Genomic DNA, 251,249 nt, shown 5'->3' with positions numbered 1-251,249 from the left:
CCATGTTTGACGTTGGCTTGTCTTAGGTTCTTTCGCTGACAAGGAAGCTTGTTCATGTCTCGTTCTTTTGTGCCTTCATCTGCTGAGACGACCCAATACCTAGCGTGCTTTCATGCACAAAACAAGCTTTTGGTTGCACATGGAACAGAATTAGCTTCAATCATTGCACACAGTTCGTGGTTTATATGAGTAATTAAAGAATGATGTGATGGAAGATGCATTGTCTAGCTTCATCAATATCTCTAACTATACATGAAACGAGAGAACACAAAAGTACATGGAAAGATTATTGAAAGCAGAGTGGTTTCTTGCTGTGTAATTGCCAATAAACGACTCCAAGACCATTTTGTTATGGTGCATCGAGGAAAATGAATGTACCTTTATTTTGTGACAAGTTAATACAATTTAGGCAATATATAATATAAAGATGGGATTCGATGCACATCGAAGGCCAAGACTTTTATCAATTAAGCTAAACCCCTCTTATTTTAAGTAATGTTATTCTTTCTAAAGTAGATAAGATATTTACCTTTTCAACCATAATTTAAGTTCATAGAGATTCGAAGGGGAATGACAAAAGGATCAACCTTTGACTTATAAACCAGTCACTCAAGTTTGCTATACATAAGGAAGAAAAGAAATGACGGTTTGTAGTATTCGAGAAAAAGAACGTTTCCATCTAAAAGGTTTATGATTTTGATCATCATATCATATATATATGTCATTATAGTCCTTGAATAGCCAACCTAATGGCTTTATAACTTTGGTCACGATTCCATGCATCTATATGACAAAATTCATCTAAATAGTTAGTTATAATTCTCAACCAGATTATGTTACAACTATATCAACCTTAATTACTTTAAGGAGCGTTTTGACCAACATGGGTCAACTCTTCCCTTCCCATAATACTAACGTGACACCAACGCCGCGTTAGCATACGCCAACTTAGCACATAGGGCACGTTGAGGCCTCGTGCATCCACAGTCCAGTGCCATGCGACATAAATAGAGTTATCTAACGCCTACATGGGAAATTTAGGACCTGAGTTATAAATATTGCTATTAATGCGAAAATTAACCATTATTCATTAAAATTCGACCAGTGAAGGGGTTTTTTTCTTTATTTATTTATCACAATTAACCATATTATGTTTTGTTTGAACCAGAAACAAGTGGAGGTCGTATCAATTCACAAGTGGGTGTATCGTAATCTATAATTTACTGTATGTAAAACATTCATAAAAACCCAATTGGAATTTAATTTCTGTAAGGGAAACAAAGGTCATATGGTCAAAACATCTTTGCTTTCCGAACAAAATCTAGATATTTGTTTTAACATCGACGTCAAGTGGAACAGTCAACAAGGCATATGCTTACTTCTTGTTTATGCGGGTATGGATCCGTAACCTTATCGGATGGTCCTCAGAGGGGTAAATTTAGGGTTTTCCGGTGCTTAAAAGCCTACCCAAAAATTAACGACACCGGGCCCAGTTAAGCAATCACAGAATCTCCGTGCCTTCCAAAACTGCTCCTTCCAACTAAGAATGTTTGGTTTCCATATGAGATTTGACTTCACAGACTGACGGTAAAGCTGGTCTGGGGATTTAACCACTTATCGTGTGATGAGTTGCCGATTATAAGAACCATCTTAACCCTTCTTCCAGACATGAATTAACAACCTAACCAGCTTCGTACACACCTTTCTCATTCTGCCTCACATTCCCTACCAAAGTTTCGTCTGATGGATTAATGGTGTTCCTGCATCATCATTGGGGGCCAAGGTTAATTAGATGTGTGCTTTGCGATAACTTTCTTCGTCATTAGTTAACTGCCTCATTTCAGAAGTTGCCGGTTAACATGGGTCAAGGGTGGGGTTTCTGAGTTGGTATGATGAGTGGATCATGTCATGGTTTTAACCGCGAAGTCGTGCTCGTTCGCCCGCCGATAGAGAAGAGCTGAGGCTTCTACCCTGTTCAACAGACATTTGTATTAGTCCACAAACTACTTTGAGAAGAAAACGATCATAATAGCTACGAGAGCTTGCAATAGGGCACAAGTCAACTCTGGTTGCTCAATGTTGCCAGGTTACCGGAAGCATATGTTAAAATGAAATTTCTGAAAGAGGCATTTCTCACCAGCCAGGATGAACAACAAATCTTCCGGTGGATAGAGCCCAATTCACCTGAGATCCATAAACCAATGAGAAACTGGATGTAACATCTAAAACACAATCTCTTTCTCATGTCATTATATCTTGGGTTAGACAGGCAAAGTTCCTGAGCGCGGGAAAGAGGTTAGATAAATTAGATACCTTGTCGGTTCCAAGAGAATTGGCAACGACATGAGTAACCTGTTCATCAATCTGGTTAGTGCAGATTGCACCAAACTGCTCCGCTGTCTGCCACAGTGGGTGCAGATGTGGATTTGCTTCCCCAACTGGGAAGACCCGGCTGAAAACTATACGACAGCCAGCAAGAATCTTCCGTTGCTCGGCTGCAAGTATATTTCTAACATCAACATCTTTTAGGGAGTGATGTGAGAAGAAATTTTGGTGAATTCGTTCGATGACCTGGTCAAAAAAGAAAGCAAGGTATTATAATGAGGAAACCGAGAGAACTAAATCTTTCAACACTCAAATGCTGGGAAGTGCTTACTGCCAATGAAGAAGCCAGAGTCCCATCCTCTGGCCTCTCATCATGATCAATTTCGAGAAGTGAAGGCCCAAGAAGTCCAAATTGGCGTCTACTACTGGGGAAGTAAGTATATCTGCAATGAAAATATGAAATTACGACATTAACATCAGGTTCAATTTTTAACCTTAACATGCTAATAAGTTAATAAAGAGGACTGTCAATACCTCTCGACGACAATCAAGTTGAGTTTGTTAAGCGGCCAGACCCTCAGAGAGTCATCAATAATCACCACAGCAGATTCCATACCCAGAACCCCATCTAGATCCTTGCTTTTGGGAACCCTTTCATCGCCATCAACAGTATCAGCATCATCACCCCTTGAGATGACACGCCCAGAAAACAAAGTCCCAGTTGGATCAAGAACTTTTGCCATCTCAGTAGCGTACAACTTGTTTCCCATGGTATATAGATGTAGTTCGTAGAGCTTGCTAGCCTACAAGAATCCAATGAATTTACTTCAAAATATAAACAGTTGAAACCACAGCTAAAATCTAGGGAACATTAGTAGCAAATTTCTTTTCATTAAAAGTAAACCTTATCCAAAAAATTCCAGATGCCTGGCCTCAATTTTGTCCACATTCCCATGTGATGGAAGCAGAAAAGATGTCGTTGTGGCTTCTCCCTGTCTTGCTCTTCTTTTCTTCTCAAAATCTCTTCATGAACTGGATCTACTTCTACAAACTAAAGAGATGCTGTCCATTTCAGCAAGCCACTATGTATATGCACCTACTCAGTTTGTGCAGAAACCAAGATTTGAAATTTTATATTTTACCTTAGCTGAATTAAGTAGAGTGTGGTCCAAATCAAGAACAAGACAAAGCTTCCTAGCGGCAAACATTTTATTCTGTTCTGCAATCCTTCTCGCTCTCTCTTTTTGGATAGCTGCTCTTTGTTCGTCATTATACCCATCAAGGAAATGATCTACATCTCCCCAAGAGTTAACTGATTGAGAAACACCTTTTGCAGTTGCTTCAGAAACCAGAGTCTTCGAATCATTCAACTCTGCTGACGCAGGCCTTACATTCACCTGATTAGCTTTACTTGGAATATATTGAGAAACTGCTTGGGAAGTGGCAGCCAATTGGGAACTAGACACAATATTACCAAGATTCTTGGTTAACTGCCGAGACATATTGGGTTGGGGAACAAATTGAGTAGCCAAAACACTGGCCTGTGCCTGCTCTCCTGGTTCTCTGGCAGTTGAATGTCCCATGCTGCTCTGAGGACCAGGGATAGCCTCATTTATTTTGTTCTGTTCAGATACAATGACGTTTTTCATCTGAACCATATTGTTATGGAGAGCACGGCGAGGATCACGAGGTTTCATGCGAATCCTTCCAACATCGTTTTGAGAGCTCTGTAAACATATACAAAAAAGTAATCATGGATGGTTATTCAGAAAGCAAAATCAAAGGATGAAACCACAATTGCATGCAAAAGACAATGCAAGCAAAATCTAAGAAGGCATGAAGCTTTAGACATTATCAATATTCAATAGACTACCAAGGTATCCAAAATATTCTATCACATGGCAGAAATCAAGATTCTCAGTCCTTAGATCAATTAAGTTGTATAATGAGAGTCCTTGGGAAACTACTGCATGCAGCATGTTAAGTCTTCAGAGTGGCTATCAGTAGGAACAGATTAAAAGACAGTAAAAGGGAAAAGATCAATCAAATATAGCAACTATTAACAAAAGTCTGGAGCATGTGACAGAACAGATGATTAAATCCTAAGCCTCACCACGGAAGCTGACTGAGAAGGAATCTGAGACATTCCTAGATGATTCTGTCCAACTTCTTGGGACTTAAGTGGAGTAGAATTTACTGAAGAAACTGCTCCAGGTAATCCATTAACTTTTGAAACATTTGTCACATCACTTGTTGAAGCAGTAACTATCTGATGATTCTCTGCTGCTAATCTGTGTTGTTCCATTTGAAGTAGCTGCACAAATATTGTTGGATTTACAGCCTTCAGCAAGGGAGGCAAAGAAAGAGTATTTGGAAGATTACCCGAAGGATTCGGTATAAGTCCATTCAACATGCTGAAATTCATATTAGAATCAGATTTTTTACCAGAACCAACTTCTCCACTTCCTGGTTTTCTAACCTCGACCTGAAAATTTTCATTTATTTGATTCCTGTCACTTGGTTGGGGGATACTGCTGTCTTCTAGCCACCCACCTCTCCCTGATGTCATCTGCATATCTCTGGAGCCCGTAAAACCATTTTTCTGCCTTTTCATTTTATGGTCCCCAGTTACAGGATCATCAACTGATTTGTGCTTCCTAGCATTCATAGTTCCTCCCACAAGCCTGTTATCAAGGGCATTAGAGTCGATACCCTTATCTCCCACTGAAGGGCCTCTGACTTCATTATTCATGAGCTTAAGCCTTGGATCTCTGCGCTTCAATGTAGGTTTTGCAGATGATTTTGATCCAGAGCCAACCTGTCCAACCAGCTTGACAGGATATGGTTGATTTCCAGCTGAGCTATTTGAACAGGCTGCAGTGCTACTAGACTTTACGGCCTGATTTTGAATCGTGCAAGCAGTTTCGGCATTACTAACAACAGAAGAACTGGATGCTTCTTCATGGGAATCATCATCTTTGTCACCCTCCTCTGAGGGAGTTGGGCTTGGAAGTCGATTAATTGACAGAAAGGAAGTACTGCCATATCTCTGTTGGTAGCATGAGACAGCCTTGAGGGCATCAGTTACATATGGATGTAATGTGGCCTCTTCAGCTTCTTCATTTTTGGCAGTTCTTGGCTGAGAAGATACAACTGGCAGCATTCCAAGACCAATGGGCTTTGGGATAGAAAATTGTGGCAAGTTCTCTCGAGTAGGTGAAGGAAGACTGTCTGCGTCATAATCTGCATGAAGATCCAACAATGGACTAAACTCCAATCTATTTCTAGAGGGTGTGGGGAACTCCAAATTGGGCAAATTAACTGTTTTTGAAGCCCTACATGGCGTCTCCAAACAAACCAAACCATCACCATGCTGTTCTTTCTCTTTATCATGATCCTCCTCAAACACTAATGAGTTCACCAGGGTGTCGATCTGTCGAAGCAGAAGAATGACTCAAGATTTAACTGAACTCCATCAACAATGACTTTAACTAAAATATATGGAATTATTTACAGACCTCTCTCACTTGTTCAGGAGTTAACAGGGTATAATACTGGTTCTTTATGTGAATCAGCAACCTACACCAGATTCGACAGAGTTAAATTTAGTTAATGACATCCAGCGGTCACGATTGACAGGAGAACATATAAGAGATCTAACCTCAACAGCAATTGCTTATTCTGCTCCTTCTGTATTGCAAAAGAATCAAGCGCCTGCCACAGAAATACCAGTATCAGATTATATTTCAACAACTAGAATTATAACAACTACTCAAGAATTGAAAACAAAGTTTTTTTTGTTTTTCTTACAGAATAAGTTGTTTGGATCCCCATGACAGCCTGTTGAACAACAGCATGCAGCACGGTATCTGAACTCTCTATCCCTGTAAACATCGGCTTCAAGTCTTCAAAAGATTTACGCAGACGTGCACATACACCTTCAAAGGATCTACATGAGACAAAATTAACATCAAAATGGGTTTTCCCATCACCCAAAAGCTTAAAAGATTCACTGATACGTATGCAACACAATGTTGCATCCATCTTTTAGATGCAAATTTTAAGTTTTGTTTTTAATTTCTGATGCTTTTTACTGCAAAATTTATTTCACTGGTGTCACATTATAGTTCTTTCTTCTTGAAGGTTCTTCAAATTCTCGAACTTACGCCTCAGCCTCTTCCATGGTTATCATCTCTAGCTCTTCCAGAATTAAGCTCACACGCCGATCAAAATCATCGAAGCCTTGTGACTCTTCCCCATCTGATTCCTTCTTTTCTGGCTCGTTCTCATGTTTATCTGAAGAAACATCAGTCGCTTCATCAACCATCATCGGTTCTGACCCAAAGTCGACCTCCCCTTCCTCCAATTCCCCTTCCTCCTTCTCCATTGCACTGTCATCCTCCTGACTGCTATCCTCTATAATCACATCACAAGCTTCCTCCTTTTCCGGCTTAACTCCGGAGTCATTCTTCACGGCGAGATCACCGGCTCTCGTCGGCGTTAAATCCAGACCCAGAGGCTTGTTCCGCACGGCCTGAGCCCACGCAAAGCTATAGAGACTGGGGCCATAGTTCTTGGACATGGGGTAACCCATGAAGACACTGGATCTTCCGGCCCTGGCTTCCTGCTTGAAATCCTCGGCCGAGATCTCCTCCAGCGACTGCGACGAGTCGCCGTCGGACGTCTCCCCATCCGCGGCACGACCTCCGCGGGGGCAATCCGTCGCCATTCGCGCTAGGGTTTCCTTCTCGCTTGGGTTCAAGAAGAATCGATTGGTACCGGAGACGCGCATAAGGCAGGCGGCCCTGGACTCCCACGGCGTCACGGTAGTTCCTCTGGACTACGGATCCGTCGATCGCACTGCTCCTAGGGTTAAAATTCTCGACCGATGTTTTCTAGGTTTCGATTCCGCGGTGCGAGGCCGCCGTTTCAGGCGGATCCGAGCTCGTTCTGAAGCGCTCGGAGAGGATAATCGATCAAGAGGGCGATCGATCCACGGATATTTCGGCCCTTCGGGTGAGATCCGCGAGAAGACCGCGGCGATAGAGCTCGCGAGGGGAGGCAGAGAAGCGGGAGCTGCGACCCGTCGGCGGAAAGGGAAGATTAGGGAAACGACGAAAGGACGCGAGCGGAGGCGATCTAATTTTAAAACCGACATATTTCAATCTGAACCGTACACGTCACGGCTCACCACACCTCTCCACGCCGCGTTGGTTTCCTCGTGGACCTCTCCTTCTCTTTGACTATTATTAACGAGATTGTTTTTCCACCCGCCAGTGCGTCGCCCGTCCACTTACCTCGTCAGGAAGACTGGCCTGCTCGGTGGGTCCGACAGGCGGCTAACCGAAAACACGTTCTCCGAAGAAAAAATATTTTTAAAATTAAATTTTATTTTATTTGAAGACGAATTCTGTTTGAGATCAGAGATGGATTTTATTGCTTACGCACTCAACGGCCAGTGGCGGCGTGGCTGATGAAAAATAAAATAGAAAATTATACTATTGGAAAAAAAAATATATCATTTATGTTTTATTATACAAAGTGACTATCAAAATTTTCTCCTCCAATTTATAATATTATAATTCAACAAACAATTTATTCTAAGAAAATATTAAGTTATGACAAAACTTTTTCTTCCGCTACTTTAATTTTTCTTCTTATTCTTCTCAAACTTGTATTGGAGTATCTTAAGTTTACATTTAGTTTCTCATTTAAAAACATTTGATTCGACTAATATAAGGATTTCAAGGTGACAAGTATAAAAAAAGTTTGTGTCATTCTTAGAACAAACATAAGTGACACCCTCCTTAGGTTTGCTAGTGATATATGTCCTTCATTTTTTTTATTAAAATCTAATATAAATTTTTCACAAATCATATCACATTTCTAATATTTATATTTAGGTCGTTATATTATAAATAGATCCTTACATAATTTTTAAAAAATGAGAAGTGTTACAATTATAAATGGATAAAACACATGTTTATTGATTTTAACTAGGAACACAAGAATGGAGCTCTTGATAAAATGATATTTTTTTAAGATAACAATAAAGAAATGAGATGGTAATATGAAGATTATCGATTAGTCTATAACAAATCTGCATATCTGAGAATTATGGAGTCATATTATAAAAGAAAACCCATCACTCATCCATAAGGAAGAAAAACTAAATTGATGTTTCATCATAATCTTCTAGTCCTTTATCAAGTACTAAGAGCAAAAGAATAATTAAGAAACACTATGCATTTATATCAAGTCTAATCAAATAAATTATGGTTTATATTTATAGATAAAATATGCTCTAAATTTGTCTTACCAAACAATCTTTCTTTTAGTGCTTGTGTAAACTGGACAGTTGTTTTTATCTTTTTTTTTCTACTTACTTTTTTATTTTTTTTCTCATAACTAATTTTAAATATAAAATTAGAAATATTATAGTTCACATGCTAACTTATGAAAAACAGAGATCTTAAACGTAACTTTAGGGTATAGGATTATTACTAGAAATCATTTACCAATGACAACTATTACAATTTATCATGTATCCATGTGGTGATGGATAGAATCAATTAGATTCATCTCGACACTCTATCGATCCGACTATAGAATGTCAAATGAATGGATGAATTTGATCATGCCCTATTGCCTCGTCTCGCTCTCATAATCGGGTTTAGAATTTTACCTATAAGATAAATAATAAAATATAGATAAAAATTCTTCATGTTTATTCTCTTTAATGATAGTTACTGTCATTTTAAGAGAGAAGAAGTTTTTTTTTATCGAAGGAGGACGAGATGAAAACCCTCTTTGGCATGCATTATTATTTTTGTAGTTTAAAAGATAATAACCTCAATCGTGGAAGAATGAAAAAATTAAATATCTTTATGAGATATAAGAAAAAGAGCATTCATATGTCAAGATAGTTGTGACTAATGCACTACAAGAATAAAAAAAGAACCCTATTAAAAAAATATTATTGAGAAAAATAAATTAGGATAAGATTAGTATGATCTTTTCAATATTTTGATACTATGTTATCATGATTCTAAATCATAAAAATTATGATAATATATTATCATAATTCTATCGATAATGAAGATCATAATCTTAACATATATATATATATATATATATATATATATATATATATATATATATATATATATATATATATATATATATATATACTCATTATCAATAAAATTTTAGTTAGTGGTATCAGAGCACAGTAGAAAATTTTAATAACCATAAAATAGAAGAGTTTCAAGATGCTCAGTGAATTATGAGAAGTATGGAGATAACCAATCGCTAGTAATATATGAACTATTATGCTGCATTAATGTTTTGAAACCCACTATCGTAGATAGCCTATCTGGAACCTATGCCCACAAGGGTATACAACATACAAATCTATTCGGTTATTTCAATGTCCATCTCAAGTAATATATAATTAGAATTATTTAAAATTTATATTTAAAAGTGAATTAGTCTTATTATCGTGATCTCATGATTTGATTCATATTGTATAAATCTATAGACATCATAAAATATATAACATGTGACATAAAATGAGAAAATATCAATAATAATAAGTAAAAAAATTACATAACGTGTCATATGTGTCATCACTCATGTGATTGGCTTGCAGAGTACCTATGACTAGCATTTAAACTAAATAAATATTTTATTATTTTTATAAAAGAATCTTAAAATTTTATTTTTGAGGCTTCTACTATTAACCAAGCTTTAAAAATTTTAGAATAATGAGCAACAATATATGAAGAATATAATAATTTATTATGGAATGGTACATGTGATTAAGTCTCATCCCATCAGCGTTAAAACCTTATAGGGTGCAATTGGGTTTTTCGCATCAAACAAAATCATGATGGATCCATTAATAAGTATAAAGTAAATTATTATAAAGGGATTCCATCAACGTCTAAACTTTAAGTACCATGATATATTTAGTCTAGTTATGATACCAACAATAATTCATATTATTTTATGTCTTGCTTTGTCTAACAAGGAGATACTTCGAAAGTTAAAAGTGAATAATACATTTTTTTTATAGTCATATTTTTTATAATATATTTATGTGGCAATCTCTAGGTCTTATTGATTATAATCTTCCTCAATATATTTGTAAGTTATGTATAGCTCTTTATGGTCTCAAGTAATCTTGGTATCATCAACTTCGAATACATTTAATCTAAGTTAGATTTCATAATTCTTAATTTGATAATTCGTTATTCATTTATTCTCAATTATTCATCAACTTCGAATACATAATCATTTTTGTTTTCTAGTTTATGTGGATGACTTAATTATTACTATAATAAACCAATAATAAATAATTAATTTATTCAATAGCTTGAAAATAAGTTTTCTATCAAAGATTTTAGGTCACTCAATTATTTTTGTTGGCGTTCAAGTAATCCACATCACAAATGATCTATTTCATTCTCAACATAAGTATATTTATGACCTTCTTGATAGCACCAAAATGTTTAAAGCCAATACTTTTTGCTAAGCCAACCTCTACAAGTGTTTTTCTTATCCTATTTGATAATGCTAATCTCAACGAAGCTACTGATTATCGTCTAATTGTTGGCGGTCTATAGTTTTGGCATTTACTCGTTTAAATATTGCATATGTTATGAATAAATTATCTCAATTTATGTACAAGTCTATTTTCAATCATCGAACGATTGTTAAATATCTTCTTTAGTATTTAAAGGGCAGATCATGACTTATTTCTCCGAAAGTATACTTCTCTATTGCTTCATATATTTTTAAATATCGATTAGGCATGTAATAAGGATGACGAGATATCTACTAGTACTTATATTATATTTATGGATCACAATGCAATCTTTTGGAGTTCCAAGAAACAATGCTTTGTTGTAAGATTTTTTAAGGAGACTGAATATCGAGTGAATGTTTCTACGACTACTAGATGTTGTTGGATTCAATTATTGCTATATAAATTATTTGTCAGAATATCTGATCCTCCGTCTATATATTATGATAATATCGGGACAATATATCAATGTGCTAATCTTGTATTTCACTCTCAAATAAAGCACATAGCTATCAAATTTCATTTTGTTCGTGGCAAAGTTTAAAATGGTGAGCTACATATCTCTCATGCCTTATCTTCTGATGCTCTTACCAAATCTTCGTCTTGCCAACAGTTCCTTCAACTTCGGTCTAAGATCGATATCTCCGATGGAAGCACCGTTTTACGAGAGCATATTACAAAATATATTATTAAAAATAAATTATAATAAGATTATAATGATTCTATTAGTATTTTAATTCTATATCATCATGATTTTAAATCATAAAAATAATAATAATAAATTATCATGATTAATCATGATCTCAACATAATTTTCTAGCTATAAAATAATTTAAAGGATACTTTATATTTAATAATAATATTATTATTATTTTTTGTATATATAAATTCATACTTATTATCAATAAAAAATTAATTAATCATTTCTTCTCGATCCCCACATATTTCTTCCTAGCATATTCCATATAAACTTACAGCTAACGTGACGAGTTTGCAATTCGTTAACGATCACTAGCAGCTGATCGATGTGATTTTATCGTGGCTGTGAGTGATACAGCCACGTACATGGGTTTCCGAGGTACCGTGATGGATCGGCCGTGGTCTTGAGGCGGTGACATCGCCACGAGACGACGCACGGTGGCCTGCTCCAAGCCCAATCCACAGGGCCCATCGGTTTACAGGTCCCGTTCCAGTTCGGATCAAACCCTTTCGGGCCATGCAAGTCGTCAGGGGATTTTAGCTTCTCATGTCTTCTCCTATTTGGAGTGCCGTGTCATGTACGATCTACTTCTCACTCGAGCAGTCTGAAGATGTTACCATCAACGCACATGAACTGCTTGTCTCAATGCGTATAAGAACAAGGATGGTGCTCCGGCTTACTTGCTCCTCCATGAACGCACATTTCTGATATCCTGTTCACGGATTCGGTCGTTCCTTCCTTCCTTGTCGACAGCAACAGCAGCGATCAGAGTTTGGACCACTGGCAGCGCTGCTGTGCAGGTGGCCGGTGCAGCTATGTTCCGCAGAGAGACCATGTACAGCGACAGCCTTCCCTTCGTCACATCCAACTATAGGTCGGCAGTTGAAGACTTGAAGTGACCTGCAGAATTCAATCAGTTTGGGACAGACAAACTGCGGATTGTTCATCTATAATGCACTTTGCCGACCATTCAACGCTCGAATCTAAATAGTGGAATCGTTCAATGTCTCATGAGCAGTCCCGACTCCTCATCACTCCAAACCCATCCTCAGATGGACGTACGATTTGACATCTTAACCTCTCTGCTGTGTGGTCTTCGGCTCCTGGTACTGTTCCGGAGTGTGAAGGCATTCAAGGCCTGTCTCTTTTGGTCACAGAAGCTTTCAGCAGTGGGGATGGGCAATTGCCAGACTCTCGGCCAGCAGACGACATGACATGCACGAGTGCATTATTCCATGGTTAGAACACGTCTTCTTCTATATGCATTATTTAGCGTCACTGTGATTGTACATCGTCAACCTATGGATTCACCGTCATTTCATATGATGGCAGAAGTCACAACTCTGCATCGCAGGCAAATATTGGACTCACAAGCACACACAGCGCACAGATGGAAGGACAAATCAAGAACATGGACATGTGGGGGATGGGTGGCCCATGCGGTCCACTGGACCACACATGCCCGCGCGAAGACATCATCGAACATTTAATGCAATTGTCATCTTCCTCCTCCAGACAGCGCCACACTCCCCACCATGCCGCTTTGCTCCACCTCGGCCGTTTGGTTTTCCGGACCCATCGAGCGCTGCCGAACCCCGGTCAGGCACCGCCCCGTGTCGGCCGGGCCCAAGCCGCGGAGATGACCAACTCCCACTGGCTTATCCGTCGGTCTCCAGGAACAGCAGAACCATTGAATTCGTCAAGTGTTCTACACCCCAGAGAGATGGGAGAATTATTACTCACGGAGTTATTAGTGCAGGCAATGCGGATAAGTTGATGGATTCGAAAGAAAGAGGCACTTCCTATTCTGAGATCTTTGATTTTGATGGATGAATCATACAAAGTTCTCTGACAGTGAAACGAATCATGCTCCAGCAGCGGGAGATAACCATGCCGCGACAAAGTTCCATGGTCATTGAGGTTGGTTCTTCGGGCCAAGTAGTAAGCCCTGTACTACTGTTTGATTGGTCAAAGGATCCTTGCAGCGTTCCATTAAAGTAGTCTTTCAGCTGGAGATGGGAAAGAAAATTTCTTCGGCGATGATTTGGCTTTTTCTCTAGTATAGCCTCCTTCGCAGGCTTCACTCTGCAGCATGACACAAAGGACGAAAAGTCCCTCCATTGATGGCTCCGACCACGAAAGCAGGTCATGTGCAGCGTAAGAGAGGCCACCGCATAGTTCCATTGATCTCAAACTGCTCCATCTTTGTAGAGCGTGCAGTTGGCTCAGACCTTAGAACAGTAGAAAGATTTCTTCTTTTCCTTCAAAAAATACATGTCGTACCCTCAAATCAGTCGCAGGAAATTACAACACAGATTCTGTCGGGATATAAAGCACTAATTTGTGGCGTATAAATCTCAAGTCAGTCTGAGTAGTGTTTATGATGCTATCTTTTCTGTTTCCAAAGATTTCACCTGAAGATGCTTTTAGTTGTTTGGTGAGAGAATTCACATGGATATTGACAGTCCAACCAAGATTGCCGCAAAAGCTACTAATTCGAGTAAAAGGAGCATATTTACAATGGTGAAAGATTCATGCAGCGAGTCATCTCTCTCTCTCTCTCTCTCTCTCTCTCTCTCTCTCTCTCTCTCTCGCCCTGCGCGACACTGTAAAATTGCAGACTGCTGCAAAACACAGTTCCTACTATTTTGCTACCAACATGAAAGGCCAGCAGTAAGGATCCATTGGAGATATGGTCTTTATTTTTGTCGCTCCTTCTTTGTCTCCCTACCTTAACCCTTTCTTCCGATGCAGCAACGAAGAAGCAGCCATTGGCCACAGCATGCAGTCTCTATCATCTGTGCACACACTGGTAATGCGCGACAGAACTGAGAAGACAAGAACGCTATGGACATAACATTTCAGCCTCATCTATGTACATGCGGAGGTAATACATGAACGCGCTTAGAGGTGGACTACAACCCGATCGACATAACATATCAGAATTATGACAGAGGTGTACTGGTTTTACAAATAGTATCACGGGTTTCTTCTTCCTCTACCGGAAGGAGGAACAAGTGTTGACATCCTCTGCTTGGCTGAGGAACCCTCGCCTTTGCTCGCCCACATTCATCATAAAACTGCTACCATTCTGAAAAGGATGTTCTTGAGTTAGTAAACGGGGACAAGAGTTCTGTTTTCATCTGTTGTTGGAAACCATGAATGAGCTTTGTGATGGAAAGATCAAACCTCAGGAAAGGAAGTGGTCCCTTGGCCCTGCAGGAAGGGATGAGCAGAGTGCCCCATCATATGGTAATTACTCGTACCATCCTCCAAAGCTACGGACCGAAGGTGATTGGTTTGGCCAACATATGACGCTTGCAGTGGGGTGCTTCTCATTACTCTCTGAAAATTCGAGTGTATAGATAGAGTGTATAGATAATGAGTGTATAGATAAGAGTTGATCCTTAGCCTACCTCTGCTTCGTTCATGTAATCATCGGAGTTAGCATCAAAATATAGCATGGGGCTGAGAGAAGCAAGCTTCATGGAGAGAAACTGGAGACAGGTGATCAGACTGGGTCAGAGCGCGTTGTACAAAGAAGATATCAACTCATCGCCTTTTGCTTACCTCAACTTGGTTTTGCAAGGATTGAACATAGTTAATTATCTCATCCAGCATCAGTGCCTTTCCGGTAACCTACTCGGTAGAATCATCAGCAGATCAGAGAACAGTGTGATTCCATGAAATGGGAGAAAAGAGAGATGGAGCTTCATAATTCACACCTTCTCACAGCCAGGAACGAGGCTCTGCAGCACCTTCATCCTCTCACTGATCTTCTCCCTTCTGACCTGAAAACCACACGCCACAGATGAAGAGATCATGACGATTGCAAGAGGAAGAAAGGATGCTTTTGGAGTTGCGTGCGTACTCTTTCCGCAAGACTGTGGCTATCTGTCGCTTCACCTCTCCTTGCTCTGACATGAATACACCCTGCAGGAATCTCCTCACGGGGCTTTGGAGTCTTCATGTCGTCGTCGGCTTTAAGATTCTTGTCGTTTGATTCCCTCAGTCCACCGTGAGGACGCCTGTGTTTGCTGATGTTGCCTTCCTTTGTACGTCAAAATACAAAGAAAACCCAGCTCAGGACACAATTCGTGGGAGCAAAAGCCCATTAATGGAAGCTTATAATGGATGATTTGATGATGGTACTACCTTGGGTCGACCAGCGATGAAGCTAGTCTGATCTTTAGCAATCTTTCTCTTCTTTTCACCAGAGACTTGTTGTTTTGGGGCTTTCTCATCATTGGGTTCGGCCACCATTGGCGTGTGGCTAATTTGGTCGACAACAGAAGGGGGCGGTAAGACAGCAATGTCAACAGAGTCGCTGCTATCCAAGTTTCTAGCGTCAGCTCCTGGGAGCTGTGGGTTGTCGTCAGATGAGTAGCAGTGGAGGAAGCAAGAGGAAGCATTGGTCACGTCTCCCACTTGCTGTGGGAGGAAGGAGTTCTCAGTGGGCATGCATGGAAGATAGGCACAATCGATAAGGGATGGGTGATGCTCAAAGTATGAGAACGCCATTAGTTTGGTAGAGCTGTGGAATGATATCAATATATGGATTAGAAGAAGAAGAAGAAGAAGAAGAAGAAGGAAACAGAATGAAGCAAGGTCGATCTATGCGAGAGAGAGAGAGAGAGAGAGAGAGAGAGAGAGAGAGAGATGTGAGCATTGAGTCCTTATAAAGGCGAACGGGTGGTGGGTGGAGGGAGGAGGATGGCCCATTATTGACACTCGAGAGAGACTGATGCCCATGACAGGCAATTTTCTAAGACCAAGTTGATAACTGTTGACCCTTGGCTTGGCTGGATTGTGACCAAAACTCTTAATTGACTTGTCTTGTAGGTGTTTTATTTTCAATCTGAATTCCTACATAATGGAAGACAAATAAATAATGTGCTAATTTGATATGTAATGCTAAATAATAATCTGAGCTATTCATAAAAAACAATGTCCAAAACAGTGTCTTATACTTGCAAATGAAAGTGCTTAGCTAGATCAAATATGCTCTATAGTTGCATGCTGACACAACACTTACCTAAGCTTCCTTCATGTCTTCAATCACCACTTGTTTTTGCGCTGCTAGAATTCCCCAGTTATCCAAATACAGATACTTTAATAGGAAGGATCTATAGATATTTGGATTCTTTTATGAGACTGGATATGCTAATCTGCTGCACATCATGGAGGGCAAAAAATCAACTCTGATATATCAAATACCACTGATGTGACAAGCAACATCAAAATTTTCTCAAACATAATTAACTCATTTATCATGATGCCCAGAATCAGACAGACTGAGCCTTCGACTAAAAGTTTTCTTTTGTATTCAATGAATGAAAGCACATGAAGGCAAAATCCAGTGGTATTTCTTGTACATAAGAGTTTTGGAGATCTGTGGACTGTAATCCATCTTTGAATTCCACCAACTTCCTTACAGTACATTGAAGCGAATCTATAGCTAATATTACTACAACATCACATAAAGAATTAACATGATAGTGACTGCATCAAACAAAAGCAATGCTTGGAACTTGCTACACTCACTGTACATGACATATTAGAGAATCAAATCGTTGAGAAATATTTTTTTTCCCAAGAACAGCCTAAGTAGATCCACTTCAAAGAGCATACATAGGACAAGATAAGGTTGATGCAGCCCATGATGTCCCTCGTATCATGATTTCCGGTGAATCAACAACTGAGCCTTTTACTACAGGTTTTTCTTCTGTTCTGCAACTTTAGGTGATTCTGCAGGGAAGTACTTGATGCCCACAAGGTCACCAACTTTGCTGATCACCTGGAGTTGTGTAATAAGGAATGAGTATAAGATCAAAGAAATTGGATCATCTGAAGCAAAACAGAATGTATGAAATTAACTTACCTCCAAACCTTTTACCAGGTCTTCTCTGGAGTGTGAAGCAGATATGCAGATGCGAGCTCTTGCAAGAAGCAGTGGTGTTGCAGGAAATGCAACAGTCACAACCGCAACCTACAGTGTTGGCAGCAATAATTGTCATTTTTTGGTATTCACCAGTTGAAAGGAAAATAAAGGCATCTTATAACGGATGCCATGAGAACGAGCAACAAAGTCAGAATATGGATGAACATGGTCAAAAAGAAAAATGAAGACACATGTGTACACACATCAAAGTGCTATCTCATTTGTAAAGAACACACAAGTGTCTATAGGATAATTCCTCGTAGAAAATAATGGGCACTAAACATTAAAATTGCAGTTTTTGCCTACAAAACCACCTAGGTGTTCATATGAACATCTATTTGTGTAATCAACCGATGTATCTACTCTGAAGAACTCCATGTGTTCTCATATCATTGCTGAAAATATAGCATGAAAAATAATGCAAGAATACAAGCTCAACACGTCTACAACTCAATGAAGACAAAAGCATATACTGGACTTCAAAAAGTTGTATATATAATATCAATCATAATAGTAAAATTGTCAACAAATGGCATGACACTTACATTCTGTCTAAGACATTCCCTTGAGAAGGCTGGGATCTTTGCTGGGTTGTAGAGCATTATTGGCATAACTGGAGAATCATTATCACCAAGAACCTCAAATCCCATTTTCTGAAGTTCTGACCTGAAGAAGTTGCTATTTTCACGGATGCGTGCAAGTTTCTGAGCCCCTGGTACAACCATACCAATCACAAATAAAAACTTCTGTACTTCGATATACATCAAAGAAGACATCTTTAACTAACTAAAAATTGTTGGTTGCATCACAAATGTTCCATTAAGTACCTCTATTCGAACCATCTTCCCCAAGGATAACCTTAATTGCAGAGATAACTTGTTGCACAGCAGGTGGTGACATGGATGTGGCATACAGATGTGCAGGACAAGTGTACTTAAGAAATTGGATGATTTCCTGAATAAGACATAAGAAGGTTTAGGAAGTATATCCTAAATTGGCCCTACTTCATAAGTGATTTTGTGAAATTTGGTACAACAAGAATAGGACCTTTGATGCTGCAATGTAGCCTCCACAAGATCCAAATGATTTTGTAAATGTTCCCATCATGATGTCCACATCAGCTGTATCTACTCCTAGGAGCTCACAGACCCCTCTGCCTGATTTTCCAACAGCGCCGATGCTGTGGGCTTCATCCAAATATGTGTAGGCCTGTTTTCATATAAAAAGAAGTGCACATTATTATTATTTTAATTATTATCCATCAAGAAGCTTCTTTCTCATATCTGATTCTCCCGGATGCATGTGAATTAAAGATCAGAAATTAAGATTTGAAATGTAAGTCATCAAACCTTATACTTTTTGCAGACTGCTATGATTTCAGGAAGCTTGCAAAGTTCTCCTTCCATGCTGTAGATACCCTCAACAATGACAATTATCTTTTTCCAAGGTCTATGAGTCCGAGGTTGTCCCTCAGCTATCTGCTCTCTCAGAACCTCTTCCAAATGCGAGGGGCCTAGACAACATCAAAATGTAAGTTAAAAGCAAGGAAGAATGTGGACAATACAGCATCTGACAGCTTAAAACTTACTGTTGTGCTGGAAAACACGTACTGCTGCACCAGATCCTCGGGCACCATTGACAATAGAGTTATGGTTCAAAGAATCACTAATGATCAATCCTCCCTGAAAATGACCATGATTAGAGTTAGTCCATCAACAAAAGCTGCATGAATCTCATGATTGCAAGTGCAAAGCTTTAAGGTCTAGTGCCTTTAAGAACTTAAACATACCTTCCCAATTAGAGCAGGGATAATTGCAGAGTTTGTCACATAACCCATGCCAAAAAGTAGAGCAGCTGGTTTTCCCACAAACCTTGCAACCAGTTCCTCCAGCTCAGTGTGCAGGTTTGTAGTCCCTGAAACAAGACAAAGCATAATCACATTAATCCAAACTCATCAATATCTACTTTTCTAATTGACATGGCATGCAAAAGATTCATACCGCCATCAACACGAACACTGCAGGTACTGGGTGAATATTTCTTCAGAGAATCAATAACATGAGGTGTACAGTATTCATCAGCTGCTGCAAATCCAAGGTAGTTGTATGATCCCAGATTCAGGCACTTTGTAGTATTTGAGGTCCGGCTGCATTAAGTAACAGGAACAAATAAACCTCAACACATTCCAATTGCAATCACAAAATATATTCCGGAGACTAGAAAATAGGAATGATTTGAAAGTTTGCTCATCTATATTTTTCTCGAGAAGGATTTACAGTTCCCAAATCCTTGGGAGAAAATAAATGCCACATATTTCAGATAAGATGCCTTGTACACCTTTACTTTCTATATAACAAAAACTCATATTCTGACAGAAAGTCCCTATTAAAAATACTTACTGCAGTGTCTTGTTATTGTCATTAGAGTAACGGTCAACTACATCAAACCAAGCATCTGGTGCACTCGCAATTGGTCGGCTAAAACAGTCCTGCCAAATTAGAATGCTATCAATACATTGTTCAAAACGAGCAGCTTAACAACAGAATCCATTGGTAAGACCTACTGATTAAAGGATGTGCATGACCATTTCATCTGCAGCAGATCTAACTTTCTCTGATGTCACTAATAGAAGGAAATTGAATATCCAAATTCACCTATATTCTCTCACTTAAAAGTCTAAGACTATGTTCAAACCAAGAATGAAATTAATATAAATAGTAACAAGCAGTTGGTGCAGGATAATACTCGCACCTTGGTCTTGAAAATTTGTAATGAGATCGATTGATGAAAACAATAGTTACTTTAAAAGATTAGATATCATAAATCAACATTTTAAAAGTTGTTAGACAAGATAGGCTTTATTGTAGCCAACTACATAGAGTTATTTCCTTCACAAACAACGTAATTAAGTTAAACATAGATCTTATCGTATTAAATCTAGTTTAGAAAACAAGTAAACTACATCAGGTGTTCTCTTTCTGTCCTATAATTAAATTAAAAAATCAATAGTGAAACAATCATTAGCATTAAGTTTACAACGCCAATTTCATTACGAGTGCAGCTCATGGCAATTTTTTACAAATGCAGACCCTTTCTATCAGCATTTCTTGAATGGAAAACACTTGTGTTGAGATATTCATACTGTGAATGTTTCCCTCTCCCAGTTTTATATTATGATGAAATCAAGTGAACAAATCTATTTTATCGGGACATCCAATGAATCATTTAGCGTCGGAATGTCTCATATCAGCGATTCAGAGAGGCAAGACCAATCAGATCAAGACGATACAGAAATTTGAAAGAAAAGCCGGGTACAGAATGAAGGAAAGGACAAACCTGAATCCTGAGATAAAGCCGGCGGGTGTAGAAATCTTCTAGCCCCAAGCAGATAGGCGCATAGCCCTGTCGCAAATAAAAGACGAAATTGAATCCTCGATCAGAACCCAAATAATTCAACGTATGCTCAAAGAAATAGGTTGGGGATGGACCTTGAGGTCCTTGGACTTGGATTTGGACCAATCGATGAGCCTCCGAAAGAAATCCCTCATCTGCCCGAAGGCGAAGAGGAGACCATAGCTGAAGAGCGTGGTGAGCGCGGTCAGGTACGGCAACCTCACCATCGTTTCGCGGCGGGTGTTCGGCTACCAATCCGGCAATGAATCAAGGGAGAGCGAGAATCGAGGGCGAGAGGAAGGCAATGTGGGGGGACGAGGAGAGCGAGGAGGAGGTTGGCGTTTAAATGGACCGAACGGTCATCGTTGGCGTCGTCGAGAAGAGTGGAAGAGAAGACTTCGACTGGAGGGCGGTATGTCGACCGGTTGAACGACGAAAGCTCCTCGACTCAGTTCTCACCTCTCTCTCTCTCTCTCTCTTCTAATTTCACTTTATCGAATATTAAATAATTGGATATCGTATATTACACAATAATATTTATATAATGTTATTTATACTAATTAATCGTATTAAACAGCGAGGTCGAAGAACCTTTCCTCGTTTGATTGCAATAATAAAACATGAGCTCTACATAATTGAATTAGTGTTGCTGAATTCAACAAGTGAATCCATCAGTCAAATACGACGTTGTTGCGTGACCTCTTCGCTACGGCCGAGCTCAGCATCACCCCACCCCATTGACTACGGCAGCGAAGGAGAGACAAGACCTATTCTGGTATGATAAACTCATCGCTATTCATGAGGGTATAATAAATCCTCATTATTGCCAAGGGTTTCTTGACTTCCGATTCTTTTCATATTGTTAGATCGAATAAATAAAAATATAATTTTAATTTTTTTTTATTTCTAATAAATTTATTGATAAAAAAATAATTTTAACATCTCACATGTTAAAAAAAAATATAAGAAATATTAAAATTATCTTTTTGTTCGTCACTTTTGCGTCCATGCGTCCATGTAATACAATACGATTTCACTTTCAGAATAATAAGGATCTCAATATAATTTTTTTAAAGTATAAAGATTATAATATTAATAGAATCTAAGTATAAAAAATAATATGTAATTAGCTCAACTTTACAAATAATTTCTAAAGTTTACTTACTTTAGAAATCCTACACATTTATTTTGTCAACGATTTATATGGTAAGAGAGACGAATAGTTGCGCGCATTGATAAGAAATTTCATGAAATATGTTTGAAGATTGATTGAATAAAAATCCTAATTAGCTTTCCTTTGCAGCTCTATCGAATGATTTTTTTCTCAAAAAAAAAAAAAAAAAAAGGTCAACCTTGACAAAGCCGACAAAGCAGGTCAGGTTCTGAGTTCCAATCATGCAAGAACTGGTCTTGGCCAATCAATTCAATCAAGTCCTTTGGGGACTATATTTTCTCCCTCAAATGCCTGTAAAATATTGATTTTGTAGATGGGTTAGATTAGTAAATTTAAAAGACATAAATGCCATGTTTATTTTGTTCTTTAATTAAGAGCCTAATATGGTTTTGGCAAGTAGGAAGACCCCTAAAATATTCGATTGGTTCAGTCGCAATATAATGGACTCTGGAATTGATCGTATTAGAGACGGGCAATACTTCATAGCGTCTCTTTGCAAGTAAAATAATTGGCATCATTCGAGAATTTTCTTTTGTTGGTAATTCATTCATATAAAACATTTAAGATGCTTTTAAACATATTTTGGAATGAATTTTTATGAATTAATACTAACAATAATAATTAAAAAAAGTTTATCGAAATGATTGTTATAATTTAAAATTTGAAAAATGAATACGAATTATTTTTTAATATATTTATGAGCATCATCTATACCTCCTATTTACTCGGAGATAATTTGAATAGCTTAGTTACCTACACTTTGATTCCACAACAATCCGGCTAAACCCAATTAGACATGCTGTTGTTGTTGCCGCCTTTCGAAAGGAGGAGGAGGAGGCCCACAAGGTCATAAAGTCTCTTTTGACTCCGATCACATCGGCAAAAGGAAATTTCCAAAAGCTAAAGCCTGCATCGCAGTCATCTCGTGCAAAGATGGTGACCGAGATTTGCTTCTTCGCCCTTCCATGCCATTGCTCGTTTCGAGTTGAGATCAACATATGCTGTTAACGTTAGTTGATGAGTCAACTCATCTGATATCTCTTTTCGTATATTTAAATCACTAATCCAAAATAATTCTAACTTAAATTAATAATTTGAGCTGATACATTAATTACTATTATTCTTCCTAACCATAAGCTCTCAAAATAATCTCATCTCCATACTCCATCGTGGCATTGGAGCTTCTCAGATGTACCGACTTGAACTGCTTGTATGTATATATATATATATATATATATATATATATATATATATATATATATATATATATATATATATATTAATTATCACATCGTGCACTATTACAGTTCATGCTCGCAGGCCAATCCATATAATTATATTAAACATACTGGACCTCGTACCTCACCTGCACTGAAGAACTTATAATACCAACCAGAATAACAATAACAGTTGGTTTGAATCATCGACGTATTTTGTTCATGGTTACTGCATTCGAAAGACTCGATGAGAAACAAATACAAGCTTCAAGCATAGTTAAGCTATGCTTGAATAATCACTGTAAACAGTGAATGATAATTATGACCGATTCAACTTCGTATATGGGTATGAAGTGATATTTCCATCCGGTGCACATCTATCTTATCGACTGAGACCCGACCCAGAAATGGCGTCGCAGCATTATCCATTCAGCTGGCCATGCCGTAGGGTGGCCCCACCATCACCCACTAGTTGGGTGCAGGGATGGGTAACGACTGTCACGTTATGGCTGTTTTATAATTGCCCCATAATGGCCAAGCAAATCACACCGGAAGCGAACGTACCCGTCGCCCGCTCCCGTCTCCCTAAACGACAAGACGCGTGCGGAGGGGCCCACCGTGACCCATCAGCAGCCGTCCATCAGACTCCATCTGATGCCCGCCACTTGTCCACGTGACCGTTCCATCAAATTAGTGGGGAATTATTGGAAGGGACAGCAGAGAGAGCGGGGCGTCAATCCCAACCCGTCACCCTGATGCCTTGTCCACCGTCCGATCAACCGTGATATCACGCGATCCACCGGATCGAGGACGTCCGTTCTGCTGCGCTCCCCCCGAAATATTCGTTTCTCAAAATAATATAAAAAACAATAAATATTTATTTTTTCCTGTCACACCTAATCATTAAAAATCTAATGATTTCGTTACTAATTAAAGCGCCGGTCCGATGGCAGACACCGTAATTACGCCAACGATAAGGTCATTTGTGGACCTCGGGAGACGGTATTCTTCGTTTCCTGCTCTCCTTGTCCGCAAGCGACGGACAAAGACCAGCGGCACGAAGTTAACGGTCCATATCACTCCACGCGAACCGGCAAATTTATATCAACCGTCGGATTAAAGCACCGGGTCAGAATAACTAAACCGGAGTCTCAACTCCGGTTAGTGAAGCGTGGAAGCGAGAGAGCGAGAGAGAGAGAGAGAGAGAATAAGAAGCAAATACATTAGAAGCGGAGGCCCTCCTTGTCCTTTAGATCTCAGGCTAGGGCTTATATCTTGTGCACTTGTTTGGATTGATCGCTGGGTGGTGTTGTTGAAGGGTTTGTTCTTTGTGGTTTGTCTGATTTTTCTTTCCTTTTTGGACTTCTTTTTTATCCATGCGGTATGAGTGAGTTTCTTCCCCTAAATCTTCTCCTCGTTGATCCGATATGATCTGAGCGAGTTTTGATCCTTGGTCCATCGATTTATTCCGGAAAAGAGAGGTTTTTAGCATTTCCGAGGTGGATCTAAACCTGATTCCGGGTCAAATTGAAGAAGGGGAATGGTAGATGAAATATGGGATCTTTTCTGACTCTGTTACTTCTGTTCTGGATAGTTGCGGGTGGAGTTTATCGACATCCCTGATCGAGTTCTTGCTCTTCTGCTTGTTGTAAGCCGAGGGGGAAAGGGCGAGTGAGGAAAGATCTAGTTAGTTGTAGTCTTCAGCCATGACTTACTTCCCGGAGGAGGTGGTGGAGCACATCTTCGACTTCCTCGGCTCGCACCGGGACCGGAACGCGGTGTCGACGGTGTGCAAGGCTTGGTATCACGTGGAGCGGCTCAGCCGCCGGAATGTGTTCGTCGGCAACTGCTATGCCATCCGGCCTGAGCGAGTGATGGCGAGGTTCCCCGGGATGAAGTCGCTCAGTGTCAAGGGGAAGCCCCATTTCGCCGATTATAACCTGGTTCCTTATGACTGGGGTGGCTTTGCTCTCCCCTGGATCAAGGCCGCGGTGCGCCGCTGCCCGGGCCTCGAGGACCTGCGGCTGAAGAGAATGGTGGTTACCGATGATGACCTTGATCTCCTTGCGCGCTCCTTCCCCAACTTCAGATCACTTGTTCTCGTCAGCTGCGAGGGATTTAGCACTGATGGGCTCGCTGCGATTGCCACTTATTGCAGGTGAGCTGCCTATCTGTTATTACTTCGTTTCAGCGGAATGTATGGTTAATAAGTGTATCTTAAGGGTGTACGCGCATTTGTTTTCTCGGATTGTCTGCAATTAGTTGTTGTAGTTGAAGGTTATATCTTTTCTGCATGTACATCTCTCTCCGTTTATCATTAGGTATTGGAAGTCCAATCAATCTGTAGCATTTTTTCCTCAAGCAGGATATGCTATAGCTAAATTTTCTTTTTACTGTTCTGCTAAAAAAAATTAATCTTTGCTCCGTGGAGAGATTAATAAGGATTCATGGGTTGGCTCTGTGAGCATACAGATTGATTATAAGTTGCTTTTCTTCCCTATGTGTCTTGAATAAGTATTAGCAGCGTTTTGTAAGGATGAGATGACTTGATGAATTTAAAGGTGCTCACCTGACAATGTGGTAGGCTTAAATTCTTGTAATTATAAAGTAACATTAGCTTTTCCACTTTTCTAAAGAGTACGATTACTGGTTATAACATTTCTCTTGTTTGTTTTCCTCTGGTTGCTGCTTATTAGAGGTCTTAGGGAGCTGGATTTACAAGAAAATGAAGTGGAAGATCATGGGCGCCAATGGCTCAGTTGCTTTCATGAATCCTGTACTTCTCTGGTGTCCCTGAACTTTGCTTGCCTCAAAGGGGAGGTCAATGCAGGCGTTTTAGAGAGGCTCGTGGCTAGGTGCCCAAACCTCAGGAGCTTAAAGCTTAATCGTGCAGTATCTGTGGAGTCACTAAATGAGATTGTTGCTCGGGCTCCTTACTTAGTGGACCTTGGAACTGGTTCTTTCGCAGTTGACCACCATACCGATGCTTATCAAAGGCTGATGAATTCCTTTTCCAAATGCAAGTCATTGAGTAGCTTGTCAGGGTTCTGGGAAGCTTCTCCTCACTGCCTTGATGCAGTCTATCCAGTCTGCATCAATCTGACTGTTCTAAACATGAGCTATGCTCCTGCAATTCAGGCCGATGACCTTATCAAGCTGATTTCCCTTTGTTTTAAACTTCAAAAACTTTGGGTGAGATTTTGTTGATTCGTTTCTGAGATCATATAAGTTTCTCTGTATCATACGTTAACTAACTGTGGGCTGATTGTTTCACAGGTGTTGGATTGCATTGGGGATAAAGGATTAGCAGTTGTCGCCTCCACTTGTAAAGAACTGCAGGAATTGAGGGTATTTCCATCTGATATCTATGGTGCTGGAGCTACTTCTGTGACCGAGGAAGGTTTGGTTGCCATATCTTCAGGATGCCCCAAGCTTAATTCATTGCTTTACTTTTGCTATCAAATGACAAATGCTGCGCTTATAACTGTTGCAAAGAATTGTCCACATTTCACACGGTTCAGATTGTGTATCCTTGATCCTTGGAAACCAGACCCTGTCACTAATCAGCCACTTGATGAAGGTTTTGGGGCAATTGTGCGTTCGTGTAAAAACCTCAGGAGATTGTCACTATCAGGTCTTTTGACGGACCAGGTTTTCCTATATATTGGCCTATATGCAAAGTGTCTCGAGATGCTGTCCATAGCATTTGCTGGTGATAGTGATAAGGGGATGGTTTGCATTCTCAAAGGATGCAAAAATCTAAGGAAACTTGAAATAAGGGATTGTCCATTTGGTGATATCGCACTCCTGAATGATGTGGCAAAGTATGAGACAATGCGATCCCTTTGGATGTCGTCCTGCGACGTTACCCTGGGAGGTTGCAAGGCTCTTGCAGCAAAGATGCCAAGGCTTAATGTGGAGATCATAAATGAAAGCGAGGGAACTGATAAGCTTGAGGAAAATATTAGCGATCTCCACAAAGTGGAGAAGATGTACGTTTATCGGACTGTTGCTGGGCCAAGGAATGATGCACCAGATTTTGTTTGGACACTGTAGAATTGGCCAAGACATCTGTATTATTGTTAGTTTCCGGCGGTAATGTTCTTAAGTTCTTCCGATGTTTTATTTGCTTTAATGTTGTGGAAGTGGCACTATGCAATATCTGTTTAGGTTGGTTTTTTTAGATTGAAGCTAAGGAAGCCAAACGGAATTCCCGGGTTTGTAGCCTTTGATCTTGTGTAATTTTTCTAGGGGCTTGTGGTCCTTAATGGTAGTAGCAAAAGATTACTAGACATCATCATATGTCTTTTTATTCGACTTGCTTCCACTTTACAGTTTTAAAGTGAACACATCTTTTGAAAGTTTTCATGAGTTTAAAGAGTGAAGCATCTGCAAATTTGCTTCAATCATAATGTAAGTCTCATTCCTTGCTCTGATGTCTTGCCTGTACAATATCCAGTATACTCGGCATGACGAAAATGAGATGCTGGTTGATCCAACTAATAATCATATGGTTTAACTGTGCAGATTGTAAGTATGTAAATTTATTTATTTGAAGCTGGTACTATATTATGTGATGTCTTGACTCCAAAATCCAAGTTGATGGCCCCTTCACTCTCATTCGATCCATACAACTACTTTGTCATCAGATGTAACATTTCTTGATCCAAAACCATCAGCCCCACAAAGTCGATTACTAAAGAGAAGGAACTTTGTGGATTGTTCATCTCTGCTTTTGTTGCTTCCAACTCCCACCATGGAATGCCACACGTGCAGATTCAAACATGGGCAACTCTCTTTTTTCTTTGGTCTCTTGACATGGCTTTATTTTCTCGACACTGATAAGGTACAGATGGAGGGAGAGTGGGAGAAGAAGAGCATTGGTGGTGTTGGTGCAGTGATGAGATTGTGTCCCATTAAACTCATCATCGTCTTTCTTGTGTTTGGTCATATGGCCTTTTTCTTTTCGTCACTGTGGTTCGCAGAGGACGACCAGCTTTTCTGACCATTTGCATCTGCTTTTGGTCTCCCCGCTGTAGAATCCGCTGAATTCTTCCCTTGTGATCGTCTCTTTTTCGTCGTCACATGACAGTCCAGCCTGACTCGAACCAAAAAACATAGATAGGGGAGACTGAAATGAACTCTGTTCCTGCTTTCGTATCTTAAATAAATAACATTTTCTATTCTTAAAGTATCCAATTTATTAAATGCTTCTCAAGTGTTTTACAGCTTTTCTCTCGGCAGGAAATGTTCCATCACCTGCCAAATCAATCCAGCTGAATTAGTCACGAAATTGTTGCCCAGCCATGTACCACTCAATAGAAATTATTAAGGAAATTCCAGGAGCTCTCTCTCTCTCTCTCTCTCTCTCTCTCTCTTGTACACACACAATAACTACAAATGTCTTCAAGATCGTTTCATCAGAAAATGAAGATTATGGACTCTATTGTCTAAACTAGAGAATCAAACTGATTAAAATATAATAAGAAATGGGAACAAATTTGGCCTGTTGGGTATCTGTCATCTTCCTGGGAAGGACAAATACATAATAGGAACTTGTTGGTTGGAATGTAAGGCCAAAGGATACAGTATCGCAACAATTTTGGTCACTTCTATTTGCTCCCAAGTTCCATGAATACATCGCTGGCTGGCATCAAAGGACAGCGAAAGGGAGGAGTTAAAGAAGTCTTAGATTGCATCATTTCGCTATGGCTCCTTTACAGCAACAATACAGCTCAGATTGGTAGCGGTTGGATTGGACTCGTGGCATCTACAGTGACGACAGTGGTTTCAGCAAACGGCTACTGCTGCTGCTGCTCCTGTTGCTGCACCCCGTATCTTATCACAACCTGTCTTTGGCTGTGGCCTCGGACGCGTCATGTCTCACCACGCAAATAGATGGATTGTGGCTGGCAAATGTTGTCGGAACTGACGATACTGACTCTTCTCTCTCTCTCTCTCTCTCTCCCTGCAGAGATTCCCGTTTGCCAGAGGACGAAAGGTTCCTTTGTCTGAAGCAGTTAACTCCTTCGTCTACCCACCTTATTCCCTTCTCAGTCCCCAGAAGGCAAAAGAATTCTACTATCTTAAGCTTCTTATGCACAGTTGGGGTTTGGCTTTGGTGTTGTAGAATCCAAAGCATATGTTTACTGCGTCATGAGAAAGACAAGTAATGGTCGATAGAAAATACAACGGGGAACAAAGCCAATGATCTCCGAAATGACCCTTACAAAAGTACCGTTCCGTTACAGAACAGAGGAAAGGATACAAGTAGATCTCCACGCGCGTCCATATCCCAAAGGCCCGCAACTGCCATGGATGACGAAAGATCCAATTCCGGCGTGGTCCTCTCGTACCCATTCGGAGTGTCCATCGCGTGATCTGCGTTCTTGGTGCTTTGAGATGCACGCGTGGACGTGATTTGAGATTGGAGCTCGGCGTGGGCGACGTGGGGAGTGAGGCAGGACCAGGGAAAACAAGCACACCTCATCGCTTCAGAGTCCACTACGCTTTTGTTCCCCGCGTCCAGGTTGGCGTGGAGCCTGAACCAAACATGGATGAAGAGGAAGAAGACGAAGAAGACGAGAGAGTCCCACACGGAGTGCGTGATTGCGGTACTGAGCCACTGATAACAACGATGACATTCTAAAGAGAACTCTTAATGAATTCAATTGATTGATCCCTCCTGTTTGTGGACTGATGTCATCTCTATGATTCACATCTGCGTGTAGTTCGGAAAGAAAGGGTACAAAGATTGCAACTTGCATGTTCATAAAAACGCGATCTTTGACACTGGATCAGCTCAGGAGGAGCCGTTGTTGCCGAGGTGGAAGAGGCGGCCACCGCAGCTCGGGCAGACATGGGCGCGCTTAGGGACCATGAAGTACGTGAAGCAGGCTCTGCAGCCGGCGGCGACAAGGACGTGGCCGCCGCCGCCGCCGCTGCCAACGTCATCGACGGACGCGGAGGTCTCCGTGGAGGAGGCGGAGGAAAGGCTGGAAGAGCCGGGGGTGTCTCCGCTGGCATCGTAGCTGGAGCCGGTGGTTTCTCCGCTGGCGTCGTAGCTGGAGCCGCTGTCCTCATCATCCGAGGCCTCGCCTTCGTCGGAATAGGATGAGGCGATCGTGGAGTTTCGCGGGTCCTCCGTGGTTCTGATGCCGGTCTCCCAGTTGATGTAGTAGACTTCCCCTGTCTGTAACAGTGGGAACAGGAGACATCAGTACGAGGCGACAACAAAGATCGAATTTTTGTGAGAAAATTTGATAAGAAATGCATCACTTGGAACGATCGAAATATTTGTCGACAGAACATATAACAAGATTCTCGGGAACCAAAGAAAGATGAAAAGCTTGAAAAGCTGACGGGACAAAGGAGACATGGGAAGCCGATGAATCTGAACATGTTTTCGTGCTTGTCATGTATAAGCAACAAAAGGCCTTTTTTTTTTTTTTCTTTTCTTTTCAGTTCTTTACAATCATGTTCCTTTGGTTGTGCTCATCCTTGACAAGCAAATCAACAAAAGAATGAGCTGAGAAGGAGCAATTCCTTTCTACTACTAATCATCACAGTCTTTTTGCAGCAGAAAACCATAAGAACAGAATTGGTGCATTTGCGGTCAACGTTGGAAAAGGTTGCGGATGCAAGAGTGGCATTTACTACAAGAAAACCAGACGAGAAACATCAAGGAAGGATTTCGACGAGGGAATCGACATCTTAATGAGCATTAATGGCCAAATGATTGGGTAAACAGGGAGAGGAGTGGAGGAGGAGGCAGAGAACGCACCCTCATGTCGAGGTACTGCTCCCAGTTGTGCGGGAGGGCGGTCCCCGAGTTCAACTCCACCGTGACTCCCGCGATCTCGTCGCTGTCCTCGACGAGATGGCGCCGCTGCTGCTGCCGCCGTGGCAGCGGCGGCGGCTTTGGCTCCCTCCGGCCTCTTCTCAGAGAGCAGTTCCGGAGAGAAGCGGTGATCATGTCGATGTTGGGCCGCGTCATCGCCGAATGCAATGCCCGAAACCAAACCAAAGCAAGTTCAGAGAGCAGAGAGGAGGGAAGAGCTCCTCCGGTCTAAAGACGAGCCATCTGGTTGATTTCTAGTCAAGTAATATATATATGTATATATATAAATAGAAGCGGCGGGGGGTAGAAACACGATACGAACTCATTTTTAACGCCATCTTTAGATCTCCTCTTGAGTTTAACTTGGATTCTTTTACTTGAAGCTTTACATCAGGTCACGAAGACCACACACAAGAATCTTTTTTGGATCCTTTGTCTGCAACTGATGCATTGAACCATATTTCGAAGCTCAATGACTTACGCAGAACTGTGATTCCTCACGAATCATCCCTGAAATCTAATCTGCTTTCCTACACATATACAAGCAACAGATTGGAAATTATGCAGAGCTATGATTCATGGATTTCCTTTTTCTACCCGCTATAACCATTTCATTACTGCAACAACAAGACCAAATTCACAGACGAAATCGACCATTATATTTCCTAGTGATCCTACGACTTGGACAGATCAAAATTTGATGGGATGGAAAACCCTCAACCTATAGTCTCAAAAGCATTCTCAAGAACAGACCAACCAGCTGCCACCAGGAGATCTAATCACCATCTCTTCTTCTTGCTTGACTTGCAGCACTTCACTTTGATGGGCTGGCAATCACACGAGTATGGCCAGTGATCCATATTTGGTTAAAAAGCTTCTCTGCATTAAAATCTTAATTTTCAAAGCAAATTGGATCAAAGATACAAACTTTAAGTACAGAAATACAAAGAGCGGATTAAAAGCAGAAGACTAACACCTTTGCCTGAGCGTGTATTCCAGCAGTAATGGATCAGATAATGCGTCAGAAATCATGTAATTGGATGTTAGAAGTTGCAGCAAATAGTTATGTCACAAAATAGACTGACAAATGATCTGAAGCAGATAACTCACTCATTAAAGTGGTAGAATTGGCGTAGAATAAGCATCCTAGATCAGATAATTAAGAAATTTGTCCCAGAATATTCAGCTAGAGAAGGAGGCAATAAAAGAATGCCAACATGTAGGTGATAAGTGTCTCAAATAGGCATCCAAATGAATACCAAACTTGGCACATTTTTATGGTTCTGATGGATCACCAAAATTGACAGATACCACAGGCTCAAAATAATGCATCTCAAATGTATAGTACCACTTAAAAGTATTAAGGCAAGAACAAACCTGTAGATCAGCTGATGCCTTTCACTTTAGATTCCAAGACGAATGTGTGAGAAGCAGTTGTGAAGATAAATGAGTAGTGAAACCACTGAAGACACAAAAAACCATATATAAAGATAAAATCAAACGAAAGAAGCAAATACATTTTGCATGTATTTGATGTGATCAGACCTATTCTGAGACCAACAATCATCAGTAAGGCTCACATCATACACAATCCTGAATTGTTGCCAGTTGCACTTTTAAGGAATCAGGCTACAATAGTCAGCCAATTCAAAGCTTACATGAATTGGCTAAAGAATCAGTCATAGAACTGAAACACCTCAAAGAAGCATACTTCACATGACTACATATACATACATACGCAATACAGCATGACTGCATCCCTAGTGCAAGAGAACAAACTCGAATCACGAAAAGAAATCTCATATGCAGAAAAAGAAGGAGAACGTGAGTCGATGCCCATCATAAAGAATACGAGATTCTAACGTAGAAACACTGCATTTCCCCTGTCCATAGTGAAAGAGAACAGAGGCCATTAATGAGGATGCTAAGGATCCATGAAGAACAATGGAAAATTTCCAAGTGAAGAATACCTGGGAAGCAAATGAAAATGTGTAAACATCTGACATCAAGAGAACAATGATGTGGGCAAAGTGATAACTCTCAGTTCCAATTGCCAGAGAACAATGCATGAACATAGACAAATTGATTGAGATGACCAGTTGATACCAGTGGCCTGGTACCTGATTCTAAGATATGTCTTTCCACCAGTTAAGATAAGGATTCCATTCCAGGACTGTAAAGTCAACCATAAGCTTCTTCTTGGCACTAACACCTCATGGAACATAGAAAGAGTAAGCAGCCTAGCATGAAGGAAAAGAGCCACTTAGATTAGCCAAGGAGACTGCCTATAAACCACACAAAGGTTTTGATTGCAGCACTGAAGACCATGGAGAGATCATAGGCAAGTCATCCTTGGCTACCCAAGTCAGGATCTTATCTTCATGTAAGGCCACTCTTCCACCTACTGCTTCAAGGATTGGCATACCCTCTCAATGGTTGTGCGCCTATTTATAATGCAGGAGGAGAGAGAAGGGACTGGATGCAGCCCGCCACATAAATTTGTCACTACCTCATCGCCTGATCCATGAGTCATTATCTCTGAGACCTACTGATGGCCTACTCTCAGAATTTATCCATGCAGAATATATTCTCCTGATTTCTTGGGACCAATATAGATGGATGTTAGTTCCAATACAGTTCACACACTCTTAGTTTCTTCCTAATAGCACTCTTAGTGGTTCTCCTCGTTGCGTTAATGCAAAATCTTAACTTCTGAGCAATTCTAATTATCACATGCTTTGACCTCTTGCATCGAACAGTAAGCGTCATGATCTTGCACAAAGTAGAATAATATATTCCGAGCCTTTTAGCAGCCTACTTGTTTTCTGATTGGTGAGGCACAAGTGGTGGAAAGAATTGACGAACTTTAATTCCTTTTCATGCTTTCAGTATATTGTTCCGATACAAATAAAGTCAATGCTATCCACCACTCTTTAAAGCATTTTGTTCTCTCCCAATTGGTTGACCCTTAGGATCCAGTAAGGTCAAGGCTTTCAGGTGATGGCAATTCAAACTTGGCTATATGCCAAGCTTCTTCGACAAAAAAGTTCTCCAGTCACACACATACATATCCTCTGCATTGGCAGCCCTACTTATGGAAGCTATTGGAAGGCTTAGGTGCCATGAACTTGTGGTCAAGGCAATTGCAGAAAAGATGGGGAATGTCATTCATGTCTGTGTCTGGCTGCTAATGAATCAGATGCATTATTGGATCCTATCAGTGCCCTTTCCTGTATCTATCAAAACGTTGCATCAGTTTCAGTACATTGCAGCATTGGATAAACTCGACAATATATATATATATATATATATATATATATATATATATACACACGCAAAAGAAATAATTCTCTAGCATATTAGATGTCGAAAACTTGCACTGTTTTGAGGGACATGGAGGGCAGAGCTCAGAGACTCTGAACTTATCTTTAAAGAATCATGGACAAGAAATGGTGGACCACTGGCAGAATATTTTTGGGTACCACATGTTTGATCTGCTCGTGAAGGAGTTCAAAAAAATTTGAGGTCCATCTCATATCAACAATTAATTTGCAGGTAAAGATTATTCGATCGCCAAGTACTTGGTTGTTGAATCAAGTGCAGGTTTTTAGTATATGATCTAACAGTGGAATCCAACCTTTTCAAGAGCTTACCGAGCACAGAAGCTTCAGTTCATGTTTCTGCAATCAATGAACCATGTGAAATGCGAGCAAAACAAGATTGCAGACTCTCTCTCCTCCAAAGCAGCACTGGGAGACGTTGCTGATGATGTTTGACTTGGGAATTTCCCAACTGTTGTCGTGTACAAAGAAAGATTGTCATTCACCCAGAAAATAAAGGAAAAGTAGAAATCTTCCATAGATGTGGGAAGAAAATGGTTGAAAATATCAAATCTGCTAATTTTACTGCTATTCCAATTGTTCAAGACTTGGATTAAATAGTTAGTTCTCGTGATGATGATGATGATGATGATTTCTAGATGTACAGATTGTTGGATCAAATATATGCAAACAAACTAAAAAAAGAATTTTACTGTGTTCTGTATTAGGAAAGATATTATTGAAAAAAATAAATCATAATAATATTATCATAATTCTCAATATTTTGATATTGTATTATCATAATTCTATTGGTAATAAAGATCACAATCTCTAGTGAATTATTTTATATTTTTATTATTGATTAAAAAATTATATAATTATCATATTTTATAATATCTCTTTATGTATATAAATTCATACTCATTATGAATAAAATTTAATAATCTATCAAATAATCAATTATTTTTGTTTTATGCTTCACTTTATTTAAAACCTCTATCGATATTTTAATTACCAGTTCGATACATATCTTTACAATCTAATTTTATTCATACATATAAATAATATTTAGTTATTTTTATTATATGATCAAGAACATTAGAACGATTGGACCGGTTCAAGCGAACCCGACCGGCTGGCGGACCGGCAGAGACCGGTCCACTGGCGCCAATCTCTCTCTCGTCTTCGCGGCAATAAAAGTCTTCCAAGTACTACTATTTGTTGTAATTTATTCTTCGAATTGCCGACTTGGTTGCTGCTCCTCCGCCGTCGCCATGTGAGCCCCTCTCGAAAACCGCGAAGGATCTCAATGTCGAACCCCCGAGACCGAGAGAGATCTCCTCCTCCCTCCGCTCGCATCACCCGGAAGCTTCTTCCTCTGCTTTCGCTCGTCAGCATCTCCTTGCCCCCTTCTTTCATGTTTGCACTGTGGATTTTGATCGGTTAGCTTGGGGTTTTGGTGGTTCCTCCAATGGCCGCCAGGAACCTGAAAAATCTCATCTTTTGATGAACCTCTGGTGTTTCCCCTGCTTTTCTGCGCTTGCGAAGCTTCCTTTAACGCTGCTACTTCACTTTTTGAATCGTGGCAACTGTAAGAATCTCATGTTTTGATAAGTTTCTTGTGTTTTAGCGTTTTCTTGTGCTATGTCTTTCTTGTTCCGTCCCTCTGCTTCAAATTTCACTTTAGTTTTTTCTAACCCTTAGACAGAGCGCCTGCAACTGAAAAGATTGAATCTTTTTCGTTATTCTATATGCAATGCCTGTTATAATTTTCGTCTTTCTTTCAGCAACTACAAGAATCGCATATATCTGGATTTTAGTGTTGCGTCCCATCCTTTTATGTTCACTTATTTTGAAAGATGGTTTCTAAACACAATTCCAAGTCGTTCTTAATCCATGGTCAATTTCTCACGGTTATCTTCAAAATTCTTGACATTTCTGTATTTTCACTCGATTCTGTTTTCATTGAGCTTATTGTTTCTGTTGTTTCTTGATGGTATGCCTATGCCAGGATGTTTGGGATAAGACACTGTCCAACATTCGAGAAGAATGGGTTGCACTTCGTCTATTCCGAAAAGGTATCCTATGGGAAGGAAGAAGAAAAAGCACATCAGCATCCATGAGGTTGCGGTATTTGTCCCAGCGGTCCGGGTTCCTGTGGCTGTGGATATCATTCGCCCTCTTAGAGGATTGGTACCTCATGATCTTCTTGACAAGCTGTCTGCGCTTCGGGGTCGAATAGTGTTGCTGACTGAAGAGAATTGTACACGATCTTAATCTTATCTTCTCAACAACTTTGTATCCGGATTTTAGATCCATGCGTTCTAACTTAAACTATTATTAGATCTTTCATCAGTACCTACTGTTTCAGAACTCCAGCGAGCCCTCGAAGAATACCTACGGGTCCTTCTTGGTATGTTGAAACCAGGTATGAACCTCTTATTGATTCATTATTTTCTTCTTTTTTAACCTGATAGGCGGTCTGACTAAATAAATGATTACCTTGTAGAACACCGGCTTGAGGCATCAGTAGAATTTAAGTGGAAAAGCCTTGGAGATGATGGTCATGTATGATTCTATTCTGGTGAATTTATTGATCTGGTATGTTTCATCTAATTTCTTGAAGTAAAAAGGTTGAAATTTCTCTTAGGAAACTTGTCTTGCGAGTGCTTGGTATGAAGTGCTGTCAGTCGTTCATATGATGGCAATTCTTTCATTACTGGAGGCGAACCTAATGCTCGTGCCTAAGGATAGTCTAGATTCATGTGAAAGGAAAGTATCAGAAGGTTTGTCTTTTGTTTTATAATATTGGAGGATAACATCAAAACACAATCTTGATTCCTGCATAGAATTTGTTGGTAGCTAATTATAAATATGAAACCTGGGCTCTGGAAGATATTGATTCCTGATCATCATTTGCTCAACAGATTCAAAGAGGGTTGCTATTGATTTGTTACTCAAGGCTTCAGGATGCTTGGAGTACTGTGTTCACCAGATACTGGTGCATTTACCGATGCAGATAAGGTAACAGCCAAAGTTTGCATGACATTTTTCCCGTGCCATCACATGATAGCAAATTACCAAATCAAAGTATCATGGAACCTGAAATTATGGTTTACATGATTTGTTACTCGAGGCACTTGGGCCCCTTAGACTATAAACTATGGCATCATTTATATGGGTTGAGTGGGTGTAGGTGCACCTAAGATTTTGTTTATTTTTTGAGCTATAGGATCCCAGATGTTGGTTATTTCATGTTTCATTTGCTACTATTTCATGATGTAGCCACACTCTTTTGGTTGTTACCTCACTCTGACTTCAGCATGTTATTCTAGGAAAAGTCTGCCAAACGACTTGCAAGATGGAATATTGGAGTCTATCTCTTCTCAAGCATTGGCCCAGGTGGCTTAATTTCACTAACTATTCAAATGTATTGTTGGTAGATAATACTAGAATAACTGATGATTTTGCATGGTAAACATATTATTATACTTTTCTATTTGGACATTTTTACTTCATATTGTGTTAAAACAAGATATTTATTTAGATAACGCAACAGATTACTTAGATCAAGGATTGTCATGTTGGTCAGCATGGGTAGCATGTGCTTTGCCAGAAAGGTGATGGCACATGGTGTGACCATGCTGAGACGTATGACTAATACAATTTCTGTCCTAACTTGTTTTTGTCTTGATAAGATTCCTTCAATCAGAACTTAAATTTTGAACAAGAACTAGTTATGTCCTAAAGGACCTAAAACTTATGAGATAAAGTCAACAATTTGAAGAAACTTTTGTTCAATTGGATTGCAGAGTGGTATCAAACTACATAAGAATCATCATAAAATATGCCAGATTATCTTTAATTTCAATTAGAATTCCTTTTAGTGTGTGTTTCATGTTTCTCTGACATGTCTAACCTCTTTTTTCATCTCAAAAAGTCCTGGAAAAGAATTTCTGATATTGCTGTCTAAGTAGTCTAGAAAGGTAAAAAAAACATATTTGAGACTAACAGTTAACAAGGCAACTCTTTTTTAAACAAAAAGGCTAATAACTTTGTGCATTTAAATGTGAAATACCTTTCTTTATGTTTTGTAAGGCTTTCTAATACTTCATCGAGTGTATAGATCATGTTATATTCTGTATTATTGTCAAATGCAGGGTGTTGAAATGCAGCTGGGGTTGGCGATCGAGTCTGAAAAGGCTACTTTGTCTGTAAAGAGGAGGTTGGCCTGTGAGGAGGTCAGCTATTTTTCCGAGGTCAGTGACTTGGAGCAAAATCAGTGCTAAGCGTTGCCAGTATTGTAACAGAAATTTACTTCACTATATCACAATACCTTTAACAGCAACTAAGGGCATCAAATGTATTTTTGAACAAGGTTTATATCATTATATTTTATACCTATGGTGTTATTTTTTATTCAAAAGTTTTTTGTAGTTTGTGCACTTGAGATACTTCTTATCTTCTTGGATAATTTTCATTTCTCATTTTTAGAAGTTACACCACTTGAACTTGGACATTGGAGAAAGTGCAACTTCAATTTCCGATTGACTCCCTAAGCTTTCTTCTCCTGTTGTTTCCTCTCTTTTCTCCTCCTTCACTAGTGATGATTTGATCGGTCTGGCTGAGCCGGATGCGTATCTTTTATGAACACCCATGTTGCAGGTGCATATGCTGACCGAATCATAATGACACAGGTTTATTATTGATTATTTAAGGTCTAAATTCTGTCTTAGACTGGTTTTGATCCTGTCGGACAGGTACACTATTGTTATATTGGATGCTATACCAACATGTACTGCTCAATATCATTAAAATAATAATAATAATAAATACAGACTACTATTGAGCGATATGATTAGTATATATCAGTCAGGCTGGTATTTGAAACATCGGTCCATTTAACCTTGGATTATAGTTTGGCATCCTCTCTTCTGGTTATCATTGACATATTTTGCTAGTGTCCAAAAATTAATTTGGTAATGGTGTTTATACACACTGTTCAGAGGTAATTGGTATTTTTCATGCCTACACCATTTATAGGTTAAATCTAAATCGAATTTTGGCATCCAACAGTATTTCCAAATTTTTCTTGATTGATTTGTGTGTTTGAGATTCTACATCTTACTTATATTTATGGGCCATACATGAGATGCATGGATATATTCTTTACATGATACATATGAGGGTTTTGCCTTGTATATATAGGGCAATGACCTCCTCGAGTCTCATGGTCAGAGCAAATTGGGTATTTGCTTCCTGGCTCTCTTTTCTTCACTCTATGATCTTTTCACCTGCTATTTCATCCATGTATGGACTTCTGTTCAAAATTGGTTAAGCCTTTGGCTTGGACCATTGATTCATTATCTGACTTGTGTAATTCTAGAGCTTGTCTATATGTTTGTGCTTTTCTATGCGGCTTAAATTGTTTTGAATCAAAGTTTCATCCGTTCTTTTTTATTGACTACTTTTCCTTTCGTTGATCAGGCTCACAACTGGTTGTCAGGGTGTGACACCAGCGATGCATATGGGAAGAAACTTCTCCTGTACATTAAGTGGAAATACCTGGAGGCTAAGGTACTGGAAACTTAGTTCTTCTCCTGCCAGAGTTGTCATGTTTATCACTAAACAAGCTTGCATGTATTAACCTTGCATTGTTTAATCAGGCAGCAGCATATTATTACCATGGCCTTATCGTCGACAAGGGCAGTGAACTGAGCAATCATGTCAGTGCAGTTTGCTGCCTGTTTGCAGCTGATGAACTCCTCATTGCTAGCAAGAGAGCCAGCTTAAGCTTTTGCCTGGCAGCCCCTGTTACCAGGTGTTTTTCTTTTTTCTTGTGTGTTTATCTCAATTTTGATTTTTGCTTTAATAAGATGTGAGATTCTTTGCTGTTCTTTTTTTCTCTTTGCAGGGTTCCTCCTACATGGGGTGTCATGAAGCACTTACACAAGAAAATTCCTGAAGTGGTGTCCAAGAAATCACAGATGTACGGATATCTTTTTGAGCAAGATAAGAACGAGTATGAAACTTCTAATTAACCTTGAATTATAGATATAGTTCATTTTCACTCTTTCTCTTCAAAGTTGCAATTTGTTATTTCTTTCCAAAGTTCAGTGGATATATATACACACACACACATACATACATACATGATTTATCTTTCCTGATTGAAAGGACTGCATATTGGTCAAACCGATTTGCTTCTAGTATCATATACACATTTGAACTTATTCAACTTTTCTTCATGCTTTTCATTGGAAAAAATTAGGTATCACCTATTTTTATTGTTTGATTACTAAACCATGGTATCATAAACTGGATAAGTTGTGTTTGTAATTTATGTACCAGTCAGCAGAAACTGCTCTTAGGGGTAGGTAGTGTGAATCACATACCATGTCAAGTTATATTACTATCCATTGTTAATCTCACCTAAAGGATTCTGTGAAGTGATATTTTGGAAACTTAGGACCAAAACCTTTTGCCACCTTCCATGATGCTTTGCCTTTTCACTATTCAGAGGTCTATTGGGTTTTGCCATAGTTATACCTTTAACAGTGTCCACAAATCATACGAACCACATGAAAATTAATCGTGTAAGAGTTATCATCTTCATTGACGCCCGTCTGATGTCCAAATAGTTTCCAAGAAGAGAGACCGAAGAGGATGACAACAAAAAGGCGATTAACGTCTCAGCACCTTCCTGAGACAACATAGTGTGCCATGTCTGAAAACAATGAACTAAAACTTGTTCTCCCTACTTTGGTTTCTTTTCTTTCCTATTGCAATCACAGTTCCTTTTTATTTTTTGTTCTTGGAACAGGGCTTTTCAAGCCTTGCCAGATCTTCCAGAGTTTCCCCTGTCCTTGAGGCCTGACGACTACGAGTTGCCAGAGATTGATGCAGCATGGAACAGTCAGAATTGCCAACCTCAGATTCAAACTCTCAAGGCTCATCTCAAAGATGATGAGGAAGATGTGGGTTCACATTGAACTGTAGCTTTCTTGTCCGTCAAGACTTTTGGCAAATTGCATTTTGATCGATGACCTTTATCTTGTATTTATTTATCGTTAGCACAGTACAGATACCCGCAAGACTGTGATGATATCATTGATGAATTCGCAGCTGACAATGTTTGCATTCTAACTTTGTACAGTTTACCATTCGATGGTAGAAGCTGCTTTGAAGTCATTCTCCAACCCATCCAATCTTGATTTATATCGACAGTTCATCCCACTTGATTTTGCATATCTATCAGATATATAAAGACATATCTCTATCAGATATAAAGTAAATTTGCACTTGATTAAAGCTATAGATTTTGCATATCTATCAGATACAGACACATGTTTTTGCAGATAATAGTTTCACAATTTTCTGCTTGGAACACATAGTAAAGATGTTTTTGAACTCAGAAGGAATAATGAATGATCCACCAAGTTAATTTTCCATGACATATATTTTATAAAGCGAAAAACTATTGGTTCCAGTAAAACATCTCAAAATAGTTGTTTTACCATTCCACATAACCTCTGAATCCAACTCCTGCAACGATTAAAATTCAAAAACTTAAAAGTTCAATAACTATAGAAATCATCACGGAACAGACCTCCTACTAAACACAATATAGAAGACAAAGATGCCTATAAAAATTTTTGTTTCATGTAAAAATTATCTAGTGACAGACGAATGAAGTGCTCTCTGTATTTGAATGTGACTACAAGTCGAGAAGAAGCCGATGTGGATCTTCAACCACATCTTTGATACGTTGCAGGAAGAATACGGCTTATCAGCCATCGATTAGTCGATGATCATAAGACAGCTATGTACATCAGGGGACAATGTTACCATCAACCACCATTGGACGGGACACTATGGAGTGCATGCCTAAGATGGCAGACTGCAAAAAAAATGTAGACATATTAGGTTAAATTATAGAACACACAAAGAACTATTCATCTAAATTAGGCTAATTACTTGTGGGGGTTGATTATCTGTGTACTCAGAAGACTCCCATAAACTCCACCATTTCATCTATTGATATTGTCTATTGTTTCCTTCCTTGCGAGGTTATTGATCTCATTTTGTATTTCTGTAAAATTTAACCTATCAGCATTCCGGATAACTCAAACCATAAGTCTCTGCGAAAAATTAAAAATTTGAATAGCCAATACATGCCGAAAACAACAAGGTGAAAGCCACAAATTTGGCACATAGATTTATATACATGCCGAAGTAACAATTTAACCACAAACCACATCAACAAACCTTCTGTGTGCCAACAGCTATACTAATGTCAATGTAGTCTCTATATACAATATCATCCCTGTCGATGACTGAATCGATGATTGGCTGGTTCTGGAGTCCAGAGACAGTGACCTGCCAACATAAAGAGATGATAAAAAATAAAGAATCAAGTCATCAATGAAAAGGTATCTTTTTTATTGCTCGTCACATGACAGACCTTAACGAAACCTGACATGAGACCCAACTTCATGCCATGCTTTTCTGCAAAAGCATCTTTATATTCAGACCGAAGCTTCATCAGATTTGTCCCGCGATATATATTGCACAACATGATTGCCACAACGCAGAAAGAAATATGTGAAAAATACTATGATAAACTTCAGCAGAGACAGCGACCTAGTCTATAAGACCATTGTCAATGCAGGTACATCACACTTAACCAACTCAACAATAAAATTGAACCAAATTGGTGCATTTGGTTTGATCTAGCTCATAATTCGGATTTTTTTTTCAAATGAGTTGGTTTGGTTTTTTTAATTTAAAATATATTAATGTAAACAAATATATAGGCCATATATGCATGTCAAATTTTTCCAGCATATTTGACAGATAAACATAGTATATAATGAGAAGATTATAATATGTTCAGTTCCATCTATAAATTACCTTAGAAAAATGCACAACCCCAAATCAAGTTTCCATAGGTTTACTCCAACAAAGCAAACAAATTGTTTCAACAATCTGATCTCATCATGTTCAGATCACAATAACCTGATAAACATGTGCATAAGGGGCTTCAACGAATTAGTATGCAACACTTACATGTCAACTTCATTGAATGTTGTTAACGTTGCAATGAGTTCTGAGAATCCTTCAAACATGTGGTCACCCTTTTTCTAAGCCTTGGCATTGGAACCTGCAAGGAAATGAAATTGAATAGGCAGAAGCAGTAGTTGGACAACAATTCAAGAAACTATCCATTGTCTTAACCAGACATAAATCTGTTATCAAGACCTAAATATGATGAGCAAAACAAAGAGCCTTACTCATCTTTCCCTTTCCTTGGGGAGTTAGTTGAGGTTCTGAAGGTGAGGATTTGGGGAGTACAGCAGAGGATACTTTAAGCACTTGTTTGTCAATCTTCTCTGCTGTAGGACCTGGTCGTGGAGAATCTGCAGGAGGAGATGGTTGTCGAGCATCTTGACCACTTTATCATCTGATGAGGCAACATGTGTCGCCAGGGGAAGACTTAGATATCACAGCAACCTTGGTTCCTTGTGTGACAGTATCACCTTCCTTGGCTATAAACTGTAAATGGAAAAGATCACCATATTTGCATCACTTATGAAAACCAAGAATCAACTATATAAGAGAAATTTATTTGAAGCCAAAGTAAGATGAACTCTAACCTTTTGGATAATCCCAGCTTCAGGACTATTTACATCAATGGTCACCTGAAACAAAGATCCAAAGGTGCTGAGAACAGCTCCAAGTGACCTATCACTATAAAATCATGGACTAATACCTTATCAGTCTCAATCTGAGCAATTGGTTCATCAGCTTCAACCCTATCACCGGACTCTGAATGTAAAAAGAAAAGCACATTCCACATATTTGTGAGAAATAGCCCCTAAAAGCTTCAGGTAGGAGCAATCAGATATCACCAAACAAATAAATATGCTTCTTCAACCTAGCTTTTTGAACTTAACAAGTCTCTTCAGTGAATGGTGAGCTTATAACGTTTGTGCATACAGGCATACACCTGCAAAAGCATGCACCACTATGCTTATATGCATCCAGTGAGAGCAGAGAAACGACATGCTTTTTAAGAAGGTTGCTAAAGTTCAATCGTTGATAGATTCACCCATGAACGGAACGACAGCATCAACCAAGTTGCCTGAAGAGAAAATTTTCAAATAAAAAAGTTCTCACTGCCAAATAAATCACAGCAGCAGATATTTATCTAACCCTTGCAAGATCAGGCAAAGACAAGAATTAACTGCAAATGCATACCATTCTCAGAAGAAAATGACCTACTCCACATTTGATAAGGAGAGGCCCTGGGGAGTAACCTTATAAATTTCCTGCAATTTTCACGCAAATAAGCAATCGAACACAGGATAAGCACTTGAGCTTTCAAGGTTTTCTTATCCATAACAACCACATACAAATTGAAATGACACAATGTGAGATCGATGCGACTGCTTTAACAAAGTGTAATCATGATATATGGAAATCACCTGGAAGCGTATGATGGCTACGGTGGTGGACATGTCCACAGCTTCTTGCAACGAGTAGAGCCTGCAAGGCCGTACAAACTACCAAATTTAACAGCAATTTTATGATGATTAATCGAAAGGGCATATAATGTACGATAATGATAAAGAAGAACGTCACTCGCAGCCCGAACTCAGAAGCTTTGCATGTATGAGCACACTGAATCAGGAAAACCCAAAGAGAAACTTGAACAATATCGTCGTCTCTCGTCGCCACCTATTGTCCTCTCTCCCACTACGGCGGGCACGGATTCAATTAAATTCATTTACATTAAACATAGCAATATAAAAGACAAAAAAGATTTCATCTTTGCGCCTGATAAACGTCCAATTGCATCAATCTTTGTCGAAAACCACAAAAATCACATTGCTTGTTTGGAGCAACGAGATAGAAATAGATGGCAAGCAGAGGCAAAACGAGAGATGGAAGAACTCATCGGGTTAGGAGCTTACGGCGGCGGCATGGCCGGCGTATCAGAAAGAGATGGAGGATTAGCGAGAACACCACTTCGACGGCTTCCTTCCTTTTTTTCTCTCTCCTTCCCTCGTTCGGCGGGCTTCTGCACGTGTTATTCACGTGACATAGTGGCTCCACCTCTCTGAGAACTGGACCTTCGCCCAGGTGGGCGCTCAGTCAGGTGCCCATTATTGAGGCCGTCATGGTCCCACCGGTGGTCCAGCGTTTGCTAACACGGGTTGTCCAGTAAAATGTCGGGTAAACAATTCGAGTGTTACAGACGAGTATAAAGACTATTATACAATTTGCCAAGAATCATTTTTACTTGGCCCACATGACATGGCCAATAAAACGTCGGGTAAGGGACGGAGTAGCGTAAGATGGATAGCAAAGATTCCCAATTTGCAAAGAATCAGTTGCACTGGCCCACAAGGTTCAGCCAGTAAAACGTCGGGTAATAAATTCGAGTAGGGTAGATGGGTAGTATTTTTGCTCGTGCATTAATACCTTCTCATTAATAGTTTGTGACAATGATCATTTAATTAGCCCATTTTTATTGATTGAAACAATTAATTAAAAGTTCATATTGTTTAAGTTTTTCTTTAACTTAGTTATTTTGTATATATTTTTCTTGTACATTGTGGACATTCATTATCAAATAGCTGATAAGTATTTCTCTTTAGCATATTATAGAACCCTGATATGATATTTTGAATAATTACAAAATTATATTTGGCTGTGGTAAAAAAAGAAGTTCTAAATGCATCCATGTTAGATTTAGATGTTGAATTATAGTTGATCCAAGTCATTTTCAAAGTCAGTCTCAATTCAATTTCAGACGAGATGTGATTTGTTTTATTTTGAATATCGATGATATTTTTGATAAAATATTTATCTAATACTTAAAGTTAATTTAGGGTTCAAAGGATTTGGAAGGAATTTACAGAAAATTCCTTGTGTATAGAATGCACTTAGATCATTACTGTTATAATCGTTGATAGTTATGAAAAATAGTTACACGTTGCATTCAAGTTTTTAATTATCATCACAATATCATATCAAATTGAGATATAATTAATAGTAGATAAGATTTTTTCAATTATACGAAGAAATCCTCTGTTTTGTTGAGAGAAATCCTTCATCCTAATCTGTATAAATAGGAGAGGGACATGTTAATGTATTCAAGCTTCAAGATTCTTCAATTAAGCTTCCTCAATAATTTTTTACATCCCTTGTCTCTCTAACCCTTGCCCGCTCCTTCCCTCTTCTCCTCCGGGTGTTGCCTGCATCAATCAGGTTTCTCCACCAAATCGCTACAGCTTCCTCCTCGTGCAACTTTCTCTTCTATTATAGCATCGCTGCAGCTACCTTCTCTGTTGCAGCTACCTCCTCTACTGCACCTTCCTTCTCTGTTGTAGTTATCTCCTCTATTATACTTTTATTGTAGTTTTCTCCTCTACTATAGTATCGCTGCATCTTCCTCCTTTGATGTAGCATCACTATAATATCGTAAACTGTTTACTTTGCATCGATCCAAGATTGGTATCCTTGACAAGAGCACCATCTTGCAGGGGCATGATAGCAGATAAGCTTTCTCCAACTATATGAAGAAATCTCTGGAAATCCTCTATTCTGTTGAGAGAAATCCTCCCTTCTAATTTGTATAAATAGGAGAGGACATGTTAATGCATTCAAGCTTCAAGCTTCTTCTTTAATAATTTTTCTTATCTTCTATCCTTTCCACCAAGGTTCGTTGTATCATACCGTATCGGCATTTCGACCCGGGCTCGATACGGTATGGTACCGGTGTACTGGGCGATACATCAAGGCGTACCGAGCAGTACACCCTGGCGTATCGAACAATTTTATATTTTTTTCATAATGTAACAGTGCTACAGTATAGTACTGTAGCACTATGGCAGTGTCACAGCATAGTACCGTAGCACTGTAGCAATACCGGGTGATCCACGTATCGGTAACCTGTCGGATCGGTACGTACCACCTGGTACGGGCGGTACGCTTCGATATGGCAGACCTTACTTTCCACGATAATAACGGTTTATTCGACTTAGTCATAACGTCGAAGTATCAATCAAGATATCGACCCTATGTCATCTACGTGGTGATATCGGACTATCAATCAAATGTCATATCATCATTTTTCATATCGCAAACCAAATCAAAGTTCAACTTATCATAGTAACAACTACAATTTATTTTTTTGTTCTCTTTAAATTATTCCCGTGTTGTTTATAGTGATTTACCTTTGTTTCTTTCTTCAGCTGGCGAAGAAGGTAAGGAAAAGAAATCGCATACTTGGTCATGAACAGACTAGCACCAATTTAATCTCACTAAGAAGCTCTCTGTCTTATTTCTTGGATTACATGGGAGGAGGAGCACGTCTTTCACAATTGCTTGTACGCATGCTGGGTGACCACACCATTAGCTCTTCCTTGGTCAAACCACCGTGCCTTCCACCCTGAACCTGAGGATGAACACATGCAGCGTGATGATGTCTGCGTTCCTTGTTCAGCTCAAATTCCCCTCCCCCCCAACCCATCAGGTGGTGGCTGGTCAAAGAATCTGGAAGCTCAAACAAAGAAGACAGCAATCCCACGCCGCACTCCTGTCTGATGTTCTAATGGGTTGACTTCCGGCAGGATCCGACCCGTTAATGCCCATCATAGTGCATTCTGAATCGGGTTCTTGCCTTACCGGATCACCCAGGGCTAATAATTAATACAGGAAAGGAAAGGGACAGAGAGGATGAGAGGGGGACAAGAGAGCTTTCGTTGAATTGGGGGACGGCAAAAAGAAACACATGCTGTGTCGTGAACGACCGAACTCCCAAAGGTTTAGTTGGATGTTGATCCCAAAGCCACACTCACAAGAAACCCCGGCCGGCTGGCTTCGTGGCAATCACGTAAGCCATTATTTATGCACCTTACGGTAGTTTTTAGATCCCTCCGTGTTCTTATTTAGCTCACCTTTCTTGTTTCTTTTATGTTGTTGGCTGCCTCCTTGTTCTTATCTGCTATCCTCCCACCATGTGAGCTTGACACACTGATATGAGCCTTAAAAAAAGGGTGATATAAGCTTGTAAGTCATCTATATATTTAGATATGCCATGCCTGCTGCAATCGTGGTTAGGGTATCATGTCAGTGTGGTTGCAGATCAGCTTTCATCATGTTCTAACACATTATTAAGCTCATCATCTTTCCTGTGTCCTTGGTAACAATTTTAGAGTGCAGCAGCAGTTTCTAGTCTACACCTGCAAACTTGGAATTCAGATCGATCATGGGTCTCATTCTGATGTGATCTCCACTTCAAAGCAAACCCCTGAGCTAATATTATTGGCCAAGGAGGGGGGGGGGACCCCCATGCCTTTGACTGGCCTCTTAGCTCAGACCCTCTTTTCTCAGTAGCATCTCATCTCTTTGGCACACCAAATGCATTCATGCCCTCCTCTTTAAGAATTGTTCAGCTTTTGTTCCTGTCTTTTGGCAGCATTGGATCCTCTTTTGTGCATGTAAAAGCATGGGTCTCTCGATGGCACAAGCCACCCGGGCTCAAAAGCAAGATGCAACCTGTCTCTTCATTGTTCTAGCAAAGAGGACAGACACATTGGGACTAGCCGAAGCATGTGATTTCATTAAGATCGAACATTCGTTGCACATTAACTACTGGTTCAGCTGCTCCATGAAGCTCTCTCGCGTCTAAGTTGTTGAAGATGAACGCTTACAAGAGATGAAGAAGAAGAGTAGTAGAATTCCCAGAGTTCAGCTCAAAGGTTATTTGGACTTTGGCTTCCGAGAGAGGAAAAAAGGAGGCGGCTCTAAGTTTTGATACACTGATACAGAGGGTTTCTAGGCAGGCCTGTTCACTACGGAAGTGATGTGCCGGAACTGGTTTCCTCTCCACTGCTGCTTCCGTAGGAGAGCTCGGTGACGCAGCTCGTCTCAGATATGGAGGATGCAGAATGGCTCCGATCTCTATCTCGCTGCCCCATGAAGTCGATGAAACCAACTCCATGATTCGTGCCTCCGTCGTCGGTCTCCGCCTCCATCTTGGTAGCTCGTTTCTTCTTAAAGATGCGACAGAGAACCCAGTCTCCGCTTGGGACGGCCACACAACTCTGCATGATCACAAGCATTATGGAGTTCAGCAAAGATTCCACACTGATGAAGCCAATTTGCGAAAGAGGCTTGTGATTACATTCTCTGTAACTCACAGTGAAGTGATCTCAAAGCAGAGCAAAATCAACAACAGTTTGGAGCTTACTTGAGATGAGTTCTTTCTCTGGGGGAAGATGCAGGCTGTGGTGTCAGGGCCGGTGAGGCGGTACTCATGCATGATCCAATCCGTCTTGGTACCGGTTGGGGGCTTCCCCTGATAGAACACCAAAACCTTCTTCATCCCGACCACCTGGCTGCACCGAGACGACGTGATCTGCTTGTCCTTCCCCGTGGCCTTCCAGTACCCGGATCTCGCCGCCCGGTTCGATCGGCTCCCCTTCGTGTACTTTGCCTCCCGTAGATTGAAGAAGTATCTCTCCTCTTCGCACCCACCTGAGCATTGCCATCATCACTAGTGTCACTTCATCGGCACTCCAAAGCATGATATGGTTGGGGTTTTCGGAAGTTACACAGGGGAAGTAGTAGTAGTAGTAGCAGTAGTAGTAGTAGTAGTAGCAGTAACCTGGCAAATCCCATGGATCGAAGTTTGAGAGATTGATGTCAGGGATGATGGAGGCAGGCAATGGGCATGAGAAGACCTTCGTCCTGAGGTACTGCACCACCAGCTCCTCATCAGTGGGGTGGAACCTGAACCCAGGGGGGAGCCTCAGCACTCCATGCCTGGCGACAACACTCGGCTTCGTATCCATATGAAACACGGACCAGGAAGCAGAGGAAAACAGCAACGACGACGACGACAACAAGGAGGCCTCTAATTTCTCGAGCTAGAGACTACAGCCGCGGGTCCAAAACGGGTGGAATCAAAAGGAGCTAACGATCCATGGTTTTCTGCTTCTGTAGCGAGAAAGAGAGAGGAAAGAGGAGGGGGGAAAGAGAAGGGCGGGGAGGGGCCAAGGAACCGGGGCGGGGAGGGGAAGGGGCGTGGGTCGAAGGTGAGGGAGGAAGCTGGGGCGGTGGCAGGTCTTTTATAGCAAAGGTTGCGGCCACAACGCGACGACTTGTGTAGCGTGAACCGGACTCAAACCTTTGACGCATTTTATACCCATATACACACGTCTGGTGACGGCGATTCACACATCTGAGAATTTACCAGCACACATCGATGCATGAATTTTATAATGCTCTGATGATGATGTCCAGATTTTTATGTTTAGAATATTACTACGTTGATGATCGAATCCACTTATTGGACATTCAAATTTGGATTTCTTATCCTATAATATAAATTTATTTATCGATACGTATTCAAATAAAAAAGTCCTTTTTGTGCTGGGATTTTTCTTTTTTTCTTTTTAGAATTATCCGATTTAAAAGAAAAAAATAATAATAATTCTGTACGCAAATTTGGATCAGTGGTTGCATCGATTATATCTTGTCGAGAGGAGACACCGATGTCCGGCCTCACTCGTCGCATGACGTGATTGATCGTGAGAGAGCCGTGCGAGATATGGAACCTGAGAAAGTTGGACGCAAACTTATCTATCTATGTATTTATTATATATTCCAGAAGGTCGATTTTTCTTACAAATAAATATTCTTTGGGTATTTTACGTGACTCTTATTTTTTGTTTTCAAATACTATATCTAATTTGAAAAATATTTGAACTGTTCCTCAATTTTTATTTTTTTTTTACATATTGCAGTGTTTTGATCCAAAAACAAAAAAAATATACTTAAAAGCAAATAATTTTTCAAATTATTTTGAAAAAATAATAGTTTGCTATAGTGTTTAATATGTATTATAATATACTAGAAATAATTTTGATATATTATAATATTATTTAATATGCAACATCACTCAAATAAAAATAAAAAGTTAATTTGCTATGGTGTTTTGGCTATCATAATAAAAAAATTACTATAAATAATCTAAATAGACTCTTAACATTAACAAATCTAAATCTAAAATATGATATCTGGATGCATATACTTCTGAAACATCCTTACCCAATGATTGGAAGTACGTAGATACTCATCCTAAGGAGCTACTTCTAGGAGATATATCTAAGGGGGTTCAAACACTTTCTTCTCTTAAAAATATTTGTGCCAACACCGCTTTTCTCTCTCAAATTGAACTTAAATATATTGAAGAAGTCATAAAAGATGATTCATGGATTATCGCAATGCAATATAAGTTAAATTAATTTGAGAGAAATGAGGTGTGGAAGCTTGTTCCTAGGTCAAATGACCATTTAGTTATTGGTACTAAATTGGTCTTTAGAAACAAGCAAGATGAATATGGTATCGTAGCTAGAAACAAGGCTAGATTAGTAGTCAAATGTTTTAACCAAGAATAAGGTATCGATTACAAAAATACATTCACTTCTGTGGCTAGATTAGAAGTCATAAGGATGCTTTTTGTTTATGCTAATAATAATAATTTTAAGTTGTTTCAAATAGACGTTAAAAACGCTTTTCTTTAACTATGAATATTTTCTAAAAAAATCACCTGTTTTGTTTTATGATTTGTTAAAATGGTAAAGTCCAACATGTAATTTATTTATGGAAAAAGAAAAATGGAGGGTAAACGGTGACTCAAATTGCAATCGATGAGAGCCTTCTGATCAATTAATCCATGATCGATGCCTTCTGATCATTTATCACCATCAATTAATCGATTAATTATTACGAATTTAAATATATTTAGGCTAAATTAAGAATAAAGGGTAAGGGAATAAATAATGCAGTTCTCCTCCTTTTTGGTGGGTCCCATTCCACTAATCGATCTAACGGACATCTGTCAATAAACCTTACGATCTGCGAGTCAAAGTCGTCTCGTGCTTGCGTCACGCTTACGATCTAACGGGGTGAATAAACCTTTGGGATGACCTGTTATGACGGAACTACCCTCAGGTCCGGAGCGCCAATCATTCCCGTCCATCGTCGGAGATCAGACGTGATTTCGAATCACGAAGCAAAATTAGTTGGGAAAGAGGGCCTACTTGCGTCCAAAACCACCGACAAAGAAAGGAGCAAAATGACAAATTTGCCACCTAACGTGAAAGGATGCTTTCCATTTATTCTGATCGACCAATCGATGGGCTTAGTAGGATTCTTTAGCGAAAAGAAGAAGTAATTGCCTTCAAAGATCAACAATTCTGTGAAGCCAATTAATTCCAAGCAAAAAGCTGTGGCAATGCAATGCCGCAGCGCATGCGTGTATGGAGGAAACTACGGCATTGACATTGCATGGCTTTGGCTGCTGCCGTAGGGCGAAGGCAACCTTTTCATTTGCCCCGAGAGAGAGAGAGAGAGAGAGAGAGAGAGGAGAGCGAGGGAGGATGAAAAGGAGGCAGAGGAGACATGTAATGTCCCACTTGCGATGTGGAAACATGGAAGAAAAAGTGCTGCTGGAGATGTGCTCCCCTTAGCCAAAATGCGGCTGGTTTTTCCTTTTCCTTTGCCAATGATACGATACCATCTACTTCCCCAGTCTTTTTCTCTCTTTCACATCTCCTTTTTCTGGTGTTGTTTTCTTCTCATCAGATGGTATCCGATTTATCATCATGATCTGTTTCTGGTCAAGGGCGTTTGCGTGCGGGGATCGAAGAGGGCTCGAGGGAGGGAGCGAAAGAGAGGGCGTCAAAAAGGTAATACTTTTGTGGTTTGGAATATGCCGTCCTTTTCTGTGTCATCTTTCTTCTTCTGCTTGGCCCTGGCCTTGCTTTGTGTGTTTCCTATGCCACTCATCGGTTGGAATTGAAGCGAGGGAGAGAAGGTAGCCATGTGTGGTGGAATGTCCGTTAGCTACCCCAAGCTCATCTATTGAGGGTGGTATCGGGTGGTGGTGGGTTGCACATGGTGGGACAAAGGACCACAAGGTCTTTACAAGGTAAAATAGGGTTCGCACAACTCCATTGGTGATGAGCATTCGTGATTCAGAAACCCTCCTTGTTCTTGTTACTTGTACTTCACAAAGAAACCAGTACCTAATGCTTCCTTTTTCTCAAATTGAAGCAATCAAGTAAAATTAGCTCTTGTGGGGCATTTCTTGGGTTCCAAGGAGTCAAATCTGGGCTTCCCTACATATATGAACTTAGGATTAGGTTAGGGAAACTAAACCTGAGGTGGTGCATAAATTGCATGGATTACTAGTGTTTACTGAGAAGAACAAGCTATTTAAAGATCACTAGAGACCATGAATTGTTTACAGGTGCAACATATTTACTGATGGCTTCTTGCTTTATAATCCTAAATAGTATCAGAGTCTCCGATTTCTCCCAAAACAGGGTGAACAAAATAAATAAATCTTTTTTTTTCATTACATGCTTCCATCTTGATTAAATCTTAAAACGGAATATGGAGGAACTTAAACTACTGGATTCCAAAAGCATGCTAATTTCATAGATATGTGGTTTACGTATGCCAATAAGTTAAGGTATCATGGACATCATCTGTCAGCAAGCATGTAGTTGAATCAATTAGAATGATGTGGGCATTTGTTGTATCAGCCAAGCAATCTAAAATAAATCTTTTTTTTTCATTACATGCTTCCATCTTGATTAAATCTTAAAATGGAATATGGAGGAACTTAAACTACTGGATTCCAAAAGCATGCTAATTTCATAGATATGTGGTTTACGTATGCTAATAAGTTAAGGTATCATGGACATCATCTGTCAGCAAGCATGTAGTTGAATCAATTAGAATGATGTGGGCATTTGTTGTATCAGCCAAGCAATCTGAGATAGCAGATCTTCCATTGTCGGAAGAGGTTGATACTCCCTGTATCAACTAGAGACTGTCTGCTACCTTAAGTCTTTATCGTTTCATGGTTCTGAGTCTCAACTTTAATGGCTTTCACTTTCTTGATTACTCCTTTGGGGAGGCATCCAAGATGACTTGTGGTTATCGGATTGGGATTCTGATTTCTATGGAAATGTGACGTTGGATGTCGGGGTTATCCTTTAGTTAGGAACATAAGTTGAATCCTTCTCTTCCACGATATAAGACAGAAATAAAATTGGGAATAGTGAGGGAAGATAGAAAGAATTTATGATGCTGATTGGTGTTGCAAGTTACAGGACATGTCTCTCGTGTCTGCTCTCCTCCAAAGCTTGACTAATTTCATCCACAAATCACATCATGTCCCTATATTCTGCTGATAATATTTCTGAATTGCATGATGCTTTTAAGGATAAGTTTCATCGAACAAGATAGGCAATCATTTTAAGCAGGCAAGCATCTACGGAATAACTTAAAACTTGATTTATATTTGATGTTGTGCTTCTAGTTTTCTTCAGTGTTTCATGTTAAACAACACCAGTGTTAGGCCCTTGTGTCTTGACTCATGAAGGAAAGGTACACTCAGAGAATCACAAAAGCGATCCTAAAAACACTGAGATGACTTCAACTGGAATCAAGGTGGATGGACACGAAAGAGCTACTTAAAGATTGTGGATAAGCATATAGGATCATTCTGGAAAGCTAGTAGTATTCTCAGGCCAATCATAGCATACATTTTTTTCTCTTATTAATCAAAGGGTATCAAAATATGTTCTCTTTTTCTCCAACTTTGGTCGCTTCCTGCAACAAGTATTATGCATCGGTGGTGCCACCAATCCGAGTGACAAGTAACAGTAACATTCTTCCCGCAACAAATATTAACAAGACTTTGATCGCTTCCTGCAACAAATATCATGAATCGGTGGTGCCACCGATCCGAGTTTTGTTTACTAAATTGTCAACATATTGATAGCCTCATACAGGAAAAGAATTCGGAAAAACAACATCCTTTATGGGTGAAACAACAGCTGAATATTTGAACTGCTTTCTCATCCAGGCTAGATATTGGGACAATTCGTTGAAATACAGTTAGCACAATCATTTTTCATTATGGCTATTTTTTCCATTTATAGTTCCATGTTAACATTTAATGAACTTCTATTTATACTTCTCAGCTAATTTATTTGCTACTCTGCTTTAATTATGCTTCCTGTCACAAAATGAGGAAAAGGATTAGTTGTGACTGAAAACATGATCAGCAATCTAGGTTATCAATTATCATGATGTTCATTCGACAGTCTCTGCAGGCAAAATCTTAATTCATTTTCTAAAGTTTACTACTATATATTATATGGCCACTTGAGCATTTATCTTTCGCCCAAGCTTGCAGATAATTTCTTTTTATAATCATATGGTATCAACATCCTCATTTTTTTTCCTTCTCGTGGTTAAAAGGTTGACAAACAAATGGTGGATCCAACCATGGAACCTTTCATAAGGCACAAGACAGAGAAGTAAAGCAGATATCTCAAGTCTTCCTACCAAGACCTTGGTGTTCAAAAGCTGCAAGTGCTTGCTTGTTTGACAAAACAAAGCGGCTATGTCAATGGATTTGCCGGTGCTCCTGGATCTATTACCACCGTTCCCCATGATCTAAGCAGCACATGGATACAAGTTTAATTAATATGCATATATCTCTCTCTCTCATGTGAGGCCATAAAAAAACATTAAGGTTGCTTGCTCAGGAGGATCAGCAGCATCAGTGATCCATCTGTGTTGATGGATCTCATCATTCAATCCACATCTATGTTGATAGATGAAGAGTCGATGATATGAAAACAAGCTGCTTTGAACTGTCAATCCATGCCAAACAACACTTATAAATGGTTTGAACCAGCCATTTTGGCAGGTGAAGTGTCTGACCTCTGCTTGAGTCTTCTAAGCCAATCCAAGAGTGAATGTACATGGATTTTATACACTTAAATCAAAGCTAAAAACTATTAGATCCTCCATACGAACCCATATACATATACCAAACTTGTTTCTCGGAAAGAGGCAAAACACTTACCGCTATATTTCATGTTTTGGAACACTTAACGTATTCTGAGTTTTAGCTTTGCCTTTGGTATTTTCACTAAATGAACGTTTTACCATTGATGATAAGGAAAATAAAAACATTTGATTGTTATTCCAATATTCGATGGTGAATGTTGTTTGGGATATATACGTACAACCTTGTGGGATATATATATATATATATATATATATATACATATATATACTAACGAAAAGGAAGATTGTTTGATTGATGAACACTCTCATCCCAAGGAAATCGAAGAAAGAGTGAGAGCCCATATCAAATTAGTGTACAGCGATTACCCCTGAAGGGGAACATCGAAAAAAATTCTACATAATCTCGTACACGAAGACGACAGTAAGTGTCATTGTTGTACCAGTTGAGGTATGAGCCTCAACAGAAACGAAAGCTCATGCTGGGAAAACTTGGGCCTCGAAGCCTCCTTCACCTTTGCCTCGACCGCATCTTCTGCGTCCGGGCTGATGAACTCCGAAACAGCCTCAGTGATATCTTGGACCAAGTCCACGATCACGCCGTTGATCCCCATGAGGTGCTGCATGTAGACTGCCTCGGGAACGTTGCTGCAAACGCAGAGAAAAAGTCATCGATCAACACCAACAAAGCAGAACGGTAGATACTGTAGCTAAAGGAACTGAGTGCAGGTAATGGCGTACTTCAGTTGTCCGTATGTTAGGAGGGCAAGTTTGGAATCTTTGATTATGGCTATAGCTGTTGGATTCATAAAGATGGCTTTGACTTCGGACACTAATCCCTGCAAGCCGTATGCCAAGCAGAGCTTGATTCCCTCATCCAAGGAGTTTCTCCTTGCATCCCCGTAGATCTGCGTTCCTCCATTGGTGAGGAAGAACACCTGTGCCAACGACAGCCAAGAAATCAGATTGGAGCCCGTACGCCTTACACTCTCTTCTTCGTTAGCTGAGATCAAAGCCGCTTACAGGGTAGTCATTTTGGAGTTTGCGAATTAGTCGTGCGGCGTCGGGCTGGAAGGACGAGAAGATGATTGACCTCTCGTTGGCGAACTCGTAGACAACCTGCAGAACGAAGGAAAGAGGAATTAGTAACACCGATCACGAAATGCAACAGGGACGTGTAACCCTTGGAAGATGAGGTGGTGGTGCATCGTACTCGCAAGGTCGCTCGAAGCGATCGAGTGAGCTCTTCTTCTTCGTAGACGACATCGTCGACGAACTTTAGCTCGATGTTGAAGCCGACACGGGGATCGACACCTTGGAATGCTTCTTGCAGCGTGCAAAACGAGTCATCTGCTTTGACGGCCCAGTTCAGGATTCGCCCGTCTTTTGCCTTCCTCAGCAATGGTTTCCCCACCTGTAATCCAGTCAACAGCAAAAAATAATGAGCATTGATTCTAACTATCGCCCGAATGAAAAGACGCAGCCTTGATAGTGATTACCTTTGTATGATGATCTCTTTGGGGGCCGTAGGAACGGAACTCCTCCAAGGAAAGATGGGTGACAAGCTTCTCGGAAATCTTTCCCTGTGATAAAGAAACAATGAGAGATGAACATTACATTGAGCAATTTGATTGCCACCGTAGAGATTACGTACAAATGGAGATTTAAGAGACTTACATCTTCGTCTTCGGTGAGTATGAGATCGTCATGGAAGATGATGGGGCAGCCATCTTTGGTGACCTACAGGAATTGATTGCATCGAGGGTAAACTCTTGTGAGAATTCTTGCTCAACCATTCATAAAGGAAAAGTCATCATCATCCTAGCCCAAGAGTAAGATGCAAGAACCAGTCGGTGGGGTCAATCATCGAGGGGGTCGAGGATGATGTTGACTTCAGCGGCTAAATTTTGGTGCTCATCGGAGGATGTAAAAAGAAAAATAATTAAAAAAAGAAAAAAAGATAATCCATCTACACCAAAACACGAAACAAGGGGGAATCAAACGGCTCGTAGGATGCCACGACACACGAAAAAGAAAACGATTCTTTTCCGTCACCGCCTCCGGTTTCGACGCCAAAATCACGTGAAAACCATCCGCCCAAAACCGCGGCACCTAATCGGGCAAGGAAACAAACGCGGCGTTCTCGGACGCCGCGTCCTCCCCCCGCCACTCCGACGCGGATCGCCGCGGACGGAGACTGTGGACAGCCAGAAACCCAATGGTTGCTGTTTTCTTGAGTAACGACCGAAAAGAGAGCCGTGAAGTGGCCGGAAAAGGTAACATTAACGGCATTAGCGTCGGTGTAAGAATTGAATATACCTGGACGTCGAACTCAACGAAGTCGATGGGGAAGCGTGCGGCCTCGTTGAAGGAGCGGAGCGAGTTCTCCTTAACCTCCCTCAGCCGCGGGTCCGGCGACGCCAGCGCGTTCATCCCCTTCCCTCGGTGCCCGATCACCACCAGCCTCTCCGCCTTGTTCACCCATCCCGCCCCTGCTCCGGTAGATCACCGATCAACATTCAAGCTTCCACTTAAAAAATAGAGGTAGGGATGGAGGGAGAAGGAAGGGACATCCAATACCTTTGTGGAGACGGGAGGAGGTGGAGAGGGCGACGACGGGGGCCTCCGGCAGCTGGTCGAGCGAGGGGACGTCAGAGACGTGCACGGCCTTGAGCGCCATGGAGATCCGATGGGACTAGGAGGGATTCAGAATTGAGGGCTTTGGGAGCGGAGATCGAGTCGAGACGAGACGAGGGGCGGAGGCCGAACGGGGATGGGATTTAAAACACGACGGGGGAGTTCGAGTCGGGGTGGGAATATTCGCGGAATTCCGTATTCACAGGATAATGCCTTGGGATATCCCACATCGGGCCTCCCACGACGGAATCTTTTGCTCAATTTTTATATGATTACTATTATTTCTTTTAAGTGGGAGAGCATATACCGTCGCTTATGCCGTCACGGACGAAACGGAGAACGCGTGCGGACCGTTCGGGGGAGGCATCGGAATATGCCGGGGAGATATTCCCATCGCGTTCTGACGCGTAACTCTCGTGTCCTCCGACGAATCCTAATCCATCCGTCTTATTTAGCGATAAAGACGAAACAAAGCAGAGAAATCGTCAGCCGACACGTCAAACCAACATAAGGAAAAGCTAATGTTCTAAATAAAAGAGACCAAATCCTCCGACCCGCTTTCCCACCCTATTCGCGATTGGAGAGGCAAAGGGATCACTCACCATGTTACACGCTCCATTGTCAGGTAAGACGTCCTATTAGTAGATCGCCTAAAGTTGCGTCGGGTTCCAATAATTAAACTTGGATTACTGATGCGATTAAGCAATTATTAGTTTAATTTTCCTCAACAGTTTAGTGGGATCCAGCTGCACTTAATTAAGTATAGCGATAAGCATGACACCTCAACGATTAATGTGCCATTGAAAGCCCACAGACGCGGACGAGGGGATCGACCTTTCTCTCCTTTTCCTTGTTCCATGAGGTGGTGGAGAAGCCTCGAGAACGAGGCCACACGAGACTACACAAATCGACAGATCGCAGCACGTCAGAATGACGCGGACCAACTTGTAGAAAGACGCAAAGACGTTGAGCTTCGACGGTGACGGAATACGCTCGTAATTGTGATCCGAATTGACCCGGTCGGCGTCAGCTGTTCCTATATCAGGATCTCCCCGGTCAAATTAATCCGCCGTATTAGGGTCCATTCCGGTCGATCAGGGTCAACTTAGGTTGGCGAGACCAAGTTAGCTAAACTGTTAGACACGCAGCATATGCCGAGGAAGAAAAGGAGAAGGTTGAAGATGAAGGGAATCCAGTGAAGCTCTGTCTTCGGCTGGCATGGTAAAACTATGACAAAGAAAGCATCGGGTTCGCTGAGCACCATTGAAGGACAAAGCAAAAGTTTGCTTGACGCAGATTACGTGAATCGAATGTAATAGGATCCCTCAAACGAATATGAAAAGAAGCTGCTTAGTAGCTTCTCTCATCCGCTGGCTGGTGAGACAGTGCAGCTGATGATTCCTTAAGATATTAACTTCATTCAATCAAAACTTGGCATCCAAGTAACTGAGAAGGTGTCGGTCATCATCCAAGACAGCACCGGGTAGGAGATTTTAGTTCATTGCATGAACACTTGTAGTTTCCTGTTTGGAAGAAAGGGAAAGGTCACTTGTATGGTCCTTCAAAACCTATTCTTGAGGAACTCTACCATATCTGTTCTTTTTTGGTTGGGTCACAAGTTGTAGAGGAGGAGGAGGTGGTGAGACATCCACCACTGTTTCTCTTGTATTGTCCTGACTACTGGAGAGAAAGGAAGTGACGCATCTGATCTTTCTTTATGTATTAATCCCTAAAATACTTTTAACCATGTTAAAGCTAATAATACTACACTCATTAAATCCTCACAATCCAACATAAGTTTTCAGAACTTAATTGTATTACGTGTGTGATGCACAAAGAAACCAATTAATGTTGCTCGTCAACTATAGATCTTAAATTAGAGCTAATATTGTGCAGTCAGTATTCGATTGTAGTATTGTGATTAGCATTAATCATACATGTCATTGGCAAACACAGATCAGAACACATGCAAGAAGCTCAAATGTTCACTGAACATGCTATGCTTTCATGCATACCACAAGAAGACATTTCATGGTTAGGAAAGATTGCAAAGCTCCAAATTCTCAACAATCTGTGACAACAAACAATGGCCAAGGTGTAAACAAAGATGTAAGCCTTGCACAAGACCAGTGTCATGATATTGAATGTTACATTCATCTTGTCCAATATATTAATGCATATTTCAGCTTATAGCAAGTTGATATTCTTGTAGGAATGAGTGTCTTGCTTGTATGAGAAATTGTGTGGCAAAAACAGATCATTCTGGACAATAACATGGGGTGCAGCAAGGATTGTGAGGGGCCTGTGACCCAAATCAAGATGGTCTTAGCTCATTCAGAATGGTCTCTTTAAGATCCATGTTTCCGGCTAGCTTTCAGATTCAACAAACTAAAGCATCAGAAGTAATGAAGCTGAGAGAGAGAGAGAGAGAGAGAGAGAGAGAGAGAGAGAGAAGAGAACAAAAAGGAACAAGTCTGTGTTCTTGTCTCCTTCTTACCCTTTTGTAACGGCACAGAGCAACACTTGGAAAGCATGAAAGCCGTCCGCCTATGTGTGCTAACGCCATAAGCGAGCTATTGGTCACCAATGAACTCCCCCTGAAACAAGAGAACAAAAGCAAAAAGGAGAAAGACCAAAAAACAGAGTCTAAAATAAATTATTAATCTTGAATATATGTGCAATCCTTACGATAATACATTTGGAGATAGATAGGCTTTCAGGTGTATCCAGTGGAGTTTTACATGGTGTATACGACAGAAAAATTAGAGCTGGTTAACTGAAAAGGAAATCAACATTATTCAATTCAAAAGAGAGGAAAACTGGGGGAAGAAAAGATGGTGGAAGTCGCAAGTCATGGAGGAGGAAAGTAGGGTTTTGTGGAGTGTGCACACGAAGCAAATGAAGGCACCACCCCAATCATGGCTTATGCCCATTCGTTGTAACGTAAATAGAAGCTTCAGCATGCCAACATGAAGCCCATCTGAGTTCATATCTATGTATCTTTCATGATTCAGAGTACCATACAACAATTATTTACATGTTTCATGTAGAATAAGCTAATCAAGCCTCCCTACTCCCCCTTTAAAATGGGACCTTCCTCACTCCTCAGAGCCCCAAGCATCCAACCTCACACCTACTTCAGCCATCACCACTCCCGCATGACCTCGGAGGTCGGCGAGCCCCCTCGTGACCCTCGCTGAGCACTTGGAGGAGGAAGATTCTACTTCCTTTAAGTGCTCGACGCAAACTGTTCTCTGAGGAGGTGGGAGAGATGGCCGGGCTTTCCTTGGACCACCCTTGGGCATTCACCATTGGCATCCTTGGTACATCAACACTGAAACCTCTCTTTCTCCTCCTGCATGAGTCTGCAATGAACTTCAAGGTTCACCACCTGCACTGAGGTGGAGGACTTTTGAGGTCCAAGGAAGATGGTGCACTTTGTTGTCACTATCAAATCCTTTCTGAAACATCATTGTCCATGCATGATATTACACTGCTCGAGTCTTGGAAATCAATGTCTCTAATTCTTCATTCTCTCCGATGAGATTTCTAACGCAGCTTCTCATCCTGATCCTGTCCCAACAGGTAACATCATCTCACTCATGGTGTTTCTTGCGCCACTGTAAGCTCTCTCTCATTAATATTTCTTTCCTTCACAACTTCTTTGATCGTTCAAGCTTTCCAGTGACTGTGCTACTCTACTATCTGATGAACTCAAAACCGCAGGCCAACATTCTATAGAATGTACACAAGGAAATCCACTGAAGGGTTCCAATCGGTGCCATATGTCGTTGCTCTGTTCAGCTGCATGTTATGGTTCTGCTACGCATTCCTCAAGACCGACGCATATCTTTTGATCACCATCAACTCGATCGGGTGCGCTATCGAGACAGTATACATAGTCATATACTTGACGTATGCACCGAAGGTGGCAAAGGTGCACAAAATGTAGCTCACGTCCAAGTTTTCTTGACCATTGCTTGCAAGAGTATATATTATACGTCTAGAGTCTATCTCTCGATATGTTTGCATTCGGATTGCAGATATTTACCGCAAAACTGGTTCTGCTTGTGAACGTGGGGATGTTTGGGTTGATTCTTCTTCTCACGCTGCTGCTAGCAGAGGGCTCCAAAAGAGTTGGGGCATTTGGATGGATCTGCGTGAGCTTCTCCGTGAGCGTCTTTGTGGCTCCCCTGAGTGTCATTGTGAGCACAACATAATCTCGATAAAAAGTATCACGGTGAATACAACTTGTAGACTCTATACATGATTTGATTCGTGCAGAGGCTTGTGATGCGAACAAAGAGCGTCGAGTTCATGCCCGTCTCGCTGTCTTTCTTCCTCACGTTGAGCGCCATCGTCTGGTTCGCGTACGGTTTACTGACCAAAGACATTTACGTTGGGGTAATCACTTAGACACTCACTTGTATGTATTGGCTTTGTCATCTCAGTCTTTCTGCAGAACGAAGTCACTCATGTTGTCCTTTTTCCTATCTCGTTGCTGAATCAGCTGCCGAATGTCGTGGGATTCATCTTTGGGATCCTTCAAATGGTGCTCTACGTAGCTTACAGGGACAAGAACAGGGTCGCCATCGAGCACAAGCTGCCCGAGCACATCATATCGATCGCGAAGCTTAGTGCTGAGAAGGCCTCCGAGATCTATCCCATCGACTCTGCCACACCGGTAGTCGATGATCAAGACACGGTGCAAGAACAGGGCGGTGCAGAAGAGGCCAAGGGAGGCATGGCAGCTCCTCAAAGGGAGAATGAGGCGAACAGTGTTGAGGTCTGACTGCCCATTAATTGTTGGATGGATGGATGGATGGAAGGGAATGAACGGAGCTACGTTTGAAGAAGAGCCACACAAATGTTCGCTTGTTCTCTCTGTCATCTCTTTCGGTTACTTGACTTTGGTCTATTGCGAATTAATGAGGTGTTGTTGCATTGGCTTCTCTACCGTCATGTTTTAGTTGCGAGACTTTTGTTTGGTTGCAGATTGTGAGGTGGGCGCAGGTGAGTTGGATATGTAGGTTTATAACGTGTAACCATGATTCTATAACATGATGAATTAATTGGTCACTCATAAATAAAGAGGAGCCAAACATGAATGATTCTGTAATATGCGCAATATATGAATGGCCAAACAGTAGTATATGAAGTCACAAGGAAAGCAAGAGAAACACAACACTGCTCCCGTCTAATTTAGCTGCCGGACTGCAAAGCTGAAGGATCTGTCATATAAATATTTTACTTCAATTACTATTCTGATGCTACATGACTCTATTTTTTAGTTATCCCATAGTCATGGTTTCAAGTATCGGTCCGCACCGAATTAATTAATACTTGATATAGTGAATATTTTCGATTAATCAAGACTCGACGCATGCGAATAATATTATTGATACCAAACCCATCACATCAACATGAAAATAATATTATTGATTCATAATATATTTTCATTGTCACTCTAATATATTTTCATCAAGCACACTAATTTTACGGTGTGTCGTAAGGGGCGTATAGTTCTCGAGCACAATAATATCGAAAACTAGATCAACGATACCGATCAAGATATAACCATAAGTTCAATAGCACTCAATACACTAATTATTGTTTTTGTTTATCGATAAAATCAACATCAGAATAAAACTGAGAAACCAATTCCATGGCACTTGACTTTCTTGAAGAAAGCAGCATCAGAATAAAGCCACTAGGAAGGTGGGCACAAGAAACAGACATATCAAAAGGCTAGCAGAAAAACCATGGCGTAAATCAAAAGGTCTTCTTATACTATAATAGATTGTTGACTCAACATAAAAGGACATGGGCATGCAATTGTTCTTTGTCCATAATGGTCCATGGTCAAAGCTTAGGTTGCTTTCCTACTCCAAAGGCATCTTAAACAGGAAAAAAGCCTTCCTAGTAGAAGCCAAAAGATACACTTAGATATGAAAGCACTTGTATCAACTTTGGTGATACTGAACGATATAAAAGATTGGTACATCTCCAAGGCCATATGAGCCAAATAAAGGTCAATCAATGTACCTCAATCGTTTCTACTTCACATTTGGTGAGGAATATACGAAGTTGTACCACAATTACGCACATTTTTTTGTTTTCGTATACGCATCTAATTAATTTCCTGTATTTGTTTGTAGTGTATATAATAAACATTGTTGAGAAACTAAATTGTGTGAATAATTTCGAGGAACAATAATTGGAGAACGTAACTACAGAGAGGCAAAGAGAAAAAGGAGGGAGCCCCGAGATTGGACGTTGGGCCACACACAATCTTGTGGAGATTCGCGCCATGGGATCGCGCGTGCGCCGGGGCGGCCGAGCTGGCGGCATCGGGTAGCGTGGAGGCACGCCATTGGCCTAACACTCCGACAAGGATGTCCCAAAAGAACCGCTTCGTACCGGAGGAGGAAGTTGGCGGGCGTTGTTTGTCCCCCTCACCCAACTCTCTCTCTCTCTCTGCACCTGCGATGGACTGAAGGTTATGACCGTCTATGACTGAACTCGAAGGACTATGCCTCCATGTGAATGCAAATGCAGCCCACCTCTGCGACCCATTTGAATCTTCTCTTCTCTTCTCTTCTCTTCTTTGTTTATTACTTGTTTGTTGTCGGTGTGTGTGGTAGTTTGGAGAAGTAAAGAGGTGGAGGATTCCTCATTCTGCCATTTCCAACCTTCAAATTATCTGATATATATATATATATATCTTTAATCAATGAAGAACTCAAAATTATTTTCTCTGTCAACAGTACACAGTGTTGCATTGTCCCACTTCAATCAATGCAGACTAGGTAGGACATATATACAACAACAGAAAAGAGAAAAGAAGATCAAACACAGAACTTGAGAGTAACATCAAAAGAAAACAAACCCAACTTCTTTTTTTTTTTTTTTGGATTTTTACTTGTTGAGATCTTTCTATACATATGATCAACATCATCATCATCATCAAACAAAGTGACACTCGTTTCTTCATCACTACCATGCATCTCAAACCCCACATAACTCCCACCAACCCTCGGAAAACCCAAAGGAAGAAAAAAAGAAAAAAGGAAGAACATTAGAAAAGAAGACATGCATCCCACAAATCCCATGCATATTCATCTTGCACCCAAAATGGAGGACCTTAAAAAAACCAACCTCCCCTCTCCTCTCTCTCTCTCTCTCTCTCTCTCTCTCTCTCTCTCTTCTCTTTCACTCTCTTTGTTAAGTAACCATTAGATAGAAAAACGCACATTGCTTATAAAAGTTGGTGTTCTGCAGCTGACATTATAACAGGAACATCTCACTATTAATGTTGTTATACTGTTTTGAGGTTTCGGATGTAGCTGGTCTCAGAGCCAGAGGGCGCCGGCTTCCTTGAGGAGGGGGACGAGCGTGCCGTTGATGTGGGCGGCCATAACCCGGTCCATGGCCCCCACGAGCTTCCCGCCTATGAACACCACGGGCACGGCGGCTCCGCCCGCCGCCCCGCCGCCGAGGAGGCGGGAGAGGGCGCGCTCCATCTCCTTGCCGCGCGGGTCTTCGTCCAGCTCCACCACCGTCGGGCTCACCCCCATGCCGCAGAAGAGACGCTTCACGGCGTGGCACATGCAGCACGTGCTGACGCTGAAGATCACCACCGCGCTCTCCGCCGCCAGCCGCTCCACCCGCTCTAGCGCGTCCATTGTCGCCCCCCTCGCTGCCGCCGCTGCCACGTACCCCCACGCCTCTGCCGCTGCCGCCGCCGCCTGGTAGTGCATCCTTGTTCTTCCACCCAGGTTAAGCCTCGGCCGAAGCTGAAGCCCTCTCTACGGAGTGTTTGAGGAAGCAGAATAGCTCAAAGGGGACGAAGAGGAGAGACGGACGGGAGAGCTGCTGCTTGTGGAGAGTTTGGGAAAAGAAGGCGGGTATTTATAGGAAGAAAAGAGGGGCATTTTGAGACCAAAAGATAATAGTAACGAAGGGGTAGAACGGGATGTTTGGGGGAAAACCTGTGAATAAGCTCCTGCAGAAGGGAAAAGTTTCGGAAGGTGTCTATGTTTAATTGCTGCTTCAACTTCCATTGCTTATGTCATTCATTCCTGTTGTAAGTTCATTCCATGTGAGGTTACGTAGGCAAGTGAGTTGATTCTTTACTTGTTTCAGATATGGTCAACCATGTTAAGAAGCATTCAATGCAGTATTTCTCAGAAATCATTCTTTTGGAAGCCAAAAAAGAAATATAAAAGAAAGGAAGGGAGAAAAGAAAAAAAAGAACATTACAGCAATATTTTTACTGGAATTGCAATAAAACTTTTGTGCTGCACAAGTGTATGAGTCTGAACTTTAGAGAACAAAACAGTACAAAAACATATATCAGCAAAGAAGAAAAAGAAGAAAAGAATAGAAAGACAGAAGAGGAGGGCAGGCTTTATCAGGCGGATATAGGCGTGTCTGGCAAATGCGGCTGTCATCGTCCTTGTTGTCGCGGTGGGGTCTGCGTCGTGACCCGACCCCACTTCAACTAATTCTGAACCACTTTGGAGAACAGAACTGCCCTAAGAGATGCCCGCATCATATAAATATATATATACATGTATATACATTCCTCCTCACTATTCTACATCACTTCTTTTCATTGTATTTGATCTCTTTTGGTTTTTTAGTTTCCTTCTTCCTTCTTTTGCCCTCCGATGTGCTTTATCCAGCGGGCATCTCTACTGAGAGATGGGACATGTTTTTATCCATTTTGGATCAGCTTTTGTTCCTCACTGCTTTTATCCACAAATCTTCGGTAGTTAATCCATGCAAAAGCCGCTTACGTGGCTGGCTACATAACGGCCGTTATTTCGGACAGTGCACCGTGGTTCTCATCCGACGAGCGAGGTCAATGGTCAAAGTGGCCCACCACCTGAACCCGGAAGGGCGGGCCCCGGGGTGAGATAAAAGGGGGGGGGGGGGGGAAAGGTGTAGTTGTGCGTCAGCACGTGGGAGGCAGGGAGATGATGGTGTCGGCAGGAAAACGGCACGTGGGAGCAGGGACGGGGCAGCCCGCCGCGAATATTAAAGCCCAGGCGGACGTGTAGAGAGTTTGATGAGGGGAGGGGCGAGACTCGGAACACGAAGCGAACAGATGGATAAAGAGACGACGGGGGAACAAAACAAAAAGCCATCCTTTGCGTGCGCACGTTTACCGCGGCCAACACCATTCTCTTCCTCATCCCTGAACTTTGTCCCTCCTCTCTGCCTCTCTCTCTCTCATCCGACCTCCTCCTCCCCTCCTTAGTTTTGATATGGAGGGAGCGTAAGAGAGAGAGAGAGGCGGTGATTGTGATCCCTAAGAAACCGTTCCCAGTGGATGTTGCATTGTGTGGTTGGGGATGAGGAGTTCAGAAAAAGTAAGCAGTAGCAGTCGCAGCAGCAGCGGAAGAGCTGACTTGGGTATGCGTACACAGAGACCAAGAAAGGAGGAACAAAAGAGCAGCCTACGCACGAGAATAAAGCAAAGAGGCGGAAACATATGTACCTTCCACAGTGGGCTTTTCCGAAGCATTCTACAGGTGGAATAGATGCAGCAGACATGTCTTCCTGTACGTCCCCCATTAAAGTAGAGATATGCAACTTCGAACGCATTACTCTGTGAAACAAAGAGAGAGGAAAAGGGTCGGTCTGCTTGAGAACCATAAAATTCTAGCTATTATTTTTCCTGCCAACACGAATCTATCAACTGTCATTTTTCTACTGAACTGATGAATCTTATTATCTCTTAGCCGGTTTGCGTGTGCAAAGACGTGCAGCAGGAAATTAACAACACATAACTAGTAGTATCTGAGCGAGTTCTTCAGATATAAAGATAGAATCTTGGGATGAAGATGTCCACAAGTAAACAAGTCAAAAACCGTATCTACTGACTGCATCCGTCTGCGAGAGTCGGTTGCTGGACACAGCTTTTGATGACCATTCAGGAGATAGAAGACAAGTATATGGAGTATCACAAAAAATCCGAGTCAAAGTGTAAACTTTTACTACAACTGAATGAGACTGTATGGGGTACAAATGGAGGAAGGAAAGAACAAAGTTGGTACCGTGTCAGATGTCTTTGTCTGGTGGTCTCCCTGTGTTAAGAAATGGCATGCACCAGCCAAAGCCCCTCCTTTCTTTAGCCATCCACTATTATTATTATTATTATTATTATTATTATTATTATTATTATTATTATTATTATTACCCATCCCACTGGGCATTCTTTCGGGGTTTGGCTTGCCGTTAACAAACGCAGGAGGAGAGCGGACATGACGGCATCTGCTTGAGGCTTACGTGATGCTGGTTGACTGCTGACCAGTCCTTCTCTCTCTCTCTGTCTCCTCCTCTTTCTCTCCTTTCCTAAACCTTGCTTAGCAATTTCTAAAGAGATAGTGAGTGGTGTGGGCGTGGCGAGGCAGCACATCCAACCTTTTTTGCTCATGTACATATGCGGGGACTCCTCATCCAAGCTTTTTCGATATGAATCCAGGATGGTGGCACCACCTGCACACTGCATGCCTAGCTATGTGTGGGGGGGGGATGCCATCAAAAGTGGTCATAGATTGTGGTCCGCTGCTTCAACCTTCTCAAACATCCAGCGGAGGCAAAAACTGTGCACCAGGTTGTGATCCTTGAGACTGTTGGGTGTAAAGGTGAAGAAAGCCACACCAGGTTGTTTGCCGGCATGTCTGCTCCCAAGAATCAACTCAGCGAGCCTTGTCATGAATCATCATGCCATTCCACGTCAGGTTTTCTACCTCTCGAATTACCATGCAATGTGTATTATTCATTTGTTTTCCTACTACTCCTTCTGCTCGGTTGCTTTACGTGTAAGTGTATGTGGTCCTCCAGTAAATGAAACGTCGCTCCCAAGTTATAATTATGGGAGTAGGAGACATGCTCGTGCAGCTGAGAAATGGGGCTTCATGCTGTAATCATGGGGCCATAATGAGGCCGGTGGTCAAATTAAGTGGGGGAAGGGGGTGGTGGTGGAAGGAGAACAGGGTTTGGGTTGGAGAGGATCCCACCCCATGATGCTGCCTGCTCTGCTCTGGTCCCATGCAAGCACGACACGATTGGATTAACCGGTGTGGTATTAATGAGCCAAGACACCAAGATTCATCACCACCATGGCCCACCGGGACTGGGTTCATAGCCTCAGGAGGTGGCCTTTTTGGTAGATTGAGGAGTGGCGTTGGGTAGATATCATCATGGGGTTGCAACACGGGGGAGTAGAAAGAGGAAGCAGCAGCTTCCAGCATCACCTCAACGAGATGCCACCCCAAGTTTTGGGTACAACAGCTTGATTTGGTCTCTCCCTTTCCATGACACAATCATTAAGATGTGTGCTGGTTTTGTTGAATTGAATGTGCACTATCTTTCACATTTCCATATGAACCACATATTTCCTCTTCACTTGACCTTTAAGGAGCTTTACCTCTTACTAGGCCTAATGGGCTGTCTTCCTTAGGCTTTGCTTCATTATCCAAGCCCGTCACAGCCCAAATCCATACCAATCCATATACATATGCATAAAACCTAAGCTTGGTCAATATATATATATATATATATATATATATATATATATATATATAATTGTTGAGGAGGTCATTATTATATAAAATAAAGTTTTGGAACTTAAAAAGATCTTAAGGAGGACAGGAGAAGCTGATTTAGGATACATGGTTATTGGTAACTATGCTTCGGATGACAATGATGATGAGGATGCAGAACAAAGCTTCTCGTTTATTCCATCACTTCTTGAACTTTGATATGGGAGTTTGGATCCTCACATCAACATAATTCATCCGTTTAAGATAAAATTATTCCATAAAATAAGTGTATTGCTGTAAATTTTTTATATCACAAGGAATTAGATAAATTATATTATTTTTTCACAATGGCTCGTTTTTTTTTAATATAAAATTATAAATTTATGTATATCCAAAACCTATATATTCCCTTATAAGTCATAATATTATATATTCTTTTGAATAGTAAATATGTTTATATCGTTGTCTAGCTATCTACTTGCTCGTATTATCATTGGTATATGTCGAGATAAAAAGTCAAACGTTATCTAATTCATGATCCAAGTTACAATGAAATAGGAGAACTCCTTCCATGACGATTGACAATGATTGAAGATGTAGATCCTAAAATGAAACTAAGTTACGACACAGCTTTACCTATAATAAAAGTTATATCAGATGCATTTATGATAAGAATTACTTTAAAAAAAATGAAAATACTTTTATTAATTTAAAAAAAATTATTTTTATTAAAATTAATATTTATTTTTGATAATAAATATTCGAAAAAAAAAATGATGTGGACTTTCTTCTCATGGGATCAAACTTCCACGAAATGCTTCTATCGGTGTCGTGGCTGGCTCCGCATTCTCGGGTGGGTCCCGCGTGAATAACAGCGTGCTCCGAGAGAGAGCTGATTCTGATACGGTCCGACACTTCTGGAAGATTCCTAATGGAAATATCTTTCCATCCTCTCTGACGCCTCCAGAAGGTACTGGAACATCTTTCCATCCTCTCTCCCGCCTCTAGAAGGAACTGGAACATTTTTCCCTGCCCTCACCCTCTCCCTTCTTCCAGAATTATCCCTTCCTTCTGCTATATATAACACGCATCTGTTTGATCCCAATCCACCACAAAATCGTAACCGACGTCGAACGAGTTCCTCTCAAAGCTTTCAACCAACACAGATAGGGAGAGATGGAGAGCCCCTTCTTCTACTCGCTCGATCCATGGAGCGCCGCTGGCCGCCGGCGCGGACAGAGAGACGTCGAGAGCCCCTTCTTCTACCCCGCCGATCCATGGAGCGCCGCTGGCCGCAACTACCCACACGGCCCTGCGACCGTGCCCACCTCGAATCCTCGCGTCGTCTCCATTCCCGTCCACTTTGTTAGGTCCGAGGAGGCCCCCGCCGTCACGAAGCCTTCCATGGCGCCGCCGTCTGAGGCGGTACGGTCGTCAGCGGCCGTCGCCATCCAGAGGTTCTTTAGGGGCCACATGGTGCGGAAGAACGTGAGCATCGTCTCTCAGGTCGCGATGAAGGTGGAGGAGATCGATCGGAGGGTTCGCACGGAGGCGGAGCGGCTGAGGGCGGACCCCAAGGAACGGCTGCGGATGGGCGAGATGCTAATGTCGCTGCTCCTCCGTCTGGACTCCGTCCGCGGGGTGAGGGAGTATCGGAAGAAGGCGATCCGGAGGGTGATCGCGGTCCAGGATTTCCTGGATTCGATCTCGTCCCAAATCCTAGAATCGTCGAATTCTCATTATTCGGAACCACTGATTCCGGCGGAGACGCATCAAGATAACCGTGATCCGGATGCCGACCTTGAAGAGGCAGAGGAGCCTCCTAAAGGAGGTAATTTCGATGGAGAGTCAGCCCTCGACGCCAACGCCGAAGAAGCCTCGACTCAAGAGTGCCAAGACCCGGATTTTGCTGCTGCCGATGAAGCTGCCTCTCAACAGAGCCAAGATCTAGGAGTTGTCATCGTCCAAGATGCCGAAGCACAAGATAGGGAACGGGTGTCTGATGCTTCTGATGAGGGATTTGAAACCTTAGATTTCATCGATGACCTCGAGAAAGAAGAAGCGAAGGATGAAGGCTTCGTGGTGATTCCGATGGATGAAGCTGAAGCTATCGACACTTCTCCGACAAAGGCCAACTCGGAGGCAAAATTCCAATGCGACGAGGCTGCCACGGGCAAAGCTGGCGTTTCTGATTCAACAGAGCAAGAAAGCAGGGAGACGACCGCTGTCCGCTCGGAGAATGCTCCGGAGGTCTCAACGGATATGGTTGACGCTTCAACCGGGGAGGCAGGATCGCACATGGCCGAGGACTCGATGCACGCAATGGCGGAACCCACAAAGGATTCAACGGACGCCTCGGGGACGGGGGAGGTGCTGAAGAAGGTGATGGCGGAGAGCGAGAGGCTGCAAGGGCTGGTGGCGGCGTTGTGCGAGCGGAGTGCGCAGCAGGTCAGTCTGATGGCAGGGCTGTTCGAGAGGGTCGAGCACTTGGAGCGGGCGATGCAGAGGATGGAGAAGAATAAGAAGAGACGTGCAAACCGCCCTCTTGCTTCCCCGATCGATAAGAAAGGAAGCCAAACGAAGCAGTGATTCCGTCGTTTCTTGGTTTGCAAATGCCATCTCTGCTTTGCTTTGGTTTTGTTTTGTTTTGTTTCTTTGGTTCGATAATGTGGTTTGTTCTGAAGCTTGTAAGAGAATAGATGAACAAAGAAGTCGAGGTTGCCTCCATGTCTTATTTACCTAGCGGGGAGAGTTTTTGATAACGTTATTAGAGAGAACGCTCCCTTCATCGAACCAAAGAAAAAGTCAATTACCAACCAGGGAGTATAAATCGAGATTTGCAGTATTCTATTAAATGCGAATCGAAATTGGTGTATTACAAATCCACAAGCCGAAAAACCAATTCCTTCTATCTTATAACAGATTTGAGTCTCGACCTTTAAGGCTTGACCTAAGCTCCGAACCGGAATTCACAGGGAGAAATGGTATGCCAAATCTCCCTCTCTCGTGTGAATCGTGGAGTTCTTGTCTCATTGAGTTCGCCTTTGAATTTGTTTTGCGCAATGGTTTTCTCTGATAGATTACTGTTTTCGTGGATTTTGGGATTAGTTGTGGAGTTTCGTGACCACGAATTGTTCCATCTGTTAGGCTCCTAAAAGAGGCAGAAGAGTGCCAGTCTTGGCGAAGAAGAAAGCGGTAATCTTTTTGTTATTGTCGAGAAAAAGTTATTCAGTTGGTCTGGGTGGTGATCTCTTTCTGCTGACTGCTGTGATGGTCTCTGGATGCCAGGAGAAGCGGCCGAAGCAGTTTGGGATAGGAGGTGCTTTGCCGCCGTAGAGGGACCTGCACCGGTTCCTGAAATGGCTGAAGGTTGCCGGATTCGGAGGAAGAGAAGAATCCTCAAGCAGCGGCATTAGGTCCCGCCGGCACTGAACCAGTTTACCAGAACTTTGGACAAGAATCTTGGTATGTACTATCTATTAATCTTTTCTCAGCTGTTGCTTCTAGCTGTTTTTAATTCGATTAGTAGATTTACGAAAGAGAAACAGCGATCTTGATTCGTTTCGTTGTTCACAATTTGATTTTTTTTTTTTTTTGCTTGAATTTTTGAAAGTTTATGAAGACAGTAGAAAATATCAGTTAGCCGAAATTTAGATGAATAGAGAATAAAAAGGTATTATTGTAACATGCTTAAGTAAAAGAAAGTTTAATTTCTAACCTACATGTGCCTCTCTTATACCCAATCTAACATGCTCGAGAAACAAATACATGGATTCTTTAACCAAGATACTCTCATGAAAAGTATTCTCAAACATGAACTGAGCTTCAAAACTCTTGTATTTGAGTTATTCATTTGCTAATTACAGTCATATAATGTAGGTTCTTATTTCCGTATAGATTGGATATCACAAATGATTCATTCCCCAAATTTGTCAAGTAAAATGTAAATGACTACACATACCTTTTAAGTACAAGGTAACTCTGTTTCACCATTCCATAATCATGCTAAGGGATAACCTTCTTGAGAAAATGTTCCAACCAAAGCCTGCTTGTTAAGCACCACAACTTGCCATCATGACCTGATATGCTATTCCTCATTTTATCAGTCATGTCTTCTTTTTATGTACTCTCATCAAGTATCTAATCTTTACTCAGTTTCTAATGACTTATCTTCCTGTGTGGTTATGGGCTTCGCCGCTTTCCTCCATTATCTGTTTTCAATTATAGTGTTTCAATTTTTTTTGGTGCAATACAACTTATATGCAATTACCTTATAAACTTATGGTGTGCTGCTGTTTGTTCAAGACTGTTTTGGTAAATGTTTTACATAATCTATGAAGAATTTGGCGTGTCGGAAGCCACTGTTGCATTATCTCTTTTTAAGTTGGCGAGCTAAAATGTGTTCCAAAGTGGCAATCGGAGATAAGATCTACATCCATTTAAATTTTGACCTCAAATAATAAAGAGTGCAACCAGATCTGTCACTACTACTGTGCCTTTATGATTCGAATATAATTATGAAAGAATATGTGGATTTCTTAGCTCAGTTTTCCTACTCATAAGGTTTGATGGTAGATCTTCTGTGACTGCAAAGGTGTTTTGATTTTGTTGTGTCAACTGGAATCATACATGTATTACCTGGTTTCCTCTCTGCATGTGTGGTAGCGTTACTGTTTAGTGTTTTTTACTTTCTCCTTGTGCGTGTATATTTCAATGCCCTGAACCAAAGTCTGCTGTTTGATTCAGGACTTAGAATGCTATAATTTACATTCCATCCATGAAGCTGAGTTTTAGGTGTATCTGCACCTACAAACCTGTTCAAGGTGCTTCTAAGTACCGAGCTGAAGACAAAGCTGCAAAGAAGGAAAAGCTTCTAAAGAGGGCACAAGCCTGTTGTTGTTAAGTACAGTCTCAATCATGTCACTTATCTCATAGAACAGGTTTTAAATCTTCACATTTGACTTCATATATCAAATGAATGAATCTGGATTTTTCTTTTTTTGCCAAATGCCTAAGAAGCATATACAGAAAAACATCACCACTCTCTTCTACTGTTGCAAGTATATACTTTTACACTTTCTATTTGTTGGCTAATAGAACAAGGCACAGTTGGTGGTGATTGTTCATGATGTGGATCCTATTGAGCTTGTAGGTGCCTTCTTCTGTACTGACACAATTGCTAAGCTTATTCTAGTATGCTGATATACATTTGCTGGCTGTACCGATTTGAATTTCTTCAGATTGATTGTGATTCCAAATTCTTACAGATCGTGCACAAGAAAACAACATCAGTCCTATGCTTGACCAGAGGATAAATTGGAGTTCAGCAAAATATTAGAAGCCATCAAGGTGAAGAGACAAAAGCTACAGTCATGCATAAATTTTTATCTTTAAGCTGTGAGCCTTAACCCCATTCCTTACCGACTCCACTTCTTCTTGCAGGCTAATTTCAATGATAAATTTGATGAGATCAGGAAGAAATAGCGTGGTGGGATAATGGGATCCAAATCCCAGGCCAAAACAAAGGCCAGGGAAAAGATGCATACCATCAGAGGATGAGTTAGATCTTCTCTCTGTGTTGTTAGTTGATGATAAATTAATTACCTTGAGCATATTTTTTGACTTCATTACGAACACTATTAAAAGGATTTTGTACTTGTTTTTAATTAAATGCATCTCTGATCAATTGATTGTAATCAATCCAATCATGAACTCAATTGGTGGACAAACAACAATCTTCGAATACAAATCCAACATTTAGCCCGCAAAGATCCTTACTCGTTAGCTAATTCACCCATCAACCGAATCCCATCCGTCCAGATTCGTTAATCACGACCGTCCCTTTGCCAACTATATCCCATTCCCCCCACCCTGTGTAGTCTCTCCGCCACTGGCAGACAAGCCACCCCCAACCCGCACGCGTCGTGAGAGACGAAAGTATGGCAGAAGGCAACGACAATGCCAACGGTTCAATGGCGCAGCAGCTCCTCTTCCAGCAGCACCGGCAACAGCTCTTCCTCATGCAGCAGCAGCAACTCCAGCAACAATTGCAACGTCAACAACAGCAGCAGCAGGCCGTCTCCCGCTTCCCCTCCAACATCCGATCCCTACACTTCCAGGCCCCTACGCCGCCGGCAGCGGCGCAGCCTTCCTCTTCACAACCATTGCCATCCTCCGTTCTCCACCATCCACCGCAGCCCCAGTCGGCGAGGCCTGCAGCGGTGGGCGTCGAAGTCGGGGTCGGGAGGCCCGGGAACCCCGTGGAGGTCGAGATGGCGCAGAAGGACGCCTTGATGGTCTGCAACCCCGACTTCAAATGCCCCTTCGCCTCCGTGGAGGATGCCGTGCTCAGGTATGCCCCACTTCTAGGGCTTTTCTTTTTTCGGTTGGATCTTAGATCTGTAGCTCCCTTGCGATCCTAGGGTTTTGTTGCCTCTTCCCTTTTTCTTCAAAAAAGAGAATTTTGGTGTTGGTAAAGAAAATAATTACGTTGGGGAAACTAGTGTCTGATCGATCGATAGGATAAAGGGAGGAGAGGACGAGAATCTGAGAGTGAACTCACAATGTATCCCCAGGTTTGTTCTTAACTAGCAGTACTATTTGCATCTTGTTCTGCGATAGGTAGGCAGATCAGAAGGAACAATGAAAGCCCGATTGCAAGACAAAAAAGTGCTGTATGTAGATATCTTTCCAAATTCGATAAAGAAAAAGGGATTTTTTTCTTGTACTAACCAACATAGACAATCTTTGGTACTACCACGTAGCTACTAGGAGCTTCAATTTTCTTTTCCTATATTCTACATTTCAGTTTTGCTAGTTTTCTTATTAGTTGCACCTTCAGATCAACAAACTTTGTTCTGTAACAGATATCATTCCTCTTCACATGAATTCTCTCAATAATTTCATCAAAATGGTCAACCGGTTCTAGGCTGCAAGTTCCATGAGGAAAAAGTGTGAAGAAAAACATAAAAATCTCCATGCTCATGATTTCATCGAGAGTAGCATAAGCCTTTGATGATCGATGCCCAAAAATATGCCTATGTATATGATGGTTAATAAGAATATATGTACTTAATAAGAGGCTACACAATAATATAAAAAAATGTTTTGGTTTCTTTCATTCCCTATTTCTTTTTCCAATCTTGTTGAGTAACTTATTTACGTTATCACATATATGTTGAAGAGGTGACATCATCCACATGTTCCTGTTATTCGAATGGATGGCTGGCGACTAAAATGATACTTTTTTCAGTACACTATACTATAACAAGAAGTTCTTTTTGATTTATGGAAAACGATTATATACCAATGCAGTTTAATTGTCTAAGGTCAAGTAGCATATTTAAACCTGAAGTGTTCCAGGCATCATGCTAGATGGCTCAGTGAACTGTTGACCACAGTCCAAGGTTTTAGGCAAAGGTGCACATGAATCTAGGTTCGCCTCCTCGACAAAGTTGTTTTCCCTTAGATTCATGAGACCATACTGCATGTTTGACAAATAGAAAAGTTTCTTATGTGATTGATTGCAAATGGTAAAACATTTTTCTTTTTGCAAATATAACTTCACCTTATGCTATGCCTATTTGGAATAAAGGCTTGCTGATTAAGTTCAATGTATTTAATCTAATGGTCACTCTTCATGGAGACAACTAAAGGATTTCATCATGAATTATGGACTTAAGGATTTAATGGTAAGATTGAAGTATAGTATTGAGAACTAGAGTGCATTTACGCTTGTTCCACTTCAACTTTGACATGACAAAATTGCTTTGTGCTTTAGTCAGTACAAAACCTTCACAAGTGAAAGAGGCTTCAGGGGAAAGTAAGCAATTCTGCCTTGCTGCTTTGTGAAATTTGTCCATAAATTTTGAGCTTGATCTTGATTTTGATAGAAATCACATTAGCATCATTCTAAACCGAGAATAAATTTGGTTGTTCCATCACCAGGTAGTTGGTCAAAGAATTCAGGATGATGATAGAAGAAAAAGATATGTTGTATCAATTATCTTGAGGCATTTCTGGTTTGTAAATATCTGCTTGGTAACGGGCAAGGGGCCTTGTACCTTACAGACAATGTACCAATAAACCATCAGCGATGTGATTGGTTATATTGGTCGATGTGGGATCTATACTATAGTCTCAACTGCTATATGGCACATAATGGTCTGTCCTAGAAGAGTTCCATTATCATTATATAAAACTATAATCCTTAACTAGAGGACGATCAAGAATTAGAATAACTATATATCGGAAAGTATACATGGCAAGACAAAAAGTTGATCAAGTAATTTATTGTGAATTAATTTCTCATCGTTGATGGTTGCATTACTATCTGCACAGGTTTACAGTGATTTTTTTTTGTACTTGGAAGTCTAGAAGGATTGCTTTGTGTTTGTAACTACTGTTAGAAAGATTTGGAATTCATTATGCTTGCATGTGACTTACATTCTTGCACTTTATTAGTTTCTCATTTTCAATCATACTTCTATTCAACTAATTTATTGTACTTTTTTTTATGGAGTGATTTATGGCATTCTGTCTAGAAAACTGCGTGACTGGATAAATTGGAACTTTCATGTCATGGAAAGTTCTTTTTAATGGTCTTCGCCATGAGCATGTCTTTAGCAGATCAGATCACTGTCTTACCCTGAAATGTGCTGTTATGACTTATTTATATTGCTTCAATACATAGTGTGGTTAAACTGACTTAAAATAATTAACTTTGCATAGCTGCAAGGAGTTCATTGTACCTGTGTGCTACTTGTCTCCTTGTCACATCTTCCTGTAGCTTTACTGCTTAGCTTTTTTGTCATTGTGGATCATTCCATGCAGTAGTGTATTGCTTATCATGTGGAAATCACAAAACTTAAGATTAATTGATTATGAAGACCATTAAAACTTAAAAGGGTTCATTTCATCATTTGCTTCTGACTTTTCAGGCTGCTGCCTTACCATGTGGTTTCCGATTATGAAGCTGAAGAAGATGACAGAATCCTCGATGGTGATACCCTTGGTCATATTATTTCACGACTCCAGCAATGGGACCAAAACATTCTCACAAAGATTGCAGAGTTCACGACTACATTTGAGAAACAAGTCCTTGCTTTCAACATATTGTCACGGAAGAGAGCACAAGGAGAATTCAGGTCAGAGGAGAGGCTTATGATAGAGCAGGCTTTAATGCAAGAAGAGAAGCAAGCTTTGCTGGAAATAAGAGCAGAAATGGAATCTAGAGAGAAGGCTGGTAGGGAAGCCGCAGAGGCCAAAATGCGGATGGCAATGGCTCAGGCTGAACATGCTCGAGCAGAGGCTCAGGTCCATGCAGAAATGTATGTTCGTGCCCCGATGAGGGCTAGTACTGCTACATGCCTCGGTGACGAGGGTTCTGGCCATGATATGGGGCAGGAACAGGGAGGTAACATGGACGAAATTCATGGGTGGGGAAGCGCTCAAAGAGAGGATGAAGAGCCATCACAGGATTTTTTGAATGATGAGAACGGAACTGAGAATGTAGACACCAGAGCACAAGGTGAATGGCGAGAAGCTGGTGAGCTGGACCTGAACTCCAGGTGATATAAGGTTAACGTTGGCTGCTCTTCTGTGGAGGAGATCCAAAACTCTTTCCAGCTTGCATTTAGTAGCTTATGCACAAAGTCGGTCGGTCACAAATTGTCAAATTTGACATGAGCAGATCTGTCATGTTGACAGAGATCTATTGCTGCATTTATTTAGAAAAAAGAAAAAGTTTCTTTTCAAAAGGAGAGTACACTCTATTGCTAGATCTAATTTGGCGACTATCAAAATGCAGCTGTGGATCAGATAAGTTGGAAGCCTGTTCATGATGTTAAGCAGCTTTTAATATCCTGAAGATTGGTTTTGGGCAGAATGATTCGAAGGCTTACATGGCTATACCTTTTAAGCATCTTTGTTCCTTAATAGAATGCTATGCTGCTGAAACTGAACACATTACTTTCTGGATGTCTTACTAGTAGGCAGGAAATACTTTGGACAATATCGCTGAAGAATTAAGTTGCTTTTGTAGACTGATTGTTGGTTACAAACACCATGGTTGAAACTATATTTCTGCTTGGCATTGACTTGGAGATTTCTTGGTACCATGCAGTTCTGAGGCAGAGTATCTGTACGTTATGAAGCATTGGATCTCTCGGAGACTCAGGTAAAATATCAAATTTTCGCCAAAATATTTGGATTTCTCTATACTAAGAGGATTCATAGCATTTAGTCCTTGTTGTTTCATATTCCAACTTTTGTTTCTCCTACTTCTTGCCTTATCGTCTTTCCTCTAATGCAAGAAGCATCAGAAGAAAATAGGGTTTCAGAGGCAACACCTGTAGACACAATTTTTTGAGCATCCCAGTTGGTCACTTTTATTTGTGGATAAGGAGACTTGTAGCTTCCTTAAAGTAAGTCATTATCCAATTCTGAAGTCCTTTTAAGATATTGACTTGCCATATGGTAACTCCTGCACACATAAGAGTAATATCATACATGCATCAATTACGTACAGCATCCACTTTGGTATTCTTTTGTTCATTATACTGATATTACAAGCAAATGGTTAGGTTGAATATAGCACCAGAATATATTCTTCTGCTAGATATTTCAGTATTAATAGTGACTCAACAAAAGCCTACTATTCCCTTTCTTCCAGAGCTTGGGCAGCACCATACCCTCCTGTACTCTGATTCCTTTTTTTTGCAAAAGGAATCCTAAATAAATCTCCAAAAAAAATTGTTCTTAATCCTTAAACCATTGACATAAATATAATTCATAACTCAAATTATGAAATGATTTTCTTGTCCATGCACCCCTTTTTGATGCAGAGGATAAGTGTCATCTGCCCTCCTCCAAAGCATCCTGGCTTGATGTGACCAGATTGGTTTACAAGTAGCTAAGTAACACTAGAATATGAATATCGACTACAAAGCACGCTACCCATCTCAGACAAACAATTGTCATCTTTTGTGATGGCCATATATATATGTATATATACTGTTGGCAATCTTAGCAGTGCTGAAAGGAAGGAAGAGCATGACAAGCAGTACTTATGAATGGAACCCTAATCCAAAGGGTACAAGGTGGCGGTAGGATCCTTCAAACTCGTAACATGTTGTGATTGGTATACAGATCGTCAGACTCTTGAAGCAGATACATAACACTTGCATACAGATCAGACTGGTATGTTCATACTGCAGGCTGCTTAAGAGTAGTTCAGGGTAGTTATTCACAGGGTTCATATTGCAGCCGTTGTCTTCTTTGCATCTTCGGCTACTGGCACGGCCGGAATCGCCCCATTGTCTCACCAGCAGTTCACTTGCAAGCTTGCAGGCGACATCCTGAAGGCCCTGTCCCATGCGTACCGGAACTTGACAGAGAGCGAGCTGGGGATGCCCTTCCCGTCGTTGACGAGGTAGCCGGTGCCCTCGCGCCGGAACAACTTGGGGTCGACCGTGGCGGAGCTGGCGAAGCCTTCCGACCGCAGGAACACGTTGGTGATGGTGCAGCGGCACAGGTTCTTCACCTCCACCTGGAACACCGGGTCGTAGCCGACCTTCCGCCCCGTGTTGGTCTGCTGCACCTGAACGCTCGACAGATCGCACCGCTGGCTCGCCACTGTCAAAGATCCCAACACACAGGACGAGAACAAGGATCACCTATGGGTCCTCAAAAAAGCAGCACCTCGAGATGGGAAGAGGGAGGGCACGTACCTGTCGCGAGGAGATGCAGGAAGAGTGCAGCGGAGAGGAGCTTCAGGACAGCCGCCATCGGAATTGCTTCGTTACAATTGGGTGGGGAGCCTTGTACCGGTCAGTATATATAGAAAGCGGTCGTTTTCCTTCGACTGTTGACAGATCACTTGTGCTTTCCACTGAGCTCCTGTAAAATTCGATATCTAATTACTGGGTGGGGAAATCCTTTTACTTTGCCTTCAGCAGTGGGAAGCAAAACAGTAGTGTTCTGCTTTAGTCACCACCATTCTGAGCCACAACTTTGTGGCATGTTAGGCTGTGGGTTCGCTTTTACCCTCTCCTGTATTAGGCTTCCTTCTCCTTCCTTAGGCTCCACGCCATGATCCAAAAACTAAGCAGGAGACCAAGTCAGTATCGACAACATGAAGAGACCGAGAGTAGGAGTTTCTATGGTCTTTCATCTTCACTTTCGGGTCCTCCTCTAACAATTCTAATTCTTCAGAACCTCTGTAGTCTTCCATGCTACGAAAGTCGCCTCATCTTTCAACACCTACTACTCTCCACTGAAACCAAACAGTAGATGGAGTTCGAAAGTTGACCTTGTGTCAGAATGTGGATCCCATGACAGGAGTTATATCTCATAGTGAAAGGAGAGATGAGGGTTCTAACGGTGTTGATCGGAGAAGACCCCAAACCAAGGAAACATGTTTGTGCAAACAATTTGAGCTTTCAGAAAGAAAAATAATGGTGTATAGATCGAGCTTGGGCAGGCTGATGTTGATGCCCACAGGAGGAAAGCAGAGAGAGAGAGAGATCAATCAGGGATGGTCACTGCATACTTAAAAGTCGGAAAAGCCACCGAAGAGGCCAATCCTTGCTGATGACCTAAAAGTCAAGAGATCCTATCAGATACTAAAAGCCGGGATTCATGATGATTCAGATGAGCTCCCGGAAACTTTATGCACCCCGCAGGAAGTCCCATGCACATTTTTATAATGCCAAGAACCATGAGACCTTATCAAATCGACAAGCCATGTGTCGATCTTAGATAATTCAAAGTCCCAAAAAATATCCCGTAGAATAAATCTTTCAAGTTTCCTTCCACCGATACAAAGGTTACTAGACGTCGTTCCGCATAATTAAACACGATAAATTGATCTCCTCAAATTAGCGATTTAAGTTCAACAGGCCTCCTCGAGGAAGAAAAAGAATTTTGATCACCAAGAAAACATCAAGATTAGATAATGAGGAAGAGTGACACATTGCATGTCTTTTGAAGAAAGTACACCTACTTCGAGTTAAAGCAGCGGAGTAGAATAGCGCCTACACCAGAATGAACTAAACTATGGGAAAGCAGACTTCTTTTGCATGCTGAATCGTTCCTAACTTCGCATGATGTAGTGAACTTTCTTAACCTGTGTTAAAGTAATGGCATAATGCAGAGGGACCTACTCAGAGTTCTCCATGCAGTGGCAACATCAGAGTGTGGAATACTGAGCCTTGCATCAAAACATACCACTCTTTGTCATCCCTTGAGGAGTTGATCAGACACATAAATGCAACTGAATCATGTCTTTTCTTCTCTTGAAGAATAGATTGTAAAGCTTAATCATATCATCAGGATCAAGGCATCATAAAGTTTAAGACAGCTAAAATCCCACTTGGAGCTTCGTGATTTGTACTGCAGTTGATTTGGGCTTTGTGGGTCCAAGTAAATGTGGGCCATGTAGCCCGGCCTGACCCACCCATTGACCGTAATATAGAAACTTGGATTTGGAATCTATTTACTGAAGCTCTAGTCATTACTCTGGGAAGAGTGAATCGTATGATTAATCTGTAGACCGACCCTTCACTGCTTTTATTATTTGGTTAGAGATTTCTTCCTGCTACTTCAAGACGAATCAACATAGAAGAAGCCACATGAATTGTAAGAGCAATGGACAGATTAAGCTTCAGTAAATCTACATTTGTACATGTTCTTTACAGACTGGGTGATGTGTATACTGTCGTCAGATCTTTCTACGAGCGGTGATCAGGAGTGGGATCTGACCAACCTGAAGCTCTGCAAGGAAGCTTTGAGGAGATTACCGAAGAGGAAGCTGGTGGCACCGGCAACCTCAGGAGGCTTCGGAGCGAGAAGAGGAGGACTCTGCTTCACCCTCACCACCATCTCCCCGAGCTGCCGACATATCGAATCGATCGTCTTGGCTTCCACAGGTTTGCCCGACATCTCCGAGAGGTAGAACGTATCCGATGCTTTCCCTCCCTGTGTCGAAATCTCTGCTCTTCTGATCGTCAAGCCATTCTCTCGGAAAACCCTCGTCACGTCTGAAAGCAGACCAGGTCTGTCTTCTGTCCTCAGCACCAGCTCCAACCCCTGGGTTCGACCGAACAATGGTACTTGAAATAGCGAGACGGAGATCATGAGCAGTTCGTAATGGCTGGGATCGAGTGATGGATACCTCTGTAGTTCGTCTCTCGATGGCTGCCTCGAGGCACTTGATCACGCGCTGTCGCTCCGCCTCAGAGTTTATGGGGCACCCATCGACATGTCTGATGTAGTATTCCTGAGGTCACAAGGCTACCGATGCTTAGCGTCCATCAAATGACAGGGAGAAAGCTCTGCAATGGTGCGATCCTGTCCTACCTGATAAGCTTCGTCGTCTCTCGTGTCAACCGTGCCATGAAACACGACGTACTGCATGTCCGTAAGCGTGCACACGGTGTCGAACAGAAGCTTCGGCCGGTCTCTTGACCTCAGAATGACCACAGAGTAATCCTTCTCGGCGCAGTCCATCACGGCAACCTGAGGCCTGGGCTTTTCGTCGCCGGCTCCCACAACCGTGCTCTCGTAGTCCCGGTCGCCGAACATCATCTGATGCAACCTCCTCTCGGTGTGGGTGCGATCCTTGGAGACCGTCATCCTACCCATCCTCGAATCGTTATCGCCTCGAAGAACATTGCAGAGGAGCTCCTTGATGGTGGAGAGCCGCTCAGGGTCCTCGACCGCTGCGCCGGTGGACTCCTCGGTAACGAGTACCACCGCTGCAACTCTGGTGTTGTGCGTCCATAGCTCAGCTTTGGCCACGCTACAGTTTCGGTTCGCTAGCACGGCACATATTTCCGATAGCAAGCCGGGCCTGTCGGTGCCGGTCATCTCGATGAAGGTGTGCTCCTTTGAGGGCACAATATCCACTGAATTCCCAATTCTAGGGAAGAAGCAAGCATCTGATCCGAGCGACTGTAGACATAATGTTGTATTAAGCACAACAAAGAAGATGAAAATGCCATGTTAATAGCTGGAATCCTAACAGTAAAAGCTTACATTTTGTATGCAGGAGATTATCTCTTTGTCTCGTACTTTATTCCCATTTCTATCAGTTACATTAAATACTGAAGCCGTACAAACAAAGATCAAACTCAGCATAGTTTCTTCTCAAAAGAGGATTAGTTTTCTGTGAGAGATTACCATCCATAAACCAACTTCCATCTGAAGAAATGTAAGCCTTTGTGATTATAAGGTCCAGATCAGTAAGGACTTGAATTACCTCTAGTAGAATCCCATGCTTTTTTATGCTATCCACCTTAAAGGAGAGAGAGAGAGAGAGAGCTTAAAGCTTTTGCAGATGTAACATGCGCAGCAGGATAATGGCTTTGTTGCATGAAAAGAGCTGGATACTTACTCTGATGACAGTAGCGTTATCACAAGCATCATTATCTATCACAACCCTGCACCCAAAACCATAAGATCAGATGTGACTTTGAGGAGGAGGAGGAGGAGTTCATCAGCACATCTAGTTTTTGAGGGGAAAAGACTGAGAAGAGACAAATGGGAAAAGAAGGAACATGATAAATCTAAATAGTATTATTAAAGCACCAGAAATATTGGAATTCCTCCTAATCATGAATCAGTAGATTGAACAGAACATCCTGGAAAAGAGAAAACCCAAATAGGTCCTGATTTCAAACAACCAAGATCCAACAAGTGATCTATGAATCATAACATGGATAGGAAAAAGAAGAAGAGGAAGACCAGAGTGACAAATCTGCTCGATGATTGTCAGATGCAAAAACTCTTATTCGATTACTACAATCTCAAAACACTCCAGAAAGTACTTGTCAACAAAACAAAGCATGCAAGCCAAAAGCCAGAACACGGAAGATCTTTAAGCTGCAGATCTCAGCTGAAGACAAGCACTTCAGAAGCGAAAACACAGTCAGGCGCCAATCCATGCAACACAGCAAATCCAAAGAAGAGATCATTCGAACAGAATAAGAAACAACAGGAAAACGCTGAATTCTGCTAGTCTCAGCTAAAATTGTGCTCCAAAGAACAAATCCAACCAAACTGGAAGAGGAAGAGGAAGTGGAAAAGAAAGAATCGATGCTGCAAGCTACCTTGGGGGGTTCATCCTCCTGATGAGCTTGGCATACTCATCATCGTCCACCTCCACCACTGAACAGCTCCCCATCCTCGCGGCAACACCCCCCCGTGTAGCAACGCCAAATAAGTAAACCAAGTCCAAGGAAACAGAGAGATTCCACCCTCGTCTACATCAAAGTAGAAAGTACACGCGAAGAAGAAAACAGAGGAGGAAACGGGAGGATGATGGAATAAGGAACGGAGAAGAGTGAGACCACCACCTATCTTGAATTAACGACCGTTCTTTACCCTATTTTTACCGACGTTTCATCTAGTGATTGGTTATTCTAGCTGTTTGGTGTAAGGAAGGGATCTCCGTCTACTCTGATATTTGCACCCTTTTATATGAGGAGAAAGTGGTGATGGAGAGGGGGAGGTGAGAGGAGAGGGCGGGATAAGGGGAAGATTGGGAGTTAGGGTATCAAGTCGCACGTTAATTGCTGAGTGGGCGTTCCCACGTGGGAGCCGGACCGGACCGGCTGCCGGTTTACCCCACCTGATGTTGGATTAATGACCTGCTTTGTTGCATTGGATTCCAAGCACAAATATATATATATATATATATATATATATATATATATATATATATATATATATATATATATATATATATATATGATAAAAATGGAGCACTTGATCTGATAACAGGAAATTTTAAGACATGATAAAAATTGGATCTCATTGGACTAATCTGATAATAAAATGAAAATCATACCTTAATCGATTTACGGAACACTTAGATATTTTTTTCTTTATCTATTATAAAATATATTTAAGTTTTTTATTTTATTAAATTTATGATTTTATCAGTTGATTTGTGGGTTCAACCAATGATCTAAGACTCTATCGGATATTAATAATTATGCCTTTGAGTGTTATTGAAATAAAATTATACTAAATAATTAATAATAATAATAATATTTTTATTATCGACTACTTTGATTAGACTATATAACTTAATTTCTAATAATTAACGTCTTTACAATCTATTTTTGAAATACTTTATACAATAATGATCACCTTGTAGACTAATTTTGTGATGTTTAGAAACATATATTTGTATGCAACTTCTTATAGATATTCATATAGCACGATAAATAATTTTTATTACACAATCTGATATTTTATGAAACTTTATTTTTAAGAATAACGAGAATGACTTTTTTTTTTTCTTATAAAATCTTGTTATGCCTTCGTATTATCATCATTATCATTGACATCATCGTCGTCGTAATCATAATTATCATTCAATCTTATTTTGAAGTAACAAAATGTGGTTGGGACCATTACCATCATTATCTCATCATCCATAGCTACACAAAAATATCAGGTGCGCATGGGTCCCAAAACATATCCACGTTGTTCTCGATGTGAGAAAAACTCATCTCTGTTGAGCAAATACTAGATGATCCTCCTCGTTTAAAACCACATACTCTAGCTAGGGAGGTATCCAATTATGTTATTTCAATTTGGACCAATGGTGGGGGATCTTATGTCCAAGGAATATCCATGCACAGGAGCTGTCATGGGACCAAACATTATGAGGGACTGAAATGTGGGATTGATTATACATTTAATGCACATGTTGGGTGGGAAGCCAATTAGGTCAAGTGGCCCAACTTTGTGGCTTCTTAATGCAGTTTAGGTGGGTAAGGAAGCAACAACACAAAGGAGGAGAGAAGACTTTTGCAAAGAAGATAAAGATTTATTAGCCTTGTATTTGTAGATGTGATAGTCTATTTGATCCATCTAAACATGAGCAATTATCGTTTTATTTTTCATGATATATGTCTTTGTTAATTTAATATCGACGATAATTTTGAGGAAGAATTTAAAGAATATCTTTAAGAGTAAATATTAACATTTGATACGATAAAGAAAGACTAATTTGAATAATCATGTACAAGTGTAAGATCGTAAGGATTTCACGATGGATGAATGCTTGCAACATAAATTGATTCTAATAATAATTTTAAAAATAAGTACTAAGGTTAGATTGATCCACCCATCAACAAAAAAAAAAAAAAAAACAACCCTCAATAAACAAAAAGAGAAAATATTTGATTTTCAAAGTTTTCTGGTCACTATGTGTAGTATATATACACTTCAATTCTTTTCACTTCTTTTTCCTAGTTCATCTCTACTGATTCATTTAGATAGACCAATAAATAAATAAATGAGCTTAAAGTCTCATGCCAATTTCAATAAAAATAAATCAATGAATAGGTCAACTGAGACCACTGATTTCCAAAGGCTATAGTCATGGCTACTCATGTGAGTTTTGTTCATTGATCTCCCTTCTCAAGATATCCAATATAAGCATCAGCTTATAGAATTACTTTGTCTCTGCAGTGAAAAAGGACCAGAGTCAAAGCTAAACCTTCACAGTGAGCTACTCAGATCAGCCAAATCTTGGAAGTTTGAGTTCTGTTCATTTGTTTTCTTGGGGTCAAAACATGAGGTTGTGTGGATGAACTGTTGCCCAATCAATGACTCTGGGTTTGTATGTATTCTTGCAGAATCAATTGCCCTTTTGTTGGGTTAAGCTGCCAAATCATACAAGACTTTGAGAGAAGTTGACAAAGAAGACAGTGCAAGGAAAGAAAGGAACATAAATCTTTTTCTTCAACAGTTGTTGCCTGCTTCCTTTGAATGTTTGTAGAGAAGAAAAATGGAGTTGGGGCTAAACCTGGATGATGAAGAAAAGGGATTGATTAGGAGTAAGAGAGGTCAGTGGTTAAGCCTAACTTGGAAGAAAAGGTTTTGATTAGTTCAAGGCAAAATAGGGTTGTTGGTGAACTAAACAGCAAAAGATTCACAATGATGAGCAACTATCTGCACCAATATCAGTACAAACATCAAGTAAAAAAAGTTCCTTTCTTTTCTTCTTGCTGGAATTAATTATCTTTGAATCTTTGGGTGATCGTTAGGCAAATGGAAGTTTTGGTCTTTTGACATGGAAGGAGGCCAAAGGTCATCATTATCCTATCATAATCCATCCCCAATTTTAGGAATAAGTCAAAGGGCACATACATGATTAAGCCATTGTTTAGAGGCCAAATATTTCATATTCCTATTGCATGACACAGCCAGTGGTGTCATGATCATCTAAAAAGAAAGGGGATTGACTTGGACAAAGCAAAGACCTTAGACTCATGAGACATAAGTGGACTCAATGATGGAGGAAGCAATCAACATGGAGAGGGGACAATGTCACCATGCAATGGAACAGCTAAAGACATTTTGTGACACAAAAATATGTGTAGATCCACATTTTGTGTAGAACATGACTAACTTTCTATGATGATATTTGTATTTACTTATAGCTTAACAAGTTAGAGCCTCAACAATCAATGTAAGTCGACTTGACCTAAATCATGAGCTACACTTATGTTCACAACATGCTTAGGATTTCCAATAACATTGATCATCATCTGATATGATTTAGATTCTTCATGTTATTTTTAGGGTATTTCTTCCTTTATAACCTGTAAACTGCTCTTTAAATGTTATTGGGCCACATTAGTGGGCTTATTTGGGTTTCACTTCTCTCTCTCTCTCTCTCTCTCTCTCTCTCTCTCTCTCTCTCTCTCTCCACCAAGTTGGTTCTAATTTAAGTGGTCATGGAAAGCTTTGGGCGCCCGACAGTGAGAAAATTGAGTTGTGAGGTCAACACGTACACGAGCGTACATAATGGTCTCTCTGCAGGATCGAGCCGAATCTATGGGGATGATCTCAGACTACAGGAAGTTTCAAGCAGACAGAGATTTAGGAGAGATTTCGGTGGAGTCGAGCCAAAATCTTAGGGATCCGATTCAGATTTCATCCAAGTATCTATCTGTCTGCCGACTCGGTCTTACCTGGCATTGTATCCGATTAGAGCATGGGTGGGTCGTGGTGGCTGTACGGTGTGGAAGCTTCTTACCCTACTAACATATATTGGCCAAATCTCGGCCCCACTACCTATGATTGAATCGGTCCCGGAGTATTATGATTCCAAGTGACACAGGATCCGTGGCAGCTGGTTGTGGGCTCACCAAATCTTAATGTCGGCCGACCCGATCTCCGTACGCCCACCCGGTTGCGGAGCCCAATAAATTCCCTCACCCACTCCGATGTGGTCATCGTATGAGCATCCTTGTCCTTATAACGGTTGCAACAGTTATGGCGGTTAACACGCATCGAGTCATAATGAGTTATTTGGTGTGCTCATGATAATATTATCGCACGGTGACCGGAAAAGCTTATGCGACTTCGCCCGAGCCGGCGGTTGGGAAATTAATGCTGGTGTTCGTACTTAATTGTCAGTGGGAGCAGCTCAGAGGCCGTCCTCGAATTGCACGAGATGAACTCCATTGTCCCTTCGGTGCCTTATCTACATCGAATGAGAAAACAAATAAATAGATCCCATTGTCCGTGGGACCCACACGCCAAGACGTCCGTACAGTCGCTCGCTCGCTCGCTCGCTAATAGAGCGCGTCGACAAAAATAATGACAGGAAAAGCTGAGCGACCATTTAGAGTTGGAAGATGTGTGATTACTTGAGAATAAATATAGTTAGCTTATGTTATGTATCGTTGATCCAAAACTTAGGAGGACGAGAGAGAAGAAAATCCTTGTTTATATATATATATATATATATATATATATATATATATATATATATATTCTTACATAGCATTCATTTTTTATTTTTTTATATAACTTTTTTGTATTTTTATGAAAAAATAAATTATTATTAAATTCCGTGCAAACTATTTTTTTATCTTGATTTATTCTCGCTTATTACCTTGCATTTCTCTTTTCCGCTCTTCTCCTTTTAAGGTTTTCTTGCTTATTTTCTCTTATCCATCCTGAGTGTATGTAGTCCTTCGACAAGAAACATAAGGGTGGCTACCAATAATGGGAATTAATCAACTCAAGAAAATAATCTTTGTACCTCTAACGTTGAACCCTTTTAGCTATGGTATAACTGCGTATGATTGTAGCTACATGCTTACGAGGGAACCGACAATGGCATCTCCTCTTTCATCTTCCTCCTCGGTCTTCTTAAGCTCTGTACTTGTCATGCTATCGTTGATCGTATATTGTCGATTGATTATTATCGTGCTCTCACCTTCCTCCTCCTTTATGACTATGATAGTCAAGACGGTCTTTATCACTTCATTCATTATCGTAGTATCTCACTTTGCATCCTCGATCATTATTTCCTACTCCAACCTTTATAATTATTATATCTTAACCATTATCATCGATCGATATGGGGTAGAGAGGAGTGTGATGGAATAGAGGTCAACGACAATAGATTGTTACCACGGGAATTAAAGAAACTGAGCAAGGTGAAAAAAAAAAAGGGGGTAAAATTTAAGATTTTTAAAAAAATTATATATTTTTCATTAGAGGGGGAGCAGCGGATCCAAGATGTGGCCGACAAGATCCCGGTGCAGCGGGGACACGCGGACACGCAACTGTATGGCTCGCACCGTCCGCCAACCGACCGGTCCCTTTCGGTGTCAGCTGTCCCCCACGCGTCCCTGCCCCGGTCCTCTCCTTCGGCATTTACACGTGTCGCCGCCTGGTCGGCCCATTTCACTGTTCCCGAGCCCGCTGCTCTCCACGGTTCTCAGGCAACGGGATCCGCTCCGTGGCGCGTGCCGGATTTCGGGGACCACCGTCTTAAACGCCTTGGACCGCCGCCCCCCAATTTATGCACGCCGTCATTGACTTTTCAAAGACCGGCTTCTTCATTCGGATATCGATATCGACTATGACATTAACGGGACTCGTTCTCAGTGTAAATAGTATTATGACACCTTAAAACTATTAGATTTACTTTTTGAACTTGCTTTACTTATGTTTTCGTAACATTTCGATCCTACAGCCATGAATCTGATTCGAAGACAAAGGTTTATGGTTCGGCATCTCGGTCTCCATCCTCCTTTTTCTCCTATCAACTTGATTTGCAACACATTTGTCCAGCAGCTGGAGACAGAGCTCCTCAGGACCGCATAAATTCAACGGAGATTTACGCTGCACTCGAGCTGCTTTCGGTAAAGCCGAGACAAAGCTTTCGAGGTTGAGACTTTGTGTCCGCTTCTTAGATTGTTTGATTAGCAACCAGTAAACTATCGGATCGAAAGTTCATGATTTTTCTACTTTATATATTTTTTTATTGAAGTGAATCCCAAGTTTGGTCAAGAGAGAGAGAGAGAGAGTGAGTGATGAGTAGGGAATGAATTGAATTGAAGTGAGGGACAAGAGTTGGATCTGATGTGGTGGAGGAGATGGGGACATGTGTTTTGTTCCATTAGACATGGCTATCTCAGCATCGGATCAGCGACCTGACCTCCATCATCATCCCCTCCTTGAATCCCTCACCTGTTTGTAGATTCACAGTATGCCAAAACACTACCGGAGAAGAACATTAATACAGTGCAGTAATAACGAAACGAATCGTAGTACATCTGCAGATGTCGATTGGAATGCAGTCAGAAGAGTAGCAGCAAGCAGCAAAACTATAAATGAAACAAATAATGCTGTTATACATTTCTCTGGTCCACCGATAAAAGACACCATAGAAAGATGTGAGCAAAGATTCCACGACAGTAATCCCATGACCTCGAACTTGCAAAGATTCTTATCGATCCAAACAATCATCACTTGTTCTCATGGTTTCTCGACTTCATCGTAAGTTTTTGGCTCCATTTTACTGCCTCTTTGCAAAGAGTTTGGGTGCCGTCACAAATCTGAAGCTGAAGACTACTGCAGATTAGGCTAATCTGGGTTGTGCCAAATGGTATTAAATGACCGATGACAACACTTCAGGGAAGAAAAAAAAAGGTTATCCTTCCTTGACTTCAGGGAGATTATCCAAATCTATCAGCATGTGCCGATGCGGCAAACGTGGAGCCATGAGGGAATATACTTGTGCAGATTCTATCATCTACTGCATGTGGTCAACAGTCACCGACCATAGATTCCAACAATTCAGTGAGACCATATGCTTTGTTTACACCTTGTCGGAATCCAAACCTTGTTCATCTCTTTTACAGCTTGACCTTTTCACAAACTTCACCTGTACTGGGTTAAGTTAAGCAGTCTCCTCCTGCCTGATGCCACAGATGCAGGGCTACTGCATCGGCACATGTGTAAGTGGTTGGACAGTGTGTTCACTGTCAATCCATGGCAGAGATCAAAGATAAAGAAATATGTCTCTGAAGATTCCAGCTATCCTTTGATTCTTATAGTATGCCAACAATCTTTGACCCACCTACTTCTTCCATATCCCTTTCAAATCCGTGTCCATTTCAAGTTCCCTGTCGATTTGGTTCGTGGAAAATTGATTGAAGCATATACTAACTCGGCACAAACATTTCCAGATACAATAACTACATAAACTGGACCTGCTTCGGAGGATTGAAGAGGAGAAAGTGGAAGAAGATAAACTCTGTCAATGGACTAGATTCCATTTACAGCAGACAACAGCTTCTCATACATGTTATCTTCCACAGGCCAGTAGCACCCACTCAAGGCCAAAGTCATGGTGTGCATGGAGTTAGATGACAGATTGTGAGACAAGTAGATGCTACATAGACCGAGATTCGTTAAGAGGAAATGAGTCTCTTGAGCTTGATCTGATCAACCCTAAGTTGTGCAGTATCTTCTCTGATCTGGACCTGAAGAGGCTACCAAATGAGAATTTCCCAGTGTTTTCTGTTGAAGAATTTGGATTCGCCTCATCCTTCACCTGCAGAATCGTCTGCCCGATTTCGTTCCTCACTGCCTCAATCATTTGGCTGCAAACAGGATTTCCTGATGAATCTGTGACATAGAACACATTGGTAGCTTGAGATCGCCTTGTAGTGACCTCAGCTCGGCTGACCGAGAGCCCGTTCTCCCTAAATATGCGAGTGACATCGGATAGAAGGCCAACCCTATCTTCACAGCATAGTTCAAGTTTTACACCCTGGTCATAGTTATGGAAGCATACTGTTATTAGACCATTAAAGTTAGAAAAAAAGGAACAAAAAAATTTTGATTCAGGATTCAGTCAGACCTCTGTATTTCCTCTTCGGATTGCAGCCTCCAAGCACAGAATTAGTCTTTGCCTTTCTCCTTCTGAACTGATGGGGCTTCCATCGACATGCCTAATGTAATACTCCTAATGACAAACAATTTAAGAGAATTAACAAACATTTCAATCACTCATGCATATATCCTGGATGCAATCTTGTTCATCATGATGCTGGATGGTATTAAATGATCATAATGAGTTGGCGCAAACCTGATATGCTTCAGGCCCTTCAGCAATGACAGTTGCATGAAACACCACATACTGCATATCTGTGAGAGTGCAGACTGTGTCAAAGAGTAGCTTTGGTCGATCTTTACATCTCAAGTTCACCATCGAATACCCTTTCTCGGTACAATTCTCTACGGTCACGACTGGCTTGCTCCTATCACTTGTGGCGTCTTCACCATCTGTGTCATCCTTGTCATAATCCCTATCAGCATACAACATCTGATGCAATCTCCTCTGAGTATGAGTAACCCCCACGGATATTGCAGTCTTTGCACTCTTGTCTCTGTCGCCTTTGAGTATGTAGCGCAGGAGGCGTTTGACCTTAGCAAGCCTATCGCTGTCATCAATTGGTCCTCCATTTACTTCATCTGTGATGTAAACAACCGATGCCATGCGTGAATTGTGTGTCCAGACTTCGGCTGCCACGACATTGCACTTGAGGTCCACAAGAACTGCAAATATCTCAGATAACAGCCCTGGCCGATCTCTGCCTATTAGTTCGATCGAAGTGTGCTCTGAAGAGGCTTGTATGCCTACAGATCTTCTCAACGACCAGGAGCTTAGTGCCCTTGTTGATAGTGACTGCAAGGTGGACAGTTAATCATTAGAGCATGAATTCTAAAGCAAGGAAATGATGACTAAAATTTTCTCTGATGAATGTAATATTAAGAGGCAGCTACTCTCAAACAATAAGACTAGATACACACTCTACCAAATGGAACTAGTTAGTATCAAGTTTCCACTCATATGGGAAGATCATGACTTCAACTTGGTGTAATTACTAAAGATGAGTATTACTGAAAATAAAGAAGTTTTACATCTTTGACCCAACTGAAAGCTACAACTTTGGCATCTTTTCTATTCTCTGTTCTCTGTAAGCTTCAAAAATCTTATAGCAAAAGAGTAAGTATTTCAGCCTACTGGAGAACATGTCCAACGCACAGAATATGCTAATTAGGCAAAAAAAATTGAATGGATCCAACTTCTGTCCTGCAAACTAACCAGTTCATGGTTGATTCCCCCCTTCTTTTTTTTGTTGCAAAGCAGACTAGTGATTTCGAATGACAAATAATTTTAATATACATACCTGTTGAATACGGTCAATGACTTCATTATCATAGATTTTATTCCCACACTGGTCAACAACATGGAACACTGCAAACATCAAAGGAGGAAAACAAATGATATAGATCAAGGAGAAAGATGGTTAAGGAAGACCATACAACACAAGGGAATGGAGGAGCAGCTACCATCCATAAACCACTCTCCATCGGAAGAGATGTAAGCCCTGCTGATGCTTAGGTTGAGATCAGTCAAGACCTGCACCACATCTAACAAGCTCCCGTGCCTATTAGCACTGGCCACCTGCATTGAAGCACACAATTCAACCCTCAGAACACACAAAGCCATCAACAGAAAGCCCAGTCACCCAAAGGGAAAAGCCACAGCCGAGCAGCTGACCTGCACCAAGGTGGCCTTCCTGCTAGAGGTATTGTCCACCGTGACCCTGAAAGATTGGGAGCTTCACAAACTTGCAGAAACCACTTCAATTCAAACGAAATGTGAACGGACAAGGGAGAAGAGTTCTTTACCTTGGAGGGTTCAGCTGAATCACCAACTTTTCATACTCATCATCAATGTCAGCCAAAGAGCCACTGTCCATCATAGCTAGAACAGTTCTTGTACTTGTTCCCAGTAGCTGGAGAGGACTAGACTAGCAGGAGAACAAGAGAAGAAGCTAATGGAACAAAACAGGCTCCCCTTGTTCTTTCTCAACAGTAGTACTGTTCCTTTTCTAGTCATCTATGCTATCTCACTCACTCCCTCTGAAAGGCTATGCCTTTTTTATATTGCTGTGCTTGTGTGTTCCCAGTGGCCCTGTGGCTGTTGGTGGCCCTTGGCTCGGGCAAAGGGTGAGGGGGCAGAGGGAGAAGAAAAGGCTGAGAGGAGGGATAAAGAAAGTTTTGTTTTGTTTGGCTTGTGTTCCACAAAAAGGTGGCTCACCATACCACAACACATCATGTGTGGATAGGTCTGTGTGGGGGGGGAGAAGGATGGGAGAGGGTCCCGTCACCCGCCTTCCAAAAGTGGTCTTAGGGTTATGGCCAAATGCTTCAGGTGGGCAACTGTTTCATCACCAGAGTGACTCTTAGTACCTTGTTCTTCCCATCTTAACCATAATCTAACGCACCAGAGACTGATCTGGATTGTGTGGAGTAGCTCTCCTTTGTTTGTATGGATTCCATTCCCTTTCTCCATCCTTTTTATCTGGGTGAAGAGATTCTCCATCCTGTTTAACCTTGACTTCATTCGAAGCATTGTCTATCGATGCTTGAACTACAAAAAGAAACCATATCCTTCCTGAGAGGATTGGAAGTGACAAATACAATAATCCATTTACATTGTGGAATATATGATGCAAAATTTGTTGGATTAGGCCCAGAACCAAGGTTTCTTACTTGACCAAAATTGAAGGATGTGACATCTGAGACATTAAGACAAATAATACTTCCACGGAATCTGACAGATCACAGAACACTTTTTCTTTTAGATACTAAGAAAACTATACTTCCACTATATCCAAAAGCAAACTATTCCTTTCCTTTTACCCAAGAATAAATCAAAAGAAACAAAGGTAGGCAGTGTCAAATCATGCTCCAAAATGAGGTATACAATATTAGCAAAAAAGAGTGGGCATGATCAAACTGTTTTTCCTAATCCAATTCTTAAAATAGGTTGTTGAAAGATTTTTATTAGATTTGGCAATCCTCGTTAACAATGATTGAGGAATGATTGTTAAGCCCATCAGTAGTAGAACTCAGATGACATATACTTCAAATCTGTAATTGTTTTGAAAGAGCAAGTGATCCCAAGCTGCCCTCCTGTTGAGCAATCCATATCCTACTCAAGATGGAAAGTGGATGTATCTTCCAATTTAATGATTTTAACCAAATATAATGAAAAAAATGGAAGTATACAACCAACCAGCAACTTTGTTAGCATAACAAGCATGCAGGGCAAGTACTGCAACCAGAGAAACAGTATCAGAGGAGGCCTGCTGCTACTACAACTATCATTTGCCACATTCTAAACACACACACACACACACACAATTATTTGCCATTTCACCTTTGCAATACTTCACAACTGCTTTACTTTGATGGAATAAATCCACACTGAAAATTTATAATCTAAAACATTTAACGTTGTTTTAGATGAGTTGTAATTCTTGTAGCACTAGTTGTAATTTTGCATTGTTAAAGTTCTTAGATTTAGAACTCATTCTTGAGCTGATAAGTCTGCTATCAGCTTTGATTATTGTATGAATTCTTCAACCTAGCTGTCAAAGAAGGTTCAGGTTCTATGCAGAAGAAGAACAAAACAAGGAGGAGGCCCATGCTGAAACAGTTTACCAGCGATAAAATAGTCATCGGTAAGATCATCTTCTTTGACTTGCTTTAGCATCTAAAAAACTAATGCAGGATTTCCCTTGGTGTGATGCATAACAAGAAGCTAAAGACAGCAGGTATTTTGATCAAGAAAGGATTCACTGTCAGTGCTGCCTGCAATCTCTGGTTGGTAGAAGAAGTCTTTTGGTGGAGCTGTTTGGCATAAGAAGAGGGGGCTGAGCATCTGCTGGTGCAGCGAGAATAAACAAGAAACATCCTGTGAGCTGCCATCTTCATAAAGATGCTTGGATCTTGTTTGGTTCATTGGGTGAGAGACCTCTTCTTTCCTGTTGTTCCTGAATAACATTTGTGCATTCTTTTCTTTCATTCAGTGATGGGATAGTAATACAATTTCACATCACAACATGGTAATTATTTGCAGGAAATGCAAGTGAAACTTCCCCATTTCATACTTCCAACCTTGCAGTATGTCACAGAAGGTAACCAGTTTAAGGTTTCTTCGTCGTGAAACAGCCACATCACTGGGTCAACTAGGAATTCAATTAGATCCAGTCTTCCCAAAACCTTGAATAAGATTAGAACAAAAGAATGCTTATGGGCTTGATTATACTGATCCAGGAGAAAATGAGATCCTTGGTAAAAGTTTGAAAAGATGTATGGCAGTGAAGTGTGAACTTGTATCAAGTGTAGTATCAAGTGAAATGTAGAGACAAAGATATGATTGAAAATTGATATACACTGTAACACCTGATATATTTAGATCAATATTCCTCAAGGATCCTAATCCTTCTTCCTTTACCTAAATTACATGAAATATTTAATAGCCAATATCAATGGTTTCAAAGCGAAACCTGCGAGTACTTCGAAACTGAGGAAATAAGAAGAAGAAAGCAAGAGACTGCAAATCTTAGTCAACACCAATTAGAGCAGAAAGCTTACCTGCCGTTAGGTTAGAAACCGAGAGAGATCACATATCACTTCTTAATGGTTTATAAAGAGATTTCAAAACCCCTCTCGGCACAGTCATCTTGTCCCGCTTTTAGTCATCAAACATCCATCGGAACCTTCTCATGTTTATGCTGCTTATTCATCATTCCCCAAGTCTCCTTTACTAAAAACATATTACACTTGGAAGTTGGGAGTTACACGACAACCTCAGATAAATCACTATTAAATAAAGATGTCACTTGTTGATCTACCATGCTCCTCCGTATATTAATTTATTACCTTTGATACTATCTGGTGCAATGCAAGGAATCCACATTCAAGAAAAATAGGACATCTTTTGTGTTTGAAGTATATGTGATGTTGACAAGTACCGAACATCAACAATAGATTTGTTAGTTCTTCCATGAAGTTTGATGGATTCTTTTGTTCATCTTATTTCACACTAAAATTCAATGTTCTTGGCATCTGTTTAGTTCATTGTTAAAGATTTTGACTCCTCTTCAACCCTCCCTGAATGGTCTGCTATAGTGTTCAACTTGATTTCTTATCATTATCTTCTTCTTTTACTCCTGTATTTGATGAATATACTTTATAGCACTTCCAAATAAATAGCGAAAGGTAGCTCCTACACTGCAAAGTGCAAACAAACATGCTCAAGAACACATCTAAGTTCGAAGGGTTTATTTTATTGCATGACTTTGGATCTATCATAAACATAAATTTCAGTTTGACCTGCTTCTTCCCTAATCAAATTTAGTTAAGAAATAAAATGGGGGTGGAAGAGAGAACAGACATGGCCTCTCTCAAGACATGCGAGCGCTGAGCAGTAGCAAAAAAAAATCATAAAAAGGATCCTCAGGTACTAAAGTGATGATATCAGAAGCAATTCTTATTCTTGAGGCAACAAAAGTCAATTTACCACTCCACCTAACCAAACAATAAAAATTTCCAAATGGTGCTTTGAACTTTATATACAAACCTCAAGATAAAATCCTTACTTTAATTCCCTTCCAAGCATTTCAGCTGCATGCATCTGCAATCAAAACTGACATCTAATCATCCAAATTATTCTCAACTAATGAAATGGTTTCAGCAACTAAAGAATCAAGAGAGGACATTACCATTGATTAGGGGCCCTCTTGTGATCTCTTGCATGCAAAGAGGAGGCAGAACCAACTCTATGCTTAAAACCAAGTGCAGATAACATCAATCACCATCATCATCTCTCTCTCCAATACCTTTGAACAAACAAGAGAACCATCGAACCAACAGAACAAGAATAACAAAGGAATTCTATTATCTCCTGACAAATCTTGTGCATCTCTCACCCGATTCTCCTGCAAAACCCCTCTCCTATTCTGCTCTTCCTTACTCTGCAGACACCTTTGATTTTTTGTTAGGAGTAGGAGATTCTTGTTGCGGTTCTTGTTGCACCTGCTGATGCTGATGCAGATGCAAATGGTCACTGCCCTGCCCTATATGCTGATAGAATTGACTCAGTGCCTGAGGATTGAAAATCCTAACTTGCCCATGTTGTGATAATCCGAGCTCCAATCCGGGCATCGGCGGCCTCTGGCCGCCCAGCAATGACGTGAAGCTCATTTGATTGGGATTAGTTCCAGGGAATTCCAAAGCAGGAAATCCAATTCTCGGCAAATTCGATGCCACAGGCATCGCGGCTGCCGCCGAATGGAAGAAACTCGTGTCGAATCCGTCGACCGGCGGCAGCCACAGTTCTGGGTGCGGCCGCCCGAACGTGGCCCAGTTGACTCTGCTCTGTCCTGATTCTTGAAACTTGTTGTGGTGCAGGCCGGAGGACGCCGTGGCGGAATCGGCCAGATTGGTGCTGGCGGCTGCGGACGACGACGTGAGGACAGAGGCCGGGATGGTTCCAGACCCGGTGGCGGCGATGATGGAGGATTCGGCCTGCTGGAGGAGCCACTGGATGGTCTCACCGTCGGATTTGTGGCCGAGCTCCCGGGTGAGCTGGAAGATGCGCGCGGCGCAGAGGGCGGGCATGCGGACCCGGCGGCCGCGGCCGTCCACCTTGGTGTGGCGGTCGTTCTTGGAGTTCCGCTTCGGCGCAAGGTGACGCCTTTGTTCACCTTTCTCTGCCGTGACCGCCAGGTGGGCGTTTCTGTTGGGCTGGGAGGTCATATCACTGCCTTGAGGACTCTGCCTTCTTCGTAGAGTCCTCTTCTAACAGACCGTAGCAGGCCCAGTGCCTAATGGAAGCTGCGAATTAGCAGAGGCTTCATGATTCATCGGAGACGGAAACAACTGCCGGGATGTATATGAAATAGAAAGCAAAGTGATGGAAAGTGTGGAATTTGGGTTGTCAGGGATGGAGATGAAGAAAAAAGTTCTTTTTTGTATAGAAGTTGAAGTATGGAGTGACAGAGATGGCGATACAGAGGGGAAAACAAGAATGAATTTGTGCAAAGATTGCAGTTTGGGTCTGAGAAAGGCCTCGGAGGAGCAGAGAGGTCCAGGTGCTAGGCTTTCATGGGCATATTGCCTGGGAATGTCAATGCAGTCGGGGAGAAGGGGAAGAGAGAAGCTTACTTAAGGGAAACCCTCAATCTACTGCTTTGTTTGTCTCTCACTTGGTGGGTCTTCTTTGTCTGCTTCCTCGACTGTTTGACCTGATCGGTGGCCCGTCATGCCCAGCTCAACAGACAACAATGCCATGGATAAAATTCCCTTGATCGTTCTTTCCTGGAGACCTCGCTTTCTCTGCTGTGTTACAAGATGGACACCATCTTTTCATGGTTGATTTCCTCTCTAAACATCATTATCTTGCAGGATTAGTGCATCTTCAGCACCAGAGGGTTCTTCTGTTCAATACAGATATTTTTAGACCCTTGTTGCCACTGTAGAAAGCTGACATTTTCCCAGAAAATGATGAAGCTGACGACGGAGAAGAATGGTTCAAGGGAATGTTTTTTTGTGACAATTCAATGTTTTTTGTGATTTGTCTGTCATTAAGCCGGATCTTGACGGTATAAGAGATCCCATCTTATGAGTACTTTGATATCCAATTCAAACTTGGTAAAAACCAGAAATCGGAAAGATTTGAGAGAATGGTATCAAGTTTCATTGCGCGTGTGGAATCATTCATCCTGTGTTTCTCTTGCCTCTTCCTTACTGGAAGAGAAGCATAGGATCCTAGGGACGATGGTCAGCATCAAAGACGATGACTCGATTTAAGAGGCTTCTTGTACTGTTCTGCAACTCCACTTGGCAGGATATCTTTGAAGATAAAGATGATAAAGACATGGCAAACAACAGACAATAAAAACCTTCTTTTCAATACAGCTTTTACTTTCTGTCTCTATTTTCATGATAATTATTTTGCTAAGAAGAACAGACATATGTGTCTTTCTGATCATTCGATTGCCTCATCTGTTTGATTGTTGGATTTCTGACGTGATGTTTCAACTAGCTTGAATAGAAAATTAGAACCGAGATAGGTAATAAAAGATCATCTTCGTGAAATGTTTCTCCCTAAAAGTTATATCCATTCTTTGTATTTCTCCGCTTTCAAGTCACTGTAAACTTTCCGATCATGAATTAGTTCTTTCTGTGGGTGACATCCAAGTCAAAGGAATAGCCTTCGATCTTTACTCCACTCTCTATCATGATACTCGCGATATCATCAACTTGTTCTTCCCCACAAGTATAGCATCTATAAAGAGGAAAAACTCAAAATGATCACAACAAAAATAATGTATATAAAAAAGGATTTAGCGTCACTGACAGCTCCCCCCAGGCTCATCCTTTCTCTTCTTCTTTGCATTATAAGATAACCTTTAGAACCTAACTGGATATTACAGTAACATGCAGAATGATGCTGACAACTTCTTCTTCTTGTTCTTCTCTCTCTCGTGCAAAGACGTGCCTTCTTTTCCCACGCTGAGAACATGGAGGGCCTACTCTACTCGAGAAACCATGGGAGGAGTAGGTTTGACATGCCACTCGAGATCACATGACGCCAAGGAATAAATATGATGGATCTAATTACTCGGTGAGGTGGAAGAACATTCTGGGTTGGATAAGCTCTGTCATGCCACTCCATCTGTAAGGTTGGAATGTGGAACAAGCTTCGGTAAGCTCTGTTTCATCAAAATGACTTGTTTTGGAAGGTACTCCAAAACCTTTGCTTACTTACAAACCATCCATTCTGCCTCGAGATTCTCGCACGCGTTGATCCCTGGCAAGCCGCTTCCTGAGACGGACGGCCGGGATGACGTTTGATTTGTCGCGCCATATTGCCGCGCGCATATTGTGCACGACTGTGCTCAAACCGTGGAATCACCGTCCCTGCCCTCCGGAATCGCAATTGCACGAATCGCAAAGCAGACTCGATGCTCCACCCGTATAAGCCACCCAAAGGGGAGGGAAACCCCAACACGCTCAAAAATAATTCCGCAGGAGAATAATTCCAGAAAAGAAAGAAAAAGAAGGAAACAATATGCGGCGAAGGTATCTCCGGCTGCCGAGCTCCTCCGACGAGGACAACGACCTGCGACCCCAAACCCTCAACGATCCTAACCCTAATCCTCCGCTCGATATCTCCGATGATGACTTCGTCGACGTGCCGGACGACCTCCCCCCGCCCTCCCCACGCTCCGCTGAAGCCCCGCCCGAGGACCAAGGATCGGCCGCCGCCGCCACTGTAGAAATGGTGGAGGAGAGGGCTGGTTCCATCGGGCCGATCGATGAGTTCCTCCGGAAGCTCGGGCTCCGTCTCCTGCCGGACTGGCTGGAGTCGTGCGCCGACAGGTTGATGGCCGCTGGATCAGGATTTGAGGGCCTGGATGTCGCCGGGATGGCCAAGAGGTGCTTCGACCAGTTCCTTCTCTCCGATATGAATGTCTCCGGCGCCGGCGTCCTTCCGGAGAATGTGCACCTAATGCACAAGATCGAGCTTGAGGGGCCTTTTGTTGTTCAGGTAAGTGCTTCCTCCTCTAGGGTTTGCATTGTAGGAACTAGGTCCTATGAATGTAAATGCGCGTGTTTCCTTTATATTGATCTTCCGTTGAATGATATGGTAAGAATTGGGAGAAAATATCCTTTTTGGTTACTTGGGGTCTGAATCACTGAATAGACTAAAATCAAATTAGTAATGTGGCCTTTTGGACCACTGGAGTCTGAGATGAGTTGATTTTCTTTTCTTGCTTTCTGCTTCTTCCTCTGGGTTGTATTGTTTTTGGGGCTGTTTTCATACCAAAGCAGGCACTAGTGGCTTGTATCCGAGGATACCATGGACTGTTGGACCTCACTGAGTAATAGGGTTGCGTTTTAGCTAGAGATTTCGTGGAGACATTTTTTTTTTCTTTTTTGGGTTCCCCTTTGTACTCTTTTGTTCTTGGGTTGCCGGGTGAGGTGGCTCTTGTCGGCAGATTAACGTTGTGTGTGTGTTATAATTTACTCATGTGATTCCGCATAGCCTGTTAGTGGGGTTCATAGTTTTATACTGTTGTTTGTATTTTGCAACCGGTTTGTGCCTCGGTATAATAGTCAGAAATATTAAAGGAAGATTTAAAATCTACACTGAATATATTCATCTTATTTGAATATGATCTAAAGACTCTTAAATTAGAATTGGATTGAGATATAATCTAGGAATACATTGCAAATCTCCTTGGTACTTGAGTTCTTGCTGGTTGAATATTTGGACTAGCTTGTATTAAGATCAATCTTTGGTAACTTTGGTAAGTGTATGAGCTGGTTGTTCTCTGCTCATTTTTCTGGGAGTTGTCTCTTTCAAGTTTCAACTTTAGGATGTTACCATGTGTTTCTAATCAATCAATGTTGTGTATCCTTGGCCTCTGAATTGAATTATCTTTCAGTCTGCAATTTTTTTGTTTTCGCAAGTTGCGTAATAGACACCTATAGTTTGTCAAACTTCCTCAGAGTCTGAAGCCTTTCCATCGCCCTCTCAAGCTTTTTTAGCAATTAACTATCCACTTTGTCATCCTCTCCATCTGAAGATGATGCTACATAAGTCATGTTCAATGTAGAATTTTTAGTATGATGCCATTGTTTTGATGTAACTCATACTCCGGAGGCTTCATGAGTAATGTGGGTCAGCTCATTCTGAGACCAGTTAGGGATTAGTTGATAGATATCGGTAGGTTCAACTAACAGCTAAGGAATTAGGAAATTTTATAGTAGTCATTTCTCATTTGATATTACTTTCTTGTCATGGCACAGTAGTTTGGGCATGTGTCAGAACAAATTCCATTCACCTAATGTCAGGCTTCTCCTTTTCCAGGTTGATGAAATAGTTAACATCTCTGCTCCACTTCGGGAAAGATATCACGACACGCCTGCTGGATGCAAGAGATGCCTGAAATTGTCAATAACAGATGGCGTTCAACGTGTATTTGGCATGGAATACAGACCCATTAAAGAACTTGAGGTTCTTGCTGCTTCTGGTCTTAAGGTCTGCTATGAGGTTCTTTAGTGTCATCTCTTTCCAAGATTGCTTTCTATCTTGTCCAATCTCATTGGGCTATGATATGACCTTTTACATAAGATCTGGCTATGAATCATTGAATTCTCCACTGATGTCTTTTGTCCATATGATTTCAAAAAATGCCATTTGTTGTTGCTCGAGTTCAGAAATTGTCAAATACAGCTATTTTTGCCTACTATATAATCATTTTTATTGGCATGAATTGTTGCATCTCTCTTTACCATATCACACTTGGATAGAAATTCAGCATCAGTCAAGGGAGATTATGTTAGTTTAATGGATGATATTCAGAAGTTCAAAAATCTTGTGTTGCAACATGTAAAAGTATTAAAGTAGTTGACTTTTGAATCAAGTTATACTTGTCATTCAAGTTTGCTGCTCTATCCTATTCTCATTGTTTTCATCATTAAATTTAAATTATGTTTATGGAATTTGCCCTATCCATATATAAGGTTGATTTTACATCTGGATATTTGGTTAAAATATTTTTCAACTCATTCTCACATAAAGACAGTCCTCTATGAATCAGTGAATAGTTTCAGAAACAGTAACTTACACACACATATGGATTAATTGATATCAGTCATATTATCATCACGATTTAGAAAGGAGGATGGTTTTATCAAGATGGTCATTTTCCATTAAACATAGAAGAGATTCAATTTAACATGTTTTGTTGAATTCTGTCCATTTTGTGCAAGTATCAGGTTGTTCCCTGTTGGTATGTATGATGTGCAACTATTTTCTTGCATCCAGTAACAAGTCTGAACGATCAATTAAAGTTGCCCAAATTGGTTTTTTAGCTTTGTTCTTGAGTTTTCGACCTGTAGGCATGAGATGATTATTTTCTCTGGTTTTACTGCTTATCTTTGACAATCCTGTTATGACAATTTTATACAGTCTAGCTATACTTTTCATGTATGATACGTTTTTAGCATTCGACATTGACTTTCTTGGTGGATCGTTTCCCATGGATTCTCAATATCTCAATGGTAAATTGTTCTTGATGAATTGCATTGTTGAGGATTAAGACAGGATTTGGCAACTGTAGGTTGTTCTTCGTAATGTACACATACGAAGAGGACTTCTGCTGCTAGTCCCAGAAGCTTTTGCAATTCTTGGAGGGATGGCTGATGAATTAGATGCAGCACGGAAGAGGCTTGTTGCTGAAATAAATAAGCCCCCAAGAGGGATAAGGTACCCTAACATCTTTGAAGAATTTTATTGGCCTTGTTTTATGTGTTCCTCACAGTGACATCAAATGCCATACATGTCCATTTTTTTAATTGTATACTGTATGTTTTCTTTGTCTTGTAACTTCACTTATATTAACTTGTGCAGGAAGCATGGTAATATATCTTCACTGACCACCAGAGCTTCTCTTGCAGCTTGGCCATCTGATTCAATTAGTTTGGGTCCACAGACAACTTCGACATTGCAAAATTCAAATGAACCTCAAATATTGAATCAAGGTACTCTGTCTTGTGAAGGATTACTCTTTTTATGAATTTCATTTTGTTTCTTAAACAAAGTTCCCATAATCATAGAACAGACTGTGGAAAAATTAAGAAAGAAATTAGTTTCCAAATTTCTAAACACTGATTGTTTCTCGCTGCTAGAGTAAGAGTTTTCTGGCATCCATTGATTTGTTAATCTTCACAACCTTCCTTCTTCCTTTGTGATTTCTTCTGCATGTTCTAGTTATTTTGATCCCTGTGCTTGCACCTGTCCTTTAGCACGTTAAATTTCTCGTACTTTGAGATGCTTGAACAGGACTAATTGATAATGTGAGATTAGATAGTGAAGGTATGCTGGGAATAAAAAAGTCGTCACTAGTGAAAGAGTTCTTTACATGAGCTTACATGGAAAGCTGAAGGTCAGAGAAAAAGTTGTTCTTATGGGGACAATTTGACATGATGTAGCACAGCATGTATTGCCAGCATGGCATGACATTGCTATGCCTAAAATGATTCTTGCGAGCTGTATTCTGTTGCAAAAAGTTTCTTGGTATAAATAATTATGAAAACTGCTGCAATTTTTTAGAATGGCTTTATACTTGATCTGCTAGCATAAATAGGTGGGCAAAACTGTCTTTTCAGAATCTGTTAAAATACCACAACCTATGGCTCCATGTGAAGTAAACCTCGGTGAGTTGATATGGCGAGGTTGCTTCATTGGAACATGTGTTATCGGTCATAGCTGTAGAATCACTTTTTGTGCTTGCAGCATTAATGGCTAGTTTCTAGGGCCCTAGAAAGAGGGTGGAGCTCATGCCTTTGGCTTCTCCCCCTAACACAATATGTAGGTAATAAAAAGGAATTCAAATAGTTTAAATGAAAAAAAAATCTTTAGATGCCTCTGCTAAATCAAACCGTGATAGTCAACGAAATTTAAATATTTTACCTTATTTGGAGTTACCTAGAACTGTTTGTTCAATGGTATTCTTCATGACTTTGATAATGATGAGCTATCTCTGATGCTATCATGCCTGAAGAAAAAGTTTTCTAGACGTTGAAACTTGAAAGTGCATCTGCCTTAACTGAAATCTAATTTCTAGGTGCTGTTTCCAAGATCTTGTATATGTCTGTTTCAACTTAAAATTTGCAGTCATATTCTTAATTATGATTCATGTAGAAGTATGAAGAATTATTTATGTCACTTTGAGAGAATCAGTGTTCTCATACCAGATTAATTTTTTTCCTGTACATATTAAGATCATTTTGTAGTTCCTGAATTGGCTATCTCTGGGACTGGCATTGGAGGAACGATAACCGAAGGATTTGTTGATCCTAGCATTGGGAGAAACAACACCGAAGAATTTCCTACTCGGGATGTGAGAATTGTTGCTGCTGAAGAATCTATTGCATGCACTGAACAGAATATTTTGAAAGAGGCAGCTTATGACAGCAATTGGCCAGACACAGAACATATTTTAGCCCATAATTCTGCTTCAGATATGGAAATTGCCTGTGCTTCAGATGAGGAGGATGCAATTGGCGAAGTAGAACATCCCCTCATTCTAAGTGGTGACAATGAAATCCCTTTCACATATTTGGCTTCTTTATTTGCTAAATGGGCCACACAGCAGGACAACAAACCATGTGTTCAAGGGAGAATCAAGGTTCTTTCTTTTGCTCTTTGGGACTAGTTCTAGTTTTGTGTGACCCTGTATTTTTGTTGAAATCTCTCTGTATAGGAAATGCTTGAACAGCTCATGCATGCTTTAGATTTGTACTAAGCATCATGATCCGACTGATGACTCTTAACTTAAGAAGAGAACAGTGAAATTTCTTTTGTTTTAGAATCACAAACGGATTTGATGAAATTTTATGCTACTATGAATGGCATGATGATTTGCTAAACTTCATGAGCAAATCTAATCCTGGATTTATAAATATAAGAAACCACACTGCTATCTTCATTCCACTTGTGTTAGTGCAATAGCAGGATGAAAAACTATATATCTAGCTGCAATTTTATTTGGGTTTGTCTTTAGTGGATCATCACTTATTGATTAAACATAATATTGACACGCAGTGCTTTTTGACTGGTGTAAAAGGATTTCAGTTCAAACAGCGGAGTACCTATGAACTTCATGTTTATGTTGATGATGGAAGTCTCATATCTGAGGTCATCATTGATCACAGAGTAATTTTCTTTTCTTGTCTGATTCTTTTATTTTGTTTTTGTACTTTCTGTTTATTTTTTTGAGTAGAAACATCCTTTGTGCTTTCCAGGTTGTACAGAAGGGTATCGGCCATTCTCCAGAAGAGGTTACTAGTGCACTTTCTTCCACTGAAAAGAAAACTGTATCAGATATGAAGGACACTTTGAAAACCTTCCAGCTTTTCTTGGCTAAATTTGAGGTAGTTTGGTTTTGTTGCTTGAATTTTCTCCGGGCCCATTTTTGTTTTACACTTGAGGTTATACAAAGTTTGTGAGCACTGCCATCAGTATCTATGTGATGCTTCTTGCTTTGGCAACTTTTTGACTAGTATTCTTTTCAGCTGATGCTGTGGTCTCATGACGTCTATTTATCACCATGAACAATTAAGTAGGAGCCTTCCAGTATGGAATAGTCATCCGTGATGTATGTTTGCATAATCTGGTGTTGAGTGTCATTGTTTGATACATTGATAACAGGCAAATGCCTGTCATGCTTTGGGTGATTAATGTTTAATGATTTGTTTTGTCACAAATCATATCATGTTTGGCAAATTTATACCTTCTAAATGTGAATCTCGAGTTGTTTTCTTTGTCAGTAGCAATCATAATCGGATCTTATAGAGAAGTTTTTTTTTGGTGTTTGATTAGACTGAGTGTGCGACTTTATGATTAAATAGTCTGTTCTGGTACTAGTATCTAATTGAATATGTTTTGCATAGATTATAGTAACTTGCTAGTCTCTAGCAATCTGAAATATATGATTTTATACAACAGATATTTCATTAAGATGATTTTATACAACAGATATTTCATTAAGATGGTTTTAATTGTGGTCATAGCTCACAATTAAAAGCACCATGTCTTAAGGCTGGCCAATTATCATTGACCTTCTATGGGGGAGGTTCCATGTCTCAAGTTAGGATATGCAAATCCTTGCTGCCTTATAATGGAATCGTTAGCTTTTTCACAGCTGAGAATTTTGCTTAAAATTTGGGGTGTTACATGAGCTGTTAATGAAGCTTGTTTGCTGGTAGTAAGATTTGTATTATATTGGATGTTCTTTTTAGGTATGGAAAGCATTTGTTTCATTTTTTGTCATATTTTTTTATTGTTTTTTTCACTTTATTGATTATACGTCAGATCGTGTTATTTAGCAGAAAACTAAAAACTGAAATCAATATGGTATTTCTAGCAAAATTCTCTATTGGTTTACTTGTTAGTTCCATGCAACAAGCATTACCAGTACAATGATTATTACACTGAGTTCTCTTTAGAAATATTAGTGCAGAACCGAATTATCCATTGGACACATATATAAGTATTAACACTACTACCACTCTTCATTTTAAATATTTTCAGATATTCTTATTAGAAAATGTTATGTTTGAACTATAGGGCACAATGCTTCTGGAGATGAATAGAAACTCTTCACTTCCTGTTGCCCTCGCAATGAAGCAAGGGGTTTCTTCATCAGCTCCGTGGCTGCTTCTTAGAAGACTGGCAAAGACTGCTGCACAAAGCTCTCAACACAACAATTTGAATCCCATTAATTTATCTCCTTGATGGATATGTTTAATTGATGGATGCGAGTGCTGTATGACATCGGGAAAGTTGTTGCTGGAGGTTAATTCTTTAAGGTATTTCTCTAGTCCAGGGTTTTGAACTATACTTGTAATGGATCCAGATCCTCTGATGAAATAACAAGGTTTCTTTGTCAGGGTCTCAAGCATTAAAGATATCATGTTATCGTTGCATCGAGAGTTAAGTCCATTTCCCAGCTTTTGTTGTCTCCAGTGCTTTGTTTAAAGGTAAACATTTGTCTGGTTTGTTTTACTGTTATAAATAAGTAATACTTAGCAGCATGTATCCGCTTTATTTTGTTAACAGTTGCTAGAACATAAGTTGCTAGGGCATTCACTGGCCAAATGATCTCCTAGATAATACAGATGCTGCTTCTATCCCAATTCCCAAGAGTATTTTCATGCCAATTTGAGTCTTTCTAAGATCTTCACTTCACAGTTTTAACTGGTATATATTCATAATTTTAATAATCTTTCTACACAATGGGTTTGATCTTTTTAAACCTAGCTAGAGAAGTCATTGAATATTAATTTTTATTTTACCGATGTGATTGTTACTTCGGTAGAATTTATACAAACTGTACAAAGGCACTGCTCAAAGTTCTTCCATATGACTTTTTTTTTTTTCCAAAATAAGAACTTAGATCAAGTGTTAATGCTGCTTTGTGATTGGGCTTCTGTCTATAGCAACAATGGGTTTAGTTGTGTGGCAATTATTTTTTCCTTTTCCAGTGTCATGCATGTTAGAAAGCTTTGAAGAAGAAACAAATTAAAGTCAACAAGCTGTTTAGATGGTAGAGTAAATGAGCTTCTGTTGTAAATGCATCTTTCCTTGGTGATTCTTTTAGGGTCTTTTGGCTCAGATTTAAGCTAGTGTCCTGATTGAGAAAAACACATTCCTATTTGTTGACCACTAACATACGGAGAATCATGTGACAATTCAAAGATATAGATGTGTTTTTCTAGTTAATTTGCTTGCATTTGACTGAAAAAAAGAACATTTAGATCTTCCTGTAGAAAACATCCTGTACTTGTTTTAGTTTACCATGACTACATACAACGCTAACTACGTGTGGCTATTTCTAGGGCTGCAATGTAATCCCTTTGAACAGAGCTGCATGGAAGTTCTGTGCCAGCCACAAGGTGACTCGGCAAAATCATTTTACAGCTTATTGGCTTTAAGTTATGGAGCGCTTATGGAGAAAATATCCATCAAATCCTGTTTGCATTAGCCACAGCAGTTTCCTGGCTGATCAGCTTCAACTCATTTGTTTTGGGTATGTCTGCAATGTATGCATCATTGCCATCCAGGAAACAGCCATGAGGACATGCTTTCTCCTTCACAGATGCTCTCCATGATAATCGGTCAGCTACTTGCTGGTGAAAAAGGAGGCTTGCTAAAGCAATTAAAATTGCATATGTTTGCCAGTAATGATTTCAATTGCGGATATTGATCTCATCTAATCTTTGCCTTCAGTCTTGGTTGTAAGAAAAGAAAGGAAGAAAACTTCGACCAATGGGCAATTTGGTTAGTTTGACAAGGGAGTCACATTTGGAAGGATGCTCTTTGGTTTAGTAGACAAGTTGGGTGTTGATCATCACTATTGAGGCTTCTGACCGTTTGGTATTGCTATAAGTTATTGCCCCTCTAAGATTGCACCACAGATGTGAGTGATACTGTGTTATAAAGACTAGATTGTATCCCAAGATCTTGTGATGATTTAACAAGATATAGATGAGCTAGTTAGTATCTTCAGATAAAACTTTTGTTATACTAGCTTGACTTGCATGCATTTTGAAGTTCCTGCATTGATAATTTATGTGTTTATTCTAATAAAGATGGGCATAAGAATCTTTCTTTTAGATGGTAAGATCACTTACATTTTACTAACCTGTCCTACTTTGTTCCTACAAGTTGTGGCAAGTAAATACTAATTACAAGAAACGGATCACTATAGCGAACTTGAAAATGTGACTGCTACAACAAAAACTTTGGAGGCCTAACTGGAGACCCTGATAACACCAGTGATGATCCAAGAAATCTACCACTGTGACATGTTCAAGTTTCCAATATGTCATCTTTCGTTGTCCAGCATTTAGAGGTCCAAGTCACATGTGTTTAAGATCACTGCATTGCTGCTAACAACTGGATTTGCTTCTTTACATGACATAATGTGCTGAGTCTAGTTTGAGTGCATGCCTACAAGCAACATTATCGACACAAAACTAAGACGGGAGAGCTATCAGCTGTAAAGATAGAATACAGTGGTCACACCAGAGAAAGATCAACCTATCTCAGACAGAATTGCACTGAAGACAAAATCTCCCAGAAACATACTGCTTGCTTTGGTTCTCTGGATTATTTATTGGAGTCTTGTGCCAAAATGACAGCAAAAACATCAAGTTATGTGGTCTCTGATGCACTGAGGTCTCCCCAGCGAACATTGTAATTTGCGGCAAGGTAGTGTGCTCCTACTGGTCCGCGACTCCCGTAAGGGTAGAGCTCAGGGCCTATCTTCTTCTCTTCCAACTCTTTGAGCAGTGGTGTGAACAGCTCCCAGGCAGCATCCAATTCATCAGAACGAATGAACAGCCTTCGTTCACCCTCAATGGCATCAAGCAGCAGCCTCTCATATGCATCTGGTATCTCTTTTGAGTATCTACCAAAGCCAGAAAAAGTTTCAGACTGATAAAAAAAGGAAAGGAAAGACATTAAATTACCAACTTGGTACGGAAAACAAGTAGCATTAGCTTTGATGATGAAAATAACAACCATTACAATTATGAGTGTCACAAGGCTCCTGCTGTAGAAACCCTTAATATTAACTCAGTCTATATTTATCTAAGTGAATTGTAAGGGTCATGATCTCGAACATTTTTCACAGTAACTTACAAAATGTTGATTAATATGTGCCAGTGGTTTAAGAGAAAGTGAAGAATAGCTAACACCATTGTGAGTTGTCATCAGGCATTCTAGGAATTGGTATATGTTCCTTTAGAAGAAAATTTATTACTTGTACCTTGATGCATAAAGAAGATTCAGATTACTGCGGTCCAATCTCATCCCCAATCCGGGAATCTTGTTATTGATTTTCAAGTAAATAGCCTCATCGGGTTGCACCCTAATTACGAGTTCATTTGTAGCTCGATCAAGATCAGTTCCAAAACTACGCTTGTATAGATTGCCAGGGACATGGCGAAACTGCACTCTAATCTCTGTTCTGCAAATGGAAATTTCCAGTGCCAAGTTATCATATTAAAGTGGTTGAATTTCAAATGATACTAACCCAAACTACATAGGAAATGCATAATTATTCATTTACAACCTACCGACGATTGTGCAATGCTTTTCCAGCTTTCATGAGGAACGGAACTCCGTCCCACCTTGCATTATCTATAAAAAGGGCAGCTGCAGCGAATGTTGGAGTAAGGCTGCCTTTGGGTACAGTCTTATCATCTGTATATCCAGGATATGTGACTCCACCCTTAGTATGGCTCTTATACTGTCCTATCACCACATCTTCCAATTGCAATGGCTTCATAGAACGAAGAACTTTCACCTAAAATTGACAAAGAAACTTATTTAAGGAAATAAAACCAAAATATGTTCCACTACTATGCCGGTCTTCATCCAATGAAAGGACAACTGCACCACACTAGACATGAATCTGAAGCCATCGGGTCACATCTAGAGCCAAAACTTAAAAGAAAAAGGGTCTTTGTCATATTTCGTCGCACAAACCTTTTCATTCCTGATATCTTCTGCGTCCATGCTAACAGGAGTCTCCATTGCAAATAAGGCTAAAATTTGAAGCAGATGATTCTGCATAATATCTCTAATGATGCCATAGTTATCAAAGTACCTGCATAATAGAAGACAAAAAGTAACTGGAAATCTCACTTATACTATAAAATTAACTTCAACGGACTATAATGTGTTCAAACCTTACCCTCCCCGTCCTTCTGTACCAAAATCTTCGGAGAAGATCAGCTGCACATTCCTGATATATTGCCTAGACCACAGTGGTTCAAAGACGAGATTCGAGAAACGAAGAATGGATAGATTCTCAACAAGTTCCTTCCCTAAATAGTGGTCTATTCTGTAGAATGATAAATAATCATCATAAGAAAGAATTTTTTTTTCAAGCATTGTCAAATATGAATATCTTTAAAAAGGATGTCATGCTACCTAAATATTTGATCTTCCTCCAGGTATTGTTTCAGACCTCTTGTCAAAGCAGCAGAAGATTGAGAGTCCCGGCCGAACGGTTTTTCAACTATCACCCTGGTCCAGCCATCCTTGGACGAACCTGACTGGCTTGCAGATTTTACAACATCTATAAATATGTTTGGTGGAATTGACAGATAAAATAGCCGGTTTGGTAGCCTCCCACACTGCACGCCAAATAAAAAATCCAAGACTTTTCACTAATTATGGATATTTTTGGCAAAAAAAATAAAGAAGGCTTAATAAAGATATATATTTGATGATCCAAACAAACTCAAGCTAAATGTCATCATCAAGACCTCCATCATTAGCAACAAAGTCACGCTATTGTGTGGAGGTTCATGCAAATTTATAGTCAATAAAAAGGAAAAGAGTCATTAAATCAGCCTAAAAGGTGTGTTTTCACATGGGATAAAAGCTTAATTCAAAAGTCCTGTATACTATATGCAATTAAATGAATTCTTGCAGAAAAGAACTAAATATAAGAGAATTAAGAAGTGGAGGCAAGAAAGGATCTAAATTCAACCAAGTAAAAGAAGCCACTTGTCAAATGGAGTTTAAATAGCTGGATCATACTCAAATAAGCAGGGAAAGAAAACAAAGGAAAAACACCATATATTACAGATTCTAGAATCATTGGTCTCAAGAATAATGTAAACTCAACGAAAAATGTCCCAATAGGAATGTTAATTTCTTATTGGCCTAGAGTAATGTGGCTCGTGATTACTGTTTTGAAAAGGAGGCTTGCAGCTCCTAATTTTGAACTTCTAAAGTTATGAGGACGTCCTCCTTTTATGATACAAATATTACCTCATGTTCTTTCAGCTTCTTGTCGAGCTCTGCAAAGTTTTCCTCGGAGTCATATTGACCTGAATGATAGAAGCATCTCTTTAAAAACTGCTCCATCTTCTCACTACAATTTTCGCTGACAAAAACCAGCAAGAACATTTAGCATCACTAGATTTCTGAGGCTAAGAAGCACTCAGAATCAATTATCCTGATGAATTCAAAAGTAGAATGTCCAAAACAAAGTCTAGCACACCCAATTGAGGAATTAACGTAAAAACCATTAATCACCTTTTGTCAATTCTGCACGTAAGTGTTTTGCTAACCATGGTTCTTAGTTCAGCATCAGTCATCTTACTTCGAGCATAACCAAATATAGTGAAATGCTGCATAGAGAACATAAAATTACAGGCTAGCACCGTGAGAATGAGCTATAAAAATAATGCTAGTAGCACCGCAATAACAAAACCAGACCTTTGGAAGGCAATCTTCATAATAAAGTGCGAAAAGAGCAGGAAATATCTTCTTTTTAGCAAGGTCCCCAGAGGCTCCAACCACGGTGATACTAACTGTAGACTCCCTTTCACTTGCATCAAGACCAATCGCATGTCCGTATTCCTCTGAAGATAAACCAAACAACCCACCATTTTCCACATTCTTGGAAGGAGCTTCTTCTGCACTGCTGGATACAGGTACAGCGCCAGCTGCCGTGCAATCACCAAGAAAAAGGTTGGCCATCTCGAAATTGTAGATATAAGCAAAACAAATCAGGGAAAGAAAAACCAATCGTAGTAAGAAGATCTATAAAAGTCACCAATACGATAAAAATTAACGAAGAGACCCGCAAAATACCAAATTTACACAAGTCGAGAGCTTAATTCGCCAACCCAAGTAGAGGTCGAGCAAGACGGATCGAACGAGATTATGGGAAAACGGAAGATGAATATCCGGACCTTCTTGCTTGCAGACAACGCTCAAGTTCCAATTTTTGAAAGACCGGGAGGGGACTCTTCGTGCAAGAGCGCTGTTAGGAAAGGGCCGAAGGAGAGTCGACGATCTCAGAGACGGGTGGCCGAGGGACAAGCGGGCGGCGGCGGAGGAGGAGGAAGAAGGGCATTTGGCGGCGGAAAGGGCCATCTTTCCTCCTCAGGCGCCAAAGGGAAAGAGAACCGAGCCGGTGGGCGCGTCAGATAGCGAGAGAGCTCGTGCGAAGCACTTGGAGCGACCCCTGCAGGGGCAGCAGGGGAGAGCGTGTCGTCATCTTCGAAGTGGACAGATCCTCTCCAACGCCTCCAGTTCCGATCGGACCGTCCAGGTTCAAAGCCTATCATGGCCCCACCTTTGATCGATCGGCTCCACATCAGTGAACGGTCCTGATCCAGGAAACGGAGCGTTCCATTTCAAGACCAGCCGCAGAAGACGCGCATCGCCCCACCCTTGGAATCATCCAAGGGCTCCTCGCCGAGACAAACGAGAGAGAGAGGGGAGGAAGACGAACTTCGAGCATGGGAAGGGGCAAACAGCTCTTTGGGTGGCTGGATCGGTCGCTCCGGCTCTTCTTGGGTTAAATTAGGGTTCTAATCTAAGTGATTGTTTCAAGGTTTGGGCTGATGGGGGGAATTCTTGCGTGGGACGTTTGTCACGTGATATACACGTGCCGATGCGTGGTCGTAGGATATAGGATACGCTGTGGCATCCACCTCCCGAGGTAATGTTTATGATCAGTCTTCACTGATGTCTTATATCATACATAATTCATTAATTAAAGACCTCACCTGTAGACTCTGCATGGCAAGCTTGTGAGGGGCCAAAACATCAACATAACTATGTCGGACGAATCTTTTGGGTACAGCGAACATTTCGATCGATCGATCGAATTTTGGCTTCACATTACACTAATCGCTTGACACGTTGACTGTGATCGCCTCGTAACCAAGATTCGACATCAATATATGTTGACCAATACGAAGGATCCTTCAAATAGAGTCGACCATCATGACCACGTGAGGCTTTGGGATCCTTATCTTCTCAAGGGAGCGGCCGCCACGCCCGACGCGTCGGTAAGTCCACCGGGAGATTTAATGAAGTATCTTGATCGTACTTATGGTAGATAAATGCACCTTTGAAATGTAACTTATTTAACGATTTCGTGCCATTAATTAAGCTGTAGAAGTTTGCCTTTCTTATTTTGTTTATGTATTAAGACTGTGCTCGATCCAGCGACGAAATATGGGCATCGTAGGATCGAAATCAGACGAACGTCTGAGCTCGAGTCGCATTTGCTAGCGTTTCTTATCTCGAATATATATATAGGAAGAAATAAACATTTCAGAACTTATTAGGTTAACGAAGCGGTCAACTCAATTGCGGTGACGATACCCCTCCCGTCTACGGTTTTCAATCTCAGCCACTCGTCCGATCTCCTCGATATAAATACCTTCGCCTCAAATGTTCGCCAGCCTCTCGCTCGCTAGCTCCCTCGCTCCTCAGGGAACCCAGTATGGCCTCCTCTACGGCGGGGGCCGCGATCGCTCCCTCGAAGCCCTCCCTCTGGCCATTCTCCGCTGCATCCCGTCTCTTGGTCCCCTTCCCCAAGCCTCTCCTGTCCCTCTCCCCGAGCCACCGCAATGTTCGGGCCATCTCCGCGTCCGCGGACCGCCAACAGACCCCCTCCGCCGCCGCCTCCACCGCCGCTACCACCGCTGTCCCCCTCCTCCGTAACTTTGCCCCCGACGAACCCCGCAAGGGCTCTGACATCCTTGTCGAGGCCCTCGAGCGGGAGGGCGTCACCGATCTGTTCGCCTACCCTGGAGGCGCCTCCATGGAGATCCACCAGGCCCTCACCCGCTCCCCATCCATCACCAATCACCTCCTCCGCCACGAGCAGGGCGAGATCTTCGCCGCCTCCGGTTACGCCCGCTCCACCGGCCGCCCGGGCGTGTGCATAGCCACCTCCGGCCCCGGCGCTACCAACCTCGTCTCCGGCTTCGCGGACGCGCTCCTCGACTCCGTCCCCCTCGTCGCCATCACCGGCCAGGTTCCCCGCCGCATGATCGGTACGGACGCCTTCCAGGAGACCCCCATTGTCGAGGTCACCAGATCCATCACCAAACACAACTACCTGGTCCTTAACGTCGATGACATTCCTCGCATCATTAAAGAAGCCTTCTTTGTCGCCAGCACTGGCCGCCCTGGCCCGGTGCTGGTCGACATCCCCAAGGACATTCAGCAGCAGCTTGCCATCCCTGTTTGGGACCCGCCGCTACGCCTTCCCGGATACATCTCCCGCCTCCCTAAGCCTCCTTCACGTTGTCTGCTTGACCAAATCATCCGCCTTGTGTCCGAATCCCATCGCCCGGTTCTCTATGTTGGTGGCGGCTGCTTGAACTCCAGCGAGGAGCTTCGCCGGTTTGCGGACCTTACTGGCATCCCCATCGCGAGTACCCTGATGGGTCTCGGGGTCTATCCCACCGATGCGGAGCTATCGTTGAAGATGTTGGGAATGCACGGGACTGTCTATGCCAACTATTCGGTCGATAAAGCTGACCTCTTGCTCGCACTTGGCGTCAGGTTCGACGATCGTGTGACTGGAAAGCTTGAAGCTTTTGCTAGCAGGGCAAAGATTGTGCACATCGATATAGATCCGGCTGAGATCGGGAAGAACAAGCAGCCACATGTTTCATTATGTGCTGATGTGAGGCTGGCTCTGCAGGGGATGAATGCATTGATGGAGGAGAGTGGGATTCATCAAAAGTTCGATTTTTCCACCTGGAGGAAAGAGCTGGACCAACTGAAGAAGACATACCCATTGAGCTATAAGACTTTTGGGGATCTGATTCCTCCCCAGTATGCAATTCAGGTGCTTGACGAACTGACGAATGGGGAAGCAATCATTTCCACTGGTGTTGGGCAGCACCAGATGTGGGCCGCACAGTATTACTCATACAAGAGGGCACGCCAGTGGCTGACATCGGGCGGACTAGGTGCTATGGGGTTTGGTTTACCAGCAGCTGCCGGTGCAGCCGTTGGGAACCCAGGAGTTACTGTCGTCGACATTGATGGGGATGGGAGTTTCCAGATGAATGCTCAGGAGTTGGCTATGATTCGGATAGAGAATCTCCCTGTCAAGATGATGGTGTTGAACAACCAGCATTTGGGCATGGTTGTGCAATGGGAGGATCGATTCTACCGTAGCAACAGGGGACATACTTATTTGGGGAACCCAGCAAACGAGAGTGAGATATTTCCTGATTTCTTGAAAATCACAGAAGCGTATGGTATACCTGCTGCCCGTGTGACAAAGAAGAGCGAGGTCAGGGAAGCAATCAGGAAGATGCTGAAGACACCAGGACCCTACTTGTTGGATGTGATCGTGCCACATGAGGAGCATGTGTTGCCTATGATTCCTAGTGGCGGTGCATTTAAGGATATGATCCTCGATGGAGATGGAAGAACGCCACCACACTAATATATTTTAATTTAGGTAATCAGTTCTGTTCTGTTATGGCTTCGAACTGTGAAGTCAGGAAATATGTAGTGCTGGCTTTCGTGTTGTTACAATGAGCTTTGGCTATAGTCACATCTGTGAACTTTGAGAATTGGTTGACCTATTTTTCCTGTCTTTTTGTGCATTTTGGTAATTAGCTTTTCTTTGTTTTGTTTGCTATCACTTATTTGGTATTGTTGAGTATTCTTGCTGCCCACTTTACGGATTTTGCTACATGATCTTTGGAACAGTTTTCTGCTTGTTTAAGTTCCATCAGAATAGAATTTCATTGTTTTGCTTCCATTTCTTGATTCTAACTTAGGTTTTTACTCAATAAACATCTGAAGATTTATCTTTGCTGGCAGAAATGGTGGTTATAATGCTTTATTCCAGAAATTACTTCAGTTGATTCATGTAATAATTCAGTCTACCAAGTAATGAATTAGTTAACTCATCGGGCTGAGTCATGATAGGATGAATTTGTAGTTCAAGTGTACTTGCACCAATGAATCAATGTAAGCAAACGTGCAGGGAAAAGGTTTGCAGCTGCATGTGCTGCTTTGTCCTTTCTCTTTTTCCAAACAAATTTTCTTTTACTTTGGGTATTTATTTTACATGCTTTCTTAAGTTAACCTGAATGAATCTATGCTAAATGAATCTGAGAACAAAGATCTGGTCCAGGAAATAATGAACTATAAACAAGGTAGTAATCGAATTCAGAGGCATGGTTTTCTTGCATTTTTACAGACAAAGAGTAAGATTGTGTGGATAAATAAAAGATACATAGTCTAGGATCTTTTTCTTAAGCTTTACATCAGTCTTATAGTAGTTGTTCTTGTTTAGTCCAATTCATGTTGAGAATTGGGTCCTTTTGATTCAAATGGAAATTGTCCTTTTTATTATATATATTTTTAAGAACATATTGGGTTAATGAAGGTTTTAAGTCAGAGTTGTTTAGGTTTGTATATATTTTTGTGTAGGATTCTGCTGACTGTTCAGATATTTAACTCGAGAAACGAAAACTCAAATGTTCTCTATCCTACTGTTGTTTTTTTATCGATGTAGTACATGCTCTTTCTGCTGTGGACTGAAATTTCCAGAATTGGTTTTGGAGCCTTTTCATTCAAAATTATTGTTTAGGACAAATCAAGTAGATCTTTAGATAATGTAAATTTGACCTATCAGTGCAGGCTAGATATATTCTAGTTCAAACTATTATAGATTCAGATCTGTGTGTGGTTTTATTAATTCCTGATCCAAGATGGATTGAACAGAAAGCCGAGCCATCAATTCCTCTAATATGATGCAATAATTTAGTATGTGGAAATGAACGCTGCCACTTGCACCACTGTTCCATCAATTCTGAGAACTTTGATGTATACCTTCCTGGCTTTACACAGCTATGGCTCAGTTGGATGAGAAGGATGCAGCTCAGAGATCAAAATTGTGTGGTCTTGCTTGATCTTAGCAGGATATGGATTTGGGTGGAAGTTCTGAGTTGTCTTGGCCTCTCAATTTATCTCCTCATCTGAAAGAAACTGGGTCTTGGACCATCTGACTCTGATGTCCAAAATTTCCTTCTTCCCAGTCCTTGCATGAAATTTTTGAGGCTTCATGTCCCTCATGCATTGGCACATGAAAGGAACAGTAGTTTCCTTCTTTTTTTCTTTCACCAGTTCATTTTTCCTGTTACTATATGGCTTCAGCCTTCTTGTATTGTTTCAACATGTTGCCTGAGTTGTTTGTTTCTGGTTTAACATTGATCTTACTTTTGAGATGGAAAACTTGGTGGTGTGTATTCCTCAAGAGTCCAGGTCTCTGATTTTGTAGTAACATGCAACATGACTCCATAATGTATATGATCAGAAAAATCAATCTCTCAGGATCAGGTATGAATTCTTGTTCTTTCTGCATTTTGACCTTGGAGGAGGTCAGGTAATGTGTAGTTATAAGATTCTTCTCCTACGAAGACACACAACATTTAGGCAATCACCAAGAAGAAAAACAAGTGTTTGGATGTTCTGATGTCTAATGCTAGAATATAACCATTTACACAGTCAACTATTAGTCTTTCATCTCCATTAGACATGTCCTTGGCCTTCATCATCAACCCAGTCTTGCCAGTTATTTATGCATGGCACCAGAAAGCATGAGCCATCATTTTTGTTTTTGCTTTATTATTCGATTAGAAATTGAAGGACTAGCATAAACACTACTCTTTTGTGATCAAAGACAATGAGGATTCCAACTGAAACAGGAAATCTGATTTTTCTTTTTATTTTCATGTTGTCATGATAAACAAGACTCAGTTGAGGACAAACCACTCGAAGCTTTTCGACTCCAACAAGAAAGATTAATGGAACGAAAAGAAAAACATGGATGCTTTTGCTATTTGAATCCTGCATGCTTGACTGTCCTAAACATTGATCTGCATCATAAATCCCCTTGAACTTGTTGCAGTAACTCAGACCAGGGTTTTTTAGCAGGATAACAAATATCTTCTTATTGATGGAACCAAGTTTGAGATTTATAGCCAAAATTCATCTAATTCCCGTCAGCTAGACTTAGAACATCAGACAGAGAAGTGCATCTGCATCCAGTGATTCATCACCTGGTTCTACTTTGATGCCCAATCCATATGCTTAACCGTGTTTCTCGTTGTCATCTTCTCAGACTCGTTAATGGTAGAGAAGAATCAATTCGAGCACCTTTTTCCACAGCTTTTTCTCAGGTTCAGCTGACTGCTCTTTTAAGCTGTCATACACTCGTATTGTTTCTGATACTCCAAATTACTGCATACACATGCATTCTGACAAGAGAATTAGCAACAGGAAACTGAAGAAAGATTATCTTCACAACTTCTTATTACTTCATATGAATTCCTGCAAGATTAATAAGAAGCAATCTGCTGCTTTTGGCCCCCCCCATCTTTCGTACGAATAATTGGATGACAATGTGACTGAGTTGAGGAGGATGCCTTTTAGGTTGCATGACGCCTACATGGTCCTGTAATCTGTGGCCTCTCCACTTAATTATGCCGATGAAGAAGATCTACTCTGACGAGAGACTGATGCTCTTGTTAGGGTCAAGATTCTCACAGTTGCATCATATCTACTACGAAGAACTAGTGATGGCGGATCTAATGAGAACAAGAGAAATCAACGTGAGCTTTAGCTAAATCCAAAATGGATCTTGGTCTTTTGGAATTATAGCTCTCCTTAAGAACCTTGGATTCCTGTGCTGATCAAATCCTTTCGGTAAATCATGCAAGCGATATAGAGAGAACGAATATACATGAGCATGACATAAAATCTTAATCAACGGACATGAGCAATGAAGCAACAAAAACATGGAAGAGAAGCGACATTTGTGTATGTTTCTTCCTCGCTAGGAACTGGGCGGCGCCGGGGGTGGTGGTGGTGGAGCAGCAGCATACCCTGAGCCATCCAACCCCTGACCAGTGCCGTCCTCCGGCAGCCCCTGGTGCCACAATGGCTGCCAAGCCTGCGCCGGTTGCTGAACGTAGATCGCCGGATCTATTCCGGCCACCGCAGGCTGTCCCATAATCACTCCTGGCCCCGGCTGTCCCACCGGAGGGTAGTAGTACGGCACGCCGGCGGTCGCGCCACCCTCGCCGCTTCCTCCTACCAGTCCCAGCGCCTCCTCCTTTATCTCCTCCCTCGGCACAATGTCGACGAGGAAATCAAATATGTCGGTCCTCGAGATGGCCGCGGCGATGTCGTTCTTCTGCAGGGTCCGGCGCTTGTTCTCCTCCGCGTGGAGCCACGAGCGGATCGTCAGCTCGAGGATGAAGAGCTCGCAGGCCTTGGCGAAGAGTATCGGGGCCTCCGCTGATATCATGCGGACGTCCTCGTCGGCCTTCATGATCTTCTTGATGCGCGCCAGGGGGAGCTGGTGGTTCTTGAAGTCGGTGGCGTGCTCGATCTCCTGCCGCTGGTAGTTCCAGAACATCTGGAGCTGCTGGTGCTGCTGCTGGAGGAGGTGATGGAAGGGGGCTTGTGGATACGAGTGTGGCGGCTGGTTATCCATTCTACGCTCCTTCTCCGGACGTATAAGCTCAGAGGAGTTGTGTGTGTTCAAGCCTAGTAAGAGAATAAGCAATGGAGCTAACATGAGCTCTTCGCCAACTGTTGTGGGATGTCTTCAACATACAATATCTTACTTCTTATGGACACAGAATAATCTTTCTTATATTAGAGTAGGCTACGGATAGGAGAGCAATTCTACCTTTATGAATCTTGAGCTTTATCTTCACACGGAATCAGATTCTTGAAGAAAGCAGCAAATGGAATAAAAAGTACAGTCTTTTACTGCTCATCATCGATTCTTCTGACAGAAAAAAACGCAATTAATCTTCGTAAGATAACAGATCGCAAGTGAAATCTGGACTCGAACTGGATTGGTTCAGACTTGGCAGGAGAGAATCTCTTTTACCTTGATATCAGGAAACAAGAGGCTTTCTTTGCTGCCTCTAGACTTGAATCTTTCTGCCTTTTCCCCCCCAATAGCTTCTGTCTCTTTTACAGTGGCAAAGCTATGGAGGAATGGGTCAGCTTCAACATGGCGTCAGTGCTCTCTGATCCTGCAGATGGAAGCAAGAACGAGGTGTGAGCTTAAAATGAGTAGACCTCAGACTTTCAATGAGGTTGAGAAGGTGGGGGATATAGTGATAGGGGAAAAGGATAAGATGTGGACTGCTAAGAAGTAAGAGCCTCATCCTCCACAGCTTCTATGTGCAGAGGTAGACTAGAGATATTTCAGCTTTCTTCTTTGTATTGTCTCTGAGGAGATTTACTGACAAAAAGAGAAAATTATGAGTAGAATTGAGCCTAGTACTGCATGCTCCACTGATATCTTAGCCTACTGCTGCTACATCATCCTCATGTATGTGTTTAACAGCTCGGCCTCCATCTCTGATTTGTCCCTTATGTTTAGCTGCCATCATCTAAACAGGAGCAAAGCAACACTGGGTTACTCTGATCTGCAGTCATCCAACACAAGAGACGTGACTGTGAACAGCTCCATCTGCAAATGAGAGTGGCTAAATTCCATTTTGGGGTGGATAGGATACCACTGCCTGTCCAGAATGAGAAGCTTCACAGAAAGTCCAAATACAAATATTATGTGTTGACTTCAAAACCACAGGAAACAATACTGGTCTACATTGATCTCTCTATTGGGAGAAAATGTGGCCAACTCTTCTTGCGAGCAGAAACAAACCTGACAAAAATCAAACACCCAGAGTTAGAAGAGTTTGAGATTAATGATACTGTGGTGTAGACAATCCCTGTCTTATAAATTAGGCTCAAGATAAACTGCAATTGCTTAAACCAAGGTGTGTGCCAGTAGGTGCATGCAGAACAATTTAACAGTTCCTGCATCAAAGGTGAAGAGCTTCCCCTGTGTGGGCATCTCTTCTTCTTGGCTCTGATAGCTCCATCAACAACAGCTGCAGCAGCTTGGAATTGTTTTTCGTGCAAGCGAGCTATTCGCTTCTGCACTTTCTGATGTCGGAATTAGGTCAACGTTCTCAACCTCACTGAGAATTCTTCTGAAGGTTTCTACTTGCCCCTTCCTCCGGAGGACGACGCAGGAGAAACTCTTTGCACGAGATTTGACGTCCACATGGAGGCCCAACATAAAAGGCCGAGACTAGGCCCAACCTATGTGTTAATGGGCCCTAAATAATAAAAATGGGCCTCCAGCGTCGTGTATACGCGTTCTTAGATGAACTCAAATACGATAGAGAGAGAGAGAGAGAGAGAGAGAGAGAGAGAGAGAGAGAGAGAGTTGCCGTCCCTGTACTTTGATTGGCGGTCAAGGCGGTGATGGATCCGGACGCGGTGGCGAAGGCGTTCGTGGAGCACTACTACCGGACGTTCGACAGCAGCCGGGCGGCGCTCGGGGGGCTTTACCAGGACGCCTCCATGCTCACCTTCGAGGGCGACAAGATCCAGGGCGCCGCCGCTATCGTCGCCAAACTGTCCTCCCTTCCCTTCCAGCAGTGCGCCCACGCCATCGCCACCGTCGACTGCCAGCCCTCGGGACCCTCAGGCGGCATGCTCGTCTTCGTCAGCGGCTCCCTCCAGCTCGGCGGCGAGCAACACCCCCTCAAGTTCAGCCAGGTTTCTCTCTCGCCCTCTACATTCTAGGCTTCATTTTAACTTTCGTCATGATTCGTTCTCTTTCAGTGTTCTAATGTCCATGACGAATTTATGGATTTTATTGGATTATATCTGGTGACATAAGCGAATGCTTCTAGTTTGTAAACATGCCCATGGTTCTAGGGTTTGATCGATGAAGATGATCTGATCCAGGGTTCTTTCTTGTCCGCGCAATTGTAGGCCAATGGTTGCCAAATTTAATCCCTTTTGCACCTTTTTCTGGTCTTTACACCGAGAGAAAATTATGGAGTTGAGTCTTTATGATCCGTCACCGATGCAACAAGATATGGGATCGAGATCCTGGAGGCTCTATAGATACTTCTGCTCAATTATGATTATTTGAGAAGCAAATGTGTTCTCAATTACCTTGTAAGGCAGACTGACATCTTAGTGTTAACTTGTATGGGTAATTTTTGCAACACGTTTGAATCGTCTTAGTGTTAACTTGTCTGAGATCTGAAATATATTCTCTGCAATGTAAATGTAAGATTGTCTTTATAGCCATTCATGTCACTGATTTTAGAAGTTCTATGTCCAGAGCAAATGCATATCTTTGTGAGAGAGATTCTTTGAAACACACCTTGACTTGATTTATTATAGACCATATGATGAACTTTGTGTGATATTTAATTTATAACTATATTGGTCATTAGACATCTTCGAGTAACTGGGATGTGTTCATTCATCGGTAAGCTCTTGTGTTAAGAATGAAGAATGACCATACTGAGGTTTGTTTTTGTGGGGGCCAATGGCAGGTGTGTTCAAAACAGCATTAATATGGGTCTTTTAACATCATATAATTTCGCAAACTGCTTGAGGTCGTCTGTCTAAATGACCATTTATGTTCAATTCCAAAGAGGTAGACAATATGCAGTTACCATCTGATAACTATATTGGATGCTGGATGCTTTTTGATGTTGGAGTTTATACATGTTTCACACGAAGGTGCTTGATTCTCGATAAAACCTACAAAAGCACCTGTTAATAATTCTCTTCAACGACAAATTTGTCGCATGCCACTGTATTTGATTATTTTCTGTGTCTGTAGTTCAAACATGTTTTTACCTCTTGCTCTCTTTTCCTGCTTTCCTTTTTCTGTTATGCTGCTTTGACTTATTATTTGGAAGTGTTATGCATTTGAATATTTAGTAATAGGCTTGGTTGGTTTTTATTCTACTGCATGGAATTCTATAATATGTTTCTCTGCAAATATTAGAATTCCTGAGTGGCTCTATGAACTTATTGAAGAATCCTTCATACAGTTGAGCCTAGTCTTAAAACCACCTTTCATTCTGATAGTGTTTAGATTATTGTTATTGTTTGTCATTGTTGCCTAATCAATGACCTATTGCTGACCGTGGTATTGATTATAATCTGTAGATGTTCCATCTGATGCCGACGCCGCAGGGGAGCTTCTACGTGCTGAATGACATATTTCGCCTGAACTATGCCTGAGCAGATCTTTTATACCGTCTGGAGTGTGGTGTTTGGATGACAGGAGAAGAAGCTGCTTTGTGTAGTAGATCTCCAATTTAGAGAAGATTGTTGTTGTGAACATCGATGGTGGTTCCGAGAAAGGAACTGAACCTTTTCTACATAATCTTGCCTCTTCAAGGGGGATAGTGTTTGTGATGAAACCGATGGATTGTGTTACTGTCAGATTCTTTTTGAGTTAATTCTGTGGCATTCGATCGATGATGCCTTTTGGTTCACCGCAGGCATGTTTTGGTATGGACAAGTGAAATTTGATTACATTTTAATATTAGACTGTCAGTAACAAAAATAGAAAATTAATATTGCATTTATGCAGTCTGAAGGAAGTAAGAAAATTATCATCCATAAATAATAGGATGAAAAATAAAACAAAGAAAAATCAATGTTTATTAAAATCATAAATAAATTGGAGTTTTGTTCACATGAATTCTTACTGATTTAACCTACTCAATCTCTTATTTCAGATTCGTTCTCTTTCCTTAAGGAAGAGAATAACAACCATAATGTCCTCTAAGAACTAATGTAGCCAAGGATTAGGAAGAAGACAACCCTCAGAATTTGGTCATGCATTCTTTATTTTTGTTTTCAAAGGTAAACTGTGGTTTCTATTTCTCCATCTTAATTTCCTCTAATTTGTCATGTGCTGACTAGTGTCTGTCGTACCGCCCGATATAAGCGGTACGTACCGATCCGATAGGTCAACGATATGCAGACCGTCTTGTACCGGTCCGTACTGTAGCAGTACAGTGTACTGTTACAGTACAGTATACAGTGCATCAGTACACTGTAGCACCTGTATTGCAGTGCTACAGTGTTCGGTACACTGTACCGTATCGGTACCGAGCCCAAATCGAAATATCGATATGGTACAGTATTACGAATCTTGGTGCTGACAATATACTTTTTTAATGTTCTGTATGTTTCACAGTTGGAGGCGAAAGAAGACTCGTGAAATTGTCTTGGAGACAAACATTAGATGATGTTGCTATGAACTATTCACAGCCATTTGGAGAGAAGCGGTTGAATCTACAAAAGCAAATTTGTACTCGGATACTATGTGTTCAACCTTTCACAGGAACATCAAGATTTTTCTTCATCTTGAACAAATATATATGTAGAAAGTATGTAATCATAAATATTGTGCTTTGTTCTTGTAAATAAACCTTACATTATGGTCCGAAGTCATTACAAGGATCCATGAACAAGTTCACTTAAAAAGGACTACATTTGCCCCAAGAAACTAAAGACCTCCTCAACAATGAATGCTGAGAGTATATTAAGGATTATATTTGGACCTTTTCTAATAATTTGAGTCATTGTGATTCATGATCACCAAATTATATCTTTAAGAAAGGACAATTTTTTTTTGAAGAAAAATAATATCTAGAACATATGACAAGCAATTAATGTCTCATTTAACTTTTTCTTTGGAAGATAATGCAGACCAACTATTGGCTTATAATATGCCTGCAGAATTCTATCAATCAATGTTTTTTGGACAGCCCAAAAAACTGTATTTAAATCGATATGATCATTTTCAAGTAGAATAAATCATTGGTTTATTCTATTAATCAATGAGGTTTACTATTTATTCTGTTGTTCTTTTCATCCCATCCACCCATCAACTCAATTTGCTTTCTTATTTTTTACCCCATCAAAATGCATGCATGATTGGAACCAAAAAGATTTAGTGGATGGTTGATTCCCAATCTTGTCTTCATAAATTGTCTGTCCATCAAATTGTTACTATTAAAATTTCAACATTAATTAGAAAATATTTGTCAACTACTCTGACACATCAGTGACTTAGCATTTGAATTAATGTTTTTACTTTTTGCATCAAGAAGAAAACAAAGATTTGCTATGTTATCAACAATGTGGATGCTTCCTAAAGATTTGTGCCCCTTGATCAAATTCATTTTTATTCTTCATGTTCATGCTAGTGTATCATAGAAACATATTTCTATGGGCTATAAATTGGATAATCATATGATCTAAGTTGAACATACTATCTACATATCTATCTTCTTCCCGTGATCATTATCTTACCATATGATAATTTTTGAGGTTCATATCATTTTTTAAATGAATATTTTCATATAATATTAATATTTTCTAAATTTCTTCTTCTACGAAGAAATAGAGGAATCATATGTTAGTACATTTCTTTCTCAAATAGTGGTAACAAGATACTACTAGTTCAAAATCAAATCAAATAGAAGAAGAAGAAATCAAGACGGAAAAGAAAAACAATATTGAATTTCTTAAAAAAAAAACATTTACATATCTTTAAATGATTATTATACTTTAGCTTTATAATTTGAATACTTGATGCTTGGATAGATCTATAATTTCATCTATTTATAGAAATAAAATATACGAATCCTTAATCTCTATAACTCTATTTAATCTTATTTAAAAGGTAAGACGTCAATTTGAAAATTTTCAAGAATTCCTGGAACTCTGTCTAATCTTATTTAAAAGGTAAGATATTAATTTGTAATATTTTAAAATATACTTTAACTTCTTAACACTTTTATCTCCTACATTTTTATTGAAAAAGAGAAACCTCACTATAATTTTCACTAAGAAATCCTAGAAAGAAGGGTGAGGAAGGTGACAGCTGCATTCTTCTTTTTCTCTTCAAAGGTTAGCAGAATTCTCATCTATAGTTTCTACTGCCATATAGTTGTCTTGGTCATCTTATATTAACATCATCCATTCATGTTTGCAGTCATTAAATTCTCCTTTCAAGACAAACATCAGATGGTGAACGACAACCTCCTCAGTCAACTCATAGGAAACTCCAAACATTTTCACAGGAGATCAAGTTTTTGTTCTTGTACATTTTGAGCTGATGTGTACTCAGTTCTTTGTGCTTTCTCCTGTAAATAATCCTTGAATATTTATTGAATTGCAACAAAGAGAGAGATAGTGATTAGCTTTGGGCATCAGCAACACAAACTTCCAATTCCATTTTTCTCACCAAAAGGAGAACTTCAATTCCACGACAATCATATGCTCCATTTGATCGTAAACTAGAATTCATCTCACCAATTTGATCACAATCATCAATGAAACTAGCAAGGACTTCAATTTTCTTCTCTAAATAAGGTTTTGCTAATGAAACTAACAGAATCCTGTAGAAACTCAAGATTCTTAATTTCTGTATAGATATGCATGTAATCATATACAAGAAAAAGTTGCCACAGTTTGGCTGTTTGTAATGACTGTTGACAACTTGACATCATATCATCACAACTCTAATCTGTAAAGTATCTGTCCTCACCACAAAGTTGTTTTAAGTACACGATAAAGCATAGATTTTCTGTATCAAGTTGCTTGAGAAAAAACCTCTTCTGAGCAGACAACAACAACACTTTTAGTTCTTTAAAGATTGTTGATGCTTTTTCATCTTCAAACTAGAAGGCATGAAAGGAGAATGCAATTTGCATACTAGCACAATAGGCAATCGACGATTATCTCAATATGAGTTTTGTCTGTACCATTACATTCGGTTCTTACCTATCTCAACAAAGACAACTTACTTGCACTGCAAGCACAAGATCAAAGGAACACACACACACAAATAAAACAAATAGTTGCATGCACTCTGAAAGACGCTCATGACCATCTCTTCTCTTGACTGAGTTAGAAGACAATCCTGAGTAGATGCAGGCCATTCTTTGTATAGATTGGGAGCATGATACAGAAGAAACACTGATACGATTGAAATTTTTTTCGGTCATGGGGATCTGGTTGTACGAGTCAGAGATGACCTCATATTTACAATAGCTGAACCATCGGCTCCTAACCTCATGGCCTGTTTTCCGGCTTCTAAAAATCTTGAAACAGCTCCATTTACATATGCACTGGCCTCCCTGACCTTCATTTGCTTGCTTGTTTCATGGCTGAAGCTGCTCAAGAAATAGTCGCCATTAAGGACGGCTGCTAACTCAGCCAACTCTCTCTGAAACTCAGAAAGCAACCTATCTTCTTTTGCATCGATGTTTCTCAGAGGAGGAACATCAGGTAATACTTCTGCAAAAGGACAAAAAAAGTATGAAATCAAGCACAACTTTTCTCTGTTGACATTAAGTTGAGCAGAAAGCATCCTTCAAAACTATTTGCCCATCTGCCCAGAATAGTCATAGTTGTCAAATTGATATATTATTTTAACAAAGTATAATACTGTAAGCACATGTAAGGACTTCAACTTGCAGCATTGCAATACACTTGTAATTTCCCAATTGGTAGTATATGAGTGAGTCAGTCTCATTTCTTCTTTGTCATCACAATGAAACATGAAATGCTTTCTTTTTCAATTCTGAACACATAATAAGAAGTAGCAACAATTCTTTACACCAAGGTGGAAACCAATTAGAAATTTAGAATTAATTTATAATGATAACACTTACACAGTGGCAAGGACTACAGTGCCAATCAGCATTGATTAACATAGGTTGGCATGTATCACATTAGGGATGATACCGACACGCTTCGTATCAAGTCTTGCAGAGGGCCAATACAAGAATAGGCCAATGCTTGAACCATGCAAGCACAAGGGCATCACATGTCATTGCCAAATTCCATAGCGGCAACCCTTACTCAACGGGGTGATATGGTATCTTCTCATAATCCGATACAAGAAAAGTTCAAAGAAAATAACCAAATGCTCATCTTGAACATATTGGAGTAATGATCCAATTTCCTTTCACTGAACAAGATAATATGTCTTAGAATAGTTTGTACCACGATAGAAAAGATCTTTTGTGGCTACATGACAAATCTTTAGTTCAATGCTTACGGGGCACAACAAGGAGCAAATTCAGATGCAAGAAAAGGAGAGGAGACAGAGAAAAGGAAACGTATGTTTCTGTAGCTCAAATAGCAAGCAAGATTTCCCTTCAATAGAGTAAGGAAAAAGAAGAAAGAAAAGGATTGTCACTCCCTTAGGCTCTCAACTTATCTCTTCTAAATGAAAAGGGCTTACTGGTCAACCTTATAATTAATAACATCTGATACCCTGCACTAGGTTGTAGTAATTTGACCAACATAACTTGTTGATTCTTCTAAATCTTCCCATTATTTTGTTTTTTATACTAGACTAACTAATTGCTTCTTTTTTTGCAAAGGGTAAGTGACGAAGGCGGGATTCAATCCTAGGACCTTGTGAAAAACTAATTGCTTCTTGCTGCTCTAATTTAGGGGAAGTGGCATATTTCGTGTACAAATCGTCAATTCAATTGCTGCATTCTTTAATCATGTTCTGTCTATTTCATAGTGGTTGAAACAAATATATGGAGATAAGTGGATCAGCAACTATAACCTTCATCATGGCCTCCAGAATAATTAAATAGAGGCAGAGATAATAAAACATAGCTTTCAGAGATGGATTGGACACCTCTTGCTAGATCACTGGAATTTTAGCCATATCAAGAAATTAATTACTACTCTTAGCTTCTAAATTTCTATGTATCTTGTAAGCAAATTCAGACTTATTCGAAAGCTGAAAATAACTGTTATATGCAGTATCAGAGGACCAAAAGTTGAGGAAATAAAAGGACATTTTAACAAGCATACCAGGACAATCTGTTCTAGGCGAGGTTAAATGTCCCACAATGTCTTCGAAGGTGCCAGCCCATGCATCCCTCTTCGTCAAGAAATCTGATTTAAGTTTGAACAATTTCTTTATGGTTGCAGGAATCGATGAGTGCTCGAATTCTGAGGTTGAACTTGGTCCATGTGGTCTGCTCATCACTGCCCAAATTTAGACCCCCAAACTGTAAGTAGTATTCAAATGGCAAGAGAGGCAACCAAACAATAAATACCACTAATACCATGAAAATAAGACATATCGGGACCATTTCACCGAAGTAAATATGACCTCCCATGTTCATTTCACTCGGGAAAACAGATGATGGCAAACGATCAACTGCTTACAGAAAAAAAACCTTCTTTTCGACAAACAAGCAAATTACAGGTAGGTAACTAGCTTTCTTCTACAGAAACTACTTAAACTACGATACAGAGAAGAAAACACATGCTTTGCTCTTCTATTTGAGAATGTGGGATCGTAAATAGCCATAATAGATCTTATTCAAGACAGAAGAGCATACCTGTTCCTTTCTTGATCCAAGGAGAAACCATAATTGTCGGAATTCGAACTCCCAATCTGTCAAACTTAAAGAAGAAAGGATCTGGTCCCATAATTCCATCTGGATTTGGAACACCCTCATAAGGTGTCGCAACATGATCATAAAAGCCCCCATGCTCATCATAAGTAATTATCAAAAGGCTCTCATTCCACTGCGGGCTTGACCTCAGTGCTTCATACACCTCCTTCACCAACTTCTGTCCATTAGCAACATCATGAGAAGGGTGATCGTCATCCGCTGGATGCTCCAACAAATCAAAGTACCTCGGCTCTATAACACTCAAGCTTGGCAGCTTCCCTCTCCTCGCGTGATCCTTGAATGTCGAGAAGAAATGGAACTTGGAAATGTACTTCAACCTCCTCAAATTCCTGTAGAACAGAGTAGTGGGTATGTTCTTGAAGTAGATACCAAAGTCCAGTCCATCTTCTTGGAGCGAGTCGAAGATGGTCTTCTGTGGATAGCCCAAAAGTAGGTTGAACTTGTCATGGCGTATCGCGCCGTGGGAGGTTGCCGAGTACACGAACAGCCTGTTGGGCTGCGTTGGCCCGGGAATCGACGAGAACCAACGATCGAACACCGCGAATTCTTGTACCAAGGCTGCGAAGACCGGGACGCTCTCGGGGTTGAACCCCTTCATGACAGTGCTCGACAGGTTCCGCGAGATGGTCAGCGCCTGCTGAACGAAACCGGACATGGAAGGAACGGCACCGGAGCCAAACACTTGTTGCACGACATCCTCGAAGGAGTGGCCTGGATCCGGGTCGACGAACTGCGCGTCGTCGGAGACACAGATGAGCTGAGACTTGGGGTCATCAGTGGAGTGAGGATTGCATTCTCTACCCGTGAGGCCGTCGATGGATGGGTTGATGGACTGCTTCATCCAGCCAAGCATGTGGTCGAAGGACCTGTTCTCCAAGACCAGCACCACAACGCTCTTAATTGGCCGCCTTGCTGCATCGGAACAGCAGGGGTGGTGGAGGAGCGAGGCGACGATGAGAAAGAGAAGAACGCGGAGCTGGTGCTCGGATCCTTGCATGGTATGGTAGCCTCTCTGCAGCTAGAACAGATCTTTGAAATCTTGCCTGAACTCCACGGATCTTCTAAATTCTTCTCTGGAGCAGAGCTTTTCTATGCACCAAAGACATCGTGAGAAAGCTTTCTCAGTCCTGGCAGCTTAGCAGAGTTCAAGATGATGGATCAGTGGCAGAGGCAGAAGAGATTGAGGGACGAGGAGAGCAGCATCAAACGAAGAAGGTAAAGTAGGAAGAGAGTGACACTACCGCAAGGACACGGTGAACGATACAGGGTAGGTTGCTTCTGCACAAATCGAGAAAGCCTAATTTTGGTTTCATGGAGTGTTACGAGCAGATGATGCCGAGGAAGAGGCCAAATGGTCAAAGACCACGAGGACAGAGACCAACAGTGAACAGTATGCCATTACAGAAATCCAACACTGGAAATTGCATGACAAGATCAATTCTTTAGACATTAGATTTTGCTTGCGGTGAGAAACCTCTGCGGCCCACATGATTGATTTGTAGACCACGGATTGACGGTGCCAGTGAAGGATGCCAATGTTCATGGAGGAAACTCCAAACTTGTGCCGCCCCACATCGGATGAGGCCAACTGTTTTCCCCTCTGATCTTTTTCCATCACAGCCTTTCTGTACAGGAAGAAAGTATCTAATTAATTATTTCTTTACAAAGGTAAAAAATGTGTATATATATATATATATATATATTTCTTAGTCCGCCCATTGGAATGCAATGGGGAGGAGGATCCAAACCATTGTTTTAGAACTCAAACCACATGATGCAACATGGTTATAGTTGGACTGGCACTGACTCAGCTGGATTTTGTCCATGCCATCAGCTGACAAGAAACAGCTGTTCTGAAGAATGAAATCTTGACTAGGGTTCTTCGGAATCAATAAAATAATCTGTCACAAGCCTGCATCATATATTGGGCATACAACTCATTAAACATTTTTATGGTATTTGGATATCATGAACTTTAAGGTGAGGGTTTGGGTTGGGCCGTATATGGGCCCGTTATGGGCCGTATACAATTTTTATTCCTTGCTTGGCCCCCACTTTTGTCCGGTTTCCACTTTACATCACCTTTTTATTTCTCTTCCCTAAATAGTACGTTAAGATACAAAACAATAGTTAATGTAGTTGAAGCTGTATAAGAATACCATCCTCATCGATGTATGAACAATTATGCGGCCTGTTATAGTGAATTATGTGATGCATTTATTCATGGATATTGGTGGTGACAGGGAGTATAATAACGTTCATCGATCATAGTTCTAGCTAATGACATTTATTTGGTAGTATCTTTTTCCACGAGTAAGGTGGCGAATGCAAAAGGAGAATATGGATTTCTTCTGGTTGAAAAATGCATGCATTAAGTAGGGTCGAGAGAACTTTAACTCGCTTTTGCAGTGCTCCCACAAGAGGAGGAAGACAAAGCGAGCCATGCAATTGCAGGTGGTGGGTTGAGACAACAATGGTGGAGAAGTAAAGCCAAGCAAGTGCAGGGAAGAACATGAGGTGGTTCGGTGAGGCGTGGGTGGTGACCTTGGTGCAGGGGTTTTGGATCTCTCCCCCAGCTGCCTTGATTCCATTCCCATGAAGCTTTCCACCACTTTCCTCACCCCCTACCCCCCCCTCATCGCCTCTCATATAGAGCATCAGCATTGGGAGTAGGAGGAGGAGGAGGAGGAGGAGGAAGAGATGGCAGACTGGGGGCCAGTGTTCATGGCAGTGATACTGTTCGTTCTTCTCACGCCGGGCCTCGTGTTCCAGGCCCCCGGCAAGAGCCGCTTGATCGAGTTCGGCAACTTGCAGACCAGCGGCATCTCCATCGTGGTCCACTCCATCATCTACTTCGCTCTGGTTGCTGTCTTCCTCCTCGCCGTTCATGTCCATATGTACATTGGACACTGATCCTGCGATGAGAGTCCATTGTTGCTGCTTCATATTTCTCTGCTCTCTATTCCATTTAATAATATCTTTTAATTCCTTCGTTGTTGCAATGACCGCAGTGCATGAACTCCATGCTTCTGACTTCATCTTTGTTTGAGTTAATGGAAATCCCCACCACGAATGCTTGAAACATCTAATGAGTGACTGCAGTGTCTCAAATTCTTGCTTCTGATGTCATGTTTGTTCGAGGGAATGGAATTCGTTGTTGGAGTTTGGCAGGAGAGAAAGAGAGAGAGAGAGAGAGAGAGAGAGAGAGAGAGAGAGAGAGAGAGAGGGTGGTGGAGTCGAACATGAACGTGAACGGGATGTTGGTGTGAGCCCCGAGGCCAGACGGGTTAACTGCACCAGATGATTAGACGAACCAGTAATAAATGAAATGCATGATTACGTGGAGACGATGTCCATGATATGAAACACACGTAATGTGGACAACCTTTGAGGGTTATATGATATATCCGCCAAAAAATATTTCTTTCATTAAAGCGTTTTGCTTTCTAATTAGAAAAATAATTCTGAAAAATAAACCGTACTCCGACGAGTGATGCCGATTATAATAATGGCCATTTTTAATCGGTGAGATGAAGTGTTACATCGGGTAGTATAAATCATTAAAAGGATCATTTATTCGCAACCTTGTCCACCGCCAAGACCGTGTCGAGATGAGATCGCGGCCGTCCATATATGTTTCATCAAGGTCCCTCCAAATCTTTGATATTGGTGGCCTGCCGCTTTACGGTGGGAGGCTACTTGTTCTCGGCTGTCAGCTATAAAATAGCAACCAAACTGGAATCGTATCTGCCGTTGCGGAATTCGGAGAAAGAATCGCCGGTTCGTCGCATCAATCCGACTGTCATCGACGAACCATGCGCATCCGATCGCCAAAAATTCAACCTTTGCCCCTTTTTTTCGAGTAGGAGAGGAGCTTCCCCCACTTGGATTGGATCAATGTAGTTGGGCGGATGAATATCGGGGGAAGTATCGTTGATCATCTGAACCTCAATCGCCATTCTTTCTGTTTCATTTGATCTCTATTGTATCTTTCTAGTCGTTTCCTGATCGAATTTCCGTCGGCAAATGGATTTGGAAGCAAATGACTCATTTTTTCTCTTGATCTCGCTATAAGATATTAGGGTTTACTAAGATTTTAGTTCGATAAGCGTGAATCTATTGGGGATCTTTTATGCTTTCGTATGTAGGGTTCTTGAATGTCGATTTTTAGGGGTCAAGATGAAAACTTCATGTAATTTAGTTTACTTTTTGGCGAATCAAGAAAGGGAGATATATCAGCGATCGTTTGATGATGGAAAGCAATACACAAGTAGGTGATGACAAGGATACTGGATGGTTCGAGGTGAAGAAGGTACTGCGTTTCTCCTTCTATTCGTCATTTTATATTTTGTATTCGTGTATTGCGGGATTTGTTTGATCTTCTGTGGAATTTTCTGACTCTTTAAATTACGATGCTGTTTTAAATCGGAGTCTTAAGAATGATGCTTACGGAAAATAAAACAATGGAACCCAAGTTATCCTTGTGTATCTCAGCTGGAGCTTTTTGTGAATGGCTACTGAAATGTTTGCAGCATAAACCCAAAAGAAATCCACATAATCCCAAAACAAATTTCAGCATATGTTAGGTGTGGCTGACCTTGTTATGTCAGTTCATATGAGTGAATTCAATGCTTTAGGATCCTTGAGAACATTTTGAAATTAAGATGTGAAGATAGAGTCACTTGACTTCTCATCATTATTATCACTTTTACAGAAACATAGAACTAGCAGAAAGCTTACGATCCAGAAAGCTACTGGAGGATCTTTAAACAACACCTTCTCTCCTCACTATTATTCATCCACCGATGATGAGACTGGGAACTCTGACAGCAGACTACAATTCTTACCATCTAAATTGGCACTTGATTGTTCTTTAAAGGTTGTTGCTGCTGTTGACGTTACCCCTTCATCAAAAACAGACCATGATAAGGTCTGCATTGATGAACTGGTTGTCCAGGAGAGCGAAAGTCTTGAGGTCAGAGCAACAGATTTCAAAGTTGGGGTTACAACAGTCGAGAAAGTGTCCACACATGAAACATTCAACAATGTTGCAAAAATTAAGTGGGGTGATCTTGAAGATGTTGCTTTAAAGTTGCATGACTCTTCTGAATATAGAAGTGCTCCTGTGAAGGCTGCAGGTGGTGATTCTGCCTCTAGTAACTTACAGGAACTTGGAAATTCTGAAATGGAATCAATATTACATCTATCAACCCACGATCCTCTTCAAGAGGGAAGGGTTATGGAGTCCTCTGCACATGTAGAACAACTTCCTGCACAAATTTTAGCTTCAGATATACACAGAGAACCTATTGAATTGACTTGGAAAGAGGTCAAAGAGTTTCCTTCTGAAGAGATAGAGGTGGGGATCGTCAATCAGACTGATGCTATTCATAGTTTGAACATAAACCTTGATGATGTTGTCAAATCAACATGTAAAACTGGAGGTGACATGGTTTCGAGTGATATGATGATTGGAAACTCTCCTGCATCACCTGTTCAAGGAGTTGTCCAAACGACACATCGGGAACCTCACCTTCAGTCCAAGGATGGGGTCTTTGACACATCCAAATTATCAGATACTAACATCAATGCATCCATGATACTTGATCTGGGAAATGGTGTTACACACCTGAAGAGTGGTGTTGAAGCTTCGGTGCATGTTCCAACTACAACTGTCATTGAAAGTCATAATGAGCTTAGTGATGGCTTAACAGTCGGGACGGGTCTTGCTGATGGTGAACCTGGGGAGAGCAAAGAAAGGTTTAGGCAAAGGCTTTGGTGCTTTCTCTTTGAAAACCTGAATAGAGCAGTTGATGAACTTTACCTTCTCTGTGAATTGGAGTGTGATATGGAACAGATGGATGAAGCTATTCTTGTTCTTGAAGAAGCCACATCTGATTTTAGAGAACTGAAATGTAGAGTCGGGCATTTTGAGAACACTAAAGCCTCCTCACAATCATCGAGAGATGGAAATCCAATTATTGTAAAGGCTGATCATCGCCGGCCACATGCATTATCTTGGGAGGTAAACATGATTAGTACTCCATCTGACTATTTAATTTTGCAGATGATTGAAAATAATTTTCAAAATTTAGTCCTCGAGAACATTCTTTGCATGCACACTTCCTCGAGATTAGGGGCTCGATATAACAGTAGACATAATAGTTATCTTGATTATATAATGAATGTACTATATTTGACATGTAGATAGTAATTAGTGTTGCATAGTGCAGTTATCTGTTCTGAACTTCTGATTAACAATATGAAAGCATAGTAATTCATGTTGATGCAAGCTTATTGTAGCTGGCAACATGAACAGAAGTTCTCTTATTTGTTGTCAACAGTAAATTGAACTCTAACCACAAAATTAAATATTGGGTTCCCTTTCTGTCAAATGTGCAGTCAAAAAGTTGAAGGGGGATTAGATTCTTCTTATTGGATTCGAAGCTTAATTATTTTTATTGTGTTTTTTTTCATCATGTTTGCAAATCACTGAAGGTTGAAACATTCTTTCACAGTTCCATTTGTAGAATACTGTGGCTGGTTTGCTATGTACTTGAAATGCTAAGTTTTTAATGCTATCTTTCATTCGAGGGAATGCATTAGTTGATTGTTAGAATCAAGATGGCCATTAAACAAAAAGTGGTTTGAGTATTCTGGTGATCAGAATAGATTAAACAAACTGGAATTTATGGATCTTATGAGAACTAGAGGTTTTGTATGGTTTTTGGCTTATTATATAGTTTTAGTTTCACAACATCTGATATTATGATGTTTTCTATGTATAGTAAGTCAGTTGCACTTGTTAGGTATTTCTGTCCCATATTTGTTATATAATTATTCAGGGGAAGGTGAAAAGATTGCCACATTGCAGCACTGGGGAATAGAAAAGGGAGGTTGGTAATTCAAAGGGTTTTATTGGGTTCCTTCCTGCTACAGTTAACAATACAGAGTAACACCAATTTAACATAAAATTGGAAGATAAATAGGCTGCAGATCTTTAATGAAGCCTAGAAGATGTGTAAAGAAATGATTGGATAAATGCCTTAAGACTGGTCAAAGTCTACACTTATGATAAATTGAAATTTTCCTTCAGAATTAATGTGTGGAAAGTTGATACATGATAAATATTTGGCTATGAACTAAAGGGTGCTCCAACTAGATTCTACAATATTTTATTTATAGTTATGAACTAGATAGAGGGAGGATATCATGTCACAATCCAAGTCAGCAGCCATGTAGACTTTGCCCCGGAAAGTAGCCAAGAATTTGTCTTAGTGGTTGATGAGTCTGATGTCTTTGTGTACACTATGCTTTGCTTGAAAAAGGACAAGAGTTATATCTCACCCAATGTGAGACTGTTCTTGTACAATATTATTATATTAAATCCATGGCTCTCTTATTTGTTGTTCATCTTTCTAGACCCAAGGATTTTGGGGAAAAAAACAGGTGAGAAATCATAAATATAGCATTTCTAAAGCAACAACTAGGTGTGAAACACTTAAAATGGAATTACAAGTTATTGAATAATCTTCGCTCACTGGCACCATTCAGAAGTTTCTGCTTAATTTGGCCTCCAATCAATCCTTGCAGATTTGAATTTTTGAAGTATCTACATTCCTTTGTTTGTTGATATATCTATTTCTGAGACTTGTGATTACAAGCAGATGCTCTTTGAAGAAATGTAGTTTGGAAATTTCATTCAGTATAATTTACACAAGTAGATGGCCTGCAAACGTATGGTTCAGGTTAACAAGCATAAATTTATTGTCTTATTTTGACTAAACCTTGAGCTTGTATTATATATCATCAGGGACTGTGCCTTTATCTGCTTAACCATAGGATGAAATAGTAAAACATGCTAGCATCTGGAATTCTGCAGGTTCGCCGCATGACAACTTCACCTCACAGGGCAGAGATATTATCTTCTTCACTGGAAGCTTTTAAGAAGATTCAACTGGAAAGAGCTGCTAAAGATACAACTAAAGATGCAAAAAACTTGGGTGCTATCAGCTCAAGTCATGAAGTTGCTAGCAGCTTATCTGGAGTAGATGAAGTATCCAATGCTAGATATCTGCATGTAAAAAAAGAAAAGCAGACCATCGTCTTAAATAATAATGGGATGAATATGGATTCAAATAAGCAGAATACAGACACAAATAGGCCAGGCAAAAGACATTTTGTACAAAATGGGCGCTTGTCTCCACATAGCTTGCCTGCTTCTGCATCTGGCAAGTGTAAGAGAGAACCTTTGGGACCTGTTACTGAAATTCAAAAGCAGGCACTTAAGAAGGATAAAGAACTAGCTGAAAATAGGATGGAGAAACATATAAAGGCTGTAGATATTGTTAAAAAGCAGAGTTCTTATCTTGACAAAGAGAAAGACAAGCAGAAATTCAAAACAGCTCATTGGAAGGTGATGGATGCTTGGAAAGAAAAGCGAAACTGGGAGGATATTCTCAAATCTCCAATTCACAGTTCTTCCAGAGTCTCATATTCACCAGGTATGGGCAGAAAAGTTGTGGATCGTGCTCGAGTGTTGCATGATAAACTAATGTCTCCCGATAAAAAGAAAAAGAGTGCCATGGATTTAAGAAGAGAAGCAGAAGAAAAGCATGCAAGAGCAATGAGGATTAGGAATCAACTAGAAAGCGAACGAGTGCAGAAGCTGCAGCGCACTTCAGAGAAGTTAAACCGTGTCAGTGAGTGGCAAGCTGTTCGTAGCTCTAAAATGAGAGAAGTTATGTTTGCACGCCATCAGCGTAGTGAATATCTCCATGAGGCATACCTGGCTAAGGTTGTAAAGAAAGCTGGTGATGAAAGCAGCAAGGTTAATGAGGTTCGCTTTATTACTTCATTAAATGAACAGAATAAAAAGCTGATGCTGCACCAGAAGCTTCATGACTCAGAAATGAGGAGAGCTGAAAAATTACAGGTAATCAGAACAAAACAAAAGGAGGACATAGCGAGAGAAGAAGCTGTGCTGGAACGTCGGAAGCTCCTTGAAGCTGAAAAGTTGCAGCGGCTTGCTGAGACACAGCGGAAGAAGGAAGAAGCTCAAGTTAGAAGAGAAGAGGAACGCAAGGCATCAAGTGCAGCAAGGGAGGCCAAGGCTGTGGAACAACTTCGGAGAAAGGAAATCAGAGCGAGAGCTCGACAAGAAGAGGCAGAACTCCTAGCTCAGAAGCTGGCTGAAAGACTCCGTGAAAGTGAACAGCGTCGAAAATATTACCTGGAGCAAATACGAGAGAAAGCTTCAATGGATTTTCGGGACCAGTCTTCCCCTCTACATCGCCGTTTTAACAAAGAAGGTCAAAGTAGATCACTCGGAACCAGTACTGAAGACAATCCAGTGTCAGCCAATTCAGAATCTGCTGAAAAGTTAGTCAATGTCACTCACCAGCATTCTTTGAAACGAAGAATTAAGAAAGTACGCCAGAGACTTATGGCGCTTAAGCATGACTTTGTTGAGCCTCCTATTGGCAGTGAAAATGGAGGAATAGGGAATAGAGCTTCCTTGGTTGCTGCTAGAGCAAAAATTGGAAAGTGGGTTCAGGACCTTCAAAAGCTTCGCCAGGCCCGAAAGGAAGGGGCTGCAAGCATAGGATTAGTTATTGTTGACATGATAAAGGTATGTTTCTATATATGTATATGTATATATAATTCATCATCTGATTTCTCGAGTTCCATATGCATGCATACTGTCTAACATATTGCATGGCCAACTGCATAATTTTCTCAGCTACTAAAAGCATTTTCAGCTATATTGATGATCCAGGATAACATTTTCAGCTACTAAAAAAATGCTTTTTTATGTTGTATATATTTTTTCAGGCTCATGCTGTTTCTTTTTATTTTCCATGTCAAACAGTTTATTGAGGGAAAGGATGTGGAGCTACATGCATCCCGTCAGTCTGGTTTGCTTGACTTCATATCCTCTGCCTTACCGGCTTCCCATACTTCGAAGCCAGAAGCATGTCAAGTGACAGTACACCTTTTACGACTACTGCGAGTATTACTGTCACTTCCAGCAAATCGGAGTTATTTTCTTGCACAAAATCTTTTGCCTCCCATAATCCCTATGCTGTCTGCATCACTTGAGAATTATATCAAGGCTGCAGCATCTTCCAGTTCTGGAAGCACAAACCTTTCATCAAGCAAAACATCCAATGAGAATTTGGAATCAGTTGCCGAAATCATGGATGGCTTCTTATGGACTATAACCATGATTGTGGGCCATATACAATCTGATGATCGCCAACTCCATATGCAGGATGGTTTGGTGGAGCTGATAGTAGCTTATCAAGTTATTCATCGTCTTCGTGATCTGTTTGCCCTCTATGATAGGCCGCAGATAGAAGGATCTCCATTTCCATCATCAATTCTCTTAAGTTTGACCCTTTTGTCAGTCATAACATCAAGACCTGGTACATTTTCTGCCATTGATTGGGAATCTTGTGTATCTAAAGCATCAGCAATTTGTGAAGTTCAAAGGTTAAAAGATTCTGAAAATGTGGCTACAGGAGAGTCCTCTAGCTCCATTAATAATTCTGGAGATAGCACATCACATCCAACTTTGCACCAGTGTACTGAACCACATATGAGCAGATTTGTTCACTTATCTGAGGAACAGAATATACTTTCAAGCGGAAAAACTCTAGCAGATGCACCAGAAATTATAGATATGGAATCTGGAAGAGAGACCTCTGATACTTCATGTCGTCCAGAAATTGTTCAATCTGTGTGGCAGATACAAGAGAAAGCTTCATCAGGTGAATCCCATAACCCTGTAGTAGAAGAGCATGCAAAATCATTGCCAGTGAAGAAGGATGAAAAGAACTCCAGTTGTTCTGTGGAGAGAAAAGGAGCTGATGAGCACACCACTCGTAATAATTCTGGTAACAGGAAGGCGGTCAGCTTGAAGCAGCCCCTAGCATTTCTTATCTCTGCTATTTCTGATACTGGCCTTGTTAGTCTTCCATCACTCTTAACAGCTGTGCTACTTCAGGCGAACAACAAATTGTCATCCGAGCAGGTACTTTTTTACATAAACAAGAGAACATGCAAATCATCTTCCATTGCATATCAACAGTTTTTTTCATATAAAGTTGGCTTTTGTGACCCAGCCAAGAACATCTTTTTTATATAAATACTATTAATTTTTTCTTACCATTCTTCTTTCTGAAGCAACAGTAGCATGTCTGGGAGTACAATTGTTTTGTTGTTCAGATCCTTATTTGTTCATACATTCAGTTTCAATGCAGTGTTTTTATTCTCTGTCTCTAGTTGTTGGAGGTGTCAGTTTAACTAGTAAAAATTTTGACTACTGATAGCAATGTCTGAAGTGCAAATCTCACCTTCACCTTAAATTACTTACAAAAAAAAAAAAATCTAACTAATAAGTAAAAGAAAAATATTCACGTAGGTTCTTGGAATGGCCTAAGTGTCAAATTCCCAAGGTCCTTTAGAAAAGAGGACTGCCTTGTGAACTTAGACTTCATGTTTTGATAAACTTTAATTGCAGGGATCGTATGTCCTTCCATCGAATTTTGAAGAAGTAGCTACTGGTGTATTGAAAGTTTTGAATAATTTGGCAAGCTTGGATATTGCTACTCTGCAAAGTATGCTGGTAATATTTTTTTTTTTAGTCAGTGCCAATTCTTGGTGTTTTACAATGCCCAATTCATGAGTTTTAGTTATCCTTTTCACATAAATGGCATGATGTGTTGCATGTTTTAGTATCATGTCCTCATATTTGCAATTTGTTTCAGGCTAGATCAGATCTAAAAGTCGAATTTTTTCACTTGATGAGTTTTCTTCTGACCCATTGCACGAACAAGTGGAAAGCAGCTTATGATCAGGTAAGTGCAAGGTTCTATTATATTACAAGATGGATGATGTGCCTAATGATTGGCTAATTTGTTTTAGTGCAATTTTATATAAAATATTTTAATCTTAGATGCAGATTACAAGGTTCTATTTCGATTCAGCGTCACAGTATCTGATATATAGGTGTACATGCAATTTTTACCAAATTACCAAGAAATGTATTGCCTATTCTCTGTGTTTCACCCAGATGTTATATAAAAAAGGCTAAGAATGCAAAATTCTCCAAACCAGTATGAAGCAACCTTTCTAAGCCTTCAGCTATTAGACTTGCAAGTCAATCAATCACATTATCGTACATGAGAAAAACTTATGATTCTTTTTCTGTCAATCAGTCATGAAATTTTAGTTCTAATTTACTGTTCCCTTTATGTTTTCATCAATTCCTCCCTTTCCCTTGAGTTTCCTTACAACTTCAGGGTGTTAGTTTAAGGGAAAATATAGCGACAAGTACCAAGTCTGAACTGAAAGGTAATCCAAAGGGCTGGGGACAATGACCTGAATTTGGCAATTGTGTGCCAGCCAAGTTGTATGTCAACAAAATTTAATTTTTTTTTCTTGTAAGACTGCTTTTTAGTGTTGCATTTGGTCAAAGAAGGCAAGCCTACTTGTCAACTGTTAGTCAGTTAAGGTTGCAACTATGCTACCTGGAAATCATGTATTTGTTGTCATGGAGCAGCAGTAAGATTATGCTATTGTCATGAGAACTTGATGTGTGCAACTCACAGAAATGTCCCCTAGTGATGTGGGTGCAAGACAAAAAGAAAAACAAAAGTGTGGGTGTAAGGCTACAAGAATATGACCTTTCCAGACCCTGCAACAGTGGAAATATCACATATGTTTAGTTTGAGTGTCTAGTCCTATCTGCAGATGCTATGGTTGAGTTCAGTTTGCTTGAGACTAATGTTCGCCTTACTAGCCTGTATAGATGTACCAATCGGCCATCGGTATGATACGTATCAATCTGTACTGATATATCGACACATGGTACGATGGGGCATACCAATAGATTGATATGTATCACCCATACCAGTCCCTTATCAGACTGGTACATATCGCCTGTACTAGGCGGTATGTCGTGATATGACAAGCCTTGCTTGAGACTACAGGTTTAGCTGCCTTTTGTTAACCACATTCAAACAAAGTATTTCAGATCTCAAGCTGGTGTAACTTTGGTTGGGTGTGGCTTAATGGTTGATTATTACATCTTTCTTTTTTATTTGTTAGTGCATTAAGGAACTTTCAAGGAGACAAGGACTAAAGTGAAACTTCTATAAAGATGCTTTTTGGTTCCTAATTGGCACCTAAATCTTTCTCCTATAACATATTTTGCTTATTTATGCATCTATTTAGGAAATATCCATAAAAATTTCACTTTGCAGATCTTCTTTTGTCCAGATATATATATATATATATATATATATATATATATATATATATATATTTACATTTTTGTTGACAAACTTTTTGTGTCTTCGAGCACCATCTCCTTATCCATTGGTACAAGTTCCCCATGCATACATATAAAATTGGTAATAAGATTGGTAAAGTCCATTTCTTGTGCATGGAATGTTACAACTGTAGAAGCTGAACCTAAATGGTCCTTGCAAATTTGATGCCATAATTTCCGTTTATAATGCAGGTGTTCCCTAAGGATCATTGAATCTGATTTTATAGTGGCTTGTTCTTCCCTCTGTAGGCATCACATTTTACTGATCATTGCATGGCATTGTCTTTTTAATGTTCTGATAGTACAGGTGTTGTACATACTTTCTGAAGGTCTATCATTATGATTTCTTGTGCTTTTTAGGTCGGTCTACTTCTCCTGGAGTCGTTGTTGCTTCTTGGTTATTTTTCTTTATTTCATTCTGGGAATCAAGCAGTTCTCAGATGGGGAAAGAGTCCAACCATACTGCAGAAGGTAAATATCCTTTTAGAATCAGTGGATTTTTAAATATTTTGTTGCCCTCAAGCAAATCTAATTTGCTTATCAAATCAAAATAGGTCTGCGATCTACCCTTCGTTTTCTTCAGTGACGCAGATTTGACTCCTATTTTGGCCGGCACACTCGTGGCTGGTTGTTATGGATGTGAACAGAACAGAGGTATTGTTCTGCAAGAACTTAGCACCGACATGTTGCTTTCTTTGCTCAAGTCCTGCAAGCAGGCATTGCTGTCAGTCCAACCTGATTCAGTGCAGTCAAATATTTCCGTAAGTGATGCAACTGATAGTAATCAGATGGTTTCAGATGCTAGAAAGCCCCAGAGTGAGATTCATGCAAGATCCATCCGTAAAAACACTCGAGCTTCATTGGGAAAAGGTCTTTCAAGCAGCACCACCAAAATTAACAAAACAAAAATCCAAAGGGATTGTAGAGGAACTAGGACTTTTGACGAGTGGGTATTCAAACACAACCTATCAAGCACAGAAGCTTCTTCATGTTTCATGTTGCATTGGAGATTTCCAATCTCTTTCCTGGATAAAGCCGAAGAATTCTTTTTAGCCGAGGCCCTAAGCCAGCAGGTGTAGCATGGCTAGTCAGAGTCAACATCCCACAACTTTAAAAAAGGCCCTGCCATAGCAAGTTTGTAATTGGGATGCTCCTTTAAGATTCAAGGAACACTTCTCACTTCAATTCTCACTTCTGCAACTGCCAGAAGTTCTTGTCAGGACTTCAAGCTGCTGCATCTGCACAGGAGAGGACACAGCATCGGCTGCCAAACAAGGTGTATTGGTACGGATCTATGTTTGCCTGATAGCTGAGTGCTTATCGCGTCACCAAGGAATCGATTTTTTCAAGTCTTTGGATGATGGCTACAGCAGGTTAGCATTAATGCTCTAGATGACTCAACAGGAATCCAGATAGCAGATACTGAACCATTATCGCTGACTGTTGGATTTTTAAGAGGTAGCTGATCGGTTATGTGGGAAAAGGAAATATTTTTTTTTTTCTTAGAGAATGACCAATAGATGTACTTTACCAAAGATGCTCCTAAAGAATGTCATGAACCCAACCAGATGGGTGTTCAAGATGACTGTATAATAGCCAACCCAGAATAAGCCTACTTTTGATGTATGAATTGATACATCATGTTTATAACTATAGCTCATGTTTCTTTCAGAATTGCCCTGTTGTTGCTTATGACTAATGCTTCTTTCAGAGTTGCTGTGTCCATAATAAACAGCAGAGGAAAGCAAGCATGGAGACAACATGCATGCTGATCGCTGCAGTATTTTTTTTTCCTTTTTTTTTTTTACTACATGGGCTCATTTGTTTAGATTCTCACAAAGATTATGAAGCATTATGAACAAAAGAGGAACTAGCATTCAGAAAAGAAAAAAATGCATAAAATTTAGAGCATGAAGAAAAATCAACATGGAACCTTGATAATCAGAAACAATTGTAGTCACATTATACTGGGGAAGAACTGAGGTTGTCATATGGAATTACAGTTGTTCTTCAGCTAATTCACTGTGGGAACTAGGAAATAGGAAACTGATTTGATTTGTTACACAGATGGAAAGAGTAAAACACTGTAAAAGGAGTAATTGATTTCAGTGAAACCTTTGCCCTCTGCAGTAACCCAACACACACAATCAGCTAATGCAAGAGAAAAGCCATCTTTCCCAGCATCAGCTAATGCATTCAATGAACATTTTGGATCCAAGTTGGCTAATAACACTCGTGATTTAGAATACATCCATGCAATGCACAAGCTACCAAAATCGAAAGCCAAATTTATCTAAGTCACAAGAACAAGCTACAAACATTATGCAGATTAGCACACTTATTCAAGTAAAACTGAAGCCAAATGCATGTGTATTTTGAGTATGAAAATGATGACATTGGTAATGAATTAGAATAGAGGATCATAAATCCCTTACCATGAAAGAAAGACATCATAACAAGAGTCACTTCTGAAACCAACAAAACCTTCTCAAACCAAGCCATTTTTCTGAACATAAAGTTATACATAACAAATATTCTTGAATCTTTAACGAAAAAAATAATATGTATTTATATATGCACACCATTTAATGTTGGAAAATAAACACATGGGACCATGAGCATTCAATTTAGCTATCACCAAAAAAGAAAAGTCACCAAACTGATCATTTAGCCTGTAGATGCTGGCTTGCTATCTTGAAGAGATATCACAGTTTCAAAGGCGCCAACCAATGCCTTCACCTTGCTCCTCCTGCTCTCCACTAGTTTACTTGCTGTTTCTTCGATCACATTGTTGAACAGGCCTTGGATGTCTTTCTTCTCCTGCATATCTTGATGTTTCAGCACAACACCTTTAGATTCTGGACTAGGATCACTAGCTGGTGCACCCATCTCACTCCTTTGGAAGTTCATCCTTTCGACTTGATCATCATCGGCACTCTTAGACATTAGTCTTCCTCTTCTGAATCTCAGCCTTCTTAGACCTTTGCATTCAGGTTGAAGTTCAATTATCTTACCTCTCCTAAACTTCAATTTGTGAGGTGTGGAAAGTTTATCTTCAGGGTGGACAACTGCATCTATTCTGGACCTTTTCTTCTGTTCATCTTTTGAAGGTTCATTTACTGACTCTGATTCAGATGATTCAGAAGAAGCAGACTCTATTTCCTCAATCTCTTCATCATCTGATCCTAACTGGGATGACTGGTCATCACTGGGATACAGCTCAAGGGAATCAAGATCAATGTTCTCTGGTTTCAGCAGCTTCTGCTCAAGAAAATCCTTATCAGCATTACCTTGTTCAAGCAAATTCTGAACGTTAAGAGAATCAAGATCAATGTCTTCTAGTTTCAGCAATTCCTGCTCTAGAGATTCGGTGTCAGCACTCTTTGGTCCATGCAATTCCTGGTCAGTGGGTTTCACCAAGGACTCAAAACCGTTTTCTTCTGGCTTCAGCAAATTTTCCCCTAGAGAATTCTTATCAGCATTTTCTGGTTCTAGCCATTTTTTATCATCAGGTATCAATTCCAGAGAATCAAAATCAATGTTTTCTGGGCTCAGTGATCTCTGCTCTAGGAAGTCCATATCGGCATTCTTTACTTGGAACTTTTTTTTATCATCAGGTCTCAATTCAAGAGAGGCAGCACTAATGTTTTCTGGTTCCAGCAATTTGTGCCCCAGGATGCCCGTGTCTGAATTATCTGGCTTCGGTGATGTCTCCTGAAGGGAATCCGAATCAATACTTTCATATTTTGACAGTGGCTGTTCTGAGAGATCATAAACAGTGTTCTCCACTTTTGATGAGTTCTGCTCTACAGAATCCAAATCGACTTTCTCTGGAATCTTATCAATGACATACAATGTATTCTTCTCATTGTTTCGAGTAACAAGCTCAGCGTTGTTCCCAACTTTCTGGTTCTTCATGGAGACTGTTTGTTTTCCATTCTTGTATTTACTTTGCTTTGAACTCGAGGTTTCATCACCAATATGCTTGAGCGATGGAGAAGCTGTGGATGGTTTCAGCATCTTCCTTTCTAATGTTCTTGTTATTTCCCTACTCTTATCATATAATACCTTCTTGTTTCTTTGCTCAATTGGTCCATGTGAAGGAGTAAGTGATGATCCTGATCCTTCGGTTGGACTTTTAATGGCTTTCTTAGATGTCACATGTTTAGCTTCAACTTGAGGAACCTCATTATGCACTAGTGGCTTTTGTCCAATTTTTTGAGGTCCATCATGTGTGATGTCGCTCTTCGAAGACGTTTGCCTAATCAATCTCGGTTTAGTAGAGGAAGTGGCTTCTTGGAGAGGTGAAGAAATATTCCTCTTGATGATACCTGACTTCTGACTTCCATCAATTCCATTGCCAAGAGAAGTACCCATCTGCTCACCAACTTTAAGCTTGGAAGAGAATGATTGAGACTTGTTTAAAGTCTTCGATTTGGTAACTTGTTTCATCTTCTGATCCCCTATGTTCATACTTTTCACCTGAGTTTCTTCATTCTGTGATGTTGGAGGACCTTCCGAATCACTAGATATACTGCTTTTCTGGATTGATGATGAAATTTGCAACTTCATGTCAGCATGTTGCTCTAGCAATCTGACCTCCTTGATCTTTGATGCAGCTTTCTGCTTACTGACTGCTGTAGTATCAGGAAATTCAGCTCTTTGATGAGATGAGGACTTCGGCTTAGTCGTAAGCCTCTTCCATCTCTCTTCTACATTTACACTGTTCACTTGCAGCAACTCTTCTCTAAGAGTCAACTTCTTTCCTGATTTGAGAAGAAATGGATGCTTAGTCTCAGCATCGAAATCATGTTTCCGTCCGTATTTACAAAAATCATGGCAGGAGCTTGTAGAAGCCCTTAGATAATTAGGAAGAGGTTTTTCGCTGCTTGTTGAAGAAACTAATGAACCTCCAGTACTTAATTCACCAGTTGAGGATATCCTCCTCTCTCGTTTTGTATCAGGGTTTACGGAGATTGCACGCGTATCCATCATCTTTTTGGTCATTGGACCTTGAGATAGCTAGAAGCTTGTTTTTGTTACGCAAATCTGCAACATAAAGAAAAAGAAGGGAAAAGGGAAATAAGAGTTAAAGAAGTTAACATTGATACCAGAAAGAAAAGGCCAAATTTAAACAAGTTCAATTGTGTAAGTTCTACTAGTTATCTTTCCTGTAAGAAATATCATTTACATGCCTGTGCAGCATAGCTGAATGTTTCAACAAGGTTTTAATACTGCGATATTGACATTCATTGTACCAATGGTAGCTGATAAATGGCTGTCAAGACTTCCAGTGATGTGTAATCAATCTCAGAGTAACTCAAGAAAAGTGATGAACAATTAAGAAAACAAGAGAACACCTCAGGCTAAAAGAACAGAGTTGAGGGTGGATGTTTCCTATAGACCACATCACCAAGGGCAATCTGATTGGATTAGGACTGATCTAATCCTGCTTCTGGTTATCATCTGCTATTTGTTTGTTTCAGATTGACCAAAAAAAAGAGACAAATAAAGAGAAAAGAAATCAAGGAAAAGGGTGAGACAGGAAAAAGGTATATCTAAGTTTTTCAGTTTTTCATTTGTTCATCTCTGCTAATATAAGACGTAATCAGCGATGTATTTGAACAATTTCAGCTATCTGATATAAAGCAAAATAACATATAATACTAGAAAAACGATCTGATAACAATAATCCATGGCCTCCAATTATTTAATCCTTTCTACTACAAAGTTTTGCTAAATGCAATATCATTAGTCAACTCGAGATCATCAGATCTCTTTTAATTGGTTGACACAGTTTTCTTTGGTCTTCCTCTACTTCAGCCTCAGGAAAGTAAGAAACATGGTTAATCTGCTTCAGGAGAAGAATTTATCTTCAGCAAGAAGAAACGTAGTAAATATGCAAATCAAGTTGCTATAACCTGAAACAAACAACTATAAAGATAAATCTTTGCACAACTACAGAATTATAAATTGTTTCTGAGAAAAAAAGAAGCATCGTCTGAAGAAAACACAGTATGACAAGAGCAAGAGAAAAAAGCCACCCAAGAAACTTGAAGCCTTTTATTAGATGTCTTCGTCGGCTTCTAGTTTCCAAGAAACCCATCAAGGCGTGACTCACAGATATTTCCGTCATAAGAAAGCCAATATAGAAGGCATGCTAACGTCAACGAATTGTAGCTACGAACTCGTTTAAGCCAAAAAGAGAACCTATACCAGACTTCATTTGGTGGTTCTACGCCTATCTAAATCGGTGAAGAAACACTAACCCCAAATCAAGTGAATAGAAACCGTCCGAGAGACAGAAGCCAAAGAATCCATCAAGATCGCGTCTTTTGATGGTTCTTATTACGAAAAGTTTCGATATAGTCTATGAACTAAATCAATAAACAAAAAAAGTTTGGTCATTTCCTTGGAACAAATCCGAAGAGACCACCGATCAAGATCACATCTTTAAGCAAAGGAAGAAGCAATCATCACGAAATCCGCCAAAAGAGATCCATCTTTCGACCCATCAAACAGTAAACCGGCAACCATACCAAACGAGACCGCGAGAAAGGATGGAAAACGAATCATGACTCGGAACAGAAGTCGCACCTTTCGGTGAGTCCCGTCACCAGAAAGCGAAGAAGCAGGCGCCGATTCGAGGACAACCAGTCTCCCTCCCATCAAGGAAGAAGACCTTTGGAGATCGTGCAAGCAAGCTAGCAAAGCAACGCTTATTACTTTAAGATGGCGTGTGTTACCTGTCACAGAGCATCACCAAACCAGGTCCCGATCACCTCACGAGGGAAACGGTCGGATACGACTGTTAGAAATACTTGGGATCGAAAGCGTCAAATAATTCTTCGTGCGCTCCCCAAGCCACTACACTATTCGACAACCCTGTTTCTTGGGAGAGAGAGAGAGAGAGAGAGAGAGAGGGAGGACAGGTATTATATGGTTAGGGAAGGGAAGGAGGGATGAACGCAAGAAAAGGACCCGCAAAAGTGAGCATGGCTTCGAAGGAAGGTGGCAATCGAAGGATTTTGTTTAGCCATTAAGGAAAGCAATTAAGATATGGATTCTACAGGGGGTGTTACTTAGTAAGAGAATCTTGGAGGTGAGGAATGAGTGGCTTTGATCATTAAAGGAAAAAAAGTAAGAAGCCACTTTTACTCATGTAGGAGAAGTGACAATTTCAAATTAGATTGTTGGATCAGACTTGATTAGATTGATCGCAGAATAAAGATGAGATAGATGATATGGTTTTCAAAAATCAATAGATCGATATTAGTGAGGATCGAACCCAATTGTGACTATTATCTTGCAAATGTAACTAAAACATGTATAAATAATATATAATCGCATATGGTAGTGATATTTATACCTTCTTTTAAACAAAATTTCTATTTGAAGTACATGAGGTATCAAACAAATGTCTAATTTGCTTTCTTTTTTTTTTTTTTTTTGGTAGTAAGAATGAAGATCTTTAATTTGCTAATTATGCTAACTAACATTCAGAGGGAAAAAAAATGGAAAGGGGCTAGCAATTTAAGATGATAATTTTACTTGTAAAAATAAAAATAGATAGTAAATTTTATTAAAAGTCTTAGCTCCAAATGAGAGACATCTTAAGTAATTTATGTTTTGCTCACTTTAAATTTTTATTTATGATTATTTATTAATTATATAGTTTAAAGTCAAATGATTTGAATGAGTGTGATAAGTGGAGCAAAACATAAATCATCTCAATATCTTGAGATCTCTGGTCACAAAAGACTAGATGATGATGAGTCATGATTAGTAAGATAATGTTGTTCCGTACTTTGCTCGTTATCCGTCTACTTTAAAACGTTTTTAGGTGGTACAAGGTTGGATACGACTTTCGAGTAGCAAGATAGTATCACTTTGCACTTTGCTTGTCGTTTGTCCACTCATGACTCACTTATGACTAAAAATGATCTATTTTGATAAATTTTTGAACTGTTTTTGTAATGGGTGCGACAAGTAAAGCAAAACATCAATCATCTCAATATCTTGATATCTCGAGTTTTAAATGACTAGATGCGAGTAGTGGGTAGCAAGATAATGTTGCTCCATACTTAGCTCGTCATCTGTCGACTTTATAACGTTTTTAGGTGGCGCAAGATTGGATGCGACTTTACTTAGATTCAAACCAACAAATTATCAGTGGATCATATGGGTTGATAATTGATACAATCCTTCACAATTCTATTGAGTACATATGTGGAGTACCTAGCAAATGTTCATGGCAGGTGTGTCACAATTTGTGGAGTACCAATCTAGATTTTAATTGAGTAGATGGTGTGGTACTCCACCAAAATAGGTAGATTCATTAAAGGTTTGTAAAATCTAACCTTCATGTAATTCACTTACGAATTGATTAAAAGAAAACAAGGTGCTGCTAGCCAGATCATCATGCACAAACCACAGTACAGTACTAAAAACATCCACAACAAGCACAGTTCAGGAGCTTCCAGCTTCCAGGAAACCAGACCCACAAGTTCTACTTGCTGTCCATGGCAGAAAATTCTAATGGAAAGACTATTTCAACCAGATAGATAGAATTTAAATTAGAACCTTTTGGAGAATCGCATGACATCTTGGCATGAATGTTCGTAGTGCAAATCCTTGGGCAGTAACAAGATAAACAAAACTGAAGTAGCTGCCGCCACTGTGGATGTCTTCTACTGGAGGATGGAAGAGGACTCTCTGCTCAATAAAAGAAAATAAACAAAAGCCCGGTTCCGATCTTTCGGGCATCAATTGTAAAACAGCATCATAAGATGGAAACCACAATTTGCAGACAAGCCGACGAACAAGTAAAACAATTGAATACCAGGTATGAACTTAAGCTCTTTGTACAATAATGAATAGCTTACCAACTTGAACATCCAAAATAAATGAGAACAGCATGAAAGACAAACAAATTGAAGAATACCATGAAAAACCATCAAATGGAAAGATATATGATTTGCCATGATGCCATACCACGAATGATATACACTAAAACCAGAATGTTTAAACTTTAAAGACCTTGCCCATTCAAGAACACTACATTTTTTGAGGTGGAAGGTAATATTAAAACCTCCAACAATCTAAAGATAATGCCTTCCCAACATATATTAGCTGCGACTACCACCATCTTCCACGAGCATGATGGCTAAGTGCAGAAATTTGAGATTAAAAGAAAACTATTGTACACAAATTACAGTCGGTAATAGAATTTCAGAGAATTAATCATCCATCCATTCACTCGACGATTAGCAGCCATCAGTTTAGAGCTGCCTTGGCCAATAGAGAATGTCATGTGAGGATTTCCCTGACAAGCCAATCCAAGCTAGGGTATGCAAAATACAGAACCAAAACGGATGGCACAGCAAACAGGATTGTGATCAGGATATACAGCACCAAGATGGCAGCACTGGCAGGAATGGCATAAAGAACTATAAGGAGGAAGATTATTACAAGTGGTATCTTAGCAGTCTGTTCAATAATGAACGCCAGAGACTTCCGAAATGTAGCATGTATCCTCTCTGTGTTGAAATAAACGCCAACAAGGTGGCCTAGACCTGTTTGGCTAGAGTTTGATTGCTCTGCAAGCACATGGGAAGATACTTGGTTGTGATGATCGTAACCATGATTTTGTAAGAGTTGGCTGCCGCTTGAAGACCACAGATTCTGGCAGACTGTGGACTGAGATCTCTGACTATCACCATTCAATCTCTCAACCATCCAAAGCAGGAAGTAGTTTTTGTGAGGAAATCTGAGGTTGCCCTTGTAAACCAGACGGAAGGATAAGATGTTGCACCATGGGCATGAGATGAACAGAGGTAGCCGGACGGGGACAGTTGGAAGTTTAACTACTGCCGGCTGAAGCCCCAGGACACAATTCTTGCATAGGGTGTGGCCACACCACAAGACATAAGGCACATTCTCAACAATGTTAAAGGATTCCCAGCAGATCGGGCACTCCAAACCGTCTTCCTTGCTAGTGCATGAAGAAACCTCATCATCAGAGCAATCAGGATTTTGAGAGCTTGATTTTTTGGTACTTGCGCATAATTTTCCGGTAATTGCTTTCGATGCAAATTTCCACATCATGTGATAATGGAAAACTTAACAATATATGGAAGAGGTGTACGTGCTCACAACCACAAAGATTCGAGCAGAATTTATCACGATGACCACCAGATATTACTCTTCAATCGAGCTGGATTGTAAGAGGCCCCTCGAAGCAAACCTGAAATGAGAAGATTAAAGCAACACTAAGATCTGACTAAAAGACCCTTCACCATCAAGTTTGACATATACATTATATGCTTATTAGAAATTGCAAAATTCCAAAAAGATGATTAAGATTGGAAAGCGGCATATAAATGCAAGATTAGTTATGAATCATCAACTTCCATACCCCTGCAATATAGCATGGTAAACAAAAAATACTGCAATCAAGCCAAATACACTGACAATAAGTGAATCATAATGTTCCTTGAATATGACGAATACAACACATTTTAATAAGAAAAAAAAAGAAATATATACGACAAGGATGATCAGCCAATAACAGATCCCACAGAAGTTACGACAAAATAAGAGAAAGGGTAATCAACTACGCGCACAAATTGTTGACGATGCAAAAAACGAACAACGGCTATGCAAATCGCCATAGAGACAACACGCACGTTTTTTCATCCACTAGATATATGTAAACGTTTCATGATCCGTACAATCGGAATTAATCGTTTCCAGCAATATAAGTGATGCTCTCGCTCGATCTAATACGCTAATTATGACGATTTTTCCTTTCTTCTAAGGAAACCATAAATTACGACAAAGAATTAGCTTCCATGGAAACCCAAGCCAGAAAACCATATATCCGTCAGTATATTTGTGCACGATCAGAGAAAACCTAAACTCCATATCAAAATCCAATAAATTTGTGGATTCACGATGAAATGGGGAAATGCATCACTCACAGTAATGCAACATAATTCACCAAAACTTCCTAAGAGAAGGACAAAACAACGACATACCGATTGCTCGATAATAACAAAGAATTCATCAAGCACGGACAGAGTCCACCGGAATAGACAAAAATCTGCGGTTAAATACGAAATTTCTACAAACCAACTAAATAAACATCGCATTTTTAGCGACCAATAAAAAAAACGAGATTTTCCACAAGACGAATTTTCCGCCATGTGAGAGAGAGAGAGATAGATAGAACGAGAGATCGATCGAGGAAACGATCTTACCCGGCAAGAATCAACAAGCAGAAACGAACGGGAGAAGGATGGCAATGGAGGAACGAAGAGCCGCCGCATACCCTCGGCCCTCTTCCGTCTCGAGCCCTGATCCCCATATCAGGAATGGAGATTCCGAGCTCCTATGGGGCCCGCAACGACGGTTCCATGTTTACGAGATTGTCCTAAGCAGAGGGATACCATGAGTCCATCTCGTCCATCCATTTCAAATCTGACGGTGCACCGATGGCAACGGGATCGTATCGTGGTTGCCGGCTTCCATTCGGTCTACGTGGGATGTTGTGATGTATCACGCGAAACATGACATGGCGCGTGTCATCGTCCACGCCTATGTACGACTAGAAATGATCTTTCCAGCGCAGACGCCCACATAACTCAATGTCGACTAAGAGTGGTATGTTTTGATGAGAGCCATCTTTGATTGAAAAATCAAAACTCAAGTTAATTTAATTTTTTTAATAAATAAAAAAATCTCCTCTTATATGTACTTAATTATTTTTTTTCATATGAGATCATAATCGTAAAATGTTGATGATTTAATTATAAGAATGATCGCAATCGAGTTGATCGAGGAGTGATGTTATTATGATATTTCATAATGACTATCGACTCATAGGTATCGATATTCGTATATTCGTATGATGATGAAACATAAATCATGATACAATAAAAAATAAATAAATAAAACTTAAATATATCTTAAAAAGTAAGCAAAATAATTAGAAAATTTTATTTTGTGGATGTCATCATCATATTTTACTTATGGACTCACTTTTAGTTAAATCCTAAATTTAAATTATTTAAAAGCTATTATAAAGTGCACTGTATCAATCAGTCTTCCTCACCATATTTTACTCATAACCTTGTTAAAAAAAAATACTTTTAATTTAAACCATATATTATAAATCAACATCATTTTAAACCAATTAAGAATCCTGTGATACTTTCCCACTACATTCCAATTTCAGTTCAATTAACAAAAAAATATTATATTATTATTCCAAATTAGACTTTATTCTTAATTCCAATAAGAAAACTCTAATGCTAAATAAAATTATATTCCTAAACCATTAAAAATTATTATTTTACTTTGGTTTTTCCTAACCATGTTCTAACTTTGTTCCTAATTCAATTATAATGTTTATCGGCTTTCTAATATTTTAGTTACCAAAATATTTTTGGGTTTTTTTGAATTATATATTATTTTTATAATTCCTATGGAGCCATTACCTTTTTACAAATATTCATAAAAAAGTATTTTTTAATAGAATTACGACTTCTTAATTCAATAACTAAAAATATCATATCTCACTCTTCTATTGTTGTCTTTCCTTACCATAAATGAATACTTCTTCAAAATATATAAACATGAATCTAAGAATAAGTAAAAATTGATTAAAATACTTGTTATTATTTTTTGAAATACGTTGAAACTTTCATAGTTTCCATCAAACCTCCTATTAAAACTCATATAAATTATTTTCTAAAATCTTAAAAGACATAATAAAGCAAATAATTAAAACCCTAAGACTCATCAACACTATCGTTATAAATCCATTTAAAGATATTATAATCGGCTCATATCTTACCTTTGTTGTCATTCTTTTACCATAAAATAACTAAACATAGACCTAAATTTAAGATTGTACGACGAAAAAAACTTCTTTTTGTCATAATTTGTTTTGAATGATATCGAAATATTCTTACTTTTCATCCAAAGACACTGAATTCCCCCTATATTAGTTTTGATCCAATTAAGTTTGATTATAGTATTTTTTTAATTTATAATGATTTAATTTGATTAAAAATATTATAACTAGACGACGATCTCTCATTTTTTTAAATATTATCTACATATCAAATGGATATACATATTATATTTTTTTTTTCAAAATATGTGTATTTAAATCTAACGTCAAGTAGAAAAAAAAAATTTGAGGATTTATCATTCTATACTATCAAAAACCCATATAAATTATCTTATTAAACTTTAAGATATATATGATAAAATTAATTCTCAAGATTGTGGGGATTTCTAAACATTAAAATTTGAACCCAATTATATTTCAAAACATTATAACTAACATTGTAACTAACATACCGGAATCGGTCCGATGTAATCGACGGATTTGGGTTTGAGGGAAAACATTTATTTTTGATAGGCAGATATTTTAGGCATTCGAGAAAGATAGGAGTGTGTATTGGCATTACGAAGCACAGAGACAGAAAAAGCGAAATCGCTTTCTTTTTTTTACTTTACTAGTTTGTTTTAATTATGACAAATATCGAATTCGAATAGACGATAACTTCGAGTGAAGAAGATAAGCAAAAGGTACTGTAATTGTAACTATAAATCTCTCTCCCCCCCCCCCTTCTCGCGGAGTCGTCATCGCTCTCGTTTTCGTCTCTGCCCGCTACACAAACCCTAACTCGCTCCTTAATTCTCCCCCTCGATCATCCCTCGAACGCTGACCTTGACCCTCGCACAAGAGAAGGCCCCTCCTTACCCACGTCGTCTCCGATGGCGACCAAGAAGCCCCAGCGATCCGCGGCGGAGATCGAGGACATCATCCTCCGCAAGATCTTCCTCGTCTCCTTCGCTGAACCTGCCAAGAACGAGCCTAAAGTCGTCTACCTGGAGCTTACGGCAGCCGAGATCCTTAGCGAGGGCAGACCCCTCGTTTTGTCTCGCGATACGATGGAGAGGGTCCTTATCGATCGGCTTTCCGGTGACTTCCCCTCTGTCGACCCCCCCTTCCCCTACCTGGTCGGGTGCTACCGCCGTGCATGCGAGGAATCCAAGAAGGTCGCCTCGATGAAGGACCCCTCTGTCCGATCGGAGATCGAGTCCGCCATCAAGCAAGCTCGGAGATTGATCGCCTCTTATTGTAGGATCCACGTGGGGAATCCCGAGATGTTTATGCCCACGGGACAGGCTGGTGCTTCGGCTACGTCGGAACTGTTGTCGATGATCTTCTCGGAAGTTTCGACGCCGATGGATGGGTTCGCAGGCAATAGCTTGGGTGGCGGATTAAGTTGCCCGCCTGGTTTTATCGAGGAGTTCTTTAGGGATGGTGATGAGGAGAGCTTGGAGCCTGTTCTGAACGATTTGTTTGAGAAATTAAGGCAGAGTGTGGCCAAAGTATCGGCATTAGGCAACTTTCAGCAGCCATTGAGAGCGCTGCTGCTGCTGGTTAGCTTTCCTAAATGCGCAAAGGCTTTGGTGAATCACCCCAGGTGGATCCCGAAAGAGACTTACCTGTTGATCGGGGAGGGTAGGATGATTGAGATTGCAAGTATTTTGGGTGCTTTTCTTCATGTTAGTGCATTGCCAGATCATAAGGAGTTTAAGAGCATACCTGATGTTGGGTTAGTTTCTGACTGTTTTTCACAAATTCTTTTATTCTCGTAGTGTAAAGTTGAAGGACTTTGTGTGCAATGATTTTTTATTTTTAATAACGTTTTATACAATTAAGATTATTACTGCCGTTAAAGATTAGATATTTTTAATTCTTCCAGGTTTAAAGTAAAGGTCCTTGTGTTTGAAGTTATATGTAGCTGAATCTCCTTATCAATCATTGCATGTTTGTGATTTTCCTCTTCACTCCTAATTCTGGTCATACTAGATACAACAATTTGGACAACCAGCTGGAAAGCCATTTGTAGGTCCACATCTAACCTCTCTAGCGAAGGAAAAGAGATCTTATTTTGATTTGTTTAGTATTTGTGCTGATCGGTACTTTTACATAGTAGTCATGCATTTATTCTTTGCAAACTGATGATGAAAGCATGCTGATTCATCCATTGAATTCCATTTACATTTTGTTTCACAAAGATTTTTGGCAACTTTTACAACATGATGTTATTTTTTTACAAAGGTATGTCTTTTACCTTGTTGGTGCTTGTGAATGCTTCGTGATTTTTTCTGTAAGAACTCCACTGTGTAATAATAATTTGTCCTAGATTCCTTGGAACTGAATAATTTTATAAAAGTGGGATTCGATGATCCCTTGTCATGACATAACTTAAGTGTGCATAATCTTTGTAAAATGAAGTGTCCAAATGAGTGGAATACCTAAAATTGTTCTTATTTATACCATTTTGTTTGGCATATTCCTTTATATTCGTTTTCTTCATTCTGTTTGCACTATCTCTAGATACTTAGTTGGTTTTTGTTCACTTTATAACTTTCATAAAAAAATTATTTCTTAAAATCATAAACAGATATTATGTTTGCTTTTAATAGCGTCCATAACAATTGTATAATTATATATCGTAGAAATAGTGGTTGAGTTTTAAAGAAATATTTTGTATGGTACTATGGTTGCTATTATCTCAATATTGCATTTTTGGCTCTAGCGTGTTTTGTTTATTTATACACATTTACATATATAGACACTACTGTTCTCTTTTCATTTTTTTTTTCATGATATCACAGACAGCAATGCTTTTCAGAATCATCAAATCGGCGCCCCGCTGATCTGTTGTCTTCTTTTACAACAATCAAAACAGTAATGAACATTTTGTATGATGGTATGGGAGAGGTTTCCCTTACCTTACTTAAAAATGTGGATACACGAGAAAGGGTTCTAGAGTATCTTGCTGAGGTGATCAAGAGAAACTCATCAAGATCTGGCATGCAGGTAACTTATGCATATCCATCATATTTTCTTTTTATAAATATATTTTATTGCTTAATCTATTGTTTTTCTTGATCTTGTAGTAACCGACTTGCCATGTTGTAGGTTGATCCATTTTCTTGTGCAAGCTCTGGCATGTTTGTGAACCTTAGTTCAGTAATGCTTCGCCTTTGTGAACCTTTTTTGGATGGAACAGCAACAAAGAGAGAGAAAATTGATCCAAAATATTTATTTTATAATAGTCGATTGGACTTCAGGTGAATCTACTGAAGACATTTTCATCTTTATCATTGATTAAGCAATGTTTTGCTTCTAATTAGTTTCAGTTTGTTGTACTAGACAATTGACGTCTATGCATGCATCATCTGAAGAAGTCACAGCATGGATAGAGAATGAAAATCATGGGAAGACTGACAAAGTTTTGGAGTCTCAAGAAGCCACAAGCTCTGGTTCTAATAGTGGGACTTCCATCCTTCAGGTTAAACCATTAAAAAGTTGTACAAAAAAGGAGAAGTATTCATTTATTTGTGAGTGCTTCTTTATGACTGCAAGAGTACTTAACCTTGGGCTCATGAAAGCAATATCTGACTTCAAACATCTTGCTCAGGTATGTCATAGAAGACTTTGCATCTTTGTTTTTAAATGTCTTTTGTACTTTAGTTTCCTAACTTTCTGATACATCTAATTGTTGGTGCCTATTTCTGTTATCATCAAATTGTTGATAGCTTCCTACATTGGGAAGCACTAATGCTGCTGACAATGCTTTAATTTTAGAAGCAGAAATTAGACAATAAGAAATACCTATGTGACTTTCTTGTAAAAACTGGTTTTGTTTTGTATAGGTTTGTGCCTTAAATAACTAATTGTAGTGACTAATAACTTGTAGCCGCTTATCTGACAAACCTATGTGGATTTAAGTTCAACTGCCACTGTGTTCAGACTTGTGCCTAAGCACATTTGTCATTAAAGCATCCACAATGATTATAATCTAGAAAGAGTTTCCGCTTAGATCTAGCGTCCACATCAAAGCATCTACTGGGTTCATCCTTTTTATTTCTTGGCCAACCCTATAAATCTTTAAGTGTATCTATTGGACATCATGAGTTTTATGTGATCACTGGAAAACAACAATGCTTTATGGACCGTTTGAGTATTGTTAAGAAATAAACTAAACAAAAATTTGTGCTGCTGAAGTGAGAATGCTATGGATGGATAAAGCTACTATGAGAGATAGAAAAAGAAATATTTTCATTCGTGAACAACTAAGTGCAACTTCCGTAGTGAACAAAATGAGGAAAAAATATTTTATATTTAAGATGGTACAGACATGTGCTATAGATATTGTAGATAGGGATTGAAAAAGGCCTTTATAGAAACGATAAATAAAGATTTAATTAATATTAATTTAATCAAGGATATGACTTTATTTATCTATGCAGTTGATCCAAAATAGTTGGATTTTAAGACTTATTGTTGTAAATTTTGTTGATGTATCTGACTTGGTAGTTGGTACTGAAATTAAGCACATCAGAAATTCATATTTTTGAACTAGAGCATCAGGTCATTGGATTTGGAGGTCATTGTGTTATTTATTTGAATTTGTTAATACATGTTTGTTAATAACATCAATATGATCTTGAGGTAAGGTTTTGAACAATCTTTGGATGATTAGAACTCGCCAATTTGTTGCTGTCCTAGCAGTTTTTTGTCTTGAATCTTGAAGCCAATAATTGAAGTATGAATCATAGAATGAATAGAGGTTTTTAATAATGATGAAATACAGCATAAATATGATTAACCTTAGCCATACGGATGTGTCCTAGGAGTGTAATCTTAGGAAGGAAAAAAAGAAACATCAATAGGTACCTTAAAGTGACTTTTGAAGCATGGCCTTCTAAACAATTTTTGTTAACCACTTATTGTGCTAGGAAATTAGGGCAAGTTTCAGGATAATACATATGCTTAGATACTGAGGAGTTCTTAAAACACTTTGTGGCTGATCTGTTCTGCAGGATTCAAGAATAACTTGTGAAGCTTTATGAAGCAAGGAGCAAAATCTCTTATGGGGTTTAAGCAACCAACTTTTATGAGCATCCTTTTAGAAGGATGAGTTTTTGGGCATCACTTTTTATTTAACTCAGGGGGTATAAGTTTTATAAATGGTTTTAAGCATTTAATGTCATTGTTTAATCACTGTGCTAAATCTGCAAGGGACCAAGTGGTGATTACCTAAACTTCACTCAGGCATAAAACAGGATGTGGTTCTACTAGTAGGGACTTTTGAGTTTTCTTAGTTGTTTTTAGTGGTGTCCTTTCTCTAGTATAGTTATAAGGGCACAAAAGATATTACACCGCATCTACAACTACAGCTGCACAAAAGAAATGACACCACATCCACATCTACAGGCACATGATAGTAAGCTACAGATGCACTGTCATGTACCTATTGTTACTTATGTACTTCTCTAGGAGTTGCAATATGTTGTGGTTTCTCACTAATATTATATTTTATTTAAGTTTGAGAATTCATAGTGCAATTCAGAAATATAGCAAATTTGGTAAACTTTCTTGCATTTTATATTTTACAGGAGTTGGCAAGATGTGAAGAAGATTTGTCTTCATTTAAAGCCATGAGGGAACAAGGAGCTTCTCCACAACTTGAGGCTGATATAAAACGTTTGGAGAAAGTAATTGAGATATTATCACAGGACAGGCTTTGCTATGAAGCTCAGATTCTACGAGTATGTTTGAGATGGATCATGAACATTTTCTTTAATCTTTGTTGGCATTAATTTGTTATTCTCATTATGTTATTCTGTTATGGCAACTATTGCTTTATTCACTGTTTTTTTAAGAGTGGAAACTTTTCTGCTTTGCTATCAATTTCTTACACTGACCAACATGTTCTAGTCAGTATATTCACCAAGTGCTCACCATTTCCCGAGTTAGCTGACAAATTATTTAAAATGTACACCTCTTGTCAGAAATTTATGGATTGCCTTATTGTTGTATGTCTCATTGTCCATCTTACCTTGTCACTAACTTCATTGACAGGCTTGTTTGTTTGATTGTCACTGGTACGAAATGACTTCCAATGTTAGTTTAGTTGAGTGATGAAACATAAACAGATGTGATATATACATGATTAAAAATATTGTGAAAGTTTAGTCATTTAATGCTAATTAGTCATATATGGGGTTCAGCTTTGGTCTTTGAAGTTTAATTTAATTAACTGAAACAGTTTAGGGTTTGATACTACCCAACTTATGATCTATTATCACTTTTAATTTCTCTTTTATCACTACTACAAGAGTCAAATTTATCACTAACAGGTAGGGATTTACACTTGTAATATGAATGTTTTTAGTATAGACATATTGTTTCCTTTTTGGCAATCCACTGAAACTTTTAAAAGTTGCATCTTATGTTTTTCTCTAGTCATAAGTTTACCTGTTCAGACAACATTGTTTCTTATTTTTTATTTTTGTTCAAGGATGGTGCACTACTTCAACGTGCATTATCTTTCTACAGACTAGTTATTATCTGGTTGGTGGATCTTGTTGGTGGATTTAAAATGCCTTTGCCATCAACTTGCCCTATGGAATTTGCATGCATTCCAGAGCATTTTGTGGATGATGCCATGGACTTGCTTATTTTAACTTCTCGAATCCCAAAGGCTTTGGAAGGGTTTGTGTTGGTAAGTCACAATTTTGCACTTAATTTCAATAAAATTTCCTTGTTTGCTATTGAATTTTATCAAAAAATTCACATTATGCTAATTCCTTGTCAGGATGATTTCTTGAACTTCATTATAATGTTCATGGCGAGTCCTACTTACATCAAAAACCCTTATTTGAGAGCAAAAATGGTTGAAGTTCTGAATTGTTGGATGCAACAAAGAAGGTTGATCAATGTTCAATTGATTAGATGTTAATATTTCAGTTTGACTCAGTTTAGATTCTTGCTATTGACTGTTGCAGTAACTTTTCTTTTTTCCAGTTCTTCCAGTGGATTTTCTGCTAGTGCTTCTCTCTTTGAGGGTCACCAATTATCTCTTGACTATCTAGTCAGAAATCTTCTGAAACTTTATGTGGATATTGAATTCACTGGTTCACATACACAGGTAATTATTCTGGTAGAACAATATGATTTGTTACTTTGGACATATAGTTCTTTGTGCTTTTCCATTTGTCCGATCTGCAGTCGCCCTTGTGTGTTGCTCAATATCATTCTTGTGCAGTTTTTTGATAAATTCACAATTCGCCACAATATTGCTGAACTTCTAGAGTATCTCTGGGATGTTCCTAGCCATCGCAATGCATGGAGACAGGTACGGTGACCCTTGTCATTGTGCTACTATCATTTTTATTTCAATTATATATATGTTTTATCATAAACAAAATGTTTTACTAATTGCATATAACTGCATATTAACATATGAAAATTTAATGTGCAGATTGCTAGGGAAGAGGAGAAGGGAGTGTATTTGAACTTTTTGAATTTCCTTATCAATGATAGCATCTATCTTCTTGATGAGAGTTTAAATAAAATTCTTGAACTCAAAGAAATAGAAGCAGAAATGGCGAATTCTGCAGAATGGGAGCGGAGACCAGCACAGGAGAGGGAAGAGAGGATGCGGCTATTTCATTCACGAGAAAATGTGAGTTCTCTTCGATTCTATTATGTAGAACTTTCAAATATGGACTTTTTACGACTACCAGGGCTTTCATTCAACTACGTGAGCTTCACATGGGCTTTATTGCAAGTTAGATGTTTCCTTCTCATAACCAATTTGTTCTTTCAGATTGTTCGTTTTGATATGAGGTTGGCAAATGAAGATGTTGGGATGCTTGCGTTCACATCTGAACAGATACCTGCACCATTCCTGCTTCCAGAAATGGTGAGACATTTATTCTGGACATTTTAATATCAATTGGATGACTTGAAAGATGCAATTGAACCCTTTTCCACTCAAATATCTCAAATCTGTATTTTTCTTGCTTGACAGAGCAACTACATATGCTTTATAGAAGCAAATAGGGAACTATAACTTAAGTTTCAGTCTCGACACATATCTCCTCAAACAGATGAGGCATACCTTATAGTTTGTAGTATTGAAAAAGTAACTGTCGACATAAGAGTTTTTGTGTTGTACTGAGGTTGACTAGAGTATGTAGTCTTTCACTATTAAAATTTGTTGGCTTGCAAAGAGTTCTGAACTGTTTTCCATCTTGAGAAGGTCTTGAGATTGCTACAACTCTACCTTTATGTGGTCAATTTCAATCAACTGTTCTCTGTTTGATCAATGTTATTCAAAGTTTTTAATCCTATTTTTCAGGTTGAAAGGGTGGCTAGCATGCTAAATTACTTTCTCTTGCAACTTGCTGGCCCTCAACGGAGATCTCTTAGTGTAAAAGATCCAGAAAAGTATGAATTTAAACCGAAACAATTGCTAAAGCAAGTAAGTGCCATGGATACTTTAATTTGCTTTTGACTTTTATCTTTTTCATTAAGTTTAAGATTTGTTTTGTGAATGACTTTTGTAAAGATTGCCAAGATTTATGTTCATATTGCAAGAGGTGACAAAGACAATATATTCCCTGTTGCAATCTCAAAGGATGGACGATCATATAATGAGAAGGTACTTTTCCTACAAAAGAACTGTCTTGCATGGTGTGGATGTCCTTTGGACATACTTTCTTTCTGTCAGTACAATGTCTCCTGAAGCTCCGAAATTGAAACAGCTGTTTGCTTCTGCGGCTGATATTTTGTGGAAAATTGGTGAAGATGGAAGGGTAATTGAGGAATTCATTCGACTTGGTCTTAAAGCCAAAGCAGCAGCTTCTGAAGCAATGGATGCGGAGAATAATCTTGGGGAAATACCAGAGGAATTTATGGACCCTATTCAGGTACAGTTTCTTCTCTTTCTAAGAAGCAAAGGTTTAAGTCAACAAACCAAAAGAAATTACACCTCAGTGGATGTGAAATCCATGGGTTCCCAGGTTATGATCCCTCTAGCATGCATGGCTGCACCTGGATTGAAAAAAAGTGCTTGTCAAAAAATCAAGATGTTAGGGTGCTTGGCTTTCGTGTAGGTGCGTGCAGCATAAGCAAATATAGAATACTGTCAAAGTCTGCAAAGAAGATATTGTATTGTATTCAGGTGTTTGATTTTAAAGTTTCTTTTCTATAGAAATCCTGCACTGATGGACAATAATCCTGGAAGTTTAGATACTGAGTTAAAACTAATTAAGACCGAAGAATCCAAACAAGAATATAGAGAAAAGATGAGCTACATTCCAGCATTAGATACTGCACTAAACTTATCAAGACCAAAGAATCCAAACAAGAAAAAAGGGAAAAGATGAGCTATGTTGTAGACTAAAATAACAAATGATATTAGATCTTCTTTCTCCTTTCTCATACATTTTCTAGTCCTCTAAAAAAACATTTTATGGAGGGGATAAAATAGGTTAGTATTTTTTGGTTCTTTCTCCATTTTTTTCCATTTTGCGTGTCATCTCTTCTTCTCATCTTATTTTCTTTCTCCGTTACTTTCTTTGCACAAAACTTGCATATGTTGGTTATTGCCAATATGGGGCACTCGTCTTTACACTAACTTATTTGAGCAGCCACTGTTGCTTCATTTTCCTCGTAGAAAATGGAGCTGGTCAACTTAACCAATTCCCTTCCTCTATTGTCTTTGTTCATATTCCCTTGAAGAAGTTGTTAAATGACAGATAGATTTAGCTTCTTCACTCGTAGTTGGTAAAGCTTAAGCTTAGATGACAAATGTACCATTTAAAGTGACCGTCAACTAAAAAGAGGATCATGATAATTAACCTTTTTCTGTTGGAATTGATCTTCAAGCCTATCTGCATATAATTGTGAGAACTACTGGTATTGCTTATTTGTTAATTGCTCTCCTTCTCTAAGATGCTGACTAAGATCTCTGTCTGATAGTACGAATTGATGAAAGATCCAGTGATTCTACCTTCATCAAGGGTAACAGTGGATCGGGTTGTTATCCAAAGACACCTACTAAGTGACAATGTAAGATCATTCTGTTGCAGTTGCTTTAGTATTATTTGATTGGCTAAATTTCTTCCATGACTAATGCTGAGAATTGCACGCAGACGGACCCATTCAATCGTTCACATCTCACTCAAGACATGTTGATACCCGACGCAGAGCTGAAACAAAGAATTGATGAGTTCATCAGATCCCGCCGCGGAGGGCATGATGCTGTCAAGCCATCTAATGACGTTACGGATATGGTTGAGTAACCCCAGTAATTTTGAATTGGCCGATTATGAAGGCATGGATTTTATTAAAGCCAAGGTTTTGCAGACCGATCTAATCTTGTGTAGTACATACAGTCTTCAAGCTCATATTGTTGGACATATAGTCTTAAAGGCAGAGCCATTCATTTCAGGAAAATGGGGGAGTGGAAATCCATCGTTTGGAGGATTTGTTCTTGTAACCATATATACTTTCATATCCTAATTTAGCTTTGTTTATTTGATCATTGTCCATCATAAATATTCGTGTAAATAAAATCCATTACTTCATTCAGAATCTGCATTGTCCGACCAGCCAATGCCTAACCTCCCTCCCTCTTTGGTTTTGCCAGCACTGCATACGTGTCATGGTTGCACGGTCAAATTGATTCAGTCACCCGAGATATCCCAATTGCCTGTTAGGCTGATAACAGACGAATCTGCATCATGCAAGATGATAACAATCATACAATCTGCATCATGCAAGAGAGATGATGATATAGAGAAAACCTAAATCTAAGACAATTTTCAATTTTCTTCATATTAGATGATAACATGCAGCGTTTGATTTGAAGGTTTACTTCATTCGTATCTTTGTTCTTCCGTCATTTCCTGGAATAATCAACACACTATGCGTGTGCTCTTCCTATCAGCAAATTCCAGAATTCCACATAACATGCCCCAAAAAGTACCGCTAACTATATATATATATATATATATATATATAGACGAGTGAGCTTGAGGTTTCCGAAACCCAGTTTTAGTAGAAAGCAGACTATGCATATAAACAGATGAAGGGCATCAAACCAATGTTACAAGGCCTTCGATAGAGATCCACTCCAGACTACGCCTTGAACAGACCATGTTCCCTAAACTCCATAGAACCTGTCGATAATATTTTGCAGGCCATCGTAATAATTTCTTACAGAATAGTTTGACAATACAATCCACCATTGCACTGCAAGAAATTTTGTTTCTGACTAACCAAAACCAGCATTCCACTACAAGGACTCGTCTGACACGATCGAGAGCTGTTTGTGATCGCCTCCAATCCTTTAATTATTTTAATCCCTCGTGCCGTTCATTTTAATCTTCAGATATTTCTCTGCTATTAAATCCAGCAGACATCAGAAACACAATCATGGAGTTGGAAGTACAAGTGACAGAAATACATAACAAGTATTCAATAATTAACAGCTTACCAGTGAAACGAAACGAAAACCTCATTTGAAATAACAAAGAAATGATGACAAAGAAACAATATGACTGCTATTTATAGCAACTGACCTGCCGTGCAAATGAGAACCAAATCAAGACAATAAATCCACCAAGAAATATTTCATACCAAAAAAGGTAATATAAGAACTTATATGCAGAAAAAAAATTCTAAAAAGGCAAAGAAATGATGATGGAAATGAATCTTTCTGAAAACACAAAGCGTCACTAGTTTCAGAAAACTGAGACACCACAAATGAGAACCAGAACCTAATCAACACAAATAATAACAAGTACAATTTGAAACATTTCACAATAAATTATAAATATAAGAGCTTATGTGCAAAAAAATTCACTAATAAAAAAAACACCATAATAATTATTTGCAGCAGACTGATCCACCTGAAATGAGAACCTAATCAACACAATACAATAACAAATCTAAAGCTAAATTGTAAAACTATAAATGAAACAAATCACATGACAATGTCACTAGAAGCAGGAAACCAGTCATGTATATCACAATCCCGGTGCATCTAAAGAACACATAAATGTATAGGAAAAACTCAGTAATGCATGTCAATCTATATAGGGCAATTTTTTTCAGAAAGAAAGCTGGTACATCGGTTACACTATTAGTTGAGCTACAGTTAAACTGATCTGTCAATCAACCAGCAAAATATCAATTGACAACCAACTTTGGTAAAACAAAACTTCTTTTACCATTAATGTGACTTAAGAATGACCATTGCCAGATGTAACTTGTGAAAGTTGTGAATATCCAAACAGGACCTGTGAAGCTAAATTTCATATCAGTGATAGCATCCTTATTTGCTTCTAAACTGCATTTTACATTTTTTTCCCCAAAAATTAACTACTACAAGAATATGTACAACGAAAGGAATGGAAAACTAGACTGAAATAAACACTACATCCAGTTATGGTGAAGAAGGTTGATCTGGAGAAGACCGAGAACCTCCTCTGTGAAATGAACTATAACTTTGATCATATGGGCCACCTTCTGTGATTCTGTCACCCGCCCTAGGTGCTCCATTGCCACTAGACAGATGCACAGGCCTCAGAGAGCCAAACTCAAGTGGTTCAGCTGGTAAACCATAACCAGCTCCTTGGTCATATGGGCACATCAACACAACAGGAGGAACTGTTGGGTCAGAAGGACTAACAGCATCTAAACTAAAAGCAGTTTGTGGATACATGCCTAAGTTATGTGATGAATTTGTAGATGAGAAAGAATCGCCGTGACCATGGTACGAGGCAAGAGGCTCATGCATTTTTTATTCCCATTTTCTCACTTCTTGGTTTTTCGGTGCAGCCAGCCGGTCAGGCCGCATACTTGGTCTCTCAGCTTGGTTGCGCCCATGGCTGCGATCAAAATCTCTTGGTTTTGAACTGACCCAATTTGCTTCTCTATCCGCAAGATCATGACGGTCATAGTTACGGTTTCCTCGCTGGATTCTTGAACTTGACTGTCGATCTCTAAAAGGAAACTTCTGTATAAACATAAAGATTGTGTTACTATTATCAATGACTTAATGATGCCAAATAAAGTAATATTCCTTCAGAGCTTTCATCGTAAAAGGATTTCCTCGTCAATAACTTCTCATAAATTTGTGAAAATCATGAGTTAGTTCCATTTTGCAAAAGCCACCATCAGAGGCTGCTGAAGATCAATGAAAAGCATCTAACTAAACAGATTCATGTTCCAAGGAGAATTTGCATGAAAAAGTTGAAGCACATTTACTTACAACAGAATTGGGTGCAATAACTGGTCCATGGTACAACTGACTGTTCCAAAGTTGACTTGGAAAGTAAATAAAATTTATCTTACCACTGCTAACACACTATGATATGCAATTTTACAGATCCAATAGACACAGGATATCCGCTAATAAGAAAAAGCTACATTTAAGACTGGACAAGCATTGTTAATGTGCTCAAGTATCATTAGCACCAAGCATTAGCAAAATTCTTATATTTTTGGAAGATCTCTGCTGTTAAGAGCAAACTAAAGCTCCCATCAATGAGGTATCAGAACTGGAAGATCAAGCTTTGTACCAGCTTTAAGCAGGCATTAGTTTACAGTAGGAACATCAAAACACAACAAAAAAAGTTTTATACTTGTCCAGTAATATAAGAATTGAAGAGAAACTATATGCTAATATTTTCCATATAAATGATTATTAGCAAGCATTGTGTTTTATGGGAGGGGTTCACAAGCAGTGCTTACAAGGAATCAGCAAAGACTGCCTAAAAAATTAAAGCACTTGAACTCACTTTTGAGTGTGCCTTCATAGATATTCATAGTTCTCATGCTTTGCAAGGTCTAAGAATAACGTTGATAAGATACATGGTATAAACAATTCCTCACTAGCTAAAAAAGAAACATAGAAAGATAAATCTCTAAGACAACATGTGGATTGCACATTAGACCAGTGATTTCAATAAGCGCTCGGAGGAGGCGATGCGCGGGCGCCTCGCTTCATTTACAGGAGACACGCTTCAAAGAGATGTCGCCTGAGCGCTTTGGGCAAGGGCCCGGGTTAAACCAAGCGACCGAACCAACGTTTTAGGTTCGGTTCGGTCTCCGGTGCTTTAGTTGGTTCAATCGAACCAACTAAAGCACCGGAGACCGAACCGAACCTAAAACGAAGAGCCCAAGCACCATGTGCTTCGGGCGAGGGCCCAGGTCAAACCAGGCTGAACTAACTAAAGCACCGGAGACCGAACTGAACCTAAAACGAAGAGCCCAGGTGCCATGTGCTTCGGGCGAGGGCCCAGGTTAAACCAGGCGACCGAACCAACGTTTTAGGTCTGGTTCGATCTCCGGTGCTTTAGTTGGTTCAATCGAACCAACTAAAGCACCGATATAAGCCTTCCTCTCGTGACTTCCTAACCCTAACTCTACTCGCCGCTCCCACTCCCGCTGCTCGCCGCTACCGCTGCTATCACTACCACTGCCACTGTCGTTGCTCGTCGCTCCTGCTGGTACTGTCGCCGCTCCCACTCCCGCTGCCACTGCCACTGTCGTCACTCGCTGCTTGCTGCTACCACTGTCGCTACCACTGTCGTCGCTCGCCACTCCCGCTGCCGTTGCTCGCTGCTACCACTGTCGCTACCACTGTCGTCGCTCGCCACTCCCGCTGCCGCTGCTCGCTGCTACCGTTGTCGTTGCTTGCTGCTACCATTGCCGCTGCCACTGTCGTCGCTCACCGCTCCCGCTGTCACTTCTCTCAGTCAGCAACCTCGATCTTCCTCTTACACTCGTCTCACTTCGATAGTATACTATTAACATTATATTAATAGTATACTACTAACTATATACTAGTAACAATATTTTTATTTATTAAATTAATAATATATTATTTTTGATTTTAATATTATTAATTTTTATTTATTTGAAATTATTATTATTGTTTTGAATTTTGAGACTTTTTGTTAATGTGATATTGTGATTTACAAGATTTTCTTAATTTAATATCATATTTTTATTTGAATAATTAATTAATTAATTAATTATATATTTTTATATTTTAGCATCTTGCTTCGCTCGGGCAAAAGCCTCTCCTCGGACGTTTTTGGACCTTGACGCCTAACGCTTTTTAAATCACTGCATTAGACTAGAATGAAAGTTGCCTATTGACTAATTAGAGAATAAAAGATGCTTACTTAACATTCAGGTTTTCTTCTAATATGTAAAAGAAACTGTGAGAATCTTACAGGATTGGGCAGGTAGGTTCCGGTACCACCACGATATCTTGGTGCTTCATCTGCATGATGCTGGAAGACACCAGAGGCCTGATCAGGACCAGGTTGGAGAGGAATCACAGGCACAAGTTGAGGACCATGCCCCATGATCTGTGTATAGTTCAGATTAGATGCAAGGGGTCTGCCAGAACCATCCCACGGAAAATGACTGTTAGGATAAATTGGTGGCCCTACAACAGGGGAAGAATACACGAAAGGTTCATGATAGGAGTTTTGGCAGAACCGTCCATATACCAGATTTTGCCAATGGCCGTTTAGATCACTGTTCAGAATGTCAGAACTAGTCTCTGCAGAGGATTCAGGTCCAGAATCTCTTGAAACAGTTGGGCTCATCAGAGCCTCGGACAGGTTGAGACTCTCCACTGAATCAATGTTCTGACAAGAAGAGCTTGATGGAAACTGATCTGATTCTTCCTCTTTATCAAATTGCCTTGCATATCCATCAGGATTTCCTGTATTAGATGTAAAATTACCAAAAGGAAACACTAAGTATGGAACTGGAGGACCTGTAGCAACAAATGCCATAGGAAGAATCTTAGAATAATCCACACCCCTTTGCTGGGAAGTGCCGACAAGCACTGGTGAATATGGAATAAATGGATCTGATTGAAATTGTGCTGATTCAGAGTCAGGTAGATGCTCACTTCTTGCATGTGAGGAAGCCAACGATGCAGATTCTACAGTTTTTTCAGATGTATCATTTCCCATGGCCGACAAAGATATCCAGCCTGAAGTGTTATCATCTAGTTTTAAAGAAACATTGTCAGATGAACCCTCAAATTGCAACCCACTGTTTTCTTTTCCATAATAAGAAGCTGAAACTGAAGGAGAGGCTGGTTTTCTCCCCCACCTGTCCCTTGCTGGCTTTGAAATGTTTGCAGCTGATACATCCCTCGGATTTTCTGATGCAGGTTTGTTTCTGGAAGAACTTGCCTGTGACAGAGAGAACCTTGAGTTTGAACTCCTGAAATTAGAGTGAATATCACCTCCTCTACTTGTTTTAGCTTGAAACGAGCCATTATAATCTTCCCTTGTCAAACTCCTGCTTTCTCTACCAAACTTATTCTGTCCTCGTGGTAAAGAACCAGACCTAGTGCTTCTTGCTCCATGACTTGAGGTTAAACCACCTTCTAATTTGTGTTGCTTGTCATCAAGATGAAGAATCTGAGTACCACTATCACTAGGATTAAGACCTCTGGAAGATACAACATCATCTTCATGTAAGCTGCCATGATCATTATCCTCTGTGTTGAGTTGCATCACAGAAAAACCATCATTAAAAGACTCATTAACATCTTTAAAGTTTGAATAGGAAAGAGGAAAAGAAACAAGACTTTGAGCAAACTGCATATTGGGTCCCCAGGGAGGCCCGATAAAGGATATATTAGATGGTACAGCTCCAGCCAAATTTCTCTTGAAATAACCCATTGGAGTTGGAAATGTCAGAGGCAGATGAAGAGGAGCTAGATGCATCGGAAATTGAACCAGTCCATTGAGACCATGAATGTTGGAAGATCCCATCATATTCACCAAATCCTGTTCTTCCTGCTGCATCTCCAATGTCTCTGAAACAGAAGCAAGTTCCTCCCCAGTGAAACCAAAATCACCCTGATGGCTATTTGAAACACTGTTTGCATCAGAAGCAACATCAACGTTCTTTTGGGACGAAGTCTGCCTCGTTGATTTATAATCATCAAGAGAAGACTTTGAACTGTGACTTCCCATAACTTCAGAACCCAAGTTCCGTCGTCTGATACCAGAATCAAAGTTTGCAGGATTTTGGAACTTTGCTGTTTCTATTGCTCTGCCATGACTTCCTTGAGACAAATCAAAGGATGTCTCTGTCAGCTCAGGACTAGATCTTGTCCTTACAAACTGAAATCTACCCTGTTCTTTCCAGTCATATGCAGAGTAATTAGGTTTAAAATTTTTCTGATTTTTGTTACTATGATCAGATCCACCACTTCTCTCCAGCTGATCAGTGAATCTCAAGTTGATTTGCTTTTCGTTATTTATCTGGTTCTCAACATGAGAAAGTGCAGATACTTTGTTTGACCTATATACATTCTGGTCATTGCCTACCATTTCAGAGGTAGAATTATGAAAACCATGACCAGTTTCAGCCAGGTGCTCCTTGATAACCTCCAATACACCATTTTCAAACTTCTTTTCGACACTTGTGCATTTTGAGTTGTTTGATTCTTCAACTGGAACAGTTTTCAGAGGTGGCAAGTGCCGTAAATCTAAGCTAAGAACATCAGGACGATCGCCACTCCCATGTCTTTTCCACGTGTTCATAAAGAATTGATTGACTTCAGCAATTATGTCATCTTTTGGACATTCAATCAGCCTGGCCAATCTTTTGGCCCCAAATGCAAAAGCACTACGTATCCTGAAAAAATTGCCTAACAAAGAGAGTTTGTTTCAATTAGAGAGCATCAATAACACCAATACCTCCCTGGCCTCCACAATACACACACACACAAACTCAAAACAAAGGCAAATAAAGAATTCTATGCACTGATCCTATGCATAGCGATATAAAAATTTTATATGACCAAAGTTGTATTTCATGCATCCACATGATAGACCAAGGAAAGACAAGTTATTGACTTTTCCAACTTCTAAAGCAAAACACAACAGATGTGCATATATTACAAAATCACAAACAACACTAGGTTGAATGATGGAATATTGATGGTTAAACCAAGAAATAAGGACAAAATATGTATGTATTTATGTGTATCTAAGTTCATTTTGGGGAGTCTAAAGCACAACAGCAATGTTCGTATAAAATATAAAAGTCCATTAAATTCATACGACTGAATGTGTACAAAGACTCGTATCTGCAGGAATGCCGAATCCTGTCTCCACTGACATGCATTATGGTTAACCAACAACAAGTAACAAAAACTTGAGCTTTCTTGCTTAAACCTTCACCGGACATAAACGCATGGATATGTTTTGATGACATGTTGCATAAATGCATGTCAGCTTCTGTATAACCAGATAGCTGAATGACATGTCAACATACCATGTGGTCACATCCTATTTCAGATGGTATGCAATGAGTTGCAACAATACAATAATTTTGATAAAAACTGATTGAGACGAAAATAGGAATCAGTTAAAACCCATCAGGTTTCAATTGGGATCGGTCAAGAAACTGAAGAAGCCCAAGAAAAGCCTCCCAAAACCATATCACTACCTTTCCATCAACCCTTTGTCCTGTTCTTCTGTTCTACCTCCCTCACACAGCCACAACTACAAAATCAGGTCAGCCATGGGTTTCACTAGATAATCTAAAAGAAACTAAGATTCAAATGAATAACTATCATCCTATAGATATTAAAAAAAATATTAACCCATAGAAATTTTGTTAGAAAAAGTTTCAGAAAAAACTCAATCATAACATTATTAAAAAAATCCAAATATGCTAAATTGAAAACTAAAAATGAAACTCAACTCAAAACCAGAACAACCTTTGAACATCATAAACCACTTTTGGCAATTTGTGCCACACCAAAAAAAAATCCTGAATAGAGAGTAACAATAAGGAATATGAGAACATAGTCAACCAAACTTTAAAAAGTGTTATATTAAGACCAATCAAATTTAATTAATTAATCAGGAATACTCAACATGAGGACAAGATCAGTTAGAACAAGTTATCAGATAAAATAGCTACTCCCAATTGGAAAACTAATGTTCAAGAGTCAAACCTTTGCTCACACTGCGTCCAAGATTGTTGTTTCTGCGTAAAGGATCCACAACATTGAAATGCTTTGAAACAAAAGGTTGGTTGTGGTTTTCTTGACCACCTGGTGTGACAGAATATAATGCAGTACGGTTGTCAAGAAATCCCTTACTAAACAACAACTTGCCATTATCTTTTCGAGGAGGTTCCGCTGCACGATATTTAGATTAATAATGATATAGTATCAGACACTTTAGCTCCAACGTAGTATAGAAAAATAATCATAGACTCACCAGTCATATCTGGAAGTGAACTAATAGGAACCGGCCCCCATAGACTAATACAATAGTTATCCCAATCAAAGTTGCTAAAAAATTCTAGAAAACGATACAACACCTGTATAGGCAAAAATTAGAAATAATTATATAAAATTAATTTGACACGTATAGTACAAAGTCCACTAAAACAAAATTTAAGTCACCTCAAGTGGCCCAGCAAAAGAATTATTGAAGACATGAAATATGTAAAGAACCAAAGTCTCCAAGGCATATGTAGATATAAGTCCATGATGAGCACCCAGTATACGACTTTCATAGTAACACCAAGCCTTAATTAGTATAATACTTCGCTTGAAAAGATGATTTTGATTTATCACTTTGTCCATCTGTGAAAAAGAAGAAGGTTATGTGAAGCATAATTATACATGAGGTTAAATGATTCCAAGAGTGGTATCAAAAAGAAGTTCTCAAGCACCGCATGCTAACCTCTTCAAGGAAGCAAAGGGTGCATAGTCCACCAACTTGATTGAAAGAGATGTCCACAACAATATTTTCAACAAGACACTTTATGAGTTTTACCTGTACAGGTTGAAAATAATATCTAAAAGAGTGTACTGGAAAAAGAAAGACATCAAAATCATCTTTGAACTCTATGCACAGATAAGTCTAGCCACATGCAAAAGCAAAATCTGTATCAGAATAAACAGGAAGAACAAGGCAAATAATTGACAAGCCGGTTGGCCAAAAAGACTGAAAACTCTGTAAATTAAAGTTCATCATGAGAGCATATTGGTCGATTTGCACAAATACAAGTTGGGAGTTCTGCAATCAAATTAACAGCAACATTGTCTGAAAAACAGATTCCAATCTGAAAAATCCTAACCCAGATAACACAGCAAAACATAGAAATAATAATAGCATAAGAAAATACGATTAGGAAACGAGCCAGCATCCAAAATAGAATCATAAGAATAAAACAGGAGAAATTCCGACACACCTCTGCTTGGATGTATTTGACTTCTTTCACACGAAACTCGGCATTCTCACTCTTCTCTTCATTCTCTAATACACCACAAACAGCGGTAGCCCATGTATCCTTCAAATTTTCATTATCACTGAATGCAGTCAGGTCAATGTCTCCATCTGGTAAGTAGGTCTTAAGAGGTACCGACCCAAATGTGAAAACCTGAAACCCAATGTTTTACAAAAACTGACAGATTATAAAAGAGCAGAACTTGATTTTCTTGAGCAACTATGATCTGAGCACAGGAAGCAAATAGCACGTGAGGAAAACACTAACCCGGCAGGAGAGGCACTCTGTGATGAGCCGTTGGACATAGTTGGCTACAGCATTTCTGCGCTCCTCGGATGATTGATTGGGCTGAATCCGGGCAATCAGCTCTGCAGTTTGCTCCTCTGCATTGAACCATCTGTCGGCATCAAGCACTTGGGTCACCTTGGCTGTTTCCTCAGGCAAAAGGCCATTGGGCGGTAGGCAACTGGGCGGCTCCCAGCTTCCATGATCGCCCATGTGAAGCTTTTGTACAGTCGGTGCTCAATGCCCAGCACTTCCTCACTCCTCTCTTCCAATGGAGAAAACTCAAATAACCGTTATGCGAACAAGTACAACTAAATGGAATGCACGAAGTAGCCACTAGAAATGAATTAGCAAAAAGGATGAGCCTTCTCTCAGATATTCAATCACGATGGAAACAGAAACAACAAAAACCAAGTCCTTTTGCCACAACACCAAGAAATCAGCATCTAAAAGCGAAATTGACCAACCATCGTTTGCCACCGAGGTCTGATGAGCCTCTCCTACTGGAAAGATTCAACCTTTAACTGTTCCACTCGGTAATCCAAGAAAGGTAAGTCTATCACCCACAGAATAGGAAAAAAGGAACACCTTCCTTCCAAATTTACTCCGAAAACCACGAGAGCGAAAAGAACAGGACGTCAGATCAAACTAAATCCGTGGCAAAACAGATGAATTCGACTCCTCCCCAATGCCCGATCGAGCCACACCCTAAACTCGAGTGACGTACCGACCGCCAGCAGGGAGCGGCCTGCAGCGAGATTCTCCCAATGCCGAGGAACTCGGGCGGCCGACCAAGGGGCAAGACCGTCCAGCTCCCATCAACCGCACAAACCCTAGAAGCAGAGGGGAAAGGCCGGAGAAGTCCCGAGCAAGATCGGGGAGAGAAAAATCCGAGCTTTGGGGCGCGAAAGGAATCTGGAGGCCAAGGTTCGAGCGACGGCTCCAAGGCTTTTGCAGGGATTTGAGGGAGGATCGAGGAAGCAAAGTGAGAGAAAGAAAGCGGAGAGAAAAGGAGAGGAAATGGGTGGAAGAGAGCGATCGGTGTTAGGGCACAAACCTTTTTCAAAACGGGGTTTTCATCTCGTTTACATATTTATAGAGAGAAAACAGTAAATGGTTTGGTGGTGAGCCTTTCGATCACCGTGTTGGGTTGATGTACGAAAGACAAATACTTTAGTCAATTCGACATCGAATTAATGATTGAAACGTATATGCAAGACTTCCCGAAGACACCATAAGTGGACGCCCCACCCGCATCAAACGGTGTTTGGGACGCAATGTGATGTGTGAATCGAGTGACTTGAGCCAAAAAGTCGTGATCGAACGTCTTCGATGGGGACCCAACGTTTGCTCCACCTTTTTGTTATTTAAGGTTTAATCTTCGCTGGTTAAGTTACAGTGAGGATTTTACGCATGTTATTCCCCATTATTATATGTTTTCATGCATTATAAATATGGTTGAGAGATTGGCTACATATATTCTTTCATTGTCAATTAACGACTTTTAGGTACGAGTAACCTAAGCCAATTTTAAGTAAATAATTAATGACTAAAAACTTTTAATATTTTATTTTCATGATGAGCTTAAAAATATTAATATGATATGTAGTCTCAACCAATAAAGATAAACTACATGCATACGTAAGTAAATTTTGAGGTTGCATATGTTGAATTAAAAACTAGAGGGATGAATAAAATGTATCTGATTTTATAGGAATAAATACATGTAAATTTGCCTTGTAGTAAAAATAGAATATTATTTATTCAGAAAGGAAGACACTTTTGGGATGAGAGAGCTTCAGGTGCAGTTACAATGATCTAGCATTCAAATCAACCTGCTTATTGCTCAGAAGATGAAATCAAATGCAGAGCCTTCAACAGAAATTCTGCATCCAACATATGAGCTCCAAAGATTTACAAACACCTACTCGATTCAAAAGGCTTAATGGTTACATCAGAAAGTGACAACGGCATAAGCAGGGCGAACTTCTTCCTTGAAGCACAAACACACTTTTACATATCAAAACATATAGTTTTCCCTGACTATTTCTTGTTTGGTAGGAAGAAATCGAATGTGACATCAACAGTGCCGGAAGTTTCTCCAGTGTCTTTGTACTCGATGTTTGATATTTTTCCACTGTAATCTTCTTCAGAATCTTGGTACCCAGGCCGCACACGCCGGACTGGAACAGTTACAGAGTAGATGGTACCAAGGTCTGTGTCAGTGGAGATGTTAAGTTGAACTTTGTCCTGTGAGTCAATCTCCACAAATTCGGATAGGGCTTCGATAACATTGCTTACAATCTTTTGCTTTGCTTCATCGCTGATATCACACCTATCAGAGAACAGTATCATCTTAAGCCTCTGCTTTGCGATGCTTGCATTAGAATTATTTCTCTCTTTTGTCATGGGAAATAATATCCTCCATGCCAAACTAAGGCGGTCGAAGAAGCTCATGTTAACAACATTTAGAAGAAAGCCTTCCGCGTCTTGGTTTACTGTTGGTGACAGTTTGTTACCTCCCATCCCATGGCACACTTGGCTGTGTTTTACTGTACTACTGGCTGGTGATTCCGCTCGTAGCCATTTCTGCACAATTCTGAGGTCACTAGCTCCATTAGGGACACGACCAAAACGTATCTGCATTGTAACGAAACAGAAAATACTCGTCGATTATAAAGGACTAACGACAGAGAAGGATCCAAGATATGATAATCCGAGGGCGCAGCAACTATAGCTCCACATAACTCAAAATTCACCATGCAATAATAACTTCACTATGCTAGGAAAGGAATAAACCAATGATCCCATTTGCTTGAATGGTTTTTTTTTTTTTTTTTGAATTTATGATAATTCATAATACCATCAATGTTGGTCTCGATGGAAGGCTACATTAGATTAGACCACTAACAAACAACGTCAAATAGTGTTATACTTCATAAGCATAAATCTTAACTATTTGAGATCAATGGTGGGTGAAATTTAACAAGCCAACCTTAAGTATTTGGGATTGTATGGCTTGTCATTCTTGTTGTTTACTTATGATAATGTACAGGCAGACTGATAGATAGGAAATAAATCAAATACTATATAAGTGTAGTTACAAGTGCTATTCAATGAAGATTTGCATGCCATTTTTCAGCAATTTTAATCAATGAGGATGTACATGCCAATTATCTCGTATTAAGCCCACAAACTTATGATAATATTTGTAATCCTTAAGCAGTTAGACATGCATACCATGCATGGCTAGGTAAATATCAAGACAACGGCCTAACAAACTCCAAAAACTGCTGACATGGAAGAATATTTATCAAGATTAGGAAATTGGTAAGATGAGTTGCCTAGTGGATAACTGAACCACGATGGCAATAAAATACTTTAGTGGCATCAGGTGACCATTTATTTCCATTTACTTTATAGTATCCATCAAGATTACAGAATTAACAAATGTTACCGAGGTAGGCAGAAAAACAAAGATACATGTTTAGAACTTGATGCTTAGAGAAGTGTGTTACGATTGAGAATATGCATATCAAGCATTTTAAGCAACAGGTCAAGTAAGCAAGAAAGAGATTTTGGGCATATATCTTGTTAAGGGGATGATGCTTGCAGTATCAATAACAAACAGCCTGGTCCAGCAGTCCAGATTGGAATAGTTGAAGTCTGACTTAAAAATACTCGATTTTGGGGAATCTAGCTGACCTCTGCCTGTCCAGGTTAAGTAAGTATTAGCACCACTAGGGAAATTCTAACTAGTTCCAGTTGGAATTACTAATTCCAGATGACTTTCAGCCGATTCTGAGATTTCCAATGGAACCCATCATATATCTAGTTCTTTTTCCGAAAACCACAAACTGAATTAACCAAGCCAGACTGAATTAAATCCTAAAATATGTCCAAGACATATCTTAACCCTTTCTTGTGGAACTTGAGACAACAACGCATATGTAACTTGTTATGAAAGATGATGCCTCTTCAAATATATAGACTTTCGTAGGGCAACATGTCGGTTGTCAGTTTATCAAGTCCATGAGGTAAACTCATGCCAACCAAACCAATAAAGATAGTCCTCAGTCCTCACACATGCTATTTATTATGAGTTGATTTGAAGGAGTTGGGATCAAGAGTTTCCACCTCTAGATAACAAAAATACTGAGTTCTGGATGAGGATGTTTGAGTGTTGTTAAAAGAAATGATAGAAGAATATTTTTATTAGGAAATATAGAACTCAAAGATACAAACAATGCACTAGTGATTAGTTGAAGGTCGCAACAGTAAAGGATAAGGAAATGTCAAGTTAGGTGTTCCAAAGGATCAGAGGGACAAAGAGAACTATGCAGTTGGTAAGTAATTCATATTAGGAAAGAAGTATCATAGGAGGACAGGTGAACCGAAGAAGACCTGGAAGAAATAAGTGAGGAAAGGAATCACAAAGATGGCAATTCTATGGCATGATTTCTAAGTGTTATGATATATCCAAGTCAAATTCAATGGATTAGAGTCCCACAAATATGGTCCCAAAATCTACATGTTTGATGTCATGCTTGTGAATATAAAAATGTATGAACCGACTATATACTTGTTTTTAGCAATATAAAGCCAAGATTACCATAATCCATAACTTTCAATCTGAAGGAAAGAAAGAACTCTGTATTGGCACAGCATGCAAATGTAGTGTGTAAACAAGCTACCAAATGATTATGCTAGTAGGTAAGCTCTGCTCAGGGAAATTTTTTATGTGGATGCCAATACACTTGTATTTAGATTGGAATTAAGTACATTATGCAACAAGTGGGATGCGGAAGTCAGTTGTGGTCAGCTCAGTAGGATACACAATTACTGGTTAATATTGTAGTTCATTTACCAGGACAAAAATAATTTTCTTAAAAAACTTAGGCTTCAATTTAGCTTGTGTCAAGATGATAATTATATTCCATTCACTTGATCGAACTAATATAGGCCCTCAGGTTGAATTGTCTACGGAAGCTATGCATGGACCAGTTATGGCAATCTCTAAGATCATGGAACTTGACTTCAGCAGTTCAGCTCTCACCAAGCAGAAGTCAAAGTGTGACAGCCAGTTGGATCCATAAAGTGGAAATAGAGATTGGTTGAATTCAAAATTGTATGCTTTCAAATTTCGTGAATGACTTCATCCAAAACAAATGGCCTGCAGATCACCACTCTACCCCTCGAATAACCCACATGAGATGAAAGATGAGGATCATGATGAGTGACAACTTGAGGATGATGCATCAAGAAGTAATACAGACTCTACAGCACAATCTTAAGGTTGATAATCTATATTAAGAAACTAATGATAACTAGAAGACCTTATGATGGCAAAACAAGATTATTTATGTAACACCCCATTTATTTCCTCATCGAAAGTGGATTAAGACTAAGATTGACTTATAAAAATATGATGAGTGTACTACCACTAGGCTATGCCTCACATGCACCGTGCTAAGGCTTGATAGGAGATTATAACACTCTGATTAGTCTCACATCCAAAGTAAACTATGACTAATATTGACTTAGGCTCCATGAAAGCAGATGTCACAGGCCCACCTAGAATCTCCGATCATCCAACATTATTACAAATCTACAATCAGCATCAATAGTTCGTTCATGAAATTTCTGATACTTACAAATTCCTTGAATATAAACCACTAGATGTTCCACTTAAAACACAATGGCAATTAGCTAAAATGTTATATTTATCAGAATAACAGCCGGCTCCTTGCAGAAGATGTTGGCCGAAACGTCTAGGAAATCTAACACTCATCATTAACACTTGTACACGGTTCCCTTCTGAATCATCAAAGAGACAGAAAGACGGTCTAATCTTCACAACTTGTGGAGGTGACTGACATCACCATTTGAGGTCAGCATCAGCTCCTTTTCTAAAATGCACTCACGCATTTCGAATTCAACGAATGATTCAGGAAATTTTAAATAAAAATATGTAATCCAGTAACAAAACCCAATCAGTAATTCGACAAGAGAAACTAAACCTAATCTCAAGTAAGAGGTACTCACAACAGCACCACTATGAAAAGTCACAGATGTTACTAATTCGTAAAGCAAAAAATCTATCAAATCCTAGGCATTTCAATCAGCAGAAGCAGAAAAGGAAGGGAAAACCCGACCTTGGAAAAGGGGACGGTGGGTTTAGGAGGGCGGTGACCGGGATGAGAAGCGAAGGCCCCGACGAACACCTTGAAATCTCCGGAGATCGCCATGTGCGACTGCCTCGCTCTCGAGCCTCTCCGGGGAAGACAAAGAAGCCGAGCGAGTGTCAACTAACGTTAGCCGCAAGAGATGCGTGAGTAGTCATCTCTCGTTCTCGGGTTCCGCGCCCGCTGTGACCGGTGGTTAGGTCAGATGGAGACTCCAATTAAGGATGCCCCTTTGCCGTAACCTAATCGACTAACAGTCAAAAATTGAAGTAATACCAATTACTAATGAAAATTTGAGAAAGGAATTCCTTTCAAACAAGATAATGTGTTCTATTTTAATTTATACTTTTTTTAATATATTAAAATATTTATATGTACATTATGGAAATAGGGATGAATAAAACTATCACATCACTAAATATTAGGAAAATTGAATAATTTCATCAATATTGTACTAATTTAAGTTTTTGAATTGTATTAATGTCTAATTTGTATATATGTTAACCTAAGTAATTCAAACTCAAATTTCTTAAAATTCAAAAAAAATACAAACAAGTATGTCTGGCTTATTTTTTTTTATAAATCCTACTATTACAGTATTCATGTTAATAATAAAAAATGTTATATCAAAAAAATCATACTTTGTAAACATATCTATTGATATGAGATATATTGTCAACAAAAGCGATAAAATATCTCTCTCTACTTCTCATACTCATTTCAGAACATTTAACATTCTTATAACATCAAAATAATCATGTATCATTGTCATACATCGGAAGAGAACATTCTTATAACAGATTAGATTGCGAATGATGTGAGGAATCAATGCATTCATTTATTTTATTATTCATTTTTATTTTCTGAGGATTAAAGTGGGTTTACTACGACAGTAGGAAGACAGTTTTTTATTATTTTTAATGTGAAATTGTTGGAAGTAATGACAATACAATCTAAAATGACAGTAACATATAAAGCATCTGACAAAGTGGTCAGCGAGTTCGTATTGCACGTTGAACGAGGCAAGCAGTGCAATCCTGCAACAGTGACATCATGCAATACGTCTGGCTTTCATGATCAAGAATGGTGTCATCGACTGATAATATTCAATGCATTCAAACCCATCACGTTTCTTCGCTTCTCAAATGAAAACCTGTTCTTTTGCTGCCATTTGTGTCTTCCAAACGGAGAAGCCAAAGCATGATCTGCTGCTACGTGATGCTCGAGATTAATTGTTCGAAGAAACACCATATAAAGTGATCGTATGAATCGACCCATATCGAATGAACCAATTTAAATTCTTCGACAAATATTTACAGTATCAAATGGTGGGAAAGACGGAAGAGAAAACAAAGCATGAAATTTGAGCAAATTACTTGTGAATTGGAAACGAACAACTCCATGTACGATCAGATAAGTCAACTGCGACCGCTAAATAAACACGATTTAAACGACACCAGTTCACTGCACGGTCCAACCACAAATCTATACTAGTCCTTCTCGATGATCTCATGAGATTAACAAAGATGCTGGTTAGATAGATGCTCTCAAATGTCAGGAACCAGATACATGCATATGGAGTTCACGATACTTTCTGTTCTTCTTATCCTCTCCTCCATTTGTATTAATTTATAATGGTGATGTGCACCGCTTGCTACTTTTCTAAAACTGATGTAAGAAGAACTCAGTCAAAGATTCATGGCAGTCTTTTCCTGATGATGAAAGAGGAGGTATGAAGGCACTCCACGGACATCTTCGTCTTTAGATAAGCACACACGTGCGATCTTTTGGACCTGGAAGACATTGGAGCATGGAATCCACGGCTTGCTTGCGTCCCGGGTAACTATGCGAATACATGGAAAGAGGGAGACGAGCTCTCGGCCAACTTATAGGATTCCTTTGACCAAATCAGGATGCTGAAAAGTCCACGGAACATAGTCTGTTGTCGGGTCTTCAAGTGGGGTTTCTATGGAGCCGACCACGGTGAGATTTCTCTGGTTTCCTCTGAACTTTAAAGCTTGAGCCGGGGGAAACGTGTGCATGTGTTGGATAATGACCCACGTGAGTTGGACCGGGACTTCGGCATGTTTCCATTAGGAATAGTCCACGCTTGGACTTCCTTCACCAAGAATCCATCGGCCATCGTGCTAAACGTCGGAGATGTTGCAGATGCTGCAGACGTTCCGAGCAATGGCAGCTTGCCGTTCATGCCCTGTCCATTCACGGGGAGCATATGTTTTGTGTTGTAACTTCTGGATTCTGTTCGTCTTCTTCCTTTGTTCATGCTATCTCCGGTGTCAGCAACACATCAATCCTTTCAACAGCAATTGATGTTTAAGCACGTCATCGACAAGATAAAAATGCAGATCGCCTGCAGCGACCGTGGTCGAAGTAGTATGTCACGGAGGGCATCATCACAAAGGAATCCTATAAAGAATTGTCAGGCTAATCAACAAAATCCGCTTTGTTTCGGAACCCATGCATGGTAGACATTTCATGCTGCTTTCAAACGCCACCGAAGACCCATCCAGTCGCGTTCAAAAATGGCATGCTTACATCTCTCTCTATCGCTTTAATAATCTGTAATTCTAGATGCTTACAAGGCATGGATTCGGCATGCCTAACACACCCACGTTTCATTGTCCAAGTGTCTCTCTCCTGGCTCATGCAAAGCCTAAGCTGACGGGAAGTCAACAATGGCGGCTCCCCGCTGCGGTAAAAGCTTAGAGAGTCAAATGGGACGACTAGTCTGGTGCAGGTCACAAAACACATCAAGCTAAACAAGCAAAACGTGATTGTGACTCGTTGGAGATCCATGCTGGTTTTGTCATAGCTCTCGAAAGGCTGAAACTTCCCGAAAAGGGAGATATAATACAGCGGTAAGAGAGGAAGAAGGTACCGCATTATTCATACCTGCAGGCTGATGCCAATATTTTATGCACGATCACCTACCTGACTCCGAGGATCGTTCTAATTGGCAGGAAGAGGGAGGAGGAAATCTAGGAAGAAGAAGTTTCTGTGGAGAGTTCTGATTTGTTTATTTTTAGTGTGAATTTGTTCTTCTTCTCTTCCTTCGATGAAAGCAACCAGGACATGTCGTCGGAGGAGGTGAGCTTCTGTTGTTGTATCATCCTGATACTGTCCTCGGTTCTTGTCTCGAGTAATGGCCCTCTCCTTTCTTGCTTATTCCTTTTCCTGCTTTGGTTGCTCTGTGTTTTCTTGTCGAGAGCATTCTTCTCAAATTGTTTGTCTCTCTTACAGATCAGGCGACCTCCGGCGCCACGGACAAGGAGGTCTTGCTCGAGCTCAAAGGCCATCTCGAAGCCAAGAATCCGATACGCCAAGGCCCCTATGCTCGGTGGAACCAATCCGACCCTTCCCCCTGTGATTGGCTTGGCATCACCTGCGACGGTGCCGACCGCGTTGTCGGTGTCGATCTCGCAGAATCAAACATATCCGGCGAACTCTTCCCCCACTTCTACCTCCTCACCGAGCTCGCCCACCTCGACCTCTCCTCCAACACCATCAGCGGCCCCATTCCTGCCGACCTCAACCGGTGCAGTGGCCTCAAGTACCTCAACCTCTCCCACAACCTCCTCGACGGACAGCTGAACTTGACAGGGCTAATCAACCTCGAGACGCTCGACCTCACGCTCAACCGATTCAATGGCGGTATCCGCTCCAGCTTCCCTGCAATATGTCTTAATCTTGTCACCCTCAACCTTTCGGCGAACAGCTTCTCCGGCGACATCACGGGTTGCTTCGACGAGTGCCCGAAACTCCAGTACTTCGACTTGAGCTCCAACCAATTCACCGGACCGATATGGCGAGGCTTTCCAAAGCTCAGGGAGTTCTCAGTCTCGGAGAATAACCTCACAGGAGACTTTCCGTCGAGCACCTTCACGTCCGGCTGCGACCTCGAGATCTTGGACCTCTCCGCAAACAAGCTCTCCGGGACGTTTCCAAGCTCGATCGCCAATTGCTCAAAGCTGACATCTTTGAACCTGTGGGGGAATGCATTCATCGGCGCAGTTCCCTCCGGCATCGGTTCGCTCTCGGAGCTCAACGCGCTCAACCTGGGGAAGAACTCGTTCGACCGGATCATCCCCGAGGAGTTGTTGAATTGCTCCAAGCTGGTGTTTCTCGACTTCAGCAAAAGCAACTTCGGCGGCGATGTCCAGGAAATCTTCGGCCGGTTCACGACGCTCGATTATCTAATCCTTCAAGGGAATCAATACACCGGGGGCATCGAGTCGTCGGGAATTCTCAAGCTTCCCAACCTCGTGAGATTAGACCTGAGCAAAAATAGTTTTTCCGGCGATATCCCGGTCGAGATCACGAGAATGCGGAAGCTCAAGATCTTAATTTTCGCCTACAACGACTTATCCGGCTTCATCCCGCCGGAATTCGCCAGCATGACCGGACTTCAGTTACTGGATCTTTCGCACAACAAGCTCACTGGATCGATCCCTGTGGAAATCGGGAATTTGACGTCCCTCCTCTGGCTCATGCTCGCGGACAACAACCTCACGGGCGAGATCCCGCCGGAGATGGGCAACTGCAGGAGCTTGATGTGGCTGAACCTTGCCAACAACCGGCTCTCCGGCAGGATCCCGCCAGAGATATCGACGATCGGGATCGATCCGTTCCCGACGTTCGAGGCCAACCGCCGCGAGATCCTGGGAGGCATCGTCGGTTCCGGCGAATGTTTGGCCATGCAGCGATGGATCCCGGCGAACTATCCGCCGTTCAACTTCATCTACATGCTGATGACGAGGAAGACCTGCCGGGTTACTTGGGAACGCCTCCTGAAGGGTTACGGGATCTTCCCCATCTGCTCCAACTCCTCGTCCAGGGTCCGAACCCTGGCCATCTCCGGATATCTCCAGCTCTCCGGCAACCGACTATCGGGGGAAATCCCTTCGGAGATTGGGCGGATGAGGAACCTCAGCCTGATCACCGTCGACAACAACAGGCTCTCCGGCCACCTTCCGCCGGATATCGGCGGGCAGCCGCTCGCGGTCCTTAACGTCTCTGACAACTGGCTGTCCGGCGCGATCCCGGAGGAAATCGGCTCCCTGCAGTGTCTCTGGAGCCTGGATCTCTCCCGGAACAACCTCTCCGGCGAGCTTCCGGCGAGCCTGAACAGCCTCTATGAGCTGAACAAATTCAACGTCTCTTACAACCCCCTCCTCTCCGGCGTGGTTCCAAGGAGCGGCCAGATCTCCACCTTCGATGGCGATAGTTTCCTCGGGGACCCACTCATCAGCTTCGCCTCCTCGTCGGCCGGCGGTGGCTCGCCGCCCGCCGGGAGCGTCCGCTCCATGCGGTGGCGCGGGCGTTGGAAGGTGGTGGCATTCTGGGTTTTCCTGGCGCTCTGCTCGGTCTTTGTCGCCTGCGGTACCCTCTTCTTCACGCTCATCAGGCTCGGGGGCGCCCGCGCGGCAGTGAATCCGTACGCGGATCAGGAACCCGACCCGGAGGGGCTCCTTCTTGGCGGCGTGAAGCGGCGGAGTGACGCTGTCGGGTCATCAACCCCGACGATGACCACGACCACGTCATTGGCAGAGGCGGCGTCGGGCTGCTCGTCGGCTGACGGGGCGGGTGTGAGGGTGTTCCGGCTGGACAGGGGAGTTGAAAGGACGGCGTTTACGTACGGGGACATTGTGGTGGCGACGGGAAACTTCGACGACGGTATGGTGGTGGGGCGGGGCGGCCACGGGGTTGTGTACCGCGGAGTGCTGCCGGACGGGAGGCTGGTGGCGGTGAAGAAGCTGCAACGGAGGGGGAGGGAAAGTGGGGAGGAGGAGGACGAGGGGGAGAGAGAGTTTCGTGCGGAAATGGAGGTGATGGCCGGACGGTGCCACCCCAACCTGGTGGCGCTGCATGGGTGGTGCCTGGCGCGGTCGGCGCGGTTGTTGGTGTACGAGTACATGGAAGGGGGCAGTCTGGAGGAGGTGATCGAGGACTGGGGGCGGTTCGGCTGGGAGCGGCGTCTGGCGGCGGCGACCGGGGTCGCGCGGGCGCTGGCGTTCCTGCACCACGAGTGCATGCCCGCGGTGGTGCACCGGGACGTCAAGGCCAGCAACGTGATGCTGGACGCGCGGGGCCGGGCGCGGGTCACGGACTTCGGCCTCGCCCGCGCGATGGGGCCCGGAACGAGCCACGTCAGCACGGTGGTGGCGGGGACTGTCGGTTACGTGGCGCCAGAGTATGCTCGCACGTGGAGAGCGACCACGCGGGGCGACGTGTACAGCTACGGGGTCCTGGCCATGGAGCTGGCCACGGGCCGCAGGGCGGTGGACGACGGGGAGGAGTGCCTGGTGGAGCGGGTGAGGCGGGTGGCGACGGGGGAAGGGGGGCAGAGGTTGGCAGAGTCGGCGGGGGAGGAGGAGGGTGCGGCGGAGATGCTCGGGTTGCTGATGGTGGGGCTGCGATGCACTGCGGAGGCACCGGGGGCGAGGCCGGACATGAGGGAGGTGCTGGCTATGCTGCTGAAGATAGCCGACAGGAGTGGTGACGGCGCAAGAGAGACCGGAAGTGAAGGAAGCCAAAGTAGCGCTTCTCCTCCTCATTGGTCGCTGCAGAGCCACAATACATCATCATCATCTTCTTCCTCCGTGCAGAGTTATTGGGAAGGATTCTTTCGACAGCATACAGAACGAGACGTTTAATGTACATAGACAGACGTGTTCTTTGACACAACATCGTTGTTTGATATATTCTTTTTTCTTCTTTCATTCCCGACACGAAAAATAATCGTATCATCGTTGGTTTGGTAATGTTATATATAGAGCTTGAGATTTTCAAATTTATAAATATAAATATATATATGTCTTAAATGGAAAAAAATGGCCGTCACTTATTTTAGAAGGATGTATAATTTTATCCATTAATCGCAAGTTTACCGGTGGAGCTCAATGCTTTTTGTCGGTGCTTATACAAAATCACTGGTCGCTGTTAAAACGCCATGTTGTTAATGTGCGTCCTGTGGTTTAATCGGATCCTGATATCAATCATCAAACGGATCCATCAGTTGACCGATAGTTCGATAACGCCAAGTTTGTGACCTTTCGGCGCACGTTATATATCACGCAACACATGACTTCCCACGTGATCCGAGACCGACGAGACGGGAACAAGAGGAATGCCCCAAACAGGACAAACGTACAGGGGCACATCACCATACGTTACTCGTAATTCCCAGCATAGATGAGGGATATTTACGGAAGACGAAAACACCTTACGGAGCTGCCACCGATGACCTCACGACTGCCTAATATCTTCCTATAGGCCGCCAAATAAACATAAAACCTGATGTAGTCGTCCAACGACGAGCTGAGTCGTGACTCAGGTCGAGGTCGACTGATGTGGCAACTCAACAACCATGTCCTCGTCATTTCTTTCAAGCTGCGCTATAATTGCCGGTGCCAACCGTGCTAACATGCGCGACTCGATCAACCGTTTAGATATCGAGCGATCAAGTCATGCGACTTGGCATGGCTGATGCGGTTTCTTTATCTGGCCACGTAGGGTAATTAGCGGTTCGGATCATACAACTTTTAGAGGAACACATCATACAAGTAAAATAAAGGAAAACAAATCGTAGTGGCTAATGAATTGCATTGTTTGTGCAGGAGTTGAATGTTGATGATGTCCGGCATGATTGGGACACAAATGGGATCCACCTCGGGTATGATCATGTACAGCTTATATCAGTAGCAGTAGCAGTTGGTGAACTAGTTAAGAAAATGAGTTTGATGGTCTATTTTGATTCACATACAATCCCTGCAGAGATCAACGATGATCCTCCACAATTCAGGACCTCATTTGTACCACAAATCTTGAATCTCTCTTGCCTTCTCCAAGGATAATGATGGTGCGGGATGAGAGATGGAGCCCCTCTTCACCTGCAACAGCGCAAGGTCGCCTGATTAAAGGCTGGTTGCTTTCTCCCCAAGGTTGGCAGAGACAACCCTTAAATGATCTATGAGCCCTTCATGTACCAATGGAATGACAGGTTGAGCTTTCCAAGCTGCCTCCTGCTCAGTGATTTTTTCCTTTTTTTCACTCTCTCTCTCTCTCTCTCTCTATATGTATATATATAGTACATTTTAGAGAGAGAGAGAGAGAGGATGTTGTAGTTATAACATCCTTTAAGCATATTAAAGTCCATCCATGATTCCCCCAACTCCACAATGGGTTGAAGGTTGTCATGTACTGTGCATGACCCTAACTGAGCTAATTATAAATAATGTCTAAAAATCTTTTGGAATGTGGTCTGTGATCTCCAAAAGTTAACCCACCAGGAAAGCTTTAACCAATCTAAATCACAATACTAAAAGAATCTGAGTTGATAAAGGTTTGGTTTTTCTTTTGGGATCAAAAAAGGTTAGTCCACTTGACCCTATGTTTAACTCTTAATCAATCAAGCAACTTCCCAATTCCAACCACAGCCAAACCCCACACCAATCTGGACTTGTTATTAAGAGTAAAACCTCAGCCCCACACAAACAAGCGCTGTCATTATAGTTATAATCTGATGCCACCACTTCAAATCTTTCTCACATATATTTTTTTCTTGGGGGTGTATGAATGGCACATGGTTCATCTCATTCCCAGTCTGGTAATAATCCCCAAGTGGAGTGGCATTGCCAGTTTGCCACCAACTTTTGTTTAATCCCTGGGTGGCCCCACACCAGCCTACAATTCTAATTTGTCAATATCCACAAACCCCATGGGAGTCAAAAAATAGTACAAAAAAAAATGGGTAGTGATGAGAAAAGATGGCTGGGTTTTGTAGATTTTAGGTCTGCTATTGTCCTTTTTTGCAGCACAAGAAATAACATCATTCCTTTTAGTTCTCCAGTTTTTCTCAGCACCAGGAAACAAGGAAGGTGGGGGAGAGAAGGAGAATCCCAAACTCCAAATCTATTTATTACAAAGATATTATTGTGAGGAATTTTGAGGGGAAGGAGGGGTGGGGGGGTGGAAAAAAGGAGAGAGAATATTAAGACCAGAGGTTGACAAGTTTTCTGTCACTGTTGTTGGAAGGTCGTTCGATGTTGTGGAGATTTTCTTATCTGGGATCTCCCTCTCCTCCCGAGTTCCAACCTTTTCTTCTCTGTCCGAGTGCGTGCGCTTTGTGCCTTCCAATCTGATGGAGATCTGTAGCCTTTTTCTTCCTCCAATGGTCTTCCGTCACGGCTTCTAAATATTCTTTGCTGCCCTGTACCTCCTCGACTCTCTCTCTCTCTCTTTCTTTTCCGGAATCACGACGCCTTTGTAATTACGGAGGTAAATTTGCCTCGCGTCGCGCCGCGCCGTATCTTCTTGTTCATGTGGATTTCGGGTTTTGCTTGCTTGTTGGGTCGTTTACTATCGAATTATCGCGTCATGGCGAGATTTTTGGCTTGGGGATCGTTGTCTTCAGCTCGTCTGTTCTATGTCGAGCAGTTCATTCTTTTGTCAGCGATCGGTGTTTCTTTTTGGTATCGCTTGATGGTTCTGTGGATCGAGGATTTGCATTTTATGATGCTTGTTTTGGCCTTAGATGGAGATCTCCCTTTTTCTTCGTCTAGGATTTTGCTTGAATCTGTGTTCTCAATCTAGAAAATGTTGTGCTTAGATTATGATTCTAATCACAATGTGCAGTAGATTTTGCGTTATATTTTACAGCTGGGCTTAAATTATGCTATTTAGGGGTTGACTTTGAGTTGTAAAATCACGCGTCAAGTCTAGACTCTTGTTCCTTGTTTCTGTAAACAATATTCATGAAAAGCATGTTGCTTCTGATCTGTTACTTAACATTCGCCGCTTTCGTCCATGAATGGAGATTTCTATTTTATGCCAACACTAGAGGCCTCACATTCCCCAGCACTAATAGCGTAGGGAAATTCCAAAATTGTTAATTCAGTATTAGGAGGTTGGTCCTTCAAGTTGACATTGTTCAAGGCTTCTTTTACTTTGATGTATAATGCGAACCAACCTTAATTAATGACTTGATGGGTAAATCTTGCTGACAATTTCTCTCTATCTCTGCCATATCGCAGCTGGTATATTCTATTGTTAGCCATACAATTATGTAAAGTTTTGGAAAACTACCTAGATATATCTTATACATTATTGAGATTCGGAACTGAAAGATGAACAGAGCCTCTGAATTGCCTTTTACATGTTATCTCATTCTCCTCAATCGTCATACTTTGTAGTATGTATGAATGTGCACTTGCACATTTCATAGTTTAAGCTATCTGTCAAACTACAAGGCGATCCTTTCTTTATATGTATCAAAGGTCATGTCTGAATAACTCATGCATGAACCACCTTTAATTGGCCATCATAGATTTTCCTTCATTAAAATTTTCCCAGGTTGTCTCTTAGATAACTTATTTCTTACAACTATGATTAGGAAGATGATCTTCACTTTGCACCTGGGTATATTCGCTGCGGTTATGTTTCAAATAGTTGTAATGTTGTAATTGTGAGTGCTGACAACAGGACCAACCATTTGGAGTTTCCTTGTTAAAATCCTGCATTACTTTTGCTTTTTCAGTCCCTAATCTGTCTGCTGGTTTCTAGCAATGCTGCTATTTTCAATTCTGAATATTGTAAAACTAATGCATAAACAAACTGTTATTGATAGCCTCATCAACAGATCCAGCATGAAAATATTGCTGATGACAATTTTCAGAAGATGGGTATGCTAATATATTCTTTAAATTTTATGCAAATTGAAACTGATTGAAATCAGTTGATATTTTTTTAATTGCATACTTTTCTGATTTCTACATAGTTTACAATCCTTTCACTTATTCATCTTTCCATATTCAATTATATGTTCAGCGTTGTGCATTTCTTACAAATAATTATCTTATGGTAGTTCTTTTGTAGGTAAATAGAAAATTAATCAGGTTTTATTGTTGTCCCAGGCGTGAAATATATGAAACTTCTGAGCTTACAATGTAAACAGCAATATATTGTGTTAATTCTCTAGCAGCTGAGCCTATTGGCAGATTGTTCTGCTGGACACTTTCTATTGCTAGTCTTCTTTAACTGGTAATTTGAATTGTTCTAAGAAAATTTATTGCTTATCTTTTATGTTCGTACCAACTTAATCCAGTATACGGCTGATGGTTTGCTTACTTGCGCTCTAGTCTTCAATATTTTTTGTTTTTTTAATATACTTATTTGAAACTTAGTTATGGAGAAGTAGTAGGCGTGAGATGCCATTATTAGTCTGAAGACCCTCTGCATTATATAGGTTAAGATGATAATGGTAGTGGTAGCAGTAATAACAAAAGTAGTAATATGTATGCTAACTAAATTAAGTTTGTCCAGTAATATCACTTTGCTGCAGTACTCTATAGTAATATTTGTTGTGAAAATAGTGGTTGATCCTCTTGAAAAGCATCACTATGCCAAAATATCTGTTTAAAAATGTCCTGAAGATATTGTTTCAGCCTGTAAAAGAGCAGGTGAAATGAGTCCATAACAAACCAGTTCTCGATAATCTGAATTCAAGGCTATTAGTGAAACTCAACTACATTTAAATTGTCTGTTAGCTTTGTTTTTTCCTTGTCTATAATTTAATTAGTGCATAACCTACATAAATGTTAAGATCATGCTTTCCTATAGTAAACATATTATGTGAATATCTGAAAAGTAATGTAAGGGACATGTAGATAGTAAATATCAACAGATGCACAAATGCAGAGCTGATTTTGATGCAGTAGGTCAACCGAAGACTAACTTCTAGGGCTCTATAATACTTTCACTAAAGCTCAGGTTCTTCATTTAACATTTCACTTAGATGAATGAAGAAGATTTGGTGCCCATAATTTAGTAGAGTTCCGAATGAACATTTGACAGCTTGTAAGAGTGTCCAATAACTGAGTCAAGATTTCTGTTTATCATACTCTAAACTAAGAGGAGGAAGTGAGTCACCAATCAGATCTTTTTTTAATGCTTACTTGCTACGTTACTAAGTACTTTGCTTGCTGAAAACAACATTGAAAATCAGGAACACAAGTCATTAATCTCATCACATTTTTTCTTCAGTATCCAAGTTGTTTGTTCTAAAAATGACTTCAGTCTCTCTTCATGTTAAAGAGTGCTAAGAAGTATGGGACTCCCATAAGCTTATCTAATATTCTTTTCTATACTTGTACCAGTCATTTTTGTGTTTGCTAAGAAGCATTGTGCTCATGAATCTCACTACTGCAATAGAAGTAACTTGTAATTTGGAGATCCTCAATCAATAGAACTTAAGAAATGCATCTCTTAAGATCTTGTTATAATTACTTCTTTTGACCTGGAATTTTCTTAGGAATGGGAACAAAAGTGCAATGTAAAAGCTACCTCCCAGGATATCATCCAGCAAGGAATCTAATCAAGGACAGAAACTTTAGTTGGAATCCTTTTTGCGAGGATAAAGCCTTGAACGATCAACTATGCAATAATTTCAAGTCAAGGGGAGTCAGTAGCTGGTCAGACTATGACAAAGAAACGTTGAAGCAAACTATGATTGAACATGAAGCTATATTCCAGAAGCAGGTTTGTTTTCAAATCAATGTAAAATTTTGATTATAACATTATACTGAATCCTCGATGCTATCTTTCTAGATGTTATACATGCACTGTGAGCAAATCACATGTAATAGAGACTACCATATGGCTTCCCATTGTATCTTCATGTCTCAAGTTATTGTCCATTAGACACCCTTTGAACCAAAGAAACTTGTTAAAAACTTCTGGTAGTTTGAAGTATACGATGCTTCTGTTCTCTTTCTGTTGAAGTTACTGCATTGGTCCTTCAGGATACGAGGATGTATTTTGCTAAGATACTGGTTGGTCCTTTTCAGGGCAGGAAAATGAACATTTATCATTTATCGTATTTTTTTCAGCAGAAACTGTTTTCTAACAGTCAAGTTGCACTTTTTGATCCAGGTTTATGAACTTCATCGACTTTATAGAATACAAAAGGAGTTAATGCATAAACTTAGGAATAAACAACCGGACAGATCTTCTGGACCAGCGGAGACATCTAAGTTGAGTATGTTTCTGTCTCAAATGCCTCCTGAATTTGGTGAAAAGATGTGGCATCTACCCCATCCTTCTCTAGCAAATACCAGTCACACTACAGCAAATGTCAGAGACAATGATGATGACAGAGTCTCAAACTTTCTGAAGGAAGGTGCAACACAGTGCAGTTCAACTAAAAGTGGAGGAAATTTGAAGGATGATGGACCACATACTAAGTTTAAGACAATTCCTAAAAGAATGTTTGACCTTGATCTTCCTGGTGATGCTTACATTGAAAATGAAGATATAGAAAGAACAGAAGGGGAAAATGTCTCTGAGCCATGCATCATGACTGCTGAAACTCTTAAGAGGATTAGTGGAATTAAGGCTGATAACAATGTCAAGTTGACTCTTGGCAATGTTGAAATCCATGTCTCCGGTAAAGATATTTCAAAATCAGATTTGCATCCTAGAAATGGTCTATCCATTCACAGGTTGGCTGATCTGAATGAGCCTTTTAAAGATTCATTTGAGGAAGGTGCTATAAGTTTAGGTTCTTATAAATCCAGTGGCTTGAATTCGGACATTGAAGAACTTCAACAGCCATGGAACCTGACAAGATCAAAAAGTAATTCTCCACAAAGGAACCTTTTCATGGATAAACACATAAATGAAGTTAGCTTGAACTACCTCGACACAAACAAAGTTGAAAGGGGACGTCAATGGCTGTTATCACATGGTGATTCTGGTAAGTTAAATGGCTCATATTTATAATGATCTGGTAACTTGTTTATATTGATGCAATTTCTCAACCACAGATACCTTCTAAATCTCAGACCTCAAGATTATTCATGATTTTAGCTTGTTGGGACATATTGTTTGCTGTTCTCCTTGATGACTATAACCACAGGTCCTCTACCAAGCGATGTCATATGCACATAAATTTTTTATTACTCACTTTCCACTGCATCTCTAATTATTTTTGTATCTTTTATTAGGTTTTAATGCTCCAGATGTTTTGTATATAATTCAAATTTTCAAAATATCTATTTTGTTATTCCCAGGTCAAAGCAAAATTGTTGTCAATTCCATCGATTCTGGCCTCTTTAGTGAGAAGTATCCAATGTCATCCGAGTCAATAAAGCTGAAACTTGATAAAGCTCGAGAAACTCAGTTGCCTGATCAGAATCAAGCAGAGATGTGGTTTGGAGATAAAACTACCCACTCCACTGAAATCTTTGGACGTCAAGATTATGTTACCTCGAACTATCCAGGATGCACATCTTCTCAAGTCAGCTCTGCATTGTCAGTTGTATCCCCTTTTCCCTGTGCAACTTCTGCATCTGCATTGACTCCTTGGAGGATGCCATCCAACAGTGTAAACCAGATTCCGATTGCAGTTCAAGCATTTCCATGCTTCAGTAGATCATCAACGTTGAATGGACAGGGCAAGAACTACAATGCAGCAAATCAAAGCAACAGGCGTGTTTGTGACAAAATAGATTTCAATGGTGATCTGCAGCCACATAAAAGACTTGATTATAAATCCTCCTCCCCTGTGAATGGTCATCATCATGGTATCCAAATGTGTTCTACTTCAACAGGAATACACCGTTCACCATGTAATCTAGAGAAGCCAAACCTTGATGCTCGTTGCAATACTTCACCATACAAGAACTCCAAAATTCATGAACCACTTAAGTGCTCAAGGGACTTGCAGTTTATAGATATAAACTCTGGAAAGGATTTGAATCTGAACCAGGGAATCCTTGGTGGTATTCAATATGGCTTCACGAACAGACAAAGTTTTGCCAGAAAGCATGATGAATCATCAAACGATGTAATTTGGCTTAGAGAAAAGCCTTCTTGCAAAGGTTCTGCTGAATGTGACATGTTTGTCAAGGATTATACCTATCCTTCTAAATTTCTATCAGAAAAAGCCAAGGATAAAGGTTCTTCTGTTTGTGCCTTGAGGCATTCTTTGTCATCATTTGACATCAACGAAAGCATAACTTATAGAGCCATAACAACTGACATTTTGAATGTCGAAGGAAATTTTAGTCCACCAGATAACTCCCATAGGATTTTTGACTGCTCAAATTCTGTTTCATGTGATGGACAATTGTTTGTCAATGATCTGAAGAGGCATGGGAAAGGAAAGGCAATTAGAAACCCAGGCTTAAGAAATGACATCAATCTGAACTCTGATCTCATGCCTGCTGATGGTGTTAGGTTGTTTGGGATGTCAGCGGAAGATGAGAGACAGACTCCATCATCACTTTCTCTGGCAAGGGTTGCTGACAATCTAACTAGTAAAATTGATTTGGAAGCACCAACTGATGAAATGCAAGAAGCAAATAATTTTTCATGGGTTGAGATCGTAGATATGAATTGCCCAGTGACACAAGTTGCAATGAAACAAGAGAAGACATCCTTTGGGGATGCTTGTGCAAGACTGGCAGCAGATACTATTGTTTCCATCTCAGTGGATGTTCGTGATCATATGCAGCCCCTTTGCTCCTTTGCTCCTTCATCATTTGATTCCTTGTATCTGTTGGCAGAGGCGGTTAAGTCCAATGCAGAAATTGAGGCTTCAGATGATGATGGTGGATTAGATACTTTTGAGTCATTGACATTGAAGCTGGAAGAACTCAAGCCAGATGAGTACTCTTGCAAACCATGTCAACAGGAGAAGCCAAAGGATGATGAGAAGTCCATGGCCTCGCTGCTTCTTCCCAGGCCTCGTAGGGGCCAGGCAAGAAAAAGAAGGCAGAGGAGAGATTTCCAGAGAGATATCCTACCAGCACTTGTGTCATTGTCGAGGCATGAAGTGACTGAGGATCTTCAGGCTCTTGGTGGAATGATAAGAGCAGGTAAGTCCCGACAAACCAGTTCCGCTAGGAGGAGCACAAGCCAAAACATGCCAAGTTCTCGATCTAGGGGGAGGGGACGGCCAAGGAGTTTGGCCATCACCATTGCGGAGGTTTGTGATGACAGTCCCCCTCGGTTACAGCCTACTCATACCGATTTGGAAAATGATGGGAAGAATATTATGGCATGGGGAAGGACGACAAGGAGGTGTCATAGACAACGAATACCATTGGGTCATGCATTCGCTCCACAGGAGTAGTTCTTAAAGAAGTATACTTGTCAGGGTTGACGAAGTGATAGTTTTCTCAGTTAATCGCTAGAGTTAGACATCAGATGCATTGTACATGTTGGCTGTCGATTGAGCAAAGTACAATGTGCTTTTACGCGTTTGTAGATTTCATGCAATAATTGATGAACTATTTGTTCGAAAATAGAACTGTAAGAACCATCGGATTTAACGAACTCTTCGACTTCTCAAGTGTGTGATTGATATTTATCTTTATAAATGAAACATATTATATACCAGGGAAGAAGATGATCAATTCAGGATAAAGTTGTTTAAATTAGCTGATTTAGCCTCATGTTTTTGTCTCTTTCATATTTTTATGCCTCATGTTTAAAATAGCTGACTTCGCCTATGTTTTCCTCTCTTTCACATAGTTCATTGCAAGTATATCATTTTGTATAGGGTTTCAAACTTTGTTTCTTTCCAATTGTAAAATTCTACGGGATATTTCTTAGATGCTTTGTAAAATAATATGATTAAAATTGATTTATAAAGATTTAATGAGTGTATTATTATAAAAGTTTGATAATCGTTTGAGTAAAAAAAGGATTATTCATGAAAAACATAAAAAATTAATTAATCACTATTTCTTCAATTGATTTATTTTTTATTTTTTATTTTTTATTTTTTATTTTTCTCCTCTTCAATCGAACCAAAACGTAGAAATTTGGCTTAATCACCATTGCACGAGCAAAAATATGTGGACGGATTCACAGCTGTCCCATCCAAACCAGAGTACAGGATTTCGGATCTGTTGGGGTCCTCTTTCTTTATGCGGGTCCCAATAGATCATGTAGAGGTGTTGCGTAGGTGGCAAGTTCTTTCTGGATGCTGCATGGATACCGACAGCTGATCTGATTTCAGCGCATTCCCGGTATATTAAATAGTCTCGTCATACGTGTTCCTCCCCGAGGCTGTAAGCTGCCTGTTTTTGCCATCCCGAGGAAGGAATCGAACTCATGGCAGCAACGGTGAAATCCCGCGAGTTCGACGTAATCATCCTTGGAGCCTCCGGATTCACCGGCAAATACGTCGTCCGCGAGGCCCTCAAGTTCCTCTCCTCCGCCTCGGGCCCCCTCAGGTCCCTCGCCCTCGCCGGCCGCTCCCCCTCCAAGCTGGCCGCAGCCCTTCAATGGGCCGCCGCCGCATCCCCCCCTCCGCCCCTCTCCCTCATCTCCGCCGACGTTTTCGACCCTACCTCCCTTCTCGCTCTATGTCGCAGCACCAGGATCATCCTCAACTGCGTCGGCCCTTTCCACTTCTACGGCGATCCCGTCGTCGCCGCCTGCGTCGAGGCCGGAACCGACTACCTCGATATCACAGGTGAGCCCGAGTTCATCGAGAGGACGGAGACCAGGTACCACGAGCGGGCCGAAAAGGCGGGATCTTTGGTGGTTTCGGCTTGCGGGTTCGACTCGGTTCTGGCGGAGCTGGGGCTCATGTTCCATTCCCGGCAGTGGGTGCCTCCGGCGGTGCCGAACCGGGTGGAAGCGTATTTGAGCGTGGAGTCGGAAAGGAGCATCGTGTTGAACATCGGAACGTACGAGTCGGCGGTTGTCGGCATGGCAAACGTGGGTCGGTTGCTGGATCTCAGGAGGTCGAGGCCGAAGAGTGCTCGGCCTGTGGTAAGCAACCTTCCTCGTTATAGATGTGATCTCTGACCTATAAATATTAGCTGAGAAAGGGGTTGTTTTCTTCTGAGCATGTCATGATTTGGTTTTTAACCCGTGTGATCTCAAATTCTTCTTCTCTGATTTGCATTTGTCGAACTGTCCAAGTGTTTAGCTTCAATCCACTGCACTAGATGAATGATGAATCCTTTTGGAGATCCTTGTCGCACCTGAAAACAGATTCTATGAACATTATAATATATTTTCTGTTCATTACAAAACACTTATCTTTGTGCTTCCACTTCCAAGTTGGTTCTAGTAATCTAGCAACATTCAATCTGTTCTCTGAACCCTGAAGCTGGAGTCTGTTTGTACAATGTTCTAAAGAAATTTGAATTTATCCTCTTGATATCTGTAACCATGTTATTTCTCAATGTTCTGTTCAGATTGCAATGCTTGTCTCTCTATTTCATGCCCTCATTACAATCTTTTGATAATGAGGTCTTTTGATGCACAATGGTTGTTTGTGCTTTAGGATTTTGATGATGGCACTAGTTTGTTTCATTTCTTTGGTTCATCTTTGTGGTTAGTAACTTTAGACTACACATTTGCAGCAATTGTATTTGTGAAGAACATTCTGTCCACCTTTGGTGACAAGTTTGTTGATTGAATTAAAACCAAAATTTCTGCCCAAATGTTTGCTTTGTTTATTATTTTGATCAAACATGCAATAGACTTTGTGTAAAAATAACAGGCAGCAAAAACCTTGTAGATTTGAGCAGTATGATTTTGCCTTTGGTAGCACTGCTAAGATCCCACATTGCAGATTGTAGGCCCCCCACCTGCCAAAGGACCATTGATCGAACATAATAAGACACTCGGGCTCTGGGCAATAAAGCTACCTTCCGTTGATGCTGCAGTTGTTCGAAGAACACATGCAATACTAGCAGAGCATCCTCATGGCCTTGCAGGCGTCAACGAAAGTGATGAGTGTGCAGAGAAGAGGAAGTTGTACTGGTCAACAGTGAAGCCTATCCATTTTAGTGTGAAGATTTGTGCCAAATCTATACTGGGCATTTTGCGGCTCGTAGTAACTGGATTGTTCCTTGGGCTCTTTGGAATGTTTGCACTTGGGAGATCAATTCTGTTGAAATTTCCATCAGTTTTTTCTCTTGGGTGGTTTAGAAAGACTGGACCTACGGAGGAAGAGGTCAGAAGTGCTTCTTTCATTATGTGGTTCATCGGGCATGGCTATAGCGACGGCAACCTGGCTTCGCAAAGAGGTCGGAAACCAGACACAGTGGTAATTACCAGGGTATCTGGCCCTGAGGTGGGATATGTGACTACTCCAATCATCCTACTTCAATGTGCTCTTGTTGTATTGAGCGACCGTGACAGCTTACCAAAAGGTGGTGTTCTTCCACCCGGAATAGTCTTCAGCCACACCAATCTTCAACGGCGCCTCGAAGAAAATGGAATTTTTTTCGATGTCATCTCTGTGAAGCCTTCTTCACTGCATCGATTTCTCCGTTCCAGTTCTCGCAAACAAATGGAAGTAGTTTTGCTTTCTTTCTAGCCTGAGATCTGTATTCTTCCAAGATTTATAAGATACTGCTTTGCATCCAAACTTAGTTTTTTGAGATCGACTTTGCGGAAAAATAATGAGAATCTTTGCTATTCTCAACAAGTATTGTGCTATTATGAAATTAGTAGGGAAATTTGCAATTTGTTCTATTGCTCTAGTATGAATTTGCAACTGAATTTGCAATTTGTTTGTTGCTACAGCAAGGAGATGAATGCCTGAAAAGAAAAAGAACAAAAATAGATCTGCAACTGGTGAATACTGTTTGCTGTTCATATATGCAGCAAAGAAATAATAGCTGAGTTTGAACTCAGATTTATTATTTATGTTCATGCGAAGTTATTCTGCACATTATTTGGACCAATGAAACTAATTCTTACAATTATGATCTCAGGACTTCACTCGATGGTTTGCCGAAGCCTAATCTATTTGCTTAATGAGAACGAGATATTTTTTGGCATCACTGCAAAACTCGAGGCTCTCATTCCTCGCGTCTTCGACTCCAATATGTTCAAACGCATAAATATGGCAGGCTTAAATCCCGCCCTTCGTAAAAGCTCATCCGCATCTGACGGCTGGATCTGCTGCGGACGCGACGCGAGGATAGGGGCGAATTTAATCGAAACCCTAGGCCGCTGCTGGAATCCGGGCGGTCCTCCCTTTCGAGGCGTGCCGCTATTTAAGCCCTTCCGCTGCCCCTCGCCGCCACCTCCGCCACCACCGCTTCCCCGGCTTCTTCCCTGACGATCGATACGGGTAGCAAACTCTAGTCACTTCGATCTCTTTTTTCTGTTTTTGGATCGCCCGATCTAAGTTTTTGCTTCTTTTGGATCGCTGGATCGGTCTAAATCTCGTTTCGTTTCTCCCTATACGGATATCGGAGTCAAGCAGCATGTCGGACGAGGAACATCATTTCGAGTCGAAGGCCGACGCTGGGGCTTCCAAGACCTATCCGCAGCAGGCCGGAACTATCCGTAAGAATGGGTACATCGTCATAAAGGCGAGGCCGTGCAAGGTTGATCTCGATCCGATCTGACCTAGTCTGTTTTATGTTCATTGGTTCCTGTTGCTTTGGTGAAAAATTTTGACTGTTTGATGGATTTCATCCTACGCTAATTGGTCAGGAGACGAGTTTTGTTGGGGCTTCCCCATTTTTAATGACATTTTGATTGATTTTCCGAGTTTTGTACATTTCTGAGTAATTGTCGCAACCATTGATGTTTTTTATTTGCGTGGTTTATTTATAGATCTATTGAATCTTAGTTTATTGTATCTATTAGATAGATCTGGATCTTTATGTTTGTTGATGATAGGACTTCTGGGGATCCTTCTCAGAGGAGTTGAGGTCTCATTAGGGCTAATGGTTTCATGCAAGTTTCACTGTTTACAAGGAAGCCTTGTTTTGAGAGTCAACGCATAGTATACGATTCCAAAGCTTTGCATTTGGATCCGGTCCTGTAAATGAAGATCACTGAATGACAAACGTTGATTGCTTCAGCTACTTGTGCAGTAAGCAGTAGCATAATATGTTCTATTGCAATATTTCTTAGAAATATTTCTTGAACACATCTTGAATCAGCCAATCTTTTTTCCTGTATTTCATCTAATATTTTTTATCATGTTCTTTAGTGTGAAAATAATAGAATAGTAGAAATGTTCTGGGACGTCTTTTAGTGGGGTTATCGCCCTGGCTTGGAGGTGCAAAAACAGCCCATCTGTGTGTCTTCTGTAAGTTTAGGCCATCAACCTCTTGATCCCAAAAGAGTTCTTAACTGTTGTTGGATGTGGGAACTTCTATTTATGTTCTTTTTTGCAAAAGTTTGTTTTAATTTTGTAATATTAGGTCATCCTTGCAATGAAAAGATGAAATATTCTTTTTTTGCATATCTGTGATATTTTGATGATAATGTTGGAATAATCATTTTTATTCTAGAATCTTTAAATCACCTCTAATAAATTTTCCATGATGATACATTTTCTTCACATTTTATCTCTCATTGATTTATTTAATATCTCAATTCTATAGACACTTCATGACAAGGAAAAATGCCTATCAAATGCTTTTTTCAATTTTTAATTAGCTTATAAAATAAATGTTATCAGGTTAACTTGATCTTTGTAGTTGTATCTTGAGTAGAATCCACTGATAGTTATCTCCCCCTGAATATTCATTTCAAGCCTCACCTGTGTTTATGTGATCTTAGACATGGTGTTTAAGTTGACCATTAAAGTGGCCAAATGTATGTGCTTAGTATACTTCTTTATAACTTTGCCTATCAAAACTAAATGAAAGAAAAGGATCAATCTAATCTGCCAAAAATCGTTATTGCTTCTCAGTAAGTTGGAACAAGTGATTGCATGATATGTTTATTTAATTTAAGCATGTGGACCTTTTTTTAATTTATGTGCCACTGTTTGATACAAATTCTGTAATTGCTCTACTAGGTTGTAGAAGTTTCAACCTCCAAAACTGGAAAGCATGGCCATGCAAAATGCCACTTTGTTGCCATTGATATATTCAATGGCAAGAAGCTTGAAGATATTGTTCCGTCATCTCACAACTGTGATGTAAGTTATTTTTTAGTTTCCATGGGTGAATATATATGCGTGTAGTTTCTCAACATTGTTTTTTCATTGGTTTTGCAGGTTCCCCATGTCACACGTACCGACTATCAACTTATTGACATCTCAGAGGATGGTTTTGTATGATCTGTAGATATGATGTTATTTTCATTTTTGGTTAGTTTATTGAACTTATATGTTTGACTCTGTCGCATGTGTCAGGTTAGTCTGTTGACTGAAAATGGTAACACAAAGGATGATCTGAGACTTCCCACTGATGAAACACTTCTTACTCAGGTTATTGCACTAGATGTATTTGCTTCTACTTATTGTGTGCATGCAACTGTCTTATCTTTTTTTTTCTTCTACTTATATTAACTTTGTTTACATTTCTCATAGATTCTTAGAGTTGACTAGTGTGTAGCTCTGATTTGGTAAAGCAGGGAGATTATGGTGGACAGCTCAGTTGGCCTCTGTGTATCTCTCAGTCTCCTGCATCTTTTTTCCACCCTTGTCGATTTATAGTCAAACCATATGTCCTATACAAACTTGTAACTGTGTTAAAATTTGCAACTTGACCTTAGGAGGCAATTAACATGGGTAAAGAACAAATTTTGTTACATTTTGTATACTGTTTCTGGGCATCTTTGATTAATTGTCTATATGATTTGAGACATAAAAATAGAGAATATTTAAAATAAAAATATATTAGATAAGGATAAAAAACATCAACCAATGAACTTCTTATTTAATTGACCCTTCTGTTCTATTAGGATGACTTGATACCTTAGGCATATGATATGATTTTGTTGTACTTGATTGTTTGCTCTGGAAAAATAAATATTTGGAACACACTTTTAGCAATGTATATAAAAAGGTTAATCAAACTTCAAATTGGTAAGTGTCTATGCTCGGACAACTGGGCTTAGTCATTTTTAGGACAGTTTTTTTGTGATTTGGTGTACTTCATAGGGATGTCTGAGGTATATGGCATAATAGCACAATAAGAAATAATTCTTGTTTTTCTTAAACTTTTTTCTCAGTCGTGGTTCTGCAGTGATCTTTTGCTTCAGATTCTCCAAATTTTATTTTTTTTAAAAATGTATAGGTTAATGACAAATGTGTGCCACGTGCTAACTCTCTGAATAGTATATATACAATTATAGTTATGACAATGAACTTCTGGTGGGATATGAATTATATATGTGACATGGGTCCCCTTGAACTGGATGAGCAATCAGAAACAGTAGGATTTGTATTTATCTAGAACAGAGATCGATGGGTGCACCCACTATGATTGAGCTTGAAAATTACTGCAAGTAGTGATTTAAGCAAAATGCTTGGTCTTTTTCAAGGTCAAGAATGTTCTCAGTTCAAGCAGATTTATTTCAATGTATCATGTGTGCAACTTACGTGTCTATTCAGGTTTTTTTCTGATCAACACTAGTGTGCAGGTCTTTTGTGGAAATAGGCTAAACTTAGTTCACTGTTGAAGTATATCTCTACATTTTGCTTGATCACTAGAACTATGGTTTCCATTGTGGGTGTTATACCAATGGTCTCTCTAGAATTCTCGGGGAGCATTGACGTCGATATCTAGTCAGTAGTCAATCGATCTAATCAGCACTTTCGATATCTAGTCAGTAGTCAATCGATCTAATCAGTAGTCAAGCGATCATTCCCTTAATATAAGTCTGCAGCAGTTTCAATATTGAAAAGCCTTGTTTATATTAATTATCCTTTATTGCATGTTCCTGCAAGCTACTCACACCTATTGCTTCATTACTTTGTAAATCATTTGCGGCCTGTTCCTTCTTTGCGACACAAAGTGTGGTTTTTTTTAAAAACTAAGATGTGCTAATTTGAATATCTCTATGGTTGGTGCAGCTTAAAGAAGGTTTCGGCGAAGGGAAGGACCTGGTGGTGACTGTCATGTCTGCAATGGGTGAAGAGCAGATTTGCGCATTGAAGGACATTGGTCCTAAGTAATCTGCTGGCTTTGGTTTTCGGGGCAGTGGATCTGTAAGAGCATTGTGGAGCCGTGTGTGAACTCAAGAAGATATATATGCCTATATATCATAAGACTTTAATCCGTTTGATCGGGCTGTTGCCCCCATAAACAAAAGTGCAACGTATGATAACTTGATATGGTGTTCCGCTATATTTGACTCGAGGACATGCTTTCTCCAACCATATGCTGTCAAAAGCTGTACACATGTTTACAGTGTTGGCATTTATGTTAAATATCTCTCTTTATTCTTTGCCTTTTAATTGTTTATGTCTTAGGTTTGTTTTGGCATTGTCGTTTTGAATGATCTCAGATAGTACGTATCCCATCATTGTCTTTTTCATCACATCAAAATGCTCTTCCGATTCATAGATATATCAACTATAGGTGGTATTGGCTCGTGAGATCAATTCCACCTTTATGGTTTGCCTTGCTCACTTGTTTCTGTTAATGCACCTCGCTAGTCCAACTGTAGACATACTCTGGCTATGATGTGGAGATAGAATTACATTTATCCCTGGGTAAGGTAGCCGATTGGAGAGAAAATTACGGAGATCCGGTATTGGTCTCATGGACTAAGATTTGGAGTATTTAAGTTACTCTTTGGATGTAGATTGCAATTTGTATATTTAGATTAAAGTCCAAATAATTGTTATTCTGGCATTATGTTGCCGCGATACCAAGTAAAAAAAATCGCAGGAGGCAAACTCCAGATAGTATTTCAATTCGTATATCGATCAAGTTTGCAAGCTATGGCCAATGTAAAAGTAATCGGATAAAAATATTACTCGAAATAGATGTGACCAAATCATGGGCTCAGTCAATTTTGGGTCCTGGTTGAACTTGGATCTTCTCAGGATGGAAAAGCCTAAACCCAGAACATCATAAAGCAAGACTAGTCGATTCGTGGGAGAGTTCGAGAGCGCCGTTGGGGGCGGAGGGATGAGCATTCCGTCGCCTCCTCGGCCTCGTCGCGAAAGCGATGAGGAAGGGGGCAAGGAGAGGGATCGGCCGAGGGTCTTCGACGCCAAGGCCAAGGCTCTGTGCTGGCAGAAGGCGGAGGTGGTGCCCGGCCGCCACCCCGAGCGGTGGCGCAAGGACCCCGCCGGCAACGTCGTATGCAAGCGCTTCTGGAATTGCCACGGATGCATTTGCTACGAGTACGACCACATCATCCCCTTCTCCAAAGGTGATCCTGATGCGTCGTCGGCAGTCTTTGAGGAAATTTCTATTTTGAGAGAGAGCTTGGTGAAAAGAGAGTTTGCCTTCTTCGGCTGTGGTTTTTTCGTGTTGCCATCAAAATCGTGTTTTGAGACTTGTCGTTTCTTGAACCTACTCTTCTTATAATTTATTACCTTGATGTAGGTGGGGATACAACTGCGGAGAACTGCCAAATTCTGCAGACGAGAGTGAACAGGTTGAAGTCGGATAAGCAATTGGTGGACAAAGCAGAACTGGAAGGTTTCTCATGTGACGTCAAGTTCACCGGTGCTGTTTTCTTCCATCTACACGCGATTGTTTTGTTATCATGCTCCAAGAAGTTCCTTCAAAATCTATGTTTTTGTCGTGGATGATTTTTATGGTAACGAAAAATTCAAACTCGTTGAATTTTGATGATGACATAGTCGAACTCTTTTAGGTAACAATGATAATAGAGGTTTCGGATATTATGACAAGAATAACTGAGTTTTTAAACAAAAGATGCCAAAAGTTACATGGATGGTGTGGAAGCATCTACCTTTAAGTAAAAGACCGAACGACTACAGTGAAAAAGTTACAGCCAGATACAGTTTTCATCTTCTTTTTATTTAGTTTGAAACATGCATGAGACTTTCGTATCTCCAACGTATGTCATATTTGATTAGTTATTGATAGATGTTAAAGGCTATCCCATTCAATTTATCCTTTATTTATCATAGATCTCTTCATCACTAATTTTTGTTAATTTTTCAATCCTTTCCACATTACTTTTGTAAGAGCAAGTTTGAAACACAGAAAAGTATATCGTTCAGATCAAAATTCTTTATTAAAACTATTATATATATTATATTGGTTGTTATTAGAAGGCTTCTTATATGATATTGGATCTGGCTGGTGCATAGAATCAAACTTGGATCAAGTACATCTTGCTGTTGGACGTATGGATTAATATTTGTTTTGTTGATCTATATTATATGTTGATTCACATGCCCATTCTCTTTGGTTGGTTAGCCTTTTTGATTTGCACTTATTATTGAATAGATAATTGGTCCTATCTGGACCCAATTTGAGGTATATTTACCTTCCTCTTTGTTGGTTGTTTGGACCATGCTTGTAAGGCCTTGTAGCTTGCAAACTTGTTAGCAAGTATGCCACCTGTTCTCTTGTTGTTTCTCTCTCTCTCTCTCTCTCTCTCTCTCTCATTGTACATGTTATAAATAATATTAATATTGAATATTTTGTGCATTAATTTGTCTTTATTTTACTGCATACTATGCATTTCATACGAGATTTATTTTTCCATGAGGTTCTACTCATTCGCAATTAAACATTGTTCTCAAAGAACTTCGATTTGAAGAGTCATATTGAGTGTCCTAGTCATTTTGAGTTTGTATAGTTTGCACAGCGTTCATTTCTTTTAAGTCGTAGATGATGGTGGAATCCACTAATTTCATGTGCTAATCAAACTAAAAAGATAAGCTTCTGTAACAAGAATTTATTCAAGTACATCATTGTGTATTTATCATTATATAACTTTTGTTAAGATGAGTGTCAGATGATAACACATAAAATTCATTTTTGTGTAAGATGAGTGTAATAAGATAGCACATCAAAGTCATTGCTTATATCAATCTAAAGTCAGGCAAAAACATTTGTATTACATATATACCCAAGTTGTCCATTTCTGAGAATAACTTTATGCTTAAGTTTAATATACCAATCTCATTTAATATGGTTTTCCCACTAGCATAAATTTCTCATGCTACAAGATTACATGTATTCTATGTTGCATGGAAGTAATATTCTATGTCAAATGAAGCTTTCTTAGGGCCTTTTCCTTGTTATTTTCTAATAGTTAACTTTTATAAAAAAAAAAAAAACTATAGTTTTGGGTCCTAGACTGCTCCCATGGACAAATCTCATTTCTTTTTTTTACAATTGAGAACTGCAACCAGTGATAAACCCGTTTATGTATTGCTCTTAGAGAAAACCATCTCAGAAAATTTTTGTTGAAAAGATTATGGATGTCTTGGTATATACACAGTACAAATTTGGATATTCATTATGAAGCTCACAGTTATAGGTGGTGTCAAACATTGAAACTTGCTTTACTTTGTGAGTCTGGATATTTATTGGTCAAATTATGGCTTAGCATAGATTAAATTTTCTTAGTTAATGAATTCGATGGAGAAATTTTCTAATCATGTCACCCAAGGATTGGAAGGGTGATCATTACCTTTGTGGTTGCCATTGATGTATCCATAGGTAACCTTCACATTCTCATAATGTGTTGAGCATGAAAGGTAACTTGAAGAGATCAAAGATGGAACATGGCCAAAGGCTGCAAGGGGAAATATAGGTGCTTGTGCCTGTTGAGCTTTTATGAGGCTTTGAATCATAATGTCAAAATTTTGGATTTTCATGACTTATGTTGCATGTACTCACTCCCAATAAAGGTAATTGATACTCGAAAGCTGAACTGATGGTATTGTCTTGGACAGGGTGTCATCATCAAAGAGGAATGTTGGGCTAGGAGGGTGACATTGTTGATAGTGACTGATTCTTGAGTTTAAGAGTTTAATATCAACGAAAGATAATAAGGGTGAACTTTTGTGCTAAAGTAAAGTTGCTTCAAACATTACCTTGGTGTCAAAGACTCCAAGTCATCTGAAGAGCTTGCATTTCTTCACTGTACATGGCCATCATAAAGTCCAAGAATACAAACATGCATGTATTTAAGTTTAATAATTTGATAACTAGGGAAGATGCCAGTTAGCTTAGTAGATAAAGATTTGACAGTTTATTGTAAGGTCCTGGGCTTGAATCCTGTTTTCATCACTTACCCTGTGCAAAAACATGATGAGTAGGAACTTATTGTATGTAGTATGTACATTATATATATCAACAATACAGACATTTTCTAATTGACTGCAAGTATCCCAAATGAGCTGTTAGCCTGTGTCATAAAAATCTTAGAGCAGTTCAGCATGAACAGCATAGGATATCCCATTATTGGTTTATCAGGAGCTATTTTTAAGAGCTATCTCTGCCAGGTCTGATAGTTTAGGTTATCAGCTGCCTAAAAGGCTGGGCATGTACAACCACTACTTTCGTTTTTATATGTGGGTTTCACTTTTTTTTTTTTGTAAGAAGATTAGTTTTAGACTCAAGGAGAGAATTAGATTTTCTTTTTGGCATGGTAACAAGATCAGGTCTCCCTAGATAATAAATGGAATGAGAGGATGGGAAGTAGAGAAACTGCACATAACACAGATACATGTAAGTTCAGTGGATAGGTCTACATTCATTGGAGATGAGGATTAGGGAGACTTTCACTAAATAGAAGTATGATTCAACGTGGTGGCTTTCACCCCAAATCAAAAGTCTTTTGTCTCCAGTTGCCTCTTTTAGATCTCATATACAGATGAGATGGAGTTAGGCTTCTGTATCTGATGTGCGAATGTGTTACACCATGAACTATTGTACACGTACTAGAATTATGGCTCTGAAACTTCTGTGATTTTCTTCAGCACCCTAGTATTTTAATTTAATTTATGAAAGACATTAGACCAGAAGGAATGTTGATGACAATGGAAATATTCGTCCATGCTGTAGTGATTTCTATTACTTGTTGCAAATAAAAATAATATAGCATTTTTTTTATTCCTGTTACAAATATTATGAGGCCAAAAATAGGAATCAGCAATCCATTGTGGCTTTTCCAATTTATATACTTTTCAGGAAATAAAATATCTACCAAATTGAAGAAACATTGGAAACAGTAGGGTTTCTACCTCAACAACATTTTCTACTGCATTTAGTATTTAATTTATTCTTTTGTATGAGTAACAGTAACCTGAGAACCAACATGGCTCACAATTGATGAGAGTTGTCTTAGTGATTACATCATGCCTAAGGTGACCTATAGAGTTTATTGTCATCATTGTTGCTACAGCTTATCATTGTAGTGATTACACTTGTCTTAGCAGTAAGTTCCACGTGGTGGATGATATCGAACAATTTGTTGCATTCAGCCCTTGAATCCTGATATGCTCTTATGTTGGTGGATTTTAACTTAGCACATGAAATATATCTTGCAGACAAGGAGCTCGATATCATCGAGATGGCTGCCTATGGGGATGTTATTCGACCAGGCAATCAATGTCGTTGCAGAACTGTAGCAGAAATGCTGGGGAAAGTGAAGTTGAAGAACCCGTTGGCTGCTTGTGAACTGCCATACAAGGAAAACCAATGATATGCTATCATGAATGCCTCATCCATCTGGTACCCCCTTATTTCTCTGCAGTACAATGAAACATTTGTGTGATGAACTGCCATTCCGAACCTAAAAAAAAAAAAAACTATGGTTTAATTTTTGGTAACTTGAATGACAAACTAATTGCTTAGAACAATCTGATCATTGAGCTTTATCAATCATCTGTGGCAATTGACACTGGTAACATGCGCATGTGATCCATTTGCTCTTGGCTGTACTAATTTTGAGATTTTGCTTCCTAAATGCAGGTTAAAATGTTCATCAAAACTGGGATATGCATGATATCTGCGACCCTCTCCGCTCCTTATCCCCTTTGGAGCTTGTGTGGTGTTCAAGCAAGGTACTTGTCTGTCGACAAGGCGAGTCATTAGGACTTCCAATTATGAAACATGTCATTTCATTTGGGCTTTCACCGTCGGCATTAAACCTCAAACATCATGATATGTATTTGCTTTGACCCCCTAGGGTGTTTGCCTAGGTCTTATGACAGATTGATCTACAGCTCTTTTCTCCCTCGCAAGCACTCGAGCATCATGTTGCACTTGTTGTTAGACCCAGTACACGAGATTTCCGGCAATACTAAATTTTCGAGGTGTCATTGTATTTATTTCTGGACCACTAACTTAAATTGATCTTGGGCATGTATTTTTCACATTGTCATTATGTTCATTTAAAATGAACGATTGACACCGACGGTTGTGACCACAAAAATCCTCATCCCCAAGCTATATGAGCACGACAGTGGTAAAGACAGATGTGGATGCAGCCTCAGTCCTCACCAGATAAAAAAGAAAGCCCATCATCTCACTTCAAGGTGGTGGCGTTGTGCATTTATTTTCGTGTGTGAGCAGGTGAAGTGTATCTACCTCCGTTGACAAAGCGACGACAGGAAGCACTCAATTTAAAGCGGTCGGTCGGGAAGAAAGCAGACGATGAGCGAAATGCGAAGACTCTCATCGCCGCAAGTCATCGGATGCTATTTCTGGTTAGGTGAGTTAGTAGCGTACTCCGCATTGGTTGATGAGCTGCAATACTAACTCCGCCCCCATACATGGCAAAGTCTCGCAGTTGACCCAACTTCCCCTAATTGGACCGAAAACAACCACACACCAAGGCACGAGATTTCGTGATGAAATCACAAGTATATGAGTCAGGTTTCGGATCGATTCAAGTACTTAGGAGAGTAGTTCTTGTCAATTTGGGTCCCAGTTGGTACAATTTGGTGAAGCTTGAGCCACTTAATTATTGTACGGGGTCGACTTGGGTCGCACCTCGAACCCTAGAATTGCCGGACGTGGTCCATTGTGAATCCACACGATGTAGGCTGGACTGGGAATGTCGAGGAGAGACGGGGACAATTTAGTCATTAGATGCGGTATTATATCTCTTGGCAAGCGCCGATCGAACCATCCGAAAAGTCAACGTTCCTTTTTTCTTCAAATTTGGAGGGAGTTTATATCCTTCAATGTGTGTCGCGTGTTTTCTTCTCAAAATGTAAGAAAAAGAAGCCAAAATAAAGAGAGAAAATTCGCAAGTAAAAGGAGGAGAATAAGAAGTCAAGGAATTAGATTAAGCTCCCTTTCTGCCGGGAATCGAACGCCGTAGGAGGACGGGAGAGGTTGGTTTCGGTAGGCGGATGGCGGAGAGCGGCGCGGGCGGAGGGGCAGGTGGAGGAGACGGGACGTCTGCTGCGGCTGGAGCAGGGAAGCCGCCGCGGCCCACCATAACGCTTCCACCCCGCTCTGCACTGGAGAGCCTCTTCCATGGCGGCGGCATCCCGGAGGTCAGCCCCGGCCCGTTGACGCTGGTGTCGAGCTTCTTCGCGGACGATCCCGAGTCCGAGTGCCGCTCCTTCACTCAGCTGCTCGTCGGAGCTATGAATTCTCCGGCGTCGGCGGCGAGGAGGCCGGCGGGGATCACCGAAGAGAAGGAGAAGGTGATGGAGAGTGGCTCGGAAGACGGCGGGACGGAGAGAGGAAGCGGAGGTAGTGACGGAGGCGGCGGAAGTGGATTGGTTCGGTTGGGGCAGAACCGGCCGGCGAGCCTGGCAGTGAGCCAGACGCAGGCGTTCGCGATTCCTCCAGGATTAAGCCCCGCGAGCTTGCTGGATTCTCCCGGGTTCTTCTCGTCCGGCCTGGTATGGGTTCATAAATTTCGATCTTAATTTCTGATTTCGTAGCAATTTGAACTTGATTTTTGTTCTTGCTGCTCTTTCAATGATAGCAATAATTATCCTGGGAAGGAGGAATAAATTTTTGGCTGATGGAAATGATATTTTTCTTTGATTTGGCGTTTGAGTTAACAAGCTTGATGCGTTGATGTTGTGTTGCTTGTTGTAAGATTACACCTTTTGGTATCTCTCGAGACAAGGGATCTTGTTACCAAATAAGAAATATTTCTATTTTTGCAGCAGACCAAATGGATTAGATTTTATTTACTTTGACAAAGAATCTGTGGTGAAACACAAATAGCAAGTCACTAGATCCTGTTTCCTATCAAGTTAAATTATTGTCAATATCAGACTATTTCAAGTTGGTCTTAAAACTGCTCTGCTTACCGAACATACCGACTATGGGTTGAAAATAGTGTCGAGGATTTGTGAATAAGATACTTTAATGTATTTGGCAGAATGGAATTCAACCCTGATTCCTGTGCTGGGTATTGGCATGATCGAGCATGATGTAGTAGGGGTAACAACTAGTAGCAAGAAACATGATTGACCTTGACTAAATTGGGACTCATATTTCATGCTTTGAAAAGTTTCAAGAGTGAAGTTTGACTTATTGTGAAGTTCTAGTTTAAGCTAAAAATCTTCATGGCTTCATTTTTAACTCGTTTTAAACCTCCATTAGTAAATTTTATTATGTGTTTCAGTTTTAATTATAACTGATTTTTGTTGTACCCTATGTGAAGATCTGATCCAATGAGATAACTGACACATTAACTTGATAGACCTACATCACTGATCTAAAATACATCAACCCGGACTGATATCAGTGGATGCACGTGTGGTCTAACCCAACTTCACGACATGATATGCCTCTAGTCCTATCCATGGATAATGTTTCTCTAGACACTATCAAATTTTAGGTCAGTATTGACTTGATAGATTGAACCAATGGTTCCAAGTTAATATGATAGATTTATCTTAGTCTTCTAAACTAATTCAATTCTACTCCCATATTCGATATGGGAAACACTGGTGTGTCACACCCTAACCAATGACGATTTTCTTATTAGATTGTGGAGTTAGTTTATATAGGTTAAGAGAACTTTCTCTCTCTCTTGCAGTCTTTTCAGTCATGCACCTACCAGCCCACAAATTAGTGTACTCCCCAATAAACTGTCTTGCTTTAGAGAATAAAGAGATTACTCTTTGTACTAAACTATTTACATATTGTCTTTCCATTCTAGTCAAGTGCAAGTCACCTCAGGGTTGTCCCTAGAAATGAGGTCTTAGTCAAATATCATGGTGCATTTGCTCTTCTGTCAGAGTTTGGTTATATAGAACTCCATGGTCCATAACAACTCCTATTATTGGTTTCATCACATCCAATTCGGATATTGACAGGGTACCTTTGGAGTGTCTCATCAAGAGGCTCTAGCTCAAGTCACAGCCCAGCCATCTCATTCTCAGTACTTCATGCTGAGTCAGGCAGAATACCCATCCACATTTGTGGCAACTTCATCATCACAACATCCAATCCAGGAGATTTCTACTCTAAAGCCAAACAGTACTGCATATGAATCTGCTGGAGTCCCTCATTCTGATCAAATATCTCAGCCTATGGCCATAACAGTTGATAAACCTGCAGATGATGGCTATAATTGGCGAAAATATGGCCAGAAAATGGTAAAAGGCAGTGAATATCCTCGGAGCTACTACAAATGCAGTCATTCAAATTGTCCAGTCAAGAAAAAGGTAGAACATTCTTTAGATGGTCAAATAACTGAGATAATTTATAAGGGTCAGCATAATCATAAACGTCCTGTACTAAATAAGCGATCCAAGGAAGATGGTATTTTTCACAGTGGGTCAAATGGGATTACTGAAAGTGTCAACAATCCTACTACATCTGAATCAGCTTCTCATGGTCATCTTGGGAATCTCAGGAGATCAAGTGGCATGACTGTTGCTACTTCATCTTCCAAAAGAGATAGAGAATCTGATTACAGTGCACCTCAACAATTATCTGGTTCATGTGATAGGGAAGAAGCATCTGAAATTCAGAAAGATGGAAGGGATGGTCACGATGCTGATGCCAAAAGAATGTAAGCAGTAAGAATATATTAAAATTATCATTCTTATAAATTTTTTTATTTCACGAGAAAATTTCTGCTGTTTGATAGGAGTGTGTCAGTTTCTTCACAAACAACATCAACAGAACCTAAGGTTGTTGTGCAGACAACAAGCGAGGTTGATCTTTTGGATGATGGTTATAGGTGGCGCAAGTATGGGCAGAAAGTTGTGAAAGGAAATCCCAATCCAAGGTAGGACCTAGTCTAACAATTTTCTACTATTTTTCTTTGACAAAGTTGCAGTTGTTTGTATGGCATATGCTGATTGAAGCCTTCTTTCTTGACATTTGAGATTTTATCCTCATATTCAAAATTCATGAAAATGTGCACTGCATATTGTTATTAGTGTTGAATTGCAAATTCATGGCACCTTGTGGCACGCCATGGGAAAGATTGCATCATGGTACAGTTGCATGATGCTGGTCAATACACTCTTGTGCTAGCAGGCACAAGCCGATAGTTGGCCTAGCTATATATCGGTGCCTTTGGCATGGGTATATATGGAGTCTGCTGACTTTTTGATCATGGTATGTTTCAACATGTGCCAATTGGCATGACAAACCTTTGTATAGTGATTTATGCACATGAGGTATTTATTAAGGAGAGAAAAAGCACTAGATTATTAAGGCCAAGGATCTCACAATAAAAAAATCCACCCTACTACTGTCATTTTCATCAATGTAGTAATAAGACAATGTCCTATATCCACTGTACCAGGATTCTATTTGTATATGATAGACCTGGATGCATAGACTACACAATTATCATGTCATTACGGCCGATTCTTCTGATACTATTCTATCACAGTCTAGCCTATGTCCTCAAGTATTTTTCCTATAGTGGATTGCTTCATTTACTCTGTAAAACATGGTGCATACTGGACGTAGGACCAAGGGTTCACATCCGATCGTTATCTTGTTCACACACTCTCATGCCATCCCATGCCAGGTACTTACCGGACTTCAATTTTACCATTCCACTATCGAGTGATATTACAATACAGATGTACATCTTTTTATGATTTCAAGGTTTCTTTCGAACTTCTACATTTCCTTTTCAAGTTATTCTTTATCTATATGTCATTTTTATCTCCATTTGGCCTTCTCAATGAACTAGGCACTTCAATATGCTTTTCTTCATATACAGGTCTATGCAATGTTGATTTTCTCCTCAAGTGCCTAGGTGGTCATTTAGGATGGTAATGACATAAATCATAAACATGACAATAAATACTCGGTATGAGACTAAAGACTTGACAAGTCACAATTTACTGTGCTGCTATTGTCGGTCTTGATCAACCGAGATATAATATCATGAACCTGCTATTGTGCAAACTGCAACAAATAGTATCTGTGAAGCTATAATTTCTCATTGTTCATAAACTATTCTGGGGTAGATGTTGTGTAAACTTGCCATATTTCGCTTTTGAGCTAATTGAACTAAGTATATAGTGCTCTGGACGTAATCCAGACTATTAAACCCATTTTCAGACTATTCTGGGTCACTGACAGAGGGTAATTTGCCTTTAGTTAAAATTATTTCGATCCAAAGTGGCTTATTCGTTTTGACTTTTTTACTTTTTTTTACCAAGTGACTTGTCTTTATGACATAATACTCTTTTTTTTTATTTTTGGTGAAAAATAATATAGCACTTTGGCACCAACTTGAGGATTTCCTCTCATCTAGAATTTTATTTGGCTACAGAATTTTGAATGTTCAACAAGCTAAATGGTGTTGATCTTCCTTCTAAGAAACACATTTGCATCTTAAAACCGAATAAACATACTCTAAATCCTAAATGATGGTCAATTGAAGAATCAGCATGAACCTGACGGAAGTGCCAAAGTCAATATTTACTTTTTTATTTGATAAAAACGAGTTAATAATGGTACTTCAATAAATATGATAGAATTTTCCTAGTGAGAAACTGGCAAACTAAGACCTAACACAAGTGAGTTTGATTGAATTGAAAAATCTGGCTTCATATTCAAGAGACTACACTATCATGATAAAAAAACTGTATAGGCCGGACCATGGATCGGTTTGAATCGAAACTGAACCGACCTTATGGTTCGTCGGTTCTAAATTGAACTGGAATTATCCTGGGTGGTTCAGTTTCGGATCCTAGGTTTGGAAAACTGGAACCGTCGGTTTTGGTTTCGGGTCAAACCACCATTTTCATAATTTTAAATTTTTTTATTATTTAAAAAATATTATTTTTTAAATAAAAAAAAAAATGCTGGTTCGAACTAGAACCATAATCAGAACTTCTGGTTCCGATTCCAAAACTGACCCTTGCCAATTTGATTTTGGTTCCTGGTTTTAGAAAATCAAAATCATCGGTCCTAGAATTGTGATCTCCTGACTAAACTTATATACATGCGTGTTTTGTGCTTGCTCAAGCGTTGTCATCATGATGATGTTCATTTTTATCGTAAGATCTTAATGTTGTGGAATTTGTCTAAAGTTCTTGTTCACTTTTAATCTTACATCTTTGGTTAAATGTATTTTATAGCATATGCCATGCAGAACTTGATATATCTCATCTCAATGTGCAGGAGCTATTACAAATGCACTTATCACGGATGCAATGTCAGGAAGCATATTGAAAGAGCTGCAACAGACCCCAAAGCAGTCGTAACAACATACGAGGGGAAACATAATCATGATGTGCCCTTTGCTAGGAACAGCAGTCATAACATGGCAGGAGCTGGTGCCGCTTCCAGCACTGTGCAATCTAATAACCAAGGCTTCTTTAGGACCACCAACTTCAGAAATAACGATCAGCGACCAGTTGCAGTTTTGCAGCTTAAAGAAGAACATGAGATCACTTAGTTTATTGGAATTTGCTTCAAGATCTGAACCGAAGCTCATGCGACAGTATACTGTATTAAGTGGATTTACTGATGGATAGATAATACACCAACAAGCCAGCAGTAATCTCAGACTTATCAGATGTGGAAGGGTCTTCATTTGGCGGGGCTGTTAATTAGAAGGCCATCCTCCTACATTATCTGGTAATGTCCTTGGTGATATTATTCAATCTCTGTATTCATTTTAGCTCCCAAAAAGGTTTTTAATAAAATTTGTTTGCATATACATCACCATGAACAACAAAGTGTGTATTGTTCTCTTCTGTGTGAAATACAAGAGTACATGATTCAGTAATGGCTTCCACACTCTGTAGCTATTGTTTTGGCTAATAAAGCAGAACGATTAGACCTGTTTTAATCATATTCTTTTCATTGTAACAATGAGACTAATGCTACTTAGATTTTGATGAGACCAAATAAGCATGAGCAAAATTGTTCAACATGAATGGAGAAACCATGCTTTCTCTCACATGGTGTGCTAACCCAAGCTTTTTGCCTTTTCTTTTCTTCCATCAATTGAGGGTTGTTCTCCTTTTTCTGGATGAGATTATTCAATGGTTCACAGGTTCATCATTCACTTTCACCCAGCTGTTGTCTTTGTGAGCTAGTTGGCAATGGCCATACAACAACTAGCATACCACTGAGGTAGCTGACATGATTGGGTGGTGGGATCTTTGCATCCTTCTTTTTCCTGCTCATCCATCTTTGCATCTTTGTTTCTCCATGAGCTTGCCACCAGTTGTTGTTGGGACATCTGCAGCATCGACAAGTATGAGATTTGGATAAGAAACAATCATCCACTACAACTTGTCGAGCAATTGGTGATTTGGTTGTCAGGACACAGATATCTCTGTGAAATAGGACGCTACATCAAAAGACAAAAACAATCAAATATACTGTTCCAGAAAACCAGTGAAATAACAAGATTTCATATATTATTATAGGTAAGTTTGGTGTGTCATGTGATGTATATAGATGATATCCAATACAGATAGCATTAAACTCACATCAAAAATTTCATGCAACAATATAATAGCAATAGTATAACAATAACAAAAGATCGGAAGATGAGAGTCTTTTAATAGTTTGGACTTTTTTACACTGTTCACGTGAAAAAGTAGGGGTTGGACTCGAGAAACCATACGACCTGTTCTACTTAGCATCACATGACTTGAGCTCCTCCAGACTACTACTGTCCAACTTCAGCTGCCATTTCTTCTTCGAAACAATAAAAGAAGAACACTACTAAGTATGTTGTTGTTGTCGGCCAGTAAGATCTTAAAGCCTATGCAGAAGACTGATGAGCAATTCAGTGTTAAGGCTGTCAAATCATACAGAATCTCCTCTCAAGACTTGAGCCTTTAGATGGAATGATGGCAGTGATCAAATATAGCAACAACAACAACAACAACAACAACAACAATAATAATAATAGAATCGTAAGTTTTAATTATTTGAAATCGATTACATAAATCTTTCATCGTCATTGATCAAATAATTAAAGTAAAAAAATATTATCCTCGAGAGTTTTGGATGCTAAAGTTTCTTCCTCTCCTTCTATCTCCTGAAGAAGCTGTAGAAGTAAACTTCCAACCTCTAAAAAATATTTACAGAAGCAAAAGGTACAGCACATCTAAATTTTCTGTGACTGAAGTGTTTAATGAAATGAAGAGGGAAAAGAAATACTGGTGATTTCAGTAAAGTTAGAGTGGACAAAGAAAATGAAGGTAATCTCCATCAGGCTGTAGCATACTTCTATGCTCTTTTTTTCTTGACTTACATGAAAGTGGAGGCCTAAAATAAGCTCAAGAAAAGGGGGGGTCCTTTAACAGAGCAACTTGGACAAAGAATTATGTGGAGTGCCTGACATAGAAGTTGTCTATGTGATGCATAAGTGCAGCAATTAATGATTTTTGGATCTGGTCAACCTGCAGCCATGTCTGTCCTCTGAGTGCACAAATGTTGACCATCAGTGTTGGCCCACTCCAATCAGAGTACCAATTCTGTCTTGTTTGAGTGGTTCATACATGAGACCTTCTCCAGTTTTAGGATGAATGAGATAGACCCAAATCTCTAATTTTGTATTTAAGATACATCATCATCTAGTTCTCACCACTACACATTCTTGCCCCCACCAAGGAAAGATCAGCATAATATCCTCAAGTTCAGCAGAAGGCTTTTCCTTGGTCATTGCACAAGTTCTTGAGATGTGTCTGTCTTCTTTCTGGCCAGTTTTTCTTCATGTATTTACCACACACTTGTCAGAAATCGATCACCAAATGCCATTAATGTGGGGAAGTCAGCTTTGTCAGATAGCAGTAGAAGACAGGGAATTCAGACACAGGTATCCTTGCTTCTGTAGTCCTCAACTCATCAGATGCGTTTTAAGAACTGACAAGAAGAGTCCAAGAATCACAGCTCACCGAGGCCTAAACAGCCAAGAATGGAATAAGACTCACCCTCATGTTCTTTTCTCCTCCAAGACAAGGCCATAACCCCTCTCTCTGTACTCTTTCCAGCAACACATTCTCAAAGAATGCATCTCTCTGCTAATCTCAGAACTCAGATATAGAGATTCCAGGATTCAACTTGCAGCATGGCTGGATGCATGTAGAGCCTCACACACGGAAACAACTCTAAATCCCTCGCAATTTTCCACTATTTTAAGGGGGACATGCATGATTGGCAGAGGAGTCATGTCTATGAATAGGCATTTGCAGTGGCAGGGATACAAAGTCATCCCTGTAGTATTTGTTCTCAAATGATTGAAGAATAACCCAATACTAACTACAATATGCCAATTGGTACCAGGACAAACACAAGGGGACCATGACCAGCAGCAAGTCTTCCACAATTACAGGCTTTTTGGTGCTATCTACATGGAAAAGGTGGGCAAAATAGGACCAGTCTGGCTGAAGCTTGGACTCACATCAGCTTCTTTTAGGTGCTTAAACCTTTTCCAGAGGTTTGCTAATGGTGGATTTGGCTTCTTTGCTAAGCCAAAAGCATGGTGACATGCTGATACGTAGGGACTAGTGCTCCTCGAGCCATCAGGATCCAATTCATATTTATACAAAATGAGATGACAGCTCTGTCCATCTTCTTTGACCAAAGCAGCACAGCTGCCCAAGAACTTGTGTGTGTGTTCGCGTGAGAGAGAAAGAGAGAGAGAGAGAGAGAGAGAGATTGTTGAAGGGGGGCTTATGCCAACAGGGAACCACACCACACTATCCTCTCAACATCTGTTCTCACCTCAAGCCCCACCTCTTACCTGAGGAGAAGGGCATGTGTTTCAGGTAATTATATGGTTATGCAAGGGTAAAAGAAGCACAATCCAAGCCAGCGATCATCTCAATCTTGATGCTATTTTACCTCAGGCACACCAACTAGATCTTTCGTTCATTGGGAAGAAAGGTTCACAGGACAAGAGAAACCCAATCTTGATGCTTTTCCCCAGACGTCCGAGCCTCACTGGATGTATGGTTCCTGAAGCGACACTCCTCCTTCCCCCTTCCTTCCTCCTCCTCCTCCCAGCAGCCGCAGCTGTTGCCACATCCATTTGCTTTTCACAGAGAAAAGATATTTAGTGGGAAAGAACACATCTTGCCCATTTTTCTTGCGTGGATTCTGGTTTCTCCAAGCCAAAATCTTCAACAATCGCTGCTCGGCACCACGCCTTACAACCAGGAGCTGGGAAATGAGGAAACATGGGTGGCAACTTCCTTATCATCCTCTTCAGGCATGTTCTATTTGCTGTCCTTTTTCTCCTTCTCTTTCCTTTGCCTCGACGGAATCCGTTGCGGTTGACGTGCTTTTGTGACTGTAGGTGGTGGCGATAGCTGTGTTTCTGGCGCTGGGGTTTGCTTTCTATGTGTTCTTTGTCCCATTTGTTCCGACAAAGCCGTTTCAGTATGTGGTGATGGGGCTTTACACTCCCCTGGTACGCCATTCTAGTAACACCATTGTAATCCGTGTCTACCTTTGCTTTCATCTTCTTTTGTTTGAATGCTACAATTTTGTACCTATCTCTGTGCGACTTTCAGTCCTTTTTCTCCACCAAGAAATTGGATTGTTCCATTGATTTTAGTACAATGTTCGTCTACTTTTCATTGGGGATTTGTTGAACATCCTCTATGTTCATTGAAGTGCATCAGTTTTTTGGTCTCTGCAATATACATTCATGTCGCATAGGTTGAATGATACGTGACCAGAAAGAATGTGGGCATTCCCCAAAATTGTTCTCTAAAGTACGATTCTTCTTCCTTTACTTCTTGTAATTCTCATTAATTTGCTCTAGCATTCTCAACTGTATAGGGGTGAACTGCAGGACAAAACCTATGTAACTAGCTCCTCATAGATAGATTTTATAATAGTGATAAAAAAAACCAATAGCGTATTGTCTTAGTCCAAAATGCACTTTGTGTAACAGTTATTCTTGATGCATGGCATGAAATGTTAAAAAGCTTTGGAGAACCAGTAAATAGATAGATGTAAATGCTCTAGCTAATTAAATCTCTTAAACTTACATGTATATCCAATTTGAACAGTACAGGAACCTTGATTGATTCTGGAACCATTAATTTGAGATTAAGAATTGGGTCATTAGTGAAAGCATGAGTGATTCTTTGGCCAGCATTGTACCTTTCTGCAGCTTGTTCTTGTAAAATAAGAGGAAACCGAGTAAGAGGGTTGCATAAGGTAGATATTGATATCTAGAAGGTTGCTAGGCTCATCAACTTTCTCATTCTTGCTTTGCTATGAAACTTATTTTGTTTGACATTTGGTCATTTGGAATTTAATCTAGCATCTTGTAAAGTGCATTAACATTAGCCACCAGTGGACTTGGTAAGAAGGTACTGTATCTAGTATCTCTGGAGGAGTCTAAAGGATGCACACAGTAATGGCATAAGACATCAAGATCGTAAACAGAGTAAATCTGAAGAGATGGCTGGTCATCATGGCACCTACATTTTGCATACTTAACAGGGCTGCTTGATTCTGTTGTTATTAACAGGATTGAGCATTGCATGTTGATTTTGTTTCTTTAACCACTTTGGAATATGTTCAATGATGTAAAATTTGTGCAATATTTTTTAGAAAGCCAGAAATTTCTTGACTAAATACTGTTCCAGAGCCTACTATATATTACCTGCACAACATGAAAATGCATGGTGTATAATGCTCTTTAACAAACAATCTGTGGTTAATTATTTAATGATTTTTATATGAAATTAATATGTCTAGTCTCTTATAAGTTTTGATCTGGTAGATAACCATGCTATTCGAAAATTTTTATGATTCCATGCATGACTCAAGATGTATAAAACTTCATACAATTTATTTTTTCAAGATCAAATTGCACAGAGAGAGAGAGAGAGAGAGAGAGAGAGAGAGAGAGAGAGAGAGAGAGAGAGAGTTGACCACATAGAGATAATGATGTTTTTGGTGTTTCTTGACAGGTTACATGTGTCTTCTGCTTATATGTCTGGTGTGCAGCAACAGATCCTGGTGACCCTGGTATTTTCAGATGTAAGAAGAATCTTAAAGTAGAGGGCTGCAGAGAACAGATTCTTTCCAAAGAGTCTAAGCAAGAAGGTTCAACAAAGCAACTAAATGTTGAAACAACAGCCCAAAAGCAATTTGAAGGGAGCAAAGATTCTGTTTATACCAGGGGTGAATTACATTCCAAACATGAAAGTGAGAGATTGCCTTGCAACAGTGTACCTTGCTTGGCTGTTCTTTTGAGCTGGTGTGGTATGTCTTGTATGTGTAACTGGTGTCAATCACATGAGCAATCTTCTGAACAGCAAATGGGTGAGGAAGGGATGTTCTACTGCAGTCTATGTGAAGTTGAGGTATGTCAAAAATGCAAAAATATACAAAATCATGTCATTTTCCATCCTTTTGCATTATACTTCTTCCTTGAACATTCTCCTGAAATAAGTTTACTAGTCATATTGCTAAAGTTGCTAAGATCAATTTCATTTGGTTTGTTGTTTATCTCTTGTGCGTTGAAATACTAAATAAAGTTGAAAATCATTGAATAAAGGACACTTTAATTCTCTATGTTCAGATCCGATGATTCTTTAAGCATTCAGGGCTTGTCACCACACTGTAATCTGCCTTCGCCTCTTACTTCAATCGATAGTTGTTGGCATCAAACATGTATTTATTTTCCCCAGTGATTGTGTTTATCAGAGTTGGTGATAGGAAGTTATGCATGCTGTGTTGCAGAGAACTGATACTGACCCATCATCTCATTCCTGGTTTACACATGAAAGCATTTAGTAAACTCAGACTTATGTTTGAATTCTTAATTGTTGCATGTGTACTGACATTCAGTGTCCAGTCTATGTATCAAATTTTTTCTTCGCTTTCAGCTACATCCTTTGCAAATTTAGGGATTCCATAGCTGGTGGTAAACTATGCCCTCATAAATAATTCAAATTGAAGTTCTAATGGTGGATTTTCTGGATAACTTAATACTTGATATTCTGTTAAGACAAAACCTGCCATTTTGTCTTGTGCCTGAGCTTTTCATGACCAAAATTTTCACCTCTATGGTTATCACCTTTTCTTATCCCTTCTGCTTAATCATATTATCTTTCTTCACTTTTTTCCACTTACATTGTTAGGATTGTGCATCAATTAAGAAATTATATAATTGTTGATGATAAGTTGCGCACTCTGTTGTTAGCAATATTTAATTAAACAATTTAACAAGCAAAGTTGAAGATAAGAACGAGAATGATTCTTTTCATATAATTGATTAAGAAGGTATATCATAATAACGTCATGAAAATTAGGTTGCTTTAAGATGATTCTGTAACCAGCCATGGTTGATGAAACGTAATGTTAATTATCTAGAAAGCAACAGATACAAAGCTGACATCAGGACCTTGAGATGGATGAACGATTACTTCATCATGAGAAGTCACACATCCCTTTCATGACAATGATAATCAAAAGTACTTCCCGGTAATTTGACTCCTCGTTCATTTGATTTTGGGCTATACATTCCGCAGGTGTTAAAGAATAGTAAGCACTGTAGAGTTTGTGACAAATGTGTTGATGGCTTCGATCATCATTGCAGGGTGAGGCTTTTCATACCTTCAAACTCTTTCTTCTCTTCTTACAGTGATGTGTAATATTAAATATCTTGTCATGATCTTGTAGTGGATCAATAACTGTATAGGAAGAAAAAACTATAGAAGGTTCTTCATCCTCATGGCATCTGCTCTTCTCTTGGTAAGCACAAGTCCTTTTCTAGTAATCAGTGTTGGTATTCGTAAGGAGCTTTACCATTTGTCTGAACATTAGATGCTCTTGTCAGTGTGTCTAGTGTCACCTCAGAAAACACTACAAACTGCACCATGGACCTGATATGTAGCATGCATTTTATGTCGGGTCCTGTTCATTCTGATTGACTATTGACAGGTCTCCATGCTTTGTCCACCTTGGGCCAGCTTATTCTGCAGTGGTTGATTGGGATCCTAGTCCTGATTTTCTGTTTCCTTGAACGAAAGCATTTCTCTGCCGAAATCATCTCAAAGTTGGGAAGCAGCTTCTCTTTAGTACCCTTTGTTGTTGTGGTGGTGAGTCTACAACTTTTTTTTTTCTGGACCATACCATTCATTTAATTGCTATAGTCAATAGTTTTTTGGAGTATGAATTGAGTAAACATGGCTAACAACATGACTCTCCTAGACTTTGCCTTGTCTAATAGTGTGATTCTAAATTTGCAGGCTTCCTGTACTTGCTTAGCTATGGTTGCCACTCTACCACTTGCACAACTTTTGTTTTTCCACATTCTTCTAATAAAAAAGGTAAATGATTGCTTAATTCTCTTTCTTCTATTGGACCAGATTTTGCAATATGGTTCCACATGCATACATATGGACAAAGCACTATACTTTTTTTTTGCCCTTGCTCCTAATTATATGCTTATATATGACATCTACTTTTTTTGTAATTAGCTGAAGGGTGCTTTTTGTTCTATGTTTTCAAAATACAGATGGAGCTATTTGGATATTATAGTTATTGACCATGCAATGAATAAATGCACTATGATTTAACACAAGATCAACTAGTTCACAAATATCTGTTGAATACCTTTTGGTGGTAGGAAAGATCTGATATCAATCTTATATGCACCTGCTAAGGTGATTTAAGTTATCAGAAATGTGTTTTGCACTTGTTATGAGAACAAAGTAACATCCTTAAGTTGCTAAATTTCTATGCAGTTAGAATCTTGAAATTTTAGCTCATTATCTGTATGATTTCCTTATGGCCAACTTGAACAAAAACTTTGATGTCGTCATAATTTACATTTCAACATCTTATTTTTCAAGTTTCACTTTTTATAGTGAATCACTTGGTAAGTTATCAATAATGTTTGCTTCAGCATCCAACTAACTTTTTTACAACTTGTAATTTGAACATAATAACTCTGCCATCGAGGAACAAAACAGGAATAACAATTAGCTGGATGATATTGTGTCGCCGATTTTACTTATGAGCCACGACTTGGAAATATCATCAATTTGAACCACCTCATGATGGCTAACATTTCCAAATGATGTGGGCACAGGGAATCAGTACCTATGATTACATCATAGCTCTGAGGGAGCAGGAGCAGGAGCTGGAGCTGGAGCAACATGCTGTTGGTGAACCGCAAAGTCCACAGATGTCCCAAGTGAGTTCTTTCACTGGACTAAGCAGTGCCAGTTCTTTCAATGCGTTCCACCGAGGTGCATGGTGTACTCCACCAAGATTATTCCTGGAGGATCAGGTACTATCTGAAATTTCTTATAAAAAAATTCTTGTTCAGAAAAGATGACTAAAATGAAGAAAGAAAGACACAAAAGTGTATTTAAAACCTTTTGGCAAACAATTTTAGCAGATTTATCTATTTAACCTGGTTTTTCTCTTTCACTTTTCTGGCCGATCAGAGATGTATTTCAAATCTTGTTTACCATGCTATCTTTCTTCCAATATAATGTGGATTCCATGCAATTGCATATTATGAAATTTCATATGAAAAAAATTATTACATTAATGTAGGTTTAGCTTAATTAACTTAAATCCTAGTCTCTTGATAACTGAAATATTATCTTCTCCTATTTGAACTGTGAAGTCCGGATGCATTTAAATAATTATTTCCCTGATTGATAATTGCTACAAGATAAGATTTGCTACAAGAAGCAATGCCAATCTCGAAGGCATATATCTACAATTCAGCTAATTTAAGAAGCAACACAATTTATGCCCACATTTTGAAGAATTTATCTACGTCAGGGGATCTAATGGCTCTTGCAGTAAGGAAACAATATTGTATAAATACACATTATTAGTATGTGCAACATAGCTTCTGTGGCTGTTAGAATAGCTTTTCTTTAGTTTGCATGCTACCTTTAAGAATGGAAATGAGAAGGCAAATGATGCTTTGTTTGATAAACATCATAAAATCCCAACTGAAGAGTCTCTCAACAATAATATAGTCTAGAATTCAAACATGGTTTTCTAAAACTTAAGAAGTTCTTCAAGTGGTAGAAAGGAGCTTATTCTGTTCCTTTTTATTTTGTGTTACTTGTTGATCATTGACAAGAGGTTCCATCTTTTCCCAGTTTGATGTTGTACCCCCAGAGACTGGCACATCCATGAATCACATAAGCAAGAAGATGATGGCAGAGGAACCAGTCAGGAAGAGAAATGCTGGAAAAGTGAAAATTAGCCCGTGGACCCTTGCACGTCTTAATGCTGAAGAAGTTTCAAAAGCTGCTGCACAGGCAAAGAAGAAGTCTAAAATCCTGCAGCCAATTGTTAGACGAGAAATTCTTCTTGGGCATGACACAGATGGTAGTATTGGCAGTAGTAGTGGCAAAATGGTCTTGTGGCCTGATAACCGTAGGCAGATGAACAAAATAGGGAGGATTCCAGTGGACCTTCCTCTTGAACCTCTTGCAAAAATTTCTGATAGTGCAACTGACAGTAATGTTGGTGACCTGGTTCCCGAGACATCCACCAGTTTAGCACCTCTACAGCTTGAAGCCAGGAGTGCTTTTAGGCCTAACATGCCAATGTCATCAGCTAGAGTTGTTGCTTCTTCTCCTGATAGCAGTTTGGGTTCACCTGATCTACATCCATTTCGCATCTCTTTGTCAGGAGCTGAGGAAGTACAGCGTCTCAGTTCTCATTCTGTCTCGGGCACTGTTGCACCAAAGGGGATTCAATTATCAAGATCAACCAGTGATGGGTATGAAGCATCTGGGGGCGAAGACAGTGACCGGATTCCATCCAGGATTGTGCACCGATCTTCCAATTGGGCTAGCATTGCCCTCGGTGCTGAACATGGTCAGATGGAACATGATTTGAAGTTCACGCCGTCTGCTAGCTTGCAATCATACATGAAGTCACAATAATGCAGCATGCAGCCTGGACGTTATGTTTTAATCTCCTTCATTCGGACATAAAAGATCGAAAAATGGCAATTGGGAACCGCTGAACAATTGCTCTTATGACATATTGACTGGAACTCCATCTGACATGGAGACGGCAGTGGCTGGAGACTACAAATTTGGAAGTATTTTGGTATTGGAACTTGCGGCTATTGCATAGAATGTGCATCACCTGGTCACATTTGTTATCAAGGTTGACCAGATGACAGATTTGCTAAACTCTCTGGTTACACTTGCATTGTTATACTCATTCATTTGCCCAAGTGTGGCTTGTTGCGGATGCTTCGTGTTGGCATTAAGTTCAACTGAAGTAGTTTTCAGACTGATATTGTTGATGTACTCTAAAATTTGATTATTAACATGAGTTTCTGAAAGTTATATCGTCACTGGCAAAATATATACAGCTTTTTCAAAGATTACTATAAATTAAGTCATGATCCTTGTTATACAAGACTAGATATCAAAGATGAGTTTGTGCTGAGACGAACTGACTTCTCTGCTGATGTTGGAAGTTCTGCTGATGATCTTTAGGTGGCGGCTAATGAACAAAGGATGATAACACATCATTTTTTCGACCACATTCAACGTGATTACTGGCGTGAAGCAATCTAATCTGCAGATAGACAGGTATATGGTTGACATTGACCAACTCCTAATGAAAAATCAAAGAGACAATATTCAAGGAGGGACCTTTTATTAATAGACAATGGCAATAAATTGGCATCTCTTTTGAAGCTTTTGACGATATTGACTGCTGTGGTCGTCAAGCAGCAAACACATTATCATCGCTGTTTTGCCTGCAGTGTCATAACAAACAAATAATATGCAAGAAGCAAACATCTTGATTCAGTATTTCATTTAGTTTGCCACGTTTGTAGCTTCTCCGATAGTTACAGTGAGATTGCAATTTCCAAGTACTTACAAAAATAAAAATAAAACTAATTACCATAGACAGTTTTGAATGATTCTGATATATCGCTTTGGGTCGATTCTAGATCTGGAGTCAATGACCACCTCAATGCATATGAGAACTGTACCAAGTTGAACAAAGATGGAGAGAACAGAATCACCAGTTCAGGAGAGAGAGTGTGAGTTGGGTCAGGTTGATAACCAAGTCCACCATGCATGTCAAGGACTCATTATGGTCTTGCAATTATAAGATAGGAAGTACATGTTATGGTGGGAAGTGGCTCAGAATGATGGTGGGGTTCGCATGGTTCCTAGAATCGTAGCAAGCCACTTGACTCCAGCAAATGCTCCAGGAACACCTGAAATGAATCATTCAAGTTCCAAGTTGAGGGAATATAGTTATTGGATTCAGTAGATCAAAATTGTCGAATACATCAAGCAATCTCAGAACATATCATCTACCTTGGTAAGTACGAAGAGCAAACTCAGAAGAGATGTATTTTCTCCAGGTACGGTAGTTGCTCCAAAACTGCAAATTTAACTACTCCAAATCATGTAAATGCTTCAAGCATTAGATGAACTCAAGGAGAATATTGGATGTTCATGGGACAGCAGGATCTTTTGTCCTTGGCTCCAATAGTTAATTGTCTAGTTTCATAGATCCGAAATGACAGGAAATCAAATTTGAAGAATTGATGCCGCTTGTGTGGTTGGTTGATTACTAATTAACATGCTCCAAAACTTGTTGCAGAACCAACCACCTATTTAGTGAAGTAGACACTGGCCAAAACCAAGGCTCATTCTGCATCTTGATCTAGCAGAAGATAAGTAAGAAGTGGTATACCCACTATACCGCAGAATGGAAGACCTTGGTCCACTTCTACATGACATTTCATGGCAGACTAGTAAGGCAATTAGTAAATGATCAACTTTTTGATGTCTGACATCTTTCTATGCATCTGAACATTTAGGTTCCATATGTTTGTCCCTGAATATGCTAAATGGGTACAAATAATGTAATAGAGTCTCTAAACTACTAGAGACCAAAATCAAAAGTCCTGGAGACTCCCTGCCCACCATCGGATCATGTGATTGATGTTGGTGACTTGTAAATAATGTGTTCAAGCCTAAATCTGGTAATAGGCATTTGTCTGCATCATCTATATATGACATATCATTCCTACGGAGAGTAGATACTATGATCATAACAAGGCTAGATGAGGTTTAGGCTCATGTAGCAATTATTCTATCACCAAACTTGTACAAAATTACCTCCTCTTTGTTCATGCTTCAACTGCCATAAAGCCAAAACATGAGCAAACAACGTTTAGGTTATGTTTGAATTATTTACGGATAAGGGAATTCATTCTAAGTTGAATATTAAGCAGAACACTAGCGGCTCTCGATCATGTTATTAGCTGACAGGCTTACATTCCTAAGACTTGCTTCAAGGAAAAAGGACTTGCTTCAAGCTGTTTTCTAAACCATGGTTGAAGCTACAAAATCTGTTCAAGCAGAAGATTACCTTCCTAACAAATAATTCGATGTCAATGGAGTTACATCAGTAAATCCTTTTTCTCTTGTTGATTCTTTTTGCTTAATGAAATGTTATCTAAAAGTTTCAGAGTTGCCTCCTCATCCAGTGGTGCTATTTATGCAGTTTGGACTTGGGGTGGAGCTCCATATTCTATTGTCTCTTCTATGTAAACCATACACATTCTTCCTTATCTTCAAATTTGAAACTGGAACAATGAATCTTTTAAAAGCATTAAACTCTTTTTGCTTCCTATTTATAATTAGTGATAGGAGACTATAACAAAAGATTAGCATGTTAAACATGATCAGATTCAATTACTATTCTAAAATGAACCGTTTCTCTGCTACCATATAAAGTATTAACTTGTCCAGTCACCATTATCCAAAAACTAGTATTTTTAACATTTTTTATACTTCTCAAAAAATTTTACCTGTTGATTGCCTCAACTCCCATATGAAATCTATCTCATTCTCTTGGATTCCTTTTAAACACCCACAAGTTGACATAGAAAATTTTTATGCCATCTAAGATATTAGAGTCATCATACACAAACTACATATATGTAAAATATTTCATTTGCACAATCCTTAACTCCATAGCAAAAACATGTTGTATCTGGGTGAACTCACTCTTACACATCCAATATGTATCATGATTAGAATGAGGACAAATCTACTAACATGAATGACATACACTATGGTCTTATCATGGAAGTACGTGGGATTTTAAACATCGGAAACTTTGATGAAATAATGGAACTGTTTTCAGCATAAGATACCATACAAAAAACAGAAGTTGACTTATCTTTAATTAATTTAATAGATGTATATGTATCATTAAAAACTTGACCTCTTATTACGATATACTATGATTAGTGGTAGATATTTCTCCAATACAAAGCATAACAGGAGAACTATCGCAATGGTTAGTTGCATGATAAAATAGTATGAAAGCTGGTGCCTTATGACAAAGCAACAGTCACAAAAAAGCGGAGCAAGTTCTTTTTGATTGTTAAACAAGAACCTGAAACACATGAGACACCTTCAAGTTGGTATGAGATAATGCATAGTTTAACTAACTAAAGAAAGCATCACATATCTTCATTTGTACAAAAATAAGCATTCATAGGTGTATCAAGTTACATACCTTTCATTCTTGATCATCAATATTTTGACAGCAGACAGACTATGGTTGGGGATTGTGTAACTCAAGACATGGATCGTAACCAAATCATTTCCACGACGATCCATAATTCCAAAGTTTCTGTATTGTGTAAGCAAATCATCATATGTTAGCCTGGAGTAAGATACCTATCTGGTCACATTGGATCTTCCACATCTAGAAGCACACAAAAAACCTTTAGTTTTGTACTTGATCACAGAAAATTGCTTATCAACAACATGCAAAAACTCATTTTGATAATGTTGCATCTGCGAAGTAATATATATGAGAAAAGCTCTAACAAGAACTTGCATAAATAACAGATGACACCTCTCCAAGACAAAGTAATCTATGTTTACAACAGTGACTGATGTACTTGAGATTGACATGCCACACAAAGGAGTTGAATTGAGACTCTCTTGAAAGTTTGGAGGCACAGTATCCCATGTCAAAAGGTTGCAGTTTCGGGTCGAATTGCAGGCATCAATTCTCATACTTCTACAACAAAACCTTTCTAACAAATTCCATGATTTGCCAGATTTAATGATGGATACATTGCTGGTTCTTCTCTGACAAAAACGAAGACTCCTTACTGCATATTATTTGAATCAAAGTGATTGTTTGAGAAGCTTTCTTTCGACAATTCTGCTCACTTGATATCGGTCACTTCAGTAGAAACATTCTCCTTTTCTTCGAGCTCATGGACATCCTCATCCGTTTCTTCGATGATAGAGGATCTACAGGTAAAATAGAAGACTGCGCTCATCATTGAATCTACTAGTACAACAAACGAATACATGAAGACGAGAAGTGGTCCCTCCCACAGCCGCGATGAACCATCTCCGTAGCTCACCGTCTTCACTCTATGCTCGAACAACCCCTGCACGAAACCCATGCCAATGGTCGAACCAAGAAACATCAGCAGCCCCACCTGTCTCTTCCCCCTAATCAGTCTGACCGACCTGAGGAAAGCGCGTAGGCCAGAGATCTCTTCTAAGACGGAGACCACGCCCGCGAGGTTGCAGACGATGATGGTGTGAGCGTAAACAATTGAGAAGACGAGCACGACAAGTAGCGCCGGGTAGACGATGATTTCGGGCGGGTAGCCCAATATAGCGCACAGATTGCAGACGAGCAGGAGAAGGGCGAGGAACAGAACGACGCAGGCAGAGATGGCGGCGCAGATCCAGAGGTAGGTGAAGAGAATGCAGCGCCAGATCGGGCGCACGGCGGCGAAGAACTCGACGCGGCGGACATTCCTTGCGGCGTAGGAGCAGGCGACGGAGTAGGCAATGGAGGAGCGGGCAAGGAGGAGGGCGGTGACCAGGAGGGGGAAGCAGGCGGCGGCAGAGAGGAGGATGGCAACGAAGTGGCGGCAGAGCTGGAAGAGGGGACGGGCGGGGGGGAGGCCGCTAGCTACGGCGAGGAGGGCGAGGCGGCGGGAGAGGAGGGCGGCGGTGGCGAGAGGGACGAGGGCGCCGGAGAGGAGAGCGGCGGAAACGGGGCAGATGAGGGCGAGCGCGGTCATGAAGGGGGACGGATCAGCTCGAAGGATCCGCACGGTCTCACGCAGGATCTCCAGCGCTCTCGTCGGCGGCGCCCCCCCTCCGACCCAGCCGCCGATGGCGTCCATTTGGATCTCTTTTCTCCTCCTCCCTCCTCCTTGAAGACCAAGATGCGTCGTCGCGGTGTGAGAGATTTCAACAAGTCGTCACATTTATCCCAAACCGCGACGGCGAGGAGGAGGAGGAGGAGGAGGAGACGAAGATAGAGAAAAGACTTGCTTTTGGGCGGAGTAGTATTCCTTGCCCGACGACGTTGCGAAGGGAGGCCGGGGGGAGCGCGACCAGGGAGAGGGCGCTTGATGTCCGGTTAAGATGTGATGCTGATGACGACGCGACTTTTAAAGTCGCCACCTCGACCTCCACCTATTTTTTGGAAGTCTAGGCTGGGTTTCAATCTGGAAAGCTTCGCGTGTAGATACGCTTGTTCGATGCATCGTGATTCGTGAATTCCTCTCGGCTCTCATATCTTACATTGAACCTACACGAAGCGGAATTGAAGCTTTCGTCTTGTTGATGAAATTGAATTACCAAATATGATCCAAGAACAACAAAAACAACGTAGACGAGTGATTTCAGGAACAGGTGGTGCTGATTTGTAGAACAACCAAAACCCTCAGTCCTCGGTGTCGGTGGTGACTTCGCCCACGCACGGACGACACCTGCGCTGTGCACAGTTGGGAGGACGTAGCCAATCTGCTGGTTGTCGGGAAAGATTGGATTCACAAGCGATGTATGTCGGTGACGGTAAATTAGTGATCGAAACGCCTGGAGATCTCTCACTCTCTCTCTCGCTCCTCCATCAATCTGCTGTAAGTTGTTTGTGCATCAAACAAGGAAAGAAATCGTCACCATTGAAATGGCTTCCCATCCGACCCTACTTGGTCAATGCATGCAGGCTTGGTCGACAAGAATATTCTGAATCCTACTCAGATAACATGGAATTTAACAGGCTAAAATACAGTCAGAATCCTACAAGAATTAGTCAGGAATCTAGTGAATATGACATTTATTTCTGCATCATGGTGAATCAGATAATCTCAGTTGTATCCAAAAATTGCCAACCAACAACATTATCTAGTTTGACAAAGCAGAAAACTGAAAAAGAAAATGCTACTCATCTTAGAGGGAAAAATAAAATCTCTCTGCGAGATAAATTTGGTATGGTCCACTACTCCATAGTAATCGTTACCCAATCTCGGAGGTCGGAGAAATGCCACTTACCCAAAGGGGTATGTCTTCACGCATTTTAGATGCTTGTTGAATCTATAAATGTTGCCACAAGAGAGAGTGACAGTGGTTACATGTCCCCCGTAATGCAATCTTCTGATGGAATTTTTGTTCCTAGTCCAAAACCAGGTTTCATGGAGCTCCCCTTCTTTCCAGCGGATGTTAACAGTCGTACTACCTCGTGCTTTCAATCCTCTTACATAACCTGTAGGCCACTTGTCCCGTGGGAGTGCAGGGAGTAAATACAGGTCATGATCGGTGCTTTGTATGAGCATTTCTGCAATTGCTGCTGCAAAGCTGAAGATATAATAAATTAAAGTATGGTGTTAATAAAAAGAAGAAACTTCCTTTGTGAAAATAAATCACAACTTGCCAGAATTAGGAATCTTAACACACTATACATCTAACAGTATAAACATTTATACCCGAAATTTGCGTCAATCTGGAAGGGAGGATGTGCTGTGAACAAGTTGCTGTACAATCCTCCTTCATAATTTGCCTCATGATCAGGATCAACCAAGATAATCAACTGCTTGATCATGCTGTATGCATGCTCGCTGTTGTGAAGACGAGCCCATAAAGCCATCTTCCATGTAGTTGACCATCCTGGACCAGCATCCCCTGAAACAATTAACCAAAGCTTAGTCCAAGGAAATTGAGGTTGACATGTCATATCCTCTAATGATCATCATAATTTACATATTTTTTTGTCAATGTAAAAAAAATATTCTTTCTAATCTTATGCTTTTGAATGGTCAAATTGTATCTGATGCAATATGATCATGAAGCATGTTATCATGATGTTATAATTAAAAAATCCATCCTGCAACACTTATATGTATCGCACGATTTTTCATTATGCTTTCTAAATTTTGTTCCTTGTGCTATCAAAGACAAGTGAATATCGGTTATAGATGGTCCAATTTTTGCATAAAAAATATGTTAATTTCCTTAATCTTAGGTAACATAGCATGAGAAGTTGGAAACCATAACTTTCATAATGTTGTTTCAAGTAGCATATACTGACCTTTAGTGACGATGATAAAAACTTTGATTTTGTTAATTAGCTATACGCAAGTTAAGAAATAATTCATTGTCTCAGGCAGGCAAAATTTGAACAAAAAAAACTGTCATGGTGTTCTATTTGTTTTCACCTCTCTTGTAAAGGCTGTTAGCAGCAGCTTTACATAAATCAGGTGTTTTTCCAATTGTTATTGTATGGCCAGGGAAAAGACCAAATAAGTGTGAGACATGACGATGGTGGACATCTGGATCTTCAAAATCTTGGGCCTGCAATGGCACAAAAACATGTAGAACCTCAAAACCTGCATGAAACTTGCAACACAAGAATAGATCATTGCAAGAAACACAATGCAAATGCAAAGCAATTAAACTAGACTTCTACTTGCCCATTCCATGATTGAACCATCTCTAGCAATTCTAGTTGGGGGTAGCCGTGAAAGTGCCTTCTTGATCTGCTGGACAAATTCACTATCAGAACTCCCCAGTACCTGTGATTACGGTGGAAAAAAATCAGTATTTTTTGAAAGGATAATAGAAGAAAGATATACACATGATAGACCAAAAGTTGCATCAATAGATCATAAATGTCCTGGTGACTTAGAGGTTTCAAGTCATAATTACCTTATCGGAAGAGATAACCGCAGAAAACACTTCTTTTATGATGGCCATATCCATTGTTGTTGAATAGCTAACACTGGCAGTCTTACCATCTGGAGCTATAAAAGAATGCTCTGGAGACGTTGAAGGATTAGTTTCCAAATAACCTCCACGGCCTTCGATCAGCCAGTCCAATAGAAAGGAAGCACATCCTTTCAGAAGAGGGTATGCTGTATTTTGTAAAAAGTCCTAAAAATACATGGAAATAGTCAGTGAACAGAAGAGCAGTGAATAATCAAAGTCAAACAACAAAATACTACTGTTTCCTTGTTGGCTATACTGACTAATATGCTGTAAGATCTTGGCACTCTTTTCAAATGAGTAAGAAAATATCATGGAAACTCTTTTTCTTCAATTTATAACAACTACCGGAAATAGCTACTGCATATATATCAACTCAAACAAATTGAGGATTCAATGTTGGTCAACTAAAAATTTCAGGCATTCATGAAATATAAAGAGGAATATTATAACTCGAAAAATGAAGGACACAAGTTATCATACTTTAGTTTAGGTTGGCGAAGTAAACTCAGAAAACAGTTAGATGTCCATAACCTAGCATGGAAACAGAATAGTAGTATAACAAAAATAAATTCTTTATAAATTTACTTTATCCATTGAGAAGCTGTAATGCTCCCATAGATGTGTACAAAGCCAAGCCCCACCCATCGGCCAGAGAGCCCACAGTGGATCGCCACGATCAGGTGATGTTTTTGCCCATATGTCAGTGACTTGATGAGCCACCCAACCACTAGCTTCATAATTGACCTGTTTGGACAGATTGAGAATTGACAAGTAATTACATTAAAAAAAAATTTGGTTCAAGAAAACAGATGATTTGGCAGGAGTAAAAGGGCCAAAATATTAAGTGATGCTTGCAAATTTTGGTCTCATGCTTAGTTACCAGCTTAGTGATTTCCAAATACCATGAGTAGTAATGCAAACTAGTTACATCATAAATATCCTACTAAGAGTAAGTTTTGCGAACTATTCAACTTTAAATGACAGCAATTACTTTTAAGGCCTAACATGGTTAATAGTACAGATCAATGTTAAATGACACATTCAATAATTTCAGACATTTGCTGGACTCAGAATTCTTATAAAAATCTAGACATTCATCAATGCAATTGTTAGCATGTAATCTCAATAATGTCTGTTACACAAAAAGCCATATTATCATATATAGCACCACTCCCTGCTCAGCTGAGCCTCAAAAGAGGAACATGCTAATAGGCATGATCAGGAGACTGATGCTTTCAGAGGGGAAACACAAGGATCAGATAGTGTTGGATTTTAAACTGAGTTTCACAAGGAGAACCGTGCTTTACTGTTCTACAATTAAAATCAAACTTACTGGTGGGAGGTGATGGGAAAAGGCAGCACAGGTAACAAAACTCTTTTGTTAGTGTAGCTATAAAGGGAAAATCTAGAAACTCTGATATCACTTAGTAATCTAATCAACATTCATGATTTTTCCTGTTGCATTTTGACAAGTCATGTTAATTCAGGCAAGGGAAATTAATACAATGTCTTCATTGGCAAATCAAAAAAGTTGTGAAAATTGACCTTGTTTCAAATCTCTCTGATCCAAGAAATACTTTGCTATTTAAGCCAATGTCTGATCCAGCAATATCAGCTGAAATTTTAAAATCTACAGCATATATATATATATATATCAATTAAGCAAAGTAAAACATTATTATCATTCTGATCATATCAATCAAATGTTATCTTGACATTTAAGTGAGATACATTACAGACATTCCAAGTGTAAGGTAGTGTCTCCAAATATACCACTGAAAGTTTATCCAGAAAAACATTTCATTGTTCAACCTAATGCTGCTTTTCAAAATACCAAACCATGCAGCTTCATATCAGGAACAAATTTATGATCAAGAAAGACCAGAAATCTTACTTTAGCTGTTTTACTCCCATTACGAACAAGAGAAGCTATAAAATCAAACAGCGGTTCTTGACACTCACTAAGATTGCAAGGAAGAGATGGCCAGTAATTCATTTGCAAATTGATGTTCAAGTGAGGAGCTCCACTGTAGGAAATAAAAAGGAAAAAGTCAACAGTAAGCTTTTTAATCATTCATGGAGCAAAGTTGGTGAACAGCAAATCAGGACAGCATCTCTAGTTGACTTGCACATGCATAAGCCAATGTCAATATATTAGACATCAATATTCAGTAAATTTCTTTGTTACAAAAGCTATAAATTGTTCCGTAGCTCATTGATACCAACATTATGACCAAATAATTATGTAAATACAGATGTGACATACAATTACAAAAAACAAAATCAGCTGAATGGAAAGTTAACAAAAAACCATGAGTGCAACTCTAAGCAATTTGTTTGACTTTTATTAATCTTTTTCCATGTACTCCCGAAGCTGTGAAAGAAAATGGTCTGATGCATTAAATAATTTTTTGCATTCTGTAAATTTAACTTTAGTTAAGTCTAGTGGCAGTAAAAAATCAGAAATGCAGCATTTTCTGATGTGCAAATTAGACAGCACATATTATCAATGAGCAATCTAGCAAGTTAGATGCGATGTTTAGTTCTTTTTCTTCGCCTTTTAACTTTAACTCTACTCTGGTACAAGAAAACAATAATTATGTGCGATTGTTTATCAAGTTCGTCTAGTCAGCTTTGGTGAAAGTTGATTCCGATGGCAAAAGAGGATGTTAACAGAGTCAAAAGTGAGCCAACAGCTTATGACATATAACTCTATTTTTGTGCAAGCATATCGAAGTACTTGTAAGAATGAACTTTGTATGGTACCCTAAATATCATAAGTTCAGATGATAGGTAAAACATAGCACAAATAAGCACAAAGACAACAGTAAGACATACTCCCATGCTGGCTCCGTATCCTTGTTCCATATTCCTTGTAAGTTTGCAATCTGAGTTCCAGGCCTCGAACAAGAGATAAGCAAATAACGACCATAATGAAATAAAAGATCTACCAAGGAAGGATCTTCATCATTTTTAAAAGATTTCACTCTTTCTGCTGTGGAAATGGTTGAAGAAGCAAATCTTGATGAATTTCCTTTTTCTACTTTGGGCGCATCTGAATCCGTTTTATGACCTTTCTGAACAGCCACAAAATTTTCTTCTTCAAGTGCATTTTTAGATTCTTTTGACAGTTGCAAAGTAACACGATTAAAAAGACTTTGATAATCATCCAAATGATAGGCATATAGCTGAGTGTAAGACATGTTCCTAATGGAATTTATTGTATTCAAGGCAGCCGATGTAGGATCTTTCTTTGAATCTGAAGGCTTTGTGAACGGTCCTTCAAATGAGGAAGAAGCTGCAAGAAGCAAAATAACCCAATCTGCACCTTCAACTTTCAATTTCCCTTCATCTAGGGCCTGTACCTTACTACCAACACCGCCACACTGCAGATCAAGAATCGCCGAGAACTTAATTCCACTTGATTTATCAGATTTAATTTCGCCACTAGAGATTATTTGCCCAGGGCAACTACCTTCCATGACTATCTGACTTGTCCCACTTACGCTGGAGTGATGTTGTAATTTGCTGTCTAAATATACTATAAAGGAAAGCGACCCTGCTTTATCTGCAGAAAACTTCGTGACAACTACTTGGTGAGGATTTGAAGAGAAGTGTTCCCTCGTATATTCAACATCTTCAATTGTATACTTGACATTTACTGTCGCAGTTTTCAAGTCAATATCTCTATAATAAGCACTATATCTAGTATCTGAATCTCCAAACACTAGATTGATGTCGCCGAGAGGCTGGTAGACCTGCAGTCGAAAAGAACAAATTGAGCGAGGATTATTGACAAAAAAAAAATCTTTTTATTTCTCATCAAGCACACATGACATTCAGGCAGCAAAACTTAATTCTGGCCACTGCAACCATGTTTAACAGCACAACACGAGCAATTAATCCTCATATCCGACAACACATTCTGCTGCTTGATCTTCTACGTCTGATTAGCCATAGATATCTCTGTTTAGAATTAAGATGATTCTTACCGGAGAAAGTTGTCCACTTTTGTTCATCAACAATCCAACATACAAGCAGGGGAAGACGTAAACACCAATAAACAGAATGCATTCCCCATCAGTATGCTAAGGTAGAACGATTAACGTACACCAGAGTGGAGACCAGATAAGCCAAAGGCAGCGGCTGTAGCTGCTGCATAATCTCCACTGTCCACCAGTTTTCTAACTTTAGCGAGCACGGCAGGCGCATCTGGATTCGTATAATCTCCGGGCACGCCCGTCCATAGCGTATCATCTGCACAAAAGATCCGCATCTCCCTGGTTTCAGCTCTATGATCAACCAAATAAAAACAAAGAAACTCATTTTTTAATGTGTAGCAATATTTCAACCGTAGATTATTCTGAGAACCGCAGAAGCCAAAAGAACATAAAGTTCATCACGTTCTTTGCTTTTCGATTAATTAGCTTCGTTAACCTGCGGAAAAAGAAAAAGATAAAGGCTTGAGAGAGGCAGGTTACCGTTAAGTTGGATGGTCTCGGAGGCGACGCCGCCCCACACCATGGCGCCGAGGCGGCCGTTGCCGAGTGGAGCCGCGTCGGTCCAGTGCGCCGCGGGCGAGGTGAACACCACCTTGAGCGGTCGCTCCACCTCGTCCTGGAGCCCGGCGGCTGCGGCGGCCTGCCACTCCGCCGCGTCCGCCTCCCCCGGCCGCCCCACCCACACCCAATCCACCTCCTCCGCTCTATCCATCGCGACACACGGAGAGAGAGAGAGAGAGGAGGGGGGATGGAACTGAATTGAGAGGGACAGAGGCTGATGGCAGAATTGATGATTTTGTTGGGATCGTCACGTGAAGCTATGCAGCGATGAGAGAGAGAGAGAGAGAGAGAGAGAGAGAGAGGGAGAGGCTAACAATCAAACTCGTCGTACACCTCGCCGTTCGAGTTCAGCCTGACGCCCGTCTCAGCATCATTTGGCACTACGCGGTTAGTGGACTCGTTGCCAATCCAGTTCATCGTCCTTTTCCTGTTGCTCGCAAAGTCTTTTAAGTTACCAGCCTACTTTTCTGAAAGACTGCGAGACTGGCAATCTACTAATGCAACGAGGGATTCAAAACAGGGCCTCGTCTAAAACCCAGTGTCCGGGGAGCACGCCGGCTGCATGGTGACATCGAGAACCGCGGCCGGATGCGGAGCGGAGACTTGCAGTGTTTGGGGGCGAGAAGCAGAACGTAATCCTCGTTCGGCGTGCGCCCTCCAGCGTTGCGTTTGGCCCATTCGTGACAACGAGAACACGAAGCGGGGAAGCTTTCTTTTATCTTTTGCTTTTAGTTTGGGGGTTACGTGTAAGCTGATTTATGCGCCGGGAGAAGCGTGGTGTGTGTACTGAGGCTTGATCTTCTCCTGCGGTCCTGCTGGATTCCGATGTCATCCCCCTCGAGTAGAAGTTTCCCTTTCAACCCCCGTTGATGCCGCATGTTTTTTTGGATAATGAGAGGTCGGTCCGTAATCACCGATAATTTTCTTTCTTAATATAAATTAATTATTATAAATAATATATTATTTTATTTAAATTATTAACTTATGTATTTATATAGTATGATTAAGAAAATAATTAAAATTAATTTTTTCCCCTAATCATCTGAACAAATAAGTAACTTTATTAATTAATTAAATTATTATTTGATTTATTTCCTAATGAGTGATGTGATTTTTAGGAAGTAAATAATTTATATTTTCTTTTTATGAGTAAATTATGATAATATCTAGGAATATTGTATATATATCTGAAAATCTATAGATCTATGAGTGAGGATTAAAGAGGTCAACTGTCCTCCTCTTTAATGGTAATCCACATATGCTACGAAGACACTTCTAAAATCGCTATAAAAATCTTTTTTTCATATACACAGGATCAAGAAGGGGTCGGCTCTTCTTACTATCCACACGTCTCAAATAGGGGCTGCTGGATGAGGAGGAGAGGGGGAGAGGAGAATAAGAGGTAACAATAAAAAAAGTCTAGCCCATGGCTCTTTAGTTTACTTATATTTATAGAGGTCCCCTATCAACTTAGCCCTAATGGTTCCTGCCTTCTTATTCGATACTAGATCTTCATCCAACTACCCAGGTCTTTTAAATTAGTGGATATCTATACGATAATCTCTCATTGGCTCTTATTGAATCTTATCTATAAGATCTAATAATTCATGAGACTTATTAGATATCCAATAAGATAAGACATCAAATGGATATCTCATATCCGAACTTCTACTCATCGCAATACCTAACATATGTGTGTGACCTTCTAAGCTCAATCTTGATCTAGCCGTGAGTCATACCTGTCAAAATTATTATCTTTATAATAATTCACCCGACTCATCAACTATTGATGTATTACACCACTACGTCGTAGTCCCCATACGATATAAGGGAATCCAATCCATTGGATATATTTGTCCTTAGTTGTCGTGTATATATAGTCTCTCATTCAAATATGGTGTTGTTAGGCCTATACGGTTTCTACTCAAGCCTTGTTGTAACCAGATTTTTCGGGAGAACCCTTTCTCTCTCAATCCGAATGACTTTGACCAGCGATTTGCTTGAGCAAGATCACATAGGATATTCTTCTCATGACACCGAGAGCGAATAATCCTCTATTGACACTTTATAACCCTTGTAAAGTTGCTATTACTCTCAACGATCGGTTATGCTAGATCTGAAACTTCCAAGTTTATAAGTCTGACTTTGACCAGCGATTTGCTTGAGCAAGATCACATAGGATATTCTTCTCATGACACCGAGAGCGAATAATCCTCTATTGACACTTTATAACCCTTGTAAAGTTGCTATTACTCTCAACGATCGGTTATGCTAGATCTGAAACTTCCAAGTTTATAAGTCTGATATCGAAGAGTGGAGTACTCATATAGGATATCCTTGGTATCTCAAGTCTAAGAACTAGATATACCACTAGGACGATGAAATCATTGTTTGACAATAAGGTATTATCAACCATCTAGCATTCATTGAGTGGATCGATCAATGAACTCATTCCCCAATCAGCACCTATGTTGTATCCTTAGTGTCCTCACATGAACGACTATGAGACCAGCTACCTCCATTATATGGATGAGCATACAGCGCACCAACTACCTCCATTATATGGATGAGCATACAACGCACTAATATATTCGGTTATCTCAATATCCCTCTCGAGTAACCTATGATTATGATTATTTAGAATATATATTTAAAGGCAAATAAATCTCATTATCATAATCTCATTACGATCTGATTCTCATAACACAAATATATGGACATCACAATATATATATCAAGCAATATCAAGTAAAAAAAAGGTCAAATATATAATAAGCAAAAATAGTGTATATCATGTAACATATGTTATCACTCCCATGATTGGCTTATAGGACACCTATGACTAGCAACTTGTCTTATGCCAAGGCATTTTGATCCTAACTTTGTCTTCTAAAGTTGAGTCATCTTAGTTCTGCTTTCAAATGTTTCGTTGAGATAAAGTGCATGTACCTTGAACCACCATTCAATTTTGGCATCATGTAAGATAAGTTTGCTTTATTAGAACAAGAGACCCATGGAATAATATTATCTCGATCTTATATTTGTAAAAGTTCAAGTCATTGACCTTCGTCTAACGAAGGTTTCGTGCCTCTACTCTATGTTTTATCTTCTTTGTTGACTCCCTTCATACGGTTTAGACACTTCACCAAGTTCCACCCAAGTTGGTCTACTACTTGATTTGCATTGAGTTAATAGTGGCCCTCGCACTCACTATTCTATAGGTCAACCCTCCGTTAAGTCTGATCTCTACATCGACTCTAAGTGTGTTTTCGTTTAATGTTGTCTTATGTCACTTTCTTATTTTATCTTAAAATACGTTTACCAACGTAGTACATCACGTAAGATCATACGATAACTTCTTATCGCTCATTCAGTTTGTTTAGCTTTATGAAATTGTTGTCTTGAGATTATCATCATCAAATATACAATTAGTTGCATATGATTCTCCCTTTAGAGAATCATGATTTATACCTTTTGAATATCTATCTTGTTAGCAACTTAATACAAATAATTTATTTGTATTAGAATAAATGATTCCTTCATCCACCGTTAGGAGGAACATGTTCTATTTAGATAGACAAGAGATACCACTCCATCCGATGTTGAAAGTGCTATATGGGTTCTTTCCATTCTTAAGGAGAAATCTATCCCGTGGAGTATAACTCTTCATTCGCTATTGGAAGAATGTGTCATCAAATGTGATGTACGTAATTATTATCTGACTATTATTATTATTATTTTGATGCATGAGTTTTATAATTAATCGATATATTATTATTTTTATATTAAATTATTAAAATATATTTAATTAATATTAAAGATTATTTTTATAATTTTTAAATATTTCTATCTAATTCTTGATATATTTTTATATTATATTTATTTAAAAATTATTATTATTTTATAATAGATCTGAGTCCGGATGAAAGAGATTTTTGGTTACTTACGATGTGATCATTTTTTAGCTTATAAAATATTTAGTATGATGAAGACTTATATTTGAATTAAGAATAAAAAAATATTAATAATAA

The 251,249-nt window shown here is 40.1% G+C and overlaps 38 protein-coding genes and 2 long non-coding RNA genes across 85 annotated transcripts; 18 read left to right on the top strand and 22 right to left on the bottom strand.

The window, feature by feature from the left end:
- Nucleotides 1-1,228: 1,228 nt before the first annotated feature.
- Nucleotides 1,229-7,454, bottom strand: LOC104000664 (RNA polymerase II C-terminal domain phosphatase-like 3). The gene is made up of 12 exons (XM_009422764.3): nucleotides 6,492-7,454; nucleotides 6,136-6,274; nucleotides 5,987-6,039; nucleotides 5,844-5,904; nucleotides 4,439-5,758; nucleotides 3,468-4,052; nucleotides 3,230-3,376; nucleotides 2,860-3,128; nucleotides 2,657-2,768; nucleotides 2,314-2,571; nucleotides 2,138-2,184; nucleotides 1,229-1,971 (listed from the first exon to the last, which is right to left on the bottom strand). Exons 1-12 carry the CDS (start codon nucleotides 7,115-7,117, stop codon nucleotides 1,902-1,904), a joined length of 3,687 nt encoding a protein of 1,228 aa, XP_009421039.2. The 5' UTR covers nucleotides 7,118-7,454; the 3' UTR covers nucleotides 1,229-1,901.
- Nucleotides 7,455-14,036: 6,582 nt separating this feature from the next.
- LOC104000776 (transcription factor BC1-like) lies at nucleotides 14,037-16,273 on the bottom strand. The gene is made up of 7 exons (XM_009422910.3): nucleotides 15,768-16,273; nucleotides 15,484-15,663; nucleotides 15,338-15,403; nucleotides 15,183-15,251; nucleotides 15,029-15,109; nucleotides 14,802-14,957; nucleotides 14,037-14,703 (listed from the first exon to the last, which is right to left on the bottom strand). The coding sequence occupies exons 1-7, from the start codon at nucleotides 16,131-16,133 to the stop codon at nucleotides 14,611-14,613; spliced, it is 1,011 nt and encodes a 336-aa protein (XP_009421185.3). The 5' UTR covers nucleotides 16,134-16,273; the 3' UTR covers nucleotides 14,037-14,610.
- A 640-nt stretch (nucleotides 16,274-16,913) lies between these two features.
- On the bottom strand, nucleotides 16,914-21,389 carry LOC135595545 (long chain base biosynthesis protein 2a-like). Its single transcript, XM_065086606.1, has 12 exons — nucleotides 21,042-21,389; nucleotides 20,890-20,955; nucleotides 19,953-20,041; nucleotides 19,554-19,699; nucleotides 19,343-19,467; nucleotides 19,142-19,235; nucleotides 18,903-19,066; nucleotides 18,601-18,762; nucleotides 18,381-18,507; nucleotides 18,099-18,265; nucleotides 17,494-17,601; nucleotides 16,914-17,409 (listed from the first exon to the last, which is right to left on the bottom strand). The coding sequence occupies exons 1-12, from the start codon at nucleotides 21,171-21,173 to the stop codon at nucleotides 17,323-17,325; spliced, it is 1,467 nt and encodes a 488-aa protein (XP_064942678.1). The 5' UTR covers nucleotides 21,174-21,389; the 3' UTR covers nucleotides 16,914-17,322.
- A 3,135-nt stretch (nucleotides 21,390-24,524) lies between these two features.
- LOC135595544 (transport inhibitor response 1-like protein Os04g0395600) lies at nucleotides 24,525-27,654 on the top strand. The gene is made up of 3 exons (XM_065086605.1): nucleotides 24,525-25,495; nucleotides 26,034-26,529; nucleotides 26,614-27,654. The coding sequence occupies exons 1-3, from the start codon at nucleotides 25,044-25,046 to the stop codon at nucleotides 27,391-27,393; spliced, it is 1,728 nt and encodes a 575-aa protein (XP_064942677.1). The 5' UTR covers nucleotides 24,525-25,043; the 3' UTR covers nucleotides 27,394-27,654.
- A 1,172-nt stretch (nucleotides 27,655-28,826) lies between these two features.
- On the bottom strand, nucleotides 28,827-33,610 carry LOC104000667 (protein CURLY FLAG LEAF 1). 17 transcript variants are annotated; one of them, XM_065086600.1, is made up of 4 exons: nucleotides 32,723-33,610; nucleotides 32,555-32,639; nucleotides 31,121-32,068; nucleotides 28,827-30,529 (listed from the first exon to the last, which is right to left on the bottom strand). In XM_065086600.1, the coding sequence occupies exons 3-4, from the start codon at nucleotides 31,331-31,333 to the stop codon at nucleotides 30,140-30,142; spliced, it is 603 nt and encodes a 200-aa protein (XP_064942672.1). In that variant the 5' UTR covers nucleotides 31,334-32,068; nucleotides 32,555-32,639; nucleotides 32,723-33,610; the 3' UTR covers nucleotides 28,827-30,139. The 17 variants fall into 17 exon arrangements, 16 of the variants coding, with proteins under 16 accessions (XP_064942672.1, XP_064942671.1, XP_064942675.1 ...); XM_065086599.1 differs by having other exon boundaries at nucleotides 31,121-32,056; XM_065086603.1 differs by having other exon boundaries at nucleotides 33,148-33,610.
- A 2,133-nt stretch (nucleotides 33,611-35,743) lies between these two features.
- On the top strand, nucleotides 35,744-41,698 carry LOC135595543 (uncharacterized). Of its 2 annotated transcripts, none has more exons than XM_065086589.1 (12): nucleotides 35,744-35,887; nucleotides 36,509-36,760; nucleotides 36,842-36,925; nucleotides 37,007-37,065; nucleotides 37,148-37,283; nucleotides 37,425-37,521; nucleotides 37,833-37,899; nucleotides 38,658-38,756; nucleotides 39,985-40,074; nucleotides 40,164-40,318; nucleotides 40,412-40,486; nucleotides 41,321-41,698. In XM_065086589.1, exons 2-12 carry the CDS (start codon nucleotides 36,547-36,549, stop codon nucleotides 41,487-41,489), a joined length of 1,245 nt encoding a protein of 414 aa, XP_064942661.1. In that variant the 5' UTR covers nucleotides 35,744-35,887; nucleotides 36,509-36,546; the 3' UTR covers nucleotides 41,490-41,698. The 2 variants fall into 2 exon arrangements, with proteins under 2 accessions (XP_064942661.1, XP_064942660.1); XM_065086588.1 differs by having other exon boundaries at nucleotides 40,412-40,519.
- A 359-nt stretch (nucleotides 41,699-42,057) lies between these two features.
- Nucleotides 42,058-45,613, bottom strand: LOC135595542 (dihydrolipoyllysine-residue succinyltransferase component of 2-oxoglutarate dehydrogenase complex 2, mitochondrial-like). 7 transcript variants are annotated; one of them, XR_010480433.1, is made up of 12 exons: nucleotides 45,474-45,568; nucleotides 45,142-45,255; nucleotides 44,985-45,045; nucleotides 44,758-44,828; nucleotides 44,435-44,641; nucleotides 44,270-44,325; nucleotides 44,154-44,198; nucleotides 43,791-44,052; nucleotides 42,962-43,660; nucleotides 42,766-42,876; nucleotides 42,475-42,589; nucleotides 42,058-42,397 (listed from the first exon to the last, which is right to left on the bottom strand). XR_010480433.1 is itself a non-coding variant. In XM_065086587.1 (8 exons), exons 1-3 carry the CDS (start codon nucleotides 44,354-44,356, stop codon nucleotides 43,957-43,959), a joined length of 228 nt encoding a protein of 75 aa, XP_064942659.1. In that variant the 5' UTR covers nucleotides 44,357-44,422; the 3' UTR covers nucleotides 42,058-42,397; nucleotides 42,475-42,589; nucleotides 42,766-42,876; nucleotides 42,962-43,005; nucleotides 43,567-43,660; nucleotides 43,791-43,956. The 7 variants fall into 7 exon arrangements, 2 of the variants coding, with proteins under 2 accessions (XP_064942659.1, XP_064942658.1); XR_010480435.1 differs by having other exon boundaries at nucleotides 45,155-45,255; XR_010480436.1 differs by lacking the exon at nucleotides 45,142-45,255 and having other exon boundaries at nucleotides 45,474-45,613.
- A 3,496-nt stretch (nucleotides 45,614-49,109) lies between these two features.
- LOC135595541 (NAC domain-containing protein 83-like) lies at nucleotides 49,110-50,596 on the bottom strand. Its single transcript, XM_065086585.1, has 3 exons — nucleotides 50,177-50,596; nucleotides 49,760-50,046; nucleotides 49,110-49,613 (listed from the first exon to the last, which is right to left on the bottom strand). The coding sequence occupies exons 1-3, from the start codon at nucleotides 50,361-50,363 to the stop codon at nucleotides 49,362-49,364; spliced, it is 726 nt and encodes a 241-aa protein (XP_064942657.1). The 5' UTR covers nucleotides 50,364-50,596; the 3' UTR covers nucleotides 49,110-49,361.
- Nucleotides 50,597-53,273: 2,677 nt separating this feature from the next.
- On the top strand, nucleotides 53,274-56,307 carry LOC104000670 (uncharacterized). The gene is made up of 2 exons (XR_010480437.1): nucleotides 53,274-53,506; nucleotides 55,855-56,307. It is a non-coding gene; the product is annotated as an uncharacterized LOC104000670 (long non-coding RNA).
- A 424-nt stretch (nucleotides 56,308-56,731) lies between these two features.
- Nucleotides 56,732-59,197, bottom strand: LOC135595540 (glycerophosphodiester phosphodiesterase GDPD1, chloroplastic-like). The gene is made up of 8 exons (XM_065086584.1): nucleotides 58,990-59,197; nucleotides 58,729-58,901; nucleotides 58,087-58,149; nucleotides 57,909-57,992; nucleotides 57,623-57,823; nucleotides 57,433-57,528; nucleotides 57,151-57,347; nucleotides 56,732-57,057 (listed from the first exon to the last, which is right to left on the bottom strand). The coding sequence occupies exons 1-8, from the start codon at nucleotides 59,087-59,089 to the stop codon at nucleotides 56,841-56,843; spliced, it is 1,131 nt and encodes a 376-aa protein (XP_064942656.1). The 5' UTR covers nucleotides 59,090-59,197; the 3' UTR covers nucleotides 56,732-56,840.
- A 2,978-nt stretch (nucleotides 59,198-62,175) lies between these two features.
- On the top strand, nucleotides 62,176-63,974 carry LOC104000778 (bidirectional sugar transporter SWEET14-like). The gene is made up of 6 exons (XM_009422911.3): nucleotides 62,176-62,369; nucleotides 62,632-62,668; nucleotides 62,773-62,983; nucleotides 63,090-63,251; nucleotides 63,331-63,450; nucleotides 63,557-63,974. Exons 1-6 carry the CDS (start codon nucleotides 62,318-62,320, stop codon nucleotides 63,836-63,838), a joined length of 864 nt encoding a protein of 287 aa, XP_009421186.2. The 5' UTR covers nucleotides 62,176-62,317; the 3' UTR covers nucleotides 63,839-63,974.
- Nucleotides 63,975-66,304: 2,330 nt separating this feature from the next.
- Nucleotides 66,305-66,937, bottom strand: LOC135594992 (glutaredoxin-C5-like). Its single transcript, XM_065085491.1, has one exon. The coding sequence runs from the start codon at nucleotides 66,804-66,806 to the stop codon at nucleotides 66,399-66,401; it is 408 nt and encodes a 135-aa protein (XP_064941563.1). The 5' UTR covers nucleotides 66,807-66,937; the 3' UTR covers nucleotides 66,305-66,398.
- Nucleotides 66,938-71,777: 4,840 nt separating this feature from the next.
- Nucleotides 71,778-73,190, top strand: LOC104000673 (uncharacterized). Its single transcript, XM_009422775.3, has one exon. The coding sequence runs from the start codon at nucleotides 71,778-71,780 to the stop codon at nucleotides 73,188-73,190; it is 1,413 nt and encodes a 470-aa protein (XP_009421050.2).
- Nucleotides 73,191-73,445: 255 nt separating this feature from the next.
- On the top strand, nucleotides 73,446-82,554 carry LOC104000779 (mediator of RNA polymerase II transcription subunit 15-like). Of its 6 annotated transcripts, none has more exons than XM_065086582.1 (8): nucleotides 73,446-73,585; nucleotides 73,710-73,796; nucleotides 73,890-74,066; nucleotides 75,348-75,950; nucleotides 76,044-76,953; nucleotides 79,541-80,778; nucleotides 80,918-81,025; nucleotides 81,951-82,554. In XM_065086582.1, the coding sequence occupies exons 5-6, from the start codon at nucleotides 76,541-76,543 to the stop codon at nucleotides 80,172-80,174; spliced, it is 1,047 nt and encodes a 348-aa protein (XP_064942654.1). In that variant the 5' UTR covers nucleotides 73,446-73,585; nucleotides 73,710-73,796; nucleotides 73,890-74,066; nucleotides 75,348-75,950; nucleotides 76,044-76,540; the 3' UTR covers nucleotides 80,175-80,778; nucleotides 80,918-81,025; nucleotides 81,951-82,554. The 6 variants fall into 6 exon arrangements, with proteins under 6 accessions (XP_064942654.1, XP_064942652.1, XP_064942651.1 ...); XM_065086580.1 differs by having other exon boundaries at nucleotides 80,918-81,800; XM_065086579.1 differs by having other exon boundaries at nucleotides 80,918-81,800; nucleotides 81,867-82,554.
- Nucleotides 81,668-82,464, bottom strand: LOC135595539 (uncharacterized). Its single transcript, XM_065086583.1, has 2 exons — nucleotides 82,331-82,464; nucleotides 81,668-82,235 (listed from the first exon to the last, which is right to left on the bottom strand). Exons 1-2 carry the CDS (start codon nucleotides 82,386-82,388, stop codon nucleotides 81,922-81,924), a joined length of 372 nt encoding a protein of 123 aa, XP_064942655.1. The 5' UTR covers nucleotides 82,389-82,464; the 3' UTR covers nucleotides 81,668-81,921.
- Nucleotides 82,555-84,219: 1,665 nt separating the features above from the next.
- LOC104000676 (ACT domain-containing protein ACR4) lies at nucleotides 84,220-86,937 on the bottom strand. 2 transcript variants are annotated; one of them, XM_009422778.3, is made up of 7 exons: nucleotides 86,711-86,937; nucleotides 85,996-86,041; nucleotides 85,782-85,896; nucleotides 85,638-85,705; nucleotides 84,960-85,553; nucleotides 84,775-84,879; nucleotides 84,220-84,689 (listed from the first exon to the last, which is right to left on the bottom strand). In XM_009422778.3, exons 1-7 carry the CDS (start codon nucleotides 86,782-86,784, stop codon nucleotides 84,345-84,347), a joined length of 1,347 nt encoding a protein of 448 aa, XP_009421053.2. In that variant the 5' UTR covers nucleotides 86,785-86,937; the 3' UTR covers nucleotides 84,220-84,344. The 2 variants fall into 2 exon arrangements, with proteins under 2 accessions (XP_009421053.2, XP_018675388.2); XM_018819843.2 differs by having other exon boundaries at nucleotides 85,638-85,767; nucleotides 85,861-85,896; nucleotides 86,711-86,739.
- A 7,137-nt stretch (nucleotides 86,938-94,074) lies between these two features.
- On the bottom strand, nucleotides 94,075-101,939 carry LOC104000678 (ACT domain-containing protein ACR4-like). 3 transcript variants are annotated; one of them, XM_065086576.1, is made up of 9 exons: nucleotides 100,724-101,939; nucleotides 100,517-100,633; nucleotides 96,630-100,428; nucleotides 96,499-96,544; nucleotides 96,288-96,402; nucleotides 96,125-96,192; nucleotides 95,020-95,619; nucleotides 94,792-94,896; nucleotides 94,075-94,701 (listed from the first exon to the last, which is right to left on the bottom strand). In XM_065086576.1, exons 3-9 carry the CDS (start codon nucleotides 96,701-96,703, stop codon nucleotides 94,321-94,323), a joined length of 1,389 nt encoding a protein of 462 aa, XP_064942648.1. In that variant the 5' UTR covers nucleotides 96,704-100,428; nucleotides 100,517-100,633; nucleotides 100,724-101,939; the 3' UTR covers nucleotides 94,075-94,320. The 3 variants fall into 3 exon arrangements, with proteins under 3 accessions (XP_064942648.1, XP_064942647.1, XP_064942646.1); XM_065086575.1 differs by having other exon boundaries at nucleotides 96,630-100,440; nucleotides 100,517-101,939; XM_065086574.1 differs by having other exon boundaries at nucleotides 100,517-101,939.
- LOC135594766 (transcription factor TCP20-like) lies at nucleotides 100,764-101,552 on the bottom strand. Its single transcript, XM_065085275.1, has one exon. It carries the CDS (start codon nucleotides 101,550-101,552, stop codon nucleotides 100,764-100,766), a length of 789 nt encoding a protein of 262 aa, XP_064941347.1.
- Nucleotides 101,940-103,370: 1,431 nt separating the features above from the next.
- LOC104000679 (recQ-mediated genome instability protein 1) lies at nucleotides 103,371-112,988 on the top strand. Of its 3 annotated transcripts, none has more exons than XM_018819902.2 (10): nucleotides 103,371-104,349; nucleotides 105,676-105,846; nucleotides 106,931-107,076; nucleotides 107,221-107,351; nucleotides 108,606-109,000; nucleotides 109,417-109,527; nucleotides 109,617-109,745; nucleotides 110,941-111,182; nucleotides 111,264-111,353; nucleotides 112,212-112,988. In XM_018819902.2, the coding sequence occupies exons 1-8, from the start codon at nucleotides 103,870-103,872 to the stop codon at nucleotides 111,106-111,108; spliced, it is 1,731 nt and encodes a 576-aa protein (XP_018675447.2). In that variant the 5' UTR covers nucleotides 103,371-103,869; the 3' UTR covers nucleotides 111,109-111,182; nucleotides 111,264-111,353; nucleotides 112,212-112,988. The 3 variants fall into 3 exon arrangements, with proteins under 3 accessions (XP_018675447.2, XP_064942645.1, XP_064942644.1); XM_065086572.1 differs by having other exon boundaries at nucleotides 103,374-104,349; nucleotides 108,594-109,000; XM_065086573.1 differs by lacking the exons at nucleotides 111,264-111,353; nucleotides 112,212-112,988 and having other exon boundaries at nucleotides 108,594-109,000; nucleotides 109,439-109,527; nucleotides 110,941-111,078.
- Nucleotides 112,989-113,239: 251 nt separating this feature from the next.
- On the bottom strand, nucleotides 113,240-117,423 carry LOC104000681 (glucose-6-phosphate 1-dehydrogenase, chloroplastic). Of its 2 annotated transcripts, none has more exons than XM_018819901.2 (10): nucleotides 116,992-117,423; nucleotides 116,614-116,877; nucleotides 116,431-116,525; nucleotides 116,164-116,278; nucleotides 115,315-115,520; nucleotides 115,076-115,225; nucleotides 114,868-114,988; nucleotides 114,456-114,685; nucleotides 114,146-114,346; nucleotides 113,240-113,785 (listed from the first exon to the last, which is right to left on the bottom strand). In XM_018819901.2, the coding sequence occupies exons 1-10, from the start codon at nucleotides 117,274-117,276 to the stop codon at nucleotides 113,530-113,532; spliced, it is 1,923 nt and encodes a 640-aa protein (XP_018675446.2). In that variant the 5' UTR covers nucleotides 117,277-117,423; the 3' UTR covers nucleotides 113,240-113,529. The 2 variants fall into 2 exon arrangements, with proteins under 2 accessions (XP_018675446.2, XP_009421056.2); XM_009422781.3 differs by having other exon boundaries at nucleotides 116,614-116,843; nucleotides 117,093-117,409.
- A 1,171-nt stretch (nucleotides 117,424-118,594) lies between these two features.
- Nucleotides 118,595-120,737, top strand: LOC135595537 (acetolactate synthase 1, chloroplastic-like). Its single transcript, XM_065086570.1, has one exon. The coding sequence runs from the start codon at nucleotides 118,640-118,642 to the stop codon at nucleotides 120,605-120,607; it is 1,968 nt and encodes a 655-aa protein (XP_064942642.1). The 5' UTR covers nucleotides 118,595-118,639; the 3' UTR covers nucleotides 120,608-120,737.
- A 3,164-nt stretch (nucleotides 120,738-123,901) lies between these two features.
- Nucleotides 123,902-125,277, bottom strand: LOC104000683 (nuclear transcription factor Y subunit C-1). Of its 2 annotated transcripts, none has more exons than XM_009422783.3 (3): nucleotides 125,081-125,277; nucleotides 124,874-124,975; nucleotides 123,902-124,728 (listed from the first exon to the last, which is right to left on the bottom strand). In XM_009422783.3, the coding sequence occupies exon 3, from the start codon at nucleotides 124,673-124,675 to the stop codon at nucleotides 124,013-124,015; it is 663 nt and encodes a 220-aa protein (XP_009421058.2). In that variant the 5' UTR covers nucleotides 124,676-124,728; nucleotides 124,874-124,975; nucleotides 125,081-125,277; the 3' UTR covers nucleotides 123,902-124,012. The 2 variants fall into 2 exon arrangements, with proteins under 2 accessions (XP_009421058.2, XP_009421061.2); XM_009422786.3 differs by having other exon boundaries at nucleotides 124,874-124,972.
- Nucleotides 125,278-126,406: 1,129 nt separating this feature from the next.
- On the top strand, nucleotides 126,407-128,522 carry LOC135595538 (nuclear transport factor 2B-like). The gene is made up of 2 exons (XM_065086571.1): nucleotides 126,407-126,771; nucleotides 128,191-128,522. Exons 1-2 carry the CDS (start codon nucleotides 126,475-126,477, stop codon nucleotides 128,263-128,265), a joined length of 372 nt encoding a protein of 123 aa, XP_064942643.1. The 5' UTR covers nucleotides 126,407-126,474; the 3' UTR covers nucleotides 128,266-128,522.
- Nucleotides 128,523-131,736: 3,214 nt separating this feature from the next.
- Nucleotides 131,737-135,917, bottom strand: LOC104000685 (non-specific phospholipase C6). Its single transcript, XM_065086569.1, has 4 exons — nucleotides 135,743-135,917; nucleotides 134,424-135,635; nucleotides 133,888-134,064; nucleotides 131,737-132,345 (listed from the first exon to the last, which is right to left on the bottom strand). The coding sequence occupies exons 2-4, from the start codon at nucleotides 135,496-135,498 to the stop codon at nucleotides 132,050-132,052; spliced, it is 1,548 nt and encodes a 515-aa protein (XP_064942641.1). The 5' UTR covers nucleotides 135,499-135,635; nucleotides 135,743-135,917; the 3' UTR covers nucleotides 131,737-132,049.
- Nucleotides 135,918-137,201: 1,284 nt separating this feature from the next.
- LOC104000686 (uncharacterized) lies at nucleotides 137,202-137,502 on the top strand. The gene has a single exon (XM_009422790.3). It carries the CDS (start codon nucleotides 137,202-137,204, stop codon nucleotides 137,412-137,414), a length of 213 nt encoding a protein of 70 aa, XP_009421065.1. The 3' UTR covers nucleotides 137,415-137,502.
- Nucleotides 137,503-138,222: 720 nt separating this feature from the next.
- Nucleotides 138,223-149,511, top strand: LOC135595536 (uncharacterized). Of its 2 annotated transcripts, none has more exons than XM_065086567.1 (8): nucleotides 138,223-138,813; nucleotides 139,216-140,526; nucleotides 142,384-144,132; nucleotides 144,373-145,536; nucleotides 146,026-146,130; nucleotides 146,273-146,362; nucleotides 148,198-148,308; nucleotides 148,392-149,511. In XM_065086567.1, exons 1-8 carry the CDS (start codon nucleotides 138,751-138,753, stop codon nucleotides 148,914-148,916), a joined length of 5,118 nt encoding a protein of 1,705 aa, XP_064942639.1. In that variant the 5' UTR covers nucleotides 138,223-138,750; the 3' UTR covers nucleotides 148,917-149,511. The 2 variants fall into 2 exon arrangements, with proteins under 2 accessions (XP_064942639.1, XP_064942640.1); XM_065086568.1 differs by having other exon boundaries at nucleotides 148,421-148,557.
- An 811-nt stretch (nucleotides 149,512-150,322) lies between these two features.
- Nucleotides 150,323-154,813, bottom strand: LOC104000688 (uncharacterized). 2 transcript variants are annotated; one of them, XM_009422792.3, is made up of 2 exons: nucleotides 154,435-154,813; nucleotides 150,323-152,886 (listed from the first exon to the last, which is right to left on the bottom strand). In XM_009422792.3, exon 2 carries the CDS (start codon nucleotides 152,842-152,844, stop codon nucleotides 150,505-150,507), a length of 2,340 nt encoding a protein of 779 aa, XP_009421067.2. In that variant the 5' UTR covers nucleotides 152,845-152,886; nucleotides 154,435-154,813; the 3' UTR covers nucleotides 150,323-150,504. The 2 variants fall into 2 exon arrangements, with proteins under 2 accessions (XP_009421067.2, XP_018674457.2); XM_018818912.2 differs by lacking the exon at nucleotides 154,435-154,813 and adding an exon at nucleotides 154,107-154,419.
- A 1,970-nt stretch (nucleotides 154,814-156,783) lies between these two features.
- LOC104000690 (uncharacterized) lies at nucleotides 156,784-159,242 on the bottom strand. Its single transcript, XM_009422794.3, has 2 exons — nucleotides 159,099-159,242; nucleotides 156,784-158,083 (listed from the first exon to the last, which is right to left on the bottom strand). The coding sequence occupies exon 2, from the start codon at nucleotides 157,942-157,944 to the stop codon at nucleotides 157,147-157,149; it is 798 nt and encodes a 265-aa protein (XP_009421069.2). The 5' UTR covers nucleotides 157,945-158,083; nucleotides 159,099-159,242; the 3' UTR covers nucleotides 156,784-157,146.
- Nucleotides 159,243-161,472: 2,230 nt separating this feature from the next.
- On the top strand, nucleotides 161,473-171,325 carry LOC104000691 (probable ubiquitin conjugation factor E4). The gene is made up of 16 exons (XM_009422795.3): nucleotides 161,473-162,476; nucleotides 163,546-163,750; nucleotides 163,853-164,004; nucleotides 164,087-164,354; nucleotides 166,336-166,488; nucleotides 167,241-167,444; nucleotides 167,538-167,650; nucleotides 167,747-167,870; nucleotides 167,988-168,077; nucleotides 168,204-168,407; nucleotides 168,552-168,647; nucleotides 169,086-169,208; nucleotides 169,296-169,388; nucleotides 169,492-169,656; nucleotides 170,711-170,800; nucleotides 170,884-171,325. Exons 1-16 carry the CDS (start codon nucleotides 161,629-161,631, stop codon nucleotides 171,031-171,033), a joined length of 3,078 nt encoding a protein of 1,025 aa, XP_009421070.2. The 5' UTR covers nucleotides 161,473-161,628; the 3' UTR covers nucleotides 171,034-171,325.
- Nucleotides 171,326-171,765: 440 nt separating this feature from the next.
- Nucleotides 171,766-182,397, bottom strand: LOC104000692 (uncharacterized). 4 transcript variants are annotated; one of them, XR_010480422.1, is made up of 9 exons: nucleotides 181,304-182,397; nucleotides 181,001-181,189; nucleotides 180,490-180,582; nucleotides 180,207-180,389; nucleotides 180,019-180,121; nucleotides 179,751-179,936; nucleotides 175,981-178,433; nucleotides 172,230-172,314; nucleotides 171,766-172,135 (listed from the first exon to the last, which is right to left on the bottom strand). XR_010480422.1 is itself a non-coding variant. In XM_018819724.2 (8 exons), exons 1-8 carry the CDS (start codon nucleotides 181,532-181,534, stop codon nucleotides 172,121-172,123), a joined length of 3,450 nt encoding a protein of 1,149 aa, XP_018675269.2. In that variant the 5' UTR covers nucleotides 181,535-182,397; the 3' UTR covers nucleotides 171,766-172,120. The 4 variants fall into 4 exon arrangements, 2 of the variants coding, with proteins under 2 accessions (XP_018675269.2, XP_064942638.1); XR_010480421.1 differs by having other exon boundaries at nucleotides 171,766-172,132; XM_018819724.2 differs by lacking the exon at nucleotides 172,230-172,314 and having other exon boundaries at nucleotides 171,766-172,132.
- Nucleotides 182,398-183,175: 778 nt separating this feature from the next.
- LOC135595535 (cell division topological specificity factor homolog, chloroplastic-like) lies at nucleotides 183,176-187,705 on the bottom strand. The gene is made up of 2 exons (XM_065086565.1): nucleotides 187,477-187,705; nucleotides 183,176-183,961 (listed from the first exon to the last, which is right to left on the bottom strand). The coding sequence occupies exons 1-2, from the start codon at nucleotides 187,567-187,569 to the stop codon at nucleotides 183,365-183,367; spliced, it is 690 nt and encodes a 229-aa protein (XP_064942637.1). The 5' UTR covers nucleotides 187,570-187,705; the 3' UTR covers nucleotides 183,176-183,364.
- A 2,701-nt stretch (nucleotides 187,706-190,406) lies between these two features.
- On the top strand, nucleotides 190,407-194,293 carry LOC135595534 (probable LRR receptor-like serine/threonine-protein kinase At1g74360). The gene is made up of 2 exons (XM_065086564.1): nucleotides 190,407-190,666; nucleotides 190,768-194,293. Exons 1-2 carry the CDS (start codon nucleotides 190,600-190,602, stop codon nucleotides 194,178-194,180), a joined length of 3,480 nt encoding a protein of 1,159 aa, XP_064942636.1. The 5' UTR covers nucleotides 190,407-190,599; the 3' UTR covers nucleotides 194,181-194,293.
- Nucleotides 194,294-196,291: 1,998 nt separating this feature from the next.
- Nucleotides 196,292-203,878, top strand: LOC135595533 (uncharacterized). Of its 2 annotated transcripts, none has more exons than XM_065086563.1 (5): nucleotides 196,292-196,737; nucleotides 198,438-198,564; nucleotides 199,835-200,061; nucleotides 200,455-201,277; nucleotides 201,594-203,878. In XM_065086563.1, exons 3-5 carry the CDS (start codon nucleotides 199,837-199,839, stop codon nucleotides 203,657-203,659), a joined length of 3,114 nt encoding a protein of 1,037 aa, XP_064942635.1. In that variant the 5' UTR covers nucleotides 196,292-196,737; nucleotides 198,438-198,564; nucleotides 199,835-199,836; the 3' UTR covers nucleotides 203,660-203,878. The 2 variants fall into 2 exon arrangements, with proteins under 2 accessions (XP_064942635.1, XP_064942634.1); XM_065086562.1 differs by having other exon boundaries at nucleotides 196,292-196,803.
- Nucleotides 203,879-204,606: 728 nt separating this feature from the next.
- Nucleotides 204,607-211,711, top strand: LOC135595531 (eukaryotic translation initiation factor 5A-2-like). 5 transcript variants are annotated; one of them, XR_010480418.1, is made up of 8 exons: nucleotides 204,607-205,311; nucleotides 206,123-207,132; nucleotides 207,273-207,634; nucleotides 207,770-207,893; nucleotides 208,192-208,387; nucleotides 208,508-208,606; nucleotides 209,324-209,446; nucleotides 209,525-209,554. XR_010480418.1 is itself a non-coding variant. In XM_065086560.1 (6 exons), the coding sequence occupies exons 2-6, from the start codon at nucleotides 207,771-207,773 to the stop codon at nucleotides 211,427-211,429; spliced, it is 480 nt and encodes a 159-aa protein (XP_064942632.1). In that variant the 5' UTR covers nucleotides 207,362-207,634; nucleotides 207,762-207,770; the 3' UTR covers nucleotides 211,430-211,711. The 5 variants fall into 5 exon arrangements, 3 of the variants coding, with proteins under 3 accessions (XP_064942632.1, XP_064942631.1, XP_064942630.1); XR_010480416.1 differs by having other exon boundaries at nucleotides 208,192-208,606; XM_065086560.1 differs by lacking the exons at nucleotides 204,607-205,311; nucleotides 206,123-207,132; nucleotides 208,192-208,387; nucleotides 208,508-208,606 and adding exons at nucleotides 209,663-209,737; nucleotides 211,328-211,711 and having other exon boundaries at nucleotides 207,362-207,634; nucleotides 207,762-207,893; nucleotides 209,525-209,581.
- Nucleotides 211,712-212,343: 632 nt separating this feature from the next.
- Nucleotides 212,344-217,531, top strand: LOC135595532 (uncharacterized). Its single transcript, XM_065086561.1, has 4 exons — nucleotides 212,344-212,637; nucleotides 212,814-212,936; nucleotides 216,749-216,932; nucleotides 217,173-217,531. The coding sequence occupies exons 1-3, from the start codon at nucleotides 212,391-212,393 to the stop codon at nucleotides 216,901-216,903; spliced, it is 525 nt and encodes a 174-aa protein (XP_064942633.1). The 5' UTR covers nucleotides 212,344-212,390; the 3' UTR covers nucleotides 216,904-216,932; nucleotides 217,173-217,531.
- Nucleotides 217,532-218,338: 807 nt separating this feature from the next.
- LOC135595530 (probable WRKY transcription factor 4) lies at nucleotides 218,339-224,391 on the top strand. Its single transcript, XM_065086557.1, has 4 exons — nucleotides 218,339-219,061; nucleotides 220,496-221,196; nucleotides 221,275-221,415; nucleotides 223,782-224,391. Exons 1-4 carry the CDS (start codon nucleotides 218,561-218,563, stop codon nucleotides 224,056-224,058), a joined length of 1,620 nt encoding a protein of 539 aa, XP_064942629.1. The 5' UTR covers nucleotides 218,339-218,560; the 3' UTR covers nucleotides 224,059-224,391.
- Nucleotides 224,392-227,199: 2,808 nt separating this feature from the next.
- LOC104000700 (probable protein S-acyltransferase 22) lies at nucleotides 227,200-234,931 on the top strand. Its single transcript, XM_018818735.2, has 10 exons — nucleotides 227,200-227,392; nucleotides 227,474-227,835; nucleotides 227,923-228,036; nucleotides 229,556-229,951; nucleotides 231,122-231,190; nucleotides 231,273-231,344; nucleotides 231,563-231,691; nucleotides 231,842-231,922; nucleotides 232,687-232,887; nucleotides 233,723-234,931. Exons 2-10 carry the CDS (start codon nucleotides 227,794-227,796, stop codon nucleotides 234,515-234,517), a joined length of 1,899 nt encoding a protein of 632 aa, XP_018674280.2. The 5' UTR covers nucleotides 227,200-227,392; nucleotides 227,474-227,793; the 3' UTR covers nucleotides 234,518-234,931.
- Nucleotides 234,932-235,029: 98 nt separating this feature from the next.
- Nucleotides 235,030-238,138, bottom strand: LOC108951344 (uncharacterized). Its single transcript, XR_010480415.1, has 4 exons — nucleotides 235,925-238,138; nucleotides 235,500-235,821; nucleotides 235,244-235,350; nucleotides 235,030-235,166 (listed from the first exon to the last, which is right to left on the bottom strand). It is a non-coding gene; the product is annotated as an uncharacterized LOC108951344 (long non-coding RNA).
- A 274-nt stretch (nucleotides 238,139-238,412) lies between these two features.
- Nucleotides 238,413-240,261, bottom strand: LOC104000701 (uncharacterized). The gene has a single exon (XM_009422810.3). It carries the CDS (start codon nucleotides 239,791-239,793, stop codon nucleotides 238,810-238,812), a length of 984 nt encoding a protein of 327 aa, XP_009421085.2. The 5' UTR covers nucleotides 239,794-240,261; the 3' UTR covers nucleotides 238,413-238,809.
- A 455-nt stretch (nucleotides 240,262-240,716) lies between these two features.
- Nucleotides 240,717-247,495, bottom strand: LOC135595529 (alpha-L-fucosidase 2-like). The gene is made up of 10 exons (XM_065086556.1): nucleotides 247,138-247,495; nucleotides 246,768-246,913; nucleotides 245,495-246,414; nucleotides 244,551-244,683; nucleotides 243,242-243,400; nucleotides 242,597-242,821; nucleotides 242,362-242,463; nucleotides 242,107-242,242; nucleotides 241,378-241,573; nucleotides 240,717-241,249 (listed from the first exon to the last, which is right to left on the bottom strand). The coding sequence occupies exons 1-10, from the start codon at nucleotides 247,367-247,369 to the stop codon at nucleotides 240,943-240,945; spliced, it is 2,556 nt and encodes an 851-aa protein (XP_064942628.1). The 5' UTR covers nucleotides 247,370-247,495; the 3' UTR covers nucleotides 240,717-240,942.
- Between the last annotated feature and the right edge of the window lie 3,754 nt (nucleotides 247,496-251,249).

The sequence above is a fragment of the Musa acuminata genome, chromosome BXJ1-10 (genome assembly GCF_036884655.1).
Source record: "Musa acuminata AAA Group cultivar baxijiao chromosome BXJ1-10, Cavendish_Baxijiao_AAA, whole genome shotgun sequence".
Lineage (NCBI taxonomy): Eukaryota > Viridiplantae > Streptophyta > Magnoliopsida > Zingiberales > Musaceae > Musa > Musa acuminata.
Note: the sequence above shows the minus strand (reverse complement) of the source record. Positions and strands in the feature narration are given on the sequence as shown.

Coding starts and splice junctions, on each gene's coding strand:
- LOC135595537 (XM_065086570.1), top strand. CDS start 118,640: ATGGCCTCCTCTACGGCGGGGGCCGCGATCGCTCCCTCGAAGCCCTCC.
- LOC104000679 (XM_065086572.1), top strand. CDS start 103,870: ATGCGGCGAAGGTATCTCCGGCTGCCGAGCTCCTCCGACGAGGACAAC. Junction 107,077..107,220: donor AAGCCCCCAAGAGGGATAAG/GTACCCTAACAT, acceptor TAACTTGTGCAG/GAAGCATGGTAATATATCTT. Junction 109,001..109,416: donor GTGTTCAAGGGAGAATCAAG/GTTCTTTCTTTT, acceptor ATTGACACGCAG/TGCTTTTTGACTGGTGTAAA.
- LOC135595530 (XM_065086557.1), top strand. CDS start 218,561: ATGGCGGAGAGCGGCGCGGGCGGAGGGGCAGGTGGAGGAGACGGGACG. Junction 219,062..220,495: donor GGTTCTTCTCGTCCGGCCTG/GTATGGGTTCAT, acceptor GGATATTGACAG/GGTACCTTTGGAGTGTCTCA. Junction 221,197..221,274: donor GATGCTGATGCCAAAAGAAT/GTAAGCAGTAAG, acceptor GCTGTTTGATAG/GAGTGTGTCAGTTTCTTCAC.
- LOC104000690 (XM_009422794.3), bottom strand. CDS start 157,944: ATGATGTGGAAATTTGCATCGAAAGCAATTACCGGAAAATTATGCGCA.
- LOC104000685 (XM_065086569.1), bottom strand. CDS start 135,498: ATGCAAGGATCCGAGCACCAGCTCCGCGTTCTTCTCTTTCTCATCGTC. Junction 134,065..134,423: donor TTGGATCAAGAAAGGAACAG/GTATGCTCTTCT, acceptor AAATTTGGGCAG/TGATGAGCAGACCACATGGA. Junction 132,346..133,887: donor GCCTAGAACAGATTGTCCTG/GTATGCTTGTTA, acceptor GTCCTTTTGCAG/AAGTATTACCTGATGTTCCT.
- LOC135594992 (XM_065085491.1), bottom strand. CDS start 66,806: ATGCACTACCAGGCGGCGGCGGCAGCGGCAGAGGCGTGGGGGTACGTG.
- LOC104000681 (XM_018819901.2), bottom strand. CDS start 117,276: ATGGCCCTTTCCGCCGCCAAATGCCCTTCTTCCTCCTCCTCCGCCGCC. Junction 116,279..116,430: donor ACGTGCAGAATTGACAAAAG/GTGATTAATGGT, acceptor GGTTTTTGTCAG/CGAAAATTGTAGTGAGAAGA. Junction 114,347..114,455: donor AAAGCATTGCACAATCGTCG/GTAGGTTGTAAA, acceptor TTCCATTTGCAG/AACAGAGATTAGAGTGCAGT.
- LOC104000701 (XM_009422810.3), bottom strand. CDS start 239,793: ATGGACGCCATCGGCGGCTGGGTCGGAGGGGGGGCGCCGCCGACGAGA.
- LOC135595544 (XM_065086605.1), top strand. CDS start 25,044: ATGACTTACTTCCCGGAGGAGGTGGTGGAGCACATCTTCGACTTCCTC. Junction 25,496..26,033: donor GCGATTGCCACTTATTGCAG/GTGAGCTGCCTA, acceptor GCTGCTTATTAG/AGGTCTTAGGGAGCTGGATT. Junction 26,530..26,613: donor TTAAACTTCAAAAACTTTGG/GTGAGATTTTGT, acceptor ATTGTTTCACAG/GTGTTGGATTGCATTGGGGA.
- LOC104000778 (XM_009422911.3), top strand. CDS start 62,318: ATGGCCGGGCTTTCCTTGGACCACCCTTGGGCATTCACCATTGGCATC. Junction 62,370..62,631: donor ATTCACCATTGGCATCCTTG/GTACATCAACAC, acceptor CTGTCCCAACAG/GTAACATCATCTCACTCATG. Junction 63,451..63,556: donor CCAAAGACATTTACGTTGGG/GTAATCACTTAG, acceptor TTGCTGAATCAG/CTGCCGAATGTCGTGGGATT.
- LOC104000688 (XM_009422792.3), bottom strand. CDS start 152,844: ATGACCAAAAAGATGATGGATACGCGTGCAATCTCCGTAAACCCTGAT.
- LOC135595540 (XM_065086584.1), bottom strand. CDS start 59,089: ATGGCGCTCAAGGCCGTGCACGTCTCTGACGTCCCCTCGCTCGACCAG. Junction 57,993..58,086: donor TACTCACCGAAGACGAAGAT/GTAAGTCTCTTA, acceptor TCTTTATCACAG/GGAAAGATTTCCGAGAAGCT. Junction 57,824..57,908: donor AAAGAGATCATCATACAAAG/GTAATCACTATC, acceptor ACTGGATTACAG/GTGGGGAAACCATTGCTGAG.
- LOC104000692 (XM_065086566.1), bottom strand. CDS start 181,534: ATGGGCGATCATGGAAGCTGGGAGCCGCCCAGTTGCCTACCGCCCAAT. Junction 179,937..180,018: donor TTCACTTCCAGATATGACTG/GTGAGTCTATGA, acceptor AATATCGTGCAG/CGGAACCTCCTCGAAAAGAT. Junction 178,434..179,750: donor TGGACGCAGTGTGAGCAAAG/GTTTGACTCTTG, acceptor TCTCTTTGTTAG/GCAATTTTTTCAGGATACGT.
- LOC104000676 (XM_009422778.3), bottom strand. CDS start 86,784: ATGGGGAGCTGTTCAGTGGTGGAGGTGGACGATGATGAGTATGCCAAG. Junction 86,042..86,710: donor AGGAGGATGAACCCCCCAAG/GTAGCTTGCAGC, acceptor TTTTGGGTGCAG/GGTTGTGATAGATAATGATG. Junction 85,554..85,637: donor TAATCTCCTGCATACAAAAT/GTAAGCTTTTAC, acceptor TTATGTCTACAG/TCGCTCGGATCAGATGCTTG.
- LOC104000683 (XM_009422783.3), bottom strand. CDS start 124,675: ATGGATAACCAGCCGCCACACTCGTATCCACAAGCCCCCTTCCATCAC.
- LOC135595541 (XM_065086585.1), bottom strand. CDS start 50,363: ATGGATACGAAGCCGAGTGTTGTCGCCAGGCATGGAGTGCTGAGGCTC. Junction 50,047..50,176: donor CGATCCATGGGATTTGCCAG/GTTACTGCTACT, acceptor GGCAATGCTCAG/GTGGGTGCGAAGAGGAGAGA. Junction 49,614..49,759: donor AGAGAAAGAACTCATCTCAA/GTAAGCTCCAAA, acceptor GTGATCATGCAG/AGTTGTGTGGCCGTCCCAAG.
- LOC104000779 (XM_065086581.1), top strand. CDS start 76,541: ATGGCAGAAGGCAACGACAATGCCAACGGTTCAATGGCGCAGCAGCTC. Junction 76,954..79,540: donor GTGGAGGATGCCGTGCTCAG/GTATGCCCCACT, acceptor CTGACTTTTCAG/GCTGCTGCCTTACCATGTGG.
- LOC135595529 (XM_065086556.1), bottom strand. CDS start 247,369: ATGGATAGAGCGGAGGAGGTGGATTGGGTGTGGGTGGGGCGGCCGGGG. Junction 246,415..246,767: donor TATCTGGTCTCCACTCTGGT/GTACGTTAATCG, acceptor TTTCGACTGCAG/GTCTACCAGCCTCTCGGCGA. Junction 242,822..243,241: donor ACAGCTTCTCAATGGATAAA/GTAAATTTATAA, acceptor ATGTATTTTTAG/GACTTTTTACAAAATACAGC.
- LOC104000673 (XM_009422775.3), top strand. CDS start 71,778: ATGGAGAGCCCCTTCTTCTACTCGCTCGATCCATGGAGCGCCGCTGGC.
- LOC104000667 (XM_065086600.1), bottom strand. CDS start 31,333: ATGACGCGGCCCAACATCGACATGATCACCGCTTCTCTCCGGAACTGC. Junction 30,530..31,120: donor AGCAGTACCTCGACATGAGG/GTGCGTTCTCTG, acceptor CCACTGTTACAG/ACAGGGGAAGTCTACTACAT.
- LOC104000700 (XM_018818735.2), top strand. CDS start 227,794: ATGAGGAAACATGGGTGGCAACTTCCTTATCATCCTCTTCAG. Junction 229,952..231,121: donor GCAGTCTATGTGAAGTTGAG/GTATGTCAAAAA, acceptor TACATTCCGCAG/GTGTTAAAGAATAGTAAGCA. Junction 231,692..231,841: donor TACCCTTTGTTGTTGTGGTG/GTGAGTCTACAA, acceptor CTAAATTTGCAG/GCTTCCTGTACTTGCTTAGC.
- LOC135595531 (XM_065086560.1), top strand. CDS start 207,771: ATGTCGGACGAGGAACATCATTTCGAGTCGAAGGCCGACGCTGGGGCT. Junction 209,447..209,524: donor CGTCATCTCACAACTGTGAT/GTAAGTTATTTT, acceptor TTGGTTTTGCAG/GTTCCCCATGTCACACGTAC. Junction 209,582..209,662: donor ACATCTCAGAGGATGGTTTT/GTATGATCTGTA, acceptor CGCATGTGTCAG/GTTAGTCTGTTGACTGAAAA.
- LOC135595543 (XM_065086588.1), top strand. CDS start 36,547: ATGGGTTGCACTTCGTCTATTCCGAAAAGGTATCCTATGGGAAGGAAG. Junction 37,284..37,424: donor TGAAAGGAAAGTATCAGAAG/GTTTGTCTTTTG, acceptor TTTGCTCAACAG/ATTCAAAGAGGGTTGCTATT. Junction 37,900..38,657: donor CTTCTCAAGCATTGGCCCAG/GTGGCTTAATTT, acceptor TGTCAAATGCAG/GGTGTTGAAATGCAGCTGGG.
- LOC135595545 (XM_065086606.1), bottom strand. CDS start 21,173: ATGGTGAGGTTGCCGTACCTGACCGCGCTCACCACGCTCTTCAGCTAT. Junction 20,956..21,041: donor CCAAGTCCAAGGACCTCAAG/GTCCATCCCCAA, acceptor TATTTGCGACAG/GGCTATGCGCCTATCTGCTT. Junction 18,763..18,902: donor CAGTCTGCAAAAAGTATAAG/GTTTGATGACTT, acceptor ATATGAAAACAG/GCCTACACATATTTGGATGA.
- LOC104000678 (XM_065086575.1), bottom strand. CDS start 96,703: ATGATGGACAGTGGCTCTTTGGCTGACATTGATGATGAGTATGAAAAG. Junction 96,545..96,629: donor ATTCAGCTGAACCCTCCAAG/GTAAAGAACTCT, acceptor CCAATCTTTCAG/GGTCACGGTGGACAATACCT. Junction 95,620..96,124: donor TCATTGACCGTATTCAACAG/GTATGTATATTA, acceptor TCCACCTTGCAG/TCACTATCAACAAGGGCACT.
- LOC135595532 (XM_065086561.1), top strand. CDS start 212,391: ATGAGCATTCCGTCGCCTCCTCGGCCTCGTCGCGAAAGCGATGAGGAA. Junction 212,638..212,813: donor CATCATCCCCTTCTCCAAAG/GTGATCCTGATG, acceptor ACCTTGATGTAG/GTGGGGATACAACTGCGGAG. Junction 212,937..216,748: donor ATGTGACGTCAAGTTCACCG/GTGCTGTTTTCT, acceptor TATATCTTGCAG/ACAAGGAGCTCGATATCATC.
- LOC135595536 (XM_065086567.1), top strand. CDS start 138,751: ATGATGGAAAGCAATACACAAGTAGGTGATGACAAGGATACTGGATGG. Junction 145,537..146,025: donor ACAAATTGTCATCCGAGCAG/GTACTTTTTTAC, acceptor CTTTAATTGCAG/GGATCGTATGTCCTTCCATC. Junction 148,309..148,391: donor GTCCAACCATACTGCAGAAG/GTAAATATCCTT, acceptor AAATCAAAATAG/GTCTGCGATCTACCCTTCGT.
- LOC104000776 (XM_009422910.3), bottom strand. CDS start 16,133: ATGGCGTTCTCATACTTTGAGCATCACCCATCCCTTATCGATTGTGCC. Junction 15,664..15,767: donor TCATCGCTGGTCGACCCAAG/GTAGTACCATCA, acceptor TGACGTACAAAG/GAAGGCAACATCAGCAAACA. Junction 15,252..15,337: donor TCGTTCCTGGCTGTGAGAAG/GTGTGAATTATG, acceptor TCTACCGAGTAG/GTTACCGGAAAGGCACTGAT.
- LOC104000664 (XM_009422764.3), bottom strand. CDS start 7,117: ATGCGCGTCTCCGGTACCAATCGATTCTTCTTGAACCCAAGCGAGAAG. Junction 3,377..3,467: donor CTCTACTTAATTCAGCTAAG/GTAAAATATAAA, acceptor GCATCTCTTTAG/TTTGTAGAAGTAGATCCAGT. Junction 1,972..2,137: donor TTTGTTGTTCATCCTGGCTG/GTGAGAAATGCC, acceptor TCTGTTGAACAG/GGTAGAAGCCTCAGCTCTTC.
- LOC104000691 (XM_009422795.3), top strand. CDS start 161,629: ATGGCGACCAAGAAGCCCCAGCGATCCGCGGCGGAGATCGAGGACATC. Junction 168,408..168,551: donor TATTTCATTCACGAGAAAAT/GTGAGTTCTCTT, acceptor TTGTTCTTTCAG/ATTGTTCGTTTTGATATGAG. Junction 168,648..169,085: donor CATTCCTGCTTCCAGAAATG/GTGAGACATTTA, acceptor CCTATTTTTCAG/GTTGAAAGGGTGGCTAGCAT.
- LOC135594766 (XM_065085275.1), bottom strand. CDS start 101,552: ATGACCTCCCAGCCCAACAGAAACGCCCACCTGGCGGTCACGGCAGAG.
- LOC135595539 (XM_065086583.1), bottom strand. CDS start 82,388: ATGGCGGCTGTCCTGAAGCTCCTCTCCGCTGCACTCTTCCTGCATCTC. Junction 82,236..82,330: donor CCTGCATCTCCTCGCGACAG/GTACGTGCCCTC, acceptor GATCTTTGACAG/TGGCGAGCCAGCGGTGCGAT.
- LOC135595533 (XM_065086563.1), top strand. CDS start 199,837: ATGGGAACAAAAGTGCAATGTAAAAGCTACCTCCCAGGATATCATCCA. Junction 200,062..200,454: donor AAGCTATATTCCAGAAGCAG/GTTTGTTTTCAA, acceptor TTTTTGATCCAG/GTTTATGAACTTCATCGACT. Junction 201,278..201,593: donor GTTATCACATGGTGATTCTG/GTAAGTTAAATG, acceptor TGTTATTCCCAG/GTCAAAGCAAAATTGTTGTC.
- LOC135595542 (XM_065086586.1), bottom strand. CDS start 44,356: ATGTGGAATGTGCTTTTCTTTTTACATTCAGAGTCCGGTGATAGGGTT. Junction 44,199..44,269: donor CTCAGATTGAGACTGATAAG/GTATTAGTCCAT, acceptor TCTTTGTTTCAG/GTGACCATTGATGTAAATAG. Junction 44,053..44,153: donor AAGCTGGGATTATCCAAAAG/GTTAGAGTTCAT, acceptor TTCCATTTACAG/TTTATAGCCAAGGAAGGTGA.
- LOC135595534 (XM_065086564.1), top strand. CDS start 190,600: ATGTCGTCGGAGGAGGTGAGCTTCTGTTGTTGTATCATCCTGATACTG. Junction 190,667..190,767: donor GTCCTCGGTTCTTGTCTCGA/GTAATGGCCCTC, acceptor TCTCTCTTACAG/ATCAGGCGACCTCCGGCGCC.
- LOC135595538 (XM_065086571.1), top strand. CDS start 126,475: ATGGATCCGGACGCGGTGGCGAAGGCGTTCGTGGAGCACTACTACCGG. Junction 126,772..128,190: donor ACCCCCTCAAGTTCAGCCAG/GTTTCTCTCTCG, acceptor TATAATCTGTAG/ATGTTCCATCTGATGCCGAC.
- LOC135595535 (XM_065086565.1), bottom strand. CDS start 187,569: ATGGCGATCTCCGGAGATTTCAAGGTGTTCGTCGGGGCCTTCGCTTCT. Junction 183,962..187,476: donor CCACCGTCCCCTTTTCCAAG/GTCGGGTTTTCC, acceptor GTTACAATGCAG/ATACGTTTTGGTCGTGTCCC.
- LOC104000686 (XM_009422790.3), top strand. CDS start 137,202: ATGGCAGACTGGGGGCCAGTGTTCATGGCAGTGATACTGTTCGTTCTT.